General features: G+C 39.4%; 9 protein-coding genes and 1 long non-coding RNA gene across 28 annotated transcripts; 3 read left to right on the top strand and 7 right to left on the bottom strand.

The window, feature by feature from the left end:
• The first annotated feature begins 2,373 nt into the window (after positions 1 to 2,373).
• Positions 2,374 to 90,823, top strand: xpr1a (xenotropic and polytropic retrovirus receptor 1a). Of its 7 annotated transcripts, none has more exons than XR_005206916.1 (18): positions 2,374 to 2,464; positions 4,226 to 4,824; positions 11,416 to 11,467; positions 62,547 to 62,648; positions 67,257 to 67,477; positions 67,689 to 67,838; positions 67,927 to 68,010; positions 69,977 to 70,058; positions 70,298 to 70,485; positions 70,853 to 71,032; positions 74,048 to 74,216; positions 75,984 to 76,184; positions 83,609 to 83,775; positions 83,860 to 83,999; positions 84,147 to 84,371; positions 85,749 to 85,815; positions 85,908 to 86,002; positions 90,158 to 90,823. XR_005206916.1 is itself a non-coding variant. In XM_037769766.1 (17 exons), exons 2-16 carry the CDS (start codon positions 4,756 to 4,758, stop codon positions 85,804 to 85,806), a joined length of 2,088 nt encoding a protein of 695 aa, XP_037625694.1. In that variant the 5' UTR covers positions 2,374 to 2,464; positions 4,226 to 4,755; the 3' UTR covers positions 85,807 to 85,815; positions 90,158 to 90,823. The 7 variants fall into 7 exon arrangements, 4 of the variants coding, with proteins under 4 accessions (XP_037625694.1, XP_037625693.1, XP_037625692.1 ...); XR_005206914.1 differs by having other exon boundaries at positions 89,379 to 90,823; XR_005206915.1 differs by having other exon boundaries at positions 85,749 to 86,002.
• Positions 90,824 to 95,774: 4,951 nt separating this feature from the next.
• On the bottom strand, positions 95,775 to 117,292 carry sin3b (SIN3 transcription regulator family member B). Of its 2 annotated transcripts, none has more exons than XM_037769964.1 (19): positions 114,908 to 117,292; positions 113,556 to 113,662; positions 112,707 to 112,860; positions 110,161 to 110,526; positions 109,574 to 109,729; positions 108,876 to 109,004; positions 108,613 to 108,702; positions 108,370 to 108,488; positions 107,728 to 107,941; positions 107,019 to 107,135; positions 106,567 to 106,805; positions 104,849 to 105,032; positions 101,580 to 102,483; positions 99,978 to 100,147; positions 99,714 to 99,887; positions 98,530 to 98,622; positions 98,312 to 98,406; positions 97,269 to 97,467; positions 95,775 to 97,080 (listed from the first exon to the last, which is right to left on the bottom strand). In XM_037769964.1, the coding sequence occupies exons 1-19, from the start codon at positions 115,025 to 115,027 to the stop codon at positions 96,844 to 96,846; spliced, it is 3,867 nt and encodes a 1,288-aa protein (XP_037625892.1). In that variant the 5' UTR covers positions 115,028 to 117,292; the 3' UTR covers positions 95,775 to 96,843. The 2 variants fall into 2 exon arrangements, with proteins under 2 accessions (XP_037625892.1, XP_037625893.1); XM_037769965.1 differs by having other exon boundaries at positions 108,613 to 108,699.
• Positions 117,293 to 118,377: 1,085 nt separating this feature from the next.
• haus5 (HAUS augmin-like complex, subunit 5) lies at positions 118,378 to 126,153 on the bottom strand. Its single transcript, XM_037768836.1, has 20 exons — positions 125,986 to 126,153; positions 125,725 to 125,841; positions 125,313 to 125,375; positions 124,665 to 124,697; positions 124,184 to 124,208; positions 123,863 to 123,995; positions 123,615 to 123,774; positions 123,413 to 123,509; positions 122,726 to 122,817; positions 122,585 to 122,639; positions 122,359 to 122,486; positions 122,182 to 122,263; positions 121,905 to 122,059; positions 121,446 to 121,608; positions 120,741 to 120,821; positions 120,434 to 120,579; positions 120,268 to 120,364; positions 119,154 to 119,292; positions 118,819 to 118,951; positions 118,378 to 118,528 (listed from the first exon to the last, which is right to left on the bottom strand). The coding sequence occupies exons 2-20, from the start codon at positions 125,829 to 125,831 to the stop codon at positions 118,426 to 118,428; spliced, it is 1,992 nt and encodes a 663-aa protein (XP_037624764.1). The 5' UTR covers positions 125,832 to 125,841; positions 125,986 to 126,153; the 3' UTR covers positions 118,378 to 118,425.
• Positions 126,154 to 126,919: 766 nt separating this feature from the next.
• Positions 126,920 to 133,316, bottom strand: LOC119488887 (fizzy-related protein homolog). Of its 3 annotated transcripts, none has more exons than XM_037770875.1 (14): positions 133,114 to 133,316; positions 132,162 to 132,279; positions 131,536 to 131,664; positions 131,280 to 131,343; positions 131,039 to 131,166; positions 130,715 to 130,797; positions 130,428 to 130,611; positions 130,229 to 130,294; positions 130,029 to 130,131; positions 129,361 to 129,545; positions 129,044 to 129,277; positions 127,937 to 128,041; positions 127,723 to 127,815; positions 126,920 to 127,625 (listed from the first exon to the last, which is right to left on the bottom strand). In XM_037770875.1, coding segments are annotated over exons 1-14 (1,536 nt in total). In that variant the 5' UTR covers positions 133,116 to 133,316; the 3' UTR covers positions 126,920 to 127,583. The 3 variants fall into 3 exon arrangements, with proteins under 3 accessions (XP_037626803.1, XP_037626801.1, XP_037626804.1); XM_037770873.1 differs by having other exon boundaries at positions 131,039 to 131,169; positions 133,114 to 133,315; XM_037770876.1 differs by having other exon boundaries at positions 131,039 to 131,169; positions 133,118 to 133,315.
• Positions 133,317 to 143,484: 10,168 nt separating this feature from the next.
• rx1 (retinal homeobox gene 1) lies at positions 143,485 to 153,178 on the bottom strand. The gene is made up of 4 exons (XM_037769079.1): positions 152,423 to 153,178; positions 150,647 to 150,968; positions 146,818 to 147,071; positions 143,485 to 144,915 (listed from the first exon to the last, which is right to left on the bottom strand). Exons 2-4 carry the CDS (start codon positions 150,951 to 150,953, stop codon positions 144,406 to 144,408), a joined length of 1,071 nt encoding a protein of 356 aa, XP_037625007.1. The 5' UTR covers positions 150,954 to 150,968; positions 152,423 to 153,178; the 3' UTR covers positions 143,485 to 144,405.
• A 10,334-nt stretch (positions 153,179 to 163,512) lies between these two features.
• matk (megakaryocyte-associated tyrosine kinase) lies at positions 163,513 to 179,959 on the bottom strand. 2 transcript variants are annotated; one of them, XM_037769573.1, is made up of 13 exons: positions 179,754 to 179,959; positions 178,963 to 179,008; positions 177,735 to 177,848; positions 177,528 to 177,640; positions 177,024 to 177,243; positions 173,884 to 173,977; positions 173,706 to 173,771; positions 173,455 to 173,554; positions 172,550 to 172,634; positions 170,693 to 170,766; positions 170,331 to 170,526; positions 169,859 to 169,945; positions 163,513 to 167,215 (listed from the first exon to the last, which is right to left on the bottom strand). In XM_037769573.1, the coding sequence occupies exons 2-13, from the start codon at positions 178,969 to 178,971 to the stop codon at positions 166,988 to 166,990; spliced, it is 1,386 nt and encodes a 461-aa protein (XP_037625501.1). In that variant the 5' UTR covers positions 178,972 to 179,008; positions 179,754 to 179,959; the 3' UTR covers positions 163,513 to 166,987. The 2 variants fall into 2 exon arrangements, with proteins under 2 accessions (XP_037625501.1, XP_037625500.1); XM_037769572.1 differs by having other exon boundaries at positions 163,514 to 167,215; positions 177,528 to 177,643; positions 179,754 to 179,958.
• Positions 179,960 to 181,517: 1,558 nt separating this feature from the next.
• Positions 181,518 to 209,121, bottom strand: zfr2 (zinc finger RNA binding protein 2). 5 transcript variants are annotated; one of them, XM_037769566.1, is made up of 19 exons: positions 208,990 to 209,121; positions 202,068 to 202,323; positions 201,751 to 201,868; positions 200,422 to 200,643; positions 198,815 to 199,149; positions 198,318 to 198,506; positions 197,841 to 198,078; positions 197,364 to 197,545; positions 196,469 to 196,588; positions 195,823 to 195,986; positions 194,074 to 194,200; positions 193,761 to 193,966; positions 192,606 to 192,774; positions 190,383 to 190,557; positions 186,036 to 186,124; positions 185,373 to 185,468; positions 184,462 to 184,573; positions 184,095 to 184,192; positions 181,518 to 183,085 (listed from the first exon to the last, which is right to left on the bottom strand). In XM_037769566.1, exons 1-19 carry the CDS (start codon positions 209,040 to 209,042, stop codon positions 182,912 to 182,914), a joined length of 3,123 nt encoding a protein of 1,040 aa, XP_037625494.1. In that variant the 5' UTR covers positions 209,043 to 209,121; the 3' UTR covers positions 181,518 to 182,911. The 5 variants fall into 5 exon arrangements, with proteins under 5 accessions (XP_037625494.1, XP_037625496.1, XP_037625495.1 ...); XM_037769568.1 differs by having other exon boundaries at positions 195,841 to 195,986; XM_037769567.1 differs by having other exon boundaries at positions 201,751 to 201,865.
• A 1,689-nt stretch (positions 209,122 to 210,810) lies between these two features.
• Positions 210,811 to 223,360, top strand: atcaya (ATCAY kinesin light chain interacting caytaxin a). 3 transcript variants are annotated; one of them, XM_037770551.1, is made up of 13 exons: positions 210,811 to 211,479; positions 214,087 to 214,189; positions 217,211 to 217,269; positions 217,382 to 217,633; positions 218,130 to 218,306; positions 218,412 to 218,514; positions 218,884 to 219,015; positions 219,883 to 219,969; positions 220,400 to 220,498; positions 220,716 to 220,751; positions 220,953 to 221,024; positions 221,147 to 221,208; positions 222,743 to 223,360. In XM_037770551.1, exons 2-12 carry the CDS (start codon positions 214,113 to 214,115, stop codon positions 221,181 to 221,183), a joined length of 1,131 nt encoding a protein of 376 aa, XP_037626479.1. In that variant the 5' UTR covers positions 210,811 to 211,479; positions 214,087 to 214,112; the 3' UTR covers positions 221,184 to 221,208; positions 222,743 to 223,360. The 3 variants fall into 3 exon arrangements, with proteins under 3 accessions (XP_037626479.1, XP_037626480.1, XP_037626481.1); XM_037770552.1 differs by lacking the exon at positions 210,811 to 211,479 and having other exon boundaries at positions 214,075 to 214,189; XM_037770553.1 differs by lacking the exons at positions 210,811 to 211,479; positions 214,087 to 214,189 and adding an exon at positions 215,068 to 215,207.
• LOC119488700 lies at positions 215,170 to 236,355 on the bottom strand. Of its 2 annotated transcripts, none has more exons than XR_005207015.1 (6): positions 236,272 to 236,355; positions 231,360 to 231,506; positions 229,602 to 229,670; positions 218,094 to 218,311; positions 217,191 to 217,267; positions 215,170 to 215,464 (listed from the first exon to the last, which is right to left on the bottom strand). It is a non-coding gene; the product is annotated as an uncharacterized LOC119488700 (long non-coding RNA). The 2 variants fall into 2 exon arrangements; XR_005207016.1 differs by having other exon boundaries at positions 218,110 to 218,311.
• Positions 228,202 to 232,743, top strand: LOC119488699 (muscle-specific beta 1 integrin binding protein). Of its 2 annotated transcripts, XM_037770554.1 has the most exons (8): positions 228,202 to 228,418; positions 229,360 to 229,450; positions 229,946 to 229,994; positions 230,240 to 230,414; positions 231,606 to 231,677; positions 231,826 to 231,932; positions 232,113 to 232,198; positions 232,436 to 232,743. In XM_037770554.1, the coding sequence occupies exons 1-7, from the start codon at positions 228,393 to 228,395 to the stop codon at positions 232,196 to 232,198; spliced, it is 606 nt and encodes a 201-aa protein (XP_037626482.1). In that variant the 5' UTR covers positions 228,202 to 228,392; the 3' UTR covers positions 232,436 to 232,743. The 2 variants fall into 2 exon arrangements, with proteins under 2 accessions (XP_037626482.1, XP_037626483.1); XM_037770555.1 differs by lacking the exon at positions 229,946 to 229,994.
• Positions 236,356 to 242,005: the final 5,650 nt, after the last annotated feature.

The raw sequence follows: 242,005 nt of genomic DNA, 5'->3' as shown, positions 1-242,005 counted from the left end.
ATGATTTCTTCCCTTCTGTTCCTTTCTTTATACGTCTTTGTTATGATCGACTTTTGTATTTTGAAATATCTCCTTCCTTTCTGGTCCTCCTCCCATCTTTTCTGCCATATCTCCACTCCTTTCCTTTTAATCACAGCTTTTCCTTCTCCTTTCCCAAGTAAAACTGGTGCTGTAATGTCTTTTTGCAGTGCACTTTTTGCTAGTTTATCTGCAAACTCATTTCCTTTCACCCCCTCGTGTGCTGGAACCCAACAGAATAATACATCTATACCCCCTCTGTGCAGTTTTAGCCAGCTATAGTACAATTCAATGATTAGATCTTGCCTTACAGCTTTTGTTGAATGTATACTTTCCAAAACAGCTTTTGAATCCGTGCATATCACCACTCTGTCTGACCTCCTCAACCCACTGCATTGCAATAATGATTGCCACTATTTCTGCTGTGTACACTGATACCTGGTTTGAAATTCTTTTGGAAATAGATATTTTAAATTCTGGAATATATATACCAACTCCCACACACTCCTGTTTATTTTTGGATCCATCTGTATATATTTTGAGATAATTATTATAGCTGTTCCTTAGGTACACACTTGTTTTAACTCCCACTTCATTTACTTGCCATTCCCTTTGCTTTTCCATGATACTCATGTCTCAAACAGAACCACTACCGATAGGGTTTCCTTAAGTGAGCTATCCCTTTTACTCTTAATCCGTATGGCATCAATTACTTTACCACCTTTAATCTCATGTTTAACATCTTCCATAGACATACTCAATGGGACTCCAGAGATTACTCCTCTCAACTTTACCATTGCTCCAGGTATATGAGCCTTCATCTTTTAACCTTTAAGTGTTGTCATTTTGAGGATCTTTTCCTGTTGTTGTTTGCTGTTTGCATGTATCAACACTCGTTTATTGTTCAAAAACCTGGCCATTTTGATTTTCCCAATCTCCTCTTCGATCGCTCTGGTAAATGTGATCGGGTGGTAGTGTCCGCCACCCTGATTGAATTCAATTATTACTTTCCTCTCAGCTTCTTGTGTTTGATCCGTCTGCCTATCGTTGTGACTGGTTCATGATTTTTTATTATTACCTCTGACAACTTCACTATCATCCGACCAACTTCTCTCTCTTGCTATCCGCTCTCTCTCTCTCTCTCTCGCAGCCCTTTTCTGCCTCACAGATTTAGGTAACATCCATTCCATTTCATTTCCATTATTTCCATCAGAACTATTTGACATGATGTTACAGTCAAAGTACAGTTTATGCTAATCCGCCAGCAAATCTTTCAATCCTACCGCGTTCGCAAATTACTTCCGTCTCTCTCTAGGAAAAACCTCGAGAGCGCTCCGCCTCCTGTCACTCGTCTGCAGGCTCCTCGATCTTCTTCTTCTTCTTCCTTCCATCCCTGTCTGTGCTCCGCATGGATGGTAGTGATGGGAATTCAGGCTCTTTCTAGTGAGCCAGATCATTTGGCTCAGCTCACCAAGAGGAGCCGGCTCTTTCGGCTCCCAAACGGCTCTTCGTTTTACCACTTCTGCCTTTTTATAATTCAGACAAATTTAGCGCTGTTTTGACCTATGATTAGTACGTGTGCACATATATCACTTAAATTATTCAATATAATTATACTAAACCTTATTATTTCCAGAATACCATAATTTTACATGCTGCTTCGTTTCTGACTGTAACTCATCTTTTCTGCTATTCGCGCACCGCACTCCTCTCTCTTTCTCTCCTCCTCTATGGAAGTTTTTATTGGACTTTATTAGTTGCAACCCACAGAAGACATTCCACAAATGTGTACCATGATCTGCAAATATTTCATTATCCACAAACATGTATTTTTGTATTTGTGTTGTGTAAAGTGGTACCAATTGGGAAAAATTCTGTAAACAAACAGGAGGAAAGTTACAAATCTCACGTGGCCCACAAATGCACAGAAAGTGATCTGCAAATGCGAAATAGATGCACAAATGTGTAGATATCACTTTACATGTAAACCTTAAAATACGTATTTACAGAGTAATATATGCGTATTTGCAAATCACCCTGTATTTTTGTGGATGTGACTTTACACAACACAAATACAAAAATACATGTTTGTGGATAGTGAAATATTTGCAGATCATGATACACATTTGTGGTATGTCTTCTGTGGGTTACAACTAATAAAGTCCAATAAAAACTTCCATACTCATCTCCCTCCTGTTCTGTACCTGTAGACTTCGCGTAGAAGATCATCCGGTCATACTGTCTTAAATTAATAAATAATAAAAAAAAACGGCTCTCGGACGGGAGCCGGCTCTTATCGTTCACTTAAAAGAGCCGGCTCAAAGAACCGGCTCGTTCGCGACCAACACATCACTACTGTCTGCGCTCCTCAGGTAAGCAAAGGACAACTATTTAGAAACAACGAAACAAACGAAAAACAAATCTGTGAAATAGTCTGATAATTTTGGTAAGACTGTGTTTTTAAAGTAGATAACAAAATATGCATGAAAATAACATCTTTTTGAGGGTGTTTGTTGTTTATCGTGTGTATAGTGTCGGTTGGCGTGGTAACAGCTACCGTTAAGTATCGCTAGCTAGTGTGCTAATTGTTGTCAGTTAGTTTAAAGAGCTAACGTTAACTAGCTAAAAACTAAAGTAGCAGTAGCCCAATTGGTTCTTTGGACTGGTCAAAGTTGGTTGTTAAACTATCTTCAGATATAAACTTGCATTTTATCTCATACAGCTGTCAGCATGGGCATTTTTCCGTATGTTAAGTTAAGTGTACGGCAGTGTTAGCTTAACGTTAGCTTAGCTACATGGTTGCTAGGTGACTGCAGCCTAGTAACGCAGGTGGGGCTATATTTGCATCGGTTTTTCTGGCCAACTGCTTAAGTTTAATTACTTTTCTGTCCAATTTGAGTCCAGTTTGACCAATTTCAGTTGAAATATTCAGCTCAACTTGCTTATCTTCTACTACAATTACGAGAACTTTGACTTTTTGTTGACACCTGCATGAGGCAAATATAGTTATATTACTTTGGACTCATTGCTGGGAAAAATGCATCAGCACAGTTTGTCCAGCAGGTGCTGCTGTCTGCATAACGATGAATTATCAGCTGTAACAGACACTGAGCTGTACGCTCATAAGATCAACTCAAAACTATAGAGTATATTTGTATTACACAAACACACAGACTCAGGAAGGACAAAGGAGGACGGTCTGCAGGACAGATAATAATGCACACAGTGCACTTTCATAGACTAAGCTACTGGAGTTACATGCACTATATTCATTTTTAACAGTCTCTTCTGCACTGCATTCACTTTTTTAATAGTGGTGTATCACAGCTGTTACCCTGCACTATATCCAGTTTTAACAGTTTTCTTCATCTCCTTGTATTTTTATATCTGGTATATTTTTTTGTACTTTGTACTACTAACTTTTTTACTGCCTTTTTACTAACATGTTTTGCACTATGGAATTGTGATGCTGGAAACTTGAATTTCCCTCGGGATCAATAAAGTTTCTATATCTATCTATCTATCTATCTATCTATATACACAAACACACAGAATAGCCCATCCAACTTGTTTAGGATGCTTGTAATCTCACTCTTATTACCTTTCATTGCATTTGCCATACATGAAGGGAACTTTGGAGTATGGATGGACAGAATAATGAGATCCTTTTTCAGTAACGAGCCTATTATCCTGTTCTTTTAAAACTCAGATTTTCCAGAGCACAAACAAATGCTTCTGTAGGCATATTAAACTGAGCATCCAAATACCCTATGTGTAATTCACTGTCCCATTTCCAGATAAATTGTAGAAATAGGCAGGCTACTCTACGAAAAGTCTGCATAACCATAACTTGAATAGGACTGTTAATCAAAAAATGCTAGCAGAAGAGAGACAAAGAGATGAAAACAAATTAATCACGGGTCTAAAAATTAGTTTGCAATCATTATTCAATTCAATTCATTTCAATTCAATTAAAACTTTATTGCAGACTCAAGGTCCAGATAAGAAAAAAGAAAAAACAACAACAATACATTACATATAATACATTATGTGATCTTTAAATGGAGTTTGCACTATTAAGCTGGTTGGATACAAACACGGAATGTACTTCAATCAGACTTCAATCAGATCTTCTAGATCAATCTTGTATCAGATAATGTATTTTTATTATGAAGTTTAACTTTATCCCCTTTTTCTTTTATTGCAGACACAATAACAACACGCTTTTCAGACTCAGAGTAATGTGTGTGTGTAGAAGGTGAGGGTTTCCCTGAGCTCACTGCCAACTAACTACTGGAGGTCCCAACAACACCAGGTCCCGGTGCCACACTGCGCGCTCTGCTGACGCAACCACGTCGCTGTGTCTCAATGCGATGGCGGATAGTAATGTCCTCAGACCTGCCCACGGAGGGACGGAGCAAAGTCACTGAGCCAGTCTTACCGGCTCTCCGTTAAAACTTGACCACCTGTTAAATAAAGAGAGAGACCGCTGCCATTGCCGTCCCTCCCGTGTAATAAATAGTATGTTGGACTGGATCTGCTCGGAGTGCGCTGACCGGGACGAGCCAGAAGTGGATTGAAGAGAAGAGGAGCGGAGAGAGTGAGCCGGTGGTTTGACGCACCGCATGTTGAGCCAGCAAGTTAACATAAATAACAAAAGTCGCGTCGACTGGGAAAGGAGGACAGCCGCTCTTTTGGATTTAACGGAGGTTTGAGGTGGACAGTTGTTCCGGCAAAATGAAATTCGCGGAGCATCTTTCGTCCCACATCACTCCAGAGTGGAGGAAGCAGTATCTTCAGTATGAGGTAAAGTGAAATTGGTCTTGTAATATAATAATAAACTCCTTGTGAATGTAGGTATGGCAGAAACTCCTACAAAATGCATGATTTTGAAAGAGGAAAGTGGACGATAAGAGTCAATATTAACTATGACAAAATGAAAAAAGCTGTTTGAATAATTTGTTCTCAGTTTCAGTTTAGCCTGCTCCTGAGAGCAATAAACGACGGGAAGATAAGGGGTGTGCTATTGTTTATGGACGGGAAATTGACTGCGGGTGTTAAGATCCACAGGGAGCATTCATTGTTTAATATTGCTGTTTGACACCTAAAAATAAACAGTATAGGAACAATTGAATGTCTTTCATGGAAAAATAAAATAAAACAATTCTGTTATTTATTTTAACAATACATAGAGTAAATATGTCAGGATATTCTATAAATAGTTAATTTCTTTAGCTTTTTTGTAGGTTTATTTTTTAAGCATTTTTCTTTGCAAAACGAATATAATTTTTTAAAATTTCAATTACATAATTCTTTTTATTCCTTTTTTTGGGGTTTGTTCATCTTATAACTGAAAGGTGTGTTTTAAAAAAAAAAAAAAAAAAGGAAAATTGTGTTTATTGTCAATTACTTTGATCTTTGGATTTTCCTTTAGTTTTTATTATTTGCTGCAATCTAACTGAACACAAGGGAAATCTCCCAGGCATCAATTATGCATTGTTGTAAAATTGCTAATATTCTTCTGTGATTATTCCTTGTTTTTGACCAGAGTTATTTAGCCTAGTATTTTTTTTAGAATATCACCATGTAGTTTGTTATTAATATTTTGCACAATTAAACAGGAATGGTTGCCTCTATGAATCAGCCTGCAAGACTTCATCTGACAGGATATTCTGTCTAGTCTCTGATGTCTGTGGATTTACGGAGACCTTTGTGTGCACACATGGTCTTTGTTGGGTGGTGTACAGTACTTGAGGAGTATTTCATATTCACACCCCACTTCACGCAGGCTCTACATTAAGAGCTTTAGTGCAGACATGCAGTGACAGGACAGGCTGCTCCATTCCATTTAGCTCTATGAATTATAGACAAAGACCCTGTTCTCTTCAACCTCAGCAGCCTACATCCCAGACTCAACAGAAGCTCACTGCGTTGGTTTTATTTTGGAAACATGCCCTGAATACTATTATTATTAAGTTGGATGATTGCTACAGCAGACATTTGGATCTGTCCAGCCGGACAAGAATGATATGCTGTCATCATTGTGTGATAAAAACATCTTCAATTATAGTAATTAAACTGGAAAAATATCAGAGATGTCAGATATGTAGTGGAAAACTCTACAGTAGAATGTAATTTGAATTGATTATTAACATTCACACACAGCATATGAAGGGTCTTTGTGTGTGCAGACTGACGCACAGTGAGCCCAGGGACAGATGCATGGCCATACCAGCCATTTTACACCTCCAGTCTTTGGCTCGGCTCTCACTGACCTGAGATGGATGATGATAGATTTTCTCTGTCATCCAAGCTTTGTGTTGGTATTCAGTTATATCAGATATAATAATCTTAAATTGACATTAAAGTTTTACTATTTTAGTATTTTAGCGATATATTTACACCAGTAACTATCAATGGAGTTCCCAAAATTGATTGCAGATGATTGCATGCTTTTTTTTTTTTACTGGAATTGTACACAATCTTCATAGCTATATCAAAGGATATTTTCACTTAACTGGAATAACTTATATCTATGAGCATAAAACATTGATTGTCTTTATCAGTCTTTATTTAGTACTTGTTATTTCTATAAGACTTAAATTGAAACAATTGCTGCGTGATTCATATGGAGCTGAGATATTTGTTTTTGTTTTCCTTTATTAACCATCCCAAAAACCCAGCCTATACAAACATGTCACATGTGGAGATATTGTTGAATTATGTAGAACAACAGTGCCGGTCTCCTATCCACACAGTTTGTATTCTTCCTCAAATCTGAATTATACATAGGGTTTGCAGAAAGAATAGGTTTGTGTGTATTTGTGTGACTGCGGCTGCCTTCAGTCTTTGTCTGACCTCTGTAAACACCACTGCCTCCTGAGTGGGCGGGATAGGGAGCGAGAGCTCACACCTTCAGATGATGGACATCTTATTCAAGGCTTTCATGCCCTCTGAATCAAGTCAAGAGACAAGGACCAACGTAAACTTACAAGCAACAAGCAAAGTCAGTTGACTTTAGTGAAGTGGGTTACTGAGATAAAACAGACTTTAAAATAAATCAATTTTAATATCATTCTGAAAAATGCAAAGCCTTGATATGCTGCTGTGGTGCAACAGAAGCGACGTTAGTCCACTGACTCTGTTCAGTGAAGGGAACATTACAGATACAGTGAGAAATTCAGATAAACATTCAGTCATTACACACATAACCAACAGTCCCCCATGTATTTAATCTGCATTATGTGTTGCAGTGACCACTGCAGCCAACACAACAGCTGTATTGTAATACAATTGTCTGTCTATTAAATGACACATTATTCAAGCAACACAGGTAATTTTTACCCGTAGGCCATTCAGTAAAATATGACTCTTCCAGGCTGGCTGTATCTATGGTGCACTCACATCCAAATTGACTGTGGTTTGAAGTGATATTCTTGCTTTTGTGAGCTGGTTGGATTAATTAACCTGCTGCCCACTTTTCACTTTCCTCATTTTTTTTTAGAGCACAGCGCTATTGTGTGGAAAGCTGTGCGCTGTCTATTTAGATTGGTCAGCCAGTTTCTATGCAGATGAGAAGGATGCGGCAAAGTGGCTGTTTCAGCAAATACAGGCTTTAGTTAGTAAGGCACTTCATTTGGAACACTGAGGCATTGACAAGGCAATTGAGTGATAGAGTAATTAGGTGTCTGCTTTATCCTGTGGGATTGTAGTTATAAACCTATATGCTAAACAGCTGTTTGGTATGGAGGTGAGCATGTCCTGCTAACTCCAGAGGCTTCTGACAAAGGGCAGGAGATGTAGGTTGATAGATAGGGAGAGGGTTAAATGCAACAGTTAGTAAGTACGAACATTTATAAAAAGCTGTTTTTATGAACCAAATGTACTATCTCTACATGCCCGAGGGTTATTCGTGCAGAATTAAACTTGCTTGTATTACAGCATCTAAGATGTGTGCAGACAATAATTAGGCGTGGCGACTGTTAGATTCAGATGTGTATTGAGTAACTAATGGTTATTGAACATTAGCGGCATATAGAAAGAGTGAGAGCTAGAGATGCAGGTGTGTGTGTGTGTGTGTGGGCGAGAGAACAAGGCCACTTATGCATTTATTTCCGCAGTCTAATCACTCATGTAAGCTTAGATGAGGAGGAGGAGAAGAGTGCATGTGGAGACTCGCATTTACAATTCAAACTAGCAAAGTGACATTATGTTGACGAAAAGCAGGTGCTTATGTGATTTCAGTGAGTGATTGGTATTTGTTCAAAGGTGAAGCCTTGTGTCTCCCTAATTAATCTGAGTGATGTCGTTTAAATGTCTAAACCAGCACAATGAGCTTTGTATTGTTACAGACGTAATGGAAATTGTACATAAAATATACAGCATTCCTCTCATCACCTGTATTTTGTATAATGAATGTGTGATTTAACAGCATGTTCAACAATATGAACATTATGTATACAACAGGCATGGCATGGCAACTGCTGAGAATCCCCCTTTCTATACCTCCCTCCTTCCTTCCATCCTCACCTCATCGTTCCTCCCCCACTGGGAGGACATCTGGTCCCCGACCAGACCTGCCCTCTGTTCCCCCTCCCTCCATCCTATCCTCCCATCCTCTCTACTCCTCTTTCTCCATGCAGGGATCCACTCAGACACAGAGCTAGGGATTCAAGTGATCCACCATTGGCTTTTCTAGTTGAGCCAGAGATCTCTTCAAACTAATAATGCACACTCAAGCACAACAATAACCATCTCAAGTATGTTAGAGGAAGGATTTGACCTTCTAGCACTCAAAATATTTTGGTTAGTGTCCACTCAACATGTCACCGAAAAGTCGGACATGGTGACTTAAGTCTACTTGTGTTACACGCATGTTTGGTTTGGTGAGTGTTCATCATCATCACGTTAATGCATGGTCATTCAAACTGATGGTTCCATTAGACTTGGCTTAGTTATTGTCTACAGGTTTCACCACTGATTACTGCCAAGCCTGCAGGTTTATCCCAGTTCCCCAAAGAGTGTGTCCCCGCCCCTCTTTCCCATCACTGCCATCGCCATGGCAATGCCTCCCTGTCTGAATCTGAATGTCTATTTCCCACCTATTAGTCAGAGGGGCCCTTTTTCCTCACCAGAGATTAGCAAGGACTGGGCCCTGCTCCAATGGTGTGTGTGCACAGTTGGTCTCCCGTGATCTTTATCAGACAGTATGAAGACAACATGCTACACAGGAATGACATGTCTATCTCTTGGATTAGACTCCAGTGTCGGAGGCTCATTGCGCATGTAATTCACAGAGGAATTTAAGTATCAACAATCCGGGTTGCTAGCTACTAATGCACATCAGTTTCTGAGTGGCTTCCACCCACACACAGGATTGCTCACACCGCTCTCTCATCGTCATGTTACAAAAGCAGAAGGTTACAGTATATAGGAGCCTGGACTGAGAGAGCGGTTTGATATGATAAGTAGATGAGACAGAAAAACATACAGGTTGTGAGATTTGGATGAATTTTCCTTTACCTATACATCATATTTGCACATTGTATTTACTGACAGTTTGCTGAATACTACTAGTACTTAATAAAACTTCATAAAGTTAAATAGATTTTTCTATTTTGCTGGGGCAGTTTAGTTATAAAGACAGTCAGGAAACAGGATTCAGTTCCAGTCTTTTCTCTGATTACCACTGATATGTTCAGATGAGCCAGCATGCAATTATCTGTCAGTTTCCATTATCTTCGAGATCACTCTTATCACAGAGAAACAACCTCATTTAACCACTACTGCCATCTCTCTCTCTCTTTCTTTCTCTCTCTCTCTCTCTCTCCCTTGTTTCTGTCAGTTGGTCTGTCTGCCTCTTTCTCTCCCCAATCTTTTAATTAGAAAGATGTACACTGTCTCAAACTCTGCACCTGTCAAAGAACAATTTTTGTTAAATCTGAAATTGAACCTATCATTGTTCATTTTAAAATTCTGGATAGTCTTTGTTGTTTATTGTAAAGTCTTGTGGAGTCAGGCCATCTGCTTTCCTTTACTTGTTTCACATCAACTAAATCAAAGCAACAACACAGCAGCACTCTCATTCACCCAAGCTAAACGTTATACACTAAAGCTGGGGACACACCAACTCGACATCAGAGAACTAGCGGCGACGAAGGCCGCCTGTTGCGTCGCCTCACGTCGCCATTGTTTTGGCCGACGAGTTGCACTAGAACACACCGCAAAGACTACAGCCTGCGACCAGTCAGCACATACGTTTACACTACGGACAGTTTCTGTTACAGAGCTCAATGGCTGAAAAGACATTCAAACCTGATATAACAAGTTGGTTTCTAATCTCATGCCAGAGTTCTGTTTTCACCACTCGGTTGGCAAAGAGTTTCTCTGTGATGTCGTTCAGAGGTGGCTTCTTCTGAATCATGCCGATCAGTTGGTGTTCAGTTTCTTCACTCCAGATGGCCATGACGTGAAAATATTTGTGTATTCAGACAAGATGAAGATGAAAAATGGGAAGAGCCTTCTGTGTGCGCTGTCTTGACTTTACTTGTTTGCTTGCTTTCATCATATCCGTTTCTCTTCTCGTGCACTGATTCGCTTAAGCTGAACAGCCAATCAGAGTGATTTGTCTCACCGACGTACGATTCAACATGCTGAATCGGACGAAAAACCTACCAACATGGGGAGACTAGAGCTGACGGTGCACGAAACACTGAAAAAACTAGGCCGACGGACGCTCACCGATTGCCCCAAACTGGTCGACCGTCGCGGGCTTTAAGAGGGATAACACAAACTGGGTGCAAGTGGACAATTCTTTGTTGTTTATGGCAATCACTCTGTCAGATTTGTCAACCAAAATATGGTACTGTCAGGCCTATACGTTCTTAGTTCTTTTAGCTATTGCAAGATTTAGAAATATCTGTGTAACTAGTGTAACTTTGAGTAAATGAGATCATTAAAATGTTTGTGCCTTGTTCATTATGTTAGCAGCTGTGTGGCAGTTGCTGTTATCTTCCCATGTGGAGAACAAGAGTTTAGTTAATGGCTCTCTAATGGCTTTAGATGGTTTTAATGCTACTCCAAAAGCAGATGGCGCTAATAATTGTTTAATGCCTCATGGTCTGCTGTAATCCCTTCTTACTTGTACTAGGGTATGTACTGCAAATCCACTTTCTTCATTTGATCTGTTGTGGAACAGACTCTAATCTTTTAAATGACCCTACAGTTACTCCATGCATGTATACACTAATCCTCTGTATCTATGGATTCTATGGACTTTACTGACTTGACATATACTTTTAACATCCTGGCAAAAGAGCATGAGTGTACAGACCTGTCTTTTGTGTCGCTTGGGTCAGTGTTTGCTGACTGTCATTTTTTTTCTTCTTTCTTCATCAGGCGTTCAAGGATATGCTGTATGCTGCCCAGGACCAAGCCCCGTCCATAGAAGGTAAGGAGACCCCCTGTTTGGATAAACAAACACACACACACACACACACACACACACACACACACACACACACACACACACGCACACACACACACGCACACAGTTGTGTACCCTCTGCCGTCTGCCTGTGGCCTGTTTGGGCATCCCCAGAATAACAGCCCTTCGTGTGCTAAAAATAGGTGGAAATCATTGCTTACATGCTGCCACTCACTCCGTAGGCTTTGACTCAACCAGACCAAGGCCAATCGCAAATTCATTACCTTTTACCTTACTGTCATAGCTTTTTAACCCGCATGAGGAAAAACATGCCGTGAAGCAAAGTTGAAAGTTTTATTAAGGGAACAAATTTTTTATGTTGCTGTAGCTGAGAAGATGTTTCACACTCATTAAAGGTCCAGTGTGTAAGATCTGGCGGCATCTAGTGGTGAGGTTGCAGATTGCAACCTCTTCTGCTTGTCAAATGTGTAGGATAACTGTGGTAGCCGACATGAAAACGTGAATGGCCCTTTCTGAAGCCAGTTGTAACGTAGGTCATTTGGAGAATAGCAGAGCCAGCGTGTAGAGAGTGTGTGTGTACTTTGGAAGTGAGTGGTGAAGCAAGTGAGCAAGAGTGGCGGCGAATGTGTGCAGTGGCGCCAAAGACAGAGTTAGTTTAGCTTTGAGAATATCAAGGGAATGTACGATGGAAGATGCAGTTTGTACAGAAGAAGACCAACAGAGGTTTCCCGTGTCTTGTTTCCCGGTGGCTGAGTGGAGTGACGGAGCTTAACTCCGGAGCAAGTAACGTTATCGACTCTGGCCCAAGCACGAAACGTTAACACAGTGGTTTGTCCATTCTGGGCTGCTGTAGAAGCATGGTGGCTGGCTCTGCAAAGAGAGGACCCGCTCTGTATATAGATGTAAACGGCTCATTCTAAGGTGAAAACACAATTCTGATTTTCAGTTGATTATTCATTAAAGTAAGCATACTTATTAATATCATATTCCATTCCTGCCATAAGGTCCCCCTAAATGTTACACACTGTTCTTTTAAACTGTCTTGGTGAAGTGACTCTCGTTGGGTTAAAATAACAGTGCACCAGTAGCCAGCGTGGAGTTCAGTGGCCGCCAGTGCTGAGTGTTACTACTCAACACAGCAAAGATAAGGAAGGCCATTGGCTATAATTAATCTTTGGCATTAGGCTGCAAATGATGTGTGATGAAGGAAAGAATGTAAAGCATTTGTTTTTATTTTAGATACCAGTTTGTGGAGGTAAACAACTTTCTTTAGTTGCAGGCTTGAGACGTACTTTATGATGTGCAGCTCTGTCTATGTGACTGTCTGGAAAAATGGCTTTATCTGAAATATGACTGCACAAAACTGACCTCTGCCACGCTTGCACGTCTCGTGCTGTGAAGGGATGAGCATGTGTGCTTCAAGCCCAAATGTGTGCGTGTGTGTCTGTATAGTGATAGATTTTTCGGTGTTGTGCAACATGCCCCCTCACAGAGCTGCGACTCCCAGAGCTCAGTTCCAGCTGAGCGGTCTCGATATGGATGGGAGGATGATGTGATTCTATCCATGAGCAGCAAGGATGCAACACACAGTCAGTGTGGATGACAGAGATTTGTCTCTGTGTGTGTGAGAGTCAGCTTCAGGCACAAAGACAAACATTTGTTGTTTTTATTTTTGACAGTAGGCGTGAAAGGAGACCCTCAGGATTTATTACGTAAAATGTATAATGCTGGCTTTGTTTGTATATGTTTGTGTTTCTTCCTATTGCTTGTTCCTAAATAGAAGATTTAACGCTACTATTGAACACACGTCTTGTTCGGTGATAACATATGAGCTGTGTCCCTCCTTTGAGCGCTGTCTCCAGAGGCTGTTAGCCATGCTAGGTGAGATCAACGTGGATGATAAATTGTTTCCTGTCTCAGGTCTGAGCTGTGCCCATGGGTCACTGCTCTGCCTCTGTCAGCTTGTCACAAGATAAGTATGGCTTTCTTATGAATGGAGACGGGATCAATCAATCAGTAGTTCGGCCTACTGTGTCATTCATCTGGTATTGTTGTGACGTTTCAACAGTCCCCACTCAATCAAATTGATTTGTGTGCTTTTCACACTTTTTTTTCACACACTAAAACACTAAAGCAGGCAAGTGCAAAGAAAGAAGTATTAGCAATGGCATTTGTTTTGTAGGAGAGAAGACCTCTTTGAATGTATCAGACAGTTGTCTGTCGCTTTTGGTGTTTTTATGGGAAAGCGAGAGGCTATAATGAAAACAGCAGTGGAAGCTGACAAACAGTTATTGAGCCCTGTCTAGTACTCTCTCCTGTGGCTGAGATTTTGTTGACTTTTCATAAGAGAAACAAGATCAGTAGGTGTTATAAACTTCAAGCTTGCTGCAGCACTTTCTCTTTACATCCACTGGACCCAATCTGTCAAATCTGATTGAATTTAAACTGGGGCAAAACGATATTGGAAAAATGGACTGCACTTATATAGCATAGCATTTTATTTGACCTTAGTGGACAAAACGCATTACAATTTCCCTGTTATCAACCAATTTACACAAACACGGCACACCGATAGCAGCTGTGCAAGACGCTGGAGTATTTGTAGAAATTTGGGGTTTGCTGTATTGCTCAAGGACACATCACCACATGACATATGGACACGAGGAGGAGCTAGGGATTGAACCCCCAGCACTGCGATTAATGAACAACACACTCGTCTCCTGAGCCACAGTGTCCCTGTTGTTTCAAATCATCTTTTAAAGGTGCTAAATTCAATATCCAGAGCATTAATATAGCAACAAACAACTATGTGCTATGTAAAGATATAGAGGAGTAATGTCTACCTGAGCAGAGAATAAAGTCGCCCTCCCTCTGTGTGTGTTGTAATCGTAAGCGTTGGCTGCTCGCCACTGACATGTTGAGAGCCATTGCGAGACAATGGATGCTCCCAATCTGATATTTAGCACCTTTTAAAAAAAAAAAATCTAATTAAGAGCAGATCTAGCATTTGTTTGCATTTTTTTTTGGCTTTCACATTCATTGAGTGCCAAAATCCATATTCAACGCTCGTTAGCTTATTTTTGTATTTTTTTTGTGTTGTATGTATCATATGCTGAATGGGCCATGCAGGCAGAACTTGCATGGGAAACAAGTAGAGCTGCAACAAAAAATTGTCAATATTGATTAATTTGCCAATTATTTACGCCATTGATTGAATTGAATCACAATTTCCTAAGGCCAAGGTGATGGCTTTGCATTGCTTTTTTTTGTCCAACTAACAGTCCGAAAAACAAAGATATGAATTTTACTGTTATATAAGTTGACTAGAAAGCAACAAATCCTCACAAATAACTAGGGATTGGTTTGCATTTTTGCTATAAATCAATGATCAAAATAGTTCCTTGTCTATTGATTAAGGAATCGTTTAAGCTCAAGAAACCGGTAACCAAAAATGTCATTAAATGCACCTAAATTGTACTTGTTTTTTAATCAAAGGAAATACGTTTTATGCCACCATTGCACATTCATACATTGTGATATCGATGGTGAAATAATATATTTTAAACCTGATTTTAAACCTTTATTATTTTATTAAATCTGCTCCCTGAGTGGAAAACTAATTATGTGGATTTGATTCAACGATGCTCTCTGCTCTCCCTCTCTCTCCCTCTCCCTCTGTCTGCTTCCTCATTCATTACAAAAAGCAGCATTTTTGGTATTCAGAAGATGTCTCCCTTGCCTGAGGGAGACAGTTTACTGGGTTATAAGCACTTGCTCACCCACTCTGCTCTCTCCCTGAACACCCTGCAGTACCTGATAGAGCTGTGTAGTAGATAGACAACACTGAACAGGCAGCACTTCAAAGCCTCTGTCAGGGCCTCTGCATATGTATCGTTGCCAGGTTGTGAGACTGTCACTACACAACATTAAAAAAGAATGTGTAATGTTCATAGTTTGATCTATCCATAAGTGCATAATTGTCTCTCATGTTGTGTTATGTGTTGCAATGCTAGCGGGGCTTTTGTTTAAACAGACATTACACACATTAGCACCTCCACCACAGAGAGCCTCTGCGGGAACACATACCACACAAAATGCACTTCTTTGAGACCATTTTATTCTAATTAATCCTTTACTTTCAACAAGATGAATGTACAGTAAATGAGAGCGCTTGTTGTAAATGGACACAGAAACACATGCACATTATGGTCGCTCTGCTGCTACACATGACCCTTCACCCCTCGTTAAGGTCCTTTGTTCCCGTTCCCTCCGTCTCTCCATTGGTCCTTGTGTAATTGTAATTAACACACGCCTGTCCTTGTACAGTGGAGAGCCAGAGGAAGACAACAGAGCGAACAGCTGGTTCTGGTTCCCCCTGTTCCAACCATTAAAATGAGTTATGCCACAATTTAATTCAATTAGTCTGCTGATTATTACAGAAATCTGAGAACAATGGCCCCGGATATAAACACACAGCGTTAACGGTAATCTGTGTGTGTGTGTGTGTGTGTGTGTGTGTGTGTGTGTGTGTGTGTGTATGTGGGTATATCATACTATTTCCAGCAATGTTTGCATGCTGCACATACCATACGTGCCTATACTTATTATGAAGATTCTTTCTAATGCTGCAGGGGGAGGAGGTTTCACACTGCAAGTCATTCAGTTGCTGTCTCATTCATTCATTCATTCATTCATTGTATCCTTCATTCTGCTACTCTGTCAATGGCCAGTCTACTACTACTGTGATGGTATCTGTACTGGGCTGGAGTAAGGGGAGATGTGGAGAGATGGCAGTGATGGCACTGGGAGTAAGGGCGGGGTTCTTGTGTAGTACCTTGAACACACACACACACACATACACACACTATCCGAGGAAAGGAATTGGGTGCTACGTTATTGACTTACAGCTCAGGGGACCAGAGAATGGATTTTTCTTCTGACTCACAAGGTCTAGATGCCAGATATGAATGAATCAGACCCCAACCATAATGAACGGATGATTTCTCATCCATTTCATGAATCATTTACTTTTCTATCTTATATAGTAAAGCTAAAGCTTCTTCAGGAAACGTCCACCTTATTTTCACTACGGTCTTGCGGCTTGGCTGTCAGTTGTCTTATCCCTTTAGGGCTTTTCATGTTTTATGCAGCCAAATCAATAACAGTATAAAAGCAGTGGTGTGAAAATAGGATGCTTGCAGTGCTTCTTTGTGTGGCGATGCTCACCATTGACCACTTCCATCAAAAAGAAATGTGATAGTAGGCTATTCACCAAAAAGTGTATGTAGCCTCCAATATTTGTTTTATCAAACCCCATCAGTTATGTGTTTTATTGTGTTGAAATAAGACGTCCACTTTTATTTAAGGAGTCCTAACCTATCCCTTCTAAAGAATGAGATAAGGACACTCAAACTTTTAACCTCGTAAGATGTTTAAACATGTTTTAGTTGATGCAGCGTCCTTAATCCCAGAATGTGTTTTGTCACTAGTCATCATCGCATACATGTCTCATTCAACCCAACTGACAATCTCATTATACAGCACACGGAAATGAAAATATGGTGCCTGTATTTTGCTCCGCATGATACTGCTGAGATGGTGATGTTTGAATGCACATACATTTGCGTGTCTGTATGCATATGCATGTGTGCAGGTTTGTCTCTGTGCTATGGGGCTATTGGGCCTGCAGACCTCACATTTGTACAGAGAGTTGAGTGCTTAAACACATCCTGGTGACTCTGGCTTGGGGCCTAGCCAGTCCCAGGCCAGGCTGTGTATGTGTTGAAGTCAGGGTCTGAAATTGGCACCCGCCACCCACCAAATGCGGTTAAATTGTTGGCAGTGGTGGGTACAATCGTCAAACCATCCGCCACTGTGGCAGACAGGAAAAACGCTATGGATGGGAATAGAGAATCGGTTCCCGTTAAGAACGGGTTCTTACTTGTCCAATTCCTTGGAATCTCATGCTTCTGTGACTGACTATCGGTTCCTCTGTATTGATGCTTTCCCAAAGTTACGCATGCACAATGACGCAGTGGCATACACACGCTGTATCATGTTTCAGTTTGTTTGGGACCGGAGCCAAGGTGGATAGAAAAAAAAGCGCAGTTTACAGTACCGTCCCACCCCAGAAAAATAGGGCACCCCGGAAGCCACGGTGTAATTCGAACACTGTAATTTACCATGAATATAATGTTTTTTTTTGTAAAATATATTGGAACATTGAATGACATCAGATCTAAAATGTTATTCCTTCATTTAGCACAGAGATTTCAAAAGTGGCAGACAAAAAACAAAACTTGCCTGCGACAGTGAGAGGAAGTGAATAAGTTAATTTAGACCCTGGTTGAAGTGGTCCAGGGTTGCTATCAGAGTGGAAAGAGAGAACAGAGTCCATCATTTCTTCAAAGAGCAATATGAAACCACCTCTCAAACTTTATTTTACAGTTATGTGAGACAAAAGTGGAATAAAATAAAATAGAACATTACCGATGATGATCGATGATGATGTTTTTTTTTTTAAAAATGCCTCCACACTGGCGATAGCCGTGGAGGGAGGCATTACGTTTTCAGGTCGTCAGTCTGTCCGTCCCATTCTTGTGAAAGCGTTATCTCAGGAACGCCTTCAGCAAATTTCTTCAAGATTTTGGCGGTCAACGGTCACAATCACTGTGACCACATGTCCGTCCTATTCTCTTCTCGTCAACGCGATCTCTCAGATGGAGGGAATTTCTTCAAATTTGGCACAAGCGTCCACTTGGACTCAAGGATACACTGAGTCTCCCCAGGCAATAGGGCAATCCTTATTGTTGAGCCCTGCATGAAGAATAGTTCTCCATAGATCCAGATGGATATATAGTTGGATGCAGTTAATGTTTCACTTGGTTTCTCATCAAGTCAGAACAAGGCACCTAAAAAGCCAGATGTTCATCTTTCCATCCCAGACACCTGCACCATCACAGCTGCTCTGCGGCCTGTGAGGCTTTTGTTCCCACGCTTCTTTCGGACAACATTGTCTCATTCTCATTCGGCTCTTCATTGCTTTGATCACTGGATAATAACAAGAACAGCAAACCTGCTTACTGTTGCACCTTTTTTAGCTCTGCAAGCATCCCTCGTACCATTTCCAAATGAATATTTTTGTGTTTGAGCCATCGTACCTAATCTGCTTAATGAAAGCAGCAACATGAATCACAGCTACTAATCATCAGCACGTATTATTTGCCATTGTTGTCCATGCCGCTTGCTCGCCCGCCATTTTGTCTGCTGTTGGCGAACATGATGAGAGGTTAGTTGAAGCTTGTGTAATACAGCGCTGATTATTATTCTGCTGGCGTATATGATGGAACAGCAGCTGTTATTACTGTTGTTGGTCCCCCTTGGAGTTTGTCCTCGCTCCCTTGGAATAGCATTTTGATTTCTGTAATTTTCTTGCTTTGGCATGTTGATTATTGAAGTTTTTTATTCAAGCAGTGTTGCAAAATATGTTTTTTCCTTTTTATATTCCAATGCTGTTTACCTTTGGTACAGGCCACTGGATCAGTTTGTTGCTTTTATATCAGGGATTTCTTTGTGTTATTGCTCAAGTGATAAACAATAATAAATACTGTGTCCACACTAGAATACTGTATCAACTGTGAAAAACATTGGACGCATCTCTACATTAGATGAATAAATGAATACATGCATGTGTACACTGAGTCCCCCCAGCCACAGCAGCTCCAGGATAACATGCATAACAGACACCCAGGCAGCCCAGGCTGAGAAACACATACAACTCTGTGTGTGGTTAGAAAAGACAGGCAGATGCTGGCAGCTTGGCAGGAGGTCAGGCAGCCACTCAGAAGGTGAGAGAAGAAATGGATGGTGGGGAGACAGATGGAAAGGCAGACAGACAGGTAGACAGGCAGGAGGGTTCAGCAGGACAGTCGTGTGGCAGCCAGGGTCTCCAACCGGCTTGCATTATTGATGGACTCTTTGACAAGCTGCTGCTCTTGCTCGCTTCCAAGCGCTAATTGTGGGTTTTTATGGGGGTTGGTTCATTTTTTGTCCTAAATCTTGGTTCCACTTAGAAAGTGGATATAGAGGAAATCCAAGCCAAACTAAATCAAATGGAGCAACAATGAAACACGAAAACTATAAGTGAGTAGGAAGGACCTAATGACCAAAAATGAGTGAGATCTTTTTGAGCTATAAGGACGAGAGAAATTCTATTGTTGCTGCTTTTAGACAAAAGCTTATTTATGGTCTATAAAAATTATGTGAGGCTGTTTTTCATTGTCTGTTCCTCTGTTCCATTACAGCAATATTTCCAGGAGAAGTGAAGACGCCTGAGGGTCTTTATCCCGTGGAGATTAATAGTCCATAATAGATTGCCATGGCATCAAGATCTTTTCAAAATGATTAGGGCTGTCAAAGTTAACGTATTAACACAATTGTTTTTAACAACTCTACATTTTTTAATGCAATTGATCTTTCGGAGGTTGCAGTGGGCTTTTAAAGCTAGAGTGAAGATACTGGCATCATATGAAACTAGAAAACCTAAAGAATCTATTGGTTCCAACCCTGCCATACTAGCTTGTCAATAATGCGCCAAACTTGCGCTAAATTTTGCCAAGGAAAAACTGGCATGGCCATTTTCAAAGGGGTCCCTTGACCTCTGACCTCAAGATATGTTAATGAAAATGGGTTCTATGGGTACCCACGAGTCTCCCCTTTACAGACATGCCCACTTTATGATGATCACATGCAGTTTGGTGCAAGTCACGGTCAAGTCAGCACACTGACAGCACAGCTGCGGTTGCCTGTTGGGCTTGAGTTTGCCATGTTATGATTTGAGCATATTTTTTATTCTAAATGCAGTACCTGTGAGGGTTTCTGGACAATATTTGTCATTGTTTTGTGTTGTTAATTGATTTCCAATAATAAATATATACATACATTTGCATAAAGCAAGCATACTTGTCCACTCCCATGTTGATAAAAGTATTAAATACTTGACAAATCTCCCTTGAAGGTACATTTAACAGATAGAAAATGTGCAATTAATTGTGATTAATTATGGACAATCATTTGATTAATCACAATTAAATATTTTTTTTTTTTTTATAAAGTTATTTTTTTGGGGGCATTTTTCCATTTTTATGACAGGACAGTGGATAGAGTCTTGAAAGGGGGGAGAGAGAGAGTGGATGCGGAAAGGGCCACAGGCCGGATTCGAACCCGGGCCGCCGCAGTCAGGACCAAGCCTTAATACATGGACGCCCGCTCTACCAACTGAGCTAACCCAGGCGCCCACAATTAAATATTTTAATCGACAGCCCTAAAAATCATACACCTAATTGCCATTCAAAAAGGACATTTCTCGAGCAATTACATCCATAATCAAACTTAAAGTGGGGTTTCTCTTCATCCAAACAGATTTAGCTTCCAGAGTGGATTTAAGCAGCCTCAATCCTACAGAGCAGTAAAGGAGAGGAGGTGGCAGTGGATTGTGAGATTGGTCCTTTGATGAGGCTTCTAAGGGTATTAGAGAGGAGGGAAGCAGGGGGGTCAGGGTCAATACAAACCTAGGATCGCTATCCCAAGGTCAGGGACAAATCGAACTGAGGTAATGAACGATGGAAAAGGTGATGGGTAATTGGATGAAGACGGGGATGAAGAAAGATGACCAGCATTCGTTGCTTTTATGTTTGATATGATGATTATGAAAAAAAAATAAAGGAAATAAACTGGAAAACAATGCTAAATGGATTGAATGGGATTATCAATGACCAGTCTGGAACATAAAGAGAGAGGAGAAACGGAGAGCTAGAGATCCTTCAGGCAGCAGACAGACAAACAGACTGAGTGGGAGGTCCCTGGGCTCATCTCCAATGCATGTTGCCCTGCATTAGCACTACAGCCATCCCGCAAGAGAAAGACACAGAGAGAGAGAAAGAAATCCTTGATAGATGAAAGTCTTCTATCTATCCATCCATCCATCCATTATTCATCGGTGAATTAGATCTCGCCTGAATGAAGGAAAGGAGAGAGGAGGAGGAGCGGGGGAGAAAGGGAAAGGTATGGACTGGTTTAGAGAAGGATGGATCTGGATTGTAGCCGTTGTGGTGTTAGGAAAGGGTGAGGAGTTCAGATGAGGATGCGGCTGCAGCAGGAATGGTATTTTTAGATTTGGGGCATTTTACAGTCTGGGAGGATAAGATTTACACTGGTGCAAATGTGGTGTTGGTGAAATGAGGTGAAGGGGTTTGAGTTGTTAGAGAAAAAAGCAGAGGTGGTAGGGGCTGGGGTGCAAGTATAGGAGACATGAGGATGATGTGTGTGTTTTGGGGAGGGGACGATCAGGGAGAGGGTTGAAGAAGAGGTTAGAGGTGCTCAAAGGAGTGAAGGTCGTCCTGGAGCCCTCTCAGCTCTTTAATGTATTATGAGGGCCTTAGGCCCTGTTAACATGTATACAGATATTTTTAAAAATGGATATTTTCCCCTCCGTTTAAAAAAAAAAAAAATCCCCCAAAAAAAAATCTGTCCACACGACCTTCATTTTTACAAAATATTTCCATCCAAGCTGGAACGCAATAACGACTCCAAACATTCTTCTTAATATTTACATCAAGATCCCAAGTTAAGGGTCAAGGACTTTTGTTACCACCCTTCTCACTCCCTTTCCTTCAGCTTCATTACAGTCAGTTCGATAATAAGTTATTGTTGGTTGGGGGCTGGGATTCCTGTCATCACTCTGCTGTCATCAACTGTCTCTTTACATGCATAGATGACGAAAGGGAGGTCATTCAGGTTTATGTCCATAGCCCTTCCGAGTGCTCCAAACCTCGCCTTCAATCGCCCGAAAGCACATTCTATCATTTCACACAAAATACATTCATCATCATATCATCTTTCAAGTGTAAAGTAGTAATTAATCCGAGCAGTGCTCACAAAATGTAAAAAAGACGGCAGTCCGCCATCTTTGTTATTGTTTCCGGTGCATGCTCATTACACAAATAAAAAATGGGCACGTGTAAAATTAGGAGAGGAGGTCATTGTTTCCAAAATGCTCCGTTTTACATGTACACACAGATAGAAAGTAACCAGAATTTTTAAAAATCTGCACCTTTTTAGAAGGCATTTTCAAAAATATCCTTTTTTTGTGACCCAAAACTCTTTTTACATGTGGACGAGATGCCAAAACGTATAGGAAAATATCTGTTTTTAAAAATATCTGTATACGTGTGAACAGGGCCTTAAAGGGTTATGAATCCTGTAGTCAACAACTTGTTAATACTGTGACTCTCTACCCCTGTATGTGTGACTATTTACATATGTGTGCACATCTGTTCTGGCCTTGGCATTGATCTCCTGATCTCGACACCTTATGAACATGCTGCCACTCGAAGGAGGATGACAGGAACGGGCTGTGATCTCTACATCTTCAAAGATGGACAGAAGCTTTACACTTATGCTTAAGATAAACACTAAATAGTTCTCTCAGACGCCACCAAGCCTTTAGTCCAATGAGAATACAGTTTTGTAAAGGTTAAATAAACAAAAAGCATAAATCATATGATCTGGCTGTTTGCCAGGTGCACAACTGGAGAGCATATACATGGAGCACCGGCAGTGATCTCAACAATCGCAAGCATGTGAATGTAATGAGATCTGACTCTGTTGATTAGAAATACGCTGTCGAGGTCTCAAGGGTTTGGTATATTTGTTTAGCTTTAACAGGGCTTCCAAACCTTAATCTAACCTCTGTTATGAGGCAAGTTATTGTATTTAATCGACGACGAGAAGCCTGATCAACAGCTCTGGCTGTCTGCCAGCAGATCAGCCGAGCTTTGCTGAGTGTAACCAATCAGTCATAGCTGACCGCATGACATTTATCTAGCAAGGATTCACACCAGGCTGCTTTGATGGATTAATTTGAAAAGTTTTCTGTATCGACTGCATTGCTTGGCTGAAATTGGAAAAAAAAAACTTAGCAGTGAGTTGCAATTTGCAGATTTGGCTGTCATGTGCACTCATATGGCATCTGTCCTGATTCAAAGATTGAAGCAGTCTGAGTAACAGAAAATAATAATGCAAAGCTGGGAGGTGATGATGGATGCATAGAGAGAAGAACGGAGACATGTGACCTTGTCTCTGCTCTGTGTGTTTTGATGTTTTTATCTTCTCAGACTGCCGATCTTTGCTGCACTTGCATACAACTGACTGTAGACACACACACACACACACACACACACACACACACACACACACACACACACATACACACATATATGCATGCATGCAGAGACACTCACAAACAGGCACACACACAGGCACATAAGGAGCTGTGTGCTACAGGGGGCGTGGGTGTGATTGTGAGCTATAGGTGATGACAGCGGGGCCATATGCTGATTTATTTCTGTGTTTTTTTGGCACTGCAATTAGAGTACAACCAATGAAATCATTACACGGTGTCCACACTGCTGTAAACCTTCATTTTTGTATACATTTTGTGGGGAAATGATAAAACAATCATTGCTCTACAAAAGCTTGAAACACAGCTATTGTTTAGTGTCACTTTCTGATGTTAGATTTTTAATTCTGATGTCTAAATTAATTCTCTGCACTAGGATTGGGAAGCTCTTTGTGTTATTTTTACAAGTCAAATGATATATTTGTTATAGATGTATGTGTAGTATTTGATGGGCATTTGCATGTTCAAGTGACACATGGTGGTTGTATGTGGGTGGGTGGGTTTGCACTGTATGTGTTAGTGGGTAGGGCATTGCAAATGACATCGTGTCCTTCACTGTACCAGTGTGCCTCTCTAGAGAACGTGGCTCGGAATCACTGAAAGGCATGAAAACTTGGTGGCAATATACCGATCACATATGAGACTATATCCTCATCTCTATATTGCCGTATTGACTCTCAGCTGTCAACACAATCACAGGTTTCAGCACTACACCTGGCAGCAGAGGGATCTCTTTCAGAACTGATATTTGATGAAAACATTTCTAGAGAAGCAAAGGCTTTAAATTGAGTCTTGCCCCATGGGGGTCAGTTGCAGTGTGCATGTATGTGTGTTTGTGTATGGATGGTGGGTTACAGAAGTGGCATATATTTGTGTTTTCTGTGGTCTCCCTATATATCATCCTCTACTGTTCTGCAGACACACCCTAAGAAAGACAAAGAAGTGGACAGGCAGACAGAAGGGCATTGAGGGCTGTGAATGACACACAAAATGAGAAAGGAAGCATGAAAGAAAAAAGAGAGGTGACATTGGTGGTAATTGGAGTATAGGAAACTAAAGCTTCGGGGAGCATCCTTTCCCAAACGTTACTATTACATACAAAAGATGTGTGAAAAGAAAAAGACATGAGAGCCTGGCTGAAGCTCTTTCATTTGCTTATTCAATACATTTGGATTCAAAGCACATTTCATGTGCTTTCCAAAGATGGCAGTAATAACAAGGCATAATTTAAGTTTAATACATTTGAGGTCAGAGGGTTGTTCTTCAGGGGGCAGAAGAATATTGGTCCAGATATAATTTCTCCTCTTATTTACACTTCTTCTTATCCAGAGACAAGAGGAGAGAGAGCTATCAATAATTCACAGCTATTGTTCCCTTCCGGACAGCCCGTCTGTTTTTATATTAAATGTTGAATTATTAACAGTGTGCGAGATTGGAAATATGGCGAGTTTTCCTCCTGAATCTCATGGGTGTTCAAAAACTGTCCTGTCACTAACTGGTAGCCACAAGAGGGCCAAAAACAGGTAGTTGGTTTAGTAGAAGGTACATTAAAGTAGAATATTTTATGGTTATATGGTTTATTAGAAACAAGTGATGAGATTGGATACTGAAAAACAACTCCATCCCGACACTAGGGATGCACCGGTCCAACTTTTTCAGTCCAGATACGGATGGAGATACCTGGGCTTTGGGTATTGGCCGATACTGAGTACCGATCTGATGCCAGTCATTAATTAATAAGCTGTATGCCTCACTGTGTAGAAGTGACTGGGATCATTCTTTTGTTTGTAAGGAAACATCTGGCCTGACTTAAACATTGCTTTCCTATCTTTGTAAATTAACAGAAATTACAATTCTGGTGTAAACTAGGGCTGGGACGATCTCCCGATTCGATACTATCACGACACTTGTGTGCCAATATGTATTGCGATTTTTAAGTATTGCGATTCTACAAGTATTGCGATTCGATATTGTGATTTATTGCGATTTTTGTTAGCTCTTTTTACACTAGACCATGAGAAAAAGTTGAATCATACACTTCTAGGGACTTTTACTTTGGAAAATATCTTAATTGATTCAGTAAAAATTTAGATTTTCACCATGTATGTAGTCAGAGATGTCTTGAAGTCAAATATATCAGTCATTGTCAGGCATTATTTATAAAAAAATTTCCAGCAACCTAAAAATCCAAAAATAAAGACATTTCCTTCACAAATTAGTGGTATTTTCTTTTCATTCTATAAGGGGCATGTAATGTTTTATACTTCTGGTGAATATAATCAAATCAATCTTGTTTCTATATATGTATTTACTAACACCTTATTTTGAAAACTGGACATAGTCACACGTGTATACTTACGCTAACTTCGCCAAGTCTGTCGCTAGCTCTGAGCCCCCAGCAATAAAAATGTCAGTGTATATAATGTATATAGTATATAAAGATAGAATTTAATTTAATAGATCGGCCCCATTGACACCGATATCCGATCCATCTATATGAGTCAGTATCGGCCCAATATCCGGTCTGGTATCGGTGCATCCCTACCCGCCACACATTCACATTCATTCAATGTCTCTCTAGTGTAGTCCAGTTTAAAGTCACCATGTCAGGACCGTTAGTGTTTATCATTCTTAATGATTCCTCTTAACCATCCCTGTTACCATATGCTGGCCTCAGGGAATAATGCATATTTCATATCCTCCTTAACATTTGACTAATGTATTCATGATGTACGTTAATGATAACCGATGACTTCATCGCTGGCAGGGTTGACTCACTGTTAGGGTCAAGTCTTGTGTGTACATTATATTTTTGCTATATATTTGAGCCTGACGGTATGTTCTCTGACTCCATCGGCCTCATTACTGCCATCTAAAGAAGCGTCCTCTTGACTTCTAACCAGCTATATTATAAGAGAGAAACACTCCTTAGTGGCTTTTCAGTAGAAACAACAGTTTGTCTCTGTTTTGCATTTTGTCCTCGGGGCAAACTACACGGCTTCTTCTTGACAAGTGCCATCTGATAATTAGGCCTCATAATCACCCTATTAGTATGCAGCTCAATTGAGCAGAGAACAGCTTATTGTTCCCCTGGCATGAGCAGCAGCCATTTGTAAGAGGATTATTGTAAATTTGTTGTTAGGGTTTTATGACAATGAATCATATGTGTAATGACTAAAATTGCTTCATTGTTGATCTCGGAAGCATTTATTTTTAATGTGGCCAGGAATAAACATTATAGCAGTTGTGATAACCCTCTATTAGGATGCATGGTATGGTCATAGTTTTGGAAGCAGAAAATCACAGGGATGTGGGGAGTGTCGCCATGTTTCAAAGTTGGTTTCACTGTCAGATTGCAACCTTGTTTTCTGTACCTTTCCGTGGACACACAAAGCCGAGCTGAACTTTCTCCATCACAGTTACCATGGCACCGACAAAAGAGACCAGAATCACTTGAGCCTTGTTTTGTTCCTGTGACTTTCAGGACCCAAACACAATAACCGTAGAACATGTAGAACTAAGGGCTGGGGTGCTAGGTTGAATTTTAATACTGTCTCGTGAAAGCATGCTGATACCTCTTGAGAACACAAACAAAACAAATGGGGTAAGGGAACTAAAATTATTCTTGATACTTCATAACCGCAATGGGAATATGCTTTCCAGTGCTGATGATAGTCATGATCATTTTCATTGTAAACATTTTTACAGATACAAAGAAAAAATGTGTTTATCAGTGTATACTTTTTATACCTGTATATTGCTTCAACTACCGACAATCAGCAGTCCCATTTCTGGTAATAGTGAGTGTTGTTGCTGCTCTAAACACCATTATATTTTCAATACATGTTATCAATATACCAGCAATAATATGGCAAAATCTTTCGGTTTTGTTCAATATGTTTTAATCTGTTTCCTTTATGATGATTCTTGCTTTTCTGTCAGGTCAGGGGTTTGTTTTCCTCTTCATTTACTCACATATTCTGATGTATCATAGATGCGTGTCAGACAATATACAGTACCACATATAACAGAATAACCTGTGTTGTCATACAACTTTCATCTCAAACAACATCCTCTGTAACCGTTTCCATTTAGCACTCGGTGCATTAATGGTGCAACGTGTAAGGTCTGGCCAGAATTTTCGCAAAGAGACAAAACTCCGGGGTTTTTGTGACAACAGCCGCTGCTGCGATTTTGGGCCGAAAATGCTTATTATATTTACTATATTTTATAGTTCAACACAGGAGATTTCGGTAGAATATGACAGTATAATAGAATTAATTTAGTTTTACTTTTGTGGAGACGGTTTACTGCCGTCCGGTAGTTGCTTTCAGTCCAAAATGGCTGTAGCGTAAATATAAATATGAAATATGAAGTTGTTTTGCTTTGGCAGTGACTCAAGCAGAGGTGTTTAGTGTGTTTATGTATGTGTGAACAACCCAGATTAACAAGGAGCAGGTCAGATCTTCAAGGGTCGATTTATCTGCCCCGAAAAAATAGCAGCCAGATACTGTTTGCTGCAGGGCTTTAGGACGCTCAGTCAGTATGGTTCACCCACTGAAACACACACACACACGTACACCACTCTGGAACCACAGAAATCTCCGGCTCTGATTTGGTGGTCTATTTGTACTGAGGCCAGATGAAGGGGATGGATGGGAATTGAGAGCCCCAGTGCTGGCTGGTGGTTGACAGACAGTGGCTGCCTCTTCTCTACATGCTGCTCTTTAAACTCAGCTGGTATCCACCCCATGCTGCTGAGTGACACACACAGACTCTCACACATACCCACACTCACACACACAACACAAATGCCACTCACAACGGACGCTCTTCAGTTTGTATGTCAACATACATATTCTACCCAGCATGCTCACAAACAAGCCACATGCCCCATATGCTTCCTAAACACCCCCAAAACAATCTATACTTGTGAGGATCCTCATTGACATAATGCATTCCCTAGATTCTGACTTTAACTTTATCTCTCTGTCAAAAGGGCGAAATTTCAGCTGCACCTAGGTCAGCTAAAGAAATCTTTACTTTACAAATATGTCCATACTCACAAGATCTGAACTCAAATAACACATTTGACAGCCTAAAGTATTTTGTAATAGTTTGATAACTGCAGCTGTTACTGGGAGGATTGATTAATATCCAGATGATTGTTATTAAATTTGATAGTGTGTGGTTTCATTCTCTATCGGCACACACTCTGCTGCAACGTCACAGTCTGTCATGTCTGCTTGTCAATTGTTAGCATCCATGTCGGCATCTCGTCTTATAGTGTTGTGTATATGTTGCTATTAGTATATCTGTTACTGTTACTGTGTACTGGCTGTGAAAACAAATATCCCTCTGGGACAATAAATCTAAATGTAAGAATAGTTTGAAAGCAAGTTGAAATTACAAACATTATCAAGAATAATAATTAAGATTTATATTAAAGCCACCAAGACTGTAGCCCCCTGCTTTTTCAAGGCTCACGACTGGTGACTGAAAGATACTAATTTGCTCATGAATGCTTTGTAAAAAAACAAACCTGGATACTTCCTGCTTATGTAAATCATTTGAATGATATGACTCTCAAGCTCCAAGGTCAGTATGTTCCTAATCTCATTGAGTCAGGAAATTGCTCCTAATCTAATAATATCAAGTACTGGAGTCCTTCCTCTCTGCCTGGATGGCAAAGGTAGAATGGGCAGTTGATGGCTCATTCATAAGTTAGAGTTACAGTATTATAATGAGGAAATGGAAACGGAAGCACCAATGGGAAAGTTGAGCTGCAAAATTGCTTTCAACCTTACCTACAACAATACCCATTTTGGCCTTAATTAATATTGTTAGCTCAGTTGTGATTGAATTTAGTGGTCAGTGAAATATTTCCAAAGTAAAAAGTCTGCTTAGTTTTAGATAATCATCACAATAGTGAGAAAACAAACCATCAATTACTACTTTCCAATACTTTCTCTACTGTAGTTATGGTTGGGATAAATATTTGGCTTAGCGTTCAAATATTGCGCTATAAATACAATCTTGCCATGTCAGTGGTGCGCTGTAACCCATCAAGTACATATATGACTCTAATGTGTTGATTCATAGGAACATATGTGGAGTCTGGGTTTGCTTTGACAAGACACATTTAAAAGTGCACAAATACTTTTTAGATCTTCTACAATCTTTCTTTAATCCCCACTTTCTTGCTGTATTGTGTTTTGATTCCATATTTCATCCTCTGTCTTTTATTCTACCTATGATATCTACTTTGTATGCTCTTTGAAGCCTCACATACCTTTACTTCCTTCCCCTTTCATTCGCTTTCTTTTTCCTTTCTCGTGCTGTCTTCTCATCTTTTTATTCCCTCTGCCACCACGTTGAACCTCTCAGCTTCTATTCCTCGATCACGTCTCCTTCATTTGTCCTTCTCACTCCCTCCTTTGCATCCACCCACATACTGTGCAATAAACACGTTATAGAAAGTTATTACATGCAGAGATATATACTGAGTGGATCTGTGACTTCTAACATAATAATGCACTGTGCTGTTTATAGGATGCATTCAAGATGTTCCTGGTTATAATGTCAGCTTTCCAGAGTTTCTAGACTCTACTAAATGTATTCTCCCTCTCTGAGGAAAATGGCTTGTTTCATGTCTGCTAATCTGCTAGCTTCTAATATCTGCCATGTTACAGAAATATGTGTGTGTGTGTAGGTCTGTGGGTCTGTGTTTGTGTGTGTGTGTGACTGTGTTCCTCCTTGCATTTCAGTTCATTTTGTCCTCAAAGTGAAGCTGTTTAGTGTGACTCTTATCGAGAGGCTGCAGCTGCTGTTGTGAGAATACCACGGCAGCCTGGAGGGACACCTTCACACAAATGCACACACTCGCACACACACCTTGGTTTACCCACACCAAGCTGACTAAGGCACAAGGCCCTAAACAAGCATGGCTAATAGGATGTTATATTTACCTGCATAATGATATAGCTGAGGAATTCTCTTGAGAATGAAAGAGCGTCTCATTAACTTTACGCAAATTAGGTGTGTCATTAATACAGTTCTTCTAATTATGCCGTTTTTTTTTTTGTATCTAGTGACCAACAATCATGAACATAATAGTGATCTGTTCATACAGGATTTTGACTTTGACACCTGACATTTCAGATGCCAGGTGTTGCATTGGTTGAATTTGAGAAGAGGAGCTGTACTGTACTGCATATAAATAGCATGCAAACTAGCAATATGATATATGATGACGTGTCTCAGACAGGTGACATACTCTGATGATGTTTTACAAGTTATGGCAAACTCCATGCTGTCGGTGTGCTGTAACGTTCCCTCTCTGACCCGCTCTGTTAATGGCGTGGTCGCCCTGTAGGTTAATGGATGCTGAATTTCCTCCACCTCTACAGAGCAGCCTCACTGCGTCTGCCATGGTTACAGTAGTGGAGCCTGGGCTCTTATTCTGCTCAGATTAATGGCCCCAGCTTGGACTATTGACACAACACTTATCTTGTTTTTATGAGTCCAGCGGCTTCTATCTATAAACCTTTGAGGCACACGTGTGCACAGCCACACACTTACAGTAAGAGCGCACACACAGACACTCGCCTTGCCGAGGCTCCTACACGTACAGTTACAGTTATAAATGCCGTTTACTCTTTGTAACACAATTGATGTAATGGCTCTGAGTTTAAGATAATGTGAAGGGCTTAGCAGGCTTTTTACACAGTGCACCCATCACATTATCTGAGGAGCAGACTGCAGAGAGACAGACGATGATATTTGATGCTCTGGAGATGGATGTTTACACTATATCTTTTTTTAAACAGCCTAGTGACGTGGCAATGTTGGTCGGAGGCTGCATTGCATTCCACTACACATATTACTTGTGCTCTTTTTAAATGCGTCTCTAAGTAACTCCTTTCCCTGAAAATGTTAATTAGTTACCCCATTTTACCTTTAACCATCACAAGCTTTAAACTGTCATTATCCTGTTGTTCACACCTATCAACTAATATCTCAATGTTCTCTTCAAACCCATTTTCAAGTGATCACCAATTACATGATTATTTATTAGTTAGTAGCATATTTTTTTTTTTCAAGGACCACTGAACACCACAATTATATCACTACTAAAATATTTTATTGACTTTTTTTTATTTTTTATTTTTTTTTATACTTATTAGAGTCTTAGTTGGATGTGGATTATTTTTCCTGCTTCTCCTTCTTCTTCCTCAAACCAAGGTAGTAGCGGGTTCTTTTCCAGAGGTAATGCCTCTTCTTTTTTTCTGGAGCCTTCTCTTCAGAAACTTGGGCCTCTTCCAGGAGTTCAGGTGCCTATCCGGTATAAAGGGAGTCCTCGTCTTCCTCCTGCTCCTCGAGTACCATCCATCAGTTGTAGCATTTCTGTGTGGAAGGCCTGACTGACCTCTTCCTCGATCTTTGTTGAGGTCTGTTTGTGGAATTTGATTTTCAGGTCCTCCAACTCTCTGCAGAAGGACTTCTCTCTCTCAGAGACATCCTGTTGCATGGCCTCCTGTTCAGCCTTCAGCCTCTGTATCTACTCCTCCTACTCTGACACCCTTTCAACAAGAGACTCAATTTTTGTCTCAAGTTGCTGCTGAAGGCTGTCACTCTTTTGTTTTTCGGGCCTTGAGCTAAGTTTCATACCTCTGGTGGATTTCCTGGCATAAAACTCCCTGTTTCTCGAGCTCACTCGTAATTTCCTTCTCCTTATTCACCATCAACTCTTCCTGGCTCCTTTGATGAGCCAACTGTATTTTTGTTTCTTCCAGTTGTTGGTCAAGTTTGAGCTTAAGTGTTTGTTCCTTGAAACACTTTGTAGCTCTCTCTGTGTAGAAAAGATCTCTCTGTTGCTGTGACCTGTGGAGCTTGTTGGTCAAATATTCCACCTGGTTCCAGAGAGACTTGTTTTCATTCACCTGTGACTCCAGGTTTGTGGAGAGCTCTGTGACCTTTTGCTCCTGAAAGAGACTGTGTACCTCCGCCCTTTGGAACTGAGCCTTCAACTCCTCCACCTGTTTGAGTAGACCCTCAATGTCTGTCCAGCTGAAAATGCTGAAAATCAGTTCCTTGGCCCAGTTATATGGTGCCCACTGACTCAGGCCCAAAGTCAAATTGAATTACTGCCAGCAGATGCACTCACAGTAGTACATCACCTGTTGAAAGGTCTAAAATGAAATGAGCTGGCTGTGAATCTAAATATTTTGATAGTTGTTATTATGGCATTGATGTTCTGCAGTTCCTGTTGATATTACATGTTTCTTTCATGCAAATTCAGTTTACATGAAACCTTCTCACAGGTAGTACAGTAGCTACACACACAGATGGGTCCATATTGGAGAAATGTACTGTACGCACATGTAAGATGAAACTGATATCAATTTTCCAACACTGTCTCCCACAAAATTACGTTCCCATACGCCTAAACTGCAAAACCGAACTTTTCCCGGATTACGGTGGCTGTTTTAAACACGTGATCAACGTTGTTAATGGAAACAAAACAAAACAAAAATGCAACAAACCTTTCTCCGTTAGGTTCAGGCAACAAAACTACCTATTTAGATTTAATAAAAAAAACATCATGGTTTGGCTTAAATTTAAATTTTTGTTTCACGTGGGAGAAGAACACCGGTCTCCTGAGGGGAAAGTTTGGTGTTTGTTTGCCACCTCCTGTCCCGCCTGGCAGTAGTGGACTTTCTCCCTTGTTATACCCGTTATTATTCAATAACGTTTTATTTTAGCAATGCCACTGTGAGCCTGTTAGCAAATTGATGTTAGCATTTAGCTCAAAGCACTGCTATTCCTATGTACATCAGAGTTGAGTACAGAGTTGAAAGCCTGGGTCAGATGTCCTTTCAAACGGCAGTAAGAAACAAATGTAGAAAAAGACACCAGCTTGTTAAATACAGTTACAGAGAAGGTACACCGAGCTCTGTGTATTGGTAATGTCCGTATTGTTATGCAGCTTTGCAGCAGATCAGAGGGAATGAGAATGAGAATGAGCGGATGAGATGTCCCTGCAGGCTTCGCTTCCTCTGTACCTGGAGGATCAAACACAAAGAGTGAACCAAACATCACAGGAGCCGTCAGCCACAGTTAGGCTAACAGATTGCCTTGCCCAAACTTATGTCTGTCAAAGTGAGGTGGGTGATGTGTGTTTATGTGTGAGTATGTGTGAGAGAGAAAGAGAGAGACAGCGATGCAAATTATTACACCTAGACCACATGCAACCTATCTCTGTATGCTGGTACACACATACACACACGCTCTGGCTCCGACCAGCAAATATTCTGGGCAATAATATGCTCTAATAGAGCTGTGTTTTCATCTGTCAGATCTAGATAGCTTACTTCGGAGTCCCACCAGACCATAGTGGAAATATTCCAACATCTCGTAATGTTTTTAAAAATTGAATATGTTCAATGTCATGCTCTTTCATATTTCACAGCTTAGAGACCATGTTTTTTTCCGCAGGGATAGGTTGCTTTAAATTATATTTTCCACAGTTTGAGGGAGGGGAGAGATTGAGGCAGATAAGATCCTCTGGATACTGCAACACCAAGAAAATTAATTTTGAGGGTTCAGTAATAACCTCTCAATATATAAATGAATGGATTTAGGAGGAGCAGTGACTGCTTTATAGAGTAGCTAATGGAGATCCAAATAAACAAAATAGAAAACTAACTTCACTAATTTAATTTCTGTGAAATTTAGTTTAGTTGTTGAAATGACTGGCCTAGAGCTGGTGTTCATAACAGCAGAATTAAGAAACAAGTGTTCACATACTCCCTGTAATTTCCTCCCTCAGCTCAGGTAGATATAATGTGCTGATGGGTTTTAACCTCTTAAATACACAGATGGTACCCAGACAATCGGGCATTCACTGAGCTGGTTGGCTGTGATAATAGATCCCTGCTGAACAACAGCTGCTTGACATCAGTCATGATTGGCTAAGGTGGAATTTGATGCTTGTGACTGGTTGATGGTTGTTAGATTCAGGCTGCTGATGATAGCCGCCCGGTTGCCTGGATACAGCCATCCCTCACTGTGTTAGTGGCCTTGGCAAAGTGACGGACAGCATAAGTGCTCTGCAGAGGAATTTGTTTATCTGTTGATTCTGCTGAGAATCTCTTCATCCGTCTATATCTGAGCTATCGGATCTATATCTGTGTCACTGTATCTCTTCTTTCTCTTTATTACTATATGCATTTGTCATTGTATTGACCTGTACGTCTTAAAATTGACTGTACAATGTTGGCAATTGCATAAGCAATTGAAAAAATGCTTTCTCAAATTCTTGTGATATTAATTCAAACACCAGTTTCTCATAATATATTTTTATCCTGTTAGTGTTGCAGCCTAAAGATAGTGATTGACTCATTAACGTTATGGTTCCCTTATAGCATTGGGTTTAAATCATAAATATTGCCAAAACTTTGACACCAAATCATCTGCCATCTCTCTGTCTGTCAACTCTCTCTCATCCCGTGTGTGTGAAATCTGACTTCTGCTACTCTGTTCTGAGACTCCGTACGGAGCTGACACTTTCACTTTCACTTTGTAGTGTCCGCCGTCCAACTTTGCATTGATAACACGGCGCCGGTGGTGGGCAAGTTACGTAATCGGTGTGTGCCCGAACACAGTGTAACACCGACAACCGCGGCAAGCCTACTATATATAGTCTCATATGTGTAATACATTATCATTTTGTCACTTCTATTTGTTAAGACCAAAAGCAGTAGGGTAGAAAGAGTACTCTTGTTGGGCCTCTGGCCACTTACTGCACTATGTGGTTCCTTCTTCAGTACTGCATGCTCTGGCCACACTCCAGACTCTGAGCCCAGCAGACCCCCTGCTAATTTGTTTCTCTTGTTGGACAGACAGAGGACTACAGGACGGCACATTCTCCTGGACACTTGTGGTCTGTGTGTATGTGTGTGTGTGTGTGTGCAGCGTAGACGGTTAGTCGAGGTGGCTTGTTTTCGTCCCTCTGGGAGCTTGGCCACAGATTGCTGCCATCCCGTGAGCGTCTTCTGCCGTTGATTCATATTTCAGGCACGGTGTTAGACGTGCACACACACGGGCACAAAAATACACACTGTATTTCACTTTGAGAAACCTAAGATAGCCTTCCAACCTTTGCAGCCATGTCTATTACTAAGAGAAAAGTGCAGTGGCGGGCGGAGAATGTGAAAGTGAGATAAAGACATAAAAAGGGAGAATACAGAGAGGTAGACGTTTGAGAATAACCACAGTAAACAGAGAGAGAGATTTATGTTAAAGCTCTGCAGACATTAATCTGTGGACACACAAAGTAGATGAACTCATTAAAGTTAATGTGCTCAGTGGTCAGTTGAGTGCCCAGCGGAGCATAAACAGACCTACAGATGGTTCTCCACAACTGGACTGTAGTTAAATAGGTCCATTACGATGTCCCTTAACCTACTTTATCACCTGCTGTGAGTCGGACATGTGCAGTTCACAGCAGCAGAAGCATCGAGGATCTATGTGTATTTCTGTCTGTGAGATTATTTGAACTGACCTCGCCTACCTGCACTGCAATGTACTCTTTACAGTCATGACTAAATGACTTCCAGTCAGCTCCCGGTGTTAACGTCACCTCCGCTACCTCAGCACCTCCCTCCCTGATTATCTCTCAAGGCCAGTGACATGCTCCTGTTGAACCCTCCCCTCTGTTGCCTTGACGACTGTTCTCGCACTGGGCGGGATACCTCTCACTTCGTCAGTGATGGTGCGATAAGTGCAACAATTATGTAAATTCTGTCCAACCAAAGTGTTTTTGCAGATTAAACATAGCCAGCTGAAAAGCTCTCGGCCCGATGCTTTCAGCTCTTAAATTCTGTAGTTAACAACCCATCCTGCATTGTTGCATCACTGCACGCCTCTTATTCTACCCTTTGTTCTCTTTTTCATACATAATTTTTGGAGAAAAGTAAGTAGATAAATGGATAGATGTACAGTGTTAGATATACAGATAGATCTGGAGAGACGTATGTACAAAGAAAGAGATGGAGACCATAGCTGTGTCCACAGTCACTCCCTTGTTTATTAACTATTACTAGTAGATACTCAATAATTCTCTTTTGTGAGAATTTAATTAAGAATTAATGATTCAGACACTTATGACTTATTATCATTTTCTGTCGTCACTGTGGAAATTTTAGGCAGTATCAGACGCATTTCCGATACCGGTATCAACTCTAGATGTAACATATCTAACTATTTGTCTCAAAGTTTTAGCTCGCAAAAATCTGAAATATTGTCTATGAGCAGACAGCAGAACTATTTGACTGTTAAAAGACAACACAATGAAGTGAATGCTTAATTCTAGTGCACATATAATAGTAAAGACATAGTCTACTACTGGAAATAAATCTATATTTGTATATTTACTTTTTTTTGTCCAAAGACTGATTATGTCCCAGCCCTTAAATCTAATCTGACTACTACTACTTTATCCTGAGCTATTTGTATTTGTGTTTTGCAGATTTATCTTAAGGATACGTAACATTTCTTCTGTCGACTCTCTTAAGTCACACAAAACTTTAGGTGTGCTTGCAGCATATTGCGTAAGCTTTCATAGAGCGACAAATTTAACTCATTTATGCATGTTTTTTATTCATAGTCACCCTCTGCTCTCCCATATCATCTGTTTACAAGCGAACTGTGTTGTTTACAAAATCCTGTTAGCGGTGCTTTAGTTATGGCTGTCCGTGCATGTGCATGTGTGCATTTTGAGAGAACTCTTGTTCTCGCTTTCAATAACAACACTGTCCCTAAGAGACAGACTCTCAGGGGCTGCCACAGCTACGCCAGCACTGTTGCAGCAGAATTTGTCTTTGGCACGAGCTCTACTGCGGTTACGAGGCTTAATGTGTCCCTCTGGAGAGCTAAGGCTTGGATCTTGGCCTGTCAATGTGTTGTGTTGTCATTCTTCTCCTGGTTGTCTCTGTAGCGTCACCACTTTCTGAATCAAAACCAAATTGAACTGCACAGTGTGTAATGTACACCTTACTGTATTGTCTTGGATTAAAACTAAATAGTTAACTGCCCAAGATGACGTCCTCAATGTCTTGTTTTGTCCACAAAACAAAGATATTCAGTTTACTGTCATAGAGGGGTAAAGAAACCAGAAAATATTCACATTTAAGAAGCTGGATTCAGAGAATTTTGACTTTTTTTTTTTTTTTTAATTACACAAACCGATTAATCTATTATCGATATAGTTGGTGATTGATTTAATAGTTGATGACAAATCGATTAATCAATTAATTGTTGTAGCTCTAGAAGCTGCTATCATTGAGGGAGGAAAAATAATGTATAAGAATTGCATCTTATGACAAAGTAGATGGAGAGTTTCTGTCTGTGTGTGAGTGTGTGTGTGTGTACTCTCAGAAGTAGATGTTGCTTGTATAGATGAAATGGAGTGGGGAATTTACATTAGAGATGATTGATCTCCATAGGGAGTGATGCTGCAGCTAAGACCACAAAGCCGATGCCACCTGCGGAGCTCTGCTACTCCAGCAGTGGTGTTTTTAAAGAGAGTCTTTATCTTTAATATTGTGTGGAAATGCCTATTTTCTTGACTCAGCAGCTTTCCGGCAAACTGGTCTGAAGGTCATTTTCATTCTCCAGTGTAGTTTGTTGTTTTTCCAATGACTAACTCCTTTGTTTTTAAGATAACTACCATGTAGGTTGTGTGTGAACAACTGTATGTTATTAACGGATGACAAAAGTTGCTTTAAATATTGTAGTGACCCACATCTAAATTATAGAGTTGAAGAATACTTAAGTCCTCCTCTCAGACAAAGAGCAAGGAGGAATAGATAGTGAGGATGTTTGCTTTTGTGTGTTGGAGCGCTTGTGTCTCTGCATTAATTAGGGCTGCACAATTAATCGAAATGTTATCGAATCGTAATATGGCCCACTGCAATTTTCAAATCGCAGGAGGCACAATATTTGTTAAAGGTGAAATGTATGTCAGAATATCATTCTGCAGAGATGTCCTGGCCTACACATCATATTCTACAGACTAAAGAAAGCATCATCGTTTGGTACAGATCCCCGCAAAACTCACACCATAATCATTTTAACATGTTTTTCAATGAAAACAAGAATAATGATGTAAAAATGATCATTCCTTCTAATATCACAAATCATATCGCAATTGCAATATCAGTCAAAATAATCGCAATTATCAATTTTTTCTAAATCGTGCAGCCCTAGCATTAATGTGTGTATTTTTGTGTCTGTGTGTGCCTTGTTGAAAAAATGTCTATACCGTCTTCAAGAGTCCTTGGACAGGCAAAGCATCATTGAGCATGTGGCCATTGAGTCGTAGTGTCCCCTGATTACTCAATACAGAGGGGTATTGACCATTTATAAACACACTCATATGTACTCAGTTAAATGTTACCATTAGAGCTCTGTTTTATTGCACAAATAAACCCACAAACAGTGTGTGAAAATACAGTTCTACTAGTGGATGAAGGAGGATTCAGTGGGACCCTGTTTGTTGCCGTATGCATGTGTGTTTGTATGCACATGGGTTGATGCTTGGTTGAAAGGGCTCTTTTGAACTTTGGGGCAGTGCTGGTCTTTTGTTGTCTGTCTGTCAGTCGCCCACGCTCCCTACACCCCCTCTCACTCACTCACCCACCCAGTATCCTCCCATCCACTCCCTCCTCATCTCCCATCCTCCAACCACAGCTACAGGCTCTTTCATCTACCCTCTGTTGGATGAGGAAGGAGTGTGTGTGTGTGTGTGTGTATCTCTGTTTGTGTCTGTCTGAGGTCTTCTGTGCGTGTAGGTCCCCCACAGTAGGTGCACAACGGCACAAATACGAACATTTCATCAGTAGCAATTTGACCTTTCACCTCGTGTGTTGTTGCCATTCATTGTGTGACTGGCCCATCATGTTCACATTAGCAGTCTGAACACCGGAGAGTGCTGCTGCTGCTGTTGCTGCTTGTAAATTGGAGATGCGCGCACACACACACACACACACACACACACACAAACACAAACACAAACACACACACCATGACACTGTTGCAGAGTAAGATCAATTTTGTCCCTGGTGTCCATCTGACTGGCTTTAGAATCACATTAGAATACTAATAACCACAATATCAGCCGCAGAGGTCCCAGTTGATAAAGGTCACTATAGACAGGCCACTGTGGGAGCTCGAGGTGTGTCACACAATACACATTGTCTTGGAACACACCCCAGGGCTTCCTGCGATTACAAAGTGAAGAAAGATGTTTTTATGTTGGGAAATGTTTTTTTAAGTCGATTAATCAATTAGTTGAGCAACAGAAAAATGATTGCCAACTCTTTTGACAATTAATTAATCGTTTAGGTAATTTAACAGGCACATAATGCCTAACATTGGCTGGTTCTAGCTTCTTAAAGGTGAGGATTTGTTGTAGGGCCGTCAAAGTTAACGTGATAATAACAGGTTATCGCAAATTTGTTTTAACGCCACTACTTTCTATAACGCGACTTGCATTTTTTTAAAGCTGGAGTGGAGATACTGACATCATATGAAACTGGAAAACCTCAAGAATTCATCGGTACCAACCATGTCATACTTACGTGTCGCAAAGGAGGCTTAATAACACTCCAAACTTATGCTAAATTCTGACAAGGAAAAACTGGCATGGCCATTTTCAAAAGGTTCCTTGACATGAAAATGGGTTCTATGGGTACCCACGAGTCTCCCTTTTACAAACATGCCGACTTTATGATAATCACATGCAGTTTGGGGCAAGTCATAGTCAAATCAACACACTGACAGCTGTTGTTGCCCGTTGGGCTTGAATTTGCCATGTTATGATTTGAGCACATTTGTTTGCTAAATGCAGTACCTGTGAGGGTTTCTAGACAATATTTTTCATCGTTTTGTGCTTTTGATTGATTTCCGATAATAAATATATACATACATTTGCATAAAGCAAGCATATTTGCCCACTCCCATGTTGATAAGAGTATTAAATACTTGACAAATCTCCCTTTAAGGAACATTTTGAACAGATAAAAAAATGTGCGATTAATTGCTATTAATCATGGACAATCATGCAATTAATCGCAATCAATATTTTAATCGATTAACAGCCCTAATTTGTTGCTTTTATCTGTTTACTATTATTGTAAATTGAATATCTTCAGGTTTTTTAACTGTTGGTTGGATAAAACAATCCATTTGAAGATGTTGCCGTAGGCAATGGGTTTTATAAGCTAATCTATTAATAAAAATCACCAGATTAATAATGAAAATAAGCATTCGTATCAGTCTGAGAATGTTTGCTTACTTGTCAGGTCTAAGGCTGAACATTCACAAATTACTACAATGAGTGAGGGGACTGTACTCTCATCTTCTGGTCATGTGCGTAATTAGACATGAAATCGGCCCAAGGATTTCCTTGTTAAGGATTTTCCAGAGGGACAAACGGGACATAATAGGATTCTCTACATTGACATCCAGCTGTATCCATGGTAATACAATGAGGCGCCCATTACAGGGCCAGTGCATTCAGTAATGTACACACACATACGCACACACACACACACACACACACACACACACACAGAGCCTCATTAGGAATTTCAGAGGAGGGGCTAAACCCTCCTCCTCCTCCTCCTCCTCCTCCATGAGCTGAACAGAAGAAGAATGAGATGAGATGAGAAGTGGATGGAGACACAAGGAAGAGCATGTCACTTCAAAAACAAAGCGCTGTGGTGATTTGCTGTGATTGCACATGAAAGAGATGCTTTTAGTGGTAAATACATGTAAATGTGTAGATGCTTGGTTTTTGTAGCTAATAGTTTATTCTTTGATTGTAGAATGTCAGATGTCATTTAAGGGAGAAATGACCTTCATCTATTGGTTGATAAATCGACTTGAATCTCCCGCTGTGTTTTCTCTTTCTCAGCATTGTATTGTCCTTCTCTCAGCAGACACCTTGTTTGCCACTTGCTTTGTTTTCTGGCCTCTATCCATCTCCTGCTGGCCCCGAGGCCAAAGTCCCCTCAGCTGTAATCACTCCTGCCAGCCCACAGAGGACCTTTGCACTGTCACTGCTAATGTTGATACAGAGGAAGGATTGCAGCAGTTTGGGCTCCTTTGCAGGATGGTTCATGGGTAGACTAGACCGACAGCTGAGGGAAGTGTTATGTAGGAACTGTCTGGTAAGGAGACTAATATAATTCAGACTGAACTTGCCCTCAGATAAAGTTACAAGTGCTTATTGCCTGAAGTCTGTCTTTGCCTGAAGCACCATACAGGCAAAGATGTTGAATTGGATTAAAGTTTCCTGGCCTTGGCACACAAGAGCAGGGTGTGTGAACATTTGTCAGTTAGAGAATAACCATGATCCGTCTGTGTGTATGTGAGGACTCTGTGTTGCTTTGATGGTGTTTTCTACAAATCATTATTATTATTTTGGGTCATTGTGATAACCTTCACATAATTGCTGTTTGAAATAGCTCAGAGCTTTAGGTACACAAACACACACTCTCTCACACACACACACACACACACACACACACACACACACACACACTTGAAGCTTCAGAAATGCAGAATATGTTGCACAACCAGACGCAGCATGACGAGTGGCTAAAAGCAAATGAGGCCGTGCAGCAGTGACCACTGTAGCTTTGCTCTGTGAAATATTAACAGATATTTGAAACTATTAACCTTCCTATTAGTGAACAAATAGAAAGAAGAACATGCTGTCTGCTCCAGTCACCACAACAGCAGAAACATCATCAGGTCATATTTATAAATGTAAATGTGCCATTATTTCTGAGATTCAGTTAATTTCTTTTCATCAATAGTCAAAACACTTTCTCAGCAAATCTAAAAAATAAAATAGATCAAATACATTGTTTGTTCAATGTGCAGGTCCTCTTTAGAATGTATGTGTAAAAAAACGAAAGCTATACAGTATAAAATCCATTTGATGATACTGATTTCACAATGTAAATAATCATCAGGTATGATTTGAGTTTGAGTTTATTTGCATTCATGCTCACAGTTGACAACTGAATAGATTCAGAATTTACGTTGATAAAAAATAGAAACTATACATTTATTCATACACACATACGCCCAGACATACTCATGTATACACATTTACAAATACAACCATACACTTACATACAACCATGTATACATTTTAAAACAACACTCCCCATGCATACATTTTAAAAAACACACTGGAAATTATGGAAAAATATAGATAAAAGTAAAAAATTAATGTTCCATTATGTACTGTTTAAATTGAAGGGCAAGGCAATACAGAGCAGTCAGTATTTTGTGTATTCAGTGTTTGTTTCAGTGGCCGTATATTTTCTTTTTTTTGGGAGTGATTTTATAATTATCACTAGTAACATTAGACTGCTATAACTACAGTTGGTGGGTAGAGCAATGTCAAACTGTAATTAATTAACTCAGTGTAATTAATTGCCTCCAGTCGTGTAAGATCACTAGTTAAAGGCTACATTTACAAAGGTCAGATTCTGTAACCCTGCTACACAGCCAGCAGCAGGGTTGATACCTGTAGATCCACGCGGGCTGATCCTGCCTCATCCATCACAATAAAGGTGTTTGCGTTGAGCACAGCTCTGCTCTGTGGCATTTTAGGGTCCTTAAAGGACAGTTGAGGCCTGCTGTAATGAATAAGCCATCAGTAGGCTGGGGCTCCCAGCCGCCACAAGGGCCTTTTCTGTCACATCCATCATCTGCTGGGGGGGCTGCTCGGTAACAAAAGGAGGGCCGCTTAGCTGCTTAGGAGCTGGGTACAGGTGTGTGTCCACAAAGGGGGATGGTTTGTTTGAAGGTCTTTGGTTCTGCTATCGGGGTCAGTGGCACTTGACACACAGGTTTGACCCCTTTTTGCTGCTTCTTAAATATGAATTTAGGAATAAACAGCTGAAGGACAAAGAAGGGAGGAGAGATAAGATAAGGGGAATAGGAATAGGGGGCGGGGAGATGGGTGGTGTGGGGGTGAGAGGGAGAGGTTGTCCTGGTCCAGAGGGGTTTGAGAGACACAAAGAGCTGCGAATCCCAGAGGACTCTCCTCCATCAGCCCACCCTGCTTTTATTACTGGCCTGATTAAACTCACCCGCCAGCTAGTAATGTAGCTATAATATATGATCTCCCTCTCCCCCACCCACCCACACAAGCTTCTCACAGGTATTCTTAGATCCGTGGACACACCCCTGTGGTTTGTCACATGACTAGCTCCCATGGTAACAGAGACAAAGACTTATTAGCATACTTGATAAGTACTGCATATTTGTCTCTATACATCAAATTTGCAATGAACAAATGTGCTTTATATTGGTGTATTTTTCGCCATTTAACCTGTGGCACTGAAAAAGCAAATCTGTCTCAACATACAAGCTGCATTCCTACAGTATTAGAGGGTTCAGTCAATATCTGTGAACATCAACTACTCAACTCAAAAAATAGAGTCTCTTAAGTCTGATGTGTTGTCTTGAGAAGACATTTTGTGTTGCTTTCTTAATGGATAAAGTGTTGGTTTCCACCTTTAACATCTTAATTAGATTTATTGTATAGTAGTTTTATAAAGCTGTGACAATGTTTAGTCAGCTGATGCAAACACAATCTAATATTTTTATCTTTCTCCCACATCTGTGATATTTCCTAAAACACAGCCAAAGATTCAGGCCGACCGGGAAGGAGGAGGGTTTTTTTATACGCACACACTCCCAGCGGGGCCTTCAGTATAAAAGGGTTTTCATGTTACTGTGCCAATGAGTGCCTGGAGTGTTGAATCCGCTGTGTAAAGGGTCAGTGTCAGCCTAAAGGTTAGAATATTGCCAAACCTGTTGTCTGTCTGTGGGAGACTAGACAGGAGAAGTGAGTCCTCTCTCAGCTGTTTCTGAGGTGCTTTTGAGCAAAGCATTTCATTCCCCTTAATGTGTAATGGCTGTGCTAGAGAGCACAGAGCTTTGAATGTAACTCCATTATAAAGACAAATCATACATGTTCAGTGCTGCTTATCTTTTCCCGTTAGATGCTTTGAACAGGAAGTAATCATAAAGATGCCCCATCTACAACTAAAACGCTCTCTTCTGATGTTTTTTATGTACATGCATTCAGCTTAATTTGTGTTCTGGGAAACTGGGCCTGCAATATTGTTTTATTTGGCCATCTATCATGGACTGCTGCTTTTTCAGTCTCATTTCACAGTCAGTTGGTGTGTACTGCTCTTTTCCTCTGCTCAGTGAGATATGCAGCGCGGCCTAATCAGACTATTGATTTCTAGGCACACAGAAAAAGGGCCTTTGCTTGCCATGCAATACTAAGGTACTGAGTAGGCCTAATCAACACCTATTGATTATTTTACGCTGACCGCTTCCTTCTGCTGTGCAGTTTTCTGTTCAGCATGCCTGGTATGAAATGTGTGTGAGTGTTTCCTTCTGTTGTTCTGTCGTTGTAGAGATTAAATGCTGTCCTGGAACATTTGTGTTAACACAGAAATAAATTGGGAATAAATGAGTAACAGTGAGGCTGCACTTTATCAAATAATCAACACCGACGCACTCAATCATGTTGCTATCATAGAGCCATATCCAGACATGAGTGCATATTACACACGCATAAACGCAAAAGAACACCTGCTCATTCGCATGCACGCACACAGTCTCACAGTGATGTGAAAGCAATTGGCTGCAGCAGAGGAGAGGCCAACTCCCGGAGTTGGTTGCTAATGGCTACAGGATCCAGGGGAGCGGGGAGAGATGTCGATAATGACAATGTCACTCCCAGCCAACCAGCTCTCAAAAATGGGACAGGACACACACACACACACATACTCAAACACATGCAAGTAGGTGCATTTATAGTGCACACACACACACACACCTAGACGCTGAAATGGAAGAGCAATTTTCTTCCAACCAAGTGGCTGTGTTATTATAGCCGTCAAAAAGCAACTCTGCTCCAGAGGGCCATTTTGGCTTCAGGTCCAATGTTTGACTAAAAGATTTTCTTTACTATTTTACACTGCAGGTACTATAATCAGCATATGATTTCGCTAAATATTCATTTAAATTTCAAGGTCAACCAGCAGTTACTTTTCTTGTTTTCTGATAACTTACCAAATTTGGTCTTTTTTGCCAATCACTGCTTTTGTCCTAAGCTTTTATTTATATTGATGCCATATTTTTTGTCGGCTGTATTGTATTACTGGGGAGAGTCTGCCCTTCTCATTAAGTCTGCCCTGGTCCTCCAGTGTATTATGGGTGCTAGACAGTTCATTTCCTTCTTCCATCCATCAGCAGTGTCAAGTGTTCAAGGTGAACAACAAATCAGGTGGCAGCGAGCATCAGTCTGTTTTCTAGGGCTGTAAGAAAATATCGATACACATGAGTATCGCGATATTATGTTGTGTGATACTGTATCAATTCTCCAAAACACTGTATTGCTTTTTTTATTAACCTCTTAAAAATCCAACAGCCTGCCGTCGGCTTAACCATTATTCTTGTTTTAAAGCTAGAGTGAAGATACTGGAATCATATGAAACTAGAAAAACCTAAGGAATCCATTGGTACCAACCATGTCATGCTAGCTTGTCAGGAAGGAACGCTCCAATCGCATGCTAAACTTTGGCGAGGAAAAACTGGCATGTCGATTTTCACAGGGGTCCCTTGGTCTCTGACCTCTAGATATGTGAACGAAAATGGGTTCTATGGGTACCCACGAGTTTCCCCTTTACAGACATGCCCACTTTATGAGAATCACATGTAGTTTGGGGCAAAAAATATGTAGTTTTTTTCATGCAGTATACATTTGTTGTTTTTGCCTATTCTAAAATGGTGCATTTCTGGTGTGTTCTTTATATTATGACCGTTTTCCTTAAATTTAATTTAAAAAAAATTGCAATATATTGTCTTGCTAACAGTATCGCAATACATCGCAATATATTGAATCGTTACCCCAGTCCATAGGGACTTGGCTTGGGAACTGGAGGGTCGCTGGTTCAAGTCCCCGCATGGACCAAGTACTGAGTGTGAACTGGTCGCTGGAGAGATGCAAGTTTGCCACTTGGGCACTGCCGAGGTGCCCTTGAGCAAGGCACTAAACCCGCAACTGCTTGGGGCGCCTGTCAGGGGCAGCACCCTCGCTCTGACATCCCTCCATTAATGCATGTATATAGGTCCTGTTTGTGCATGTGTGTGTATTTCGGGCCTGTGTGTACTATGTACTATGTAATTATAACACAGTGAAAAACTTTAATTTCCCCTCGGGGATTGATAAAGTGCCTTTCTTCTTTGTTCTTTCAACAAACTTTAATTTTCCACTTTAAATGCAAGTGCCTCATTCTGTTGTTCAATTCTTCACATATTATTACCAATCTTATCTAACATTTTATCATTCAGATTGACCAGAGAACTCCTCTGTCTTGCGGCATGCTGTGTGTGTGTGTGTGTTTCCCATGTAACAGCAGGCCAATGGAGCAGGCCAAGATTACAATGGAGCCAATGTAGATGATGTAACATCATGCAAAACCTACAGGACAGCAACTCTGCTCTGCTGTTGAAATTGCGTGCTTGTTCAGGCTTTAATATTGAATGCCACTTGTCACCAAGTAAACTGTGCATAAATAGAGAAACAAAGTGAGACAAAACATGTTCCCAAGTAAAAGTCCCATATTTGTACCTTAAAATAGCTACATTTCTGACTGCCTGCGGTGCTATAAAAACAAATTGCTTCATAATTCCTGACAATGACTGATATGTTTGACTTCAGGACATCCCCGACTATATATATGCTGAAAATCTAACATTTTCACTCGATCAGTTTAGAGATTTTCCAAAGTAAAAGTCCCTTGAAGTGTCCCTTCAACTTTTTCCCATGGTTTAGTGTTAAAAAACGTAAACAAAAACTGCAATAAATCGTAATATAGAATTACAATATTTGTAGAATCGCAATACTTATACATACATACATACATATTGAATCGTCACCCGGGTGTTGTGATAGTATCTATAGTTTAATATATGTTGAAATGTAAAATGGCTGTAGCATTGCTCCATCATCTTATTCAGGTGCTGAAAAGTAAAAAAAAGAAAAAGAAAAAAGATGATCCACAAAATTCTTTGATTTTTACAACCCCTCCTTCTGACATTACGTTACTGCTACATGTAGCGCAATGCAGCTGCAAGCAGGACCCTGATGGTTTCCTCTGTGGCCTCCCAGTACAGACGTGGCCCTGATATTTTCCGTATGAATGCAGTGAGTCTAGGATGCCGCCCTTATTCCTTCCACTTGGTTGCATATGGATCAACTGAACATGCTCAGTGAAGAGGAAAGATGGGTAGGGACTAGAGAGAGGTGAGAGAGGAAGTAAACATGTATTCTGCCTCAAAAAGAGCTGAGGAAGAAGTGATGAAGAGAGAGAGAGAGAGTCACTAAAACAAGAGATTAGCGAGTCCAGTCTTCCCTTCCTCTTCAGCAGAGCGGTAAAAAGAGACATCAGCAGCAAAGTAAAGCATGTCTGATTCTCCTTTTTCCCCACAGACTAGATGATGATTAATATCAGTCATGTTTGCGTAACGCTGAGAGCAGAACATAAACCTTATTGTTATCTTAATGAGCCATGACCATGTAGACAAACCCTGACTAATGGGGTTAAGCTGTTAGTTTACGATCTTGAGAAAAGATTGGAGACTCTCTACTGTATCTATTCACAGAGATCAGAAAATGCATTTTATTTACTTTTCTCTACTTTGATTCTCCATAGGTGATACTGTGGAGAGAAAAAGCTGTGGAGCAAGACAAAATTTAAGAACTCTTTATCTTTATCTGTACTTAATGGTCATTAAGTCGTAGATAAAGACTTGACCCTTGTCCTCGCTCAAGATTAAGTTAAACAACCACTGGAATAAAGTAGTTTACAATACAAAACCATACAATACAGTAAAAGATGCATGCTTACAGAAACAGTCTCACACACACAGTCACACAAATAGACAAATTCCCCTCAGGCACTGGGCATGTGCTGTGAATTCACACTATGCTGATGAGACCTAGTGCCCTCCATCCCTCACCAGACCACCAGCCTCCCTTGTGTCTCCCTCATTTATCCTACTCCTCCTCCTACGGTACTCCTCATCTCCTTCCTCCACTCTTTTCTTCCTCTTCCACACCTCCCCTAATTTCTTGATTAGGTTTTGCTTCATATAATATTCATTTTTCCAGCTCAGTGAATCAGTGAATGATTTTCTAAGAGCAACCTGGTGTGTTGCCTCCCCGAGCTCTGTGCTGCCATACTGTATTGTCCAGTCAGCTGGCTCATACATATGTAAGCGTGTGTGCACTATGAAGTTCTTGCAGTGCCATCCTAGGTTGCCCCCGAAATTCCATACTAACGTGCTATTTACTATGCTAAAACAGTATGTGAGATTTTTTTAGTATGTCCGAAACCTTATTATGTAACCAATAGTACGCGAATTGCATACTATTTACGGTGAAATATTACAGTGTGCAAACGCTGGATCATGGAGTATAGGAGCAAAGAGACGCTTTGCCGCTGCCGCCATTTTGGACTGAAAACGCTTATTATATTTATAATATTTCAATGTTCAACACAGGCCATTTCGGTAGAATATGACAATAGAATAGAATAATTTTGTTTTACTTTCGTACGGCACTTTTTAGGCAGACGTTTTACTGGTGTCCAGTAGTCGCTTTCAGTCCAAAATGGCGGAAGCGTAGCTTTGCTGCTGGACGCTGATGTTGCAATGGAACGAACAACTGACTTTCACTTCTTGGCAATATACGTTCTTGGCTGGACACTACGGCGGCATAAATATCCTACAATGCAATGCGGTAGTGATGACAACGTTCATAACAGACGTTGAAGGACAGCTCTGTAACATCAATAACGCTTCAATTTTTGCGCTAGTATAAGATTTCACTTTGCTAGGCGTAATATATATTTTTAAAATTAGTTCAGAGTTTATGATTATCACAAATCATCATTTGGGCACATGAGGTTGGCACGGGTTACCATGGTTACGCATATCCAACCAGCAAGGAGGCTCTCAGGTAGTGATGAAGTAAATTACTATGCAGTGTGTACAAAAAGATACATACTACTGTTTATTTACACAAAAGTATGTTCAACAATAGTACACATATTGGGTATGAAGTGCATACTGCATACTATGATTTTGGACGCAGCACTAGTGTCTATAGGAATAAATCCAACCTCAATAGTATGCCAAGAACCTACAGAAACCTACAATGCGCTTACTTCACTAGGCTGGACAGCGGCGTGCTTACATAACGGATTTACTCTACATTTTTCTGAATCTTATCGACAGGTATCCTAAAGTGCAGGCAGGAGATGTTGCAGAGGAGATGACTATCAAAGTGGCGACATCCTCTAATCCATAAACACATGGATGTACTTCATGTGTAGTGCACTTGAGGCTTCAGGTAACCAGAGTAAGATGCTGGTTCCATAATGGTAGATGATGGAGGAAATCCAAGAAAAAACACAGTAAGGTTGTAGGTTGTGGTGGGAACTACCAATACGGCCGCTGTGTCTGACGTGTGTATGTGTTTCTCCGTCATGCTGATCTGTGTTTGGTGTAACAGTGAAAGTTTAAGTCACTTTCATAAAATGATTCAGCAGTCCAGTATTAATGTCCAGTATTAATTCTGCTGTGGCTGGATGTTCTGTATAAGGTACCGATTCATTCAGATCATTTGTTGTATTTTACATTTTATATTTGGTACCTGACAACAAAGACTTGCACAGTCTTGCAGAGAGTTGATGGTAGTGTTGTCAAACATATCGAAGTATTGATACATATAGATACTGAATATACGAAGCGGTTTCAATACTCATTTTCCACAGTATCAATACACAGGTACCAGCTGCGCTTTCTGCCCTTTGTTTTTTCCGACAGCGAGTTGACACACACACACAATGCTATTTATCTTTAGCTAAATTTTATGCCCTCAATGTTGTGTCAATCTAATACCGTTATTTTTCAAGGTATTGTATTGCAGTTAGAAATTCTAGTATCGTGACGACACTAGTTGATAGATAAAAATGAAACTTCAGAAATAAGAAATAATTGGCTGCTGTTGATGTACTGCTTTTCAAACAACAGGGGGAATATAATGGTACACACTATACCATGTTTTGAATTAAATGATACACATGTTGGCCTACATTTTAAGTTAAAATGTATAACTCTATACTGGAGACTCTCAGCGGAGGCATCTTACACTCACCGTACAGGCTCCATGAAATCAGACCTGATCTCTTAAGATTAGATTTGCTTCATTTCATGTTTAATAAGGGATCTGTGCAGTGCGTGAGTTTGCATACTGAGACATTGATACTCGTCCACATCCTCTATAGGAAAGCTGCCACGGGAATAAAGTCTGGATTATCCGAGACGCGGCAGAGTGTCTGTAGAAACGTGATATTGGCAATAAATATCCCATTAAAAAGCTAGCATTGAATGAGAAATATAACACATGCTAATCAAAACAAAGTTTGTTCAGACTAGACAGTGCAGCTCAGACCACAGGCTTAATGTACGGTATTTTAGTTTATAATATCCCCATAGCGGATGTCGCTGACAGACTCAAAATATTCTGGATCTCAAAGGGCTTAAGATGTCTGACAAAGTTTGTGAGACGTGAGTGAAGCTGAAAAGTTCAGGCGAACATTTCTCCCGATGAGATGAATCAGGCGGCTTTTAATTCACGCTGTTATCAGTTTGCCTTTTCCTTCGGGCTCTATCTACCTATAGAGAGATGCAGCGCGACTCTCTGAGAGACTATCCTGATCTTCAAGGCCCTGCGTGGTGCTGGGAGGAGAGAGAGAGAGAGAGAGAGAGGTCTGGGCCAAACGTTCCCTGGCTCTGACTATCTGAGATAACGCTTCACAGCAGCAGCTTAGTTAAATAAGAAGAGGCTGGAAGAAGGGAGGGAGAAGTATTGCCCTCTGAAGACTAAAGAGCAGGAGTAATTAACTTTCCCATCAGCCCCCTGGTCAATAATACTGCTTTCTGTGGACTTCCTGTTTGTTTGATTGGAAGAATTTGTGTCTTACTTCTCCTCTCTGTCCAATTCCACCTCATCTAACTTCTTCCCTCGTCTCCCTTATTCCCTTTTAACGTCCTCTGTGCTTTCAACCATGCCCATTTAGCCGTCCATTGAACTCCAAATTGAGTCACCACAATTATTTTTGTTCCTGTGTTGTGCTGCCCCAAATGTGTGTGTTTCTGTTCTGCAGTCATCTGGGATGTATACAGTACATGTGGGCTTATAAGGGATACGGGAACTATCAGGGCTTTAATACAAACATGCTGAGCAAAGGCAAGAGTAACTGACAGGGCAGATTTTACACAGTAAAAAGTTCTCTCATACATTTATAAGCAGTTTAGTAGGCATGCACATACACACGCTGTTTCTTTTTTTCTGTTTTATGGGAAATGTTATGGACAAAACAATAAGCCTGTGTAACAACAAACATGACCCACTTCATGTGGTTCTCAGAAATTTTGCCTGTTAGTGTACTCGCATCAGCCCGCTGCCTCAACATATATGTCTTGTTTAAGGAGTCACTTAAGTAATTGCTACACAGTGAAAAGTTTTCTGCATCTTTTATACCTACAGTACTTGGCCATATAGGTACTTTAATTTAGGTAAAAGTAATTTTCTGTTTCTGGACAAAGGAGCTGAAACAAGCTTTTCTCATACCTAATTTTGTTAGACATTTACACACACATACCTTGAGCTTCCACGTTAACTGCCGTACTGACTCCATATTAAATACACCAAGCATTGTTTTTAACAACATAGTAGGAAAAGTACAGTAAAATAAGATTTTTACTCATTCTGCAGTAGAAAAGTACTGTTTGAAGGCATGTCCTTTGTTTGAACTGATGTTTATCCTGTCTTATCACTGATGACCATATGCTTTTAGAGATAACACCTTAACCTTGACTGAGTGGACGGTCTAGCTTGGGAAGTTGTTTTGAGGCATACAGTACCATCAAGGACAACTCCCTGTATTAAGACCCAGCTGTAGAGTGTTTGATTAGAGATGATGGATTACAATCACAGTGACCACACAATATTTTGTGTAAATATCTGTCTGTTAGGAGTAGGCGTGCACTCATCTTGAGACATTGTTGAAGGTTGACTGTGTCTGTTTGCAAATGAGGTAATACAACTCAGAAGACTTTATTTATTACAGAAATTCCCACTACATTTATAACTAAAAATGGCTCTGTTCTCTTCAAGTGTCCCAGTAAATCATGACAGTGAGCCAACATGCCCAATACCAGGACCCTGAAACTGAAGCAGCTAAAAGGAATTGAGCCTAGTACATTTGTATTATTTACAGCTGTGCTTTTCCTACTGGGATATGTCAAAATGTCATCTGTGAAAAATGCCTATTGCAGCCCGTGTGTGGTGTGAGTTCAGTACCTTGGACAGATCTTCAGCCCAGTACTTTACATCACTGCGTTTTCAAAGCATGCCGCAATGTTTTCTCATGTACTGGGAATCCATTGGATTCTTTCAATCAGAAAAATCACGTAACTAGTACAACAAAACAACATGACGTATGACAAAATAGTGCACAGTAACAATGAGTTGTCTAGTATACTTGTTCCATCTTTAACACATTTCTAATTCTCATACTTACTTTCTTCATGTCATGTAATCAGTTTACCAAGCAAGTGCTGTATAGTGTTTGTATTTATTTTTAATTAGTGGTGACTTAAAATAGTGTATCACAAATGTTCAAGAATCTTCTTACCCAACTCATCCCATACCGCCGCTTTGTCATGCCCCTTGGCGTCACTTTAGTATCAGGCAACAAAACCACTATAGTTAGGTTTAGGAAAGAACTACACGGTTGAGCTTAAAACTACTACATTTGTAGAGTGAATGTTGTGAACATGGGACACGAACGAACAGCTGATTGTAACGTGATGTACAGGACATGAACAGCAGTCTCCTGGATTAAAGCCTTGTAATTTGTTGGAACCATCCGCCAGCCCGGTGTGTGTCTTTTCGCTCTTTAAACTACGTCACCACACTCCTGGTGCACTTTCTCTGAGTATTTACTGTTGCTGCAGATGGGTTTACATTGTAGATAATGGAACGCCCAGTGCATCTCATACCTGCGCTAAAAGGGGTGCCTTGTGTGGCGGTACCGAACACCGAGGGCCGTGACAAAGCCTCACTATTTAATGCCTTCAGAATGAGAACGGGCTGTCTTACCAGGAAGGTGAATGTCTTGTTGTCTGGCCATTTAAGCACATTTGTTTCTATTCAGAAATTGATATCCAGTACATTGCAGTAATTCAGTCTATCATATGCAGCAGTAATTACAGTAGTTCCATCTAACAAAGCAGCATTTCGACTGTATTCTCCATTCAGTAATAAGCTCTTAAAGATGTTTAACTATTAAACCTACGCAGAGAGCATATGTTTTCTTTTAAACACTGTTTTTGGAGTTGTCATGCAACACCTATTTTTCATCCATTCCAGCTTTCTGTCTTTATTGCTCCTTATATTCTCTCTTTATATCTCCTTATATTGCTTCTCTCCTGTATTTCTCCCACTTTCTATTTCTATTTTTTCTCTATCTCCCTCAGTTTGACTCTCTATACCATTCTCCAGTGTTTTTGGGGTGTTGTGTGTTATGCGTCTAGTTCCCTGGATCATCTCACACCCCATCTGGCCTCTTGATTTTACTCTCTCCCTCTCATGATGTATTGACTTGGCTGCTGGTAATAAAACCATCACATGTGCCTCACACACACACAAAAGCACGAGACCGATATATTAACACTTCTCAGAATGTGTTGAATGTGTGATTCTCTCCATATCATTTTCACTGCTCTACGCCGGTGTAGTATATTTTTTGGAGCTGCTTAGCTTGCAGTCTGGCAGTATAAATAGTACACAATGGATTTGGAGCTACGGTAGTTCCTCATCCTGCCTCCGGTCGTCCCTGGCTGGCAGTCTAGCCCAGTGAGTGTGCATTCTTAATGCTCCCTTGGCCTCGATGAGAGAGATGATTGGTAGAATTAATTGTGGCTGGAGGGCCGAATGGGAATAAGTGGGAAAAAAAAGCGAGATGGAGGAATGGAGGGTGGGGGGGGGGGGTTATCTGGCTGGTTTTAGTGTAGTGTTTCCTTCCTTAAAGCCTGGCACTAGAGGAAGTTGTTTTTATGCGCTCGCACACTTTTCTCTCTCTAGATTAATATTAGCACAATCCTATTCTCTTTTATAGCTCAGTTTGTCTTTCCCTTCATTTGTGATTTACACCTGTGTGCTTGGAGGGAAGAGATAAGCGAGACTAATACAGCGACAATCATAATGTAATGGTCTCCTCAGCTCCCCCGACTGTAATGCTATCCGAACATAGTTTATATCCCGCAGTGAGGTGTCATTAAATGAGATAAACGGAGCTTGAAAATAGGGACACAGAATTTGTGTGTGTCTCTGAGTGTGAGGGCTTGTTTCTACTTGTGTGAGCCTGTTTGTTTTAAAGGATAGTGAAGAGATGGATAATGTGTCCTCTCTCCTCTCTCCAGTGTAATGACAGATCATATCTGAACTCCCCTCCCAACATAACGGCAACAGATTTTCAGCATGAAACAGGTGATAGAGAAGAAGAATAATAGGATAAAAGTATTATAACGACAAACTTCCGATAAACCAAAAGCAGTTCTGAGTTGTGAAGTAGGTCATACAGAGTTATATGTACATGTTTGTGTCGGTTGTTGTTTTCTCTCACTGTCAGCAAATTGGAGGGTCTCCTTGAAGGATTTATGTTCTGGTTTTATGAGGTCGCGTCGCAGAATGCCTGTATGGGAATATAAGAAGTTGGGGGTGGGGTGTGTATGTGTGAGTGTGTGTGTGTGAAGGGTTTCGGGGGGTTAGAGTAGTCGGGTTCTGGGGAAGCTGTCTCATCATTTATTTATACAATCTACAGAAGAAGGGGTTAGCGGAGAGAGGGGGGCTGCCTTCTACAAGGTGCCCTGGGAATACTGTAGGTCAAGAGTTGTTTTTCTAGCTACCAGCACAATTCTTTGTCTGAAAAAGTGAAAACAGTGAATGAGCGCACTATACTGCACTGGATCTACTCTTCTAATAGCATGTTGTGCCCAAGTATGTCTCGTTATCTTGAGTGCAAAACCTCTTGGTACCCTTGATACACTAGTGATGAGACCCCTGCATCTCCTGCTTGTTTAGACAGTCCAGCGGTTTAGTTGTTGGTGCTGATGATGCTGAAACACAAGAGAAATGCTCAGGTTTTATGGCTGTGCTGATTAATGGATTGGTTGACACAGAACTGATCAACATTTCATTTATTGAGTGAAAATACCAAACATTTGCTGGTTTAATTTTAAACATTCTCAGAATTTTTCTTTTCTTCTTTTTTTTTTTTTAACCAATTGTCAGACAAAATATGCAATATCAAGCTTTATCATGCTTTACATTTTATTGAAAAATTAGATTTGGCTGTCATTGTTGATTAATCTACAATTATTAACTAATATATAATTAAAGACAAATCACATTTAATCAGCTCAAAATGGACAAAATCTGTAAATTCTCATGTTTTGTCTTTAAAGCTGTAACCAGCACCAGATTGATAAAATAATTGATTAATCAACTAGTTTGGGCGAGAGGTACTCTCGAACCAGCTTTTATACCTTAGCTTCTTGCTCCCACCTGAGAAGGATTGTATAATAGGGCTGCAACTGGTGATTGTTTTCATAATTGATTGATCTGCCGATTGTTTTCAAGATTAATCGTCTGATCTATACAGTAAAATGTTAGAAAATAGAAAGATATCCATCCCAGGCTCACGAAGTCCAAGGCGATGTCTTTAAATTACTTGTTTTGTCAATCCAAAACCCAAAGATATTCAGTTTAATAGGATATAAAACAGAGAAAAGTAGGAAATGTCCATATTTGAGAGGCTGAAAACAGCATTTTCTGCCATTTCTGCATGTCAAGATGGTTGCTGTTTATTTTTCTGTCGACCGACTAATCAAATAGTTGACTAATCATTGCAGCTGTATTGTATAAATAATGTACAGCCTACAAAAAAAGGAAAACTGTTGCAAGCTTAGGGTGTCGTCCTTGCACACACACCCACTTCCCGTGCAATTTGTTTGTCTCTTTTGATTTTTTGTTTATGTATTGTTGTCTTTTGAATGTCTGTTTTGTATAATATCTTAAAATGCTAAATAAAACTGTTGATCGAATAACTACATGTAGTTTGGGGGTGAGAAAACGAAATGTAGACCTCACCGCTGCTGGCTCTTACCGTGATTTAGAGTCATTAAATGTCCCTAAATCTAATCAAACTGCATATTGATTTTTCTGTAGCTTTAAATAAATTAGATCTTCAATACATAGTATTTATGTCGCCTTGACCCAAATGCAGTTTTTCAGCTGCTGTTAATTCTCAGCCCTGGTTGGACAGGTACATAAACATCACAGTTACCGAATGTCCTCACAAGTACTGTACACACAGGTCTATTTAGTTCTCTGGAGGCAGAGGGGAATAGCGTTTATTTTTGACACTTGAAGCGTCAGTGCTGAAGTCCAAGACACACAGTTTAAAGACACACACACACACACACACAAAGCAGGAGTATATATCACTGCACAGCCCTACAGGGACAGAACCATTATTCCCTACCGAGGCGCTCCATCATCATCTCTTTGGCTTGGCCTAACACACAGACACACACACACACACGACTCTGTTTAAGGTCCAGAGTTTATTTGCTGATGAAGGAAGCATTATTGCTTCCCTCATCCTGGATGCCAGGGAAACCAGGACTGCAGGAGACCTTTTAACATGTCAGGAAAGGAGGAAAAAGGTTGGAAGGGCCCTCTGTGTCCTGGTGTCTGTATGTAGCGTAGAGGCAGCGACCTCTCTGGAGACCTTGAGGAGGACACTAACAGTGGAGTTGTTCATCTGGGCAAAAAAACAGAGAGAATTAATCTTGAAATGTGATGTTATCGTAGACTGTATATAAGAAGTGGACGTAATCACCGTGACGTCACCTATTGGTTGGACTGCCATTTTGAAGCCTCGAGTTCGGCTTTTGGCTGTTGCCATGTTGTTTTTTGTCCATCGGCATCGTGTTTTTTTGCAACCAGAAGTGACACGTGAGGGTGTGAAGCTAAGTACAACCGAACGCTGAATAAGACATTTTTAGGCAACAAAAATGTTAATATTAACTTTCATTTTCATTTTTCACATTTGCATGTATTCTTTGGGCTGAATTTACTTGTAGATTTAGAAGAATACTAAAGCTTTTCTATCCTGTCACTGTTAAAGCTCTTCCTTTCCCATGAAGTCCAAACTTTTATCAACCTTCAAATCCCTCTGGTGAGCGCTGTTGGACTCTAGAAAGCCATCTCTGTTATCATCCACACAGATGTGTGATAATGAGAACCCATACTGTGTAGCTGAAAGAGAAGCTGTCAGATTTACATGGACACTGACACCATAGATTAAATTAAAGATACAGTGAATGCCATAGTAGCTGCATGAATTCAGAATGTTTTTCTAATTAGGTTTCATTGCATTTACACTGTTCATCAGGCAGGTAAAGAGTTGAGACTATGTAATTAGATGTTGATGATGCTCGTTTGAGTTAATGCTCTTTGAAGGTAAAGTGTGTGGCAGGTTGAGGGGACATGGATGATAAAATGGATGATGTTAGCAGAGAGTCTGTTGGTAAAGCTTCAGTAAAACACAGCTGTGAAGATGAACTGGCTCTGACTGTGGCCTTTCTTCTTACACTTCACACGCCTCACGCACATAAATGCATGAACAAAAAGAGATATGTGCATGTGCTGATATGTGAAAATACAGATACACTCCTCCACTGATGTGTTCAGTAGTGCACAAGGTCAGCAGGAAACAAAGAGAATGGCGGTGCATGGCCATTTCATAACCCCTTCCATACCTGCAAAGTGCTTTCACAGCTACACTTTCATCCACCAACACGCTCAATCTGTTAGTCAGCGTCCAAGTGAGTAAGAAGGTAGTTTCACAAAATATATACACATTTATTCTTCCAAAACATTTCTGTAAATGTATTTTACTGACGATCTTTAATGATTTTAGAAAACAGTAAAAAACAGAAATGTTTCTTGATAAAAGGCAATTTAAATGTCCTGACCTCACATGGAGGCTTGGGATCAAATTCCACATGGCTATTCCAAAAAGAAATGTTACATTTTTTTTTTTTTTTTTCCTGATTAAGTGACATCAGGTTGTCCAGATTGTTTCAACAGTTTAAATGGTACACCACAGTTTAAGATGCTGCCCTTTGGAAGAGAATCCCAAAAGTCCATATTAAGATCATAGACTGTATATAAGAAGTGGACGTAGTCACCGTGACGTTACCCATTGGTTTGTGGACTGCCGTTTTCAAACCTCGAGTATGGCATTTCGGTTGTTGCCATCTTGGTTTTTTTGTCCATTGGCATCTTGGGTTTTTGCAATCAGAAGTGGTAAGAGAGGGTGGAGCTAAGTACAACCGAACCACAAATGTTATATTTAACTTTTATGAACTGAAAAGTTAAAGTTGTAAGACGAAGACACAGGCAGACAATGTAGCCACGCACTAAAGCATTATGCTTTATGGTCTATGTGACTCTAAATGGGACTATAATGAACATCATGCTGTATTGAAGAAGACTTGAAACTAGTGATTGAGACCATAAACTCATGTTTACAATGTGTACTGAGGTAACAAATCAAGTGAAAAGTTTTTTCTCATAGACTTCTATACAATCTGACTTCTTTTTGCATCCAGAGGAGTCGCCCCCTGCTGGCCATTAGAAAGAATGCAAGTTTAAGGCACTTCAGCATTGGCTTCACTTTTCAGATCCCGGAGTTGCCCACTGATTAAGATGAAGGTTTTTAAATTGTTGCCTAATTGACAATAATTTCTTGGACGTATTAGATTTATTTTAAACCTAATTTTTGATGTATAGGAAACATAACATAAATGTTATATGATCCACAGTTCACTTGCTGCTCCTCGTCTTTTCCCTCCTGTTACTCTGCGTCTCTATCCTTCAGTGCTCTTTCATACAAAGTGTTCATTAGCTGTGTAACCTTTTACTTTGAATTACAGCGCAGCTCAGTCTGCTGCTTGCCTGCAGGTCTAACTAAAGGAGCATGTTGGACCATTAGTCATTCTGTCATTGCACACTGACTGGCCAGGCTCTCAGTCATTCAGCTAACCTGCTAGCCAGCCGATCGGTCAGCAATTCAAGCATGCATCCGTCTATCCAAACAGTCATCCATCCACTCGTCTGCAGCGGCCCGTCAGCTGGCAGCTGCTGAGGTGGCTGAGCTCTGCATCATGTAGGGCTCAAAGAGTTGTGACTGCAGCTGAACTGTGCAATTGTGTAGAAGTGTGAGGCAGATTGGAAACCATCTGCTTCCTTTTCTGTCTCTCTCTCTCTCTTTATTGTCAGTAATATACATTTCTTTCACCTCCTCTTGCGGCAGCTTCATCTTCTCCTCCTCCTTTCATCTCCCTCCTTCATTCTTATCCTCTTCTCTTGCACTCTATGTAGTATGGTAAATACATCTTTTTTATTTTTTCCTCTCCTTGCCCCTCCTTATCACTGACTCTGCCATTATCCGTGTACTACAAGAGTTTCCTTGTTCTCTCTCTATTAGAAGTCACTGTTGATGCTAAGTGGAAGTTTGTTGTTGTTTACAAACTACTACTATAATGCTGTCCCATTTTTCAGTTGCCTTTACTGTAATGATCTTGTTTTGGATGTTTAATGAGCTCTACTTTGATAAACTCATACTCTGGCTAACATAGAGTGAAGGGTATTATGCAGCAGGTCTCATAACATCTGTAGGAAATTTTCCTTATGCTCCCCAGGCTTTGTCCTTGTACAGTATACTTTGGGCTGTAGAGTGTTTTCACCGTGGTTTAATTAACTTATAATTGATTATCTTCACTGGTGTGGAGGCAGTTTCTCATTTATGTTCCTTGTAAAGCTGTTGGACTTTAAAGCTGCTGTTGAACATTTTTTCACCTTTTCATCACAGGCTTGTACGACCCTGCTGCAGATCTGTGCGAGTGTTTGTGTGTGACTAGAGCAGTGGTATTGACAGGCTGCTGCCTGGGGCGTCTCTTTCTTATTATTGTGTTGAATAGAAAGCCTCTCCATCTACCAGTTGCAGCCAAGCCTCACTTTATAGAATAGCAAATGTTTACGATGTGGTATCACTATTGGGTCCGAGTCTACATCTCCTTGATCCAACTAAACCCACATATTTCTTTATTCTACTTGGAATGAAGGTCTTTGTTTGACATTTAGATACCGGTGACATACCGTCTGAGTGATGAGAAGGTCAACTGTTTATGGAAAGAATATGTGAAGCACGCAGTAGATGAATTATTGTTTGATATTTAATAAGTAAATGATGGGAAACTAATCTATCAGATCTGGTTGTCACATCTTGTTGTTGCTTTGGCCTAATGTAAGGTTAAGATTCATACGGGTAAAGAGCCACTGTTTTTAACTGTTTAGTATATGTGTGAACATGACACAGATTTATCATGTGTGTGTGTGTGTATGTGGGCTTGGCAGGTAACTGGCCAAAGGCCACGTTTTAAACTCTGTCAGGTGTCAGGTAGCCTGTTGTGAATGAGGAAGAGGATTATTTGAGACAGAGCATCAATGCTGATTGAATTGGCCGGTCCTGAAAAAGACATGCAGGGTTTTGTCAGACTGAAGTGAGACGGAAGGAAGCTGTTGATTGAATTATAACTCTGTATGGATGTCTCAGTACAGACAAAACTACAGGGATGGGTTTTTGGAGGCTTGGCTGAGTTGGATACCTAGTAGGTCATGAAAACATAGACACCAAAATAAGCAGCTGTGTATCCCTGTAGTTCACTGTAGTAATTGGTGACAGTGTTATCTGATAATAGGCAACATCATTTAAGTTATGAGAATTGTTTTTGGTAGTAAAGTTGTTTTTTTTTAAAGTTTTTATTGTATAGTTATGGATTTAAACACTTGAATACTGTAACAAGCTACTCCTTCACTCAGACAGATGATGACTTTTCCCATTCAACTACCAATTTAACTACATGTAAGTTATTTCAGGTATTTAGCAGTAAGGCAAAGGCCTTCACTCACGATTGAAAATTGAATTTAGTTCTGCACTAAGCTACAGTAAATTTACCTAGATGCATTTTTCTTTGAAAGTAAGCCAATATTTTGAGAAGACTCAGGCTGCATTCACACCAGATCTGGGGAGCTGAAAAAAACGGCCAGCTGGGGAAAAGTAGAAACAGAATCAACTTTTGGAGAAACATGAGAGATCAATTGGGTACATGTGGGTAATTTTGGAGTCTATAACCTCATCACTCATCAATTGCTTTGGTCCTCCAGTTTTGTGTTCTGCTGTATTTTCACTGTTCTTGTTACCATCTTTTAGAGAAAGTCTAGACATGGCTTCATCTTTCAGTGCTGCTCACCAAAATAAATACTGCACTTTGTCATTGCTTATCAGCTATGAGTTGTGAGCATGTGTAACAAATGGGAATCACCAAAAATGAGCAACATAATCAAAAACCCTTCCGTGGGTCGAGATTATAAAAGTGCAACAGTGCTGCTGTATATATTTACAAATTTGTGGCCTTCAGCAAGCAGCTAATCACCATTTTTTGTCTCTCCTTATTTTTCTCCAGTCACAGATGAAGACACAGTGAAGAGATACTACGCCAAGTTTGAGGAGAGGTTTTTCCAGACCTGCGAGAAGGAGCTCCTGAAAATCAACACATTCTATTCAGGTACTTATTTAACTTCATTTACATCAATGATTGATGCTTAGTGTGTGTGAAATCAAAGTCAAATTAGGAAAGCAGTTTCAGATCAAATAACAGTTTAAGTGTGATTATTGGGCTGGTAGTTAGAGGAAATGTTGAATTGACTTTGTTAATGAATCATCTGTACCAATATGAAGCAATATCACCACCGTTCTGCTCTGCAACAATGTCTTCTTCATCGTCAAATAAACTCTGGATCGCATCTTACATTAACTTGTTATTGACTCACCAGTTTCACATGTTGTGTAATATCTTATAAACCATGATGTAAAGACGGGTATATGTATCAGCTGCCATCACGTATCATTGTTTTAGATATTTTAGTTGGTGCACAATGTTTTGCACATTTTACTTCCTCTGTGCTAAGCTGCCTGTTTCAGTGCCAAGTGCGTCTAATCTTGGTCATTTGATTGAAGTAGCCAGTGGTTGTTGTGTTCAGGCGAGCAGGCCTGCCTGTGTATATTTCAGGGAGAAGGGGAGTATGTGTGTACCGTGTGCAGTAACCTGAGACGGAGGCCATAATATATTTCTGGTATTCTGGTACCAGGACGTTGCCTTCTGGTCTCAAACTTCAGCTCAGGGGGAAGTGGGAGGTATCTGAAGACAGATAGTACTTCCTCTAGAGGCTGTTTGGGATACTACAGGTCGGCTGAAGGCCGAGGTTGAATGGCAGGATTGTTCCAGCTCATAATGATGGGACATAACTGGCAGATGGATGGCAAGAGCAGCAACTAACAAGATATACTGTAAATCATTGCAGATTTTGTTGGCAGGAGGTTGATTTACTGAAGAAACTTTGATCCTCAAATTGTTGTTTTCTTTGTGTACGTCTTGATTAGTGTCATATGCCATAAGCTTACTGTTAGCTGCTGTAGAGGACATGTCTTGTTAACTTGTCTTATATTATCCTGATCCATTTTCTGTTGCAGATAATGACACAATAGTTCCTCTGCATAGGACAGAACATTATATTTAGCGGTATATAAACATAAAATGGCTTATAACATACTATAATGTATTTGTAAACATATAAGGACATTTTAAGTGTTTATTAATGGACAGTATTTGTCATTCATTATCTGTTTATACAGCAGCCTCACCTTATGGATGCCCACAAGACGAATCATAGTTGTTGTAAAATACATTAAATATACACTTATATCTGCTTATAATTATATTATATATGAATAGATGAGGGTTCGCTAATATGATGTCAAATAGAGTGCTGCAGGAATGAGTCCTAAAACCTAAAGTTAGCATTTAGCACTTCCGGTTCCCTCGTCTGGAAGTCAATGTTTTGTTTTTTTTTAAATGGGTTTTTATTTAGATGCCTGAAATAAGGTCTGTGGTTAACACAAGCTTAAGAGGTTTTAATGTTTTGTTCTACGGCATAAAATACATCAATAAATACCCCACTTGTGAATTTTGAAGCTTTTACGTGTCTTTGAAAAGGCGGTTGCTAACAAGTGGCCAAATGAGACTTCTAAACGTCATCACACCGACTCGTTTGCCTTTACATCCTTGTTGTGTATACTCACGCTTATGCAACCGTGGTGCGGTTGTGTATATATCCTAATGTTAGTTTTTTTTTACTTCTGGCGATTGCATTCACACTTCAAAAATCATAAAAGTGGTGTTCATTCGTGGAGATTATCTTGCTGAACAAAACGTGCAAGTATCATAAACGTTTGTTTTGCCACAGAGTTTATTTTCTGCAATAATACAAAATCCGATGGAAAAATCCCGTTGGCTTTTTGTCGAGGGAACCGCTGTGATGATAACTTCCGGACTGGCTTACAAAAATATGTTCTCCCTACAGCACTCTATAAAACCTTTTTGCTAATCCAACATCAAAATAGTCATCAGAGTTGCGAGGCTTTTGATTTTTTATGTTCGTGTCTGTCTATATGAATAAAACAAAATAAGGAATAGAACAAAACAAACACTTAGTTGTCATTTCAGATGTTCTCAGAGCTGCATGTGACATGTGTAAGTCTGCTGACAGAGTCAAATCACATCAGTATAACAGTCAGTGAGTCACCCTCTCTTCAGTAGACCGAAGCTGGGAGGTTGGTTAAATGTTGTGTATGAAAACATCAGCGTCTCCTTCCTGCTCTTGGGCGTCTTGTTGATCCTCCACACACAGCTTTATCTCATGCCAGTTACTGTGTGTGTATAGTGTGTAGCAGTTTGAAATAGCTGGATAGGTTGTGAGAAAGAGAGCCGGCGGATGGATGGAGATAAATCGTGTGCTGACTTTACATAAGACACTTGCCTCCACATCGCTCTTTCCCTCTGTATCACCCTCTGAAAGGGGTCCCTGACCTCTCAAAGCCATTCTGCTGCATTGCGCCGAAATCCATCCTGTTGGGCAACACTTTCATTTTGATGGGTTAAACGCACATCAAAAACATATTTTTGCTGTTCAAATAGAATATCCTCTCATCTTGAAAGCGGAGGAGGAACAACAGGTTCTTTGAACTCCTCCACTAAAGCCCATACCAGTGGAAACCTGAACCACCAACACCTGTCTGTTTAAGGTCCATTAGCCCCACACACATGAACTGTCCAGCCATGTCCTCTGTTGTGAAGTGCCACTGCAATCCTCAGATTTAATCTAAAGCTCCTTATCCCAGGTCTTGACTTTCCCACGCCTCCTGCTGTTGTCATGTGTTCATCCAGGCATTGCTGTGACAGACTGTACGAGTCGAGTAGAGGGATTACTGTGAATTTAGATGTCAAAGAAGCATTCCCTTTGAGGAAGGTAGTGTGATATCTGGAGAATGTGTGGGTGGGTGTGTTGTTGAAGCAACAAAGCATGAAAGTCACCTGTGAGCCCACATCATCACTGCTGCTTTTCCCCAGTTTAGGACCGAGAGGAGCAGCTATGGGAGCCTCAGCTCAGGCTGGCAGTATGCTTGAAACCAAATCACTTTTGGTGTGTTATCAGACTGCTGTCACAAACAACACTGCAAGTAGATATCAGTGTTCTTATTGTAACTCCAGGTCTGTTTATTTAATGGTTTCCACACCAGCTGGAAGAACTTGGAAGTCACAGCAGGGGTATGCATGACTCTCAAAACAAGAAGTAAACACACTACAATAGCTTTACAATTAAGCTGGTTAACTAGTACAAATATAATCTAAAAATACATCAAGGAGGATGCATGTGCTTAAAATCACACTGACTAAACACACTCAGCTGACTCTTCTTGGTCACAAACTGGCTGTGTTGCCTGTATGAAATGACAAATTTGATTTCATTAGTAAAAACTACTTGTCTTAGTCTGTGTGACTGTGAGGTTTCTTGTTGCTAAGTTCAGAGACTAATGGCCGAATGGAATTAGCAACTCAATGGTAGTTCTTCTTTCTTCTTTCCTCTTCATGGAAACTGCCAACAAGTCTGTACTCCTGTTTTTAGCAGATTATTCATAAAATCTGAAGGGAGGTGAGAAAGTAAAGGCGTGGCCTTCATTGTTCAGTGACTGAACCTTGTATGATTTTTGATTGGTCAAAAAAAGGAGAAGAAGAAGCTCTAGTAGAATGAGGACTAATAGACTTGAACTTAAATTTAAAACTTAAACTTAGGTCTATACATTTTTATTTTGTGTGTAATTTTATTTGAACCCTTATAATTGCATTGCATCTTTTGATTAAATTGATTTGTTTTAATTTTGTACTTTAATTGTTTTACCCTGTGTATGAGGCACTTTTAGATTTCGCTGTATTTTAAAGTGTGCTATATAAATCATATGTATTATTATCATCTGTTATCTGTGTCAGAAAAGCAGGTAGAAATGCAAGAGAACTTAATAAAATGCAGGTTACTGCCTAGGCCCTCTGTGACTCCTTCCCCCTCTCCCTCCCTTTCTCTCTGGGTATATTAACCTATCTCTGACCCATATAATGGTTCCTCCCTCTGCAGCATTTACATGTCAGCTCAGCCTAATGGTCTCCATGCTGCTGCTTCCTGGAACAGACAGCAGGAGAGCAGAGGAGACAGGGTGTATAAAAAAGTTGTGTTTTTTAGTTGTCACCTTCTCTGTAATGCTCATTATTGAGTCCGGTCCTCTACCAAGAAGAAGAAGCAGCTAGTGGACGTTTCTTACCAGTAGTCTGTCAAACAAAAGCCAAACTGAAGGGTCTTCTTTCTTCTCTCCCTCAGGCATATTGGTTATATTACCAAAACATGTCTAACAGAGTGAAGAACTCTTTGCATAACAGTATTAACTCTGCTTATTAATTCTGTTTGATGATATTAATTAATAACCCTCATTTTTGTTATGTTTTGTGTACTTTTAAGGCAGTAATAGTGAATCAAATTGACTTTAATTCATCAAAACCAACAACACATAGTAGAACAGGACTCGGAATGAAGTTATCAGGTCAGATTACATAGAATATAACTACTGAGTAAGACTAGTGGGTTCAGTTGTTCTGCAAAACTTCCACATGTGGATATGTGCATTAGAAAATACATGAATGTGGTGCAGTGTAAGCACCACAATAATAAGCAATCAAAGGCCATATGAAAGCCTCTTTTAAATGATGTTCTTGTCTTCCCATCTGTAGAAAAGCTTGCTGAAGCCCAGAGACGTTCTGCCACGCTGCAAAATGAGCTGCAGTCTTCATTGGACGCTCAGCGCGAGAGCAATGCTCCGCCTGGCCTGCGGAGGCGCAAGACGATGTTCCACCTGTCGCAGGAGGAGCGCTGCAAACACCACAACATCAAGGACCTGAAGCTAGCCTTCAGCGAGTTCTACCTCAGCCTCATCCTGCTTCAGAACTACCAGGTAGGTATCATTACGCAGACACACCTGCATTCAAAAGTTCTGTACTATAAATAAGGAAGGAAGCAATCTTTAGAGAAATAAGCGCTAACATTAGCATATAAATAAATGTGTGTTTTGGCACCTCATGTTTCCTGCAGCATTTTTTTTTTTTATAGATAAACCCTCCAATCTGTTTGGTATGTAACCGTTGTCTCCTCGTTGCCGTCCACAGAACCTGAACTTCACTGGTTTCCGTAAAATCCTGAAGAAGCATGACAAGATCCTGGATACTCCTCGCGGGGCCGACTGGCGTGTGGCTCACGTGGAGGTGGCCCCTTTCTACACCTGCAAAAAGATCACACAGCTCATCTCCGAGACAGAGGTGCCTGCTCGCATATACACAAACACACACATGCACACTGTAATTCAAAAATGTAATCATTGTTTGTTGTTTGTGTGTATCTGTATAGACCATCGTCACCACAGAGCTGGAGGGAGGAGATCGTCAGAAGGCCATGAAGAGGTTGAGAGTTCCTCCACTGGGGGCAGCTCAGGTCAGAAGTACAACTGGTTACACTGGAAATCACTTCATGATAGGAGCCTAATTTGTGCCTCTCAAACTAGGATTGTCATTATTATCACCAAGGAATTTCTCCTGAATGATTGGCTCAACAGCGCAATATGCAGTATTATTGCAACTTGTTTTGCAAATTTATTTTTTTAGCCTGATTTTAGTGCTGTATAGATAAGATTTTTTGTTAGGCTATTATTAGGTGTATTGTTGCTTTTTACATGACAAAGATGACATTTTTAAAACAAATTAAATACTTGTTAATTGTTAATGCAGAACACAGTTGGGCAATGAGGTGCAGCGTTTTTTTCAGCTGCACTTTAGTTGCGTCTGGTTGCTATGATACAGAATATCAAAATATTGGCACACGGTATAGTACTTGCTCTGGATGAAGGGAAGACTGAAGCACGTCAGGAGAAAGGACGGTCCCGTCGGTCTATGTTTATTAATTTCTCCTCCATTGTTGTTGTGCAGCACATGTAGCCTACATGTAGGATGTGACGGTTGGTATTTGTGGAGTTTTACCCAAAGGTGAACAATTTTCAACTCTCGGCAGCCAGAAAAAAAACACCAAATATGCCGCGTTCAGTGCAGCATAGACGCTCAGCACCTCGTCACGCTGCTGACGTTTGTAGCGTAAGTGTAAAAATGCGACATTCCCATTGCAAAGAATTTAAAAAAGAATAACGTGAACAACCTGCGGTTGGCATGTCAATATTGCGGTATTGCAATTGTACGGTTATTGCAACAGCCCTATCTCAAACATTTGGACTTGTTACCTCTCAAGCAAACTAATGCCTTTTTAAAAATGCAGAAGAGTGGCAGTTCAATAATATCAACCATTTTTCATCTTCAGTTTGTGTCGTTTGATTTATTTTCAAATTAGGCAGGGAGGCTGCAAACTAAAATAACTAAAACAATAGACAAAATAAATGAGTGTCATATTTTTCAGTCTCATAAGTCCCCCCCAAAGAAATAACCCCCTACGCTACAGTAATAAATGACCTGGATACAAATGTGGTGTCCGTGCCTGAGAATATCCCAGCAAGAATAATCTTTGCAGTCATTTTACTGTAATGTTGGTTAAGATGAATAAAGGTTAAAAACAAAAGGTGAGAGGTTTGTTATGAGGGAAATGGAGAGCGGGAGGAAGATGGGAAGAAACATACAGAGAGAAACCATGAGAGCCTTTAGTATTGATTTTATAAGTGCCTTTCCATTGTTGAACAGGATATCTTTCAGAAATAATCGAGGCTAGTGGCACTTTACCCCCCTATGTTATATCTACTGTTATTAATGCATTAATTACTGTCATGTCTGACTTGAATTGTGCTATGTGACTATTGATCTCTCCATTTCCCTTGCAGCTACGTGTATAATAAATATATTCAAGCATGTAAAAGGAATCAGAGCTTTACCTGGAGACACATTCAATAAGTTTTAGTTGCATAGAAAATTATTGGAATCTATATACATTAACAGTATCTGTGAGCTTATTAATATGTATATACTGTATATAATACAGCAGTTAGGTGTCTTATTAAAGGTACAATTGATAACATTCAGCCACTAGATGTTGCATTCTCCCTCCCCCATTTCATTGCATTCACTTCACAACAAGTTGTTGCCAGGCACATACCGTCAATCTCAGCAATTTATCAGTTTTTTTCCTCACAAACTCAAGACCCAGAGATATCACGTGGTACCGGCGTCATTTTACTATTGGCTCACAAGTGGGAACCAAACATCAGATATTTTCCACAGAGAGAAGAAAACATTAATTTTGGAATAATTAACTCACAATCACAATAACATTTTCCAGGAAAAGACACACCTTTTTTTTTTTTTTTGAATATTCATCTAAATAAAAATGCTATCAATAAGACATTTAATTAATATTATGAACATTTTAATAATTTCCTTTCTGTATTCTTGTCTGCCTGGTTCAGCCTGCTTTGGCCTGGACAACCTTTCGTGTGGGACTCTACTGCGGCTTCTTTATCATTCTTGCCATCGCCTTTGTTCTCACTGGTAAGTCACATTTACATCCGGATTCATACATTTTTCATATCCTGTTGAGTCCTGCACAATTTGTAATGTGTCGCTGTAAGATAACTGGCAGTTTTAGTAGATTGCTTAAGATTAATAGTGCGCATGATTGGCAGATTTTTATGGTTGTTTTCGCTTCAGATTTGTTATCAAGCAGACAGTCAAAGGTTTTATATTTTATCTTTAAAAATCTGAAAAAAAATCCACTATGTTTTTATCAGGTGCTGTGTTCATCCGCTTGGAGAACGTGTGGCCACTGGTGCGGATCTATCGGGGTGGTTTCCTGCTGATCCAGTTCCTCTTCCTGTTGGGTATCAACACTTACGGATGGAGACAGGCCGGAGTCAACCACGTCCTCATCTTCGAGATAAACCCCCGAAACAACCTCTCACACCAACACCTGTTTGAGGTCAGAATGGGGAAACAAATGGAAACGATTATTTTTGTTTCTTAATGAGAAAAATAATCTTTTTCTCTGTAATGAAGAAACATCTTTGTTTTCAGATTGATGTGAGTGATCATGCATTTTTAAAACATGCAAAAAGATTGAATGGGGTTGATTAGTCATCAGGGTAATCCACATTCAAGGAATACATTACTATTTATTTAATTCAGCAGAAACAGTACATACCTAATGTCCACAGGGTTTTATTTATACTCTGGAATAACAAAACACAACATAATTTGCACAGAATTATTCAGATTAATTGTAATTATGTGTCAAAAATGCTTTCTTTTAATGCCAGTCTCTTTTGTATCTCCCCTGTGTGCTGCAGATTGCTGGTTTCCTGGGTGTTTTGTGGTGTCTCAGCATCCTCTCCTGTCTCTACTCAGAGTACACCTACATCCCCATGCAGATCAACCCGCTCATCCTTTATGGCTTCATGGTGCTCTTCCTCCTCAACCCCTTCAAGACCTGCTACTACAAATCACGATTCTGGCTCCTCAAGCTGCTGGTCAGTCCACTCATTTGTTTATTGGAGCATTTCTTTTAAACCTCTGGTACTTTATTTTGAAAGAATTACATTGCTGACATTTGAGCTTTGGTGGTGTTTTATAAGAAGGATGTAATTCAAGCTGGATAAATGAGCCAAACAGCCAAAGTTCATGGATGCACAAAGACAAATATTGACAACTGTGAGCCAGCAGTAAGTAACACTTTAGAAGACCGCCATAACAAAATGAACCAAATGCAAACAAGATGGGACGATGTGAGATACCGGCTCAGTATGTGGGCTGAGGATTGAATATGGTATTGACACAGCAGAATCTTGAATTGCAGCACAGAGTGCAAGAGCCAGGTTTAATGTGAAATTTGTAGTTATTTGTATTAAAGAGAATGCTGGTTATTTTGATAAATGTACTCTGCAAAATTTTAGAACATTTGTACTTTAAGACAAAACCAAAAGTTTATCCTGACGAACCAGCTATTTTACTTTACTTTGCCATTTTACCTTAACCAAAATCATATTTACAAACTTTAATCACCCAAAATACTGACAGAAAACTTCACCAAATATTATATAAACCTATATATAATATAACTATATATAATTATGCAAATGTATACAGTATTCCAAAACATGTCGCCATCACTTTTTATGCCTTCGGGCTGTCCATACGTCCCATTCTCGTGAACGCAATATCTCAGGAACGCCTGAAGGGAATTTCTTCAAATTTGGCACAATTGTCCACATGAACTCAAGGATGAATTGATTAGATTTTGGTGATCAAAGGTCAAGGTCACTGTGACCTCACGTCCATCCCAGTCTCATGATATCTCAGGAACGCCTTTAGGGAATTTCTTCAAATTTGACTCAAACGACCACTTGAACTCAAGGACGAACTGATTCGATTTTGGTGGCCAAAGGTCACTGTGACCACACAAAACACGTTTTTGGCCATAGCTTAAGAATTCATATGCTCATTATGACAATTTCACACACATGTCGAACAGGATAAGGGATGTAGCAATGACATTTTGGACATACATGGCTGTAAACTACAATGTGACTTTTTGGCGGAGGCATACAACAACAAGGCAGTAATTCTAGTTATGGTGGCATATAATGCAAAATTGTATTTGTACTTTTTGGAGAATCTCCTACAAACTGTCTGCCATACAAGTAATACAAAAATCATTGTTATCTTAAGTTTAAGGGACTGGAGATTTGTTTTGACTGCGTTGGGATGACAGGTTACTGAAACTTGGTCACTGAGGCCCGAGAAAACAATTAAAAAACGGGATTGTGGGAGCTATTTGTCTCCTATTGCTTTCTGGGAGCTATCTTGCTACCGTGTTGCTGACACAATTTGAATGTGCGTGCGCGCGCACGTGCGTGCGTATCTCTATCCCACACAATGACTTCATGTACAATTCAGATATCTATCTCAAGCCTCATGTTTACAAAACCCTCTATATGACACTGTTCTTTGTCTAAGCCGAGCTACATGGCTGCAGGAGGGAGGATGGGGGGTGAGTGATTGTGTGCGTGTGTATGAGTGTGCGTGTAGAGGGGGGTGCATCGAGACAGAGGGCAGAGGGTTGAGGGATAATAGAATGCAGCCTCGTCCCAGGGGAGGTGGAGGGTTGTGACTGTGCAATCATTATAGGCATAGATCTATCAGTATGCTGATGCCCTGAGCTCCTCTGTCCCTCCTCCTCTTCCTCCTCCCTCCCTGCCTCTCCCCCAGCAGCAGCAGCAGACCCCCTCCTCATATTCTTGTCCTTTTCCTTCCTCAGCATCACTCCCTCAGCCCTCCTCCACTGATGTGGCTCCATAATCACTGTCAGCCTCAGTCTTGATTGGTCCTCAGTAATCATAACAACCTACACAGATATGAGCTGTTTTTCATGGTTGTCATACTTGTTGCCTCATGGAATACAAAATAAGTGATTAAGGATGTTTAAGGAGAAATTGTAGTTGTATTTGAACAAACAATCTGTTGTTTGTCGCAGTGCTCTAAAATGTTTCCATGCCAGATGTGTTAGTTTCCTCTGACAATAAACACCAGACAGAGGACAACGATTTCATTATAGGACAAACTGCAGATCTAGCACCTGGATTACTAGTGTTTGCTCAAGAAATGAAAACCTAACCACATCACTGCAGAAGGCTTAGTCTTGAGACATCCACACAGATAGAGCGGGTACAGGTGAGATGGCCACTCGATCAATACAGACTTTGATTGACAGGTTAAGAGAAATATGTAATGAGCTGATATGTGTAAAAGAAAAAGATCAATGTTCCTTGACATTTTCAGTGGCGGGAGAGTGTGTGTGTGTGTGTGTGTGGTTTGTATGAAAGTGTACATGGTGAGAAGCATACAGTCACTCCTGAATGTCAGATGTGGCCTGGGGGGGTAAATGGAAAGAGTTGAGCGGCGTTGGATCGTTTTACAAAGCGCGGTCAATAACCGAGCTCCTGCCAAACGTCATATCCCAAATAACATGCCCATAGAAGCCAACGCGCACCACAAATCACTGCCAGCCGCTTCATGTGTTTGTGTTGACGTACACCAGCGAGTAGTGACACCCAAATGAACAGATGCATGCACACAGACACACAGCGTGACTCATTAGGTTGTCCTGTGGTGTGCTGATAAGGTAGACTGGAGGCTTGATCCCTTCATGTGTTACAGACCATTGATAGAGGTTGTTTCCTGCTTCTCACTTCTCTACTGATGAACTGTGACAATTGCACACTAATTAATCGTTGACTAATTCAGTCCCAGAGTTGAAAGTGCAAACACACAATCAGAATTCACTGTAGCAGTGAGGTCAGCCAAGGTGTTTTCTATAAATAAAGGATGCCTATGTATTTCTTTTTTACGGTTTTGTACACTGTTCCTGGTTTATACTAATGTTTCAGTGTATGTTATCTCATTGAGATTAGAATAAATGTTATTATAAGATAATAGCTTAACATTAAGAAATCACTTTCCTTCTTTCCTCTCTCGTCTGTTTCCAGTTTCGCGTGTTCACAGCACCGTTTCACCGGGTGGAGTTTGCAGACTTCTGGCTGGCTGATCAGCTCAACTCTCTGGTGGTTGTTCTGATGGACCTGGAGTATCTCATCTGCTACTACATCTTTGAGCTGCAGTGGAGCAACAGCAAGGGCCTGCTGCCAAAGTTTAAAGGTGAGACATGAATCCATATTCAGAATGGCTTAATTTTAAACTTTACGTCCTCTGTACCTCTGTCTGTGAACAGGTGAAACATAGCAGGAGCCAGGGAGGGAAGGGTTAAAGGGATAGTTTGGGTGTTTTCTAAGTGGGGTTGTATGAGGTACTTATCCTTAGTCAGTGTATTACCTACAGTAGATGACGGTCAGCACGCCCCCAGTTTGGAGAAACAGACAGGAGTTACTGCACAGAACCAAAGCAATTTACTGCTGTGGACGAGGCCGTCAGCAAAACACATTTAAGCCCCCTAAAAGAAAGGCCTACCTAAAAAAATCAATATCAGTTCAAGTGTACGCTACATTTAGAATATTTTAGCTGGTTTACCTTGCCGTGAGACAGCAATACAGTCTAAGTTTTCCGACGAGGAACTGAAGCCATTATCAATGCTCTCACCAAAGCAACCAGATTTCATTGAAAGAAACTGTAATTTGACTTCCAAGAACATAGGGGTTGCTGGTCTACCGCTGACTCGATTGGTTAGTTTTTTTTGTGTTATTGTGTGACTTTGGTTAGTAGACCAGCAACTCCTGTGTTCTGCGAGGTCAAATTACATTTTTTTTCAATGAAGTCTGATGGGTTTGGCGAGAGCATAGATGGCTTCAGTTCCCCGTCAGAAAGGGCTGTGTGACAGCAAGGTAAAGCAATGAAAATATCTACGAATGTCTAATTTCTATATAAGTATAAGTAGCCATACATGACCAATATCATGTAACCACAATAATAGATGCATTTCATGAAACATTAAAGAGAAGGTTTTGGTATCAGCCCCGAATCATCAGAGAAAAGGTCTCTCTTTCAAGACTCATTGTTTCCCCAACGTCCCTCAAGAATCGGCAGAAATACGTCAACAGCAGCCTCAGTCGACAATAATGCAGTTCAACCTTAACAATGTTTGTAGTCCTGAGTAAATGTTATTTTGTTCCTTATCTACTGGGAAATGGACTTTGATGTATTTACATACTGTATATGTAGAAACCACTGTATTCAGGGTTCATACCTGTTCTCAGGCACATGGGAGAAGTTTCTGCCAGAAAGGTTTTATTTTAACCCAAACCACTCTTTTCCTAAACCTAACCAAGTAGGTTTGTTGCCTAAACCTTAGGAGATTTCTGGCAAAAAAGCCCTGAAGGCAAACTTCTCCCATGTGCTGTTTGCAGGGGGTTGTTGAAAAGCACTCTGGGAAATTTTAAAGAAAATATACTAACTGAAGTAGATATGTACATAGATGAGGCCTGTGGATTGTGGGAACACCAAAAACATACAGTAAACTGCAACGCTTAAACAAAAAAAAATTCTTGAATGCATTAAACATTACAGATTGATGGTATAGATATTTGAATATGTGCACTACTTTATTTTTAATTATAGTATTTATTCCTCACCTGCTACGTCGCATTATTATATGGAGATAAAGACACAAATCTTTTTGTTGTAAATGTTTCGAAATAAGTTGACAGCGTGCCAGATCATTGAGGTGTCCTGTCAGGAAATGTGATGTGGTTTTAATTGCTCTCCGTTCACTCCACCAACAGTGACACTTCGGCCTCCACGCAGCCAATTAACACGGAGCTAATGGATGGGAAATGTTTGGCCACAAAGAGGTCGCCATGTGACTCTCATAATGATGAGCTTCCCTGGGGGAAAGGGAATGTGTGGAGGACTTTATGTTAGAGAAAAGACAGAAATTATAACAAAATCATGTACTGTTTTATTCTCTTCTAGACACTGATAACCACGTGTGCCACAGCTACTCGTACGGTCTGCGAGCCATCATCCAGTGTCTGCCCGCCTGGTTCCGCTTCATCCAATGCCTGAGGCGTTACCGTGACACCAAAAGGGCCTTCCCTCACCTGGTGAATGCTGGGAAATATTCTACCACCTTCTTTGTCGTCACCTTTGCCGCGCTCTACGCCACACACAGAGGTAAGAACACAGGACACACACTTATATCTACACTCAAATATGTTTTTTATGTGTCATGTACCCCAGGTAGTAGGTTTGACCTGAGCTGAGTAAACATGGTGATGTAAAAATTAGGACTGTCAATTGATTAAAATATTTAATCGCAATTAATCACATGATTGGCCATAGTTAATCGCGATTAATTGCACATTTTTTATCAGTTCAAATTGTACAATGGGAGATTTGTCAAGTATTTAATACTCTTATCAACATGGGAGTTGGAAAATATGCTTGCTTTATGCAAATGTATGTATATATTTATTATTGGAAATCAATTTACAACACAAAACAATGACAAATATTGTCCAGAAACCCTCACAGGTACTGCATTTAACATAAAACATATGCTCAAATCATAACATGGCAAACTCAAGCCCAACGGGCAACAACAATTGTCAGTGTGTCAGTGTGCTGACTTGACTATGGCTTGCCCCAAACTGCATGTGATTATCATAAAGTGGGCATGTCTGTAAAGGGGGGACTCCTGGGTACCCATAGAACCCATTTTCATTCACATATCTTGAGGTCAGAGGTCAAGGGACCCCTTTGAAAATGGCCATGCCAGTCTGTCCTCGCCAAAATTTAGCGCAAGTTTGGAGCGTTATTCATCTGCGTCATTCTTTGACAGCCCTTATAGAAATGCGTCTTCTGTCACTTACAATGCTGTAAAATTCAGCTCAGAATCACAGAGAAGCCCAGAAGAGCAACAATATTTGTGTGTTGCTGATACAGGAGCATGTCAACAACACACCGGCTTCTCAAGCCTTTGAATTGAGTCGTGTGTGATGAGAGAGCAGAGGTGACCTTGAGTGCTAATGCTAGAAGTTGGCCTTGGTTTCCTTGTCAGTGCCTAGAGCTTTATAATGGAAATGGGAAAGGTTTGTCAAACACAGCCACGGATAAACAAGGTTCTGCTCTCACAATATGGCTTTCAATATGTGGGCATGAGGCCAGAGAAAAAGAAGAGACAGACCAGAGAAAAGGAGAAGTAGGAAAAAAGAAAAATTATAGAAAGAAAGAGAAATACTCCCATTTGAAATCTACCAGAAACAAGATTGGAAGGCAAAAAGAGAGAGTGGTTCCCATTAAAAGTCAAGTCACTCTCTCCCTCTGACAGCTTCACAATTAGCCTGCAATTATTCGGATTCAGAAGCCATATCACAAAGGAGCGCATGTTCAAAGACACAGCACCCAGGCAATAAAAGCGTTCTTTGTATTTCAGTTCTCCATCACAGATATTTGTTCACGCGGATCGTTTGAAAGCATTTATTTTTTTCTGCCGCTCGTGTATTTAAACTCTTCTCAGATGCCAATTTATATATTTATTTTCCAGCAAAATGCCAGCTGTGAAACTTCATCTTCAACCTTTCAAACCGCTAAATGTTATTTCCCAGCTTGACTTTAGTCTTTTACGATATGAATTCAAATCAATACGCTTGCTTCCTAAGCTGACCGCCAGTGATCTGATATTGAATGAACCAGGAAGAGACGGAGACAGACAGACAGACAGACGGACAGACCTTTTTTTTCTCCTACAGCTCGGTAGGAGAGGCGTCCATTAAACCATATCCTCCTTCCTCCTCTGGTCTGAAGCCTGTAGACTAATGGCCTCTCTTCATGTGTTATTCTGTATGAAGCTGACTTTCATCCTGCACGATAATGGAGGCTGAGACCAATCGCTGGTTAAGCGAAGGAGCACATACACACACGGATGGTGAATGGATGGTTGAGGAAATTGCCTGTTGTGGAGATATTTGATGTATCCGCTGCTGGAATTATTGCTCTGGTAAATTTTAAAGCCCTTGATGAACAAATATGGGTCAGAATATCCTGCATCCAAATATGGAAATGATGAGCAAACAGCCACCAGAGCAATAAAAGTACAAAGCACAGGTTTGTAAAAAGCCTCTACTGTAGTCTTAGTTTAGGCAGGACAGGTGATGGCAGTCTTCCTGCATTACCCAGCATCCGCCAGAGCAGACAGCAGGGTGGTGTCGTGTTCACACCGCTGGGTCCAGCTGTAAAAGGTGGCTGGGGTGTCAGTCGCTATCTGGCAGAGCTCCCAGTGTCGGTCTGTGGATGTGTCACCTTCATTACTAACCTGATCACAGCCCTGATGGTTACTGTGTGACCTCACCGTCTCACCATCGTTCCTGGAACTGCACACATTCAGCTCCGGGAAAGTAAAATACTTAAATGCAACAAATAAATCATGGGCTTCTCTGTAGAGGACTGAGTGGTATCTAGTTCTTCCATTTGCAAATCTAAATCTGTGAAATGATGAGGTACAGTCTCCTCTGGTGTACATGTGGCAAACTGTGATGCAGTTTTTTAGAAAGAAACTTTTTTTCGCCGTGTTGTGTGGACGTGGGATCCGAGGGTTGAATAATTTCTGATGTGGTGTAGCCAACGAAGCAGATTTCTCCCCTCAGAGAAACGTTCAGCTCAGTGCTGTGGTGAAGTGATTGGACACTGTCATGAAACTGTAATCTCAGCAGATGCTCAGAGCCCTGTAACTGGAGATGATGGAGGATTTCCTGGTTTAGGCAGAATTCCCAAACCCTGTCAGATACCGTGTGAGGCCTGATAATAAAGCAGATACTTTACTCAGGATCAATACGGGCTCAGCTTTATGTACATTGGTTTGAGACTTATTGCTGTTTTAGATGCGGGGGAGTTACAGGCCTAATGCTAATTTATACCCGTGGGATTTATCTCATGGACAGGCAAAGGAAGGAGAACAGGATGTTGCATGGTGGGCAAGAATAGCACAAGCCTCTGCTAGACAGAGAAATGTTGTTTGGCGAGGGAAATAGATGCACAGGTTAAGAAGTAGAAGAAATGTAGAGGTGTGTGTCCTGTCAATGCACAGGTGGTTTTAAAGACCTCCGTCTGTGATTTCAACATCAAAAAAGCAGCTCAAATAACCAGGACCAAAGAGGAACATTAGTCCTGCTGGTCTCTGTGAGAGGCTGACCGTGGTGGTGAAAATAAATCGAGTCAAACCGCAGGTAAAGATCAGAAAATTTAGAGCTGATAGAGCACAGAGGGGGAGGTAAAACTGAAAGGTTAGATGGAGAGAGGACAGAAGTAACAGAAAACAAGACCAGAGGTAGGTGAGAAAGATCGACATGACAGGGATGGTGATTCACAGATTTAATAGATATCAAAACAGGAATAATGAGAGAGGAGAGGAGGGGAGGGGAGGAGAGGAGAGGAGAGGAGAGGAGAGGAGAGGAGAGGAGAGGAGAAGAGAGGAGAGGAGAGGAGAGGAGAGGAGAGGAGAGGAGAGGAGAGGAGAGGAGAGGAGAGGAGAGTGTAATTACCAGCCCAGGGCTGAACACATGTCTGCTGGACTCGGCTGGAATAGAGATGAGCCCAGAGCTGACAGCTTTTATAACTTCATTTCATGTTCTGACCCCTCGTTCATTATCTGGAGAGGAATTGCAGCACACACACACACACACACACACCCTCTCAGTCAAACACACACGTTAACCAATGAAGATAAAAGACACGGCTCTGAGTCAAATTCCTCTCTCTGCCTGCTTGAACTCTAATTCACCTCTGCTACCTGCTAAGGGCCAAACAGACTCCTGCTACAGTTAATATATTTACATCAGGAGCCAGACACCATGGAGTTAACCATGGGATGAAGGGGAATCCTCTGTGTATGTCAACAATGGGCCTCAAGAACATGTTTTTGTATTCTTATCCTAAAACTTGTTTACTTTTCTCTGTGAGGTTTGCTCTCTTAACTGCACCAACTTGTCGTACATCCCTTGTTTCAGCAGGTTGAACGCCACCTGTTCATCAGGAGGTGCATGCTATGTTCAACAGATCATTAGCATAATCTACGACCCTAAAATTTTGATATAAGGTTACCTGTTGATAACACAAAAATGTCACCAAAGAGTAAGAACAACTTCACGGTGTGGAAACTGCTCCTGAAAGTCCTCGGTCAAAAACATAGCCTGATAATTTTATCAACTCAGTAGTGGTATTAGAGCAGTCACAGACTGGGTCGGGACCCACAGGTGGGTCACAGGAGATTTTGTTGGGGTCGCCAAATACATTTGCAGAATTTTATCCATAGTCAGTAGTAGTAGTTTATTTAACATTTATACAGTACACCTTTGATCCACATGAGGGAGCCTGAATGTTCGTATTGTTCTGATAATTGTAGCCTACTTATAACATTGGATCTAATATGAAAGGCTAGAGTACATTCTGTTTGATTTACTGACAAGAGGAAAAAACGAGAGCCTGTTAACTCCACCTAAATGTATTTATTTGATCTCATTTATTATTTATTATACATCTCATTTAGTAGTTAACATGTGTATTTTTTTTTTTCAAAAACATGCATAAAACGAAGTTGTGATTTATCAAACGTATTTATTCAAGATAAAATGAGGTGATGCGGCAGTAAAAATTGTCAGGAACGTTCATTTACGCACAAATTTGCTCTTCTCGTGATTTATAGATGAGGTTTATTGTAAATTTGGTTGTGATGGTGTCCTTTTTAAAAAAGTGTGTCCCCAGAAAATAACTTTGGGAAACACTATATTAGAGGACCACAAACAGTTAGGAAATATGGAAACACTTTACTTTAAGTCCCCCCCATCTAATATTAATTTAGCATTAAGTTTATTTAGATATTTAATTTTAGTTAATTTTTGTACCATATATTAACTCAAAATCATTCAGATATAAGTTATGGTTCTTAAGTCAAGCAAGTGTTTTTTGCCTCGTGTAGAGAACCAGACTGTGTATGACTGGTACAACACTCCTGAATTTTGTTTGTACCTAAGAGAAAATTGGTGCCACAAATTATCTTAAATGACTCGTACGTGCTTCATAAAAACAAATCAGTTTGTATGAGTGGTTCCTGCATGAGGCCTAATATCTGCAGATATTTTTTAAAGATGAAACTCTCTGATTGAAAGTCCTGGAATTCATATATTTGGTTGGATGCGGTCTGTTGTCGAGTGGTCTCCAGGTGCAGGATTCTTAATTACCTTGTTGACGGATTGGGTTGCCGTGACAACAGATGAGAAATCACTCTTAAATAGCAGAGGCTGATTGTTCCTGGTGTGATGTTGTTTTCATGAGAAGGAACTGAGCCTGTTGCATAAAATGAGTCTGCTGCAGTGCTCTGCATTTAATAGTGCTTAACCTCATGGAGGCCTGTGAACAACAATAGTGACTGTCTATGTGTGTGTCTGTGTGTGTGTGTGTGTGTGTGTGTGTGTGTGTGTGTGTGTGTGTGTGTGTGTGTGACACAGAGTACTAGCAATTGAGTGTGTGTGACAGGAGCCAATGACCACCGTTAGCCCTTACTGAGCATCCAATCAATGTCCATCTCAACATGCTTAACCTTTTAATGGTCCAGTGGCTAACCAGCCTGGTGGAAGACACATCAACCCTAACAGAAACTGAAGGGTTAAATACGTCGACACTTTACAAGCTGAGGGGAAATTCTCCAGTGAAAAGAGTCTATTGTCCAGGACTAAGTTTAATCTACAGCTGGGAAATCTCAGTGTGGCCGTAGGGACTACTTCCAACCCATCGCTCAGCCGAGGGAGCAAACAGCACAATGGACGCAGCCGTTAACAGAGCAGCGCAGCAGTAACTCTCCGTTACAAACGTCCCCGCTCTGCTCCCCGGCGTCTCTTTGGCGGGTAGCAGGGAGAAGCAGCGACTATGACAAATGGGAGCGAGCCTGGTCTCTGTCTGGTGGCTGCTGTCTCTGTCTGTGTGAGTCACTGTGTTAGGCCACTGGGTGCTGATTTATATATCAACGCCCAGTGAGGAACAAGCAACTCACATCCTGCACACACACACAGACTGCTGAGCACAGATAATCACACTCTGACATTACACAGTCCATCAAACAACTGTAAACTAACTTAGAACTTGTTAAATACTCATCAGCTGTGGGCAGGTCGACCATTAATAATAATTATTATCATTACAGCCAACATGCATTTGTCACAGTCAGCCACTATAATACTTTGTCAACAAATGATTAAACCTGTTTAGGATGGAAGTGCAGCAAACGGGATGCTATTTTGAAGAGTCTTATGATGTCAAAAGCAGATGTTACTTGAAGAAGTTAGAGCAGACTTGTAATCCATTTTATAGTTATTAATCAATAACTTAACAGCTGAACACAAATGTGAAATTGAAAAAAATATATTTTCATGCTGTTGCAGTGAAAAAAGGGTGGTGTCTAAGAGGTAACACACAGACTGCGCAACTCTCTCTCGCAAGGTGGTTGTTAGGCATTGACCTCGAATGGTTAAGGTTAGGATACGTCATCAGGTGGCGAGTCTCGCAAGAGTTTTTGCAATTTGCAGGTTACCTTCTAGACACGACCTGAAAAAAGTAAACGTTTACTCAGTCAATGAAGTGCTTCTTTGTTTGCATAATAGAAGCAGGACACAATGTGTGGGACAGAAGGATGTAACTGACATTTATTCTTCTCTACATGCTTTCACAGCACTGGGACGCTAAGAGAAAAACAAACCTCTAGTTCATAAAACAGTACAATTACAGGTTAAATCATATGAATACCTGTAGCTGAAACAGATGTTGAATTAAACAGTATGTGGATGTAAATATCTCTGCATATTACATCAATCTCCCTTGTTGATGGTTGACACAAGTTATCACACACAGAGCTGCAACAATTAATCGATAAGTTGTCAGCTTTTAAATTAATCGCCAACTATTCTGATAATCGATTAATCAGTTTGAGTAATCAACAGGTTAATTTGCAATGAAAATAATCATTAGTTGCAGCCCTAGACACACACACAGTCTTGGGATAAGCACATGCACACATACACACACACACACACACACACACACACACACACACACATATGTGAACCTACAGTACAATAGATGATGCCCAGTTTAATACAAAATGGCCTTACCTCAGAAAAATACACACTTACTGTAAATGTGTTTTTACATTCAGAAATTATGAGGTTGAATCAACATGATTTCAGTTACTGTATGTAACTGTAGTAATAACCTCTCCTCCATACAGAGGCAGCAGTTGGGCAGCAAGCTGACAGTGTGTAATTTGATGTTTGGTCATCTTCCATTAGGTGGAAAATAGTATGATGTAAGTGGAAATTAAACTTAATAGTCATCCACAGGCTATTAATCATTGCAAGTGTATTCATGACGGGAGGGCTCCCTCTAGTGGTCAAAGAGTTGTAGCAAAAGTTGACTCGCAGATTAAAGGTGTAAACCATCATTTAAAAAATAAACACAGTTCCTTTTATGCCAGATCTTTGAAAAGATGTTTGAGAAGAAACTTCTTTAAATTGTGTTATGTGCAATCAGTTGTGTTTGTGTGTTTATTCCAGAGCAAGGACACACGGACGCCGACATGTTCTTCTACATGCTGATCGTGTGCTCCACCATCAGCTCCCTGTACACACTGATCTGGGATCTGTACATGGACTGGGGTCTGTTTGACCGCGGAGCCGGAGAAAACACCTTCCTCAGAGAAGAAATTGTTTACCCACACAAGGTAGAGTGTGATAGGAATCTCATGTACATGACACACATACATGTACACACACAGTTACCCTAACCCTGTCTCGTCTGCGTCCAGGCCTACTACTACTGTGCCATTATAGAAGATGTGATCCTGCGTTTTGCCTGGACGATCCAGATCTCTCTGACCGCAACAACCAAGATCCACTCTGTGGGCGACATCGTAGCCACCGTGCTGGCTCCCCTCGAGGTCTTCAGGTGGGTCTCAATTACAACTTTACATACACACACCTAAAAACACATGGTGCTCTTCCAGCCCCCACACTGATTTCTAATACAGTTTCACCTCTTACGTCAGGTTCGTCCTACTCACCCTCTTTACTCACCCTATTTCTCTCTGTGCAGGCGTTTTGTCTGGAACTTCTTCCGTCTGGAGAACGAGCACCTGAATAACTGTGGTGAGTTTCGTGCTGTGAGGGATATCTCCGTGGCGCCACTCAACGCTGATGACCAGACGCTGCTGGAGCAGATGATGGACCAGGACGATGGTGTCCGGAACCGTTCAGGCAAGAAGACCTGGAAGAGATCCTACAGCCTGTCGCTCCGACGCCCCCTACTGTCCTCCTCATTGTAAGAAACAACATGGACACTTGACATCAGGCTCATGCACATTTTTATTTTAGTATCATTTATAAACACAGAGGTAAAAAAGTACAAATTACTGTAGACAAAAAAATCTACTGATATTAAACAACCAAATACTTTGAAGAGATTTGACATTTCTCATCTTTGTTGCCAGACTAGATACCTAACTAGATACATGTGCTAACAACTTCTTTTTTTGGTTCGGTATAGTTTTCTGACAACATTATGATATATATTTATAAAATACAATACATCAGACTTTGTCAGGGATAAAAAGACGAAGTCTTGGACTTGTATACATTGGTGTTTTCACAGACCACCACCCATTTATAAACATGAAGACAGATGTTCAATGTCTGACTTTAAGAAATATAGAAAACAAGAACTAAAGAACACTAGAAAATGTGATCATATGAGAAAACAATGTATACATTTTGTAGCTATGCTAATGGTGTTGCTCCATATATTAGATGAAAGGTATCATAGACCACTATAGGGGTCGCCAAGGCTTTGCGGAGGGTCCCGAGGCCTTCTTGATTTAAAGGGGTGTAAGAAAACTTTTTAGAAAAATCTACAGTTGGCCTATATCTCAGCATTTCATTCATTTCCGTGAAGAAAACCAAATGAAATTGTTATTTTTAAAGTTTGGATTATTATTTAAGATATAAACAGGATAAGGACACGGTGAAGACCTGAACACAAGTTATATCCACAGAGTCTTCCCTCTCTGCTAAACAGCCTCGTCTTGCATTAGAAAAGTACGCAGTTAAAACAACCAGAGCTGACAGAACAATGGCCAAGCGTCAGGGAGAAGAAAACACTGAATCTGTCAAAAAAGAAGCCTATGTGAAGCCTATGTGTATTATTGTTAAGAAGTAAAAACAAAATAAAAAAAAACGGATAAAGAATTGTATTAAAAGTTCCTAAAAAATAACAGGAAATGTCATCTCTGATGTAATATTCACAGGAAATAATATGCTCAAAATGCATTCAAATCTCTTGTTTTACACAAACTTCCTGCAGTGACAGCATTCGCTATTTGGGTTAACTGTACAGTTTATCAGTTGTTCTGTACTCTTATTGTTATGCATTGAATATAATATGAAATATCAATAAAATATGTCACTTAGTCAGGGGTCGTCAGTTTACTCAATGATAGAAAAGGGGTCCCTTGAGGAAAAAGGCTGGGAACCACTGTAAACACCCAAATTAAATCACACCTCAAAAGACAACAGTTGTATGATGACTTGGTTCAAGATGCAACTATCACTGAATACAAAAGTAAAACATAAAACAACATTAACATGACTGTTGAAATGATAACATGAAATGCAAGATTATAATTTTTCAACCCTCTTCCAGATCGAAAAAGGACACAAAGGTGCTAATCGAAGACACGGATGACGAGGCCTTCAGCTGAGTCCAAAACGTCAGCAAGTACTCACACACAAACACAGACATACTATACTTATAAGGACCTCATTCACTATAACGCCTAACCTCAACCCTTCTCCCTCATAGTGATAAGAGTAGTGACCCTTACCTACACCTCTAAATCTAAACCTGTAAGCAGCAAGGACCTCACTTTGGACAATTTACCTCATCTCTCCATCCCTGTGAGTGTATTTGGTCTTTATAAGTATAGAAAAACACACACGATACACACTTTAATGTAGAAACACACACTGAGATAAACCTGCTGAAGCACAAACATAGTGTAATAGCTACAATTGAGGAGAGAGCTGATGCCACACAGGCAGACCGACAGGTGGACAGACGTCAAGGGAAATCTTCTGCACACAGGTGGAAACACAGACCGCACTGCCCTGGGATTCTTCTCTTCTTCTTTTTTTTTTAAAGGACTTTTTTAGTATGTGTTGTTTACTTTAAGATATTTGTGTTTCTCTAGATTACTCTTTACTTTTTCTGGATTTATTGTGGAGACGCTGCATAGATGACTGTTTACAATCCTTTTTAACTACACTAGGATCAACAGGGAGAAAACAAGCCAATCAAAAGACTTAATATTAATCAATAGAAACCTGAGGAAGGACTCAACACACAATACAGCATATCAAAACAAATCAACTGGTTTCAACTTGTTGATTCTTTTTATACTCCATCTTCTTTTACTCTTTTTTGTTGAGTTTTTATTAACGTCCGTGTAAAAACACAACCTGGAGGCACTTGCAGGAAAAGTGCATTTAATACACAAAACATGGAGAAAAAAAAACAAAAAACTACTTGTACGCCAAAAGGGATGTTTTGATTCAAACATTTCTCGTTTGTGAAGTTGCTTTGTAATATATTTAATATATTTTGATGTGCATTATTACTCTGTTGTACTTGTTTAGTACTTCTACATGTGTTGTTTATACTAGTGAGACTACTTTGAGCATCCACACGTTGATTGACGTTGATGTATTTTATAAATTTTGGAATGTTTTTCTTGGTTAGACTTGTGCCATGTTTTTAATAAGCTCATAGTTAGACCTCGATTTATCCCCGACCTCAAATTAGTGCAAAAACCGACCTGTGAATCATCGTGTATGTCATCTTAAAGTGCCCTATTAGATACAGTATATGTATGTACATTGCTATTCTTTGCATTAACTACCAAAGCTTTATTTTTATGAATGTGTCCATCCAGCCTGCACAAAGATTGCTGTGTTCTTTTACAAAAGTACACATTTTGTTTTAGGGGGTAGGTTTTGTCTTGTTGGAAATCCCAGTAATATGAGTAGAAGTATGTCAGCAGTGATGTGATATACCACTTCAAATGTTCAGTTGAATTGTTAGTGAGTCAAAGTGTATATGCCAGAGGTTCTCAAACTGGAAGGGGGACCAGGCGGGAAAATGTGGAGCGCTTTTTAAAATGAATCTTACAATAACTAAATAATTGAGCTCTCATGCTAACAAGGCTAGGCTAGCAAGATTTATTCAAACAGCAAAACGACATGTAAAGTACAAGATGGACTGATTTTTGACCAGAAATAAAATCAAACACAGTCAAAAACAAAATATTAGGGCTGCAACTAACAGTTATTTTCATTGTTGATTAATCTGTTGATTGTTTTCTCGATTAATCGATTAGTTGTTTGGTCTATAAAATGTCAGAAAATGGTGAAACATGTCGATCAGTGTTTCCCAAAGCCCAAGACGACGTCCTCAAATGTCTTGTTTTGTCCACAATTCAAAGATATTCAGTTTTATATATTCTGTCATACAGGAGTAACAAAACCAGAAAATATTCACATTTAAGAAGCTGGAATCAGAGAAGTTCTCCTTCTTTTTTTTTTCTTAAAAAAGCCGATTAATCGATTATCAAAATAGTTGGCGATCAATTTATTAGTTGACAACTAATTAATCGTTGCAGCTCTACAAAAAATTAAAAGGTTAATCTTGCTCCCATGTTGAAAGCCTTTGTGTCTGCCATGTTCAACATAATGTTATTGCAATGAAATTCAAATTGGCTTATTTTGTTAATAATTTTCCCGATATGAATGTATTTTTTTTTTGCCTTTCAAAGTGATGAAGAGGTTTGAGAACCACTGGTATATTGCGACACACTTCATATGGTCACCAGAAATCTTGATCTCTCTGACAAAAGCTCAGTTTTGCCAGATTGGGCAGTTTTGTACCCAATTGAGCTACTGTTTAGTTAAAGGAACAAACAGTGTGTAACATTTAGCGGGATCTATGGACAGAAATGGAACACCGGCTCTAGATAAGGCCTTTCGTGTTTTCACGTTTTTTTGCGTTGGCCACCGTAGATCTCCTACACGCTTGGCACACGGGCAAAGTTTCAGTTGTTTACAATCTGCAACCTCACCACTAGATGCCACCAGATCCTACACACTGCTCCTTTTGTGTGTATAAAAATGTTTTTGGGCAGCTGTTGATAATTTGGGTTACTTTTTGTACCATATAGGTGGTTTCATCCAACAGAAACTTGCGCTATAACCCTAAACTATTCATCTTTATTCATAAAACCTCATCCAACATCTGAAATGAAGATAATTTTATGACGATTGGGCGACGATTGGTGGCAGTCAAATCTGGCAACACTGAAAAAGCTCTTTCAGGGCTCTTTAACAGTAAATACTTGTGAGCTGTGACATGTTTCACAACTCCTGTCCAGTTCTGAATCAGTCAGGTTTCACCACATTCAACGATCCAGATATTATGATTGTTTGTTTGTCTCTAATGTTCAATGTTGCCTCGTTCATTTTAGCACTTTTTAAAAAAATTATTTCAAGTGTTGTGATTTGTTATATCAAATGTAATCTTCTAATCTCAGATAAGGAACGTTAGTAACAACTAGGACAAATGTGCTGTAAATCTAACATCCACTATTTGACCCCTTCGGCGTATTTTCAAACTCCAGTATTATGTTCCTGCAGTAGAGAAGGCTGCAGTTTCAGAACCACATTTCGAGGGACCTTAGTTTTGTTTCACCCAAGTACTGCTTTCTGTCCGCTGCAACGTGGTCTCACAGAATTAGCCTACGTGTAAATGACCACAACCGCATTACGTGTTATTATTTCCATCATGGAAATAATTGAGGTTCAGGCAACAAAACTAGGTCATGGTTAGGGTTAAAATAAGTAACGTTAACGTTTGTTATGTAACTTAACCTTTGCAAACTTCTTCCCTGTTTGTACAGCAGAGAACAGAACTTAATTAAAATGGTAAAACAATGAGTATTAAACAAGCATTTACAATGAAGACAGTAGGCTAGGGTCCTAGACATGTGGTCCTGTAACTGCAGCCTACTCTACAGCAGCAACATGCTACTCAGCAGCTCACACTTAAAGAACTGTTGGTTATCATTTTAAAGTGCCACTTCTGCCGTTGAAGGACTCCCTGGCTTTCAGAGAAAGAATGCTAATCACAATGCTGGTTTGTGTGTTTCACCTTCTCTTCCTGTTTGACCCCCTCACTCTGCTCTGCTGTTCCTCCCTGTGGCTACACTGCGTCACCACCAGCCAGTCATGAGACGAAGCCCAGAGAGCTACGAGACAAATGTGTTAACAGAAAGTTTCTTCTACTTCTGTTTTTTCCCGTAGCGGCTAAAGATTGAAAAGCTTCTATGTGCAATGAGCTTAATGTGAACTAGAAAGTTTAAAACAATATATATGTTAGAATGTAGGAGATGGGTAGCTTCCTGATCTATTTAATTACACTGAACACACACCATAACTGTATACAGGCATAAAGCGGGACACACACATTCACACTGCCCACATTGCCTCTCTCTTGTGTTGGAGAGCACAACTTCTACAGCAGATAGTTTTGTAAAAAGGCTCTGTTGTCTTGCCTGCATGCTGCTTTAGTTTTACATTGTACATAGGTCTTAATTTATTTGACATGATGTGTATATTAGCAATCATTGTAGCTACTGTGACAATGATTGATTTCATACGTTGCCATTTTTGCTCCAAGACAAGCAGTATTTTTTAGGTGATGAGGAGCTCTTTTTTTCTTGATTGGTCAAGATCCTGCACTCCTTTTCATATGTAAATCTGTTGACAATGTGTTTGTATAAAATTAGAAAAGAAAATCCATAGAACTGGAGAATGTGATTGGTTGTATCTCGTTGGTAATTCCTTCTTATTTCAGTGCTTATGGATGAGATGTGAGGGGCAGATTACTGTGTCCTGAAGCTGTAATACTGTTTGTACATTTGTGAATGTGCATGAAAATATTGTGGACGTTACATCTGTTGTCATAAACTGCCCTGCTGACAGAAGCACTTTGACATACTGCAGGGCACAGGAATCGAGAAGTCCCACACCATGACAAGAAACTGTTAAACTGATCCCAGATCTGCCTGAGCTTCTCTTGAATTATCTCATGAACAGATCCAGGATCTTTATTTGAAGCATTTCTTTAAGGTGCTTCTGTTTTCGTGACCACTGTCTGTTCACAGATGTTCAGTGTGTGTAACCCAGTGACAAAAACCAAAACAGGGTTATTTTGTACAGTTTGTGTTTGATGAGATGGTCCTCAGCCCTGACATCCAATTTTTCTCATGGGTGATTTTGTTTCCACTGCTTGCTGAAAACCCCTGTTATGTTAAAGTGCTTGATATGTGTCCACCCCTCCCTCTCTCTTGATGTTGTTCGTACCCTTTCTCTAATCTAGCTGAACGTGATAGTACCTGTAGTTTGGTAGATGGATGTTCTACTTTGATAAGATACAAAAAAAAGTTAATAGAATAAATACATTGTGGCTAAATGTGATTTTAAGAGACATAAAGAAAGGAAATTGTCTGAACCATCCTCCCCCGAGTCCCTTTTACACTGTAGTTTGTACATGTCGAGTGTATAACACCGTTCTATGATGGTTTTCCTGATGGTATTTGTATTTCTGTATACACTTTGGTGATCCTGTCATATCTGGGTTTTATAAACCACGATTATTTTTAAAGCTCACTCTGCCTCTTGACTCTTTTTTTCCCTCTTTTACTATCAAAGTTTACTTCCCAGTCTCTTATCAGTTTCTCACATATTCTAGTTTTAGGTGTCACAGATGTCTCCGACCTTGGTGGTAAACAAGAAGCTTTGCTGAGTGATTATCTCCCCCTTTATTGGGGCTTGTGGGGTACATGCAGATTAACAGGTATGCATGCAGCATATTCCTCCAGCTCACAATTGTTTGCTGTGGTTGTTGGGGTGTTTTGGTTTCCTCTTCTGATTGCTTCTTTTTTGTTCTTAATATCAGTATTTTGCAGTGCACTTTGAAGTAGATTAGTTAGTCATTCACCCCCTTAATAAGCACCAGGCTAAATATGATGAACATATATTGATGGTAATAAAAACTGTATTTCTTACCGATGCAAATCAGTGTAGTATGTAGAAAAACAGTCATAGCATAGTATGTTGAAAAGAAAAAGTCATAGTGTAGTTTGTCAGAAAAATGCAAAAAAATCATGTCGAGAAAGAGGAAGAAAAAGTCATTGTATAGTATGTCGAAAAAAAAAACATTAATGTAGTATGTCCAAAAATCGTATTAGTGTAGTATGTTAAAAAAGTCATAGTATAGTATGTCAAAAAAATGTATGAAAAAACATAATATTATAGTATGTCAATACATTTCAGGAAAAGGGTCATGTTATAGTATGTCGAAAGATTTTATGAAAACAAGTCATAGTATAGTATGTCCAAAAAAATTATAAAAAAAAGTCAAAGTATAGTTTGTCAAAACATTTCAAGAAAAAAAGTCATTGTGTTTATGAAAAAAAAAGTCATATTATACTGTCGAAAAATTTCATGAAAAAAAGATCAGTATGTCCAAATAATTATGAAAAAAGTGATAGTATAGTATGCTGAATTTTTTTTTGAAAAATAGTCATAGTATAGTATGTCCAAAAAATGATGAAAAAAAGTCATAGTATAGCATGTCGAAATAAATCGTGAAGAAAAAGTCATATTATAGTGTGCTGAAAAATTTTGTGAAAATAGTCATAGTATAGTATGGCAAAAAACTATGAAAAAAAATCATAGTATAGTATGTTAAAAAATGTTATGAAATAAGTCATAGTATAGTATGTCGAAAAAATGTATTAAAAAAAGTAATGTTATAGTATGTCGGAAAATATTATGAAAAAAAGGTCATAGTATAATATGTCCAAAAAATTATGAAAAAAGTTATAGTATAGTATGCTGAAAAAGTTTGTGAAAAATATTCATAGTATAGTATGTCGAAAAAATTAAGGAAAAAAGTCATAATACAGGATGTCGAAAAATGATATGCAAAAAGGTCATAGTATAGCATGTCAAAATTAAGAAAAAAAAGTATATAGTATATATTATAGTATAGTATGCTGAAAAAGTTTGTGAAAAATATTCATAGTATAGTATGTCGAAAAATTATGAAAAAAATCATAGTATTAGTATGTCAAAACATTTCATGTAAAAAGGTCATGTTAAAGTATGTTGAAAAATGTTGTGAAAAAAAATCATAGTATAGTATGTTGAAAAAATGAAATGAAAAAATGTATTAAAAAAAGTCATTTTATAGTATGTCAAAAAAATGTATGAAAAAATATAGTATAATATGCCGAAACATTTTATGAAAAAAAGTCATAGTATAGTATGTCAAAAAATTTATGAAAAACAGTCATGATATAGTATGTTGAAAACCTTTATGAAAAAAATGTCATAGTATAGTATGTCGAAAAAATGAAATGAAAAAATTATCATAGTATAGTATGTCGAAAAATGTATGAAAAACAGTCATGATATAGTATGTTGAAAACCTTTATGAAAAAAATGTCATAGTATAGTATGTCGAAAAATTTCATTAAAAAAAGTCATATTATAGTATGTCAAAAGATTTATGAAAACAGTCATGATATAGTATGTTGAAAACCTTTATGAAAAAAATGTCATAGTACAGTATGTCGAAAGATTTTGTGAAAAAAAGTCATAGTATAGTATGTCGAAGAAAATTATGAAAAAAAGTCATGTTATAGTATGTCAAAAAATTGCATGAAAAAAATGTCATAGTATAGTATGTCAAATTTTCTTTTTAAAAATCATAGTATAGTATGTCGAAAAAATTATGAAAAAAGTCATAGTATAGTATATCGAAAAAAATTCATGAAAAAAAGTCATGTTATAGTATGTTAAAAGATATTTTGAAAACAAGTGATAGTATAGTATGTCAAAACATAAGAAAAAAAGTAATGTGTTTATTAAAAAAAAGCAACCTTATACTATGTCAAAAATTTCATAAAAAAAGTCAATATATAGTATGTCGAAAACAAATCATGAAAAAAATCATATTATATAGGATGACGAAAAATTTTATGAAAGAAGGTCATAGTATATTATGTAAAAAAAACAGTATGTTGAAAAATTTCATGAAAAAAAGGTCATAGTATACTATGTCGAAAGATTTCATGAAATAAGTCATAGTATAGGATGAAGAAAAATGTTATGACAAAAAGTCATAGTATAGTATGTCCAAAAAATTATGAAAAAAAAGTCATAGTATAGTACATCAAAACATTTCATGAAAATAAGTCATAGTTTAGTATGTCGAAATTTTTTTAAAAAAGGCACATTATTGTATATGTAAAAAATATAAAGTTCATATTATAGTATGTCGAAAAATTTCATGAAAAAAAGTCGTAATATAGTATGTCAAAAAGAAATCGTGAAAAAAAAGTCATAGTATGTCGAAAAACTATGAAAAAAAATCATAGTATAGTATGTCAAAACATTTCATGTAAAAACGTCATGTTATAGTATGTTGAAAAATTTCATGGAAAAAAAGTCATAGTATAGTTTGTCGAACAATTTCATGAAAAAAAGTCATGTTATAGAATGTCGAAAAATTTTATGAAAAAGTCATAGTATAGTATGTTGAAAAATTTTTATGAAAAAAAATCATAGTATAGTATGTCCAAAAAATGTTAGTCACAGAATTATATGTAGAAAAAAATCCAAAAATGTATAGTGTAGTATGTCAAAAAAATATTCATAGTATGTTAAAAAAAAAGTCATAGTATAGTATGTCAAAAAAAAAAGGCATAGTATAGTATTTAGAAAAAAATAAGTCATAGTATAGTGTGTTGAAAGAAAAAAAAAGTCAGTTAATAAGTATGTCGAAAAAATAGTAATAGTATAGTATGTCAAATTTTTTTTTAAAAAAGGCATAGTATAGTATGTCCAAAACAGTCTTAAAAAAGTCATAGTATAATTAGTTAAAAAAGTCATAATATAGTATGTTGAAAAAAAGTCATAATATACTATGTCAAATCTTTAAAAAAATCAGTACAGTGCGTCGAAAAAAGTCAGTGTAGTTTATCGGAAAAAATGCAAAAAAAAGTCATAGTATAGCATGTCGAACAAAAAGTCATAAAATATCATGTCAAAAAAAATTCATGGTATAGCATATTGAAAAAGGCATAAAAAGGCATAGTATACTATGTTGAAAAAAGAAAAAGAATCATGTTGAAAAAAATAAAAGTCAGTGAAATATGTTGAAAAGTCATAGCATAGTATGTCGACAAAAAATCATAGCATAGTATTTCGAAAATGTTTTTAAAAAGCCATAGTATAGTATGTCATAAAAATTATGACTTTTTAATAACATACTAAATTATGACTTTTTATGACAATTTAAGGCATATTATATGATGTTTTTTTAACATTAGGGATTAGTGATTTGATGCTATTTTCAGTGACCGAGTCTGACTTTGTGCCAGTAAGGATGAATGAATCATCTTGAGAAGCCTGAGAATCTTGATTCTTGGCAGAAAGGAAGCACCCTCTAAATCAAAGGAGAACATAGTTTAACTTTGAAACAAATCATCAAACAAACCCTCAAACAAGCGTGTCTGATTGACCGAAAGACCATTCTTGACCTTAAAAACAGCATTACACAACACCCTCAGAAGATTGAGTTTGCCTCAATAAATCAAATTTCCAAAACCCGAAAGATATTTAGTTTACAATGAGTATATAGAAAACCAACAAGCAAATATCTCTTCCTTTCTGCTTTAAAAGTAAATGAAATGATTAATATGTTATCAAAATGGTTGCAGATTAATTTTCTGCCGATCGACAAATCAATAAATTGCGTCAGCTCTAATTTAGTTGTTATTGATACTGTCAGAGATGTGTCCTTTCAACTCTTGTCATTTTAAAGGCTCTAGTTTCTATGTTTTATCAACGTGTTATTATTGTACGTTAAAGGTTTAATATGTAACAAGTGCCGGTTGATGTTTGTAAACACACAGCAGAGAGAGAGAGAGAGAGAGAGAGAGAAAAAGGCAGAGAGAGAGAGATAAGTAGAGGTAGAGAAAGAGAAAGAGAGAGAGGTAGAGAGAGAGAGAAAGAGAGCAAGAGAGCGGTAGAAGTAGAGAGAGAGAGAGGTAGAAGTAGAGAGAGAGAGGTATAGGTATAGAGAGAGGTAGAAAAAGAGAGAGAGAGAGAGGAAGAGGTAGCGGTAGAGATAGAAAGAGATAGAGAGAGGTAGAGAGAGGTGTAGGGAGAGAGAGAGAGAGAGAGGTGTAGGTAGAGAGAGGTAGAGGTAGAGAGAGGTAGAGAGAGAGAGAGAGAGAGAGAGAGAGGTAGAGGTAGAGAGAAGCGAGATAGCAGCGATGGTGGAGCAAGCTATACAGTGAATGAAGAGAGGGAGCGGCGTTCGTGAGAACAGAGCCGTGAATCAGAGAAATAAAACGTTATTTCCTGATTGTTTCACGGCGGTTACGTTCTAAAGCACAAATAAACACGACCACAACTGCACACAACCCGTTCTCATCCGTGAAATACGGCCGCTTTGTTTCTGACCGAGCCAAAAAAGGGGACTTGTGCCGCGGTATCAGCCGCTGAGGGGCATGACAACGTAACAAACAACCTGCCAGTCAACATCTAAGAAGGTCACAACTAGGTTGTTTATTTTATGATAACTGATACAGGATAAATGTTATACATTCTATTTTAACACTGATATTTTGCTTTTATTTTCAATGTCAGTATGCAAAAAAAAGACAATACAAAGTAAACATTTAGTATCATAAATATGATACATAATTTGACTGCTTCCTCCATATTAAACCAATTAATTTTAAGGACTCATTGTTGCCTTGGTGATAACTTGTTTAGCTACAACACAAAAAAGGGAAAAAAAAACTAAATGCAAAACATCAAGAGTTGGCTGACAGCAAACACTGTAAAGAACCACATGATCTTAAGATGTATCAATCAACTCGTGTAGATGCATATATAAAAATACAGGATCCCTGTTATATATATATATATGCACATACAGTAATAATGCAATTACTAGAGTTGTAGAGCCTGTACTGGGCTTACAAACAGACAAAATGAAGAGAGCAGGATACACATACATACACACGTTTACCATTATCTCTCCATATAAACACGCATAAACCAACCAACCAACAAACAGAAGGCTCTCTGGCTTTAGAAGCTAAAAACTACACTTGACTTAAAAAAAAGAAAAAGAAGAAAAATAACAGACATTCACATTTCTGAAACAAATTTCATGATCTTCTAACTTCTCGCCCCTGATCAACCGTCTCCGTGTCCGTCAACATTTAGTGCCACCAGAGAAGCTAGAACGATGATGATTATGAGCTCCGTTTGTGCCGTCGTGTCCGACTCGTCCCACCGATCAGGGCCGAGCTCACTCTCATTGATTACTACACTGTCTGTGTTGGTCCTTTTCCTCTCAACGTTATCGCTCCTCTCACTGTGCACTCATTCACTGACTCACTGTGCACTGGTGTTAACAGTCCAGAGTCTGCACTGTGTTTCTTCATCCATCAGTGAAAGTGAATGAGTGGACATGTTGTGGAGGAAGGTGGAGAAGTGGGACTGCAGCTGTTTATGTCTGTGTTTAGTGTATGAATGTCCTGTACGTCCATGCACTTACCTCTGTGTGTGTGTGTACTGTATGTCCATCTCTATGCAGGCCTCTACGGGGAGGCTGGGGCTTTGCTACCGCTGTAATGAACTTTGTATCTGTTCACCGCTTGCCCCTTCACCTCAGTCGACAGGCAGGTAGTCTTGCAGGGGATCATGTCCTCTTCCTCCTCGCCCAGTAGCCAGTTCTGCACCGAGCGTTCAGCCGAAGCCGTAACGTGATTGGCCAGCCAGCCCTGGTGCCACTTGTCAAAGCGTTCATGCTGGCTCGCTGCCACTCTGTGCTGCGACTGTGGAGGAAGAGGAAAAAACTGTCAGACACCAAACAGGATTTAACAAGCAGAAAATGTACGAGCGAGTTTTGAGTTTCCCGACACGCACTGTCACCCAGATTCTCCACATCACATCTCAAACTCTTCACATGGCGCCACACAACAGGAAACAAAGGGACTGAAATTAAATGCAGACTCCAGCCTACCTTCCTGGCCTTGACCAGCGCTCCTCTGCGGTACATGTAATCCTCAGAGTTCATGACAAACACCATCTTGTGAGTGTTGAGTTTAAATCGGCAGTCCAGACTCCCGGCGTTCTCCACGCCCAGCTGGCGGTGCCACTCTCTCCTGCAGCGCATCGCCTCCACCTGCCGCACCTGCCAGCGACGGAAACGACGCAGGTTCCTACAAGAAGAGACCCATGTATTAGCATTCTGATCATCAGATTACAACATGCATGAACTTTTGTGAGGACTAACTGAATTACATATCATTTAGACCCTGTTCATTTTTACAAATGTTATCTGGGATGACAACAATATCACACTAAAGTCAGACTTAATGTTTGAACAGAAACTTTACTTTTCCCGAAATCAAAATTGTAACAGGATTTTTTCCAGCTCAAAATGAGGCAAAGGTGGGCAACTAAACCTCGACATCTTAAAATAAGGACTTCAAATTGACATACTCTACATAGATGTGCAAGGCCACTCTACCTGTGCATGATATTCTGACTGCATTGTAAACAGAGGCCTTTCTTAATTAGCTTTAATACCAAATCAATGTGGTACAACAGAAAATATTACAAAGATTGTTTTTATCAGACCACTTGTATTGTGCAAGTTCCATTTAAAGCAGATGTTTTTTCCAGCATTGTTAAAATGCTTAAACTATACACTGACATGCAGGTAGATTAGAAGACCGATTCAATTTATTGTAAGTCTCACAAACAAAAACTAACCTTCAGGTAAAATGTTGTGCTGATGGATCAAAAATATGTTGATTTAACTCTATGGTCTTTTGGTGGCAAATTCAAATTATCATCAAATTAATTACTGTCTAATGCACACCTGGTGGACAGTAAGAGCAGTAAGAGGCCCCAAAGCATCTGTTGCAAGTGCATGGACTGAGTGATTATAAGCTGATCAGGCTTTATTATCTATACAAGATGGGGATTTGTATGTGCACAGCTTAAAACGAGAAGTGGTCTGGTGAAGTCTAAACCTCCAAACATGTTTATGTGTTATACCTGGGCAGAAATACAGGTTTGAAGAAGTAGCCGTCTGCTTGAGAACACAGACTGGACTCAGTTCCTACAAACTGCTCCATGTAGCTCGACAGGCACTGAGGGAGAAGACAGCAATTAATAACTGTACAACAATTTCATTTATTAAGATTAATAAAAGTATAACTATATCATTTATTTCAAAGTGTCTGTATCAGTTTGTTTTGTAAATGTGTGTTTACCTGTACATCTAACGGGTCATCAGCCTGGGCCTCCTCAGTGTCCAGCAGCTCAATAGTCATCGTCACATGACCCTTGTTTTGGAGAAACATCACCTGATGACACAGAATGCAAAGATACATCAGTTAACCAACTCCAATCTGTTTATAGCAGCTGAATAAAACCAGTAGATTAAAGCTGTTCAAATCTCTGAAGAAGGCAACTGGCTGTATATAAGCAGCGTCACTTCCATGTCCAAATTAAAAGGTGGAGTCTGTGATTCTAATCCAATACACTTGGTCAAATTCAGTGAATATCTCCTCACTGTCCGCTAGCTGTCTGTTCTGTGTGTGCGCTGGAAAATAAATGCAGTGTTCACACACAGACCTGGCTCTGTAAATGGGGGAAACAAACAAAGTGGCTCAGGCCAAGCTGCAAAAAACACTTTTCCAGCCTGGACAGGGGAAAGGTCATGGATGTATAAACAGAAAGGCAGTGGGAGCGAGAGGGACAATAAATCTGGCACATGCTAACATCCTGAATGAGCACTGAGGAGGGGAGGGGTGTATTTGTTTGGGTGTTGAGTTCAAATATCAACAATCTTTCTCCAGAACTGCAGACTCCACTTTTAAAAATGTACATTGTGTAGGATTTGGCGGCATCTAGTGGTGTGTTTGTACTCACTCCTCCCTTTCCAAGACTGCGGTAACTGTGCTGCCAAGTGCAAAACTGTGGTAACGCCGTTTGCCACGATCAGAGGCCACCCATACCATAATAACCCTACTTTAGGAGTAACCGAAGTCGGACTGGCGGTACCGCAGTTTTGCACTCTGCAGCTCACGTTACTGCAGTTTCACAAGCTTGTCGGAGAACTACAGTGACTACTGTCTAAACATCAGATAAATTCAGATAAAGTGTTCCGAAAGAAAATCATTAACTTTTAGTAAAGCAGGAAGCAGCTCTCTGATTAAAACTCTCCATTATAAAAATAACTATTAGTGATGTGCTTTGCTTTTCAGGGTACATTTAGTGTTGAGATTTCTTTTACTATCCTCTAAAATTACTAAAAAAATTGTGAACATCATACTTCAACTGCGGCGAAAATGGAAGTTGATGATAGAAAATCGTTTCACTGCCTCAAACAACAGCGAAGTGTCAGGGCCAAATATGTGATTCAGAACTAAATTCACCAGGACTCTGTGCTCACCTTGAAGCAGTTCTCCTCAGCCATGACTCTCTCAGCTTTCCACTGGTAGCTGGTCTCCCAGGCTGCTCTGACACACTGCGAGGACAGGTTCCCCCCCGCCGCCCCCCTCTTCCTCTCAGCCAGGTAGACATCAACCACCTGCAGACACACCTCGTCGCTCACTAGGTGCTGCAGCTGAAGTCAAAGAAAAATGGGGATTAGAAATGTTGTAAATGTCTTCATTGTTCAATACGAGTGATCAACCTGACAGCCGACTCTGCTTACCTGCCGAATGATGTTGTGGATGACCTTGTCGATGGTGAAGCCGATGTAGGCGTGGATGGTGAACATCTCTCTCAGTGTGTCTTCGTACTGTGTGGAGTCCAGGTTGCCATCCAGCAGGCTGCGCACCATATCCAGGAAGGCTGGGTAGTACTCCTCCAACTCCACCTCACCTGTGGAAGAAAGGGATGTTACATGTGTTATAACAGCACAGTCAGTACAATGTGAGTGTGGATCTGTGCAACTCTAACATGAATAAAATAATAAAATTCAAATGGGGTCAGTGTGGACATCATTAGTTGAAACTGTTGCCTGATATGCTTATGTGCTCTGCAGTCAATTAATCCACTGAAAGAAAAATCAATCAACATCTGTTTTGATCATTATTAATCATTCAAGTCATTTTTCAAGCTAAAATACCAAACATTTGATGGTTACAGGTTCTCAAATGGTAGAATTCACAAATCTTTCTTAGTTTTACAGTGTAATACATTTAATTTTTTTGGGTCTTGGACTGTTGGTCGGACTAAACAAAACATTTAATGAGGTCACGTTTTGCTGGGTTGGTATTTGTCACTATTTTCAGGGCTCAAAATAAAGGATTGCCCACGGCAAGTAAAAGGCCACATCGAGCTAGTAAATCTAGCAACTCTCAACTTTTTTCTGAGCTGTTGATGGAAGTAGCAGAGGAGTGAGCCTTCTTATATATTGTATTGTTGTTTTACCACTGTGTTTTGTTGTTTTTAAATATGCTCTATAAATAAATTAACTAGAGCCACCTCACTTCCTTCTCATCTCGTGACAAAATGTCACATTTCTGACCCACTTGTCCGACCGGGCAAGTGAAAAAAAACATTAACTTTAACTTTGAACGATTAATTGATTAACATAATCATTAGTCGCAGCCCTACTCTGCAGTTCACCTGCTTGAAAGGCTTTACACTGCATTATAACATTTGCTGTTGCTATGACAGCTCATGTGGTTACAATAAACAAAATGGATCAGGCTTTATACAACACACAATTGTTTTCCAAAATGGCCTTGATACTAATTTTGCAAATCACTTCAGGACACCAAAAACAGATGTTGTGTGACCAGCTTAACTGAGTCAGAATATCACATAATACTAAACTATGCTTATAACCAGGGTAAGACAAATAAAAATATGTTCTTATTTTGTTCCTAGCTGTTTTTCACTCTTCAACATAATGCCACTTCAAATGCTGGCAAGGCAAAGAAAAGAATAGCTGCTGTCTTTTGACACATCTGGAATCATTTTCAAACAAGCCTTTCTCTCCATCATGATGTGTGACTATGACTCAACACTGTGAATCCTGGAATAATTTAGGTGAACTGACATGAGAAACAGATTTAAATTCACTTTCTGATTCAGTGCTCATTAATTAAAAGTAATTAACTCATCTCCCTGATGAGGTAATGCATATATTACAGCTCTTGATCATAGTTCAAGGATGTAAAACAAAACACAACCTCCTACACTGAGCTCATTTGTCCATGTTGAGTCAGATGTGGCAGCTGGTTGAACAAACTCAAGATTAAATACTTTACGTTCTAGGATTTGCATAAAGTGAAGCTGAACTTACTGGGCTGTTTGAGGCGGAGCTCCATGGCGAGGTCACATGCTTTTTCTCTCCTTCCCTCCGCCATCAGCAGCCTCTCCCTGCTCTGCTCAGCTCGGTGCTCCAGCAGCTGGCGCTCTGCCTGTCGGTAAACTCGCAGCAGCCGCGAACACAGGGTCTGGTGCAGCCGCAGGAAGAAATACCAGTTGTTGTTGACGAAGAAAAGGTTGTAGACGCCGTCCAGCTCCTTCTGGTGCTCTGCTTCAGGGTCGCGCAGGTCCACCTTCTCCCCGGGTACACCTGAACCCGTCTCCATGGGCGTAGATCCAGGGGTGGATGAGGCAGTCCCTGCAGGCTGGCTCATGCTACTAGAGGTGGTGGAGGCCTCTGTGTCTGCAGGTTGGGATGGGCTGCAGCGCCTCCGCCTGGACTCACCGTTGAGCTGCTGCTGAGGTTGGGACTGGGGCTGGGGTTGTGATTGGGCAGGTTGGGGTTGAGACTGACTACCTGTGGCTGCTGCTGCTGCTCCTGAAGCATTATTAGAATTACCATTTCCTCCTCCTCCACCTCCTGCTGGGGCTGCTGCTGCTGCTGCTGCTGTTGGTGCTCCACCTCCTATTCCTCTCTCTGCCCCCTCCTCAGGCTCAACCTCCTCATCTGTCCAGTCTTCAGTATCACTGAGCTCGCCGCGGCGGGAGAAGAACAGGTCGGGTACAAAGTGCTGGATGATGCGCTTGATGTGGTCCTTGTCGTCTTTGTGGATGGTGGGCTGACGTTTGACATGGTAGATGATGAGAGAGGCAGCGTCCTCCAGGATCTGTTTGTCCTCGTACGTAAAGACCATGTGAGGCTCGCTGGCTGAGGCCGCACCAGAGCCGTTACGGTTCTGCTGGCCAACTCCACCCTCTTCTGTGCTCTGCTCCTGACGCTGAGAGACACAGAAAAACACAAAGATGAATGCAGGCAACACACTGGGACAAATAATGGGTTTTAATGAGTTTCATTGATCTAAGAGAAATGAATCGTCCTATATTAAAATCAATTCCATCGCAGCTACAAAGTTTTCCTCTAACAGCAGCACTACACAAGGACATACAAGGAAATGACAAAACAACATCAACTCAAGGGGTCTTTCTCATCTCTCAGTTTGTAACATCCTCGATTCCTTTCCTCGCCTCCTCTCCTCGCGTCCCACCCACGGGAGATGCCAGCGCAGGAGGCAAGAGGAGAGAGGAGTCGAGGCAACAGGCATTTAACAAATGAGACATTCTTGCCTCGGAGCCGTCATTTTAAAGCGACATCAATTAAATAGGACATGTGGCACAGCTACATCAGTTGTCCAAATACATACTATACAAATAAAGAGTGACATATAGGCTATTATATATATACGATTGAGTGATATATATTTTATACACACACTCACTCCATATGACAACTTGAAATACAGCAAATTAGTGCTGAATGCAAGAGAATGTTATTATTGACATAATACTTTGACGTTAGCAGCTGTTTGCACTCGTAAACATCATGTCACGATTACAGCAGTTGAGTTGGATGTAGCCATTCAACAATAAAAAAAACATAGACAAAGTAATATCAAGTTGAAAAGTCATTACGGAATGAATCCTTACTCAGATTGATTCTGGTGATACTATTTAAAGGTTTACCTCACCGTCCACCTTGTCCAAACTTGACCCCGTGTATCACTCAGCCCTGAGGTATGTCACATATTCTAGCTTCAGGACCGATCATTGTACCTTGTGCTGCATGGTAGGATGGTCATCCCTCACTTTGCGTAGGTTACAATGTTTGTACATTTTAGTCTATAAGATCTGGCAAATTTCCTACTTAGTTTGTATTTCTGCAAATCAGTTATAATCTTAGGTCGCATAAATGGCCTCAGTTTAAAGTTCCTTCTATCAGTACAGAAGCTGGCAAAACAAGCCTGCTCCACTACGGTCCTGGTCCTGGAACGATCTGAAGGCCAAGCTTAAACTTGAGACCCTTATCTCTTTAAATGATTTTAAACATAGAATAAAGGAAGTGGTCACTGCTAGTTGCAGTTGCTTCAATGAACTAACAAACACATGACCAACATGCTGCCTTGTTAACGCTCTGTATGATGTAATGTATTTTGTCGTACCTATTGTTGCTGCCGTGATTCAATGTTGTTGTCTTGTTATGTGTTGGATGCTGCTATTTGACCCTGTCTTGGCCAGGTCTCACTTGAAAAAGAGGTTTTAATCTCAATATGACTTCCTAGTCAAATAAAGGTTATATATAAGGAATGTGGTTAGAACAGCGCCTTACGAGGTGCTACACAAGCGGTGAAGGGCAGAAGGTTTGGTCGCGCGTTTGATCATCCTAAATAAATACCACTTATGAATACAAAAAGGAACAATTATATTTGTAGAGTCCTGCCATGGTTTGAGATTATTCCAGCTGTGCGTCACGCCTCTCTTATACGTCACATGTGCCGAAAACCCTTCTGCAAAGGATACCTCACTTATAGCTCCTTCGGCAAGCCTCCGTCCTCGCTCCTCAAGATGCATTTTAGGAATTGGGACGTCCTTCAAGATAGAGGGCTGAGATCGATTTCCGGGTCACAAACAAGGTCATGCATTTCCTATTGGCTCAATTTCGGCGAGTGCAGATGGCGCATGTGTTGTACCCCAATAACATGATGCAATGATGACACATGATATCTCCTCTTTTCACCCTCCTTAGTCATAAACCGGAGGAGTGAGGAGACGAGGAGGTACAAAATTGAGAAACGAGAGTTGCTTGCTTGTTCTAGAGCTTTCGATCATATCGCACGATCCTCATCAGCAGATTGATTATAATCATGAACTTATGATTGTTTCTTGTGATTGAGTCTTGAGTTGAGATTGTTATGTCAACTACTGTTTCCAAGGTCAAGACTGAACTGGAAAGCTCAACTACACAAGGAAACCGGGAAAGAATTGTTTGCTTAAATGAATGCTGAGTATCAACAATCATCCAATATATAAAACACCAGAGTAAGGTGATGTTTTTGTTTGGTGGGCTCTGGGTTTGAATGCTTTTTTTGAAAATGAGAAGGGATTAAATCGCAAGCTGAAAAAGGGATGTTAAATTGCTCATTAACAGTTAAAATATAATGAACAATTTTATTGTGTCCAGCCTCTGGTATACTCTACAACCTAGCCCAGAAAATATACATAAATGTAATGTGACACTCTGCACCTGATTATCTTTGCATATTATGAGGGCTCTAGTTTTGGGATGGCAGACGGGAAGAAAGTTTTTACCTCATCATAGACGCTCTCAATCTCATTGAGGAGACTCTTCGACCGCAGGGCCTTCATGTCATTCTGTTTGAAGTTGACTCCTTGGTGGTCGAGGGACTTCAGGTAAGCCTTCTCGTACTGCTCCCTCCAAATCTTATTGAACCCCTGCTGGGCCTCTCTCCACTCCTCCTCCTTGGCTTTCAACCTGTAGAGGAAGACACCTTTAATGTAGATACTTCACAAAACACAGCCACGTATTTAAATGTGTTACGTTACCATGTCTGTCACTGAACTTGCATGTACACATGGCAGTTTGATTGTAAGGGTTAAAGCATCTGTGGGAGGGAACATGTCAGTTTTTCATGATGCATTCTTTATGTGAAAACCTGCCACGTGTAAAACACATACATCCATGTGCCAAGGTACAGATCACTGAATAGGGTTGGGCGATATGACAGTGTATACCGTGCGACGCTAGACCTGTGTCGACCGGTAGAGATTTGTTTTGTCAGCTTTTAAATGAAAGATGAGCAAATCCTACAGGACAGGTCAAGTCTTTTTTTTTTCTTTTGGTATACTCTAAAATACACGTATGATTTTTATATTGCACTGACTGAAGTCAGGGTGGTATTTATTGCACTTGTTAACCTTAAAGGTGTTAAGTACAGGATTAAGAGCATTTCTTCGCCTCTCAATGGCTCTCAACATGACGACAGCATTAGCGCTAACAGTGCAAACACCGTGCGAAAGTACTGACAGAGAAAACAGTGTCGCCGCTATGCTTCCCTGATAACGCCATCGGTCGGGACAGCGTTATCAACTGTGAACGCTGTATGAGAACAGTGCAGAGCGGCGGCCGTGAGCTAGCCAGTGGGGCACGCTCATATGTACGAACATGCACTAAAAGCAAGCGCAGCCGGCCCGGCGATGTCGACAAAGCACGAAGAAACTCACACACACGGAGAGTGACTTCATTCTCTACTCAGGTAGACATTACTCCTCTATATCTTTACATAGAAAATAGCTGTTTGCTGCTATATTAATGTTCTGGATATCACATTTAGCACCTTTAAAACTTGTAACACTTGAAATGATTGTTCTCAGGAACCTTAAAGCTTCTTTTTTGAAAGAATTTTAGTTTTACTGTTTTGGGTCATTTGTTTTTAACTCAAGTGTTATCTCATGTGAGGCAAGTTGTTTCTGTTTATATAGAAGTTCCAAATAAAAGAAGAAAATAATCAAATGTGATGAAGTACGGTATGGTTATTTTAAACCATTTCTTAATTAAATTTACAGAACAATTACTATATTGTGATATAAACCGTTACCATGACATACAATTACATATACCGTGATAGAAGACTTTGGCCATATCGCCCACCCCCTAACACTGAATACACAAACACTTTTTAAAAACAGCTCTTGCTGCTATAGTTCACCTTTGTTGGCAGAAATCACTGCCTGTTGATACAAGGACTGTCAGCAAATCAACGTTTCCATCATACTGTCAATCAGTTAAACCTTCCTGCTGGTAATGTAAATTAAATGTGCCGTCTAACTGCAAACAGCAATCTCCATTACATATTCACAAAGTTGATAAACAAGAAAATTAGCACTCTATAAATATGTCTAATGATAATAGTACATGCACATCAAGATCATAAACGAAAGAGACGATGACTTTCTTCCATTGAACGTTTAACCGGTGAAGAAATTTGAAATAAAAAGACAGTCCTGACCTCTTAAGCACCACAGGCACAGCGGTAGCAGGACTCCTCTTCAGTCCCTCGATGATCTCAGGGGCTTTGTCACCATAGATACGATACACAGCACGACGCTGGATGACCTCAGAGGTGCCGCCCAGGCAGTCGTCTAATCTGAATCGGTCCTGGTCCTCTGGGGAAAGACGGGAGAGCTTCTTCTGGACGCTTTCTAGCACCCTGATGGTGGCCAGGTTTGTCTCCAGAACCACATCCAGCTATAAAGTTCAGAGTTACAGACACAGAGCTTTAAAAGGGCAGCCATCAAATACAATGTAGTGCCAAGTGCTGTGTTAAAGCTTATTATCTCCTCTTTTACGAGAGCAGGGACACATGAAGATAAAAACATACATTGAGTAAGTTGTGATGTTTATACAAACCTCCCTGCGCTACAAGAAGTGTAAATATAATCTTTGTTAGGATGTACGCACCTCAAATCTTTCATCCTCGCAGCGATGCAGCTGCTCCTCATAAGGAGTCTTCTTCGAGCTGACGAAGGTGGAGTCCTCTGACCAAGAGGGAAATGACACCCAGGTGTCGTTCAACACCTATACACACACACACAAAGTGTAAAATCATCAATGGGAAAAGCCTTTTTATAGGAAAACATTTCATAATTCATTTTTTAATGTTTTTTTCATGCTGAATGACTTATTTTCAAGAAACTTATGAGCACATCTCTGGTAAACACAAGATTTAAAGTGGTGATTTTTTGTGATTCTTTGTGGAGAAACTCAGTTCTATAGATCCCTCGATTAAATCAACTCATCGATAAGTCGACAAAATCGAATGAGTGTTAGTCGACTAAGAATTTCTCTGGTCGAGGACAGCCCTATCATTTACAACATTTACGCTAGAAAACAGCAATATGTCAGCAAAAGGCAGGGAAGAAGAAGACTGCTAGAATGTAAACATGGATGTAAACAATGCATGTTTCAAACTTTTAAGTAAAATCTGTTTTGCAAATGTTTTATGAGGAATGAAATCGATTCAACAGACCTCAAGGATAAACACAATGCACATTGGTGAGTAAGACTGAATGTAAACAGAAACTTTGTTTACAAGAAAGCTCCACGTGTCACCTTTAAGCAACACACTGATCTAGTGACAACTCTTCAGGAAACTTAAAGTGGGGTTTACCTCCTTGCATAGGGCAGTGCGCCCGCTGCATTTAGGCTGCTGGTAGGTCTTGGGCAGTGCTCTGTAGCTGGACCCCAGGCGCTTGCATGATGCATAATCCACCTCTCTGCCCCCTCCCCCCTCCATGTAGCGATCCGACAGCCCTGACACAGCATGAGAGAGCTCTTTGTCCCCCAGAAATGACTTGAACTGTGTATACAGTTCAGGAAACTTCCTGGAAGGAGATGGATGAAATCATGAATGAGAGACATATCAGGAGAAGAACAGCTGATCAAAAACCGCTCCATCAAAATAATCCTACTAACGAGAAGTAATATGAATAAAAATCTGCATTATGTCATGTTAATTTTAGTTTTTTGACACAGTTTGATCCATAATTGATAAAATCACATAAGTTTCATATGTAATGATCATACCAGTACCATTTGCATATACCTTTAAAAATTGTTTAATGGTCCTGAAAGCCTTTTATACATGTCAACATTTTTAACAGTGGTTGCCCCCCCTGCAGTAATAACAGTATGTCTCTTCTACAAGACCAGATATTAACTTCAACTCCCTGCAGCTACTGGATCCATTTTTCTGATTTCATCCAACCAATTCACACATTTATTCAGCTCAACCATCTTTCCATCCACTCACCCCAGGAAAGGAGTGACTAGCTGTAGCAGCTCCGCTCCCGAAACTACTTCCTGGTTAAACAAGGCGATGCAGCGCAGGAAGTTCTCATACACCTCTTGGCTTTTAAACAGGCGACGAACCTGAATGATGAGTGGGTGGACAGGGAAGTTAAGACATTAAAAACAGTGGCAGTGAGTTAAAAGAACTGTATGAACCTAGGAATAAAGAAAATCATCGTCACTGCCATGGAAACTGATGTCTCACCTTATCAAAGAAGGAGAATTCTCTTAAGACTCCATGTTTGCCAACTGAAGCAAAGGACTGATCTTTGGTACAGGAATACTTCATTTTCTTCTAAATAAAAAAAGAAATTAATTATTTTTTATGTATATCACTTAAAGTTATTGTAGTTAAAGCTTTTGAATCGTTGCTTTAGGAACAATACAAAGAGTTGAACCTTTTCAAGGACGTGTTTGTACATACGCTTTTGCATTTCCTGAGGCGGTTATTCTAAATTGAGAGTTTACCTTGAGCAGTGGGGACATGTGCTGCAGTAGGATGGGTCTGGGCCTCTTTTTGTTTTGTTTGGATATCAAGTCCTCGTCGTCCGGCCTTTTCAGCTGATCTTTCCCTCCTGTCAGTGAGCTCCCTGTGAACTACAGAAGATGAAGGAAAAGTGTCACAAAGTGTCAGAAAATAGTGAAAAATGCCCTTCACAATTTCCCACAGCCCAAGTTGATATATCAAAATAGCTTGTTTTGTGCAACCAACAGTCCTTGAAAATTACTTTCATAGAAGACTTTAAAAAACACAGCAAATATTCACATTTGAGGAGAAAAAGCCAGTGGTTTTTTTTTTGGCATTTTTGCTTAAAAAAAATGACCTAACCTTGATAAATCAATTATGAAAATAGTTGCCAATGAATGTTCTATTGGTACTAATTACTAATCTATTAAATTGTTTCAACTTTACTTTGGACTTGCACTTTGAATTACTGTATTCAAACAATGTTGAGTAAAAAGCACTTATTTTGCAATACATTGACTAAGAGTATAAATACATTTCTGAGCTGTAACATGAACATAAAAAATGTCATTAGCAATTCTCTTGTGATGTGTGTTAAAATACACAAGAAAAACTATTGTTTTTTGTGCAGAGACCACCGATTTTGTAACGACCTTTTTGATTTTTTACATTATTTATCTCCGTCTGCTGCTTTACTGACCAATGATCTCTTGGCATCAGGTAAGAATTGCCCGAACTCAGCCAGCAGGTCTTCTTGCCCCTTGAAAAGACTGGCAACTTTAGAAAACACCTCATCTTCAGTCATCCCACTGCTGCCTCGGCTGCCTCGACTCTCCTTCACCTCCAGCTGCTCCTTCTGTGGGGTGGTACAAGGAAAATGGTGATCAGAGGGGAGGAATCAAACTTAATTTAATAAAAAGAAGAGCCAAGCTGAAATTCTTTGGCCTGACTACACATGACAGTCATAGTCTTGGTGCAGGAGACACAAACTGTCCACCAAGGAACAGGCTGCTGTAGGAATTTGCTCCTGAACAAAAACACTTAAACTATTACTTTTATTGACTTGTTCAATTTTTATTTAAAATATCATATAGCCATTTAGAAAGGACTGATATTACCACCAGAATAACAGTGCTGTGAGACCTCTGCTTTGCTAAAACCCTACAAGAACAGTAAAATCTTTGAGGTAGAATAGGAGGAATGTAAGAAAACCTACATTGCCTATTATTATATCATAATATGCAACTAAAAAGCGACTTCAATCACCACATTTCATCTCCACAGTACCTGATATGTGTGAAGAATCTCTAGGAAGGCTCTGTAGATCTCTGGGTGATCCAGGAAACGGTTTTTAATCTTGTTTACATAGCTGATGGCACTGTCAAACTCTACGGGGCTCGTTTCCGAGGCAGGTGGCGATACAGACGAGGTGGTCGCCTGATTCTGGCTCTCTCTGCTAGTCAGGGGGAGAGAAAGCCTGCTGGGAGGCTCTGGAGGTCCTGCTGGAGTCGAGGACGATAGGGACTCTGATGGGGCCGCCTTGACTTCGCTGGTCTGAGCAGGTCCAGCTTCAATGTTGGCAGCAGTGGCACTCCCTGAGGTTGCGGTCACTGCAGAGGTGGTGACACTCTTCCCCTGCTGGCCTGGGGATACCTGGACAGATGAAGAAGGAAGAAGCTGCATGGTTAGAGGTGCATTCATTTAACTAACTCAAGTTGTTTACTTCAAATAAGATTTGGGGAATAATATCTGCCAGTAAATGCCAGCCCAGATGTGGTTAAGCAATGTTAATGTTAAAAAAATGTAAACACTTGAACCCTACTTGTCTCAGTGGTTGTGTCAAAAATCACTTCCTCGTTTATACATTCACCACTCTCTACATAATAAACTCTATAGTGAGCAGTAAATTGTCAAATTATTTGAGGTGGACCAGGATGGAAATTAAGAAAAACTACAACTCTCAGCAACCAAAACAATTTTATGAATGGTATTTTTTCACATCTATAAAATGTAGAGCAATGCATTGTGGGATTGTTAGCAGAAAGTAGTTGACACACTTTTCCCATAGCATTGTGAGAGCTTTAGGGCCCTATATAGTGCATCAATTTGACACTCAGAATTCAAACATTCAAAATAAAATGGCCGACAGTAAATATAGTGCACTATATAGTAAACATGGAGGGAGTTTCCCTTTAATTAACAATTAAAAGGGTACAACCTGGCCCCTATTTTCCAATGTTTTTTATGTATAACTGACTAATAGGGACAACAATTTCTGAAATTGGTCCAGTATTGAGGTAGAACGCTGTAGACGGCAGCCACTCATGGGTTGCAATATGGTGATATTGGGGCAAGCTGGTACCGTCATTTACATCCACTAAAAGTGCTTGTTTTTGCCATGACAGGCTCTGATTGTTATTATAAGTATCTGACATTATGAAAAGAGTCTCACTCAAGGAGAAGTCTCGTTCTGAAACCTGGCGAGGTGACGTGTTGCTGGAAGACAACGGTGGAATAGTTGAATACATCCATGGTGGAAACGTGAGTGGCGGCCGGGCAGAGTTTGTTGTGTTGGAGTACAGAATGCGTAGCTTAGTGTTATTTAAAAGATTCACAATGTCATGGTTGAATATTTAGATGACTTCGACAATGTGGATGAGGTCTTTGAATTCGATGGCGGCCCGCATTTATTTAAATCAGAGTATACGGATATTTAGATTTTACAACGAGACTTCTTGTGCGAGACTTGGACACAATAACAAACAGACCGGATCGAGCTAAAGATAAGGACCGCTAAAGGAAAAACATTTTATTTCTCTGTAGGGTCCTTTCCATAATGTTGCCAGACACTTCTAATAACAATCTGAGCATGTCAGTGACGCTGCTCATTTGCCCTCGCAGCCTATTTTGCGGCTGCCAGTTACCGCGCTCTCCCTCAATACTGAACCAATTTTTAAAAAAATCTCTCATAGAAGATTGGCATCTCATTGGCATTTGGTTCTTGACATAAAAATCAAGTTTTTTTTCAGATGATGAATGTTTTTAGGCACCAAAGGTATATTAAAATCCAGTCTGGCGTGTTGCCTACCTAATAATATCCGAAGAACATTCTTGTCTGGGACTATTTGTTCATCTTGAAAAGCACCTTATAGTCCTCTGGACGTACTATACGTGAAACCGACTAACCTGAAACTGGTCTCTGCATTCTTTATGATTTTTTTTAAGCCAAAACACTTATATTAATGTATTAATAAAATATGAAATCTTACCAAATGTGAACTGAATCAGGTCAGTTTTACAAAACAATACAAACTTACTCTGTGTCTTTTTTTATATATTGAATTGTAGTCGATGTATATAAATATTTATAAAACTGTCTAGGAGAGATACCCATCTACACACATTTTTTATACACATTACATATACTCGGTTGCCAGTTTATTAGGTACACCTTGCTAAAAGTCTAATACAACAGTCCTGTACTAAATCCTACCTTCATGAAGTTATAATGTTCATTTTATGTTGAAACTGTTTTAATTGGGTGTTGATTCAACTTTATGATAAATAAACTGGAGTGTACGTGTACAATTCAGCATGGCATATTTTGGCTCTTTCGAAACCTTGGGATCAATTTAAAATAGAGCACCCAATTGAAATTCAGTGCAGAAGAAACAAACCTGTTCACTCTTAAGAATTTAAAAGTTCAACATACTGTGACTTTCAGCACACCGTGAGTTTGTAATGATGCACCTGCTGAAAGTTTCATAGCTCTGAAGATAAATAAAGCACTAGTTTTGAGAATGTATCAACTTCAGTGGTAAATAGTATCTCACCTGTGTGGAGAACGGAGATTGGAGGAAAGCCACCCCATTCTTGGGGACCTCTATCCGATACCCCGGCGGTAGAAAGGCATTGAAGCCCAAGACGAGGTCCGGGTGTCCGTGGAAGAGCTGCGACACGCGGTTTATCACCCCCGGTGTGTCGATGCTATTCAAGAGAACAAGGCAGACACAGACATACTGTATTAGTGGAGTGGATGACAGAGGCAAATAAAGAGGCGGCTATGGCTCCGAGGTAGAGCAGGCATCCCCGGCTCCTCCTATCAAATGTATATATGTCCTTGAGCAAGATACTTAACCCCAAAATTGCTCCTGAAGGCTGTGCCATCGGTGTGTGAATGAGTATTTAGATTAGATCCTGATGAGCAGGTTGGCCCCTTGCATGGCAGCCTCTGCCATCAGTGTATGAATGTGTGTGTGAATGCTGACATGTAGTGTAAAGTGCTTTGAGTGGTGGAAGGACTATAAAAGCGCAATATAAATGCCATTTACCATTCAAAGATAAGCAAACTTTCTCATATGCTGCATGAAGACAACCAACTCCTAATCAAAAAAGAGTGTTGCAGCTTAGTTTAAAAAGTAACAAATAACAATTTCTGTCATCCCAAGAGAATATAAACTGCTGGATAATTAAATTGGGATGCTATCTGCAAGTTATCAAGAAATGCCTTAAAATGTGTGGTTGAGCCCTCTGTACTTATATTTTGCAACGTGATCAAAGTCTACACACACAAGCTCCGCAATTCAGTATCTCAAGAGACTGTATTAGGGAATATACAGTCATTAAAAATGTATTACTAAAAACTAATTTAGTAAAGTAACTTTCTTCTAGCATAAAAATACCTCTGTGACTTGAACTCTTTCATGATGTCGAGAAACTTGTTGTATATGCCAGGATCATTTGCAAAACGGATTTTGACTTGGTCCAGATAGGACAAGGCATCTTCAACCTAAAAAGACAAAAAGAGAGAAGAGAGAGAAAAGATATAAATCATTAATGCAGCACAACAAAGTACAATCAGTCTCACCTGGAGCTGTGGAGAAGCTTTTTCTTTTTTTTTTACCAAATTTGTGCTGTGAGGATCTTACTAGGATGTCAGCTATTTAACATGTTTAACAGGACAATGGCTTTATGTGTGTCTCATTAATAATAGTATATATTGGCCACTAACAAACTGAGCTATTTGCATTCCTCAATACTATATGTGGACATGTTTTCATCTGAAGCTAGTAGGTCATTCACAGCTGAAGTGCTATATCAACAAATGCACTAGTTAGCTGTACAAGCTGTACAAGTAAATAAGTAAATAAATAAATAAATAAATAAATGGCCGAATACACAGGAGAAGCCCCCCACCCCCCAAGCAGCTTTTTGTTCACGGGGACCTCTTTATTCACAAGCTAAAGGTTTAGGTTACCATACTAAAGATGCGTTCACACACAAAAAGCGTTGCCACAAACAGTCCTCGTACTAAATAAAGAGGGTTTTGTCGAAGCTAACAGTTAGCCCAACAACAGCCAGTCACAACTGACGAGAATAACTCCAACGAACACTTACAACACCTCCTAATCTATACAATAGTCACACAGCTGGTTCCTCTACAACAACACCAACGTTACCGTGTGGTAATATACCAAACTACTGCGATAACAAAAGACAGAACGAAGCTGCTAATCAAGTGGAAATAGCCCGTTGTTGGCTGGCTAGCCTGGCTGACGTCCTCCACTTTGTTCAGGAGGTGGCTGCTGCTGCTGCTGAAAAAAGACGAACAAGGAGGAACTTCCCACAACCCAACCAGAGAAAGGTTTGAGTCGAACTCACAGCAGAGGGCTAGTTATTGACATGGTAAATAAATAAGAAACTATACCCGCTAACTCGACTGTCACTCAAGACATTTAATAATGAAATACACACACAGCTTTCACATCTAAACCTTTTTTACATGTCTCTTTACATGTTGAGGCTGTTTAGCAAATGAATTACTTTTAATAGGCCAGCGTGCTAACTGACGGTTAGCCAGCCGTTTGCTTTCACTACTCTCGACGGTTAGAGAAATGATTTGAAAAACGGTTAGAGAAAACGGTTAGAGAGGTGAGAGAAATCCAACTGAACAAAATGGTTCTCTGACTCTGTGTGTGTGTGTGAGAGGAGACTTTTCCTCCCTTTGGTCGTGTGTCCGTTTTGTCTTTCTTACCTTCAGCTTCTGGAAGTGCTGCTGCTGCACTTGCTTTTGTGTTATAACGTAAGGCTTGTCTTGAATTTGGTTTATTTGCTTCGCGGTGGTGCTGCTGTTGTGCGCCTGAATCTTCGCCATTATATCCCCGGCGACACAAGGAGAGGCTTTGAAAAAAGAGAGAGCCACAACTTGAAGCTTTTGTCGGTGTTACCTCCAGCTCCAGTTGTTGGCTAGCCGACAAACCTTCCTCTCGGTCGGGAAGCCAGCCTGCCTGCCTCTCCGCCTGCCTGCCAAGCGAGCAAAAACCTCCTCTACTTTGCCTACTAGCTGGAGCTGGACAGTCTCGGTCGGCACACACACAGCAGCGGTAAAAAACGGACGGAGACGGGGACAAATCCAGCAGAGTGGAGGAGGGTTGATGACAGACAAGCTGCTACTCGCTGCGACTTTCATTAAACATCATCTCCATCTCCATCACCATCGATCTAAACAAGCTGAGAGCAAAGAAGAAGCGTCGGGGAAATAAGCAGCTAAAAGGTTGGACAATGGTTGCCCGTTTATCGTATTTAAAATAAACTATCGTCCTGTCTCTTTAAATTCGGCGGCAGCGGTCTGTCTTGGCGTCCGGAAGCCAGAGTAGGAGTGAAAAAATTGAAAAAAAAGGAGTGAAAAATTGCAGTGCGCAGCCGCAAAGGATGGGAGGAGCTGAGCCTGAGCTCTCTCAAGAATCAGATTGCTCCACTCCCCCCTTCACTGCTACAAAGGAACAATGTTGCTCCGTGCGAAAACAGAGAGCTTCATACTTCTGTGTGTTTTTAAAAGCATTTCAAGACAACACATGAGCAAATAGTTGGATTCAAAAAATGATTTATTAGTGATTGACTTTCACATGGTAAAAACATCAAGAGGAGTAATGAGGGTGAAAAAAAGAAGTGTGCATTTTCTAACTACAGTAGCATGGTAACATGGTCGTTTAGCCACAGAAAGGTGCAGTAAAGGATCTCCTTTATGTTTTCTAAATCTTAACGATGAGGTGTCCTAACAGGCTTTGGCAGCAAGTTTCCACCTTTCTAGCCACTGTCTGACTTTCACATGGTAAAACATCAAGAGGAGTAATGAGCATGGAAACCAGAAAGTGTGCATTTTCTAACTACAGTAGCATGGCCATTTAGCCACAGAGAGGTGCAGTAAAGGATCTCCTTTATGTTTTCTTCTGTCCTAAGAGGCTTTGGCAACAAGTTTCCACCTTTCTAGCTACTGTCTGACTTTCACATGGTAAAACATCAAGAGGAGTAATGAGCATGGAAACCAGAAAGTGTGCATTTTCTAACTACAGTAGCATGGTCATTTAGCAACAGAAAGGTGAAAACTTGCTGCCAACGCCTCTTAGGACACCTCATTGTTTAGAAAATATAGAGGAGATCCTTTACTGCACCTTTCTGTAGCTAAATGCTCCTGTAGTTAGAAAATGCACACTTCTTTTTTTCATGCTCATTACTCGTCTTGATGTTTTACCATGTGAAAGTCAGACAGTGGGAAGTTCCTCCTTGTTTGTTTTGTCCAGCCACCTCCTGAACAAAGTGGAGGATGTAAGCCAGGCTAGCCAAGAACGGCTATTTCCACTTGATTAGCAGCTTCGTTATACACATTTCGATGAGGTGTCCCTAAGAGGCTTCGGCAGCAAGTTTCCACCTTTCTAGCCACTGTCTGACTTTCACATGGTAAAACATCAAGAGAAGTAATGAGCATGAAAAACAGAAAAGTGTGCATTTTCTTAACTACAGTAGCATGGTCGTTTAGCCACAGAAAGGTGCAGTAAAGGATCTCCTTTATATTTTCTAAACGATGAGGTGTCCTAAGAGGCTTTGGCAGCAAGTTTCCACCTTTCTAGCAACTGTCTGACTTTCACATGGTAAAACATCAAGAGGAGTAATGAGCATGAAAAACAGAAAAAAATAAGTGTGCATTTTCTTAACTACACTACTGTAGTTAAGAAAATGCACACTTCTTTTTTTGTGGCATGGTCAGTTAGCCACAGAAAGGTGCAGTGAAGGATCTCCTTTATATTTTCTAAACAATGAGGTGTCCTAAGAGGCTTTGGCAGCAAGTTTCCACCTTTCTAGCCACTGTCTGACTTTCACATGGTAAAACATCAAGAGGAGTAATGAGCATGAATCAGAAAAAAAGAAGTTTGCATTTTCTTAACTACAGTAGCATTTAGCCACAGAAAGGTGCAGTAAAGGATCTCCTTTATAAACTATGAAAAAAAAGTTTGGAAACTTGTGTTTGGTCGATTATTTCTCTGTTGTTACAATGCTAATTGGCATTGTATTTTACATGGTTGGAAAGCCTGTTTACCTTCACAATGATATCCAACTCGTAAGGATCGTGCATTTGTGGGATGAGCAGCACAGCTGATTATGTGGGTAGCGCCCAAGAAAAAATTTCCCAAATGCTCTGCCAATGGTAAACAGTGTATTCTCATAAGGCTAACAGGAAGCCTGCAATGACTGCCCTTCACCGTCAGGCCCGTTTGCGCTGGTGTTGACAACAGACAATGGAATCTGAACATGTGGGGGAATGTCATGTTCAGTGATGAGTCCAGGTTCTGTCTGCGAAAGTTGGATGGCAGGGTCAAAGTATGGAGAACGCTATGCTGATTGTTGCACCGATGGAGTAAGAGCTTTTGGTGGGGGCAGTGTCATGGTGTGGGGCGGCATCTCCCTCACTGGCAAAACAAGGCTTGTCATCATTGAAGGCCATCTCAATGCAGTGAGATATCGGGATGAGATTCTGCAGCCAGTGGCGATCTCATATCTCCACAATCTGGCACCTAACTTCACCCTCCAAGATGACAACGCTCACCCCCACAGAGCCAGGGTTATCACAGACTACCTCCACAATGTGGGAGTAGAGAGAATGGAACAGCCTGCCAAGAGTCCAGACCTCAACCCAATTCAACACTTGTAGGATCAGCTTGGGCGTGCTGTACGTGTTAGAGTGACCAACACAACCACGCTGGCTGACCTGCAACAAATCCTGGTTGAGGAATGGAACGCCATCCCACAGCAACGTGTGACCAGGTTGGTGACCAGCATGAGGAGGAGGTGCCAGGCTGTTGTGGCTGCGTATGGATCTTCCACCCGCTTCTGAGGCTCCTGACGGTGTATTAAATGAATAAAGTGTCAAATTGCCAATATGTCTTGTTTGTTCCTTGTTACTGATAGAGTTAAATCATCCAATCCACCAAACAACAAAAAAAAAGAGTCAATACCAACAGGAGAATACACCCTTTAGCATTGGCAGAGCATTTTGGCAAATTTTTCTTGGGCGCTACCCACATAATCAGCTGTGTTGCTCATCTCACAAATGCATGATCCTTACAAGTTGGACATCATTGTGAAGGTAAATAAACAGGCTTTCCAACCATGTAAAATACAATGCCAGTTAGCATTGTAACAACAGAGAAATAATCGACCAAACACAAGTTTACAAACTTTTTTCCCACAGTTTATTTTCTAAAACGATGAAGTGTCCTAAGAGGCTTTGGCAGCAAGTTTCCACCTGTCTAGCCACTGTTGAAAGGTCAGTCCTCCTTTACTGACCTCAGGTAGGACATGCTGGGCCGGCAGATCCCACCTAAAGGTATGAACACACAAAATAGAACAAGTTAACCAGCAAACCAGACCCATAACTCCTCACTGAAGGTATAAATCCCAAATAACTAATTACTTACTTATCAGATAACACATTTGCAGTTTAAACACATTTATCTAAACCACCTCAATCTTTTTTTCAGCCAAGGACATTGGCTTGTAAATCACAAGGTTCATCACAATACGATATCGATTCTTTGGATAACATACGATATTTGCTGATATCACAAAGTCTGTTTGCAATGGGTCATCTACTTCGGAAATGTGCCTCACCAGTAAGAGATGGCAGTTTTGACTTGGACCCCATAAGAAAGGCCTTGGGCGCTGCGTTGGGTGAGGCCTCTGACCCTCGGTACCATAGCCTCCAGAAGCTTCTGATCCTCCTCCATGACTTTGGACAGCAGAGCTAAGAGGCACAGTGTAGACAAACAGTCGTTTTTTTTGTGTTTATAATCATTTTTAAAACTTATTTTTGCTCAGGGAACATACATTCTACATCATATACATATCATATACAATATGTGTACAAACAGCCAAATACTGCACAGCTCTTACTGTGTATCTTAAGCATGATAAAAGCTTCACTCTTGATGGGTTCCTCTGATTACCTTTTTGATCAGATGCATGCAGCAACTCTGTTTCCTTCTGTATTTTCTGCGAAGTAGCAGAGTGAAGTTGCAGTAACTGACGGAGAAAACGCAACTCAAGCTGCTGGGAGCGCGCCCGGGAACACAACTCCTCTGGAGCCTGAAGTTTAAGAAGGAGGAGAAAATTTAAAGTCAGATAAAGATGCAAAGGTGAAGAAATTCCATGAAATTAAAACTTATATAAAGGGGAAAAAAATACACAGTGAGTGTTTGTAAGACCAGCAGATATCCTTAAAAAGCTAATTCACAACAGTACAAGACTGTTGGTGTTATGCCTGTTGTGCAGTAAAACTAATTTTCTAGATAATATTTTTATCAGCTCTGCTGGTGAGAGGACTAGGGTGAAGAACTGGCATTGATAGTCAGCTCGCTAATCGAAACCACTCTGGGCATGTGACGTTTAAGGAGCAGTGTGAACTTCAGGAGTTACTAGCACAACTTTTATAGGAATGCAACGAGTGTCCCCAGGCAAACGTCACATGCAAAGTGACGCATCAATGGTCTGCCACTTTGACAACACAATTTAATGGTCTTTTGTACAGTTAATCAACTGTTATGTATCACTTTTTTAGAATGTTTGAAATGCATATTAATGATCATATATTTCATAATATTTATCATTTTTTTACCATTTAAAAAATAATAAGAAATACTTTTCTCCTGCAGTTTCATTGGTTTAACCATTACAAGATTATAGCTAATAATAATATAGCTAACATATTACTTAATTGCCTTTGAATAGAATCATCAACTAGTGGTCAACCAATATGGGTCTTTCAATGGCCGATATTTAGAGCCAATATATAATGCTGAAATCATGTTTTCTTTTTTTTTTGCATCTGATAAAATACAACAATTTAATAAATTTAACAAAATTGTTGAACTTTATTGTCTCTATTGTCTCCATTTGCTAGACCTCTGTGGCTGAGAGGTAGAGCGGGTTGTCCACTAATTGACCTGCTCTACCTCTGAGCCACAGCCATAACACTATATCTGTTGCCCAGAGCAAGAAGCCAAAAAAAAGGAGATTTCATTTTTGTTACAATAGACTGATGCATCATATGCCCGGACTCACCCTATACAGTGGGAATGCCAGACTCTGACACAAGCTGCTGAAGGTCGGGGACTGCAAGCGATGGATGGACAACCACGATGAAGGGATTCTTTGCATTCTGAAACAACAGAAACAATGTGGAATGACTGAGGTTAACTCCTTCAAGTATCAGGCAACTTGTTCTTACCCTTCAACAGTCCTACGGTCCAGAGCAAGAAGCGAAATCGTTCCCAACTGTCTGGCCTCCTTGGAAATGGAGCTCCTCTGACTGCCGGCTGCAGTGGTGACAACTTCAAACTGTGGCACCAGTTTGCCCCGGACGAATTCATGTAACTGAAATAAGACAGAGGGACAGAAATCCTCAAGATATGTTCAAAAAAATAGCTTTTTTTGTGGAAAATATTTTTTAGCTTAAAGAGACCAAAACATTAATCTTAAAGCAAATCTTATAATAATCCCTCTACTTCAGTATCATAGCTGGAGAACTTCCCCACCTCTGTGTGCAGACGAATCAGCTCCGTCTTGGCTGTGGAGTTCCCCTTAATTAGACCTCTGATATGCTCCTGTCTGAGAACCTGGAGAGACGCAACAACAGAACATGTTTAGTGATATATATATGTTTGAGAAATACTGATGCCTCTGCATTTTAAATTCATAAAAGGTTTGGCAAATCAAGAAGTTTATCTAGGGACCGTTAACAACACACAGAACCAAATCCTCTAGACCAGGGATTTTCAAAGTCTGAGACTGTAGGCCTCCCCTCAGCGAAAGCTTACCCCCCTTAGTTTTGCTCAATTTTTGGATGCCTATGGGATCATGACACAATTGAGCCAAGATGGCTTAATATTGCTGTTTGACATAACTTCAGACTACAACAAAAGATAAAAAAGGTCTGTCCTAAAGGCATTTATTACTTTCTGACTCTGGGAAAGTGGGAAAAACAGGACTATTCTATGTGACCGTTTGATAACTAATTTAATAACTAACATAGTTTTTCACTTCCATTCACTGAACCCCCCCCCTGAAACTGTTTGGAGCCCCCCCTCACAGTTTAAAAACCTCTGCTCTACATGCCGCTCTACAGTCCACATTTTCTTAAATAATTACTAATATATTTTGAAACATGTAGAAAATGCTTTATCCAGGAGTAACACTGGCAGTAGGTTTTGAGAGGTCTCATATTGTCAATTCATTCTCACCACTAGTTGTCTGAATTCAAGGATGCTCTGCCACTGGCTGTGGAGGTTCCTAAGCGCCTCCTGTCGGCTTCTGGCATGCTGGTCCAGTTGGATACACCGGTCTCTGATATGATCCCTGGCTGCCGCCTGCATCACACACTGAAGTTCCACCTCTAGAGCTGACCTGTCGGCAACAAAGTAAATGTTTTAAGACAAGATTTTCATTCACCCGGATCCCTTCAGTCTCTAATTTGACTATGGGCTATTTTTTGTTAGCAACAAATTCATTGCAAATGCAAGCGCAAAATAAAGACAGAACACGAGCAAAGAATGAGATTTAATTGAGAAAAAATTAAAAAGAAATTGTTCAATCTTAAAAAGCCTTGATGAGCTCCTATTATAAGACTAAAATATTATTCCTGAGGCAATACACTGATTTCATGACTCATCAACAATCTCTAAAGTGAGTCTGCTGCTTACAGTGCCAAGGAGTCGTTGTGTAGCTCATCTGCGATGCCAGACACCTCCTGCTCAGCTTTCTTCTTGCGGCCCTGCAGCTGGTTTTGGAGCTGCTGGACTCTGGAGCGAGTCTGGGCCAGTTCCACCAAACTCTGCTCCACCTCTTCCCAAGCATCCTGGAAACAACAAACAAATAAAATTGTTTTAATCACAAATGCCAGGAAACACATGAACATGTTTCCTCTGCTACTGTGAACTCCATGAATATTACATTACAGTGTGTGTTTGTGTTAAGCACCTCTAAGAGGGTCTTAACCGATGGCAACTCATTATCCTCTTCTGCTGACATGTCCAGTAGGTGATTGCTTTCGTAGCGGAACCTGCAATTAAAATGCGACATAAATAAACACTGAAATCTTTGGGGCTTTTAAAGTCTTAGAGGAAGAGAGATCGTTATTATAACATTGAAGTTTACCGTAGAGCTGTCACATCCTGTGTCACATCCAGAGAGGCGAGTTTCTCCTCTAGTTCCTTCTGCTCTCTGGAAGCTAAATACTCCAATGCTGAGAGGACGTGGTTCGGAGGATAACCACCCAACATGTTCTGATGACATGACAAGCAACAACAAGTTAATTCAAAGTGAAAATTTACAGTATACAAGTACCAAAATATGTAGGGAAATATGATCAAAATACACCGACCTCCACAGCACTCAGCCAGTACTGAAACACAGCAGTCCTTTGTTCACGTGTCATACTAAGATGAAACAAAGAGAGAAGTGATTAATTCAAGAAAAAAAAGTTGACAACATTCTGATAGACTGTATCAACCGTAGTTCTTACTGTTTGGCTGCAGAGTGCACTGTTTTCAGTTCACTCTCTTGTAAAGACTGATAGAAGTGGACCCTGTCGTCACACAGCTCTCTCACTTCACGCTAACGGGAAAAAATAATGCAAACAAATTCGATCATTTCCTTCAGTCAGCAGCTGATATATCATGGGCCGATCAACTGGTATAACTTCTTCCAAAATACTGTATGTAGATTTCAACTGTTTTTTCGTCAAATCAGTGGGCATCTCCTCCAGCTGTAGAACTATGAGATTGAAACGACCAGCAGTAATCCATAGCTGTTGTGTGTCCAAAATCACTCCCTCATTCATTGCTCTCTGTATAATAGTGTATATACTCAGTAGTTTACTCTATAGTGAGCTGTAAATCAAGATTTTGGACACTCATGACTGATGTAGAGTCGTATAACTGCGGACCATTGCATTGTTTAGTTGTTAGCAGAAAGTAGTGTACATGCCATGGACACTCCTACCACTATGACGGCACTATATAGATACATTTCACAGAATTTTGACACTGAAATAAAATCAGGGATGGTAAATATAGTGCACTATATAGGTCAGTCAGTTGGCCTATTCACTCTTTATTTTTCTGACTGAAACATATACTAGTGGATAGCATCAATACACCAACGCTGCATATGCCAGATAAAGTGCAGACCAGATTTAGGCAGCTCTTACCAGGACCTGTGCCTCTGCTGCGACTTTAGAGTTGAGGTTGTCGCCATCACTGCTGCTGGAAGGCTTATTATCAAACAGCACTTCAATCTCTGCTTTCCTGCAACACACAATACAGTTCTCACTTACGTATTTCATGATTAATACGGGTGTGTAAATGTTCTCACTTCATTGATTTTTATTTTACTTTAACTTTCAACTTTACCTGGTAATTTGCTCCAGTGCCTGGCAGTGCCCACTGATCTTTTGCGTGTCATCGCAGAGCACCTTGCGGCCCAAGATGCAGCGCTCCCTGAAGGCCTGCAGGAGCAGCTCTCTACGCCGGCTGTCCTCCACATGGGCCCAGGTACGGCTGATGGACTGCTCTGTTAGTAAATAGAAAACACTGGTGAAGGAGATCACTTTAAATATTGTTTAACTATGGAAGGAGTAATGTGGTCCGATGGGACTAACCCTGTGTAGCCAACTGTTCCTCTGTTCCACTGATCTGAGAGTCCAGGTGACTGATCTCAGCTCTCAGCTGCTCTATCTTCCTCTGAAGCTCTTTCTGCTTAGCAGCCTCACTCTGGCACTCAGCCTTCTTCAACTGAGCATGCAAAAACACCAGCAGATAAAAAAACACATATCAGTTTATCTGTGGCTTTCTTACTGAAATAATAATTCCACACTGTGTATCATCAGTGTGATCACTCAAGATTAATCAAGCACTACATCGAGCAGGTATATCATGAAATAGAAATGAACTACAAGGAAGGAAAACGAGTTGTAGCCTACCTCTTTGTCTTGAAGAACTTTGTACCTTGAAGATCATAATGTCAAGGAAATTACCGAATAAATGCGAAACACACAGTGGCCTTGGTGGCTGAGGAAATTCAGTGTATACTGAGTGGTACCAAGTATAGGAAGAGGGCGGTATTTACAAGACAGCACAGTAGACAATTGACAGGAAACAGAGAGAGAAAGAGGGAACAGGATGCACCATAAAGGTTCCTTGCAAGCATCCACTATATGTATACCACCCTTGGTAATCAATGAGAGGAGCGGTGTGTCCAAGTGCTGGCAGAGAGACTGTACATCAACTTACAAACAGCAATAAGTATTGAGCAAGATACAGACTCTCTTCTGTCCAAGTGGCCTCTCACTGACATTTATAAGGGCAACTAAATGCCCTAAATGTACACATGAAGTTGACATGGCCACTGTAGTGACAGACACTGATGGCTTTAAAATCCTCAAACAGGGCCAGAAAGGATACCACTGGAGATTGCCACGCATGATCCTCACGTTCCTGGAAAAACACAGAAACCGTCAGGAATCTGTAATCCATTATTTTCCAATCTTCCCACTCAAAGAATGTACAGAGGGTGGGACAACAGTTTATTTTACAGATAAAGACATTTATCTGATGCCATGACATAGATAGATAGATAGATAGATAGATAGATAGATAGATAGTAACTTTATTGATCCTGAGGGAAATTTAAGTTTCCAGCATCACAGTTCCATAATGTTAAACATGTTAGTAAAAAGACAGTAAAAAAAATTAGTAGTACAAAGTATAAAAAAATATACCATATATAAAAATACAAGGAGATGAAGAAACTGTTAAAACTGAATATAGTGCAGGGTAACAGCTGCGATACACCTCTATTAAAAAAGTGAATATAGTGCAGAAGAGACTGTTAAAAATGAGTATAGTGCATGTAACTCCAGTAGCTTAGTCTATGCACTGTGTGCATTATTATTATTATGATATGCTTTATTCTGACCATACAAATGGGGACAGAGTGAGCTCTGGGATGACATACACAAACATGGGTAACTGATCAAGGGGTTACAGTAGTGTAAAGCATAGATATAAAACAATGTTATATCTATATGGTGTAATGGTGTAAAGACTAACCTCTGTTGATAAACGTGTTGGATGACATATTTCCATATTGACTTCCCTGTCCCGATACAGAGCCTAGAAAACAAATAATCAGCATTACGTTTGTTCAATGCTGCAACTGTGAGGACATCTAATATAAGATAAGATAAGATATTTCTTTATTAGTCCCGCAGTGGGGGAATTTGCAGTGTACAGCAGCAAAGGGGAGAGTGCAAAAAACAAAATGCATCAGCTAACAGTAAAAAAAAAAAAAAAAAAAAAGAGCTAAACAAAGTGTAACAATTTGAACCATTTTAATAAAAGGAAGTATAAAAATAGGAGCAGTATATACAGTATTGACAATAAACAGACTATTAACCAAATTGCACAAGTGGAAAATGATATTGCACATACAGTGATAGTAAAAGACAAGCTTGATACACACGTTTTAAAATAGCTGTCATTTGGCAGGCTGTCCGGGGGCAGGTTGAACTCCTCTGTGGCCCAACGTTTCAACTCCCGCACTAGATTCCTGTCCGCCATCCTGACCATGGATGTGATCCTGACAGACTACAGAAAGTAAACAACTTGTAGCTAGCAAGCTAACAAGCAAGCTAACAGGCTACTTATTCTGTTCAGTTCGTTAACTAGCGTAGTTAGCTCGAGTCCTTGACCACATTTAGCTAAGTAGAGTCCTTGAACTTACTCTGCTCTTGTGTAAGATGCGACTTTACTTTAATGACGTTACACGTAAGTTATTGTTTTTATCTGAAATACTCTGAATACTTTCAACTTCCCGCCCGTTCTCAGTACTTCCGGTCAGCTGAGACAGCAGCCCGAGCGGCCCGCTGATTGGTTGTAGTCGGATGTTGTCATGGATACACTTCCTTCTTCTTCGTTGGAGTTTTTTTATGGCGGTTGGCAAACAACTTTATGGCGCATCACCGCCACCAGCTGGTCTGGAGTGAGGATCAGGATTCTACCTACTCACTAGTTTTACTACTAAAGAAAATGAAAATAATAATAAATAATAATAATAATAATAAATAATAAATAATAAAGCTTTGGGAAACACTGATCGACATTTTTCACCATTTTCTGACATTTTATAGACCAAACAACTAATAGATGAATCAAGAAAGTAATTGACAGATTAATTGACAATGAGAATAATCGTTAGTTGCAGCCCTAAAAAATCACCACTCAAAAAGAAAATCTTGTTGCAAATCCAGCATATTTTCTTTCATACAGATGAGCAGCATAAACTTTATACAATCATCTATCCATCCATTATCTGTAACCGCTTATCCCATTCAGGGTTGCAGAGGGGACTGGAGCCGATCCCAGCTGACACTGGGTGAAGGCGAGGTACACCCTGAACAGGTCGCCAGACTATCACAAGGCTGACACATAGAGACAGACAACCATTCATACTCACATTCACACCTACGGGCAATTTACAGTCAACAATGAACCTAACCTGCATGTCTTTGGAATGTGGGAGGAAGCCGGTGAACCGGAGAATACCCACGCTAACATGGTAGAACATGCAGACTCCACACAGAAGGCAATACACAACCATGCAAAATGAATGGTAATTGCTATACAAGCATTTGGAAAAAGGAAATATACACCAGTTCTTCAGATCCATCATCTTTTATTTCTTCCTTTACTACAAAGAATCAACTGTGTAGTAAATGTCTAGATGCACAGCATTAGACTTTCTATCCACAGGAGCAAAACTGCATTATTTCAGCCAACCACTCTCAACCTTAGTACTCTAAGGATCACAGTAAACATGGTGCACATACTGTAAAGGCCTTAGCAGGTGATTATGTTTAGTTTTTATGTTTTAGTCATAATATGTAATGGCATTTTTCCCATTGAAGCCATTGCCGCTTTCACTGTAATGGATTTCACGGCAGCGTTAAATAAATAAGACCTGAGTTAAACAAAAACTAAAAATGCTCTCTCCACATTTAAGATTCCACAACATAATATTTTTTAGTAAGGCCTATAATTTCTTGTTGTGAATAGAAAACAAATCATCCTCCTTATACATTTTTTTCATAAAAAAAAAAAAAAAGACTACATTCATGACGGGAGCACAAAAGTCAAAAATAATTTCCCAAACAATTGTTACCATGAAAAAAAAGTGCTCCGTTGTTCTTGCTGCCATTTCCTCTGTGAAAAAATGTCACAAGATTGTACTGTATGTCCTTAGCACCATGTTGATGAGCTATCCAGTGGTGACACCAGGATCCACTCAAATTAGAGTTTTAGAGTTTTAATATTTGCTTAAAGTTATCGTATCCTGGTGAAGAGATTTAAAACTGATACAGATTCCTGAAACAAAAGATAAAGAAACTTGGTTAATTATTTTGTAGATGTGAGGGGGGGGTCTGTGATTACACAATGCTGTTCCCAAAAAGTGCCTTCTCACCTTAGTTGACCTTGTTTTACTGAATACGTTCCAGAAGCGTAGAGTCTCATCTCCAGCTCCCGTCACAATCGCCTCACCATCCGGGGACATTGCCTAATATAAAAAAAAATGAAAGAATAAAAATCACAAGATGTTCTGGCCAGCTTTTCTGTTAACATGACCAACAGCAAGATCACATTCTCATCAGAGAGAGAACACAAACTGATAAACTGACCAGGTAGAGCACTCTGTAGGAGTGTCCGGTGAGTTTGGCAACCTGAGTGAGAGCTGGATATTTCCACACCAAGATCTGGTTCTGAGAGTAGCCATGAGTGCTCACCTGGAAAAAAAAAAGTAATATTATAATTTGAAGGAGGCTTTGTGTAATTCACTATTAATAAATTAATACATTATGTTGTTATTACAAACAAACACCATCTTCTCAGTGATGGTCTTGTTATTTGACAGTTGTACTGGTCTCAACAAAGCATATTTTACATTGTGTCCCAAAGATGTAAAACAGAAAGAGGCAACACTTTTTCCAGTGGAAACAGGTACATTTTCCAAAGTATCTCACAATAAACTTGAATTACCGCCTTGCAATTGTATGCCTCTGCCAATACGTGAAGTTGCAGTTTACATCCAATTTCTGTCCAAAATGTCATCAATTCATAATTTTATCCTATTAGACATTTGTGTGAAATTGTCATAATTAACACATTCACTCTTGAGTTATAGCCAAAAACGTGATTTCTGAGGTCACAGTGACCTTTGATCACCAAAATCTAATCCGTTCATCCTTGAGTCCAAGTGGATGTTTGTGCCAAATTTGATGAAATTCACTCAAGGTGTTCCTGAGATATTGTGCTCAAGAGAATGGGTCAGACGGACGTACGGATGGACGGACAACCGGCAAACATAATGCCTCTGGCCACCGCTGTCGCCGGTGCTAAGGCATAAAAATGAAACAGCACAAGTCTATGCCAATGTATCACAATTAACATGGATATACAATGCTTTTAGTAGAGTATTAACCCCCTTGGACTTATTTGCTTGTTCAATTGCAGTGGCAGTAGGTTCAGGAATAGGCAGTGTCAGTGAGTTAGGCTGATTAACAGATGGAGAGTACTGTCAAAGCGAGAAATCCGCCGATTCTAAATCTCTACAAACTGATATAAATTAAGTACAACTTTTTACAGGCATCATCTTGACGATTAGAAATAAGCCATGCATCACCTTATTCTCAATGCAAGTGTGTCCTTCGTGACAATTGTTTCTTTATAATTTCATGGAATAAAGTCATCAAATCAGTTGTTCACAGTGCGTATCTGGAGTCACTTACCAGCTCATTAGCATGCTTGGACCAGGCCAGGTTGCAGACCTGAGATCCGGTATCCATGCACTGCAGCGGCTGTGAGGTCAACGTGTTCCAGAATCGGATGCAGCGGTCAGCAGTGCCGCCCCCGGAGGCCAGTAGGCCGTGCTGGTGGGGGGACCAGGCGATGGCTTTCACCGCAGCCAGGTGATCCATGTATGTTTGCACTGGGCTCAGCGAGGAGTGGTTCCAAACCAGCAGCTGAGATGACAATAACATTAATGAACACAATGAATAAATGCACAAAGAAGGGGGCATGTTTTTAATAACAATAACAACTGTACCTTGTTGTCGTTGCCACCAGAAGCGAGCAGCTGATGGTCAGTGCTCCACTTTAAGCCACACACTTCCTGTCTGTGTCCCTGCAGCCGTCTCTCTGACTGGAGTGGAGGGGTCCGCACATCTCTCTGAAGAATCATACGATCACGGCTTCCCGAAGACAATTGGTCTGCATTCCATGCTAACGCTCCTGGAGACAGAGTAAAGCTTCATTTATGTGTGTTCACACCTTTGACTAAAATGTCGGTACACAATTATAAAGAATTAGGTTTGCCCCCTCTAAGTCGATTAGTTGATTAATCGGTCGTTTTGGTCTCGGTCGACTAAGATTTCTTTAGCCTATTAGTTGTTTTTTATGCGTTTTTCATGCTGAATGACTTATTTTCAAGTAACTTATGAGCACATCTCTGGTAAACACAACATTTAAAGTGGTGCTCTTGTGTGATTCTTCATGGAGAAACTCAGTTTTACAAATCTGTCGATTAAATCCACTAATTGATTAGTCGACAAAATCGTGTGAGCGTTAGTCGACTAAGAATTTCTTTGGTCGAGGGCACCCCTATCAAGAATGTCAAGCGTTAATTCGGCTCTCTAGTTTTTTTGTTTTCAGTTCATTTGTTGTTATTGTGACTTTAGCATTGCTGTTAAGGCACAAGACTAGAGTTGTTCTCACCAACTCTAGCTGTGTGTCCTTCCAGGGCAAAGAGTTTCTTCCCAGCACCAGCATCCCAGATCTGAACAAAGCCTTTGTGAGTCCCCACTGCCACCAGGTTACCCTAAAAACATGAAGAATCCTTTCATTTTAAGAAAAACTAACTGTACCAAAAGCTCACCTCGACAGTTTCCTGAAGGCAGTATCCTGTGTATACTTACCCTTTCGGACCACCCGACTGACGTGACTGAGTCTCCCTCCACTGATAAATCACACAATCTTGTTACCTGAAGAAAAGACAATTCAACTAGCGACTCACTGTGGCGTAGCATAGTAATGAATACCGTCAAGAAACACAAATATTTTTTACAAATATACATGCACAAGTTCAAATTCAGTTATGTAAATACTCTACGGTACCTGGCTGGTACAGGCACTCCACAGGTAAACACATGTACCCAGCCCGACACTTAGCACGTTGAGAGACGACCAGTCCACCAAGTTGAGGTAAAAGTCATCCTGCAGCTCTGGAGCATCCAGGACTTTAAAAGGGATCTTTGAGATCTTGCGAGTTGGCTTTCTGGGTGAACGCAACAATTTCTGACTGCAACAGGAAAAGTCGGAGATCGTAAAACCCTGAAGCCAAAATGTGTGTTTCTTTGTTTGCAGTGTGATCAACAATGAGAGATCGAAAATAGTGCTTCTACCTTTTGTTGCTGACAGGTGATAGAGAGTAGGGGGAGATGTTGGTGCCTTCATCTGGTGACGACCTCTTGGTATTGAGTGAATACTGCAAAGAACACAGAGGCCGAGACCATCATATTGTCTACCAGCTTCATTAAAATAACATAATACACTGAAGAAAAACTGTACACTGACTTAATAGTGGTATTCTACTCTTTGATATTGTTTTTTACCCCCACTCAAGACTCCGAGAGCATATTGTCTGTGTGTCTGTTCTGACATTGTACGATCAATATGCTATATACTGTAATTTAATACAAATGGAGTATGAGATGAAGTGTCCATACATTGAAGAGACTTCTCTTTTCTGGAGTCGATGGCTGTAGACGCCGGTCCTCTGTCTGAGGGTCCTGGATTTTATCTATTCCCGCTCCCAGCAGCTCATTCTTCAGCAGAGCAGAGTAGGCCAGCCCATCTGCTGCATGCAACAAAAATATTATTTAAAACACAAGCACAAAGCTACAATCCTGGGTGCACATATGCAAGAAATAGAAGTAGCAAAATAAAACCTTTACAGGATTTATTTACCTTTAATGTTATCAGAAGAGGCATCCTTTGTTTTCCTGTTCTGACTTGGTGACTTCTCATTTTCCTAAAAAACACAAAGATACAGTCATTAATTTGAGCTACAGACACTAGTAGTTCAGAACATTCATACGGTAATCAACTTCACCTAAACACACTGTAACCTTTAGACTTTTGTCATGTATTATACAAATATTACTTTTATCTTGCAAAAGCACAGGCACACTCCTCAACGAATGTACCAACAAACTGTTCATACATTGATCCTGTGGAAGTTGATGCTCCAGTTTGCCCCCGCTCTGGTTGGAATGAATCTGTCTCCAAGCTTACTGGGTGAAGATAACGGGGAGCCGGTGGGTGTCTGGCTGCGCAGACTCTGTGGCAGTTTCTGCAAAACCAACAAATTATTATATATATTACATAAATGTATTTGTTTATGAATTTTTTTAAGTTTGGTCACTTTTCTGATGAGTTAATTTATAATATAACTTGATAATACCACAAATTCAGTGTTGACGTACAACCAGTGTCTGAATATAAAACTTTTCATCACCTGCCACTGTGGCAGGTCACTGAACATTTATACCGGCCTGTTCATTTTTCGTCTGCCACTTCTGAAATCTATGCAGAACGCTTTAGAATTGTAAACACTGAGTCAGTGATGTCATACAGTAGAAATAGGGAATATATAATGTAACCCTAATCCGTGATTTGTAATTTAGGATTTGAAAAATAATAATAATGTGCCTTAATATAAGGAAAACTGCCACGGTGGCAGGTGACTTGAAATGTTTACCATCAACATTTACCCCGTATTTGTCAGGTGCTAATTTTATTCCCTGAGTACAACATTTACATCATTAAGGAACAGAGAAAAAGACTCACAACAGGGCTCAAGTTGTCATTTTGAATGTTGATTTGGCGAAGGAGGCGATGTTCATATTCTGAATCCATCTTAACCTGAAGTCCTGATCCCACAGCCACAGGCTGGGAGGCTGGACACCTGGAAAAACACACAAGTACAAAATGATTTCAACAGTTAAAGTGAAATGCTTTTTTGTTGGTGCTTGTCTGGAGGGTATCCCATAATGCAAGGTTAGTTAGAAAGATCTACAAAATGCTATGTAGCTATAGTACACTACAGTATCCTGATTTAAACCTGTAAAACCAGAAAGTTAGTTTGGAATTATAACTATGATTTGCATGTTGTTGATAGAAAATACAACCTTTCACATATCTCACAGCACAGTTTGAAATATATCATGCTTATTTAAAGTACATAAACAATCATAACAGAATGTAATTTATTCAACAGTTAAACTGAAATGCTTTTTTTTGGTGCTTGTCTGGAGGGTATCCCATAATAAAAGGTTAGTTAGAAAGTTGTACAACATATTATGTATCTATAGAACAGTATAGTATCCTGATTTAAACCTGTAAAAGCAGAAAGTTAGCCACGTTTGGGATTATAGTTATGACTTGCATGTTGTTGATAGAAAATACAACCTTTCACATATCTCACAGCCCAGTTTGAAAGATATCATGTTTATTTATAGAACATAAATAATCATAACAGAGTCATTTAATCAGTGTAATCTTAAAGGTGATGCTTGTTATGGCATCTAGTTATATAACATTACGGCATAACTAACTTTCAACCAGTTCAAAGCAACAAATGTCATTTTTAAGAGCCTTGTTCGCAGTTAAATGTCATCAAATGGACTTCTCTGTAGTCATGTTTGTACTGAAAAGGTAAAGCTAGCTGGTAATGATTGAACTAGCGTTAGCTCATTGAGCTAATGGCTAATCTAATCATTTACAATAAGCAACAACATACATACAACGAGCGAGCCAGTCCTTGAATATCTCCACACAGACAGGTAAACAGGAACAACAAGTCGCGGAGGAATCAGATGAGTAATCTCAGAGATGTGTTTAAAGTTATTCACTCTCAGATGTGCAGCTAGCTAGCTAGCTAATGTAACTCAGTTTAGCTCAGGTGAAAATCGTATTGCATTGTGGGAGTTGTGCCACCCCCCGTGACGTAGGACTTTCAAATCAAAACACGGAAGTGTTGCATTTACAGGCAGTGGGAATTTTTAGATGCGAACTACTGTGAAGAATTTGAAGAATTTCACAACCAAGCAACAATATATCTTAAACTGTACTTTCCCATCTTACAATATCATATTTTATCTAACAGTAAACGTCTTCAGATACATAAATATAGATAGATTTGATATCAAATGGGTTCAGTAGGGTACCATTTGCATAGTAGATGTAAAATATAGGGAACCTCTGATGTAGATCAAACTGGGAAACTGCACATGTTGAATACAAGTGTATATACTGTATGTTGTAAATATACTGTATGTTATCGTGTCTATGTTATTTTGTGAGTTTCTTGTCATGACCAAGTACCAAACATAGAGGGCGTGCTAGTTCTACCCAGCTAGAGGCAGAGTGCTCTGCTGCAGTAGATGCTGTAGACCTACCTGTGCTGTACTTGACCCAAGTCCTAAACCTGCCTGCTTTTAAAAATATATTTATAACTTTTTTTTTATTATTATTTAATTATTATTTAATTTTTTTAAAGAGTTTATTTCTGAATTTTATTAATACAACTCTGACAATCCATTGCAAAAACATGTTTGGACTGATAGATATCCCGCCCACCCCCGACCCATGACAATACCCAGAGGGCACTCAAAAAAAACAAGTGTACAAAAAATAGATAAATAAATAAATACACACAAATGTACAAATGAAATAAAATAGTCATAGTAAAAGAAAAAAAAATTAAAACAGAATTATATAAACATTAATAAATAATGATAAATTCTTAGAGGTCTAGGACAGTACACCCTATCATCTAGGACACTAACATGCATAAAACAAACCAGGAGTTAAGCCGAAGAGTTGGTCCTTCTAATGCTTTGTTTGAAGTATTCCTGGACAAATATATACACACATATACTGTATCTATATATATATACGTACACACATGTACATATATAACTTATTTTAACAATTGCATTGGTCTTGTCTTGCTCTCCATCCTCTCCTGCAATCTGACAAACACACATTCATGTTATGCTACAATGAAAACATGGTGGATCTCTGTGTGAATTCAGGTCATCAAAAAAATATTGCACGTAAAAAAATAATAAATAATAAATAAACAAGATGAGATGAGGTACACTTTATTGATCCCATACCGGGAAATACAAGTGTAGTAACAAAAGTAAAGTAACTGATATGCAGTTGTTTCAAATGTTTTTATTGTGAAGCCTCAATTTCAAAGATAACAAAACATGGTATTGCCGTGCTTCTTTTCCATATAAACAATCATAATGTCAAAAGACATAACACACTTAAAAAATGTAAATAAATATAATAATAATAGTTATTATTATTATTATTATTATTATTATTATTATTATTATTATTATCATTATCATTATTATTATCATTATTAGTAGTAGTAGTAAAAATAAATAACTAAATATAATTTATTGTATTACTTCAGTAACTAATATACACACTTAAAAAATTTAAATAATTATAGGTAAACAACAACAATAATAATAATAGTTATTATTATTAGTAGTAGTAGTAGTAGTAGTAGTAGTTGTAGTAGTAGTAGTATAATAAATAACTAAATATAATTTATTATATTACTTCAGTAACTAATAAACATACTTAAAAAATTTAAAACATAGGAAAACAACAACAATACTAAAAATAGTTATTATTATTATTAGTAGTAGTAGTAGTAGTAGTAGTATAATAAATAACTAAATATAATTTATTTTATTACTTCAGTAACTAATATACACACTTAAAAAATTTAAAATATAGGAAAACAACAACAATACTAAAATAGTTATTATTATTATTATTAGTAGTAGTAGTAGTAATATAAGTAAATAACTAAATATAATTTATTGTATTACTTCAGTAACTAATATACACACTTAACAAATGTAAATAAATATAGGTAAACAACAACAACAATAATAGTAATAATGATAATAATAATACTTATATTACTTCAGTAACTAATATGCAGTGGTGGAATATGACATGAGGACATTTCCTCAAGTACTTGTACATTTAATCAAATTGACATACTTGTACTTTACTTGATTCAATTTTATGCTTTCTGCTTCTACTTCCACTACATTTCAGAGTGAAATATTGGATGTTTTACTCCATTACATTTACGAGACACTTATAGTTACTAGTTACTTTTTACATTTTCAACGGAATCGCGTTGCTAGGCAACAGCTTGGGTCCCTGTTTACTTCCTGTCAGCTGATGTCATTCACACATACTGCAACAGGAAATAAACTGGGAATGTAAAATGGTCTATGCAAAGTATCTAAAATTGGCTCCACATTGACAGACTACTACATTAAAATGCTCTTACATGTATTTGTCAGTGATAAAAACAGAATAATATCATATTATATGATAACACTGTGAAAGGAGCCATTCTGCATAGTGAATACTTTTACTTTTAATACTTGAAGTATATTTTGCTGATTATACGTCTGTACTTTTAATTAAATATGTCTACTTTTATTTACTATAAGTAAATAATAATAATAACAATACTAATATGATACAATGTCCAAATATTGTCTAATACTGAACATGAGTCATATAGCTGGTAGTGTAATGCCTTGCTCAAGGACATTTCAATAAAGTGGATGCCAGCTGAACAGTTTCAGGCTCACCGTTTGTCCAAAATCCCAGTAAAACAGAGAACAGTAAAATCACGACTGTTCTGAGAGAAAAAAAAACTGCAGATGCAGACTTGTGATGAAATATTTGTTAATCTAATCAGGCGTGAAGGTTTTGATTCATGACAGTTCAGATGTATTTTTAGATGTGACGTCCTCCTATTCAAGATTATACTGAAACAGGATTATACGTTCATAATATGCGTGTTTACCTCTGTAAAAAAAAGTTTGTTTACATGTTTAGTTCTCATCCAAAAACACTGCTGAATGCCTCTTGTGTCACCACCCTGCTCTACACAATAACATTGTCTCTGCTAATGATCATGTCGCTATAACAAAAGACTGAGCTCTGTGTCTTTAATGCTGACAAGTGTAGTGATAATAATCACACACAGAGGGCCCCCTGTGAACTTCACTGTGTGTTTTCTGGTGAGTGAGCCTATAGAAATGTACCACATCAGACACACAACATAGTTCTACAAGTGTGAAGGAAGCACCCCCCTCTCTCTCTCTCTCTCTGTGTCTGTCTGTCTGTCTCTCACAGACACACCCTCACAACGCTGGCGCCAACAGGCAAATCCCCCCGTCCACCCCCCCTTAACTGACCTCTAATTATGTCATGCGAAAAAGCTGTGTCCCATTGAAAAGCTCTCTTAATCAAACCCAATTAATTCCGCTATTTTCCCTTATTGTCCTTTGCGAGGAACGCGTCTCTCTGTTAAGACTGTTAACTCCAGCCGTGGCCCTTTCAGATCTACTCGGGTGCAGGAGCGAAATAATAGACTGCACAATTAATCAATTAGTCATTAGGGACTCAGTTGTTGTTAATGAACACAGTGACTGAGAGGTCTGAGTTAGGGCTTTACTTGTCATCCTATTTACAGTTCAGTCAACAACCTTTAATTTTGAAGACTGACATCTTTATTTCTGTGACCTTTACAGTTTAAAGATTCATAAACATGTGCAAAAGCTAGAATGGATCACCTTTATGCTTCGATATTGTTACTGATATTTATGATAAACATAAGTTTTATAATACTATTGCTCTACTCCTATGCAGGCTACCTGTATTTTCCTCACTTATTTGCTGTTGTTTTTAGGTTTTTGGTGCTACTGTAGTCCAAGTTAAAGGTCCAGCAGTTAGGATCTGGCGGTATCTAGCGTGTCGGAGAGGTACAGTGGCCAACACGAAAATGCGAATGGCGCTTTACTGGAGACATCTGGAGCAGAGCCAGTGCGTAGAGTGTGTTTGTTTACGTGGGAAGCGGGTGATGAAGCAAGAGAGAGAGAGCAGCAGCGACGGGAGCGAATAACTTTATCGACTCCGGCCCAAGCAGGAAAAGTTAACAGAGTTTGGTTTGTCCGTTCTGGGCTACTGTTGAAACATGGCGGAGCAACATGGCGGACTCCGTGAAGAGGACCAGCTCCCTATGTAGATATAAACGGCTCATTCTAAGGTAACGAAAACACAACAATTCTTATTTTCAGATGATTATACCCTAAAGAAAACATACTTATTACCTCCGCCAAGGCCTAAGGCCTAAGGCCTTGGGCCAAGGAGGTTATGTTTCACCTGTGTTGGTTTGTCTGTCTGTCTGTCTGTTAGCAGGATTATTCCAAAAGTTCCTGATGGATTTGAATGAAATTCTTTGGACGGGTGGCATGTGGCACAATGAACAATCCATACGATTTTGGTGGCGATCCGGATCATGGTCTGGATTCAGGAATTTTTTTAAGCATTACGTTCAGCCAGAACATTAAGACTTCTGGGTACAACACATGCGCAGTGTAACTGATGACACGTTGATGACGCATGACCCCACCTTCTTCCTTCAGAGAGAGAGACAGAGAGAGAGCGGGGGCTGGAGGGGAACAACTGTAGAATCAGCGTTTTTTCACATTAAACTCGACGACGACAACGGTTTATGTGAGTTTTATTTTGTTTCTGTCCAGTTTGAACGAAGTGTTTTAACGATGCTCCACTATGTACAGCTGATCTGAACATAAACAAAAATACACGTGGATGATGGCACAAGCTGAACGGAGAGGGGGGCGGAGGTCGGCGCTCTCCGAGTGCCATTCTAGTTGGTTACGTTTCATCGTTGTGTGAGAAGAGACAGATTGATGTTCAGATTTATTGTCCAGTACTATGTCAGGAGGATTAAAGCTGTGTTCCTGTTTATTTATTGTTTGACATCAAGCAGTACGTGGACAGATTGATTTTAAATACAATCCAGATGTCCAGATTAGATTAGGTAAAAAATAGATGCATCAGCAAGGAGCACTGAGCTGAAACATGAAACATTTTTACCTGTTTTCTTTTGTCAGTTCCTGTCCAAATGTTCAATAATTTTAGAAAATAAGTACATTTTTTTGAGAAGTTCAGGAACTGCCTTTGTGTTCACAAGCATTAAGTTGCACGTGGGTGCTCTGTATAGATACAGATAAAGATAACGAGTAATTTACAAAGACAGCAGCCAAAATCTTATTTGGCTCACATTTGAATTAGGGCTGTTGAAGTTAACGCCACAAATTTCTTTAACACATTAACGCAACTTGTGATTTTTAGGTTGTAGCGGGCTCATGCTAGCTTGTCGCCAATGAGGCTAAATAACACTCCAAACTTACGCTAAATTTTGACGAGGAAAAACTGGTTTGGCAATTTTCAAAGGGGTCCTTTGACCTCTGACCTCAAGATATGCAAATGAAATTGGGTATTATATTATTTTGTTATGCTAAATGCAGCACCTGTGAGGGTTTCTGGACAATATTTGTCATTTTTTTGGGCTGTTAATCAATTTCCAATAATAAATATATACATACATTTGCATAACACAGCATATTTGCCCACTCCCATTTTGAACAGATAATAAATGTGCGATTCATTTGTGATTAATCTTGATTAACTATGGACAATCATGCGATTAATCACGATTACAAATTTGAATCGATTGACAGCCGTACTTTAAATACATTTGAGAATAACCCTCCACCAGGACTCTTTTTTTCCTCCATGTTGATCCGCCACTGCTCTTTTTCCCATGCTTTTCTTTGAGCCACTCACTCCGGCTAAACGCATGCCTACCCCGAGCCCCTGACTGTGGCTACAGCCCCGACCCGGCCCCAGCTGAGCAGTGCCAAGCTGTCCAGCAGTTAGTTAGTGTCTGTGCAGGCCCGGCTCGGCCCGGCCCGGCCCGGGTACTAATCCTCGGGCTGTCAGAGGACCCCTCTCTGAACTCATCCTGCAACACAGGAAAACGCTCTAATTGGGGGATTTTCTACATCATTAACTCTGATGAGCAGCCATCCCTCCCTCCCTCCCTCCCTCCCTTCTCCTCTTCCTCTCCACTCTTACCTCCTCTGTCTCTCCCTCTTTCTCTCCCACTCCCACACTTTTCTCCTGCTTAATCTCTCTCTTAATGTTCCTCTTTTTCCTCTCTTTCTCTCTGACTTCCTCACATTCTCCGTCTCTCTTTTCATCCTTTCATGTCCAAAGCATTTTTTCTTTCTTTTTTCATCCATTCAGCATAATGTTTGTTCATCTCTTTGGGAACACCATGAAATGTGATCTGATAAACAAAAATGTACATGTAGAAGTAGTGAAAGTGTTGTTAATCTCTCTTGTGTTACCTGTGCACTTGTTACACTTCATACAGAGAAAAATGCAATGTGTGATCCTTGAAATTTGAGCTCAAACATGAGTTTTCTTTTGTTTTTCTTTACAGATCGAGTTCAGTCACATGATTCATAACATGCTTTTTCTTTTGCTCCTCTCATGTATTACCATTACATTTGAGTCACAGAGCAAACATCCTATTTTCTGAAAAAGAAATACCTGAAAACCCCAGAAGATCATTTAACAAGACGTACTAATATTTTGGATATATTTCCACAATATTCAAAGACTCCTCAAAACATCTGAATGAAAAAATAGCACGAGAAAAAAGATTTTTAACCAGTTGCAACCCATTTTCCAGATAGCTGGAAATTACATATGACCTTATCACTGTCTGTCAATCGATTCAAATGTTTGATCGTGATTAATTGCAAATTAATTGCACATTTTTTATCTGTTCAAAATGTATCTCAAAGGGGAGACTCGTGGGTACCCATAGAACCCACAGAACCCATTGTCATTTACATATCTTGAGGTCAGAGGTCAAGGAAAACCCTTGAAAATGGCTATGCCAGTTTTTCCTCGCCAAAATTTAGCATAAGTTTGTAGCGTTATTTAACCTCCTTCATGACAAGCTAGTATGACACGGTTGGTACCAATGGATTCCTTAGGTTTTCTAGTTTCATATGATCATCTTCTCTCAAGATTTAAAACTGATTGCGTTAATGTGTTAAAGAAATTAGGGGCGTTAACATTGACAGCCCTACTTGTCACATAGAAAAATTTAACACATTCTTTTGTTTGAAAATATAAAATAATAGAAAAAACATGAATAAATTGTTTTTATTGTGCAACAGACAATATATTTTCATCTAGATTGTCAGAAAAGTCTTGAGGATTCTGGAAATAAAGCAGCAGTAAGTGTTGTTAAATGACAGTTTTGGTTTATAAAAGATCAACAAGTATTTAAGTTTTGGAAAATCAGATGCTCAGCCCTGTGACTCGAGTGTAATAGTAATTCATGAGCGGCACAAACTGGGGTTAATTCATATCTAATCACTTCAGGACATGTCAAAAAAACATTTCTCTGTTACATCCACTGGCCTGTCCATATGGCCCTTGTAGTGAGCTCCATCCAGGCCTCCATCTGTCCAAGAAAGTGATTCACACGCTGAGGAGGCCAGCTAGCACGGCGGCACCGGTCCCTCTGTGAACATGTGTTGCAGCGGCTGAGCCCGCCGGCCTGCCTGCCTGCCTGGGGGCAATTAGGTAGTCGGGCACTGCGGTCAGAGGCCCCCCTGGGAAGCGCTGATTGATTGGAGTCTCATCTTCCTAACAGGCTGGCACCCTGCCACCGAACCATGGAGCAGCAGAGAGGACTGGGAGGGGTGAAACAGAGAGAAAGAGCTCTTATATGACAGAAAGGCACAAGTGTTAGAGGAAAAGAGAGAAAAATGTCTCTGCCCATGTATGTCAGATGATAACGATTATACCGTAGTAATCTTGGGCTGCTCTTTAGACTTACTGGGGTAAGAAAAAAGTACAGTGACTGTGTGGGAATGAGTGCACAGGTCAACATGAAAGCACCACAGTGAGAAAGTGGAGATACATATTCTATCAAACTATATTTATTTTCTTCATTCTTTCCAGAATGTGGACATCAGACAAAATCAAAAAGAAAACAATGAGATCACAAGGACAGATATAACTAGGACATGTAAGAAACAAAACAGGAAAATATCCTGAACATTTTCACATAAAAAAAACTACAAAAACTGTCAAACTTCTAGTGCATTTTTTGTCCATTATCTAACCTTTGGCTTGTTCTTGGTCCAAAATCACATTAGCATCCTAAAGAAGCTCTTATTGTGCAAGGTAATCCTCATTTCCTCTATGGTGTGAGGTCCTGGCATTGTCCAATAGGGAGTCTAAACATCACTAACCAACAACATTAAAAACTACATGAGAATTAATGACGAGCAGCAGATTAATAACTGTGTTTTTCCCTCTCTGAGCAGTACAACAATAGGTTTTAAAATCAGGAATTACTTAATGTTGTTCTTGCTGCCGTAGTCTGTGACTTGCTGTCAACTTCACATCATATTAAAATGAAATATCAACCATACAATAGGTAATTAGGGGGGAAATTTGTCACCTTTTTAAAAAAAATCAAAAAAAAAAAAAAAAGGATTCTGAAATTGCACTTTAAGATGAAGGATTTTCTCTCCCTCTTGTTCCATAACAAAGTCCAAAAAGTGGCCATATAACTTTTTTTGCCTGTATATATTCAGTTATGTGAGATGCTTTCTGTACTGTAGATGCAAAAATACCAAATCTATGTAGCTCTACTGCTCATATGAAACACATTGTGGTTCTACATTTAAGACAATTAGAGCTTGACTCTGTAACAGATGGGAAAAGACCAATATTGTGTCACTAATGACCGTAGCAGCTACAATCCATGTTTCTCCTCCTTTGATTGAGAAAGAAAAAAAAAAACCTTCCATGACAAAATGGTTACAAGGGCCTATTTAGTGCAGCCTGAGACCGTCCCCCCCGCCCGCCCCTTCAATTGCAGACAAAGAGGATACACTTGGATCAATTGTGCCGAACAAAGACGAAACTATGTGGGGTGACGCATCACATAGGGCTCTTTCTGCTGCCCTGCACGTACACGCAGCCACCCAACACTGAGCTGCCAACAGGTCTTCTCCTCCAACAGCCACTCAAGCAAAAAGAGGGTTACTCCGCTGTCTAGCCTTTCTTTTATACTTCCTTCTTTAAAGCATCTCAGAAAAAAGATTATAACTGTGCAGGATTATTTTTGGTATATTCTCAGCCACTTCAAAGGTGCCATCACATCTCTGACTCTAGCTCACTTTCCCACCAAACTATTATCTATTTTACAGCATAAATGAGAGATTTTCTTCTCCCTGTATATTTAAAACAACGGCAGTAGGCCTCACTGGTCCTCGGCCGCCGTCTTCCTCCAGTCGTACCAGGTTATCTAGGCTCAAATATCTAAACTGGGCAGCCAGCAAGTAGCAACACAACCAAACTATAATTGGGAGTTTAGCTGAAAGCCAGCAACACATCTTTTTACAAGTTGACAGATTAGTGAGACATGCGTTTAACAGTCACAGTCAGAGCTGCTCTCACATTAAACTGAGACTGGACTTTCATTCACAAAGTACTCTGAGACTCTGATTAGCTGACCCATGAAAATGCGACAATTGGATTAATTAGTAAAAACACAAACTTGGTGCAAAAATGGGAAAAAGAAAAGAATGAGTGTAGGATGTTTTGTCCCACTCAGTTTTTGATGGATGACAGAAATAACAGAAAAGTGATGAGAACAATAATAATCCCCATATTTGGGTGATTTTCATGTTCACTTAACTCCTTATTCATGGACAGCCATCCTCTGACACAAAGCTTTCACAAGGGACGTTTAAACACCTAAAAAACTAAAAACTATTTTGCCATTTCTTACGTTCAAAGTAGGGCTGTCAATCGATTAAAATATTTAATCGTGATTCATCGCAAATTAATCGCACATTTTTTATCTGTTCAAAATGTACCTTAAAGGGAGATTTGTCAAGTATTTAATATTCTACTATACTATCAACATGGGAGTGGGCAGATATGTTTGCTTTATGCAAATGTATGTACAATCTATATGTATCATTGGAAATCAATTAACAACACAAAACAATGACACATATTGTCCAGAAACCCTCACAGGTACTGCATTTAGCATAAAAAATATGCTCAAATCATAACATGGCAAACTCAAGCCCAACAAGCAACAACAGCTGTCAGTGTGTCAGTGTGCTGACTTGACTATGACTTGCCCCAAACTGCATGTGATTATCATAAAGTGGGGATGTTTGTCAAAGGGAGACTTGTCGGTACCCATAGAACCCATTTTCATTCACATATCTTGAGGTCAGACGTCCCCTTTGAAGATACGATGTAGCGTAAGTTGGTAGCATTACTTAGCCTCTTTCGTGACGAGCTAGTATGACTTGGTTGGTACTGATGGATTCCTTAGGTTTTCTGGTTTCATATAATGCCAGTATCTTGACTCTAGCTTTAAAATTGAACTCGCTACAACCTCCGAAAGATCAATCGCATTAATGCGTTACAGAAATTAATAGCGTTAAAACGATTTTGCGTTAAGGCGGTATTATCGCGTTGACGTTGACAGCCCTAGTTCAAAGTATTTTGTGACCTCTGAAAACCTGCCATCACTTGACAAGCTATTCATGAATATGGATGGAACTATGCATTCATCCAAAGGGAGGCGTGCCTGTAAAGATACTCTGGTTTGTTATAACAAGTGATTGATAAGGAAAGAAATTTCCTTGGTACCGTGGTGCAATGGTCACCATTTGCTTTTACATCACCCAAGGCAACGCTAAACTCTTTTAGATCGGAGGGAGAACAGATGTCTGGTAATTGGTGGTTTAAAATTAACAATTTAACAAGACTGTAGAGTTCACTGGTCTGCTTCATGTCCTTGAGATGAGAAAAAAAATAAAAATAAGTCCAAAGAAAGTCCTAAAATCCTCAGTTTTCACAGTTCACAATCCATTTCCATTGCTCTGTGGGTATCAGACAAGTCTCTGCCATATTTCTGACATTTTTCTCAATGTCTGTTACCCCGAATCCCGCAAAGAAACAACTTCATCATCTCCCTTTCTCAGTGTCATTCACATGGGATGCCAGGTTTGTTGGTCACATGAGATGCCAGGTTTGTTGGTCACATGGGATGCCAGGTCTTGTCCATAGACTGGAGGTGTTCCTTGGCTTTCATCCTCAGAGCAGCGATGCTCGAGCTGCGCTGGTCCACGTCCTCCAGAGGGTATTTATCAGGGTACGGCGCCGTGCACTGGTAGGGAGGAGGAGCCATACTCTGCATCCCCTGGCCCATGGACGGATGAGGATGAGAGTGAGGAAGAGAGTGAGGATGAGAGTGAGGATGAGGATGAGGAGGATGAGGAGTGGAGTTGAGGAAGCTGTGGCTGGGGTAGCTGGGCTGGAGGCCTTGAGCTGGACCCATGAAGCCTGGGATGCTGTGGACAGGCGTGGCGCTGGACAGGGGAGAGGACAGCCAGGGGTCCAAGGGGAGGGAGTTGGACATCGGACCCATGCTGGTGTGAACCGGTGCCTGGCGGTTGAAGGAAAGCATGGGCGAGTCATGGAGCTTCATGGTGCTGGCGTCCATTTTTTCCTGCCGACGCCATTTAGCTCTGCGGTTCTGGAACCAGACCTGGGAGACAAAAACAAGTTCTCATAAAGCAGAGGTAGGACCCAGTCATTGTTTAGCAAATCACAAGTAAGTCTCAAGTCTTTGCACTCAAGTCCCGAGTCAAGTCACAAGTCCTAAACTGTGAGTTTTGAGTCCTAAACAAGTCATAATGCACTCGTCACCAACAAGGTAATAATATATTACATTTACAAAAATCATGAATGCTTTTTAAAATGTATATTAAAAAGCATTATTTGTTCAATCAAGTTTCTTAAAATAAGTGAGACTGAACTTAATAAAAAAAAAAAAAAAGATCTGAGGAATTAAGTGTTGACTTGCTGGGAATGAAATGCGTTAACGTCAGGTGATTCAGGAAATGAATTGATTCGTTGCACACTTTTTAAATAACATACTTTTCGTAATCTTTGGACTTGGTGGAGAAGGTATCAATTTTCAAGTCAAAAGGCATAGTGAGTTCAAGTGAAGTCACGAGTCACTGTTGTTAAAGTCCAAGTAGAGTTGCAAGTCTGTTTTGATTTTGTAAAGTTGAGTCTAAATTATCAAATTTGTGACTCGAATCCACACCTCTGTCATGAAGAACACCTCTGTCACAGAAATAAACTGAAGTTATTTAAAGGTACAGTGTGTAGGATCATCTAGTGGTATGTTTGCAGACTGCAACCAACTAAATACCCCTCCACGTACTCCTTGCTTTCCAAGATAGCGATAACGTGAGCCGCCAGGTGCAAAACCGTGGTAACCGTTCACCTCGCTCAGAGGCCACCCTTACCATAATAACACTACTTTAGGAGCAACAGAATTCAGACAGCGGCTGGCGGCACCACGGTTTCTGCAGTTTCACAAGCGTGTCGGAGAACTATGGTGGCCGTCAGGTAACGAAAAAACGTGAATGGCTCTCTCTAGAGTCAGTGTTTGGTTTGTCCGTTCTGGGCTACTGTAGAAACATGGCGGAGCAACGTGGCGGACTCTGTGAAGAGGACCTGCTGCCTATGTAGATATGAAGGGCTCATTCTAATCTAACGAAAACACAACAATTCTTATATCAGGTGATTATACACTAATGAAAACATAGTTATTAATATTATATTCCATTTCTACTAATAGATCCCCCGAAATACTACATACTGTTCCTTTAAATCAAGATATATATATAGCTGCAAAAACACAAAGTTGTACTTAAATACCTACTGTACAAGGCCTAGTCTTTAGTTCCTCTAAACAAGCCGCCGTCCTGTTTAAAGGCTACACCTTCTTGTCCTCACACCTGTAGATCACGTTGACATTGTGTGTTGTAACACTTGGAAACACACACCCTGCTTGCGTAACTTAGTACAATCTCCTCACCTGAATACAGACAAGCCAAAGGCCAAGAGCTTGGCCTGTTTCTGCTGTCCTCAAGAGCCCCTCAGCATTTGGAAACATGCCAATTCAACTCTTAAGGTTACTTGGTGGTAACCTTAAGGGTCAGCTTGTGATGTGGCTGTCTGATTAATCTACTGTTGTAATATATTAAGGAGTGGCCAAGAGAAAACTATAGAAAAACTAAGGCTGTGTCTGAAATCACTCACTCATTCACTATTCCCTTCTCACTATCCAGGGAGTTCTATATGGTGGACTATATAGTGAGCTCATCGACAAAATGAAAAAACACCACTACTCTGGTAATTTTCTCTGCGCCGTTAATTATGTCATTGCTGTCGCACAATTAAAAGATCAACGTCTGCTGGTAGACCATCCATAATAAATACTGACATATATTTTTGTGTGTGATAAATACATATGTAAGCTATTTTGTTGAGTTGTCTCTTAGTGAAATGCTCTGAGTGAATTTAAGTTCCCCTTGGTAAGCCCCTTGACTGCTATAACTGTACACTCATGTCGTGATGTTGTGGTTCCTCCTACCTGAACTCGGACCTCCGGGAGGTTCACCTTCATGGCGAGCTCCTCGCGGCTGTACACGTCTGGGTAGTGGGACTTCTCGAAGGCACGCTCCAGCTCGTGCAGCTGGTAGGTGGTGAAGGTGGTACGGTTGCGCCTGTGCTTCTTCTTGGGCTGTTCGTCCTTGCATGGCTCTGGAGACTTGCCTTCATCGCTCTCTACACTCTTCCCCAGTTCACTCAGCTCCTCGTCACACTTGTTTGTGAATAAGCCGGTATCTGTTCAGCACACAAGAACATTTTTTTTGAAATTGTGAGTATCAAAACAATATGTTAAAGATATTAACTAAAATTTAGAAAAAAAACAAAAGCAGAGTGGTGAGTTGAAATGAAGAATGTAGTTCCCACTTTCCAGTAGAGCAGACATTAGTTTGACACTTGCAACAATAGGCTACTGTAGGTCAGTGAAGCAGGCAATCCCCTGAACTTCAATGAAGCTCGAAAACATTCCTAATCGGATTTAGAAAAGTTGTTTCCAGTGTTGATCTTCTCCAAAGGTAAACTGTCCTCAAAAAGATCTTAGGAAACAAGAGTGTTTCCTTTCTTTATATGGACTGTAACTGTAAACTACATTGTTGTTTGCACAGCATCACATACAATATTATAACAGTATTTATTATTGATTCTGGACTGCAAAACTACCAATTTATTTAAATCCAACAGTATAGATGAGTATCTTTAAAGCAGTAGCCACAAAAAAAAACATGAGAATGTCCTCGTCCTGTCAACATTTGTGAGCAGCAGCCACTGACGAGCTGCTGTTTACTGACACTACAAGGATTTAACTTCAACTGTCTCTCCTCATAATCCTTCAAGACAAACAATTTCCCTTGTTATTTTCCTCCTTCATTCATAATCTTCCATAATATTTTTGTATATAATTTTCAACGCCAGAGAAATACAGAAAACATTACACAAAGACTCATGAAGTCTTTCACTGTATTAGTCTAACCAGGAAGTAATTGAATTAAACAAAGTACAAAGATGATGATGCGGCAATCAGATCAGTCGCTCTCGTGAAGTTACTCTAGACCTCAATCAGGTTCCAGACATCATTCAGGTTGTGTTGGATACGTTGTCAGTAACAGAAAGTAGGTTAAATTGACTTTTAGGTAACACTTCATTTTACAGATCCGCAAATTTCATGGTAATTAGGTGATGATTAGCGATAATTACCATTTGAAATTTCAAATAAGTCACTTGCTAAATGCTCCACTGTGTTCACCAGCTAGTCACTAACAAAAGAGGAGATGTCCCACGTCATCAATGCGTCATATCTTTGGGGTACAACAGTAAAAATCTGGTCTGCACTCACTGAAATTGAGCAAATAGCAACGCACGACCGCAGCTCCAGTTACACTATGCATGTACTGTATCATACCTCATACCCCAAGACACGTGTCCCAGCCTCCTTCAATAGGCCTTGTCACTAGCTGTGTCTGTCTGACGTTTGGTACTGAGCAGGTAGTGTGCAATACATTTTTTTTTAGCTTTTTGCTGCTGCCGAAAACAAGCTGAAACTCGCTGTAAAGCTCCATAAAGCTGAGGGGAGCTGAAGATTCGGGTGATAACTCTCTGTTGGTTGATCAATATGAGCCACCACTTTCACATTGTCGTTCCATACATTGTTATAGCTGCTTTAATTTACAGTATTTATAATGTAAAATTTTGCTTAACTAGAATTGGTTTGAATGTTAATTTTCCTGATTATTGTTCTTCACTGTCCACCTGTCACTGCTTCAGTAAAACAACTGACTGTATACAAATGTAAATGTGAGCATGTTTCTGTGACTGAGATGTGTTGATGGAGATAAAGGAGGAGGAGGGAGGGGGGAGTCATTGTGGTCTTTCAACTGGCAAACGGGAGCAGAGGCAAAGCAGGATCTTTAGGGGTTCATTTATCCACCTCTCATTAAGCAGCTATGACAAAGGCCAGGCTCTGACAAAGGCAGAGGTCAGGTCTGGTTCAGTGACCAGCTCTTGGCCTGTCAGCCCATCACAGCCACTGGTCTGAAGGCTGCCCACTGTTTATCAGCCAGCAGAACGTCTCAGAGAGGAGAGGAGGGGGCCGACTGACACAGAAAAAGTTGCTCATTCAGGGGGAACTGGGCTGACTTCACAGGGTAGTTACATACAAAAGAGTGATGTCATTGGTGTTGATGTATGTTAATCAAGAAAAACGAGTGACTGAGTTGAATCATTTTTCTGGACAAGATATACCCACCTTCATTTAAATTACTTTTTTTTTTGTTTTTTGCCAGAAAATCACCAACCACCTGGCAGATCCTTTATGTGAAAATAGCTTCAGATTAAACATGATGAATTTGATTTTGAAACAGAACGATAACAATAACACCCGAATGAACTACTGTACAATCTAATCTGCACAGAAGAGAAGATTAGGGGAATTCCACAAGGGGATGGGATTGGGCTTGGGGACATAAACCCCCTACACCATCTTGTCCTGTGATTTATCTCTCAATCTCAGCCCACACAGTTCATTCAACAGGCTACACATGGCGACTAACGCAGTGATTCTGGTTTTGCAAATTGCACAGAAATGCTGCACCAACACATAAGATCCAATGGTGCCCGACCCTCATTAAAATTGTCAGATTTCTAATTTTCAGTTTCCTCTGTCTGTCAAACATATTATCCCAAAAATGATGCTCCATTGTTTGGTTACACTTTTTCATTGCCATCTGGACTTCCTATAGAGATTCAATCAAATTAATCTGTATCCACTTTTAAAAAACTTTTGAAAAGACATTTTTTAAGATGGCATTCATATAAGGTCGCAATGTTATATGTCTGTATAGGTATATGCATTTTTATGTGCTTATGTGTGGTGAAGTATGTATATACAGTAAATGATGTATGCATCTGTTTGTGTATGCATGTATATATTTATACACATTTATGTATATATATATATATATATTTGTTTTTATCACTTTGTTTTACCATTTTACTACTTTTTTTATTATTGATATGTTCGGTGATGTCCTGTTTTAACAGTTATCTTATTTTTTGCTTTATTTATCTGCTTTTGTTGTCTTGTGAAGCACCTCGTAACATCTGTTTTGAAAAGTGCTATATAAATAAATGTATTATTATTATTGCAGTTTTTAAACTTAGTGCAGATTTGTCAACATGCAAACATTATATTATATTTAATAATAAATGTTTTGTGGATGTTTTTGTTTTAGAGATAAGTGGCTATTTGTGTCACAAACAGTTTTTTAAGCTAGAAATTGTAATAATATCTTTTTAGTGCCTGCTCTGCGTGTTATACATGCTGTTTGATATGCTTCCTTAGCTTGTGAAAAACTTCAACGTTAACGGTATAAACTCAGCCTCAATTTAGCCTTTGAAGTTTTTTATGAGATCACAAGTTGATCCTGGCTCTTAAATAAGTCTGATCCATGAAAGATTGAATCTGTGTTGGTGGCCAGAAAATGTATAGTAAGATTTATTAGGTTTGCTCACAAGCGTCGATATTCTAACTTCAGTGCAGCAAAAATCAATTCTATCTAATCCAATTCAAATCTCTGAAACACTGAACCCAGAGCTCATCCAGCCTTCCAACACCAGAGCTCCTGCTGTTTTATCAATATCCCTGACCATCTCATATGTTTTGAGGCAAAAGATCAGATGATTCATAAACTTCATCCTCAATAACAAACTCTGAAGCCAGATCTGCACTGAAGGAACTCAACCTGGTGTGAAACTAAGTGCTCTTAAAGGTAGAAAACATTGTCAGGATGGAGACCATCAGCAGCAGTGTGACTCACCGTGGTACTGCTGCTGCTCTGTGCTGCCGTTTCTCAGAGAGGAAAGGTGCCCGCTGTAGGTCGGGTGTGATGAGGGGTCCTGCTGCCTCCCAGCCTCTACCAGGCCGTCTATGTCCACTTTATGTGGTCGCAGGGCCCCAGCAGGGCTGAGCAGGGGGTCCTGGTCTTTACTGAAACCCAGAATGACATCGATGCTGTGGACGCGGCCCCCCACAGCGACGCCCCCACCTTTCCCCAGCTCGTGGAAGTTGCTGGGCGAGAGGCAGCTGTCGTCCACCATGCTCATGGTATCCAGTGATAAATGCATTCGAGCGTGTGGGCACTGCAGTCAGAAGAAGAGGAAGAGGGGTTTAAGTGAAGGACTAAATGTACAGTAGTGACCAGAGATCACCTGGTTCACCTTAGACGACTCTGTCCATCCATCTAAACCTGCTTATCCTCGGCAAAGTCGCAGGGGGTCGAGAGTCGATCCCTTAGACTCTGAGAGCTGCAGGAATTACTGAAGAGTGTGCCGATGGACACTAATCACACAAGTTACTTCTTAATCCATACTTACAGTATTTACTTTCTTTATGATTGATCAGCACTAATGGCCCTACAGTGTTGATTATGAGTATGAACTAAGTGCAACATTTTGAGTTTACATTCAATTTCCACCTTTTATATAAAACAAATATTTGTTTTTATTTCTCATAAAAAAACTTAAAAAAGACTTTATTAGACACACCAGTGCAACAATATCATTCTACTCATAAAGTCGCCTCCGATTACTTTACATACTGTAAACTCATAACAAAAATGTGTCTTGTTGGTGTCAATTAGGGCTGCCACTAACAATTATTTTCATTGTCGGTTAATCTGTCAATTATGTTCTCGATTAATCGATTAGTTGTTTGGTCTATAAAATGTCAGAAAATGGTGAAAAATGTCGATCAGTGTTTCTCAAAGCCCAAGATGACGTCCTCAAATGTCTTGTTTTTTCCACAACTCAAAGATATTCAGTTTACTGTCATAGAGGAGTAAAGAAACCAGAAAATATTCACATTTAAGAAGCTGAAATCAGAGAATTAATACTTTTTTTTCATAAAAAATTACTCAAACCAATTATCAAAATAGTTGACAATTAATTAAATAGTTGACAACTAATCAATTAATCGTTGCAGCTCTAGTGTCAATAGTATGTTTGATAAGTATAGATTGTAACGTAGCAAGGATCCAAATCTTAAAAGATCAACAAACCATTTCTAGGATGTGATGTCTACAATATGGACTGTTTCTTTACAGCAATTAATTCACAGGTTATAACATGATATAATATTTGGGTAAAGTAATACATGTTGTTGAAAAACAAATGAGTCTCAGATGGAGGATGAAAAAAGAGCCTTTTTTTTGGCCAAATCTTGGACATCCAGTGCAACACATTGACTTTAATTAATATACAGTAAGTAAATTAAGTAAAGTGAATTGACTTGATTGCAATTGGAAGTATTGTGCACAATATTGATTCTGCATTCGTTTATCTATTATTTGTGTTCTGCTATGCATTAAAAACAAATCTACACCTTAACAGATGTGAAAATAGCAGATTCAGGTGCTCACACACAGGAGTTTGTGGAGTTTTGATAAAAAATACTTTAGTTTCAACATCAGTCAGTTAGTTTCAGTGCATCCTCAGATTTACCTACTGAGCACTACTGAGAACATCTCCAGTTGCATGATGAGTAACACAGTTTAAGTTCATTGACAGCCATAAAACGAGACAGTAGTAGAGCCTACCTTTTGTAAGTAATTATGTTGAACTGTTAAAGTTGCTGATGCCAGAACTCCACCTGTTTCCTCTCAGCAGCTCACCCTCCAACTTCACTCTTCCCAGATCTGGAACGTGCACCTCTCGCAGTCACTCAGCCGGCTCTGCTCACACTGCATCTCTCTGAATAATTTCTCTATGTAGCAAAACAGTACTGACAGTAACACTCCCAATAAAGTGCAACTGAAGAAAGCCGCCCGATGCAAAAAAAAAGCATTCAACAACTGAGTTCAGACGCCATGCACTCCAGCTCAGAGAGGAGAGTGGAAGAGGAGAGAGACGGGGAGGGAGAGGTGGACAAAGCTGAGGGGGCGTAGGAGGTGAAACGTGGGGATTAGGAGAAGGTTATTAATTGGAATCCTTCCCCTGTAAGAGTGATTGGCAGCTGGTTTCTGCTCAAGTAATTGTTTTAAATGTTATTTCCCTTCACCCCCAGCAGCAGGAGGCCCAGGCTAATGAAGCCTGGACAAGACTCTCTTTCATAAATTTATTGTTTTAAAGACAAAAGACCCACTGAAAGTTTTCACTAAGCACACCCAGCCCCCCCATTATGTGGAACTACATGAAAAAAATGAGACTTTGAAATGATAACCCACAAGATAAAAAACTGCTATTAGCATAAAGACTATTGATCTATTAATTTATAATAGCACATTTTTTTCTCCCATTAATATCTCACCAAAGTCATGTTTATTTCATTTATCAAAACTGTGAATAACATTACTAAGTAAGATTGTCTTAAATCTCCTAAAAATATTGTAGTTTCTGTGATGTATGTGATCTGTCTTTGTTCAATCTCTGTCTAATCTGACATCCTGGAACAAGAACAAATTAATTTATTTGAGAAATGCTCAAGTTTTATTAACTAAACTAAAACTAAACTAAACTTTATTTATTAAAAAATAAAGTAGGAACCAGATACAGCATCTTATTTTTGCAATATTTAAAAGGATTTAGAATTATAGAATTAGAATTATTAACAAAAATAATTACAAATAAAAAAAATCATAATTTTAAAACCCTATTTTTTAATTAATAATCTTAAATTGTATATTCATTAATGTTTTAAAAACACAAACATTTCAGGTAAATTGGAAAGATAATTACTTCTACATGTAATAAATACTGCTTATGTCTAATTACAATATTTTCATTGGTTGATTTTGAAGAAAACAAATTTTAAAATTACAATACAGTAACAGCTTATTATTGTTTGTAAGGAGCAACTGGAAAATGATAACAAAACCTACTTCCTTATTCTCTGTTTACTTGCCCTGCTTACTTGGTACTTATTTTAGAAAACAAAACAACAGTTTATTCACTTTAGTAACAGTGTAATGTATCTAAGTTTGTTTTTATTATTATTATTTATCTTGGTAAATATTGAAATACTTAAGTTTGTGCACATTATGAGTGAGAAACTATATGAGATGTATGTTGAATTGAATATGCTTCTCTTCAAAATTCATCCTTTAGAAATAAACCAAAACAATCAGAGATTTCATAGAAGTTCTTGTCAAAGCTAAAACGACTCTGAAATACTGCAGTAACACTATTTGTATGACATTATAACTCAGTCGGGCGCATATGAAAGAAACCGTTCTTCAGTTATGTAAAGCAATGATTCTCAAAGTGGGGTCCGTGGCACTCTGCCAACATTTTTCAGATTCATTCATTTAAATTATCAAATCAATTTCTTTTTTTAACAAAAGGCTTTATTGTTCAATGAATGATATCTTCATTTTAAAATCTACAATAGTTTATACATTATATTCTAATCTAATAATTCTATAACTCTTCTGCAAATATGTTTAATACATGTCTAATTAATTTCTCTTGTGTTGTTCTTTTAACATAACTAAGATTATAGAAGTGTAATGCCAAATTATTCCAAGGGACATACATGAGGGGGTATATTCTCTATCTGGTAAGGGGTCCTTGGCTGAAAAAATATTAATAAACTCTGATATAAAGGAATGCATCAGGCCTTCTCAGTGGTCAGAAAGGCTATAGGGAACACTATCATCAAACTTAATTTTTTTTTTTAAATTTAAATAAAAAAAAAAAAAAGAATTGAACAACTAATTAATACAACAAAAGCGTTTGTGTTCTGGGAGGAACCTCCATTATTCTGGCATCAGATGATGACAGTATTGGATCAGTACCGGCCTGGTGGAGGAGAGGGCGCTGCAACAGTTAATCTGTCACACTCAGTGCAGCGGCCCAGACAGTGAAAAGTGGGCTGGAAACATTGTACAGTAAAACTCCTCTTGTTGAGAAGCAGTATTTCTTCGACATGTCCCTTTTAAAGCTGCTGTTTGCCTTTAACAATGTTGGTACGGTGACAATAAACAGACTCCTCAAGGTTGTGATGCGTTATGTTGACTGGAAACAAAAGCCCTGCTGCGGCTTCATTATCATCACATACTTAGATGTTGTTTCTTTGTTTACTGGAGCACAAAAGTGTCCAGTGCTAGCAGCTTTAAAGCAGTGGATTTGACCCCGGCTTAATGTCACAGAAATCAGCTGAGACTCTAAAGACGCTAAAGGGATTAACTGTGGCCTCAAACATATCTAAAGATAAGTTAGAGAAACATCGATTTAACAGCTGATTCAGTCTTTACTACTGGGAGAAACGTGACAAAATATGTAAAACAAAGTGTGCTGAGAGAAAAAAGGAAGATACTAAAAGAAAGTTTAGTTTTCAGGGGGAAAGTAGATATTTTAAATGATAAATGCTCAGAGACAACATGTAAAGTTGGTTCTTCGGATCATGGAATTGAATCAAAATATAGTGCCGTGAAAATGTACGTATATTATTTGTGATCATCATTAGCCAGGTTTCCATACAAATGCATCACAAAATTTTGCAAAATTTTAAGAAAATCGGCAAAAGAAAATGCAACTGAAAGATTGTTTCCATCAACTACCGTAATGCAATCATTAGGAGTTACAGACGTAGGCAAAGTTGTTGGTAACGTTCCGTTAAAGAGAGAAAAACCCACAATGGTCACTGAAATAACTTGAAACTGACAAAAGTAATAATAAATAAAAATTTACTGAAAATTAACTAATGAAAATCAGATATTGTTTTTGAATTGTGGTTCAACAGAATCATTTAAAAAAACAAACTAATGAAACTGACCTAGACAAAAATGATGGTAACATTAACTTAATATTTTGTTGCACACCCTTTTGAGGCAATCACTACAATCAAGTGATTTCTGTAACTCTCAATGAGACTTCTGCACCTGTCGACAGGTATGTTGGCCCACTCCTCGTGAGCAAACTGCTCCAGCTGTCTCAGGTTTGAAGGGTGCCTTCTCCAGACAGCATGTTTCAGCTCCTTCCACAGATCTTCAATAGGATTTAGATCCGGGCTCATAGAAGGCCACTTCAGAGTAGTCCAATGTTTTGTTCTTAGCCATTCTTGGGTGTTTTTAGCTGTGTTTTGGGTCATTATCCTGTTTGAGGACCCATGACCTGCAACTGAGACCAAGCTTTCTGACACTGGGCAGCACATTTCGCTCCAGAATGCCTTGATAGTCTTGAGATTTCATTGCACCCTGCACAGATTCAAGACACCCTGTGCCAGATGCAACAAAGCAGCCCCATAACATAACCGAGCCTCCTCCATGTTTCACATTAGGTACAGTGTTCTTTTCTTTGGATGCTTCATCTCTTCGTCTGTGAACATAGAGCTGATGTGACTTGCCAAAAAGCTCCAGTTTTGTCTCATCTGTCCAAAGGACATTCTCCCAGAAGCTTTGTGGCTTGTCAATATGCATTTTGGAAAATTCCAGTCTCGCTTTTTTATGATTTGGTGTCCTCCTCGGTTATCTTCCATTAAGTCCACTTTGGCTCAAACAGTGACGAATGGTGCGATCTGACACTGATGTACCTTGACCTTGGAGTTCACCTCTAATCTCTTTGGAAGTTGTTCTGGGCTCTTTGGTTACCATTCGTATTATCCATCTCTTCAATATGTCATCAATTTTCCTCTTGCGGCCACGTCCAGGGAGGTTGGCTACAGTCCCATGGACCTTAAACTTCTGAATAATATGAGCAGCTGTAGTCACAGGAACATCAAGCTGCTTGGAGATGGTCTTATAGCCTTTACCTTTAACATGAAGGTTTATAATGTTCTTTCTGATCTCCTGAGACAACTCTCTCCTTAGCTTTCTGTGGTCCATGTTCAGTGTGGTACACACCATGACACCAAACAGCACAGTGACTACTTTTCACCCTTTAAATAGGCAGACTGACTGATTACAAGTTTGAAGACACCTGTGATGCTAATTACAGGACACACCTTAGTTTAACATGTCCCTATGGTCACATTATTTTCAATCTTTTCTAGGGCTACCATCATTTTTGTCTAGGCCAGTTTCATCAGTTTGTTTTTTTAAAATGATTCTGTTGAACCACAATTCAAAAGCAACAGCTGATTTTCATTAGTTAATTTTCAGTACTTTTTTATTTATTATTACTTTTGTCAGTTTCAAGTTATTTCAGTGACCATTGTGGGGTTTTCTCTCTTTAACGGAACGTTACCAACAACTTTGCCTACGTCTGTAGTTCATTGAGATAAGTAGGTGGCGCCAATTCTCCAGTTGGAAAGCCATTATACCATTGCAGAAGAAGAGGGCACAACAAGATGACGCAATTAAAAGTACCAGTCGAAACTCAAACTTTTGCAACTTTTGTAACTTTTGTGGACACATAGCATAACTGCTGTGTTCAACCACAGATTAGGGTGAATTGTGTCCTTAGAGTTTGCTGGGGAGATGGACATCTGGAAATACTTGCTTAACCTGCTGCCCCCCCGAACCGGCCCCGGATAAACAGATGAGAGTGATGGATGGATGGAGAGTCCGCTACAATATAACAATATAAAATGTTTTGAACATGGCGGCTCACGTTACCGCTGTGTTTAACGGTGGCATCTGTGGTGTGATGAGGTTGATCCAACCTGGCAAAGTGAATCGATGTGGTTCCAACAAAAAAAAAAAAAAAAGTTTCATTACCACGGTTTTACACTCTTTTTTCTCGTAAATTTACGACTTTATAATATCGCAAATTTGTTATTTTTTTTTCTCGTAAATTTGCCACTTTAATCTCAGAGAACATTAATAATATTTCTCGTAAATCTATGACTTTAATCTTGAATATTACCTCCCTCACCTGGCTCCGTAATTATAATTTCTTTACCTACAGTGGCCGTAATACACCATCATACTTTTCCATCTCAGCTAAGTGTAATTTTTTTTGTTGCAATATTTCAAAAATTTGTAAAATGTTTTGGCTTTTTTTAATACGCAAATTAAAAATGTGCATAAAAACATGTGGATGGAAAGCACCTATAGGACTATGTAAGGAAACCACATCTACAATTTTGTCATTGTTTCAGTAGTTATGAAGTGAAACAAAATGGCAATTTGGGCAAAAATCATTCAGGCAAGAAAGAAAGATAATTATTTAATAAATAGCATTATAATAAAACATTTTTCAAGTGACAACTCGGTCACTAAAACTCAAAAGAGTGGAAGGCAGACAGTGGTGGTTATAAAATCCAGGCTTCATTTAGGTTGAACTAAGGCACCAAAATGCTTATCATAATTTCAATTTTAATACCAATAATATACAATCAAATATCCAAAATATTAAATGAAAGACATTAACATCGTGAATAATCAGCTAAGTTTCAGCCCAGAAAACCAGTGTAGCACAATAGCATTATTTTCCTCAACAATCCTTTATTCTCATTAGAGTCACCAGTCTGTTTGCAGAATGACTCTCACTGCCAACAAGCTTACGGAGTAATGATAGTCTAAGGTGCCCGTTTATCCCCTCATGATTTTCTTAATACATATTTGTCCTTCCACTGTTTCTCTGTTATCCTAATTGTGCATAAATTGGTTAAGAAGGACCAGTGCAGTTATCAAGCTGCTTAGTTTTATCAGATGACAATGTAAGCCCTCCTAATCCTATTAGAGGTAAAAAGCAGCTAACGTGTAAATGCGCAGTGTCAGCTTACTGAGGGAAGTGGAGAGAGGGGGAGGGAGGGAGGTAGAGAGGGGGAGAGGAACGGTGTTGGTGGTGGTGGTGGTGTGACGGGGACGCTGAATTCATGTGATTCTCTGGTTCTCTGTCATGCAAAAGCACACAAGGCAGAAACAGAGACAACGCTGCTCTGATTGGCTGTTGAGAATCCCATAACTGTTGAGATTGTTTCCATGGTGATGTCAGTTAGAAATCAAAGCGTAAGAGAGAAAGTATAGACGTTTCTTAAAGGTCCCATATTGTAAAAAGTGACATCTTCATGTTTTTTTTATTAAAAAAGCAGGTTTAAGTTCTATATAAATACTGTGAAAGTATTGAAACGCTTAATCCACAGAGATACAAACAGCCCGTATTCAGAAATTATGCGTTTGAAACAAGCCGTTAGGATTTCTGTCCATTTGTGATGTCACAATCTACAATATTTAGACCATTTCACAGTTTTAAACGTAAACATTCTAAATGGGTCCCAGTTTACTTCCTGTTGCAGTGTATGTGAATGACATCAGCTGACAGGAAGTAAACATGGACCCAAGCTGTTGCCTAGCAACGGAATTCTATTGCCATTCCATTGAAATGTACTAAAACGGAGCGTTTCAGACAGAGGTTAAATACAGGTATATTCAAGCAGACAGCATGAGGAAAATAAAGTTTTTTTTAAACATTAAAGTGTGTAAACATGTTCTAGTAGACACAAAAAATACAAGTATGAACCTGAAAATGAGCACGATATGGGACCTTTAAGCCCCGCCTCACTTAGTTACTGTTGCTACGCCTGTCGAGGTTTCCGTTCAAGCACTGCACATATACAAAGATATCAGTGGCAGATTTACAAAAATTCAGAGTAATCTTTGAAACAGCGGGTCCTTGATTTCAGACAGAGGCAGACAAAAACAGCTTCTGTCATTGGCAAATCAGCTAATTAAGCTAACGTTTGCTCCATAATTAGTTCAAAAATTGACCCCCGGCTGACTTTTTAATGTTTAAAAACAATTTAAAATGAGAATCCTGTAAAATGCTCTTAAATATGCAATTAGGATGAGGACTGTCCTGTGTGTTTGGTGAACATAACGCTATCTAGGGAAGGCCTAATGTTTATCAGGTTAGTTGAGTGTAAACTTCCCCAAATCCAGTAAAGAGCAGGACAGAGCTTCTAACGTTAGCCTAAACTCTGATAACATCCAGGATTGTCGTCCACACAGTGGGTCCAATGATGTGCTCGTCTTGAACTGGACTTATTTTAACATAAACTGTGACCACAAAAACCTATTTAGTCTTTTAATGATGACCTGACCTCGGAAGTAACACTTGATTAATACTGTAGGTTGTTGCACAGTTTTTCTGATATTTAAAAATATGTAATTTTTCCTTCGCCACTCTATTTCAGTCCTTGAATGATGACATTCAAGCTTAAGCTACAACAGCCTTCATGACCCACACTCGGAAAATTAGATCTACCATGACTTAAAGTTGTACCCTTACATTAATGTTAGCTCTTTAAAGCTAATTGAATCTCTCTGGATCCAAGCCAAACAACTTCCTGTTCAGGTGAATGTCAGGAGTGAGGTTAAAACGCTTAAAACAGAAGAGACACAGCAAACATCAGACAGAATACGGATAGAAATTGTGACACACCAACCAAATGCATACAGCAAATTTTTAAAAAGCATATTGGTAACAACTAAATGATAATTATTTAATGTTTAATAATCATTAGTAATGCTGTATTGTATAGCAGTATATAGAATATATTATACTGTTATTTTAACAGTTTATTGTTGCACACATTATAACATTTTATATACTCTCTCTGTATATATATATATATATATGTGTGTGTGTATATATATATATATATATATATATATATATACACACACATATACATATATGTGTGTGTATATATATATATATACACACACATATATATATATGTGTGTGTATATATATATACACACTTATATATATATATATATACATACATATATATATATACACATATATATGTATGTATATATATATATGTATGTATATATATATATGTATACATATATATATGTATAATGATATTTGTTTTATATATATATAAATAAAAAGTATTAGTAGTATAAAAAATGTGTTCTGATAATGATTAAGATATTATTTGTAAAATTTAAAGAAATTGTTTGTAAACCATATATAAACATTGGTTACTATAAACATTGTTTGGATGACTATTATAAAGTTGCAACTAATGATTATAATACCTTGTTAAATGGTTAATAAATACTTTGTAAAGCATCTATAAACGTTATTTAGATAGATAGTTAATACTTTGTCAATGGTAAATAATAAGTGTCCGGTCCGTCATCTATCGTAATGTTTATAGATGTTTTACAAACAATTTCTTAAAGGTTTACAAATCATTTGGTAATCACTAACAAATACTTAATATAGTTATAAAATGTTAGAATGTGTACAACAATAAACTGGTAGTAGATAGTAATCAGAATGTAACTGTTATCATCTTTTATCAGCTATGATACAATATATAATTCATAAACTAATTATGTCATATTACACAAACTAATGATAAAATAGATATATTATATAATTACTAATAATTACTAAATATTATTATCATTTCATTGTTTGTTAACAGTAAAATCACTATTAACTAAGTTTAATTAACTATCAATTTATATTATATATATATTTATTATAAAGTGTTACCAGCACATTTTTTCTTTTGTTTATTAAATGAGTAACTACAAGTTTACATATAGAGTAAAGATCCAGTAAAATGTGTGAAAATAAAAGTCTTGTTCTTGTATTATTTTTGGTTGGTCAGACAGCCACCTTTGACCAAAAGGCAGACGGCTGCTCTTAACCTTATTTACGTAATTGAATTACAGCTGCCCCCCCGGCACGGTAAACTTTCCACACAGAAGCAGCAGGTTCACTAGATTCACCTGAACTGTAGAGTTAACTGATATTGGCCTCATGACTGTCAGCAGGAAAATATCTGTTCTTGTTGTATGATGACAAATTGATTTATATGTGGATTATTCTTGCACAGCTTGATCTTCACTGTTTTTAAATAAGATTTTTCAGCATTATATGACGTGAAGTTATCCAACTAGAAATATTTAGTTAAAATTGTTTCAATTTCAGTCACCATTGTATCCACAGGATCAGTTACATGACGACGAGGACCATTAGAGAGACAAATATGCATAAGAGAAAATGTTTCAAATGCCGGTAATAAAAGCAGACTGTTAGGCGAACCATCGAAGGAGAAATGAAGACGAGAGGATACAGCTGGAACAGCATTGAGAAGAAAGCAAACAACAGAGATGAGTGGAGACCCTTAGTCCTTGCCCTATGTGCCACTAGACGCAACAAGGACTAAGTAAGTAAGTAAGTAAGTTAGGAGATGTAATTCCGAACATGGCCTGTGTGGTTAACTCTTCAGTGTTAAAACACTGTCCAGGCTGCACATGGACTGTGCTGAGCCTGCCCTACTTAAGGGTACTTTGCAGTGCAGTATGTCCTGGGCTAAACATACTTCATACAGATCTGAGGTCACTCTTAGAAGGAAGGAAACCTCTTGACTCCGTGCCAGACTATTATTATCGACCACTGACCTCAGTTAAACTAAAGCAGGTGTGACATGCATTATTGGTCATCTGAAGTACAAGTAAATCAAAATCTACTTAAGTAAAAGTACAGAAGTATTATCAGCAAAATGTACTTATGGTATCGAAAGTATTTGGCCCCTGTGACTGATATATTATCATATATTACATCACATTTAACAGTTGTAGTTGATCAAGTGATGCTTCTTTTAACTAATTTATAGACAGTTGGGTGGTTTAGACCACTGGTTCCCAACCTAGGGGTCGGGCCTCTCCAAAGGCTCTCGTAAATCTAGGGAGTTGTGAGATGATGAATCGGGAAGGAACTCATAAAAACAAAGTTCTGTAACACAAATCTTTATTTTTTGGGGGGGATTTTTTTTTTTTTCTAGTTTTTGCTTTTTGTGAAATAATAGATAACCTCTTTTGGTGTCAAACTTTAAATGAATGTAGCTGAGAAGTAGACATCTGAAACATGACAAGGGGCCCCAAGACACTGCTTTTTGGTTTGCATTGTATTTTATAAAAGGTATCATATACTTTTAGATGTAAAATCTTTATTTGAAAAAAAAACTACAGCTGTCAGATAAATATAATTGAATACAAAGTACAATATTTCCCTCTGAAATGTAGTGAAGTATAAGGTATCATAAAATGTAAATACTCAAGTAAAGTACTTAAAGCTAGGGTGGGTAATGTTTTTAGAAACAATTTTGTTATATTTGTTGAAATTCTCTTAACATCCCGACAGCAATCAGTAAATAAAAAACAAATCTGGTATCTGTGACTGTCACAGGACTGTAATAACCTGGCCTGCCTGTCTGCGTGCACTCATCACGCATCACCAGAGTCTTCCACAAGCTGCTAGTTTGACAGCTGCGAGTACTAACAATAGCCATGTTCATCATGATCATTTTGGGGGAGTGGCTTTGGAGGGAGGCCTGAAGGGACGGACTGTCAGTGTTGCTGAAGTGGCGACCTTCTCTCTAGATTTTATGACTTTGAGCTAGTGCTGGTAGCTAATTTCATCGGAAAAGAGTTGGCAACACTGGGCTGATTTTTTTTGGTTGGACAATTACATTTTTTTTTTATCTTACTGTTGCTGGTTTCTCCAAAGTTGCCGACCCCAGCTTTAAGTACAAAATTGGGTAAATGTATGTACCGAGTTACTTTCCACCACTGACAGCAACAGGCCTTTACAAGGCTCTATGTTTTGTGTTTACTTTCATTCAGATTCAAAGACTCATCATCTCAAATTGGTGAGTAAAATGTATCGTAACTAATCATCCCAACGGACAGAAGAATAACACAAACATAAAAAAACTAGTCTAGTTGTGCAGGGCGGTGATCTTGCTTTTAATGGTTTATCATTATAGTTTGTGAAGGAAAATACATCTCCAGGGATGAGCAGATGCTAAAATGAGAGTTGTCTTGGATGAGCATCTTATGTCTAACACCTCCAGTACTGACCTAAGACCTTCTGAAGTGACCACAATCTACTTAAACCTAAACCTAAAGATAAACACCTTTAGGTAGTTCTAGAGTACACCATCCCCTTTTCACACTGCTGCACATCCACAAACTGTCAGGTGCTGCATCGGCTCAACTTGGAGCTGTACAAAGGTCCTGAAAAGGGCTTACTGTACATGATGCAGTCTCCAGTATAAGTAGTGGAACAGTGGCAGGTTTATGTTGTTTTTGCTCTGTAATCCAGCAAAGTGGATATGAAACAAAACAGTGACTATGAGGTGAAAGAGCAGACTCTCAGCTTTGATTTCAGACTATTTACATCCACATTTAAACAACCAACCGTAGGTGATTGTCTGCTCAACTGTTTCTTCAGCGGGTGTGCCTCATTTCATCATTACTTTATGAATGAAAGAGCTTGTTGTCACATTTGCGTGGCACATTTGGGTACTACAGTCTATATAAAACGTGTTAGACTACATGTTAACACCCTAAAATTAAAGGTGAAGGTCATCACTTTAACATCATAGAAAGTATGACCTCAGAGGGCATAAGACCCTCTGAGGAAACATCTTGAGAACTCATTAACATATGGGGATCACGATATTGCTGCATCAGTGCTATAAAAATATGCACTAACAAACAGACAGGAAATAACCACTGGTATTCAGAAAAAAAATCCTTCACTCAATAATATATAACTCATCCGCCGCCATCAAAGACAGCAAATCTTTTATTATCCTTTTTTTTACATTTGGTTCCTTTATAAATCCTTGTCCAGAAAATTGCTGCTCATCCCATTAGAGAGCTTCAGGAAAACACAGAGCAGATTGAACAAATCGTGGAGGACCCTCGCTGGCACTGTATGATAAGACAAGAGACCAGGAGGATCAAGCCTCAATTTGGGGTCCGTCTCCTGGGACAGAGACAAATACCAGGCTTACGTAGACTTAAGTCAAATGACATCTTTAATTTGGTCTTGTGACGTGACAGCAATCCAAAAAAGAGGCTTCATTTTGTGGTGAGTTTTGAACTGAATATATATTAGTCTCAACAGAAAGATGAAAAAAAGCAGCCGACAATCACATATGGTGAAATGAGATAGAATACATAACTGTATATGTAAAATAATCATGTGCAGTCCAAACAGTCCAACCTTCTGTACCTGCAAAAATCCCAAGAGATCCCAAGAGGACAGTGGATAACACAAAGTCACTATTATAATCTCAAAATTCTTATAAAGAGGGAAGAGAAAGTAGTAATAAAAGCTGTATTTCCCATAGATTTATTCTCACAAAATAAATTAAAAAGTCACCAACCTAAGTATGCTGACTGGTCAAAGTGTCAAACATAGTATGAGGTTTGGTTTCAAAAACCAATCTGGAAAAGTAAAATGCTAACGTTCATCTTTGAAGTGAAAAACTACTGAATTAATCAAAAGGCCTACAGAGTATCTGCTGCAAATGAGCCTCCCAATCTTCTCTGCACACAAGAAAAATGCTGACTGTTTTTTTTGTTAAAAGTATTTATTAAGTAAAATTGTTCTCTTACTGTAATCAAGCAATAACATTAAATATTTTTCATATTAAGCCCTGAGTCCATGGCATATTGTTGAGCATTAATGCTGGGATACAAGCAGATTTGGGTGATCTGAGATTAAATCCAGGATAAACATTATTCCTTTTTCTTTCCCATACGTATGTTTTAATCTTTTTCTGATTTCTCTCCCTGACATTAAATACAAATAACCTGTTTTCTCTGCATGCAAAACTGTAGATCTTTGATCATACAGGTACCATATCTATATGGCAATAAAAAGACACTAAATGCTCTTACCTGTCGGACTAAACTGACTTATATTATGTCATTAAGGAGATTCACACTCAATGTACAGTATTTCCAACACATTATGGCGCTGTACTGCCACTCACCATTGGCTTTGGCTACACAGACAGTACTTTGTCTGTATACAGTACATTGTTGTTTTTTGTCATTTCATGGGATCTGGTTTGGTACTACAAACACAGTGTCAACAGACCCCACAAATAGTGGCTGTGCATTGTCCTGTGGGTTGATTACCAGCCGCGACGGCAACACTGGTATTGTTTTAACCTTGTGAGTCTGTGTGTGTGTGTCATCACGGCAAAATGTGGTCCTGAAGACGCCCACTGTAGCAGGAACTACCACAGAAGCGGTTTTGAGTGCTTTGCCAGGTGTTTATAGGTCTGTCTCCTTGGACAGATTTTGTCACCATGATAGAGTCCAAACTGATGCGAGATATAGTCACGAAACTTTACAGGTGTGTAGTTGAGATCAAAATAAAACCCGAGTTCGAAGATGGGTGTGGTCCGAGCAAGAGCGCCGGAAGAAGTAGGGGGTTAGGAACCGGGGAAGGAGCCATTGAGCTCCCTACTTTAGAATCAGAATCAGAATCAGAATCAGGATGGTGTTTATTGCCAGGTGTAAGAGGTATACACTAGGAATTTTCTTTGGCTTTGTTGGTGCAAGACAAACAGTATAATAACAAAAGAATAGATAAAAACGTAGAATAAAATAAGAATAAAAATGTACAATTTACAAAATAAGCTATAAACAAAAATAAACATGATATTACGCCCCTAGTCCAATTTAGCGTTGTGGCTAGTGTGATCCCATCGCAAGATGGCCTCTAGTTTAAAATGTATTCTTAATAGCTTTGTATTATTAAAAGGAATAACAAATGTGACCCTGATGGTCGCAACGCATTTTAAACAATTATTGCCTTGTAAAATAAAATTTAATTTAGTTTAAACACTACGGTGTGTCTTGGATTATTTTTGAGGAAGACTTGCATTTTGTACTTTTTTGAGTCCATATTCCACCCATGCAATGAGCCTTTCACAAGATTGGAAGAAAAAATGTATTTGGGGAAACGTCAGAAATGCTCCTTTTCGTCTGGAGGGGCGTGTCGGAGATCGTGTTTGATTTCACTTGTCAACCTGTTGGTGCTGAAGGAAAAGTCTGGGGATCACCAGAGTCGTTAGGATTTATCCCCTGGGGACCATGAATGTCTGTACAAAGTTTCATGGCAATGGACCAAAGTAGTGGAGTGACCAACAGACCCACATTGCCATCCATAGAGCCATGCTACCACGGTCTGATTCACCCATTTTTGCTTTGTTCGGACCCACTAAAGCAAAGTTTGGTATATTCATGGCTCCAACTGTAAAACCCTTTTTCATTGTCATTACATGATGACCAGAGTTACATAATGATTGTCTTGTCCCGTCCGCTAGGTTAAAGCAATCCAGTGGAAACTCCAACGGGCCATCTTGTGTGATTCACAGAATCGGGTAACAATGTGTGTGTTACCTTTTCATCAGCCGCCACTTTATTCCCACCACTGTGAGCTCAGCATCCAGATCCAGACCTGATTCCATCCCGCCGCTCTGACCCAAGGCGCGGGCTGCGTTCAAACATCTCTCGCTCAAGTTTCTCTCTCAGTTTGTGGAAAGCTGGTCTTCTGCGTGGCTCCTGCTCCCAGCAAATCCTCATCAGGGAGTAAACGCCTGGGGGACAGTCCTCTGGAGCCTCCATGCGATAGCCCCCCTCCACCATCTCCTTCACCTCCTTCAGGGACTGCATGAACAGGAGCAGCGAGAGAGGAAGGAGGTGATAAATTGATAAATTGATAAATTGTGAATACTGATAAGTGAATTAAACATTTTAAACATCTCCATCTCCAACCTCCATCTTCTCTTTAATTATTAAGATTTCTACTTGTAAAACAGGTCTGTGGTTTTTAGTAGAATCATAAAGGTTTTTGCTTTGCCTTTTGTTTTTCAAATACACTAATTTTAAAGGGATAGTTCAGGTGTTTTGAAGTGGGGTTGTGTGAGGTACTTATCCAAAGTCAGTGTATTACTTACAGTAGCTGATGGTTGGCACGCCCCCAGTTTGGAGAAGCAGACAGGAGTTATCGCAGAGAACGACAGCAATGTACTGCTGTGGCCGGGGCCGGCAGCAAAACATATTTTAGTCTCCTAAGAGAAAGGCTCACCTAAAAAAATCTGTTTAAGTGAATGCTATATTCAGAATATTTTCACCAGTTTACCTTGCCATGAGACAGCTATGTAGTCTATGTTGCTGATGGGGAACTGAAGCTGTTACCAATGCTCTCGCAAAAGCAACCAGACTCCATTGAAAAAAACTGTAATTTTACCTCGCAGAAAACGTGAGTTGCTGGTCTACCGCTGCCTCGATTAGTTTCATTAGTTTGTTTGTGTTATTGTGTGACTTTGGTTAGTTCGGATTCACCAAAGTCACACAATAACACAAACAAACCGATTGAGGCAGCGGTAGACCAGCAACCCCTGTGTTCTGCGAGGTAAAATTACATTTTTTTTTCAATGGAGTCTGGCGGCTTTGGGGAGAGCACAGATGGATACAACGGCTTCAGTTCCCCGTCAGAAAGGGCTGTCTGACGGCAAGGTACACCGGTTAAAAATTATTCTAAATATTGCGTACACTTAAAAGGATATGATTTTATTTGGTGAGCCTTTCGTTTAGGTGGCTAAAATATGTTCTGTTGCCGGCCCCATCCACAGCAGTACATTGCTTTGCTTCTGTGCAGTAACTCCTGTCTGCTTCTCCAAACTGGGGGCGTGCTGACCGTCATCTACTGTAGGTAATACACTGACTATGGATAAGTACCTCATACAACCCCACTTCAAATCACCCAAACTATCCCTTCAACACACTCTTGCAATCCTGATTACAACCTCAAAGATTTCAGGCTCTTTTCAGTACTTAGTGGGTGAAATGAAGTATTTGTGTCATTATTTTTCATATTATATATGTTTAAAGCACAGATACTAATCACACACGCACACGCACGCACGCACGCACGCACGCACGCACGCACGCACGCATGCACTTCTTCTCTTGGTCTCTCTGCCAACAGGCAACAAATTACCAGGCGCAGAGTTTAATTGAGGGAAACACAAACTTGACCCACATAGATCAACCTGTGTATACTGTATATTTACAAACAGGCTGTAATTAAGACTTAATCATCTGCATTTAAAAGGACACCACCTGACGTCAGGTGCACAAGAGACACGCTAACTGTCCCTTCGATTAATGCTGCCTGATCCTGCTGTCCTCAATGCACCGCCGACCTCAGCGGTCAGGGAGCACGGATTACCTGAGAGCGACTATTGTGACAAACAGAGCTGTGTTTAAGTAGCATAGTTTCTTCCTTTCCAGAGTCTCTCCATTAAGAGTGTCCCTCATGTGACGTCAACCTATGCTTTTCCTGTGTCCACCTGCTGTAAAGTCTGTATGTACGTCACAGGTAAAGAGTTGCTTCCTCTTCCTCTTAACCCACACAGTTCATAAGAAGATTAGTCAAGCTGGGAACAATACGATTATTTCTACAAGTTGTCCCATCACAATGTGGAGTAAACCTCTATCCTTGCTGACGCACTAACATGACCTAAATTGACCTAAAGGTTTCCTGCTCAGACACAGTAAGTCAATCCAGAAGATGACGAATTCGACCACAAATCCTGGCAGCTTTCCACTGACACACATACTACATGTGAGAGATGCTAATTCTAAAAAGACATAGTGACCGAGTTTCGACACAAGCTTAATACTCCTTCCAGGTCAGCAACTTCTCAGACAAAGAGTGATTGTGCAGTTGTTCGATAATGCCAAAAATTCATATAAGTCACATTTATCAATTCTGAGGTACAATAGATTGTGAATATTTGGCACAAATTATCCACAGAGGTCAGGTAACTTAACAGACAGAAGACTAATTTTGTCTGATTGATTTAATAGTTAGACTTTTTTTTTGCTTTCTTGCTGAGAGTTAAATGAGAAGGTGAAGTCAACTGGTCCCCACCAAGAAAACGTTTGGCACATAACCCTTCATAAAACCACATTTTGTCATTTTAACTTAACTAATAAGTGAGGATTGTGTTGCCTTTGGACAGAGCCAGGATAGCTGTTTCCCCCTGCTTCCAGTCTGTATACTAAGCTAAGCTAACAGTCGCCTGGCTGTAGCTTCATATTTAGTGGACAGACATGAGAGTTGTATGGAACATGAAAAATTGTATTACCCAAAATGTCAAACTATTGGTTTGACACAGTTTTTGCTGTAGCTGACATGTCCACAATGCACCTATGTGTCTAGTGACACACCCATATACAGTATAAACACACACACACACATGTTATAACAGTATAATAGTGCCGTGTACTGGTGCTACATACCATCTTAGGGTAAGGTTGACGGCCATAAGAGAAGATTTCCCACAGGAGAACGCCGTAGCTCCAAACATCTGATTTTGTGGATAATTTCTGCATCATGGGAGAAGATATATGACATATAAAAAAAATGTAGAACCCTTTTCTAATAGGGAATACTTTGTAAAGGTTTTATAAGTTGCTATAAACCCCAGTAAGTAGTCAAACTCTTAAATCCTGATGAATTCAATAATTAAATAAAAAGACAAGGTAATTTATGCATCAGGTCTTTACACCAACCTGCTCCTTATTGGTGGATTATTACTGATTATAAGGCATCAATAACTTATTTGTTAATTATTAATGGAGCAATATTCTAAACCTACCAATCCTTTATAAAATATGCCATATAAGTACCAATAAGAGGCCTCAGAGGAACAGAAATACAGAAAAAGAAATCCCTGATAGAAAAAGGGACATAGCAGCTCTCCACACTGACCTCTTTCTTCAGAGCTTCGGGGGCGGTCCATTTGACCGGCAGTTTGGCGTTATCTGACACCTTCGAGTCCAACTTGGTCAAACCGAAGTCGCTGACCTTGGCCGCGCAGTCGTCAGAGACCAGCACGTTACGAGCTGCCAGATCTCTGTGAACCAACTTCTTGGACTCCAGGTACTCCATCCCCTCACACACATCCCTGACCACATACATGTAAACACACACAAACATTATTTGAATATTGCACAGCAAACTGTTGAACACTCACACACAGTGCAATGTATACACAGTTACAAGCATTTTTTTTGTGCTACTCTGCACACACTATAACTTCTGCTGTACAAAACATTAAGGTTTGAACTCACAGAGCAAAGCGGAGCAGCTGAACTGAGCTTACAACTGAACGTCCTCTTGTCCTGAGATAGTTGACAAGGTTTCCCTGCAACACAAAGACACATGTAAACAAATTAAAAATACTTGAATAAGGTTCTGATAGAAGATTTCTGTTGGTATTATGAGAAATACTACACGTAGACAAAAACGCTACAAGCAGGTTTTAACCTTTTGGTTTTTAAATGTGTAAACCCAGTGCTAAACAAGTTATTTAATATTCTAAAATATGATCTAAAGTCATTATATGACTGTACTTGAGGCCCAGCATCCACAATGAGCTTCTGGATTTTAGCCTAATGTCATTTAACAGGTGAGGAAGTCAGACTCTGACTCCTTAAAGCTGCATTGCCATCCCTGGCATACTATTGCATCAGTGGTGGAGGTACTTATCCATAGTCAGTTTATCACCTACAGTAGATGACCGTCAGCGTGCCCCCAGTTTGGTGAAACAGACAGGAGTTACCGCAAGGAAGCAAAGCAATGTACTGCTGTGGACGAGGCCGGCAGCAAAACCTATTCTAGCAACCTAAAAGAAAGGCTCACCTAAAAGAGCAGTATCAGTTCAAGAGTACGCTATATTTAGAATATTTTCACTTGCCGTCAGACAGCCCTTTCTGACAAGGAACTGAAGCCGTTGTATCCCATCTATGCACTCGAGTCACCAGACTCCATTGAAAAAAACTTTAATTTTACCTCGCAGAATACAGGGGTTGCTGGTCTATTGCTGCCTCGATCAGTTGGTTTGTTTGCATTATTGTGTGACTTTGGTGAATCCAAACTAACCAAAATTACACATTAACACAAACAAACTAACAGATCGAGGCAGCAGTAAACCAGCACCTCCTGTGTTCTGCGAGGTAAAATTACAGTTTTTTTCCAATGGAGTCTGGTTGCTTTGGCGAGAGCACAGATAACGGCTTCAGTTCCCTGTTGGAAACATAGACTGTATAGCTGTCTCACGGCAAGGTAAACCATACACTTAAACTGATATTGATTTGTTTAGGGGGGCCTTTCTTTTAGGTGGCTAAAATACATTTGGCTGCTGCCCCCGTCCACAGCAGTACTTTGCTTTGCTTCTGTACGGTAACCCCTTTCTACTTCTCCAAGCTGGGGGAGTGCCGACCACCATCTACCATTTATGGGTACTTTTATTGTCTCCCTTAAGAGAAAAATGTCTTGTATTAAGGAAATTACTGCATCAAAACCAATCATCACAATAAAACACATGAAATAAAACAGCCTGAGCTAAAACAACCAAGTAAATTGGTCACAAAGCCATTCACTCTGTTAAAATCTACAAAAATCCAAGGACACTTCAAAGCATACACACCTTAGTACATAAATTATAAGCAAACACGATCACTGAAAACCTGCAGTTATCCGAGTCCCTCCCAACCCCTCTGTCTATCCTCTGGGAGTTGCCCAGAATACGTGATTTCCCAGAAAGTAAAACAACCCTCAAAAACCCACATAACTATTTTTCTCACTGGCTGCTGGTAGTGAATTTGCAGAAAAAAGCTGATGTATTCATAGCTGGTGAGTCCAGCTTTCTGTTTAGATGGTGGTTTCCTTCGCTGCTGTTTAGGAGACGCTTCCCAACAATGACTCATCTTGATGTCTGGAATTATTGTGGTCAAATAGAGAAAACCCTATGAGCTTTCACTTTCTGTATGTGATTGTATTTTCTGTTTCATTATGTAATGTAACAAGGTGTCTTCTAGCCACGATCAATATCTATTCACTATTTTAGAGATTTTTTATTATTATAACCATGTTTTATTTTTCAACTAAGAACCACTGATAAATGATGTGTTTACTGTTTACTGTACCTTCGTCATGAGCTCTGTGACAATATGAAGCCCTTTGTGAAGAATGACCCCCAACAATCGCACCAGGTTTTTATGCTGGAGCTTCCTGGAAGAAGTGAATCCACATTTAAAACACTGACAGCACTAATACAAATATTAGTAAGTTACATTTGATTCAAAATGATATGATCACTTGTGCAATAAGCCAAAATAAGTTAATTTTTCATTGAGAAAACTCTCTAAAATCAGGGGCCAGTTGCATACACTTAGTTTAAGACTAGTCTTGGCCTTAGCTCTTAGATTGTCAGGTTAGACTATTACTCTAATTAAGCCTGTCTGTTGTATAAATATTAAGTCCGACTTAATTTGAGGTAGGAAAGTTAGTCACCTCTCCTCGTAGCTAAGCCGGAGGTGAGAGCATTGTTGCTATGGCAACAATCCGTTAGAGGGTCAACTATTTCAACTATTTACCCATTACTTTTAGCCAATTTTTAACTAACTGTTTAACCATTACTTTTAGCAACCATGTACTATATTCTTGAATTGTTTCTGAACATCTTTAATGGATCTAACGACTGTTGGATTTATGCTGTTTATCTTCTCTGGTATTTTCTGTCATACTTGGTGTGGTGTCGCTGTTGCATCCGACATCTTATTTGTTGTCTTCTGTAAAGTGTCTTATTTCACCCATAATGCATTGTGTGACAGGCTATGTAGTCAGTCTTACATTAGTCACTCATATGGAAGCTTTATACAACAGGTACATTTAAGTGTCTATAGCAAGTCTGACTTAAAGTTATATTTAAGACAAAGACTAGGTCTATTTGTATGCAACTGGTCCCTTTTATTAGTAATGAATGTGAAGCTCATCAAAGTGTTTTGACAAAATGTGAAAACATTAATATTGAGGAAATCTCCAGACTCACGTCATGACTGTTGTCTCCTGCAGGAAGGCCTGAGCTGTCACATCACATTTAATGGTCTTCACTGCCACCCTCTGGCCCATATACTCTCCTTCATAAACAGCTGCGGTTGAGAAGCACACAGTATTTACTATCAAAATACATCCATACTAACTCAAGACATAATTATTATTTTCTGTAAATGTTTGATGACACTTTTCATTATTAAATATTGAGGGTACAAATATAATACTAAGAAGAGAATGAAAGCTCACCACCAAACTCCCCCTCTCCAATACTCTCTCCCAGTTTGAGCTTCGTAATGTCCAACAGCCATCCAGCTGGAGAAGAGAGAGAACTGTAAACCTGACTCATACCTTCACAAGCTTTCATAATCATTATTAATTTTATATTGGATCTGTATAGATACAGTTTTCTTGACATCAGACTTACTTTTAGACAGCTCTAACTTAGCTGACTTGGCTCCGAGTTTTTGTTTGGGCTTCAGAAGAGTTGTAGCGATGGAGCCTTTGTTTTTTGAGTAGAACTGCAAAGATGGAAACACACAACAGTTATTTATCGCAGATGTTTTTACATCTATAATATCTGTAATTTTATTTGTTCATTCTCCACAGTATATGTGTGCAGTGCTGTGCCACATACAGACGTAGGCAAAATTGTTGGTACTCTTCCGTTAAAGAAAGAAAACCCCACAATGGTCACTGAAATAACTTGAAACTGACAAAAGTAATAATAAATAAAAATTTACTGAAAATTAACTAATGAAAATCAGCTGTTGCTTTTGAATTGTGGTTCAACAGAATCATTTTAAAAAACAAACTGATGAAACTGGCCTAGACAAAAATGATGGTAGCCCTAGAAAAGATGTAAAATAATGTGACCATAGGGACATGTTAAACTAAGGTGTGTCCTGTAATTAGCATCACAGGTATCTTCAAACTTGTAATCAGTCAGTCTGCCTATTTAAAGGGTGAAAAGTAGTCACTGTGCTGTTTGGTATCATGGTGTATACCACACTGAACATGGACCACAGAAAGCTAAGGAGAGAGTTGTCTCAGGAGATCAGAAAGAACATTATAGACCTTCATGTTAAAGGTAAAGGCTATAAGACCATCTCCAAGCAGCTTGATGTTCCTGTGACTACAGCTGCTCATATTATTCAGAAGTTTAAGGTCCATGGGACTGTAGCCAACCTCCCTGGACGTGGCCGCAAGAGGAAAATTGATGACATATTGAAGAGACGGATAATACGAATGGTAACCAAAGAGCCCAGAACAACTTCCAAAGAGATTAGAGATGAACTCCAAGGTCAAGGTACATCAGTGTCAGATCGCACCATCCGTCACTGTTTGAGCCAAAGTGGACTTAATGGAAGACAACCGAGGAGGACACCAAATCATAAAAAAGCGAGACTGGAATTTTCCAAAATGCATATTGACAAGCCACAAAGCTTCTGGGAGAATGTCCTTTGGACAGATGAGACAAAACTGGAGCTTTTTGGCAAGTCACATCAGCTCTATGTTCACAGACGCAAAAATGAAGCATCCAAAGAAAAGAACACTGTACCTAATGTGAAACATGGAGGAGGCTCGGTTATGTTATGGGGCTGCTTTGTTGCATCTGGCACAGGGTGTCTTGAATCTGTGCAGGGTGCAATGAAATCTCAAGACTATCAAGGCATTCTGGAGCGAAATGTGCTGCCCAGTGTCAGAAAACTTGGTCTCAGTCGCAGGTCATGGGTCCTCAAACAGGATAATGACCCAAAACACAGCTAAAAACACCCAAGAATGGCTAAGAACAAAACATTGGACTATTCTGAAGTGGCCTTCTATGAGCCCGGATCTAAATCCTATTGAACATCTGTGGAAGGAGCTGAAACATGCAGTCTGGAGAAGGCACCCTTCAAACCTGAGACAGCTGGAGCAGTTTGCTCACGAGGAGTGGGCCAAAATACCTGTCGACAGGTGCAGAAGTCTCATTGAGAGTTACAGAAATCGCTTGATTGCAGTGATTGCCTCAAAAGGTTGTGCAACTAAATATTAAGTTAAGAGTACCATCATTTTTGTCTAGGCCAGTTTCATTAGTTTGTTTTTTTAAATGATTCTGTTGAACCAAAATTCAAAAGCAATGTCTCATTTTCATTAGTTAATTTTCAATACATTTTTATTTATTATTACTTTTCTCAGTTTCAAGTTATTTCAGTGACCTTTGTGGGTTTTTCTTTCTTTAACGGAAGAGTACCAACAATTTTGCCTACGTCTGTACATAAGGTTTATGAATGTACAGGACATTATTATTTTAGCTCTAAAGAGAATAATGAGCTCACTGAAACTGACAAAGAGAAATAAACACCTCCACGGTACACAGGAAGCCGTTTGAACAGCGCTAACCACTGTGGTTTAACATAGAAAGCAATGAGTTTTACCTATATTTAGCTTTAACAATCTTGAGAAACACTGCACCACACTATATATATAGAGTATAAAAACTCTTCAATGTCGGTGCAAGGTCTCTGTTTCCTAATGACAAAACACAAAGCGTCAAGCTGAATTAAATTTCACGAGTAAATTATGATACAGTGTCACATCAGAGCCTGGTTTTATATTGTCAGCAGTCTGCCAGCGATGACACAAAAGAGCTTTCATAGCATGATTCAGCCCAACATTCATTTGGACGTCCTCCCTCTGTTTCCTCGCAGGAGTAAGTCAGCCGGTCTGACTCAGGCCTGAAGCCATCTGTGGCTCGCTGATAACATGGTGCTGAACGAGAGCTGGCCATCTCTGTGGAGTCTATCTCCAAACCTCAAAGCTTTCAATGCCCCCTCGCACAGAAACAGGCCAAATGCAGATAATCCATAAAAGGACTGCGCTTCATGTGTTTTCCTGTCCTTGTTTCGTTTTGACACATGGTTTCGGTGTTAACATTAAGTGTGACTTTTATCCACGCTACTGGTCTTCAGTAGATCGATTGGTTTGCCTTGAAATTTGGTACACACATTCTTGTCCACCTCAGAATGGATTTTTCATCTAGTGTCATCATAAAGTCAACATTTTCATTTGTCTTAGAGCTGCAACGATTTATCGATAATTTTTTAAGAAAGAAAAGTAAAAATTCTGATTCCAGCTTCTTAAATGTGAATATGATCTGGTTTCTTTACGCTTCTTTGACAGTAAACTGAGGACATAATTTTGGGCTTTGGGAAACACGACATTTTTCACTATTTTCAGGTCAAAACTTGTAGAAAAAACACCTTTATTATAAGATGTGTTTCAGGAGTGTTTTCATTCTACAAGTGCTGCTGGAGTTTTAACCTCTTTAGACTTTTTCTTTTGTCTATGCTCATTGGAGGTAGGCGAAGCTGTGCCCGAAATAACTCTGAATTATAGGTGGATCTGTCAAATGACACTGACTTGTTAAATAACGTACATGTAATCTTGGGGCAATATGCATATTTTTCCTTTCACCTTCATATGAAAGATCTTCGGGGATTTCGTGCATGCTGCAGGTATAATTTTTGTCTTGGCTACATAGAATTACACAATGTGGATTGACTCAAACCAAGAGCCTCTTACCTCTATCATGTCAATGAGGTTGTAGAAATACTGTGTGTTGTCGATGGTCAGCTGCATGTCCTGATAAATCACCCGGTAGTGCATGACGTCTCCAGAGACACTGACACACAGGACGTAGTCTCCAGGATGGCGGATGGACTCCCGGACCAGGAACAGGCCGTCCTCGGCCGGCTGCAGCTTCGACACCGCCTCTGGACCAGAGATCTTCCCATGAAACCAACTAGTGAAAGACACACACACATAAAAAAACATCAGTCTCACAAGTCCCAAATATATTACAGATGCTAATTTTAACAGACAGAAGTTGAAAACAAGTCACACCAAAAAAAAGGAAGTTGGAGTGATTAATACAGAGTCCGTTTTTTGTTACATCAAACCCACACTGTGGAGTCACAAGATGTGTTTTCAGGATTGACCAAACCAACAGCTAAAGTGGGAAACTAGTGTGTCACAGTCACACTGCTTCTGTTTACAGCGTGTGGGAAAAAGGAAGAGGAGACGTACGGCATGAGGCTGAGGCTGGGGTCGACACGCAGAGCCTCTCTTTCACGCACATTGGTGGAGTTTATGAGTCCTTCCTCTCCGGTGGCGTTGTGTCTGGCCTCGTAATATCCCTTCTTCTAGAAAAGAGCAAAGTCTTGTGTCAGATGGTGGAAAAAATTTACAAAATGACTCTGAACAAACCGTAGCTCCTCTTAAACATGACAGTACCGTGCTTGATTCAACAATAGTGAGGAAGTCTCCTTTGTGGTAGGCCAGTTCTCCAGGTTTTGGTTTCCTGTGGTCCCCCTTGGCTACACACTGTTTACCGGCAGCCCAGCTCATCTACACAAGCAGAGGAATAAGAAGAAGAAGAAGAACAATAAGGCACTGGCCCTAAAACACCTCATTGTCTGAAATAATGGAGTCAGAAAGAACGTATATTAAACAATATAATAAACACAATATTAAACATGATGAATAATGCTAATGTTTTATTTTAGACCATTATTAACTATTAACTATGTATATAAGTATATTTAATGATAGGGCATTTAGACTGTACTGGAAAATACAATTCTTACTCTATGTGTGATAGAAAAAGAAAAGTTTCATTTAAACCAAAGATTAAAAGACTCGAGGTTAAGTTGGAGGTGTACCAACTTAACATCTTTATTCTACCTATGATCACTGCCAAATTACACACGTCTTTCGAGGAGACTTCTTAGGAAATATGTTTGCCTTGCAATTTTATCTTTTAGTCAGTGATGGTGTGTTTATACAATACTCACATGTAGATCAAGATTATGCTCCATGTTTGACCAATGAGAACCGCACATGGAATAAACACCTTAAACTCTCTGTTTGATAGCCCGATCATCTCACAGCCTGTTGCATTTCATTAAACATTATTCAACTGCTTTAATTAGGGCTGCAACTAACAATTATTTCCTTATTGATTAATCTGTCGATTATTTTCTCGATTAATCAATTAGCTGTTTGGTCTATAAAATGTCAGAAATTAGTGAAAAATGTCAATGAGTGTTTCCCAAAGCCCACGATGACGTCCTCAAATGTCTTGTTTTGTCCCCAACTCAAAGATATTCAGTTTACTGTCATAGAGGAGTAAATAAACCAAAACCAGTAATCAAAGAATTTAGCCCTTTTTCCCTTAAAATATTACTCAAACCAATTAATCAAAATAGTTAGCCATTAATTTAATAGTTGACAACTAATCGATTAATCGCTGCAGATCTACCTTTGATGGACTTCAGACTTCAGTCTTTTAAATTTATCTCAGATATGTCGTTATTTTTCTATCCTTGATTATCAATTGTTAACCCCCCCCCCATGTTTTACCAAATCAACACAACAGAGATTAAAGTTGACTAAATTCAGCTTCTTGTATTGATTGATATTTAAAGCAAACTACACAGCTGCTCTTAATCACAGTACATACCTTTGCCATGAGCAGGGCTGGAGGGTTGGATAACTGTGTTAAACACCTGTTAAGGAGAAAAAAATGTCTTTGAACAATAAGATGACATTAAAGGTCCCATATTATAAAAAAGTGTGATTTTCATGTTTCATGTTATTATAAAGCAGGCTTAAGTCCTATATGAATACTGTGAAAGTATCAAAACGCTCAATCCACAGGGAAATACACACAGCCCGTATTCAGAAACTCTGCATTTGAAACAAGCTGTCAGGATTTCTGTCTATTCGTGATGTCACAAATATACAATATTTAGACCCTTGACACAATTTTAAACGTAAACATTCTAAATGTGTCCCAGTTTATTCCTGGTTGCAGTGAATTTGAATGTCATCAGCTGACGAGAAGTACACATGGACCCAAGCTGTTGCCTAGCAATGCAATTCCGTTGCAATTCCGTCAAAATGCGCTAAAAACGGAGCGTTTCAGACAGAGGGTAAATACGGGCATATTCAGGCTGACAGTATGAGGAAAATATATATATTTTTTTTAACATTACAGCATGTAAACATGTTCTAGTAGAAACACAAAATACAAGTATGAACCTGAAAATGAGCATGATATGGGACCTTTAAATGATGTCCATAAAAAGAGACCTTTAGGAGCAGCATCCAAAAACACAATATAAAGATGTTAGCTGGTAGGAGGATAGTTGATAGCGTTGTTTCTGGCTGTTCCTGTCACATAAATTAAAAGTAAAACGCCCCAGACAGCTTGTTCAGTCTGGTTTCTGGTCGACATTAATGTTTCAGTACCTGCAGCTCTCTGCTCGGATGCTGAGTCCTCCTCTCCTCCTTCAGGACAGCCCGGTCTGTTAACTGGACTTCAAAGTCTCAAAGCGATGACATTTTCATTTAATACCAACTCCGCAGGAACCGATACTGTAGGTATTAATATCCCAAGCATGTGCCGCAGCTGAGGAGCGAGTTGCTGTTTTATCTGTCGGACCACTTCCTCAATATTTGGGAAAACGCGCTTCATATTTCATGAGGCGAGGAAGAAGAAGTGACGCTTCTTCTCCTTCTTCTATTTCTTCTTCTCTTCCTCGTAAAAATGTAGAAACTGTCCAAAAGTATTTTTTTTTGGTGTAAGATTTACACAGAATTACAGGTGCAGCTAAAAAAAATAGAATATCGTGAAAAAGTTAAATAATCTCCATTAGTTATTTATGAAAGTGCAAATTTAATATATTCTAGACTCATTAAACTAAAATGTTTCAAGCATTTTTTTCATTTTAATTTCGATAATTACAGCCTACAGCTCTAAAAAGAAAGAAAAAGGTATCTCAAAATATTAGAATATTTCATTTCGAGTATATATACAGTATATAAAATATTCTAATATTTTGAGATACCTTTTTCTTTCTTTTTAGAGCTGTAGGCTGTTTTTTTTTATTTAATTATTGAAATTAAAATGAAAAAATGCTTGAAACATTTTAGTTTATGTGTAATGAGTCTAGAACATATTACATTTTCACTTTCTTAAATAACTGAAGAGGAATATTGAACTTTTTCGCAATATTCAAATTTTTTGAGCTGCACCTGTAGTTACTATATTTGGTACAAACATAGTTTTTAAGTCGGACGAACTCCTGTTTGGTCTTCTACTTTCAACATGTACAAATATTGAAACAAAATACTTATTTGGAATATTAGATTAGCACACATCTTGTAGTATTTTCATCAGTTTTTTGATAAAGGGATAGTTTGGGAAGTCTTTTTTTCCCCTGCCTACTAAGTATCAGATGAACAACACTCGTACTTGTGTTGAAAATGAGATTGACACCTTTCAACCTTGCACAGATTATTTATTATATTTTTATTGTGCAACATAAAGCAGGTTTAGTTTGATCTATCTGTTAATAATTTGGATTTTTCATGGATAATTACATAAGACGCTTTATGGCACATGAGTTATTTCAGAATGTTAGTTGTACATGTTTTATAATGTGTATTATGTTTATTACCTTAATTTCCTTAACTTATGTACAATATAATTGTTGTTATGAGGTTTAAGAGCTCTGCCTCCCTCGTGTCCTTGTGTGTCTCATACACAGTGCCTTAAGAATTTTTTTTTGTAGCTGTTAGAAAAAAAATTACTAAGAAATGGCTTAAACTAGATACCCCATCATTAGAGAACTGGTATGATGTTATTTATTAAATATTTGTAATGGAAAGAATTACTTTCTCAATGAGACTTCAAGAAAATAAATTTGAGGAAATTTGGAAGGAGTGGAAAAAGTATATTTCCCCAAAACACCCTTCTTTTGTTTAATTTTTCTTTTTTTCTAAATGTAATAATTTTGTATTATTATTCTGATTTATTTTATCTTATTTCACATGAAAAGCACCCCATGTTCTATTTTTGTGTTCTATAATTTCATTGTAAAAAGTGGAAAAGTTGGTTCACTTGATATTTGTATCTAACTAAGTATGTTTATGTAAATGTCTGAGTAAAACCAAATAAATGAAAAACAAAATGAAGAAACTCGTTAAAATGTACAACACAGGACACAAAAATGGCTTAAAAGTGTTTTAATATCTCCCCTTAATTTTTAGGCAGCACTACAAAGACATTCAAATAATAAAGGACAGACGTTCACACTTTTAAACAATACAAAATAGACTTCCTTCAGAAATAAAGCCTACTTATATATGATGCTCTTGATAAATGAAAATCAAACTAAAAACGGCACAATAATAATTTCTCAAGTCCATCTTTTAAGCCAAAGAGTTGTGCAACTGTCCCTTCCCCCGTCCTACATCTTTGTGAAATTATATCATTACAATATTAACCTGACGTAACTCAAATGTTCCCCTTTCTCTGTAACACACAACATGATGCAGGCACAAAGGAAGAAAGTCAAAGGACTACTTGATCATTACAGTAGGTATTCAGTCTTATTTCTCGGATTAAAGCGTCTCTCTTCTGCTAACCATATTTCTGGAAGAAAAAAGATTACTAGGCATATTATTCAAATGATAAAATTATGGCTGCATACAGTAACATTTTCATTTCTTTAAGTGCTTCATTCCCTCAGCATGCTACAGACTGTGCAACATAAGACTTCTCTCTTTCCTCAGACAGATTCAGTCTCCAGTGTGACCTCTACAGAAAAACCACACATAGCAGAGCTTCTGTGTCTTTTCTCGCTAAACCTTAATGACGTATTTTCAAGGGGAAGTTATTTTAGTGTAACCTTGTTTTTAAGGTGTGATACAACTTTTCTTTCTCAAGTTTTCATAATATATGAGGAGGAAATGTTGAAACACTACGTTACTATTCTATTATTAATGTGTCATCTTAGGCACAATGAACATCACAGTACTGTATCTACGTGCTGTAGATCCTGTCAGTCTTCCGTAATCTTTCTCACAGTTTCGAAACTTCTAAACTTAAATCCCCATCTTTTTTTTTTTGTTTAACACCATCATCAGTTCAGCAGTAGAGTTCAAACTCCGCTGGAAATAAAGCTTAAGGTGCTGATGATTTAACTGGAGGCTTTAACGTCATAGAAAACAACACAACTGTAGTTGACGGTGGCGGTTTAACTAGTGTAAATAAACAGGGGGAGGGATGGTCAGTAGTTAGTGTGCAATTATACTGAACTGGAATGATGCTATCAGTCATTTTCATGATTTTTATTGAGTCAATTTTCTCTGCCCACTTTAAAAAGACACTAAATCTGCGGGGGAATCACTATACGAGAGAAGGATTTGCAGTCTCAAGCTTCAGTCTCCTCCCAACACATCACTCCTCATAATTCAAGGGTAGACATGTAACATGTACAGTCAGTTATATTCATATGTGTATAGCTGCGTGTTAAGATTGTTTTCAAGATAAGAAAAATTTGAAAGTTGTGACATTCTACCAGTCTCTAAACTAGCAAACGCCTCCGCTCTGGAGGCAGAGGTCAAGCGCTCTCTGCTTCTTCCTTCTTGTCTTTTTTGCCCTCCCCCTCCCCTTCGCCCGTTTCGCTGCCGTCCCGTCGACGCTTGCGGTTGCGAGCGCTGGCCTTGGACGCCGGCAGAGACTCCATGCCCAGAACCTTGTGGATCTGACGGAAAGCAAGCAGCCGCAGAGCATGCTGGAACCAGAAAAAAACAGGAAAGAGAAATGTAGGTTTGTAGAGTTTAAGGCCTCGCTTTATCATTTTAGATAATTATATTGGCATTTTATTTGATAATTGACAGTATAGAGCCACAGAGGAAACAAGAAGAGAGAGAGAGGGGTACGACATGCAACAAAGGCCGTGGTCCTCTCTCCTTTCCCCTGCAGCAGCTGTCCCTCAGATGCAGACTACCAGCTTCACTGAGGATAACATTTTAATGGTATACTATGCAGGATTTTCCTTAAAAAAAACAATGTATAATCCCTCTCAATCATCACTTATGACCCACTAGAAGTGTGTGGCAGTGTCTGGATCTGCAGAGACTCTGCCCGCTGCCTGGATTTTTTATTTTATTTTATTTTGCTGTGATCGGGATGTTTCTGGGCGTTAGCCTTTGGGCACTGGGTGTGTTACGTGTAGCCCTCACACATGAGCAATAACGCATCCAAGAGGAAGTCACGAAACAGACACAGTGCAGAAAAAAATTAAATATAGTAGTGAGGCGAAACGCCAAGTGGACAAAACTCGTTCATAAACAAGAGTGAATCTGGGGTTGGCTTTTACTTTTGCTGCCGTATGTGATGATACAGGTGGTACACTGGGCTGTGTTCTTGTAACCGCGTTCACCTCTGGTGTCGTTGAATCGGAAAGAGGGGCCAACTTTGAATGTTGTATTTACAAACAGTAAAAGACAATTCCTACATAGTATGTAATTAAAAGTCCTCTCTTTCCTCCTGTGACCGTTAGTTGATGCGGATGTCACCAAGTATCAAACACTGTTGAAATTAAATTTGCGTATGCCGGTGGTAGTTACACAAATAACCCTCTCACCAAGATCTTTAGTTAAATCACCATCATCTTTACCCAGAGTTTAATACTGGCTCATAGTGTCCTGTTATACTGTCACTAAAGTGAATCCAAACCTTCCAGCCAATCAGAATCTAGACTTTTCAGGGGCCATGACATGAATGCTCTGTTTGGGTACCTGTGCGCTGGCAGTTATGTCCTCTCTGGCTTGAAGCATCATGCTTTCCAAAGCATCTGTTGTGTCTTTCTCACATGGGTCCATCAACCCTGGTCCATCTGAGTGAGGGGAGGAGAAACAAGTTAAACATGTAAATGTGATAATGGAAGTTACTTAATCAGAGGCAGAAAATAGTGAATCATTCTCCTTTCAAAAGGTTCAAGTTTGACACAAGCTGTTTTTTTAGCATGAGGGGGGCACAGTAAATAAGAAAAATGTCTCCGAAATAAAAAAAACGACATGAAACAATTAATCCTTTTCTGAAAGTTCTGTATCCTGTGAAATAATCTACTTATTCACATCTCATTAACATGTACATGTATCTGACCTGGTAGCAGGATGCCAGTGGAGATGCACTCAAGGACTCGGCGCATGGCCTCTCCTGGGCTGAGCGGGCCTGCAGCACTGCTGATCACTTTCTCCACCAGCAGCTCCATCGCCTGGAGGGAATAACACACAGAGGGAAACCTCTTGAATAAACCCTTATAGGTACTCCTCTACCTCACTTGACTCTCCATAAAACATCTGGTCACAATATTTGGTGTGAATAAGCCATCTCCTCACACAAGATACGGATACAGCATTGATTCAGCACAAATAGAGCTATGAATGTTTGTAAATATACGTTTTATGTTATTGTTCTCTCATAACCCGTGTTTCCATTCATTGGAGCAAATAAACTCAGCTACAGTGTAGTTTGGTCATAAATCTGTGCTATAGGCTACGCAAGGCTATAATCCACCAGTAAACTGAGTACAAGAAGTAGAGGTTGTGAACCAGAAACAAAACAAGTCAGTTTGGTCATCTAACCATCTACATTAGATTCAATTGGGCAAGTTTAAATTGTTCTTTCATGTCAGCTATTAGTGACCTTTTTTCATGCTGTCTGGAGACAAAGACAAGCATTCGCACTTTATGGGAATATCCGAGAAGACGCCGTCATGTCAGGTAAATGTCCACTACATCAGAATTTATTTGGCAAAGGCGTTTCCATAACACATTTAGCGCATCAACTCTTTTTCGACAAACAAAGCTATTGACGGACATACAAAAAGAGGACAGAAATTCCCCAAAAAATATTAGTTAAAATGAAACATACTACAATGCACGTGCTTGCAGAGATGAATATTTTATAAAACCTCACTAGCAGCTTCACACCACACCAAAAAAAAAGAAAATAGGTCAAAACATGACTAATAAGTCAAAACATAAGAGACTGTTATTGTTGAAGCCTCTTACCCAGCCGGGCATCTTCCCCCAGGTGGGAACCCGCTGACATAAATCTCTGAGCACCCGAATGATGATCACACAGGACTGCAGCCCGTTGGCACGAGCCTTCAGAAAGGAAGGGAAAAAAACACATCAATGACAATGTCACTATAAAATATAACTGCTGACTTTAAAATTATGTATTTGAAAAACAAAAGGCAAAGCAAAAACATTTATGATTCTACTCAAAACTCAAGTAGAACTGAAGTAGAAATCCTAATAATTAGAGATCTATTAGAGACACCCTTGCTGATTTTAGAACAATTTGAAATCAGTCCTTACAAGAATTCTGTGGTCATTATTTTGTGGCTTTTCTTACAACGAAATAGGAATAATCTCATAATGCCACATTGGTGAAATAAAGTGTTTTCTGTCTTCTGTAGAACCACAGATGGCAGAATCCTAAGTAACGTCTGCTTACAAAATGAAAACCCCATTTGTATTGTTTTAACACAAATTCCCACTGTCTGTTTTTCACCTAAAAGGAAGTGAGATCAGTTCATTCAAATTCCCCCAATCATCTACTTCTGTAATATAGTACAATACACATTTTTAAATAAATATATCATAAATATCTCATCACAAATTATAGACCTTTTTAGGACCAGTTTGACATGCTTGTGATGTATATACCTGAAACCATTTGGCGTGACGGAGAGAAGCCAGGTATTCCAGACATTTCCTCTTATTCAGAAGATCAGTCGGTTCCTTTTCAGCTACACCTGGTGGAGATAACATGCACCAGCTCAACAGTCAAACTAATGCAAAAACCCAAATGATGACTGCAATACATAGCAAGTGTTGTTACTGTTGATGTGCAGTCGCTGATCAGGGATGAAATTCTAAAACGCTCATGTTGATCTGATATGACGGGACATTTCCTTGAGTCCTTAAATACTCTTCGATTGTTTGTTTCAGTTTGTTTTGTGTCAGAAAAATAATGAGGGGAAGATATGAGAGAAAATGAAAACACTTGACCATCAAGTAAAGACTACAGTGTTTCTATGTTTTACAGATGTATTCTTTGGAGTGGAAAGTTACAGAAACACATGCATAAAAAAGAAGGAAATCCAAGACATTCAGAGAGAAGGGTGGTGGAGTTCAATTTTTAGTTTAAGGTGACTAAACCATATAAGCCCTATTGAGTTTATAGTGACTTCAAATTTGGACCCCATTATCTGCTGGAGTGCATCTTTCTCTAGAGAGACGTATTGACTTGTCAAACATACTGTAGATGGGTGTGACTAATAAAATTAATTATGTGTTTCCGTGCTAAGGCCATGGTACTGAGCATGCTGGTTCACTGGTGTGGCTTTACTGGATAAGTCAAAATGTCTTCTGAGAAAGGCGCATTAAAAACTGTTTTATCATATGACGTCAAACCCGTTTCCTTATCATGACACATATTTCCTTCTTACGACACATATTTCCTTCTTACTATAATAGTGCTGCAGGAATGAGTCCTAAAACACCGAAATGAGTTAGCATTTTTAGTACTTCCAGTTCCCTCGTCTCGAAGTCAGAGGGTTTTTATTTAGATGCCTGAAATAAGGTCTGTGGTTAAAACAAGCTGAAGAGATTTTAACATTTTGTTCTATGACATAAAATACATCAATAAATATCCCCACTCATGAATTTTGAAGCCTTTAAGTGTCTTAAAAAAGGCGGTTGCTATCAAGTGGCTAAATGAGACTACTAAAAACCATCACGCCGACTTGTCCGCCTTTACAGCCTCTTTGTGTATACTCGCGCTCATGCGACCGTGGTGTAGGCATTTAGATTTTTTCAATAGGTTTTGGATTATTGCAGAAAATAAGCTCTGTGGCAAACACACGTTTACGATACACATTTTGTTCAGCAAGATAATCTTCACAAATGAACACCACTATGATTTTTGAAGTGCGAATGCAATCGCCAGAAGTAAAAAGCTAACGTTAGGCTATAAATGAACCGCGGTCATATGAGCGCGAGACATATAAAGGCTTCAAAATTCACAAGCGGGATATTTATTGAATGTATTTTATATCGTAGAACAAAACTTTAAAATAACTTCAGCTTGTGTTAACCACAGACCTTATTTCAGGCTTCTAACTAAAAACCCACTCAAAAAACCCACTGACTTCCAGATAAGGGAACAGTGTTAACATGCCAACTCATTTCGGGGTCTTAGGACTCATTCCTGTAGCACTCTATTGAGTCCCATCTTTTGATATTTTTCCCCCACAATGTTTATTAATAAAAATAATCTATATCATGTAGAATTTGGCTTCCTACACTCCACTAAGTCCTTTTATACATGGGGATCTCTAATCGTGTAATACACTGTTGAGCTGTTCACATTAAGACTTGTACAATTTCCTTTTGATAAACTCAAACTGAGTGTTGTGGATTTCCTCTTTTTGCCTGACTGAAACTGTTTCAGCAGCTGAGCTTCAGATTAAAAAAAATGTATTTTCTACAGCTGTTGATCATGTAACATGGATTTTATCCCTTTGGAAATGCTCCTATTCTACATCAAATGTTTTTAATTGGCACTACTTTGCATAGATAACAATGGTTTCCATTACTCCTCTGTAATTATGTTTAAAAGGAAACTTCTCAAGTAGATAAAGGCACAAGAGCAAAGATACTTCTTTCCCTCCATATTTTAAATACAATATCAACATCAAAAGTCAAAAAAGGAAAGTGAAGTCATCTATATGGCAAAGCCCCAGATTAACTTAATTAGTAGTAATAAAAATGGGAGAATACAAAGTTATTGTTGTTTATAAAATAATGCTTGTGTCTGTGTTGGATTTAGATGTTAATGAAATAGTTTGAGGACAAATTTAAGACACATTTACAAGTGTAAAGTCACCTAAAAATGACAGATATGTCCAAAACATTCAATGTAATTACTGACGACTGCGATGAGGTAATCTTTCACAAGATCAGCCTCGGGGCTTTCCACACTTCTATGTTCACTAGAACTGTAGCAACAACAAAGGTCATTAGTTCAGGGGAAATACATAACAAAAACAAAGCCACTTTTTTGAAGTCTACACTACCATACCACTTAGAATCAAAGACCCATATTTATCATGCCTCTGAGAGAGGGCAGTTTTGATCTAGCAGCGGCTGAGCCCCTCTGATGATAGCAAACAAGAGGGGTCCTCCTCTACAAAGCTTAATAAACATGGGCAACCTGCTTCCTTTTAAAGTTTCTATTCTTAGTGGTATGTGAGCAAGTGTGGTCTTCAGATCAGCCATCGGCTTGCCTAGGTCTGCTGATACAGAAGTAGGGGCACTGATCAACAAACCCAAACAAAATTGAAAAAAAAATAAAAAACAACGGCCACAGAAAACATTTCTACCATGTTTTCCAAATGGGAAAAAAAACACATTAAAATATTGACAGTTATTGGAGCAGAGGCCTGTACTACGAAGCCAATTCAACATACCCAGGGTATCTTCTCGTTATCTGGCTTAACTTACCCTAACAACCATGATCATGCTAAGCGCCCGTACGACGGTGGTTATCAGCTCGGTAAATCAATCCAGGGTTTCTCAATCTGGCTATGAGCGCGTTCACATGAAAGGGGCGGTGTTTGCAGCTTATCACCAATCACAAACACGGACAAGTCTACGGCATAATTTACAAACAAAGAGCAAACTATGATATTAAAGAAATACAAAGAAGTTAAACACATAATCCGGACTGTCGGTAAAACATTTGATTCCAAAGTTTCACACCGTTGCGGTTGTAACTGAAAGAATGAGACTAAAATATTGTCAAACACGCTAGAAGAATACACAAACATACATACTTGTAATTATATTCAGATCTATCATGCCCTAGATGGGGCAGTGATATTATAAACCTATTAATTTATGCATTCACACAGTCGACGATTTTTTGCCAGCTGTCTTATCTGCATTTGTCAGTTTAAACTGTGTTGCTTTTAGTCTGGATTATGACTTAAACTTCTCCATATTTGTGTAATGTTATTTAACGATTTGCGTACCGAGCTCTGTTTGGTCAGTAGGCGGTGCTTTTATACGAGTTGATCTCTTATCTGGAAAATAACCTGCTCCGGAGCAGGTTAGCTGTTCAGCATCAGTTACCATGGCGATCTACCCCGGTAAGAAGTGAACCACCGTCGTAGGACTGAAAACCCTGAAGGGTTAAACCTGAAGTTACCTAGCTAACCCCAAATCCTGCTTCGTAGTACAGGCCTCAGGCGGAGGAGTGTTTGCAACACAATGATCTGGGAAATTACCTTTATTGTTGATTGAGAAGGGGAAGCAATGACAATGGATTTACTAATGTCATCTTACTATTTCAATACTGATCATTGTGTGGCAATAAAATGACACTCCAACACCTCTTCATCGATAATGCCACAGTGTGATGCAGGGATGAGAGATGAGGGAATGGGAAGTCACTGGACCTCAAAATCCCCTCAGAGGTATTGTGACCAGAATGCAACAAGAAGCAAAAACGTTTCACAAGTCTAAAAATAAGGATATTTGTAAAAAATAGTATCACAATTTGAAGCATTTCATCCCTGGGCATTATCCGATCATCATCTTCAGTCTATTGTGTCCCAAAGGTTTCATCTGAGCATGTGTTCACAAGATAAACACACACCCCAGTGGCACAGAAAGGTCGGAGAGCCCGGCTTTTGATTCCCATGTTGTGGAAAAGAAATAAAGAAATTGGGGACTAGTGTAACTGCAAAAAATGGGGGGAATGAAAAAGTGGGACAAATGAATGTGCAAGTTAATTCTTATTTTAGGGGTTAAAGAAAAAAACAACTTGAACGTGGGCTTGGTTAAAAGTCCCACCTCTCGTTTTGTGTAATTTCAGAGCTTTTCAGCCTAAAAATGTAGGCTGCTTATGGGCGGAAGGGTGAAGCAAGGGGTATATATATATATAAGTGTATTACACACATCGCTTACATTTGGTCGTCTGGTACTGAAAGCTTTGGCTTCTCTAACCTTTCTCAGCCGCTTTTCCTGCTGCCTGCTTGTCCTTCTCAGAAGCAGGGTCCTCCCTCATCAGCGGCGAGGTGAGAGAAATGGTCACCTGCATTTTGGGCTCCTTGCTTGAAAATATCACGATGTTCGCCTCCTCGGGGTGAGCCTGCACCTCATACTGATCTTCAGAAAATGTCTGCCGGTTAAAAGGACACTTGGGATTACTCACTACAGAGGAGGAGGGGTGTAGGGGCGAACAATCGCCTGGTTTGGCGAGGTTACAGGGCAATACGGTTATGTTTTTAACCCTGGGTAATGCAATTGTTTTTTGTCAAGGTACTTCCCTTATTTAAACAGGGTTCGTGACATTACCATAAATAATATTTCTCAACAAAATCTTTGTAATATTTAGGAAAACAATGGGACAGTTTAATAAGAAAAAGCCCCATCTCACTCTGTAGGATTCAGGTGTCATAACCAGGCAGTGAATCTAAAGATCAGTCAAAAGCACCTTTAATGAAACACTCATTACAGCTAAGAGCAGGAGGGAGGAAGAGTGGGGAATTACAACACATCATAACCTTGTATTTGGTGACAACCCTCTGTCTTGTGGAGTTTAAACGGAAATGCCAGTAAATGTAAAAAGTCACATGAGTTTTTCTCTTTAGGCTAGAGGCAGTTCACTCATTTGAGAACATGAAGACATCTCTCCCAAAGCTAGAAACCACACAGTATTGTATTTTTTACAATGTAGTAGAATAAACAGCCTGGAAGTCCTCTAGAACTATAAATAAGAAACAGACTAAACTGATTTATACTAAGGCTGTCAATACATTAAAATATTTAACTGCGATTATTCGCATGATAGTCCATAGTTGATCGCGATTAATTGCACATTTTTTTTGTACAAAATGTACCTTAAAAAGGAAGATGGGAGTGGACAAATTAGCTTTCTTTATGCAAATGTATGTATATATTTATTATTGGAAATCAATTAATAACACAAAACAATGACAAATATTGTCCAGAAACCCTCACAGGTTTTTTTTAGCATAAAAAACAAAAACAAAAACAAATCATAACATGGCAAACTCAAGCCCAACAGGCAACAACATCTGTCAGTGTGTCAGTGTGTCAGTGTGCTGACTTGACTATGACTTGCCCCAAACTGCATGTGATTATCATAAAGTGGGCATGTCTGTAAAGGGGAGACTCATAGGTATCCATAGAACCCATTTTCATTCACATATCTTGAGGTCAGAGGTCAAGGGACCCCTTTGAAAATGGCCATGATAGTTTTTCTCGACAAAATTCAGCGTAAGTTTGGACCATTATTTAACTTCCTTCTCGACAAGCTAATATGACATGGTTTGTACCAATGGATTCTTTGGATTCCAGTTTCATATGATGCCAATATCTTCCCTCTACCTAAAATTGAGCCACTACACCTTATAAATCGCAAGTTGCATTAATGCCTTAAAGAGATAAGTGCCGTTAAAACAAATTTGCGTTAACGCGTTATTATCAAGTTAACTTTGACAGCCCTAATTTACACATCTAACTTTACAGAGTGGCAGTTGTGAGCCAGCAAAACATGTGTACTGTATATCTACAGAAAGCTAAAATGACAGAGTCAACTCTACATATTTTACTGTTAATCAGAATCATTAATACATGTGTGGAGGACAAACTGCTGTGTTGTTTCTGGCTGTGGAGGACAGCTCTACATGTTCCCCAATGATATATGAGCTGCTCTAGCATATGAGAGAAACTCTAGGGTGAAGTGATTTGAAGTGGACATTTTTTTCTGTGTTTGTATTTTAGTTGCTAACACGTGGGAGTACTGCAATTACTACGTCACAACGGTTTGTTTTATGAGTGGAAAACTTCTCGTTCCCATTCTATTTGTTACATAACTATAAAACCTTTCAGTCCCTCAGCATCCAGCTCTTGTGACACAAGTCATAAGGCAGTGGATGACTATTTCCTCTTTTTAAAGAGCATCTGACAACATGATATTTAACAAACTACTGATAAAACTGGCAAAGGAAGCTTTTTCCTGCCATTTTTGACAGGATTTATAGTTTGTCTATATGCTCCCACACCCAGGTGTATGTCATGAAATCCTATGATTATTTAACTTTAAATGTAAGAATGTCAGTGTTGTGAATTCCAAGTTCACCACAATTCTTCCCTCCCTCAACCTCAACCAATGTCCTAAATTAGCCGGCGACGTTTTCTTACCTCCAGTTCTTTGGGCAAATGCTTGGCGATGTTCTTCAGTAAAGAGATGGTGGGTTTCTTAGCAGTCAGCAGGATGAGCTCAACATTTCTGTCCCCACGAAGTAGCAGGCCTTTGGCCAGGATACCCACCCTCATCACGCCTTTTAGCAGCCGTCCTGAGTTCTCAGTACTGTTGAGAGAAACAAACAATTCAGCTGAAGTGGTTTCTTTTGCAGCAATGATCAAAAATAGAGACAGGGGTCATAACGCACATTTTATTTATCAATGGCTTCTATTTTTTAACCTGATCACACATCTGTAGCTCTAATGTATGCGTGTGTATTCTGAATGACATGTGGTACTTGAGATAAAGGTTGTGTTTTCAACATCATTTATAAGGTTGTAAAGTTATACTTCATGAATAAAATCCCCTTTATCCACATAACCTACATCAAAATCCCAGGCAAAGGTATGATACCATTGGCTCATCTCAACGGGGAACTGAAGAGGTTATCTATGCTCTCGCCAAAGCCACCAGATTCCGTTGAAAAAAAAAAACAGTAATTTTACCTCAAAGAACACGGAGGTTGCTGGTCTACCACTGCCTCGATCGGTTAGTTTGTTTGTGTTATTGTGTGACTTTGGTTAGTTAGGTTCACCAAAGTCAAACAACAGCACAAACTAACTAACCAATCAAGGCAGCAGTAGACCAGCAACGCCCGTGTTCTGCAAGGTAAAATTACAGTTTTTTTTCAATGGAGTCTGGTGACTTTGGCGAGAGCATAGATGGGATACAATGGCTTCAGTTCACAGTCGGAAAGGGCTGTCTGATGGCAAGGTAAAACAGTGAAAATATTATAAATATAGCCTACACTTAAAATTAAGTTGTTGTTTTTTTAGGTGGGCCTTTCTTTTAGGTGATAACAAATTATATGTTTTCCTGTCGGCTCCGTCCACAGCTGTACATTACTTTGCTTCCGTGTGGTAACGCCTGTCTGTTTCTCCAAACGGGGCGTGACGACCGTCATCTACTGTAGGTAATACACTGACTATGGATAAGTACCTCATACAACCCAACTTCAAAACACTATCCCTTTAAACTACCTTAATCCTTGTTTTTACCAACATGCCCCCCCCCCCAAAAAAGTGAATTATTTGCCAGAAGTCACTCTTTACCCTTTATCATCTCCTCCTTCAGTAGCAGCGGTTTCAACAGCTGGTGTCTCCTTCTCCAGCAGGGAGTCTGACACTAGTTTTAGGGCTCTCTCAGAGTGGGAGACGATCCTCTGAACAGCCTGCAGCTCTTCCTCTACTGGGTAAATGGTCGAGTGTTTAGCCATGATGTGACGGTCATCAGGAGAGTCTGGCCGACGCACACACGTCTTATGAGGGAGGAGGGAATGAAGTGATTGATCACACATGGATTTAAGTCTCAGTGAAAGTTTGTTTTTAGTTTTTTCATACAAAAAACTGCAATTGCGGCTCTCACCAGTAGAGGGGGTACCGGCATACCAGGGCGGCTCATCAACGGTGGAGGAGCCATCCTGCGTCTCTGCTCCCCCCAGTACATCTGCTCCTCCTCCATCCTCCTCCAGTACATGTCCTCCTCATATCGCCTGCAAGAGAGGCGGAGGTTTTTTAATGTCATCATTAAAAGTCATTTACTGCCACAGGGGAATGTTATGGCTGCAATTAACGGTACACATTAGTCCATAAAAAAAAAGCACTTTACCAAAACATTTACTCTGAACTACTGTTGATCCTAAAAGATAATTATTATACAGAGGCTTTGTGTCAAAAGCATTGTGTTGAAGGTACTGGCATTTCCTCTTCTAACAACAATTAAAGCACAGGCCTGGTACGTCAAACATTTCAATGTGCATATTGGAAATTTAGGCCATGTTCACATTACAAGCAAATGTGGCCCAAATCTATTTTTTTTGCTCTCCTGTGACACATATCTGATTTTTTTCAGAGTAGTGTGGATACAGGAATCAGAGTTTTTCCAATCTGATCCTGGCCTCTTTCTTATGTGGTCTTAATCCGATACATATCCGATCAATGGCAATGCGACCGCTGTGAGAACGGTCATATCGGAATTCATGTGTTTTCCATGTTGTACTTCATTGCGCAGGTGCAGATCACTCAGTGTCGGAGCAGTCCGTTGAAACTACAGAAGAAGAACCTCTCTCTCCACAGAACTAGTCACATTTATTCACTTTACATGGAGCTAAAATTTCTATCGAATTATGTTAAATCATGTTTCCCGAATGAGTTAGTGTCTGTTTATGAGTCGTAATAAATCATAAACAATTTTTGTAGAAGGAGTAGATGTTTACCGGTAAGCTCGGCTCCGTTGAATTTATCAATATGTCAACAGAGGATTTCCTCCGACAGTAGGGAAACAGTTGAAGACTTTGTTTGCTTCGTCAGTCATTTTAAATTTTAATTAACTTATCAAACAGACTTTTCACAATTCACTCAGTTTATCTGATAAATTTGTCATGTTTCACAAAGCAGAACACTGATTTAATGAAATTACATGTTAATTGCGTGGATGTGCTGACTGGCGGTGTTTCGGGATGTCAAACAGTAACATTACACATCTTACTTTAGTTTATTTAACTTAGTTCCCAGAAGAGCTGTTGAAGTTAAGTATCAGCCGAAATGAAAAGCCTTTATTTAGGAGTCATACAGCGTCATATGTTATTATTTAGGAGTATCATCTATGTAACGGAGGAACCCAAATCTGTTAAATAGAGCAATATGCTAACATTCACACTGATGTCAGATATGGGTCACTTCTAACATGAAAGTGAACAGTCGAGGCAGAAAGATCAGATCTGGGCAAAGAAAAATCAGAATTGAGCAGTAAACCCTGAAATGTGAACGTAGCCTTTCTCAATTAAGAGCGTAATCAGGGTGTACAGTTTTCATGATAAAATCCTCACAACTAATTTGATAAATATGACTTCCTCTGGCAGTTGAGAGACTGTATTTTAACATATATGCAAGAAAGCTGATGCGATTGACAAGAAAACAGGAAAAGAGTCAATAAAATGACCAAGTGTACATGCGTCAGACTAAACACCCAGCTGGCCAGCTTTAGGACTCCCCCTCTACTGATATCACCTATATGAATTTATCTTCCTCATCTTTCCATTTTTAGTCTATTCTGTGCCAACCAAGGAAATGTGCAAATGTAACATCAGAGTGTGAAGAAGTTAAGGTTACTAACTTTGGCCACGAGTCTGACCTCATCTCCATGTGCCAGCGTTGCTCATCGTCTCTCTGTCTCTTCAGCACCGCCTTCTGCTTCTGCTTCTTCAGCTTGCTCTCCTGCAGCTTCCTGGCCCGGTTACTGGGCTTGATCTCCACAGGAAGCTCCGGATTCACTTTCTTCTACAGAGACGAGGACAGAAACACACGTAAAGGGAATGTAACAAGAATGTAATGAAAGTCAGTACAGATGGGAACCTGCAGATTAAATTAAAAATAATCTTTTTCTTTCCATTTGGGCTTCCATCCACTCCAAGCTGGCATTTCTACCCCTCAAAACTGAGCCTTTTTTTTCTTTAAAAAAAGCAACCTTCAGAGACAAGATGAAGTCTTCCTCTCATAAGCTACTTTAAATAAAGTATTTGTATGTCTGTCAAACCAGTCCATCCATTCAACCTCACTCCTTGACAGATAACGGCTGGAATGTCGCGTTTTGTTGCGGTCCAACCTGTTTTTAGAAAACTATCTGCTGTGAACAAAACCCTGCTTCACAGTTCATGTTATCTAAAATACCAAAAAACGTTGAAAGAATGCATCTCAACCCTGTTCATTGTGTCTCTCTGGATAACCAGTCAGACAGGAATCAGCTCAGTGAACTTTCTTACCTTGTACTGGAGTCTGTGCCTTCTTCCTTTCAGGTGCATGTCTTTAGCATTGGGGTCGTTAAAGCTGCACTCACACAGTTTACAGTGGAATCGAATCACTTTGCCGTCATCGTTACGGACCTGAAACAGACAGACAGTTGAGGTAAATACACACAATGCAGGACAACGAATGCAACATACATGATCTTTTACTGTAATTACAAGAAAAGGAAACAAATGATTTGATATAGTACTATCCAGAAGTACAGTAAACTCTTATTGGAAGACTTTTTACATATATATATATATTTTATTTTATTGTATTTATTTATCTATGTAATTATTATTATTCTTTTTGTGTGTTTTGTTTAGCTTTTCTTTTTTTTATCCTTAATCTTTTCCTTGTTTTTATTCCTGTTATTGCTTTCTTCAATTTTATTTCTAATTTACAATCATTTTTACGTTTTCCACAATAAAATGTAAAAAGAATGACATAAGTATCAATAAAATCATATGTAAAAATATTATAATAATCGTAGAAACTTGAAAAATAGATTTTTTGGTCTGATGCAAATACTAAAGTACAAATTTGGTTTAAAAAAATAATGAGATCAATCTTTACTGCAAGTAGAGTACTTTACAGATACTACTTTACAGATTACAAGACAGTATTCATTTTAAGACCTTACACAAAACATCTGATACACTGTTAACTCACATGTTGTTTACTACTGTAAACAATTGAGACCTTTGAACAAAGTATATAAAAATTAAACTGTTCCTAAAATTACATCGAACCATTTTTTACTTTATACAGTGCTATAACGTTTTGTAAATTTGCATAATAACCAACATATGTCAGTCCTCCAATATACTGATTGGCAGATGGACATTGTTCTTCTCATTTCCTGCTTACCTCCTCTACGTAGTCATGTCCCACTGGCTGGATGTCTCCCTGGCCTCCAGCTCTGTCACAGTCCTCATCGTCACTCTGAAGGTCCATTCTCTGAACTGACTGCTGCATGGGCTCCTCCACCACCTTGGCAGCCACCACCGCCGCTGTCACTGCAGCTGCTGGAGCACTGACATGCTTGTTGGCTATACGGCAGGAGAGACAATATAAATTAGAGAGTTCATTTAAGGAACGCTTATATGCCTCAACATCTATTTCTGGTCTAATTTCTAGTTCTAGTTCTATTCCACAGGTTAATAAATAACCACTGATAAACTACCATTCAAGATTACATCTTGAAAAGCATTTTTGTCAAGATTGAAAGGAGTAATAAAGTTTGCCGTCTTGGTATTGGAGCAGTAGTTATTCATTATCAAATGGATCAGATGAGGGAGAGAAACATCTCTAATCATCTACGTAAACAACAAACAACAAACTTACAAATGACAGTTATTTTGGAAGGAGCTGGTTTCTTGACTGGTGCCGTTTTAGCCGTGGCGTTTACTGACACCTGTTTGGGCGTCACAGTGGGAGTTGAAGTGGTTGAGACAGAGGCAGAAGTGGATGTGGAGACTGGAAGTTTCCCAGCCGTCGAGGTTGTGATAACTGGAGCCGAATTTACCAACACTGGCTCGGTGGAAGGTATAGGCTTGCCCAGCTTGGTGTGAAGTTTCACCACCTTTCCAAGAGACAGAGGGAGATACAACCATTTAAGGCTGCCGATACTTAATCCAAACCCAAATCCCTGAGGCGGGTTTTGTTCCAAGACTTGGCAGCTCACATGGAACATCACATGAGTACACCACAGTCATGTCCAATAATGAAAGCGTGTTACAACAATATATTCTACAGCTTTATTTTCTTAAACAACATTTAAACACTTGAAGATAAAGACAAAAGCATCACGGCTGTGCTAACCTTCTGGTGTTTGGCCCCACGGATATGGGCAGCGTAGGCATCCACTCCGGTGCAGGAGACGTCACATAGCTCACAGCGTAACTGAGTCTGGACCCCTCTGGGCCCGTTGCTGGCCCCCGTCTGCCCCCCAGATTTAAGGGCAGCTTCCTTTTTCTTGTGCTTCTGGCCCTCAAGGTGCTCCCGGTACGTCTGATGCAGTAAATCAAACCAGTTAGCAAGATGCAGCTTCCAAATACATATACAAAAATAGTGTATATGCACATCTGTTACTTTTCACTGTTTTTTATTCTGTTAATGAGATAAACTCAGTATGTTTTTTTTATTTAGACATTAAAACATGTACTCTGGTTCTAAATGTTAATTTTGTAATGTGTTTGTTCCTGTTTTTTGTATTAGTTTGTGTTATTCAAAGCTCTGTAATGCACAACACAATAAAGCTTTTACGTTAAAAGCTTTCTATAAATACAATCTTCTCCCTTGTCATTATAAACTCCTACCTGAGGGCCTGCACAGCTGATCTTGCAAATGTCACAGTAATGGAGCTGGGGCTGCTTGGGAGGCCCTTTGGGCTTCTGCAGCTTGCTCTGGTGAAACGTGGGCTTTTTGTAAGTGTTTACAGTCGGAGCTGTCACCATGTTGCTGCCCGAGTTGCTCCAGGAGGAGCTCGTCAGTTGCTTAGGTGGCGGCTGGATGGGGGGCTGGGGCTGTTGCGGCTGCTGGGGCTGCTGAGGTGGAGGCTGCGGCTGGTTGAGAGACTGCTGGGCCGGCTGGTAATAGGAGGGGGTGGATGTGGAGGTGTAGCCAGTTGAGTCATAACTGGGGTAGCTAATGCCTGAGGAAAAGGAGGAAAAAGAGTGAGGACAGAAAAGCATACAAGATATGGGTCACTTATCAGTCAGCAGTCATGCAAGAAATAAGCGGCACTGCAATTTCACCAGCATCCAGAGGTCTAACAAGACGGATAAAGCCAATCCCCAAATCGTCTTTGACAAGTGTCAAAACAGGTAATAAGAGGCTTAGCTTGAATTAGCAGCAAGGTATTAACATTTGTATACACCTGTCTTTGCCACTCAGAATCAGCTCACATCTTTGTTCTCCATCACAGACACTCTTCGGACTCTCTTGGGTTTAGAAATTTCTCATCCAACTAAACATCTGTGACACAAGGCGAATACTTGATAATCACAAGAATCAGCTAGCACTTATTACTCAAGCTCAATATGCATTCATTCACTAAAGGCAGAGTTGGCAGTTAGTTCGCCAGCTACAGTAGTTTACCAACTAGCACTGCGAGCAGTCACTATGTCACCAAGCATCTAGAAACAAATATTTTACAAAGTTGCACTGATGAATTTCGCTGTGACACTTTCTGGTATGATCAGACCTTAAAGGTACAGTGTGTAGGATTTGGCGGCATCTAGTGGTGTGGTTGCAAATTGCAACCAGCTGTGTACCCCTTCGCTTACTCTTCCCCTTCCAAGACTGTGGTAAGGTGAGCTGGCGAGTGCAATACCGTGGTGACGCTGTTCGCCTTGCTCAGAAGCCAATCCTTACCAAAATAACACTTTAGGAGCAACGGACGTCAGACGACGGCTGGCGGTACCACGGTTTCACAAGCCTGTCGGAGAACTACGGTGACCTTCAGGTAATTTAAAAACATGAAAGGATCTCTCTAGAGACAGTGTTTGGTTTGACCGTTCTGGGTTACTGTAGAAATATGGCGGAGCAACATGGCGGACTCCGTGAAGAGGACCCGCTCCCTATGTAGATGTGAAGGGCTCATTCTAAGTAGGCATAAAAGTTTGCATAAAAACACACAATTCAAATGAGTAGGAAATAAATTATTGTATTTTTATGTAAATCTTTGTTTTGATTAAAAAAATCTTAGCATTAGTAGTTTTAATTATGTATTATAGGCTGCTTAGAGTTAGTGTTAGGAAGTTTAACAGGTCATAATTCCCTCTCGTATATTTATTTTATATCGCTGTGAAAACATCTCCTTCAAACTGTATTTATTCAAGTTTCTCGCAAGCATATTGTGCACAAATATTTCCTTTAGGGATGACTTAAGTTCTTTCTTATCTTATCTCTTGTATTATGTTACCTGAGTAGGTGGTGGCGGAAACAGTGGAGCCAAAGGAGGAGCCGAGGGTGTAGGATGAGATGGGTGTGGGCGGCTGCTGGACACTGGTGGACACTGGGTAGATGTTGTAGCTGGTGGACACAGAGGGGGCCAGAGGCTTCAGGGCCGTTACCTGCCTCTGGGGAGGAGGAGGCTGGCTGTACACGGTGGAGGGGGCTGGGCTGTAAGCGCTCTTTACTCCTACTGATACAGGAAAGGGTGGGGGGCAAAGAGGAGAGAGGGGAGTAGAGGTGAAGAGGAAGGGTATTAAAAGAGATCTGAAGCATCCATCGCTTCCTCTGGGACTGCCTGTCAGAGAGTTTTTGGCAGCGCAGGAAGGATCCTCATTTCACCAGCAAATGAGCTGCAGACACATTCCTCATGCAGTAGATCACATCACATCATCAAATGTGAATAAGAGTAAATCACACCAGGACTGATGACCCACAAATCCCTGAGCAAGACTGAGGTATGTGTCAGTGTACTGCACTGTTAATTAGATCTGAAACACTAGTTATATAACAGTCAACAATATTTTTAGCAAAACTGATATGAACTGTAAAGATTCAGTATCCGCACGCACGCACGCACGCACTGTCGGCGTCTAGAAGACACAGAAGCTAACAAGTTAGCAAGCGGGTAACATAATGCAGTAAATGCAAAGGCATAATGACAGAGGAAATAGATGAGGCCGTTGGGAATATCAACGTTTTTCTCAGACATATTATAAAATTACGAAGAAAAACAATATACAACTAAAGTGACAATATATTCACTTATTATGCACCAAAAAATGAATTTCCATGGCCTCTGCCATTTCTGACAACGTCAACAAACACGTCACAAGAGGAGGGCGTTTATATGGACTCTTCTCGTGAACAAGATAAACACATTTGAAGGCACCATTTGATCAGAGATTTGGGTGTGTTATGCTTGTAGCGGCTAATGTAACCTCGAGTTGCTAGACTCAATCAGAGATGAGGAGCGGACTACAGAGGTCTGGTAAGATCAGTTCTGTTTAACTCAACACCTCCAGATTTTTTTTAAATTTTCAAACTTGCAGTCTTCAGCCCCAACCAACGCTGACTCAAGTGTCATCATTCGAGGCAATTTATCAGATTACGTGCCGCTCCCTATGAATTCACAAAAGGGTTTATACAACTTTTTTCACATATGCAGCAGTATTCCTCAACGGCTGTAAACAGACTTTGATGTCTAAAATCGGTTCTTCTTTAATATTGAATAATCGCTCAGCCCTCAAAATGATTGAAAGTTTGGACGCAACATGAGGGTAAAAATAAACTGACTCACCAGTCTGGTAGTAATTCTCTGTGGGTGTCCTCTGAGCCGGAGCTATACTTGTCTGGTAGTACTGTTTATTGTCATAGGTAGTCACGGCTGCAGGACGCCCGTAGCTGTAGTTGTCCTGCTGCGGTTTACAAGAGAGCATTTCATTCAATGGGAAAGCAGTACATTATAGTTCATAACTGCAGCACGATTAAAAAGTACATATCATATCTTAGTGCCTAAAAGTGACATTGTATGACCCAGAACAAAAGCCTTTACATAACATCCAATGTGACCTCATCGTGCTAAAAGAAATTGAGAAGCAGCAGAAAGCGACTGACCGTTTCCGAGTATACTTGGTACGTTTGTGGGGTGGTAGTGGGCTGCGGGGGTGCCGGGGTGCCTGGCTGCCGGTAGGTATAGTCAGGGGGAGCCTGGTGGGTCTGATAGGTAGGGTAAGGGGCGGTGACCACAGGTCGGGCTGCCTGGACCGGAGCTGGGGAGTAGGATGCAGTCACTGCATGAGCCACAGCTGGAGCCTGCTGGACGCTGTAACTGGCTGTAGAGGGATGGGAGTAGGCCGGGGGAGGCTGGGTACTGAAGGAGACGAGAGGGAAGAGAGAAGGTAAACTTTAACACTGCTTTCAGAGGATATCTTTATGAACATTAAAATTCAGAGACATGTCTACTTGAGGCTTTACTATTGGGTAAAGCGGTTAGAAGTGCAAGAATATATTACCTATGTATACCAGAAGTTTAGTAGTCGATACCAATACCAGTGAAATTCCACAATTCTCAATACCCAATTCGATACCACGGCAGAAAAATAAAGTAAACAATAAATCCCAAGTACTTCAACATCCACTCCTTTATTACCGTTTGCATACTTATTTTTGTTAGGAAGTTAAACAGGTCATAATTCCCTCTCTATTATTTATTTTATATTGCTGTGAAAACATCTCCTTCAAACAACTGGATTTATTTAAGTTTCTCGCCAAGATTACATTTGAACACATCATGATAACGTTAGAAGTTACCTTCATCCAATACTCATCTTTACTGAATAGCATCATAATGTAAATCAATGGCACCTCACGTGTTGAACTCGATACAGCATAGTATCGCGTTATTTTGCGTGGCAATATTGTATTGATACACAGAAGTCAAGTATCGATCTTTTATTCTATAACATTATTCTTAACAATCCGAGGGCCCATCCCGGTCGCTATTCTATTTCTGCTGGCTTGTTGGGAAGAACGCTAAATGATGCTCCAAAGTTACACAAAATTTTGGCAAGGAAAAACTGGCATGACTATTTTCAAAGGGGTCCCTTGACCTCTTACCTCAAGATATGTGAATGAAAACTCTGAGATGAACAGAGTGAAACTGTATCTTATTAGATAAAACAGATGTTGAAAAACTGCACAATTTGCAGTTTAAAAAAAAGTAATACATTGAAATATATCTTATCACAATACTCAGCATATCGCAGGGCTCTAGACTAACTTTTCCACTGGTAGCACTAGTGCTACCAACTTTCTCAGCTGGTCGCACAAGCACATGATTTGGTCGCACCCTTTTTTTTGGGTAACAGTATGGTATTAATCAATGACCTTGCATGCTAATAAATAGTTGTCTTAATTGACATACCCCAGTGAAACATTGACAATGCCTCGGAACTTGATATTTGCAAAATATTTTAACTAACAAGTTTAGAGTTGCCTGCAACGGACGGACCACATTGCCTACAATAAACACACAGCATAGCATTCCCCTCGTACCGCAACCACGGGTACTGTGTTAGCCATTGTGGCTGAAAGTGCTACTTCTTTTTCTTCACCTGTTTGTCAGCCAGTCTCTCCGTGCCTGTTGCACATTCATCATCGGTGGTGTCTGAGTCGGCACCTCTGTTAGACTCTCCCTCACCACCAGCTTACTCCTTCTCTCCTCATTTGTTTTTTTAAAATAATCAACGATATACTGCTTCATAAAAACATAATTATTAATTGTGATTATTTAAATATAATATGTATAATCATAGTACCCTTTCTATTATCTATTTTATATTGCTATGAAAAAAAATAGCATTTGGTCGAAAAACAAGATTTTGCATTGGGCCCCCAGAAAGTTAGGACCGGCCCTGCTAGCTGCGCTCTAAAGTTGGAGGAGCTGCAGGAGATGCTGCCGTCATGAGGAGAGACGCAGCATGTTGGTACGGACACAATTCATTCATTGCAGCCTTGATACCCAAAGGGGACAAAGAGAGGAGTAAGTAAGTAAATAAGTGGTTTATATCAGTAACATGATTTGAGCTGTGGCGGAGTTTTGACTCCTCGTTAACATAACGTTATAACTCACTGTGATTGCAAACGTCGGCTGCCGGCTCGTTAGTGAGCGTTAACTGGTAACGTTACCGTTAACATCCAACAGTCTAACGTTAGCTAACTGTAACGTTACTGGTAACTACTAGAAAGTTTAACTCACTGACTTGAGAATAATTCCCCGTTGACACTGCAACTGTCCTCACATCAGAGGCCGGCGGTATATGTTGTGTGTGTGTGTGTGTAGGTGCGGGACGGATCAGGCGCATACAGTGTGTCTGTGTGTGTGTGTTTATGTTGTCACGGAGGTTTAATCATAACGGTGCGCTACACAAAACGTGCAGTCATTTTCATCATCGTAGGTTTCCACAGAACAGAGGAGAGTGCAGGAGGGGAGAGAGAGGCTGCGCCAGTGAGGAACAAAAAGCACTGCTTTCATCTGCAATATTCAACACTCTTACCGTGTTACCAAAATAGTAATGATCATGCACTCGCAAAATGCGACTAGGTAAAAATTTTACTCGCACACTCCCAAAAAAAGGTCGCATATGCGATCATTTTGGTCGCAGTCTAGAGCCCTGTATCGCAAAATGTTTAAAATCCATAATATCATATCGTGGGGCCTCTGGTGATTCCCACCCCTACGTCATAGCAAACACAACTTCCTTCAAATATATGTATATTTTAACAAGATTAAGAGTCTTCTACTTAAAAAGAGTGGTGCTTTGAGCTAAATGCTAATGTCCGCAAGCTAAAATGTCCCCATTCATTCTGAGGGGGCATGAATGTCGGTGCTCTGTACTGAATTTCATGGCAATCCATCCAATAGCTGTTGAGATAAATCACTTATAACCACAAATGTTAACATCATGGTGACGCTAGAGGAAAAGTCAAGGAAGTCAGTAGGATTCATCATCTGGGCACCATGAATATCTGTAAAAAATGTCATGTAAATCCATCTGATAGTTGTTGAGATATTTCAGTCTGGACTAAAGTGGTGGACCGACCAACCGACTGATAACAAACCAGCAGATCAACATGACTCATGCCGATAGCATGGCTAAAAACAAGCGATAAAAATAGGTAGACAAATTAAATGCTACACATCAACACCCCATCAAAATTAATTAATCGTGGAGGACAAAATTATGATCACTAATATTTTATGATTGACTGAGCAGCACTGCATTGACCTCTGATTAATTTTCATCAGCATACAGAGACAACTCAACAACAGCCGTGTTGTTAGCATGGTTTGGGATGAGGACAGCAGTGGCAACAACATTAGTACCTGATGATATCAGCATCTTTAATAAGCTTTCAGTGTCTGGATGAACAAGAACATGAGAGGGCTAAAATTAAATGACTTCTTAAGGTCATACAATAGCACAGACTCAAAATGCTGTGAGAGTAATCATAACACCATGTTATCTCATAAAATATATACTGGATCCGGTCCACGTAAAAAAACAGTTGCACATTAAAATGTATACAGAAAGCTGTATACAAACTAACAAAGAGTACTAAGAAGGGATTTGGAAAAACCCATTTTTCCCAAAGTTGACTAGTCTGTGCATTGTCCATTGAGTATCTTAATGGTTCCTCTATATAATCACCAGTTCATTATCTCACTGTGGGAAAGAATTTCCAAGATCTAATTATGTAAGTGCCACATGGCATGTCATGAATCAGATATTTCACCCAAAATAAACAGGAAAACTAGGGCTGTCAAAGTTAACGCAATAAAAACGTGTTAACGCAAATTCATTTAAACACTGCTAATTTCTTTAACACATTAACGCTACTTGTGATTTTTAGGTTGTAGCGGGCTCAGTTTTAAAGCTGGAGTGAATACTGGCATCATATGAAACTGGAAAACATGTCATATATCATCATCATGTGTCATAAATAACACTCCAAACTTTTGCTAAATTTTGGCGAGGAGAAACTTGCATGGCCATTTTCAAAGGAGTCCCTTGACCTCTGACCTCAAGATATGTGAATGAAAATTAGTTCTATGGGTACCCGCAAGTCTCCCCTTTACAGACATGCCCACTTTATGATAATCACATAGAGTTTGGGGCAAGTCATAGTCAAGTCAGCACACTGACAAACTGACAGCTGTTGTTGCCTGTTCGGATTGAGTTTGCCATGTTATGATTTGAGCATATTTTTTATGCTAAATGCAGTATTGTGAGGGTTTCTGGACAATATTTGTCAATGTTTCGTATTGTTAATTGATTTAAAATAATAAATATTTACATACATTTGCATAAAGCAGCATATCTGCCTACTTCCATGTTGATAAGAGTATTAAATACTTGACAAACCCTTTGAGGTACATTTTGAACAGATGAAAAATGTGCAAGTAATTTGCGATTAATCGCAATGAAATATTTTAATCGATAGACAGCCCTAAGGAAAACAAATCAAGTTTGGTTGAATGCTTGGCTGTTAACCTACTTGTTGACTGCTATCAAAACTGCAATCAGAATGCCTCAGTCAGTGTTAAATATTTTAAGTTTTTTCAGGGCTCCAAACTAAAGTTTTATATTGGTTGCACTGCTGTTCCTAACTTTTTCATTTTTTTTTCATTTGAATACATCAGCACACTGAATTTGACTGATGTCCTATTTGAATTTTTCAACTTGAAATTTTGGATCTGAATTTGAGAACACTGAAAAATAACATTTTCAAATTCAGCTTCATTCATGTATTCAAATCCATATGTTTTTTTAAGTAAAATATTCATTGGTGTTTAAATGTCAATATTAACTATTCAGTGGCTGTTCAAATTCTTATGTCTCATAGTTGCTTGCAGAATAGTCAACTCCTGATTGTCAGGTTAGTTGGCTTAAGTGCTAGTCAAGAACAAACAAAACAATATCAGACAAAACAGGAAACCTTCAGAAACTGCAGTGAATGATAATTAAAGGTCCCATATTGTCAAAAGTGAGATTTTGGGCATTGGGATTAAACGTGAAATATTGCCAAACAGGTGCGTTTGCTTTTCACTTCAACAATAAATCCTCTGCCTCCTGCTCCTACTACTCTGAGCTGATGGACCAGTTGCGTTCACGGTCAGTATGTAGTGTCCGTCGTCTGACTATAGATTGATAACATGGCGCTGATACGCCAAAATAAACCAAATGGGTCAATTATTTTTATTTACTACTTAAAGGCTACATGCCTCTGTTTTTGTAATGTTCAAATGTTTTTAATAAAAGAGTACGTGTTGAATTACATGGGATTTATTGTTGTTTTGTTTTGTTTTTACCATGGTATCGAATTTGGTATCGAGAATGGTGGAAATTCACTGGTATTGGTATCGACTACTAGATTTCTAGTACCGTGACAGCCCTAATACAGGTATATTCAGACAGACAGTATGAGGAAAAATAACGTGATTTTTGAACATTAATGCATGTAAACATGTTCTAGTAGAAACCCAAAACACAAACATGAACCTGAAAATGAGCATGATATGTCCCCTTTAAATGACTAATATGCTAATTATATATCTGTCAAACTGACAGCCTGAATGATTTAACCTGTCACACAAACCTGCAATCAATGCTATTAAAGAGATATTCTTTTTATTTATTACTTAAAGGCTACATGCCTCTGTTTTTTGTAATGTTCAAATGTTTTTAATAAAAGAGTATGTGTTGATTTACATGGGATTTATTGTTGTTTTGTTGTTTTTTTTACCATGGTATCGAATTTGGTATCGAGAATCGTGGAAATTCACTGGTATTGGTATCGACTACTAGCTTTCTGGTACCGTGACAGCCCTAATACAGGTATATTCAGAGCAGAGCCACCCAGAGAACATGTGATCACCCGGTGGGTCTGCTGAAGGGATTCACTCAACATGTTCACACCAACATCAGTTTAGCATTGGGTCCTAATGCTGTCAAAAAAAACATAATGTCCTTTATCAGTCCAAGTTCAACTACAAAAAGAAATGAAAAACTGGAGTTGCCAGATTTCCAACAGTGATTTATTAGCGGCCGATGGAGGAAAACTGATCTGAGTCTTAAAATGCAGAAAGAGTCAGCTCCTCCTGTTTGCTAGATCTCACCTCCTCTCCTTAAGATGAATTTCCTCTCAAATACAAAGCATTTGCAGACCAACTACACAGCAACTCTTGGGCCCCTTACCTTTACCCCTGAACCTTTGCAAATAATGCATATTTCCACTTTGTGACCAAATGTTTGTATGAGAAAAATAATGTGATTTTTGAACATGACAGCATGTAAACATGTTCTAGTAGGAACCCAAAATACAAACATGAACCTGAAAATGAGCATAATATGTCTCCTTTAAATGTCTAAATGCTAATTATATATCTGTCAAACTGACAGGCTGAATGATTTACCTGTCACACAAACCTGCAACCCATGCTATTAAAGAGATGTGCTGATTAAATGCTCCTTTTGTAGCAGCATGTCGTTATTATTACACATAAGGTGCACACTGTCAGTTACCTAGTAACGTACAGCTACACCTCTTAATCCTAACCGCCGGCCAAAATACCGACCGTTACAGCGGTTAGGTAAACCAACAGCAAGACGCTGGCTATAAATGACATTTTATTTGACGTTAAAGTATTTAAACTGGTCACGTATTGACTCGTCAACATGCTAAAGATGACCATACTGTTGGTTCACCTAATGTCAAGCAGCGAGTCGGCTGGGAATAGAGCTGGCCTGCGAACTCAGCTAGCTAACCGTCAGCTAACCGTCAGCTAACTGTCAGCCAGCCGTTAGCTGACGGTTAGCTGACCGTTACTAGCTAACCGTTACTAGCATGTCAAGCTAGCTTAGCTGTGTTAGCCCCGTCTCACCAAACCCACCAACCACCGAACGTAACACATCGGCGCTGATGATAAATGTCACTCATAACACACGCTGACATTAACCTGCATCGCTTGAATTACCTGTATTGCGGACCGGCACCATGTGTGAAGCCGAAATAATTGCTTGCAGCCATCTTGGCATCTCCAGTAGAGTACAGTAACCGAGCAGACAGACAGCGGTGAGAAGAAGCCTGGAACTCACCGGCAAGATAGTTCACCCCCTCTACTGCAGCCAATGGGAACACCGCTCTGCTGCTACACCGGAACTGCGTCAGACAAACACATCATGTACACACACTTAGTGAGATGTTAATGAAAGCATAGCGAGAAAATGTTGTGAAAATGTATAATTTCAGTTAATTTACCGTAAAAAAAAATTGTTTGCATAAATTGGTTTTCACAATTTGTTCTTAGCAGCATAAAAAAAAAGAAAATGTATCTGTGAAAAGGAAGTTTTTTTTCTTGTAAGATAGCTATACAATAACAAAGAGTGATAATCCTCTTTTTTTCTCCTTTTTCTGTTCTTCTTTCCTTGTCATTGTAATACTCCTAACTTTTTAGTGTTTCTTTAAATCATATATCTGTGTTTCACTATGGTCCCACACCATGACTCACACAAGCAAAAAAAACTTAATTTTCACAGATAATTTTTCCATTTGTTTATGCTGCGCATGCGAGACGCAGTTAAGAACAAATTGTGAAAAATAATTTATGCTAAAAAAAAAATGTTACGGTAAATTAACTGAAATGATACATGCACATACTTTGCTTTCATTAATATCTCATTCGGTGTGGGTAAAATATGTTTTTGTCTGAAGCAGTTCTGGTGTAGCAGAGAGGTGTTCCCATTGGCTGTAGTTTGGCTGTAGTGCTAACTTCTGTTGGGAAGAAAATTAATTTATAAAACTAAATGGATTTACACACACTGAGTGAGATATTAACAAAAGCACAGCAAGAAAATGTTGTGAAAATGTATCATTTCAGTTAATTTATAATAACATTTCTTTAGCATAAATTGGTTTTCACAATTTGTTCTTAACTGCATAAAAATGAAAAATTATCTGTGAAAAGGAAGTTTTTTTTGCTTGTAAGTGTGAGTCATGGTGTGAGACCATAGTCAAACACAGATATATGATTTAAAGAAACACAAAAAAGTTAGGAGTATTACAATGAAAAGGAAGATAAAGGATGAGAGGATGATCGCTCTTTGTTCTTGTATAGCTATATAACTTCTGTTGGGAAGCAAAATAATTTATAAAACTAAATGGAAAACAAAAAAAGAATTAAGTCTATTTTTTGAACCTGATTTTAAAAAAAAACTGCAATGCTAAAATGCTTAGATTCTCCTATTTTACTGTAAAAAAACAAAAAACGAGGTTGACGCGAACACGGAAGTACGTTGAAGTGAATCCTCTCGCTCTGCTGTCTCTGCTGAATGTCGCGTGTCCCTGTCAGTCATGCTTGCACCGATGATGAAGACACAATCTATTAAACAGGCTGCAACAGTAAACTACCAGGCACTGAGTTTATAGACAAAAAAAATCAACATAAAATCATATTCATATTCTCATTAAACTGCATGGGAATCATAATGTTCCAGCTAATAAGGTAAAAATGACCTTGGGTTAAAGGCATCCCCTCACAAGCACCACCAAATTGAGGATATTTATGCTATAAATCTAAAGAGGGATACAAATGTGAGATAAAAATGTATATTGCGTGATCACTAGACCACCAGATGCACAAAAAATGCCCTTATTATAGAAAGAGGCACGTTGAATGTGCAGCCAGCAGCATACTTTGCAGGGATACTGGGCAGGTGTGATGTGATTGGTTGGATGCAAGTGAAGTAAGGGGCTGAATAATTAATGTGTGGGGAGAGCTGGGGTGTATGAAGGAGAGTGAGGCGAGGAGACAGAGAAAGGAGGGGAGAGAAGCTATGGATGGAGAGAGAGAGAGAGAGGGATGCTGTTGCCAGGGAACAGCAGCCATATAGAGGACCACTGAAAACAACAGCAGGATTATCTGATGGAGTAAAAGGATAAAGAGATGTGGTGCTCATTTTTTGCCCCACAGAAGGGTTTGAATTGATATTTGGGAGTGGAAAAAGATGCTCCAAAAGGTATTGGGAGTTACAAGCAGGGTGATAGAAAGGGATGCCAGAGCAGATGCATTCTGATTAAAGGAATTTTGTGTGTTGGTGGTGTGGACGTAGGAGCTGAGAGGCAAGACTCTAGATTGCCAGTCCTTCTCTAACAAAGGTGGCCAGAGGCGGAGGAGAAGAAGAGGGGGAGTCCAGCACAGAGGTGCCCCCTGTCTCCAGACACCTGCTGCTGGCTAGCGAATGACATCGAGGACACTGTATGGCTGTGTCTGTGCATGAGTGTGCGTGTGTGCATGTGAATGAGTGAGAGACGGGGAGCGTGAGAGGAGGAATTTTGGTCTGACCCCGGCTTCTGTGTTGATGTGGAGGATCAGGACTCTCTCCCCCTTGAATCTTTGCGTCTGGGACTGAGGAGGAGGGAGGACACAGACCAGCGAGAGGTTTTCAGGGGATCTCACACCGCTCATGTGAGTATCTTCATCACATCCTTGCAAATCTATTCAGAATACACGTTAGATTGTCCACTAACACATGAAAACCATTTAGGTGTTTTCCCTTTTGGGTGTTACATTTGGGATGACCCAGAAAGGCTGTGGGGCCATTTTACCCTGTGATGCCAATGTGTTCCACATTTTGGTGGCAATTCATTTTGTATAGAAATCTCTTTTTTGATATTTTCAAGCAGGATGAGTGAAAAAGGACTGCACAATACTTGCACAGGAACCGGTGTTTTAATGACATACGTAAAGGGTTACATCTTAAGGTGAAGGTCGGTTTCTCGATACAGCAATTTGTCGGAATATTAAATGATTGTTGGAATATTTTCACTTACAAATGCATTACATCCATGATTTTTTTCCAGCCTGACCACATGGTGTGAGACAGAAGAAACCTTGTGATAAATGATTTATTCTGTTTTCTGCTCTCCACTCTTGTTAAATTGACAGTGTTGTCCCATTGGATTATATGTGACTTTGACCTGCTACGATGCTTTTGTGGATTTTCCTTCATGGTACATTTCTTATCTTTGCTTTGTTCCTCGAGTGTAATGCAAGGCCTGTAGAAATGAATTATTTCCTCTATGTGAGACTTGGCTGTCTTCCAGTTTAGCCACGGGTGTCGCTGCCAAAACCGTCAAAACCACTCCTAGTAATTATATCCCAGCAACATTATGCACTGCTGCAGAAGAAGAATGTCAGGATCACACAGTATTTTTGTTGCGCTGTAACACACTCATAACTGCATTAATGCCACCTAGACAAGCACTTCTAATGTGCCTTTCCTCTCAGAGTGTCTGTTTCTAAGTATAACCTCCAACACAAACCTGGGAATCCTCCATCACTCAGCAGCCCCTGCTCAGACGTTGTGGATTTTATACTTGAGTGGAGAACTACAAAGAGAGCAGGACTTTAAATCCAATTAAAGTGCTCAACTCACGTGGTTCACCAGCCAAAACAGACCTGTGCTTCTGTTATTAATGTGTCACTATTGTGTTGTGATAATGCATCTGGAATTTCAGCATGAAATCCTGTAATCTAGAAGAGTGGAGTGCATCCTAATGCCGTCATTGATTGTGCGGTCAATCGATCAATCAATCAAACTTTATTTGTATAGCACTTTTCATACAGGTTAGTGTAGTTCAAAGTGCTTCACAGGTGACTAACAACAGGAAAATAAGACAGAACAAGTGTGGACCGTGAAAACAACAGAACAGACAAAAATAATTTAACAATTTGATAATTTGAGACTCAATCCATGCGAGACAATAAAATTATAAAAATGTAATAAAATAGAATTAAAAGCTATAACAACAGTAATCGTAGTAAAACAGTGTGATGTAAAATCTAGATTAATACATTTATAATAAAAAATATATAAATTAAATACAACAAAATTAGTGATTAATAAAATAACAATAAAATATAATTGAATTCTACAATTTAACTGCAATACACAAGTGAATAATAAAATAACAATTATATTATACAAATTAAACATGACAAATTAGTGATTAATAAAATAACAATAAAATATAATAACATTTTACAACTTAAATACAATAAAATAAGTAATTAATAAAATATCAATAAAATCATACAAATTAAATACAATAAAATAAGTAACTAATAAAATATCAATAAAATTATGTAAATTAAATACAATAAAATAAGAGATTAAAAATAACCATTAAATAGAATATAATTTTACAACTTAAATACAATATAATAAGTGATTAATAAAATAACAATAAAATTATACAAATTAAATACAATAGAATAAGTTATTAATAAAATAACAATACAATTGTGCAAATAAAATAAAATAAAATAAGTGATTAATAAAATAACAATAAACTATAATACAATTTTACAATTTAATTAAAATAAAACAAGTGAATAAAATAATAAGCATTTTTAATCAAAGGCCTGGCTGAATAGGTAGGTTTTAAGTTTACGTTTAAAGATTTTAAAACTTCCAGCAGCTCTCAGATCCTCAGGCAGACTGTGTCAGTGTGTAATTACTGTGTTGTAGGCATTCATCATCAGTGTATGAATTTTCTTGAGCACAAACGAATGAATATTAGATCTGAAGACAAGTTTTTTCTGTTAATACTATTGGTGACATAAAGCCTGAGTGTGAGTATAAAGATCAAACAGGCAGCAGTCACATCAGTGAGGGAGGATTAGGTGCACGTCATCCTCCTCATCGGCCTCTTGAATTCCATCCAGGAAAAAAATTGTACTTGATATTTGACTTTGAGGAAAGCTGAGCTCAGAAAGTTTTTCTCTGTCCGAGTCGGTCACATGCCTCTCACATGTGCTCCTCTGGGCAGGGGGATGAAAAACCATGTGACTAAAAAGTGGTTACAGCCCCCAAATTATAATGAAAAATGATTTCGGTGAAATCCTCCAACAATGCTGACTTTTCTCTTTGTCATCTAAGTCAAACACGTGTTCCTGCAGTGCAGCCATGCAGCTGACTGTCTAGTTAGTACACTCATTCTATGTGACAGTTTTCTCTTGTTTTTGTAAATGGGGCTCATTGATAAACTGATTGTTTCTTCACACCTCCAGGCCCCTGCTGCTCTCCTCTCTGAGGGATGGGCACCACAGAGGCAACGCTACGAATGGAGAACTTGGAAGTGAAAGACGAGTGGCAGGATGAAGACTTCCCCAGGTGGGATCCTTTTACTTTCTACTGCTCATCATCACCTATTAAACTGTTGTATTGATGTCAAATACAGCCAACTGGTTGATGTTGAAATATGAGATAGTTAAGCGTCATTATGGTATCTCTTATCACTGGGTGTGTGTGCCTTTAGCTATATTCTTGTATGTGTTGATGAATATGCAGCACTTTTTAATTTATGGATGGTAAGCTCATTATTTGGAGTTAATTGTAGAGTTAATTATGCATTTAATTGCCCGACAGGGTTTCTTCATGGGCCAGCTGCACAATATCACTTCCAGTGCAATTTAGTCTGGGTGGATTTAGAAGTACTGCTGCTTATGTTAATCTGTATTCTTGTAATATTGCCACTTTTTATTTTTTATAAAAGCTTGTTTATCTTTATAATAGCCTTATATTGTTTCAGTTCTACTGTCTAAGCAACAGTGGAGCTATTGGGCTAATGTAGTGCAACATTTAATTTCATGTTCGCAGTAAGAAACAGAGAGAAAGATGAATGAAGGAAAAAGATCTTAGTGCAGCATGAAGATGGCTACAGAAGGGTTTAGAAAGTGTGGGACTTTGATGTTCAGAGGTTGAGATGCAGAGCTTGCTGGGCAGAAAAAAAGCAGGGGGATGACAGTCAGTGCTGGGCTCCCTCCTCCTCCTCCCTTCTCCTCCTCCTCCTTCCTCCTCCTCCATCCTCCTCCCTCCTCCCTCCTCCGTCAGATTGGGAGGCAGGACGCCAGGGAGCAGGTGCAGCTCTGTCTGTAAGTGGTCTACGTCATGTGACGCAATAGCAGTCACCCATCAACAACACAGCATCGCCACGAAAATGGTGGCATGTTTTGGTGACGGAGGAATAGCCAGCAGCAGATGGATTATTAAGGCAGCCTGTGAGAGACGCTCTGCTCTACACTCTCTGTTATCAGCTGAGGAAACAGGGGATGAGTAAGCGAAACAAATCTAAAGGCGTGTGAGGTTAAAAAGCTATTTGACAACAGCAGCCCAGTGCTATTTCCAGAAGGTAAGCATCATCGATTCATCCTGATATTGTAGCTGAAGGACAATGCAGTCATAAACAGGAACAAAAGAGATTATCTTGCTTTTGTTAAAAGAAGAAATCCCCATAAATCTGTTCATAGAATTGGCTTTCATTCCTGACAAAGGAAGCGTTGGACTAGTAATCACTGCAGGGGTCCTCGGGGGGGAAAAGGGTCGAACCGTTCATCTGTGTCTGTTTCTCTGGGCTGAAGCCAGTGTTGTTGAGCACGCACTGTCCTCCTAGATGGGAGGATGAAGCAGTTTCACAGGAATGCAGCTAAAAGACCCTCTCTATGTTGTAACTCTCTGCATCTTTTGCGTTTGAACCATTTAGTTGCACAACCCTGTTTTCTCTGATTGCACTGGGTGTTGTTGCTCATATGCAAAAAAACACGTCTGTCCTAATTTACATAGTTTTGCTTACACTCAAATAAACACTCAAACATATGCAGAGCAGGATTTTGACATCCTACTGCACAGTGTGTCAACAGTAAATAACAAGCAGCATAAAGGGACAGAGAGCTGCACCACTTTGTCTGTATGCAGAGACGCACTTCTTCGCTCTTTTCCACTTATTCTCTATCTTTCATTCCTCCCCTTTTCTCCTCTATTTCTCCTCCTCCCCTCTCGCCTTGCCTGGCAGCCCTATAATCTTCATCTCTCCCCAGAGAAAAGTTAATTACCATCTCTATCCTCTTCTGCTTGCTCCTCTTTTTAGTGCTGAGCCAGATCAGTGACAACACCCACGTCTTGACTGGTCCATTGAACACCATCCTAATCTGACAATGTTACGCGTTATTGTGAGGCTACATTTAGAGACATGCTGGAGAACAGAGATCAGAAAAACAGCCAAGTTTAAAGGAACAGTGTGTAACATTTCTGGGGATCTATTAGCAGAAATGGAATATAATATTCAGAACTATGTTTTCATTAGTGTATAATCACCTGAAACTAAGAATCGTTGTGTTATCATTAGTTTAGAAGGAGCTGTTTATATCTACATAGGGAGCGGGTCCTCTCATGGAGTCCGCCATGTTGCACCGCCATCTTTCTACAGTAGCCCAGAACAGACGAACCAAACACTGAAGGCCACCATAGTCCTCCGACACACTTGTGAAACTGCGGGGACGTGAGCTGCAGAGTGCAAAAACGTGGTAAAGTAGTGTTATTATGCTAAATGCCCAGACACACCAAGCCGATATCAAAGAACAACAGGCGATAAAGGTCGACTGTTGCGTCGCCTCACGTCGCTTTTGTCTTCGCCAACAAGTTGCATTTGAACACACAGCAAAGACTACAGTTGACGGTCAACTACCACGTACGTTCTGCGCCTGCGTGAGAGGAAATAACTCTCCACACCAGCAGGTCGCGGTAGTCTGTATTCATCATTCAAAAAGGGAAACCGGAAGACCGAGGACTGCAGATATACAAGCCGTTGTTATGATACGTACGTGAAACAAAGAAACATTTGCCAACGATTTTCCCACCACTCTCACTAACCACTTAGCATCATTCCAGATGGCCATGTCGTTGTGAAAATATCCATGTATTGGACTGATCAGATGAGATGAAGATGAAAAAGGAGAAGAGCCTTCTGTGTTTTTCCTCTTGACTTTACTCGTTGGCTTGCTTTCCTCACTTCCATTTCTCTTCTTGTGCACTGATTTGTTTAAGCTGAACAGCCAATCAGAGTGATTTCTCTCCCAGACGAGATCCTCTGCCGATTCCATATGCTGAACAGTCTTGGAAAGGAAGGAGTGAGCGGAAGGAAACTCAGTTGGTTGCAATCTGTAGCCACACCACTAGATGCCGCCAAATCCTACAAACTGCACCCTTTAAGATAAATGTACTTATTGGTTGCTCCTATTCAAGACCCAGTAAGAGTGATGGTTGTTCTGCTGAACCTCAGTTCTCTGCAGAATCATGACTGGCATATATTATATTCAACACACTCAGTATTGCTCACCTGTGTGTGTTTCCCTCCAGACCACTACCAGAGTACGGAGACATGGATCCCTCTTGTGGTCTGACAGACGACAGAGCCTGTAAGTAACACCGGGAGGTCACTGATTGGTCAATACTGGAAAGTCCATAATACCCCTACTTTATGACATCACATTTTCCTGAACTGTCTCCCCTCTCCTCATCTTGCTGCAGCTCCCCCTTGCTCCCTGAATGTGAGCTCACCCGGAGGAGGAGGAGGCGGCGTGTCCTCGTCCCACCGCAAACGCCGTACATTGGTTGCCCCGGAGATGAACCTTTCACTGGACCAGAGCGAGGGCTCTTTGCTGTCAGATGACTTTCTCGATACACCAGATGACCTGGACATCAACGTTGATGACATTGATACGCCTGACGAGACAGACTCGCTGGAGTTCATCACCAACGGCAACGAGCTGGAGTGGGAAGGTAAAATGCACATGCATGCAACGCAAGCTGCGAGGGCAAGTGAGCAGCGTCAATGTAACGTTACGTCCATTAAAACTGCTTGTTTTTGCCACTGACAGGCTCAGATTGTTATTATAATTGTCTGAGTACATTATGGAAAGGACCAACATGGATGTATTACACTATTCAACGCGTCACCCTGCAAGATTTCAGAAGGAGACTTCTCCTTGAGTGAGACTCTTTCCATAATGTCAGACACTTATTATAACAATCAGAGCCTGTTAATGGCAAAAACAAGAACTTTTAGTGGACGTAAATGACGGTGGCAGTTTGCCCTAATAGCACCATATTGCAGCCTGTAAGCAGCTGCCGTCTACAGCGCTTTCCCTCAGCACCAATTTCAGAGATTGTTGTCCCTATTAGTCACTTAGACACAAAAACATGAGAAAATAGGGTCCAGGTTGAAAAATACCGAAGTTACCCTTTAAGAACAAAACCTGTCTCTGTGTCTGTCCAGATGACACACCGGTGGCCTCGGCCAAAGCAGGTGGTCCTGCTGGTGGCTCAGGAGAAGCGGACGAGGAGGGGAACGTCAACAACGGACGCCTCTGGAGGACGGTGATCATCGGAGAACAGGAGCATCGTATTGACATGCAGGTCATCAGACCCTACCTCCGGGTCATCACACACGGAGGTCAGCTGTGAAAGGACAGAAATCAATGGAATCAATCTCATGAAAGACTTTAAAGATGAAAATGAAATGAATTATTCCCTATTAACTGAAACTCTCTCCCGTCAGGTTACTATGGCGAGGGGCTGAACGCCATCATTGTTTTCTCTGCCTGTTACCTGCCTGACAGCAGCTTCCCAGACTACCATTACATCATGGAGAACCTCTTCCTGTGAGTGATTTTTAGGTTTCAAGTACAGACTTTGATAATGTGCATAGAGAGATTTAGAGCTGCAACAATTAATCGATTAGTTGTCAACTATTAAATTAATTACCAACTATTTTGAAATTAAAAAAAAAAAGAAAGAAAAATGTAAAAATTCTCTGATTCAAGCTTCTTAAATGTGAATATTTTCTGGTTTCTTTACTCCTCTTTGACGGTAAACTGAATATCTTTGAGTTGTGGACAAAACAAGACATTTGAGGACGTCATCTGTGCGCCTGTTGTCTCATAATCCGTCCATGTTGTACCCTTTCACACAACTGTTTTGAGATTATTCAGTGTTTCCTATAACACATAACGTGCTTCCCTCTCCTCCAGGTACGTGGTGAGCAGTCTGGAGATGCTCGTGGCTGAAGATTACCTGATCATCTACATGAACGGAGCCACTCCTCGAAATAAAATGCCCGGGATCAGTTGGCTCAAGAAGTGCTACCAGATGATTGACAGAAGGTGGGAAAAGGAGGAACTACTCCGACATATTTGCGACATGCTGTGTATAAAACTATGGCTGTCCTCGACCAAAGAAATTCACAGTTGACTAATATACGATTGTGTCTACTAATCGATTAGTTGTTTTAATCGACGGATCGGTAGAACTGAGTTTCTCCACAAAGAATCACACAAAAGCACCACTTATGTGCTCATAAGTTTCTTAGGAATAAATCATTCAGCATGAAAAAAGCATAAAAAATGACTAATCCACTGAAGAAATCTTAGTCGACTAAGACCCAAACGACTAATTAGTCGACTAATCAAGTAAGAGGGGGCAGCCCTATATAAAACATTTCTTAATACTCATTTAAAAGATTACTGTTCTGAACTCTAATATGAATCAGGCCCAACCTGCTATTCTTAGCTGCTGAGCACTGTTCGCAGTCAATATACAGAAATGCATGAGTGACAGACACAAAGGGAGGTTAATAGAGGTTGTCACTTTGACTGTCAGTCAGTGGGAGACGGATGACTCACAGGTTACATTAACAGCAGGTCTTTGTCTAGAGAAAACCGCTTCTTAAATGTGCAGTGTGTAGGATTTTGACGACATCTAGTGGTGAAGTTGCAGATTGCAATCAACTAAAACTTCTCCCGTGCATGTGCCAAGCGTGTAGGAGAACTACGGTGGCCGACATGAAAACTCGAATAGCCCTCTCTAGAGCCAGGGTTTGGTTTCAGGTGATTATATACTGATGAAAACATAGTTATGAATATTATATTTCCGCCAATAGATCCCCCTAATTGCTACACACTGGTTCTTTAATTCTCTGTGAAAACACTAACTGAACTGTGTTAACTGAATGATTTGTGTTGTGATGGCAGATTGAGGAAGAACCTGAAGTCTTTGGTTATCGCTCATCCCACCTGGTTCATACGCACCGTCCTGGCGATATCCAGGCCCTTTATCAGGTAACAAACACACACACACACACACACACACACACACACACACACCAACAACTGAACAATTGTGTTTCAACGTTGGAAATCCACAAAACTTGGTGCACAAGTTAACATGCTTTTTGTAGTATTGATGAGCACAATGCACTGATGGGGACCAGACCATCAGTCACACAGCTAGGGATGCACCGATCCTACTTTTTCAGTCCCGATATCGATAGTGATACCTGGGCTTTGGGTATCCGATACCAGTGTTTACTTAATAAGCTGTATGCCTCACTGTGTGGAAGTCACTGGGATCATTCTTTTATGTGTAAGGAAACATCAGGCTTGACTTAAACATTGCTTTCCTAACTTTGTTAGTGCATCCCTACATGCAGCGACTGTAATGGTGGTCATGTTGTGTTGTTGTTGTTGTTGTTGCTGTTCCCCTCTGCAGTGTGAAGTTCATGAATAAGATCCAGTACGTCCACAGCCTGGATGAACTGGCAGAGATCGTCCCCATGGAGCACGTCCATGTACCAGAGTGTGTGGTGCAGTAAGTATCTCTGACCACTTGGTGGAGAAAACGAGCCACAGCAGTGACTCCAACCTGCAGGCAGCAGCAGCTACTCATGCTGTCCTTTATTAAAATGATCATTCATGTAAATCTGGCAGAGAGCATGTCTAATGTGTAGTGAAATAAGATAAGTGCTCTAGTTCTTTTAACAGGACTTGGATTTACTGGAGGATATAACAGTGTTACTCATTTTCAGATTTGACGAGGAGAGGATTAAAGCACGGAGGGAAAGGTAAAACACATTTGATAAGATGAGCCACTCATACATTTATATTGCTCGTACAGAACTGCACTCTGAATGAACTGTGGTTTAAACACTTTACCTGAATAAATTGGCTACACAAGCCTGCTCCACCGAGTGGGCATCAGCCCAAATGCCTACAATAACTATCTGTGTGTGTGTGCGTGTGTGTGTGTGTGTGTGTGTGTGCAGGATGGAGCAGGAGCACAGACATCAGGATCAGCAGCAGTCAGTCCCACAGGAGCCAATTAAAAAGTCTGAGAGGTACTGGTCCACCCTGGATTTTAAAGTCATATTTTCACATCGAACATTTAACTAGCTGGGACATTTTTAGTAAGTTGTCATCCCTCCAACTTTCTAAAAGTACTTTTTTTTCTCATTTTCAGGCCGAAGTCAATGTTTGTAGGGAATCAGGGATTATGAGAAGGAAGGAGCTTCGCAGGAGGAGGTAATAATATAAACCACTTGTATTCACCACGTAGCCCATTACATCTCCACATACATGTCTAAATAGTGACCAATAATTACATGTTCCAGTGTATTGTTTTCATATATTTCAGTACAAAGATCAGATCAAGATTGGTGTCAAATATTTCAGTGCATGTGCGTACTGTTTAAACCTTCTGTCAAAATAAGTTCTTTATTATATTAGACTGCATTCATTGCATGCATTTGTTACGCTATCAGGTATGTATCCAATTTGACAGAATAATTGTGTAAATTCTTTCTTAAAGGGGACATATCATGCTCATTTTCAGGTTCATACTTGTATTTTGGGTTTCTACTAGAACATGTTTACATATTGTAATGTTTCAAAAAAACTTTATTTTCCTCATTCTGTCTGCTTGAATATACCTGTATGTATCCTCTGTCTGAAACGCTCCGTTTTAGTACATTTCAATGGAATTGCAACGGAATTGCGTTGCTAGGCAACAGCTTGAGTCCATGTTTACTTCCTGTTAACTGATGTCATTCACATACACTGCAATGAGAAATAAACTGGGACCCATTTAGAATGTTTACGTGTAAGACTTTGAAATGGTCTAAATATTGTAGATTTGTGACATCACAAATGGACAGAAATCCTAACGGCTTGTTTCAAATGCACAGTTTCTGAATACGGGCTGTGTGTGTTTCTCTGTGGATTAAGCATTTCGATACTTTCACAGTATTTATATATCACTTAAACCTGCTTTATAATATAAAAGACATGAAAATGTCACTTTTTATAATATGGGACCTTTAAACAGAAATAATCAAACATAATATTCAAGTGTACTTTAGATTTAAGTGGAGGTCATGGACAGGTGAACTGATGTGGACTGTCTATTGTGAGGATTTTTTGTCATTTGTGCAGGATGTTGGTACATACAGTATAGGGGATTTAACTGTAGTCTTTTTAAACTTGTATTTACATGATAGTCCTCCCTTGTCAGGAGGGATAGCTGCTGGTAGTTTGTGATGTTTTGCAGAACTTTACACCTTGGTCGTTCGACAGCTTTAGTAGCTTCTCTCGGTTGCCCTTTTCTCCTCGTCAGAGCTCCTCTTGCCTGATCGTACAAGGTCCTGCCCATTTTAGTGCAGGCTTCAGGCTTCAGAGTTTTAATGGGGTACATAACAGTATGAGCTGGTTGAAACCAGCTGTAGGATATATGCAGTGGTATGCTGTAACTGTCTTGTCTCTCTGATAAAGGTCATAGAGACTGAAAGACCAAATGATGAAATATATAGAATTGATTTAAAACTGTGAGCTACTACTTTTTATTAGAGGAGTAATAGTGCCTGAGACTGAATGTCAGGATTAACAGATTAACTTTTTATCTGCGAAGTGGGTACTAACTCAAAGATGCCATTTCCTTTTTGCATTTAAAATTTTTTTTTTTACATTTTCATTTATCCTTTAAAAGGATTAGACTACAGAGACAGAATATTTTGTATTATATGAGTTATTATATAATTTCCTTCTCTTCTTCTCTATGCAGTGTGTGACAGACATATGGAGCATGAACCTTTGATATAAAGCAGCGGATCCAGCAAGTCTACATATGCTTCCTTGTTTCAACATCCACCTGAGCTGGTGAACGCTGCGTCTCATCAACCCTCTGTGTGGAACCCCTTCCTCCTCTCTGCCGGAGGGTTTCATATCCCAGCTTGAAAAATGTACGACGGAAGTCACCGCTCTGTTAGAGGAAGTGTTTCACCATGGAAACTTTTGTTGGGTTCATCGACTCATTAACCTGCTGTGTGGTCGGACCGGTTGTGATATGACATCATCGTGAGGCTCTGGAGGACCAGGACGTTGACAGAAATGCACGCTCTATATAATGCAACACAAAGTTAACTGGAACACTAAAGAAAGACAATTGACTTTGGCAATGTTGGGTGAAACAAGTGTAACTCCAATCGTGGATGTTGTAACAACATTTGAAGGATTAATGGTTTAATTTTACAATTCTACTTTTTGTTAAGGGCAGACACCCCAGGTGAATAGGGTAAAAAAAAATCACCAATAGATATTGCCATGAAACTTCCCCAGTTGATTACTTACATTAAGACAGTTATTTCTTGTATTACAAGTTTTCTGAAATGTTGTGTTTGAATATGCAAGTGAGGCATTATCTTATCTTAAATATGTGCTAATTTGCATACATTTCCATAACAGAAATCTGAACATTGGATAAAGTCAGGTTCAAAATTCCTGTTTCATTTTGTTGATATATCAGAGTCAGAGGTTTTTACAGAGGGAATTTTGAATATCTCGTTTTATCACTTCATAAATCAGAAAATACTCTCAACAGCCATAAAAAAAAAAAAAATTTCGCCATGTTTTTAGGAATAAAATGTTAAAATCGTTGATTACTGACATTGAGACAATTATTTTTTGTATTAAAAGTTGTCCTGAAATTTGATGTTTAAATATGCAAATGAGAAATTATATTAATGTTAACTTTTGGTGAATTTAGGAGAAATATACAGACACAAATAGACAAAGTGTAGTAAAATAAACACATAAGCGAAGCAAACAGAAGCAAAAATAGCCCAAAATCTCAAAATTGACCAGTGCACAGGGTGTCTCTCCTTAATAATAAAATACATATACCAACTTTACTTGAAAAATAGGCTGAATTTTGCATAAAAAATTATGAAAATCGGACAATTGGAGGAATACGCTTTTTGCCCGACACTAGTGATGTGTTCATACACTGTATGTTATGAAAGATTTTACACTTGGCAAGACCAGAGATGTCTAACAGCAACATTATTGATGTAGCAGATACTGATCAGTGTGACCAAACACAATTATATTGTGAATATAATGTGTGTTAGATGTAAATAACAATGCATCAGATGCCTTCATCTTTATTTTTTTGCTGTATCATAAGGCCTTCTCAAGCTCTCTCTTTACTGACATTACGAAAAATATCCAAATGTACTAACATCTGTGCCTAGTGTTTGTGTTTGTGATGTGCCTCAGTCGTCTTGTGCGTAGAAAACACAGGAACATGATCAATATTTACATTTTGTTGCCTGTAGAAAAAACCCATATGAGAAAATCTTTAAGAATCATATATATGTTATTATGCTTGTTTATTTTGTGCACCATGGTTATTGCCACATAAATAGATATACATCATACAACATTAAACAAATGTGCTTTATATTTAGACTACGTATTCCACATATTACATACTGTATGTCACGTATAAGATAAATATAATACTAACCCACCACATAAAAAACATCTGCAATAATTTTGTATGAAATATTTGACAAAATATACAAACGTTGTACATATGATTGCATATTCATTTTGATAAATTGGGCATATCTATAATTCTTATTGATCTGTTTCATATGGGAACATTTTGCTGTCGGCTCAGATTGTGAAAATATGTTCTGACCACTAACTTGATGACGTATAAAGCAGCATCTGAAAGGAGATTTTGTTCTTATTTCAGAATCATTGTGGAGATTTAGTTTGTGACATCCCCTTGTGTTTTTATGTGGTTGTTTCTGATGAACATTTGGGACAATGTCAGCACATCCTGATGCATTAGGGATTAGACGTTTTTCTGGGGTTGCATTGATTTTCTCTTTTGTCTTCCATCTGTTCAGCTTATTGTAGCAGGAGGGCAGAGTAAGAATTTTTATTTTTGTAAAGAAATGCATAATTGTAGTGCCTGCCTGCCTTTTTTGCACTATTGGATTTGGTTATGTTTAGGAGGAGAAAAGTCCTCCTAAAGTGTATTTTGTGTTGTTGTTAAGTAGCATTACTGTTGTGTAGCTGTTAGTACAGCATGAACATGTTTGGTACAGAAAATAGGACTCATGAAATGTCTGTTTCTAAAGTGCCATCTCAATTCTTTTGTTCTTCTGGTACGGTAATGTTAAAGGAAGGGTTCAACGTTTCAATTATTTTCCTGTTTGGCTGTTTTCACACAAGTAAACCAAACCTGAGCGGTTTCATCAAACATTTATCATCCTTGGTGAAACAGCTCAGTTACCGCAGCTTGTCTCTCTTTGTGTTTGAGGTTTGTTTGCTTCTGAGTGCCTATTTTTGAACCAAATGATTAAAAAAATCCAGAAAGAGTGAAGGAATGTAGTAGCCTTTCCATTTGTAGTTACTGAAGTTTACTATATCAAGTCATACCCTATATTATAAGCAAGGTTTGCATAGAAACAGCTGATATGACCTTTCCAAAAATCCAAATGTTCATTTTGACTATAAAAGCACAATATTTATATTACTACAAATAATTCTTCATTTGTCTGCTGTAAAATGTTTGCTCAGATTTAAAGATGATCTGTCATTCATGGTTCTGTGCTTTAGATTGATATGATCAGTTCTACCTTGTACATATAACTGAATAAACTGTTCCTCCCAAAATCTGCTTTGTTTTGTGTTTGCATTCTTTCTGTGAACTCATACAGGGAAAATCATTTGTACTCTTCAGATACAGAGTTAGTCCTGGAAATACTCGAATTACAAACATACACTTGGGATGACTTTTTTCCCTTTTTGGACCACTGTATATTATAGAAACAAAATCTAAGTTTAGAGCTTCATATAACATTTTTTTCTGTCAGTGTTGTGTTTCCAGCTTGTTTCCGCTGCAACCGAGAGGCAAAGTTTCTTGTCTTTTTTGTTTTGTGTGTAAAAATGAATGCATTAAAGGAAACATCCAGTTTGTGTTCTTGATGATGATATTTCATTACAATTCTACTTGGACTATTTCCTTACTAGAATCCCCAATATTGTAACCTGTTGATGAAAATGTAATCAATTTATACATTATGACGGCATTGCGGAAAATAAATGTTGGGATTCACTACTATACAGAACAAATTATATTTAAAGGAACAGTGTGTAACATTTCGGGAGATCTACAACTATGTTTTCATTAGTGTGTAATCACCTGAAAATATGAATCGTTATGTTTTCGTTACCTTAAAATGAGCTGTTTATATCTACAGTAGCCCATAAAGCTAAACTAACTCTGTCCTCTGCTCCACTAGCTCACTTGTTCACTCTCACACAATCGCCGCTGCTCTCTCTCTCTCTTGCTTCACCGCTCACTTCCTAGTACACACACACACACTACACATTAGCTCTGCTCCAAATGACCATACGCTACTCTTACAACAACTGACTCTAGATGGGAGCATTCTCATTGTCACGTTTTCACGTCGGCCACTGTGGATCTCCTGCACGCTTGGCACACGGGAGTAGCTGCAGTCTGTTTGCAATCTTCAACCACACCACTAGATGCTGCCAAATCCTACACATTGTACCTTTAAGCAACCTGCTGGACTCCTTTTGCCTGAATGGCTTCTTTGGTTCTGATGTCAGTGCCAAATTGACAACTAATAACAAACTTCCTACTTGATGATGATGTGCAGGTGCATGAGGACATCCCAAAAGACCCCTTACTTTTGTTGCTGCTTCTTCAGGGGGATGTCCTCCATGTCTGAACCATAGACTGTGGTCTGGACAGGGCTGTGATCAGGTTTGACTTTGGACTCCTGAGAAAGACCGTCTGTCTATTCTTGGATTAAGAGAGTCCTGTGATATCACCATAACCATAAGATAATCACGAGTCACCCTTCACACCCTTCTCCCTTACACACTATTACTGACGGAGAGAGACCCTAACTGTTGACCCCATGACCCACTGACCCCTGACGGCTGTGACAGGACTCACATTGCTCATAGACACAAATAGACATGAATGTCACACACACTGTGTGGAAAAGAGAGCACTTTACAGAAGGTGATTTACCTCGAGGCAGAGACGTACATACCTCACATTATATAACCCAAACTGAATACTTAGGGCTCTGGCTCTCATCTGAACCCATGTTTGTATCCCTATTTGGCGGTTTCCCTTTAAATATAGCGTCCTGCTTGCTGGCTCACACTGCTCTCACACTCCCGACACACTTTAGGTAACACATGAAAGTTGATCTGGGATGTGAGTATATTCACATAAAAGTTTGTTTGTAAGAAGTTTTAAAGGAGTATATTGACTTGAAATATTTAGGAATGCCTAAAATATAATCGTGTTAAAGCCAACATTGATCCCAGTGCAATGAAGCCACTTATAAAGGCAAAGATGGATGCGTTAAGATATTGCAGTCGAGGTCACGTTTGGTTTCTGTATATTGTTCCATAACATGTGATGGGTTTCTTTCTGCATCTCTAAAATTACCCTGCGTATTTCTATTTTATACTTATACAATTTTGAGGTATTTTGTACATTACTTTTATGGTACTTTATACTTTTGCATCAATAATAATGGTCCAGTAATATAATTATATACTAACACCAACAGGGCCCATTCTGAAAAACAAATACCTTTACTTTTCATACTTTGAGTATATATGGGTGATAATACTTTTGTACTTTTGCTTAAGGGATTTGTGAATACAGGGTATTTGTTGTTTTTATGGTAAAATCCCACTAGGTCGAGTTATAAAATGATGTGGGATTGCTGCTTTACCTTACATAGTTTAACTTAGCCTACTATTAAAGGAATGTATCACCTTGATAACTTTATTCATAATATAGTTGACTTAAATAATATCTGACAATTACGTTAATGTTTTCCTTACAGATTTTAACAAGTGTTTAACCATCAGTTTACTGGTAATCAGCAGTACAAAACAGTTTTTATATTGAGGTATTAATAAGACACCATCAATGGTAGTTTTCTGTGATGTACTAGAGCAGGTGCTGTGAAATATGTAAATAGGTGACAGTTCGCGGGCTGTGATTGGCTGGTGGCAGGAGTTCTGTGGGCGCTGATTGGCTGCTGCGAGGAGGCACGTAGTACCATGCGTAGCACGAGTTAAACAGAGCACGTCCGACCACGAGAACGCCCCATGCCTTGCGTGCCTACGTAACCAGTGACGCAAAATACGACGCACGTTGGATATAAACTGCAGTGCCGTCTCGAGCAACAGTCAATGAATCAGTAGAGAGAGAAACACTATCACATCTACAAGTTACATTAACCACCTTTTAAAAGCGTTCAATTTGTTGGATTTTTACCCTCGACTTTAGTAAACAAGTACTCTTGAGTGTTTCTTCAGCTGACGTTGAGCAGGAGACGAGAAGAAGAGAAGAAAAGATGAAATACATTATAGGAATTGGCGGGTAAGTTTATATTTTTAAATCAAACCGCTTGTTTTGCTAACATTTTGTACAGGTACTGTACATATTGTTCTGTTATCTTATCTTAAATCGACTGATAGTTGAGTGGAGTAACACAGTTTATATCAGACTGTTGACTAAAATGTGTAACGTTATGTTATTATTCTGTGGAGGTGAGTTAAACTAGTGATTTATTGTGTAAACGTTCACTAACGGTTACTAACGGTAACATCCGGTTGATAGACGTCATCCTTTTTGACCCACATGTGTTTTATCAGCTGCGCGCCAGAACGTGTTAAACTTATGGATAAACCATAAACTATCATGTATCCAGTGTGGCTGGTTTGTTGTCATAAATCGAGCGGGACATTTAAAAATTCACCGCCAGACTCAGTTCAAAAGTGGAGGGAGATTCAACATTGTCCCAGACCAAAAACGATTTAATGTTATGTTCATCACTTATATATATATATATATATATATACATTTAAATCAGGAAATGACACTATTTCATGCATGTTATTTCAGCTATTTTAATGAAAACTGAACATGTGCTTTTCATTCAGCACCAGTTACTAAAAGCAGTGATTTTTTTTTAATCATCAATGTACCAAAATAACTATACTTTTGAGTTACATTAAAAATGTAAACAAATAGATATCACAATAAAGCATGTTTTCTGGTAATTCTATATGAAATGACCACATGGTAAAGCCTATTTAGATAATAATGCACACAGTGCACTATACTCATTTTTAACAGTCTCTTCTGCACTATATTCACTTTTTACATAAAATGTAAACAAAAAGCACCACATCTTCTGATGGAAAACTTGCATGGCTGCTTCTTTTTTAAAATCAAAATAATTTAGTTTTAAACCACAACTGTAAATGGCAACACATTATTAACATGCATTTTCATCATGTTTTTCCTCTTGTTTACAGAGTCACTAATGGTGGCAAAACCACCCTGACAAATAAGTTGATCAAGACGTTGCCCAACTGCTGTGTTGTGCACCAAGATGACTTTTTCAAGGTGAGTTTTAGCAAATGGATAATAAGAGTGTTATTGTTAGTTACGCCTACTTTTTCCTTTATTAACTCTGCTTGAGCATTGCATGTAAGCAAAGTAGTGCTAACTAACCCCCCACACCACACCTCTGCTCCCTGTGGAGTAGTTTCTTTACCTGGTTGTCTCTTCTTGCTACTTCAGTCATGATTTTTCTCCCTTGTGTCCTTTACATTTATTCAGATTCCTGTAATAGCCACATAACACACCTTAAATCAATCAACTTTGCATTAATTAATTAACCAACTATTTTCTAATATGGCCAGATGCATTTCCCTCTTTTTCTCAATTTCATTTAAGCTGTGTAATTTTTGTAAATTACTTGCTTAATTGTGTGTATTTCCTTTGCTGTGCAGCTTTTCCTTTTTCTTCTGTGTGTGTGCACTTGTTTAATTACACTCTGCAGCTTGTCTTCAGAGCTGTGAGGTTGCAGCAATGTTTTATTGGTGACTGTTATTTCAGAAACCAGATCAGATAGAAGTCGGGGACGACGGCTTTAGACAATGGGATGGTAAGACTTCACTGAAGACTGCCAGTGACTCATTGTTTACCCTTTTAATGTCATATACCTCCAACATTACATACATTATAGACATTTAACATGCACAACATCATTAAGCTGATAACTTGCAGTAACTTGGAGCAAAATACAAAACACTTTTTCAATTTTTTATATTATTGACTAATGTCTAATCTAATTCACTGTCTATCCTTTCCATCATCTTCCTTTTCTATCAATCTTTCTAATCTCTACAGTGATCACAGCTATGGATATGGAGGCCATGACCAACACATTAAAAGGCTGGATCGAGAACCCAGTGAAGTTCGCCCGTTCCCACGGCATCACTCTGTCGTCTGCATCTGACGTGGCCAATCCAGACGAGCAGATCCACATTCTCATTGTGGAGGGCTTTCTGCTCTACAACTACCCGTGAGTTGATTTGCATTCACTCGCCGTGTGTGACATTTTTGAGGAAGTGCCCGCATGGAAGTATGGGCGATACGGCAAAAATCCTCTATCACGATTTAGGTCATTTCTAGGGCTGTAGGGATGTATGAGGTCGATTACCATGGCAATGGTCGAAGCTTTGAAGCATTCGGGTCAGCCCTAGTCATTTCATAACTTGATTACGATATATATCACATAGGGCTGACCCGAATGCCTCGACGCTTCGACTGTTGCCATGGTATTTAACCTCCAAATCAGTATACAAATGCTTCGCTTTTTGCTTCTTCTTTTTTTATATACAAGTATGTAATAATAATGTATAAATCCCCAAATAGCCCATAAAATAAGGAATAATTCCACAACATTGTTCATATTCAACATTAATTATTGTTAGTTGTTCTCAGACGGGTACTGCTGTTAGTTACGTGTAAAGGTGCATGTGTGTACAGCACTGCAGCAGCGACACTGTCCCGAAGCTTCGAAGGCCAAAAAATTGTATTCCAGACAGCCCTAATATCACGATATAGCGTGTTTTCTGGTAATTCAATAACTTAAGTCTATATGAAATAACTACATGGTAAAGCCTATGTTTGTATACTCCTGTGAGAATTAAATACTTGATAAATGAAAAGCACTGAGTATTTTCTCAATTTAAGGACTTGAGTGCAAAAGGAACAACAGTTTTAAGTGAAATTATAGAGAAAAAATAAATGATATAGCCTACATTGCAATAGAAACGAAATAGAGATTTCTTAACTTTTTATATATCCTTTTGGATATACAGTGTGTATATGTGTATATATATATATATATATCGTCATATTGCCCAGCCCTACATGTTTCTCACAAATTCTAAGAAATTCATGACAACAAAGATTGTGTGCCGTGTTATTTCTGTAGTGTCACGTGGTAATTTTGCATGCTTACCATTGGTACGTGTACACATACACCCCTTTGGGCAGGTCCTGCAGTTAGAGAGATAAGGGTTCAGCAGAAAGAGGCTCTCTAAGTTACCCTTAAAGTTGACTGCCGGGTGGCTGTTATTCAGTGTGCTGGAGATGAATGTCAAGCACGCTGCAGAGATATAGATAAGAGACAGTATAAGCAGTTGTATGACTATGCTCATTTTCTATAGTTTGAAAACACCGGTGACATTGTTAATCTCCCCTCTAGGCCCCTGCTGGATGTTTTTGACAAGAGCTATTACATCACGATTCCCTATGAGGAGTGCAAGATTAGGAGAAGGTGAGCGTACACAAGTTATATTCACCTTTTTTACATTTTTATGAAAACATTCTCACATTTACCCTTTTGTAGTCACTGACTAGCTGTTTTCCCCTATAATCTTATCATGGCAAGTGCACGCTTTCTAACAGTTTGTTATTATTTTCAGTACCAGACAGTATACTGTCCCCGACCCTCCCGGCCTGTTTGATGGCCATGTGTGGCCAATGTACCTGAAGCACAAGAGAGAGATGGAGAACTGCGGCTTGAATATTGGTATGTTGCAGCTTGTGTCTTTTTTTTTTATATATATATATATATATATATATATATATATATATATTTGATAATGCTTTGGAAAATTCGGTGTAATCTATTCTAAAATGCCAACCGTTTTTGTTGTAGTATTATCTGATTAATCATCTGATTAACTGGTCAACTCTGTATGTGTTGCAGAGTGCCTGGACGGTTTGAAGTCTAAAGAGGAGATCTACAACCAGGTGTACGAGGACATTCAGAACAATCTGCTCAATCGTTTATAGGTAAGAAGACCGATAAAGTGTGTCAAAGAAATTTACATTTAGGGGTTTCTACATACATATATACGACTTTGAAATATCTGCCACATTTGAAAAGAACAAAGATTTACTTAAGAGACAAAGTGCATATTTTCAAAAATAAAAAATGAATAGGAACCCTGTTGGTACAATTTCAAAAGTAAAAGGATGTTTGATTTGACAACCTAATCTAACAATAATTTTTTTCTGGCTTTCTTGCAGCAGGAAGATTCCTCCTCTCCATCCCTGTACAGAAGTTGTAAATAGTCCCAAGGATTCTTTTTTTATGAAGTTTTTCTAATTTTATTCTTTGTTTATGAATGAAACAAAGCAATGTTAACTTATCATTGTCTTTTTTTTATCATCTTCAGATGATCAACGTGTGTTGTTTTTCTTTTTAAAAAGTGATTGTTGAACCAGAACATTAATATGTTACTGTTAAGTTGAACCACTGACTTGTACTGGACCATTTGTGGCATTCTCCTAAAAATAAATGCATTAGTTGCTGTTGATATACAGCACATCAAGAATCTCTGTATTTTCTTGTCATCGCAAAATTAAATTTTCTGTGTCAGTTTTTATGAACTCATAATCTAAAGAGCCACCGGATTCCTTCATTTCACCTAAATACTACATATTGCTGATAAACATGACTGATCTTGGTATGTAGTTGTGTGGCCTTAATGGCTTTTAATGCCTATAACCTGACTTCTATAACACATCTGCTACTTGATACAGTTTCATCTTGTTGCAGGTGTTGATACTAGTGTGAATTCAAATAAGTTTATACCCTGACTCAACTATTTAGATTTAGAGGAGATGAGGTACTCCTCTTCTGACTGTTATTGTATATTTGTTAAGATTTGGGGTCCCTTTTATTGATTATATCAGAAGGCAAATGGACTTCACTCTAACTTGGTGTATGTTGATTTATGTGTCCTGAGTATGACTCTGTAGGGTTTGGTTGAAGTATACTTAAAGTGATAGTTTGGGGTTGTATGAGGTGCTTATCAATAGTAGGTGTATTACTTAAAGAAAATGACGGTCGGTACCCCCCCAGCATCGAGAAACAAACGGGAGCACTGGAGCAAAGCAATGTACCGCTGTGGAAAGAAAAATATATTTTAGCCACCTAAAAGAATCAATTGTTGTTCAAATGTATGCTATATTTAGAACATTTTCATCGCTTTATCTTGCCGTCAGACAGCCCTTTCCTTCTCCTTTCAGATGGCAAACTGAACTGAAAGTGACTTATCTATACTCTCTCCAAAGCCAGCAGGCTCAGATGACAAAAACAGTAAAGATATGTTCCACTTTCAGTTCAGTTCGCCGTCAGAATATATTCTACATACATATATGATATTGGTTTTTATAGGTGGCTAAAATATTTTTTTCTACCATCCCCGTCCACTGCACTGTATTGCTTTGCTTTGGTGTCGGTACTCCTGTCTGTTTCTCAATGCTGGGGGCACGCAGACAGTCATCTACTGTAAGTAATGCAACTACTATGGATATGTACCTCATACAACCTCACTTCAAAACACCCAAACTATCCCTTAAGTTACCTTTTCAAAATGACACCACGGGTTGGAATTGAACCCGAGTTACTGCCAAGGACTCAGCCTGCATGGGTCGCACCCTCTGCCAGGTGAGCTAGAGGCTGAGGTCACAAGATAATTAACAAGATAGGAAAGACGGAGAAAAATGAAATGTGAGTAAACTGCCAACTTTAAAAGGGGCACAAGCCAAAAATGTTGGGAACCGCTGATGAGGAGGGTGATTAAGAAAGTGGGCCACTCTGGATCTCATGTAGCTCAGTTTCAGCTGAACATAGTACACAATCTAACTGGCAAGACATTTAATAGCTTTAATGTCATTATCTGAATTACAGTATATAAACAATCCATATGATCTACATCCAGGTTGAGCCATTTTTGCTTGCATCTATTTTAGAAACAGGAAAGGCTGGCGAACATCTAAATCTGTCCTCCTGGGATTTTTCAACACTGTAACAGATGCCTGAGTAGGTCATAGACAAAGCGCAAGATTTAGTCTATTAGCACTAGATTTACAGTGCATGAGGCCCGAGGCACGTGCTGATGTCACCTATGTTTCCACATGTATAAATAGGCCGGAATAATTTCTCATTTCCCCTGAGGGAATACCTTATCCTCCTGTCACAGAGTCAGTGTGAACAGCTCATCATACCACCGCTAAATAAAGAACAGGTCAGCTAGGTGTATGTATTCAGGGGCCAAATGACTTGTCATTTCCAAAGTACATTCACAACCAATGTTGCCTTCATTAGACGAACAAAAGGACCATTTAGACCTCAAAATAAGTCCAAAAGTAAAAGAGCAACATTAGGTTCCTGTCAATTTGGAAAAGTAGGGCATGCAGTGCACCTATACTGTATGTTCCCCTTCATTTTATTGGGCCCCTTTTAAAATAGCAACCTTCCTAATGACATCAGCTGTAGGTACATGTGATCTGTCATGTGTGTGTCTTGTGGAAATGGAGTGACAAGGTGATTGTTGTGACGCTCTAGCAGGTGGACGTGGAGTAAACCACACTGGCCTGGACTCCCGGTGCTAAAAATGACAGCAGTATGTGTGATGGCTGTTAAAGCACGCACACAGGTGGATCTGGTCATCAAGGACAAACAAAGAAAACAGAGAAAAGACAATAATATCTCTGTGTTTTGCAGAGATGCAAACATCTCGCTTTTCGGCGAATGACGTTTTTTTACGTCAATTTGGGTGACTTATGCAGAAAATTCTACTCAACAGTCTGGTCAGTCATCTGAAGTTACGTAGGTGTTTGCTCTAGTCTTGCCGGACGGTAGCTGATACAGCAGCAAACGCCAGGAAGTTTGTCTATGAACACACCACTTGCTCCCTGTAGCCGACAGTGTTGCACCCTGAAAAGGGGAGATATCAGTGAAGATGCTCGGACAAGATGCTTCCTCTCTGGCAGTTTCATTGAGAATGTATTATTTTAGAAGTATTTTACTTATCAATAAAATGATTCCAACAAGATATGCATTTACAAAAGTTCTTTCAACATAAAATGCATTTTCTTTTCATTTCAAGTTTAACTTTCCAATCTAATTTTCTTCTTTTCTTTCACAGGTAAGTATATTGTCATTCCTCACTTATTCTTAAACAAATCAAATGTGACAGGTAAGTATTCATGAAAATGGTCCATACTATGCAAAAATGTAAACCATTAGTAGCCATTTGTCTCTTCTATTGGTTATATTTATTGTTCTTTATCCCAGACATCATTGTTCACCTGCCCAGGGACTGGGGATGACAATTAGCTTTTAGCTATAGCTATCTCTGAATAATACATTAAATTTCAAGTATTGCAATTTATGTTTTCTATAAGGCGTCCCTGTCAAATAAACTTGTAAATAAATAAATGAATAGACAGTTGCTGACGAAATTAACACACAAACGCCTTAGTAATTATTCACACCCATTAACATAGTTCAACACACACATTAATATTAGCAACATCACCCCCTGGAGCCCGTATTCAGAAACTCTACATTTGAAACAAGCTGTCAGGATTTCTGCCCATTTGTGATGTCACAAATATACAATATTTAGACCCTTGACACAATTTTAAACGTCAACATTCTAAATGTGTCCCAGTTTATTTCCTGTTGCAGTGTATGTGAATGTCATCAGCTGACAGGAAGTACACATGGACCCAAGCTGTTGCCTAGCAACGCAATTCTGTTGCAATTCCGTCAAAATGCGCTAAAACGGAGCGTTTCAGACAGAGGGTGAATACAGGCATATTCAGGCAGACGGTATGAGGAATATAAAGTTTTTTTTAACATGACAGCATGTGAACATGTTCTAGTAGAAACACAAAATACAAGTATGAACGAAAATGAGCAAGAAATGGGACCTTTAAGTCTGCTCCCTCGTCAAATAGTGTTTCCCTCCTAAAATGATAGCAATTCAGTCAGCGTGTTATTAAAACACAAACAAAACAACATAGCAAACATAATCCAAAGTTAAAGTGCATAAATACTCATTTCGTACCTGAAAAGGGGAGATATCAAGCTAGCTTCCTTCAGAGCGACGCATCGCGGCCGGAAGCACTCTCTTCCGGTCTCTGCAGGCATGACTAATCAATCACAGGTGTCCTCTCTCAATCAGGTTCAACACGTAGATAACAGATTAACTCCTCTAGCAGGTAGGCTAAGTATCCATAGCCAATACTTTCTCAAAGTTTTAACCCTGTTAACCTCTTTCACAAGACTTTGCTTTTATAGGGCTTCTTACATTTATAGTCATGACCTATTTTAATTGAATTCCCTTTTGTCCCTGTGACTGTTTATGTAATATATTGAATTTATCAATGATCAGCTACCCAATAAAATCAATCTATCTCAATGGCTCATTCTGAGCACTAATAGCCTATACCATTTTATTAAATTTCAAGTACTGATTGGACATTGAAATGGCCTTATCAGTGTTATGTCATACATTATTGAATTATTATCAGTGATTCATTAAAGGGACTGTTTGAAGAATCAGAAATAGACACCTGTGGCCGTTAAGTCAACGAAAGTCAGCGTCCTGTTGCTCGCTCTACATAGACATGAACAAGCATCGCTCAAAACAGTGAGGCGACACACACCAGCTAAAACCACAATATCACTCTATATTTCACCTGCTTGGCAGTAATGTTAGCTGACCAGACGAAGGTCTCCATGAATCACTGCTGATCATAGTGTTGGCTTTTCCTGCTTCAGCCTCCCGACCGCGGTCGGAGGGAGACACCGGCACCCGGTCGGAGACGATAACATTTCTCGTTGCGGAACCCCGTCACTTCACAAGACACGGAAAACCTCTGTTGGTCTGGAGGAGCGGCAGCATTTATTTCTGTACAAACGTCCACTGTACATTCACTAGATATTCTCAGAGCTAAACTAACTCTTCTGCAGTGTGTAGTGTGCACGCATACAGGTGAGCGTCGGGCAAAATAGCGAACGAGTGCGGTGTGTGAGTGAAGGCAAGCAGACAGGCAGAGGAGCAGAGGAGCAGAGTACAGCACAGACTCCGCTCCTGGAGACCAAAGCTACGGTCTCCCCCGCGTCCAACGACCGTGGCCAACACTGTTTTGCAAGATTGGCTTCACTAGATATAACTTTGTGGTTCTGGTGCTTCCGTGTAGTTTGTGTTGGAGTCTGAGTCTGAACAGCGTAGCCACACGCATAGGACACCGACCGGGATTGATTTATACGTGTAAGAAGTTACAAACAGTCCCTTTAAGTAAAGTACTTGAGTATATTGTTACTTTCCACCACTTCATTTCTCTTTACACGGCTTCTGTGAGAAGTAGGCTTACTGACAGTCACAGTTATTTAGGGAATGTGACATTTTCTCCACTTTCCCCACCAGATTTCCAGGTTATATCTGAAACAAACAGGCCTCTAGTAAAAAAATCCTTAACCTCCAAAGCAACTTTGATAGAAACTAAAGCCAGTGTTCATTGATGGTGTCGGATCCTACGTGTTGGACACGAGTGCCAGGAGAGCTGGTGGTATAAATCATGTGTGTCAACGAGTTAGGACAGAGGAGTGTCACTGGCTGGCTGAGAGATCTTAAGCACTTACACTGTGACAGACCACCCGACATGCTGGAGGAATGACACCCATCCGGTTACAGCCTGCCTGAGGCAACAAGACCTGGACCCTGTGATCAAGTCCCACGACGCACACACACACACACACACACACACACACACACACTCCCCTGCTCCTGTTCCTCACACTCACTCATGGATTCATACTTGCACAGATTGCTGAAAGGCTCTGAGTGCTTGCCGGGGTGTGTGAGTATATTTAGAGGGAGGTTCTTGTAGTGTTTGTGTAGATACAGGTTTTATTGCACACTCTGACCTCCTCTAATCCCGAATGTGCTGGTTGCTTTCGTCACCATGCACTCGGGACTGGCACCACGCTATACTGACTGCCATGTCTGTCCACACGTCCCAAGCAGCCAGAGGATGAATGGAACAAAACAAAGGCAAAGGTGAGGCCCTCTCACCTACTTCTTGCCGATCTACAACCTCATCACATGTTGAAAATTGACAAAGTAAAATAAAAATGCCCCATTAAAGCCTGAATTCCCTGTGACTGTCCCCTGATGGATGTAGTTTTCTGTGTTTTTGGTTTTGTAGGATTCCTTCAGGCCTTGAAAATGCTTGAAAGTTTGTAGGTTTGAGAAGAATAAAATAAGGAGTTACACATTTTTGAAAATTAATGGACTTCATTGGAAGTATTACATTTTTTCTCTTGTCTCTTGAACCGTTTTCTGTCCTATATACAGAATCAATGCTTGACATTTTGTACAAAACACTATGAGGGATATTTGTTTTGTTATAGGAGCTTGTAACATGTATGATGGTTTATTGACCTGCTGTCACCCAACAAGATCAGGAGTGATGACTGAGGTTCATGTTTTGTCTTTTTCTTACCAATATCAATGTCATTTCTCACCCGAAAACATGTTTTTAAACATAAACTAAAAACACATCTATTTAGTCTGGCTTTTATGTAGTGTTTTATAATTTTATGGTTTTATTGTTTATACTTATTTTATTTATCATCATCATTATAGTGTTTATTTTACTATATTTTGTTTAATCAACATTTTTATTGCTGATCATTATCTCTTTTATTCTATTTTATTAAAATTTCATTATTTTAATACAATCTGCTTATTTTGTGTAGTTTCATAATTTGTATTTATTTTTATTGTTATTTTTATTTCCTTGTATTTTATTTATCTTTTATTATCTTAAATACCCATCTTTTATTGCTTTCTTATTCAATGAACTTTTATATTGGTTGTTTTGGTGTGCATTAGTCTCTAAATCCATTTTTAACATTCTACATTTTTGTCAATTGTCTGTAACACTTTGAATTGCATTTGACTTGTTTGAAAGGTGCTATATAAATAAACCTTGATTGTTGATTGATGTACATTTCGAGTCTTTCAACAATTTCAGCAATCACAACCTTGAAAGACATTGAACACTCTGGTAAAGTCTTCATGTTACTCTTTAGCAACACTAACTACTGTAGAAATGACTCATCCTGCAATAAATGTGATGTAGAAAGTGGCGCACATAGAATATCAAAATGTAAAGAGCTCCCTGACATGTCTCATGTATTACACATATACAGTTGGGGATATATTTATATTAATGGTCAGCAGCCGAATGAACAATGTCAATCCCTTTTAAGCTCTACAGTGATTAAATAACTATAAATATAAGCTTGACCTGACTTTGAAGTGTGTCACACAGCACAGATTAAGACATGCTTTGGGATGTGCTCATGTGAGCGGCTGTATGAGAATATGTTGAACGTTTACAAAGGTTCGAAGGTTAATTAAGAGTGATTCATGAATACAAATTTGACAGGCATGAGCAGTGTTGAGGAGTAGCTAGTTAGGCCTATATATAGCAAAGTTACGTGATTAAATTACAAAATAAATGTAATTGTAATCAGTTACAATTACTGAGAAAAACATAAACTATAATTAAGTTACCAACCAAAATGTTGGTGATTACAAAACGGTGACAACTGAATATATTATTTTTGGTAAAAAGCATATATGTAGAATATAACATTCCTTCTGTTGCTCTGTTCCAATCATAATTCAAGTTATACTAAACTTTTAATACAATTTGACAGTGTTGTTGTGCAGCCTTAAAGTGGCAGTAGGCAGTATATTTTTGGCATCATTGTGCAAAATTTCCCTAATAACCTTTCAGCATATTGTAATTCAAGTGTTCTGAGCGATAACTAGACTTCTGCACCTCCTCCTAGCTCTGTTTTCAGGCTTTAGAAAATCTAGCCCGTGACGGGAGACTTTGACCAATCACAGGTCATTTCATTGAGAGAGCGTTCCTATTGGCTGTGCTCCGGTCATGTGACCTGAACTTGGCGTTCCTTCACCAGATTTCACAATGGCGGCGGCGTCACCACCTTTCTGATTTTACAGCTAAACCGTACACTACAAGATGATTCTGAAAACATTTAATGCAAGAAATAGGCATTAACATAATATTGATTAATATTTGATCTAGTTTGACCGTTTGGTCAGAGTTCGCGAGTGATTGACAGCTGGCTCTCATAGACAGCAGATGGACAGCAGATCTCAGGTAAGCTTTTACTGCTTGTTTTCCTCCGGTCTGTTAAATCTTGCAGATGCCGTTAGGAGCACCGGAAGACACAGAGGCACATGATTTATTTCAGGTTACCTGTTTCACGTACTACTGTCACGATATAGCGTTTTATAAAAATAACTTTTTTTAATCATATTTGCTCCAATCTCACCTACTTCAGCTTAAACTGCCTGGTTTGAGTTTATATTTTTAGTTATTTTCAGCTTCATTGCCCAGTTTAAAGCATTTGTTAGAAAAGTAATGTGATAAATGTAATAAATGACTTTGATGAAGTAATTGAAATAGTTGCACGGCTCATTACATTTTTAACAGGGTAACTAGTAATCTGTAACATATATACATTTCTAAAGTAACATTTCCAGCAGTGATTGTGAGGTGTCTTGATCCCAAATTTCGGAGCAGAAATTTCACGTCATTCTCATTTTTCTCTTTTCTGCATTCAGTTCAAAGCTGAAAAAGTGACAGTGACGTCACATAGTTGAGAGTCACCAGAGGGCTGCCTTTCAGTGAGGGTCCACTGCCATCATGTGGTGAAGAGGTCAACTTGGCCTCAGTGTGGATTCAACAGGTTGAATGCAGCCCAGTGCGGTTTACCAGCATACTGCAGGCTACTAAGACATAGCACACTCCCAATACCACCAGTCCCTGTTGTATGCACAATGTGCATATACAAGGAAATGTAATCACCTGTAGATATTAACAGGCTTGTTTCCCGGGTTCCTCAGCGCACCGTTGGGTCCCAGACTCCACTTTGAGAAACTGTGTCTCAGATGTGATCAGTGATGCATTTTCAGTCCTTATAAAACCAGAGGCCACACTGAAGTGGCGATCCTCCATGGAAATTTTCCGACAGCCCAGAGTCACTGTAATCTGTTATTTTTTATTATACTACAATGATGTGTTTGAATATTTCCGCATACTGGGGTCCCTAAACAGTCTTGAAATGACATAAATTGGGTATCACTGTAAAGCTGAGACTCTTGTGGATCCAATGAGCCCAACTGCATTCATATGTGATGATGTTAGTCCCCACAGTAGCCATTTCATTGTAGTGAGACTTTTTTTTTTATTTTTTATTATTTGACCTCACTGTATAAAATGACCTGTGGTGACCTCTAGGATAATCACAGCCTCGTGAAACTTTACAACCACAAACTAGAGACCTGGAGCATTCAGAGGACGGATGGCTTTCCTAGGTAGATTGACAATAAGGAATAAGGGGGTTTCTGAGCTTTGTTTCCAGAACAGGCACTATCTACCTTTAAACATGCACTATCTACCTTTAAGCATGCACTATCTACCTTTAAACATGCACTATCTGCCTTTAAACATGCACTATGCACTATCTGCCTTTAAACATGCACTATCTACCTTTTAACATGCACTATCTACCTTTTAACATGCACTATCTGCCTTTTAACATGCACTATCTACCTTTAAACATGCACTATCTGCCTTTAAACATGCACTATCTACCTTTTAACATGCACTATCTGCCTTTAAACATGCACTATCTACCTTTAAACATGCTCTATCTACCTTTTAACATGCACTATCTGCCTTTAAACATGC

Source organism: Sebastes umbrosus, chromosome 5 (genome assembly GCF_015220745.1).
Source record: "Sebastes umbrosus isolate fSebUmb1 chromosome 5, fSebUmb1.pri, whole genome shotgun sequence".
NCBI classification, from domain to species: Eukaryota; Metazoa; Chordata; class Actinopteri; order Perciformes; family Sebastidae; genus Sebastes; species Sebastes umbrosus.
This window is presented reverse-complemented; position numbering and strand designations above follow the sequence as displayed.

Coding starts and splice junctions, on each gene's coding strand:
- xpr1a (XM_037769766.1), top strand. CDS start 4,756: ATGAAATTCGCGGAGCATCTTTCGTCCCACATCACTCCAGAGTGGAGG. Junction 68,011..69,976: donor CTCCACTGGGGGCAGCTCAG/GTCAGAAGTACA, acceptor TGCCTGGTTCAG/CCTGCTTTGGCCTGGACAAC. Junction 84,000..84,146: donor GCTCCCCTCGAGGTCTTCAG/GTGGGTCTCAAT, acceptor CTCTCTGTGCAG/GCGTTTTGTCTGGAACTTCT.
- sin3b (XM_037769964.1), bottom strand. CDS start 115,027: ATGGCGAAGATTCAGGCGCACAACAGCAGCACCACCGCGAAGCAAATA. Junction 112,861..113,555: donor AAAGAGTTCAAGTCACAGAG/GTATTTTTATGC, acceptor TCTCTTGAATAG/CATCGACACACCGGGGGTGA. Junction 105,033..106,566: donor GTGCCTGTGGTGCTTAAGAG/GTCAGGACTGTC, acceptor CTTCCTCTACAG/GTTGAAAGCCAAGGAGGAGG.
- haus5 (XM_037768836.1), bottom strand. CDS start 125,831: ATGGTCAGGATGGCGGACAGGAATCTAGTGCGGGAGTTGAAACGTTGG. Junction 125,376..125,724: donor AATGACAGCTATTTTAAAAC/GTGTGTATCAAG, acceptor TTTGTTTTCTAG/GCTCTGTATCGGGACAGGGA. Junction 123,775..123,862: donor GGAACAGTTGGCTACACAGG/GTTAGTCCCATC, acceptor ATTTACTAACAG/AGCAGTCCATCAGCCGTACC.
- LOC119488887 (XM_037770873.1), bottom strand. Junction 127,816..127,936: donor CCTACAGAGTGCTCTACCTG/GTCAGTTTATCA, acceptor TTTTTATATTAG/GCAATGTCCCCGGATGGTGA. Junction 127,626..127,722: donor GTAAAACAAGGTCAACTAAG/GTGAGAAGGCAC, acceptor CTTTTGTTTCAG/GAATCTGTATCAGTTTTAAA.
- rx1 (XM_037769079.1), bottom strand. CDS start 150,953: ATGCATTTATCACTGGATACCATGAGCATGGTGGACGACAGCTGCCTC. Junction 147,072..150,646: donor AGAGCAGCAGCAGTACCACG/GTGAGTCACACT, acceptor TGTGCTGAACAG/ATACCGGCTTATTCACAAAC. Junction 144,916..146,817: donor TCCCGGAGGTCCGAGTTCAG/GTAGGAGGAACC, acceptor TTTGTCTCCCAG/GTCTGGTTCCAGAACCGCAG.
- matk (XM_037769572.1), bottom strand. Junction 173,978..177,023: donor ACCTCATTGACATGATAGAG/GTAAGAGGCTCT, acceptor CCATCTTTGCAG/TTCTACTCAAAAAACAAAGG. Junction 169,946..170,330: donor CCGAAGCTCTGAAGAAAGAG/GTCAGTGTGGAG, acceptor CCCATGATGCAG/AAATTATCCACAAAATCAGA.
- zfr2 (XM_037769566.1), bottom strand. CDS start 209,042: ATGGCTGCAAGCAATTATTTCGGCTTCACACATGGTGCCGGTCCGCAA. Junction 185,469..186,035: donor GTCACGCCAAATGGTTTCAG/GTATATACATCA, acceptor TCCTTTCTGAAG/GCTCGTGCCAACGGGCTGCA. Junction 183,086..184,094: donor ACATAACTGCCAGCGCACAG/GTACCCAAACAG, acceptor TTCTGGTTCCAG/CATGCTCTGCGGCTGCTTGC.
- atcaya (XM_037770551.1), top strand. CDS start 214,113: ATGGGCACCACAGAGGCAACGCTACGAATGGAGAACTTGGAAGTGAAA. Junction 217,270..217,381: donor TCTGACAGACGACAGAGCCT/GTAAGTAACACC, acceptor ATCTTGCTGCAG/CTCCCCCTTGCTCCCTGAAT. Junction 218,307..218,411: donor CCGGGTCATCACACACGGAG/GTCAGCTGTGAA, acceptor CTCTCCCGTCAG/GTTACTATGGCGAGGGGCTG.
- LOC119488699 (XM_037770554.1), top strand. CDS start 228,393: ATGAAATACATTATAGGAATTGGCGG. Junction 229,451..229,945: donor ACCAAGATGACTTTTTCAAG/GTGAGTTTTAGC, acceptor CTGTTATTTCAG/AAACCAGATCAGATAGAAGT. Junction 230,415..231,605: donor TTTCTGCTCTACAACTACCC/GTGAGTTGATTT, acceptor TCTCCCCTCTAG/GCCCCTGCTGGATGTTTTTG.